General features: G+C 38.9%; 3 protein-coding genes across 4 annotated transcripts; 2 read left to right on the top strand and 1 right to left on the bottom strand.

The window, feature by feature from the left end:
• The first annotated feature begins 17,190 nt into the window (after window positions 1-17,190).
• On the top strand, window positions 17,191-70,588 carry LOC134802852 (uncharacterized). Of its 2 annotated transcripts, XM_063775589.1 has the most exons (10): window positions 17,191-17,476; window positions 23,206-23,484; window positions 48,378-49,795; window positions 56,396-57,801; window positions 60,349-60,442; window positions 61,144-61,301; window positions 66,456-66,607; window positions 68,002-68,083; window positions 69,227-69,337; window positions 70,172-70,588. In XM_063775589.1, exons 2-9 carry the CDS (start codon window positions 23,420-23,422, stop codon window positions 69,323-69,325), a joined length of 3,474 nt encoding a protein of 1,157 aa, XP_063631659.1. In that variant the 5' UTR covers window positions 17,191-17,476; window positions 23,206-23,419; the 3' UTR covers window positions 69,326-69,337; window positions 70,172-70,588. The 2 variants fall into 2 exon arrangements, 1 of the variants encoding a protein (XP_063631659.1); XR_010145876.1 differs by lacking the exons at window positions 17,191-17,476; window positions 23,206-23,484; window positions 48,378-49,795; ... (4 more) ...; window positions 69,227-69,337; window positions 70,172-70,588 and adding an exon at window positions 50,632-51,165 and having other exon boundaries at window positions 56,396-56,521.
• Window positions 70,589-77,618: 7,030 nt separating this feature from the next.
• Window positions 77,619-222,585, top strand: LOC134802590 (uncharacterized). Its single transcript, XM_063775227.1, has 24 exons — window positions 77,619-78,139; window positions 151,665-151,803; window positions 186,178-186,267; window positions 189,945-190,093; window positions 192,073-192,185; window positions 192,827-193,006; window positions 193,824-193,923; window positions 195,942-196,011; window positions 202,298-202,410; window positions 203,577-203,659; window positions 203,753-203,918; window positions 204,953-205,299; window positions 206,108-206,295; window positions 206,640-206,837; window positions 207,087-207,214; window positions 207,509-207,634; window positions 208,090-208,269; window positions 208,984-209,095; window positions 215,465-215,716; window positions 216,363-216,605; window positions 216,910-218,001; window positions 218,872-219,058; window positions 219,852-219,960; window positions 221,837-222,585. The coding sequence occupies exons 1-24, from the start codon at window positions 77,987-77,989 to the stop codon at window positions 221,843-221,845; spliced, it is 4,527 nt and encodes a 1,508-aa protein (XP_063631297.1). The 5' UTR covers window positions 77,619-77,986; the 3' UTR covers window positions 221,846-222,585.
• A 9,471-nt stretch (window positions 222,586-232,056) lies between these two features.
• Window positions 232,057-264,794, bottom strand: LOC134802788 (uncharacterized). The gene is made up of 6 exons (XM_063775500.1): window positions 264,642-264,794; window positions 259,372-259,677; window positions 249,824-249,980; window positions 247,295-247,398; window positions 244,024-244,204; window positions 232,057-233,029 (listed from the first exon to the last, which is right to left on the bottom strand). The coding sequence occupies exons 1-6, from the start codon at window positions 264,723-264,725 to the stop codon at window positions 232,971-232,973; spliced, it is 891 nt and encodes a 296-aa protein (XP_063631570.1). The 5' UTR covers window positions 264,726-264,794; the 3' UTR covers window positions 232,057-232,970.
• Window positions 264,795-284,816: the final 20,022 nt, after the last annotated feature.

The raw sequence follows: 284,816 nt of genomic DNA on the forward strand, positions 1-284,816 counted from the left end.
TCTGACAATATAATATTCTGTATCTGGAATATGCTTATGAGTAATATAGTTTTCATACATTTTTTCTGATTTGGAATCTTCTTAAGCGAGTTTTGGGTATCCAAAGACTAAGTAATTTATTTAAATAATATAGTTTTAAGTTTTAAATATTCTTAAACTTTGTCATATAACACTGCTGTATCTAATACCTTTAAACGAGCAATTCTTGTTTTTAGGGTTCCATACCCAAAGGGTAAAACGGGACCCTATTACTAAGACTTCGCTGTCCGTCCGTCCGTCCGTCCGTCCGTCTGTCACCAGGCTGTATCTCACGAACCGTGATAGCTAGACAGTTGAAATTTTCACAGATGATGTATTTCTGTTGCCGCTATAACAACAAATACTAAAAACAGAATAAAATAAAGATTTAAATGGGGCTCCCATACAACAAACGTGATTTTTGACCAAAGTTAAGCAACGTCGGGAGTGGTCAGTACTTGGATGGGTGACCGTTTTTTTTTTTGCTTTTTTTCGTTTTTTTTTTTGCATTATGGTACGGAACCCTTCGTGCGCGAGTCCGACTCGCACTTGCCCAGTTTTTTTATTTATTTATACATATATTTCGGGGATCTCGGAAACGGCTCTACCGATTTTGGTGAAATTTGCTTTATGGGCGTTTTCGGGGGCGATAAATCGATCTAGCTAGGTCTTATCTCGGGAAAAACGCGCATTTTTGAGTTTTTATATGTTTTCCGAGCTAAGCTCGGTCTCCCAGATATTATTGTTTATATTACACCTACCTACTTTATTTCATGACCTAATCAACTGATATACTATTGATCCATAGTCAACATTAACTACGATACGGATTACATTGATAAGCTATCTCAGAAATTCCACTGTTATCTCCTAACTGGGGTTAAATTATTCCTTTATCTACAGTATTTAGCCTGTCTAGGATATGGAGATAAATATGATATTAATGTGTAATATAATTCCATAGAGCAAGGCAAAGCCTAGTTTGGACACCCCTGACATAATCTGTAACCAGTATTCTTGAAAAAAAAAACTGAAATAAATTAAAAACCGGGCAAGTGCGAGTCGGACTCGCGCACGAAGGGTTCCGTACCATAAAGGAAAAAAAAACGAAAAAAAAAAGCAAAAAAAAACGGTCACCCATCCAAGTACTGACCACTCCCGACGTTGCTTAACTTTGGTCAAAAATCACGTTTGTTGTATGGGAGCCCCATTTAAATCTTTATTTTATTCTGTTTTTAGTATTTGTTGTTATAGCGGCAACAGAAATACATCATCTGTGAAAATTTCAACTGTCTAGCTATCACGGTTCGTGAGATACAGCCTGGTGACAGACAGACGGACGGACGGACGGACGGACAGCGAAGTCTTAGTAATAGGGTCCCGTTTTACCCTTTGGGTACGGAACCCTAAAAAAAGCTGATATAAATAAATTAATCAAGAGAATAATATAAATTTTGGTGGGTTGGCAGGGCGATGATACTTTAGTTAGGACATAGAGAAAAAAAACATATATAGTTCGTTTTTTTTAGCATTAGAAATAAGGTAAACAATCTTGATGTGTCTTTTCATTGAAAAACACATTTAAAAATAAGTTACGGCAAATATGTAACAATTATGAATCTAATACGATCATTTATATTCTTCTGCTTTCATAAGTAATAGTTACTGATTTTTAAAAAGCGTTTCCAATTAAAAGACATGTCAAGATCGCTTACCTTCTTTCAAGTTCTTTCTAATGCTAAAAAAAACGAACTATAGTGCTCACTCCATACATCAGTTTTAGTACCAAAACGACTATTATTTAAGTAGTCGACATCTAGCATCGAGTAACGGAATTATCAGTACTGCTACTTGACAATAGATGTTGCAACGATCGAAAAGTCTAATGCTCAACAATTTTCAGCTAATATTATAACCAGATTAACCGGAAATCTATTTACAAGGGCTTGTGATTTTAATATTAGTTGTAAATTGTTGTCTAATACAATTTTCGTCAGTCGCAACACAAGAGCATTCTATTATCAAGTAGCGGTACTGATAATTCCGCTACTCGATGCTACGAGTAGATGTCGACTGCGAAAATAATAGTCGTGTTGGTACCAAAACTGATGCATGGAGTGAGCACTCTATTCTTACTATATTTTTTTTCTCTATGGTTAGGACCATGGGGGCCAAGTACGCGTCGGCTGAATAAAAATCTGTCGGCGCGCCTAATAGAGGCTTCTGGTGACCAGAGCTACCAGAAGGCTGGCCACTTTTCCGTTCTTCTTCTTCCTTGCGTTATCCCGGCATTTTGCCACGGCTCATGGGAGCCTGGGGTCTGGGGGGGCTGGGCACTTTTCCGTGTTAAGGGGCTACCCCACGCCAATGACCTTCGATCTGAATCCCTTAGTTTTCTAATGTTTTTTGTAGCTTATTATATAAACAGCAACGGCTTTAAGCAATATAGTATCCCATATTTACTCCAAAGTTCATTGTCTTCGAGATATTTGGCATCAAAGTTGAACAATTTTAGGCTATAAAACTGGTTTTCTGGCCATTGTTAATTAGTTTAAAATTAAAACCCTACACACGTTTTTCGAGACGTCAAAGACGAACCCAAATATGTAGATTTCGTGCATGTAAGATCCTACACTCCAAACTATATACGAAAATAGTGTTCATTTTTTTCAAAATCCGGTGGACAAAACCGGAGATAAAAGATTGAAAAACCGATAACCGTTTGTCTTATAATTCTATCTGTAGTGCAAAATAAAAGAATACGATTCAAAACTTGTCAAAAAGCGACGAAAACCTCGGGTAGCCCCTTAAGTAATGAATAAATACGCTGATTTTGGTGACTATCTTGCTTTGTACGCCTCCCGGCCCTAGAAAACTGCATGCCAGTTTTACGGCTCGGCCACGGTATAGCGCGACTCGCGACGGCGGCAGCGATAATCATACATTGGAGTTGGAGCGAGACACGGCGATCGGACCTTTCGTTCCTACCTATGGTTACCGTCGCCGCCGTCACGAGTCGCGCAATGTCGTGGCCGACCCGTTAGAGATGGCAGATGCACATTTTGCCAAAGTTTGGGGACTTTGGGGTCCTTGGCAAATTGATAAATTACACTACCATAAAGGTTTGGCCTTTTTCTAAAATGTACTAAGAACATGACATTTGGCAATGGACGTAATCTGTAGTAGGCGGTTAACGTCTGACTCGTTTGAAATTGACCGACTTTGTATTTTTTGCAAAGATTAATGTCATTAATGGAGACAATAGACTTAGGGTCGTTTGCACCAAACTTTTTGTAATCGTTAAAAAGTTCGCTAAATTATATTGTATGGAAAGTTTAATAGTAAATCGATGACAATCAGTCTGTCAAGTGCGGATGGTCTAATTGGCACTTAGGCACAGAATAAATAATAGTACTACCGTACAGAAAGGAAACTTCCTACAAAACCGAAGTTTGACAGCGGTTCAGGGTCGAATCATGATGTCCCTTTCTAATATATGGCACTATCCCTTTCGGCTATTTAGGGTTGTCAAAATTCAAGTGATTATCTTATCTGTGGTCGTGCATGCAAAAGGAAGTCAAGTGGTGCCAACCCTAATAATTGCTCGGAGCAATGCTGAGCCGAGTGGAGCCGAGTTTGGCCGAAGTCAGGAGTTTCGCACCCCTGACTTAGGTAACCAATTTTTATCAAGCAGATACCTACATGTACAGACAGATACAGAAAAAAAAAAGTAAGTATCGCTCGAAACGGAAAAATTCACTGCTTCGGAAAAGACTCGAACTTGCGACGTTTCGGAGCTGTAATAGTAATAGCGTTTTCTATTGGGCATGCTTGTATGGAGAGGTATACATTTTAGGGTACAGCAATGCCATTTGGTATGGGTATTATACATGTCCACCTGAGTCCAAAACGCCCGGTAGCCAAATTGAACTCCGTGTCTGGGGGGCGAGAGGGGCTCAAAGTACAACGCTACCGGCGCTCAGAAAAAAAATTCTGGCGGATTAGTTTGGACCTTTCAGTCAAGTTTGGTGTCGTTTTCAGGTAGATGATGCCGGATTCATTCCCCATACCAGTTTTTTAGGGTACCGTAGCAAAATATGACACAATCCTTAAAATAATAAACTTTTAGTAGTGACACAATGCAAACAAACCCAAGTTTTATATTTTAGTATTAAACTTGGTTTATAAAAAATACTGTACGAAAGCCCATTAAATGCAGATTTTAAAAATATTAATATTTAATATACATTTGACTATTTTCCATGTGAAATAAAATAATTATTGCACGTACCTACTCGATTTTTGCGGGAGGCGCGCGGGCGTCGCTCGGTACGATATTTAAAAGATACTGTTTAATCCAGAACTTTCATTTTTTATTAGTCTATTTGTTTATCAGATCATGCCTCTCTGTGAAAATAAATGAGTGTCGCAAGCATTTATTTACAAAAAAGGACAGACAAATCGAAAATTTGCCTCCTACAGAAGCTGCCCTCAAACAACACTTAAGACCAGTTTTACAGGCTGTTCATATTTGGGGGCAGTACCTAAAGAAAACGCAAAATATTCCTTGTGCTTGTGCTGAATGGGGTTGGCAGAAAGAAGAAGAAGCTTGGGTGCCACTGTGGACCCAGAGTCCTATATGGCTGCTCAAGCATGCCTAGAATTGATAAGGTGTCGGTGCATGAAATCTTGCAGTTCCAGGTGCAATTGCTTTAAACGCCAGCTCAAATGTACCGAGCTATGTAACTGTGGAGGGAAATGTAAATAAAACTCTCACAAACGTTTTATTATTGTCTTTATTCTAACAATCTTAGAGTTAGACCAAGAATAGTCTGCAGCGGATTTGATAGCCCACGCAGTGGAAGTGTTACTTTAAACGTCAAACTTCTATGAAATTATGACGTATAAATGACACTTGCACTGCGGGGGCTATCAAATCCGCTGCAGACTTTTTTGGTCCGACTCTTCCTGACTTTATTTATAAATTGAAGATGATTAAAAATCACACATTGAAGATGATTAATATTATAAAGCGAAAGTTTGTGAGTGTGTGTATTTGTTACTTCTTCACGCTTAAGTGGCTTGACCAATTTTGATAAAATTTGGTATGAAAGTAGCTGACAGCCTGAATTAACACATAGGCTACTTCTTTACCGCGGGTAACACCGCAGGGCGTAGCTAGAATAATATTAAGTGGATCTTCTATGGTCTTTTTGCCATCCCATACGCTGAGCTGGCGAACGGCGCAGTACTTTCAATATTTTATTTTACATTGAGAATAGTCAAATTTATATTTACTGTTAATGTTTTTATAATCTGCATTAAATGGGCTTTCAGACAGTATTTTTTATAAATCAAGTTTCATACAAAAATATGAAAATATGAGGGTTTGATTGCATTTCATTACTACTAAAAGTTTATAATATTTTAAGGATTGCGTCATATTTGCTACGGAACCCTAAAAAACTGGCATGGGGAGTGAATCAGGCACGGGCATCATTTAGTTACCTGAAAATGACACAAAACTTGACTGAAAGGTCCAAACTAATCCACCAGATTTTTTTTCTGAGCTCCGGGAGCTTTGTACTTTGTCCCCGCCTCCCCCCCTCTGACACAGAGTTCAAATTCTGACAGCCTGAATTAACACATAGGCTACTTCTTTACCGCTGGTAACATCGCAGGGCGTAGCTAGAATAATAATAAGTGGATCTTTATGGTCTTTTTGCCATCCCCTACGCTGTGCTGGCGAACGTTGCAGTACTTTCAATATTTTATTTTATGTTGAAAATAGTCAAATTTATATTTACTGTTAATGTTTTTATAATCTGCATTAAATGGGCTTTCAGACAGTATTTTTTATAAATCAAGTTTCATACAAAAATATGAAAATATGAGGGTTTGATTGCATTTCATTACTACTAAAAGTTTATAATATTTTAAGGATTGCGTCATATTTTGCTACGGAACCCTAAAAAACTGGTATGGGGAATGAATCGGGCATCATCTAGTTACCTGAAAACGATACCAAACTTGACTAAAAGGTCCAAACTAATCCACCAGATTTTTTTTCTGAGCGTGGGGAGCTTTGTACTTTGCCCCCCCTCCCCACCCTCTGACACAGAGTTCAATCTCTGCCAGCCTGAATTAACACATAGGCTACTTCTTTACCGCGAGTAACACCGTAGGGCGTATCTAGAATAATATTAAGTGGATCTTCTAGTGTCTTTTTGCCATTCCCTACGCTGAGTTGGCGAACGTCGCAGTAGTTTCAATATTTTATTTTACATCGAAAATAGTCAAATTTATATTTAATGTTAATGTTTTTATAATCTGCATTAAATGGGCTTTCAGATAGTATTTTTTATAAATCAAGTTTCATACAAAAATACGTAAATATGAGGGTTTGATTGCATTTCGTTACTATTAAAAATTTATTGCGTCATATTTTGATACGGAACCCTAAATAACTGGCATGGGAAATGAATCGGGCATCATCTAATTACCTGAAAACGACACCAAACTTGACTGAAAGGTCCAAACACATCCACCAGATTTTTTTTTCTGAGCGCCGGGAGCTGTGTACTTTGCTTTTGCGTACGTAGCCGTCGGCCGAGTATCAGCTCGGCCCGAGTCGAACGATGTTCTTTTCGCTCTTATTCAGTCATTTTTCTATCTACCTCTAATGGCAAATTTTAAGCGAGGCTAAAGGCTACGCTCAACTAGGGCCGCAAAGTTGATTTTCTCAATAGTTAATATTTTGCGAAGCTGAACAGCTGACTATTGATTAAAACGAAGAAAAAACCCTTAAAATTGTCCCCAGTACAGTTTTTCATACGAATGCTCGACCTTAGCCTCACTTTTTACCTCAATTTACCATTGGTTTGTGTTCCACATGTCCTCTACTTCAGCTTAGCCTTTGGCCTCGCTGCGCCATGCTCGGCCTGCGGTGTCGCTTTTTAATACAATGGACATTGGTTGGAGTCTGTGCTTAACTACTTATCCTGAAGCCAGAAGCACGGCTTTGACTTCGCATGAAAGTTCGCCTCACTGGGGCACTTCGGACTTTTAGGCCCAGGTGTAGATCGGTACCCGGCCTTGCGATATTGTTAACAAAAAATTTCGCGCTCGCTGCGCTCGCGTTTTTGGTTGACCCTGTATCTACATGTTAGCTTGACTGGTGAATGAATAGAGTTAGACCAAGAAAATTCTGCAATGATTTTGATAGCATACGCAGTGCTACTAGTGCAAATGTTATTTATACATCATAATTTCATAGAAGTTTTGACGTTTAAAGTAACACTTGCACTGCACTAACTCTAGTCTAACTCTAGTACCTAATTTTCTTAAAAAACGGCTTAAGTAACATCAATTTCAAGGACATTGGGTGTTGACAGCCCCATACTATGTGTGTAAAAGCGGTTTTATGACATTTTTTCAACGATTTTAACAAGTCTACAAAAGTTTCGGTTTCGGTTTCGGCCGAAACTAGAGCCAAAGCCGAACATTCGGTTTCGGTTTCGGCAAAAAAACATGTTTCGGTCGGACACTAACTATAACTGGGTAATCGTGTGGAGCGCGGGCGGTGCTTAGGCAATGGCCGGCGCATACGCAGATTTGGGACACGATATCACGGCGAGTTTCGTTGTACTACAAAAAATGTATCAAATTCCTCCTGTGCATAACCGCATGCAAATGTATTAGACAATTTTGCGATATTTGTATGAACTTATGAAGACATGTATGTATGTAGGTACAGTCGCCATCAGAGATATCGCAGCGGTAAAAATATCTGAACACGTACTTTAACGCCTTGACAATAACTCTAATATTGAGGCGTGTTCAGATATTTGTGAGCATATAGAGAGAGGTGTGGCCGCTCCGATATATCTGATGGCGACTGTACCTACAGGAGAAGTCGGTGGAAAAGAAATAAAAGCATAAACCAATGGCATAAAGAAAACGGCATAGAATTTGCCACACGAACCTTCCAATCGCTAAAGATAGGTAGGTTCCCACCCCTATATCTTTGTTGTGGTCAGATAGGGCACGAAATCAGTTAGAAACTCGGGAACTGACGATAAATGCTTATTAGATTGGACAGCGCGAAGGGTGGTTCTTATCAAGATTTATGCCCAATGCGCTTTGAATGGCCAATTACCAATACCTATCTAATTGGTAACACAATTATTAATCCATTGACCTGCACTGAACTTAATTAAAACAATGTTTAAAATACTTTGACGTCGTTAGACGGTTACGCCTTTATTCTTCTAAAGGTTACATCACTACAAACTTTCAAATGTCGCTGGTTAAAAATATAAGTGACCTTTATACCTTGGAAATAGCGGCAGTTTTGTCTATTACAGTCAGTGGCACGGCTGCAAGTGTAAGTTTGTCATGTGGTACATTTGAAAAGCGTTAACTCTTCACATTTGGGCAGGACACCCGGTCGGAATTGTAATGACGGATTGTCGGAACCATATTGATGAACGTTTCCTATCGCCTTTGCCAGTTTTCGTAACCGCCGCGACGCGCGCGAATGTGTTCCTATTTTGAAAATTGCTGGCCAGTGTTGCGTAATGTTTGTTTATGGTTTTTACTTTTTTTCACGTAAACCACGAGTCATACTGCCAATACCAATCGTTTTTATTTTTTAAATGTAGTGATGTGTTACTTGTGTCTGTGTTTCTGGCTGGAGTGGTGACATATATGGTCAAGCAAATCTTGTCAGTAGAAAAAGGCGCGAAATTCAAATTTTCTATGAGACGATATCCCTTCGCGCCTACATTTTTCAAATTTGCCGCCTTTTTCTACTGACAAGATCTGCTTGACCATCTATAGTAGTGACTAAATTATAATAGTCAGTAGGAAATAATTAATTTTTGAATTTTGTCACCTTTTTCTACAGCTCGTTTTTTTTTTTTCGTGATAAAAACAAACAATCATATATGTATTATTGGTTTCCGTAATGTTTTAAATGTCATTAAGATGTTATCACGCTTGTTATCAAGTTATCTTAATTACGACGTCTTTAAAAAAGAGTCATTTAAACAATATTCATTGATCATTACTTTGGCTAGACTAGGCTTTTTATTAGTGTCCGACCGAAGGTTCGGTTTCGGTTTCGGCCAGTTTCGGCCAAAAAATCATGTTTCGGCTGTAGTTTCGGTTTCGGCCAAAAAACGGCCGAACCTTTCGGCCGGGCCGAAACTTACGAAATGGTACTTCAAATCAGACAAAGACCAAAAGTTGGGCAATAAGTAGGCTACGCTCAACTAGTGCCGCGAAGTTGATTTTCTCAATAGTTAATATTTTGCGAGGCTGAACAGCCGACTATTGATTAAAACGAAGAAAAAACCCTTAAAAGTGTCCCCAGTATAGTTTTTCATACGAGTGCTCGACCTTAGCCTCACTTTTTACCTCGATTTACCATTTTTTTGTGTTCCACATGTCCTCTACTTCAGCTTAGCATTTGGCCTCGCTGAGCCATGCTCGGCCTGCGGTCTCGCTTTTTAATACAATGGACATTGGTTGGAGTCTGTGCTCAACTACTTATCCTGAAGCCTGAAACACGGCTTTGACTTCGCATGAAAATTCGCCTCACTGACGCACTTCGGACTTTTAGGCCCAGGTTAAGATCGGTACCCGGCCTTTCAATATTGTCAACAAAAAATTTCGCGCTCGCTACGCTCGCGTTTTTGGTTCATTCTTGGACTTGGTTGAACCTGTATCTACATGTTAGCATACGCAGTGTAACTGGTGCAAATGTTATTTATACGTCATAATTACATAGAAGTTTTGTCGTTTAAAATAACACTTGCACTGCGTGTGTTATCAAAATCGTTGCAGAATTATCTTGGTCTAACTCTAGCCCGAACGCCAGCGCAACTGCGGTTTCTGGTTTAAGTTGACACTCTTCTACTGCAGCCACACATCGCGATTCGGCGAATATTCGTGATGGCGTCTCTTTCATTTCCCTTGGAAAGCGAGAGACGCCATTACGAATATTCGCCGAATCCCGATATGTGGCCGCAGCAGTGGCCGCTATATGCAAATGGTTAGGTGAAGTGAAGGCTTTTGTATGGCAGTGAAATGTGTGAAATGAGAAAAAGTGTCAAAATAATAAAGACAAAATAAAGAAAGTTAATTGGAATGCCACTTAATAAAAAGTAGTGTCCGACCGAAACATGTTTTTTTGCCGAAACCGAAACCGAATGTTCGGCTTTGGTTCTAGTTTCGGCCGAAACCGAAACCGAAACCGAAACTTTTGTAGACTTGTTAAAATCGTTGAAAAAATTTCCTAAAACCGCTTTTACACACATATTATGGGGTTGTCAACACCCATTGTCCTTGAAATTGATGATACTTACTTAAGCAGTTTTTTAAGAAAATTACTAGAGTTAGACCAAGATAATTCTGCAACGATTTTGATAACACACGCAGTGCAAGTGTTATTTTAAACGACAAAACTTCTATGTAATTATGACGTATAAATAACATTTGCACCAGTTACACTGCGTATGCTAACATGTAGATACAGGTTCAACCAAGAATGAACCAAAAACGCGAGCGTAGCGAGCGCGAAATTTTTTGTTGACAATATTGAAAGGCCGGGTACCGATCTTAACCTGGGCCTAAAAGTCCGAAGTGCGTCAGTGAGGCGAATTTTCATGCGAAGTCAAAGCCGTGTTTCAGGCTTCAGGATAAGTAGTTGAGCACAGACTCCAACCAATGTCCATTGTATTAAAAAGCGAGACCGCAGGCGCAGGTAAAAAGTGAGGCTAAGGTCGAGCACTCGTATGAAAAACTATACTGGGGACACTTTTAAGGGTTTTTTCTTCGTTTTAATCAATAGTCGGCTGTTCAGCCTCGCAAAATATTAACTATTGAGAAAATCAACTTCGCGGCACTAGTTGAGCGTAGCCTACTTATTGCCCAACTTTTGGTCTTTGTCTGATTTGAAGTACCATTTCGTAAGTTTCGGCCCGGCCGAAAGGTTCGGCCGTTTTTTGGCCGAAACCGAAACTACAGCCGAAACATGATTTTTTGGCCGAAACTGGCCGAAACCGAAACCGAAACCGAACCTTCGGTCGGACACTACCAATTATATCTAATAACAAAATTCTTGTTAGACAGTGTTACTTCTATACGTTATTTATATTATAACTATCATCTATTCTATGCCGTTTGCTTAAAGCAGACATAAAAAGACCACCATCGGCCGTTGAACTCGTTGGCTCTAATCCAAGACGGTCGAAACAAAACAATTGGCAAAAACTGCAGCTGCATAGACCATAGACAAGTATAGATTCAGATGACGGTTTATTTATGGCGCGGTAACGCGTTTTATAGTTTTTCATAGACTTACATTTCAAGATGGTGAAGGTTCTGCAGTCGATTGTGCCTATTTTTAGGGTTCCGTACCCAATGGGTAAAAACGGGACCCTATTACTAAGACTACTGTCCGTCTGTCTGTCACCAGGCTGTATCTCATGATAGCTAAACAGTTGAAATTTTCACAGATGATGTATTTCTGTTGCCGTTGCCGCTATAACAAGAAATACTAAAAACAGAATATAATTATATTTAAGCGGGGCTCTCATACAATTACTGTGATTTTTTTGCCGTTTTTTACGTAAATGGTACGGAACTCTTCGTGCGCAAGTCCGACTCGCACTTGGCCGGTTTTTAATAGTCTTTTATCCTGACGATGATGTACCATGCAGCCACAGGGTGTCAATAGAACTCGATTTCTACCGGCTTGCTCAATTGAGGGACTTGAGTACCTTCAGATATTTAGAGATCGTGAATTATAAAGCTTAGGCCATAGTAGCTCCTGCTTGCCTTACCACTGTAATGTAGATAGAGTCAGACCGGGAAAAGCCTGCAGTGATTTTGATAGCCCACGCAGTGCAAGTGTCATTTTGAAACATCAAACTTTTATCACAGAATAAATAATATACAGGTACAGAAGACTCACTCTCTAACAAAACGCGTCTGTTACGATCAGCACAGATATGGCCGCTAGGTGGCGACAGCGCCACGCGCGGCTTATGGCAAACCCCAAAATTGGGGCCGAACGGATGTACTTTTAGCTAACTGTAGCAAAGCGACGAAATCCCGGAGTGAGCTCCGCCTGCTTTTATGAAATTATGACGTATAAGTTACACTCGCACTGCGTGGGCTATCAACATCGCTGCAGACTTTTCTTGGTCTAACTCTACATGTAGATGGGTGAGGAAGCTGTGATTGCAATCCTTAGGGCTTTTGTTGTACACTCGCCTTTATATTTAGGTCAGCTCTGATTAAAGTACGCTCAAGGCGCAACATTTTCTTCGCTCGCTCAAGATGAAATGTACACTTTAATTCAAAGTAAAATTTAAAAAAAGTAAAAAATATTTATTAACCAAGACGAATTTCTTAAATACAGTGTGCATATTATCGACGACTTCCACACTAGGCTATGCCTGTGTCGTGAAAGTCAGCTACATTCGGAAATTAACCAAATAACAGCGGCTTGAAATTCTTGAAAATCAGATAAGTACATAGTGCATGCAAACTTACAACCAAGTATTAAATAATACAACTAAAGAAAGATTTTTTTTTATTTAATGTTGTTTTTGTTGACATTTCTAATTAGACTATTTATTTATGATTTAGGGTCGGTTAGTTAGGTTTTATAGCAAACTGTTACATTACTGCAGTGGTCTGAATTAGGGTTTCTGATTTCTCGACCCATTTTTATTCACGAGTTTCGAGAATTCTCGAGTTGTCTCTTTTTATAGAAACCGTAAAATTTTGGTAAAATAAAGAAATAAATAATTTATTAGTAGGGTAAATCGTCTATTACTGGACAGCCTATACTAAAAAAGATTACTCAGAATTGTCATTCCGCTAAATGTGGTTGGTGCAACAGTCCCGTAATCAGATATTCACGTAAGTCCAAGGCAAGGCATTTTGAAGCCGGTGTTGGCTTTATGTATTAGCGTCTCACATTTTGCTTAATGACATAGTGAGACGCAATCCACATTGAACAAAGAAATTGAACAGGTGGAATCATCCTAAGACTATTAAGAGTACCTACCAATATTCATAAGTCACTTGGTCTTAATATTCATAAATCTCCAGAACCTCAATCTGATGTTGTCAACCCCTGCACTTCAGAAATAGAAAACCGAACTGTAAACGAAGTGTCCGACGATCCCGCGTTATTTACGTCGCAATAAAATGCACGCTGGACGGGAAATGTTTACCAGCCCTGTAGGCCAAGCACATGATTGGCGCGACAGTATCTCGCCGCGAGATAGAATACCCGTCTTTTTCTAACTGTATTAATTAAAGAGGGACGAGTAGTCTATCTCGCGGCTCTCCCAAGTAGCATGGAAGTGTCGGCAACATCAATATAGCAGCCAATTAAGAACTTAGAGTGATTTAAGGGACGTATAAGAGTGTCAGAAAAGATTTAAGCTGTATAAAAGGTACTTTACAGACATTATACAGCTCAAGCTGTATAAAATCATTATAAAGGATTCTGCGGAAGCATGGGGTGCTTTATCAGAATATAAAAAATCTACTATAAAACTAAAAGTGTTGTGAGAGACTACAAGCTAATTCAATCGTAAAAGCTGTATATAGGCTGTATTGTAGTAACACTTGGCACTTTTAGCTGTACAAAAGTATCTGTCAACTCCGTTTTAAAACATTAAGTGTTGCGAAACACTACAAGCTAATTTTATCGTAAAAGCTGTATACAGGCTGTATTGTAGTATCACTTGGCACTTGTAGCTGTACAAATGTATCTGTCAACCCCGTTTTAAAGCTATTTCTTATGGCGTAATCTTACTCTCCTATAAGAATAGTAGTTGTATAACTTCTGTCTGTAAGGGTATTATAAAACCAAATGAATAAATGGCAGCTATAGTACAGCTTTTTTCTGTATTACTGATAGAGTCGCTTGTAACATTCTTTTGGCGTAATTTTACACTCGTATAAGTATAGTAGTGTAATGATTTCTGAAAATAAGTGTATTATAAAACTAAAGGAATATATGACAGTTACAGTACAGGTTTTTTATTTGTTAAAATACGGATCTCTAAAGAGAATTATAACTTATGTACGGAGAACCGAAATACAGCCAAACGAATACAAATATTCTATTATAAAGCTGTTTTAATTACAAAAGTTGTAAAAGACACTCCATTTATTACACAGCACAGCTACTAAGATTATAATGCTCTCCAACTATCCTGTAGGCTGTTTAAAAATTGTCGCCATTTTACAATAAAAAAAAAACGTATTTGTAAATATAATTAAAGAAATACTTGCAAATATTTAGCAGACTAACGCCGTGTTATGATTACCAGCTAAAATAAATTGTTTAGCCTTAGAATTAATATTTATAAATATTTTTGATACTCTAACCTTAAAAACAAACAGTAACTTTACCGATTTTTGATATTTTCCTTATGGTTTCTCTTTGTTATTTTGCAGGCGCGTAAATATTTTGCCAGAAAAGATACACAGGTTCACAATAAATAATAATCCGCACTTACCAATAATGTAATATTCCATTCAAGTCCTGTATAATATTTACTTTTACTTTTACCATCCACTATAACACTTTATTGTCGCCATTACTATATTACGAATTAACAAGATTAAGACATTTTAGTTTCTTAAATGATTATTATTCTCTTGTAATTCTTTCTTATAACTCATTTAAACCTTATATTCTTATATCGTACTTATAAGAGATTATCTGTAGTGTTAAGGTTTCCTGTTACACCAAAATATAGCTGTAATGCAGCTATTATGCAGCTTATGTATTGCTTATACAGCTACTCTACAGCTCTAATAACGCCAAAGGCTGTATAATTTGGGCCCTTTTTTTACTTATAAGGGCTGTATAAGCGCTTATACAGCCTTTGTACAGCTTAACTGTACAGCTTATAGTATACAAATAAACTTTAATACAGCTTATATACAGCTTGTAATGCTACTTGGGCTATTCTTAAATTCTATTCTCTATTCTTAAATCGGTCTTGACGAAGAAATATTCTTTATATAATGGGTACTTATTGGTACTTATATACATAGATAACATTATACACATAAAACACAATAAAAGCGCTGGTGGCCTAGCGGTAAGAGCGTGCGACTTTCCGGAGGTCGCGGGTTCAGACCCCGGCTCGTACCAATGAGTTTTTCGGAACTTATGCGAACTCAGTCGTTTTTGAGTTATTGCAAAAAATCTTTATTTTATTTTTTATTTTATTTATTTAAGGATCACCAACGGATAATACATCTACACAATTACATAGAAACAAGGACATTTAACAATAACAGATGCTTAGCCACTTATAGGTGACCACAGCTCACACGTGTACATATCAAAGAGAGTATACATATAAACAACTAAAATTTACTTAAAGTTACTTAAATTTACATAGAGTAGAGAAATATGAACAGGAAAACATGTGTAAGCATGCAGACATAGAATTAAAAATTAAAATTAAAATTAAAATTCTTAGTAAAAAGACGTACAAAGCGCTGCAAAGTTGCTCTCTTGTAAATGCTTGTAATGTACCATGCTACTTACTAATAGCCCCCGTTTGGCCCATTTTGACAGATTAACTACGAAACCCTGCACTGAGCATGGCCCCACATGCTCTTGGCTGATTATTTAGATGATAGATTACACAGCTCATCGCGTGTTATCGAGATACAACTACAACGAAACAGTTTCCCAAACTGTCAGAAGATTAATTACAAGTTCTCCGATCAGATTATCTCATTGACGGAGGTCATTGAACTGCATCATGTCTGGCAGCACTCTAGACATCGAGACGATTGTGATTCAGAATGGCTACAAGTGGCTTAGACCGTAGACCACGCGAACCCCATGGCTCCGCCTAAATCCGCTCCGAATAAATAATGAATAGTACTACCGTACAGAGGAAGAGAGGAAGAGGAAGGCCGAGGATAAGCTACATAACACAAATAAAAGAAAAGGTAGCTGTAATGTCGTATAAGGAAATCAAGGAGGCGGCCGGATAGAGTCAAATGGAGAGAGCTACACCGACAAGAGTCTAACTCTTAAATTTACGACGACGACTACCGTACAGAAAGGAAACTTCCTACAAAACCGAAGTTTGACAGCGGTTCAGGGTCGAATCATGCTGTCCCTTTTTAATATAGGGCACTATACCTTTCTGCTATTTAGGGTTGTCAAAATTCGAGCCATTATCTTATCCGTGGTCGTGCACGCATAGGGACGTCAAGTTGTGTCAACCCTAATAATTGCTCGGAGCAATGCTGAGCCGAACAGAGCCGAGTTTGCCCGAAGGGAGGAGTTTCGCCCCCATGGCTGTAGACGATGCGATTTAGAAAATTACCAAAGACTAAATCAACCTAAATATTCATACGTCTTCTTCTTCCTCGCGTTGTCCTGTCCCGGCATTTTGCCACGGTTCACTTGGCAACTAATCCTGAGAATTGACGTAGGCACTAGTTTTTATGAAAACGACTGCCATCTGACCTTCAACCCAGAGGGGAAACTTGGCCTTTATTGGCTTGGGGTCCGGTTTCCTCACGATGTTTCCCTTCACCGATAAGCTATTGGTAAATATCAAAGGATATTTCGTACATAAGTTCCGAAAAACTCATTGGTACGGGCCAGGATTCCGCGACCTCCGGATTAATAGTCGGACGTCATATCCACTCGGCCACCACCGCTTATTGGCTAATTAATACTTATTTTTATTTAATTAATCCGAGTCTTATCTTATAGTCTGTATCCACTATCCAGATATAATAAGACTGGTTAGGTAACTCATAATGTCTGCGTTCCCACAGTGTTGCATTCAGTTTGGAGCCCGGTATTTATCTCCTTACATCAGCGGCCTTGGTTCCATTTCACCTGATGCCCGGATTGCTGAATAAACGAGATTGACGATTTTTACATATCACGATTGATAGACCGTCTAAGAATTAGTGCGTTCCGTTGCGGTGCCGCAGCGGCACCGTTGTACATATTTTCTATGATATTGCTGCGTGTGAATTTACCTATTTTTTTTTCGGTTGACAATCAGTATACTATTCTACTAATAGACTACCAAGCAGATCGTAAGTAACTTAGATTTCATCGCCAAATCGTCTTTTCGTAGTCGTATCGCAACGACTAAACGTAACAGCAAACTTTGCCAAATTCACTCAAGACGCGACGACATACCGCCAAGGAAAAACGGCAAACGGAATACCTAATTTCAGTACTCAATCCACAGAGCTCCGGACCACTCCGAAATCCGTGTAGTGTGTAAACTTTCATGTCTCATTCCCCCGACGTACTATTATTAACTTCCCGAATTTGTATTTTCATGATTTCGGTCAGTAGCCGTGTTATTTTAGTGTCTGACTGACGCGCCATACAGGACTCCGACGCGTGCTCGACAATCTTACGGTGCCATTTTTAAAAAGTTAACTAATCCGTCTACGGGTTTACTTTTTTTCAAGTGACAAGTGTCTGTCAAGTGGCCAGTGTGAATTTCGAAATACGAAGACGGAACAGGAAGCGTTTGGAAATGGAACGGCTCGAGTCGTTTCACTTTCGTCAGCCCGCGAAAGTGTTTGGCCAGTTTCTTCTGATCCTCGAATATCTGCTAAGCGTATTTTGTTTGTTGTTTTTAAACGACTCGACGATGTTGTTTTGTTTTGTTATTAAGGGATACGATGACTTCGTTTCTATTTCTTCTTTATATTTAAGAGACATGCTCTTGTCGGTGGAGCAATTTGTAACTCGTCCGGTCCTCTGCCAACTCCTTAACCTTCTGGTATCTGGTATGATATACGACCTGAACCTTTTCTTTTATTTGGTTGAAATATTTTTTCTCGGTCTACCTCTTCTTCTCTTTCCCTCTATTTTCCTTCTATTTTTTACTGTTTGTAGTTATTTATTTATCTTTAGTTCTTCAATCTATTTTTTCCTCGGCAAAAATACTTAATCTGTGTTGGTAGAATAGAAAACATTTTTAGTTTAAAGTCCAAAACATTAAATTATGCTTGCTCGTGGTATTATAAACAGCGAAAACGTCATATAATGGTAATGTCTGATTACAGAATAGTCGCATTTCTATCTAGTGACTAATCAACGGGCGACGGAAACGTAGTTTATGGAATATCAAGTACTATTCTATGCCAATGGAAAGCGTTTGGTGATTTTCCTACAGTTCTGATCTCACAAGATATACTCAGATATAGTTTTAGGAAAACGTTTTCTGAATGTAAGGGTTGATATTCTTGATCTCCAGTTGAGTTGGGAAGACAAAACAACAAAACTATAGAAGTGGACTGCTCACGCAAGGACGGACAAAGATAGTTTATTTTTTGAATACCCATATTACAATACGCTTATTATTATTTGAAGCCTGTCGTGTCCCACTGCTGGGCAAAGGCCTCCCCCCAATTTCTCCACAAATCTCTGTCCACTCCTTTAAGGAGTCCAGTTCATCCCGCCATCGCCGACAGGGTCTGCCAGATCCCCGATTTGAGTTTTCGGGCTCCCACTCTGAAGTGATTTCTAAACTCTGGCTCGAGAACCCCCTAACTTGGAGGAGAGTATCCCAATATCTAGCTTTAAAGTCACGCCAGTTTAGAAAACCCCTCTGGACCCGACCTTGAACTCAAGGCGTCGAGACTATGACTTAAAATGAGTTTAGAACCGCACCGCTCATGGGCGCATTATATTTTTCCGGCTCATCTCGACTACATTCAACTCTTTCTCAAAAGAGCGCCGCCAGTTTTTCTCTCTCCAACTCCTTGATTGATTTGATAGTTGGTCCAACAATCGATTCGTCTAAATGGTCCATTGTCGAGTCTGCGAAACACCAAGTTTAGTGTTGGGTAGGATACTAAAGTTTTCCTACTTTCAGATTGGTTGATATGGTTTGGCTAGCTAGTCTAAGAATCTAGCTTAGTACCGTAAAATGGGGTGAGTAGGGTTCGCGGGGAGAGTTGGGTTATGAATGGGGAGAAAAGGGATGAAAGGGGGGTGAGATGGGATTTTAAGGCTACTGCTACAAAAATAATGTATTCCATTTTAAAATGGAGCTATAGTAATACTCATAATAAAAAAAAAACGATCCAACAATCTTCCAAAATCACCTTTGTATGAAAACCCATTCAGTTTGCATATGTAAAAATAAAATGTTATCGAGGTTTGAAAGTCCGTTTTGCCCCTACTCACCCCATTTTACGGTACTTATACATTTAACTTCTTAGCATGTTCATTTAACTTCTTGACATAGTGGGGTAGGCATAGGCGTCCTTACTGACGAGCTGTGTGTTAGTCACCAGCTCGTTACTCGTATTTTCGTGAACCCAATCATTCCAAAATTATTCATAAAGTGCATCTTATTTTCGTATCATTTCCTCATTCTAATCTCTGTCGCGGCAGGTGACTGCTTTGGCCACAGTCCAAGAGATTTAGAATATTGCATCATAGATATACCGACTGTTGCAGCCCTTTTGACAAAATTTATGTTTATGTTTGACAGGGCGTGCTTGTCGCGATGGGGCATAAGGAATGTTCTTTAAAATAACGTTTGTTTTGGGGTTATGTCATTAATAATTAAGTGTCAAATAAATAACTCAACTCTCAGGCTTAAATGAGAGTGGTTTGGCTGTTTGGCCACGTCTACCGAATGCATGCCTAGGCGTCCATAATGGTGAAATACGCTGGAGTTTTTCTGCTAACTTTGCACGCCACTGTCAACGGCGTATTTTCATAGGAATTTGATGATGGCACTTCCATGCTTTGGCTCTTGCCAGAGTTAGCTTAACCGGAATTAGGTTAAGGAATTGGTGCCATGCCAGACAGCCTAAGAGAAGATGGCAGGATTAGCAATGCACGCACGAGAACTTTCCAAAGTTGCGAAACTTTCCACATGAGAATTTCTCGGTGACTTCTGAGAATGTTCTCGAGAACGAGAATTTATTTATTTATCGTAGTTTATACCATGAATATTCACGATAGTTTAGGCGTAGTATGCTTACCCCAGAAAACTCCGACTTTTGGTCTACCGCTTCCGGTCAGAAAAATGTATGACGGCCCGGCCAAACGGTCAGACCTAGGTGGGGGGTGCTCGACCAAATGTCATAGAGGGACCCTGGCAGTTTTTGACGCGGCCATGTTTTTTTCAATATGGCCGACTTTTTTTTAATTTTTTTAAGTTTTTCCTAACGCGCTGAAATTTTGGTCACGGAATCTCGGGGTCCCCTAGATACCTATGAATTTTTTTTTTTTGGAAAAATGCTACAATTGCGGGAAAACTGGCCACTTCTATTTTATATGGCAACTTTTAAACGGTGCGTGATAGGTGGGGGGTGCTCGACCAAATGTCATAGAGGGCCCCGAGACAAAACAAACTGCATTAAAAAATCAAAATGGCCGACTTTTTTTTTAATTTTTTCAAGTTGGTCCGAGCGCGCTGAGATTTGGCATGGCGGGAGATAGAGGCCTCTAGATTCCTATGACAAAAAATTTTTTTTGGAAAAAATCCAAGATGGCGGAACAATAATGTTCCATGTTGCAGAATGTTCTGAGAACATTCTCGAGAACGTTTCCGCTTTTTGGGAATGTTCTGCAATTTGTACATTGCTAGGCAGGATGTAGTTTTTCTTAACAACTGGTCGGAAGTTGAAACTGCAAAGATTGAAGAATACTCGGGACCCATGGGGGACTCCATGAATGCCCCGCAGTACAAAAAATTGTGCTTATATAAAAATAAAAACACATTTTTGGGGTAAAAGAAACGAGTGCATGTTTTAGTTGTTTCGTCGGAGATCTTTGATCCGTGATCATCTTGCCTAAGCCTATTAATCTCATCTTCATGCTTAATTACGTATGCAAAATTTCACGGCGATTGGTGAAATTAAGTGATGTATTGAGAAAGCGAAACAACATCACTTTCGCGATTTGTTAAACTTAACACGAAAACATTTTTTTTTGATGAATGGAAAAAAAATTCAATCATGTCGTAGGGTCTTTCTCGTTGTTTGGCCTTTGACCTTATTCTTGACTGGTAGATAATGCTACTTGGCGTTAAGTTCCCCAATTTGTCTGATGTATACAAACTATTGGCTCGATAAGGTTCAAAATAAGTAAATAACCTTAAAGCTTTTTAACTTCCATAAATAAAACTACGCTACAAGTAAACCGATGTATCATTCATTTGAACTAAGTTTTTACGAGTTCTCAGTTCGTTAAAATTTAACAGAAATAGTTTATTTTCTTACTTTAGTGGTGTTAAATTGGAAAGAATTTTGCTGCAGGGTTTCTGTCTTCGTGTTTATAAATGGAAGCTCAAAGCTCGCAGGCGATGCTTCGTCGGCCATGGTTGCATGTATTTTCTAACGGTTACTTTGTGTAGATATGTACAGATGCATACAATGCGTAAACGTTTATGAGGCTATAATGAAAATAACCTGCGTAGAAAGTTGCTATATAGGCTAACGGTTAGGCCTCAATAATTATTTGACAGTCTAGTATGAACTTTTGATATCATGATCGTTTTTTTTTTCACAGCGTGCGCTGTCATCGCTTTTAATTTATATTCCATGTATTTCGTATATCACTACACCTTATAAAACAAAGTCCCTCGCCTCGTCTGTTGGTTTGTGAGTTTGTATCTTAGTTCGCGATAAACTCAAAAACTAGTGAACGGATTTTCATGCGGTTTTCACCTATAGATAGAGTGATTCTTGAGAAAGTTTCAGGTGTAGGTATAATTTGTTAACCCATGCGAAGACTCTTATACTTAGAACACAGTAATGTGATGTCATGATGTGTCAACATTTTAAAATGGCTTAGCAATCTTTATCTTTGTGAAATATTTATGGATGTTAGAACAATCGTTACGGATCTTTTTAACCGAGATTTTAAAAACTCCAGGACTTTAATGTTCTTCGTCAATCCTTCAGTCTTCTCTCCGTTATATTGTATCGTTTACTATTTTCTATTTAACGAAAACTGAAAACAATCGTACCTAAGTACTATTTCAATTGTTAAAATATATTTTATATTTGATTGGAATACCGCCGAAAGTTCAACTATCACCGTCTCGTGTTACAAATATAGATCTGTATGACTCACGCGATTGTTGAAATGTATATGCAGTCTCTATAAATATCTACACGACTTTCAATCTTATTCCCCAGTTATAAGCTCTAAAATGCAACCATGTTTATGCACTTATACGTAAGTGTATTTTGTCTTCCGCCTTTTTACTTTGGTCGCGAATTAATAGGATTCAGATCGATTTGACTGTCTCTATGGTTACATATTCGAGTTGATTTTGTTTTGTTTCGATTGGCTGTATGGATTTCCTTTGCCTGACCAAAGACTTGTCTTAGGTATAGATTATTATTTAAAATGCAATTAATTTTTTAATATATATGAACCTATATTGAACCAAGAAACTGATCGCACGATTAGGTGAATCTGTTGATTCTCTTCCAACAAAACTGCTAGTCTGTTCGCAAAGAAGAGTCGTGGAATGTATTGGGCCCCATACATTCCACAACTCTGCTCTTTCCGAACAGACTCTTAAATTAAGGACTTTGTCTACATTGTATGCATTTGTTTACATTTATTCCAAAAGTAACGTAAAGTAGCACTTACTTTGCTAAATTATTGTTAAATGGATGGAAACAGGATGCAGTTTTGTTTTAAACACTAATGTTTTTTTAGGATGGTCTACATTGTCTACAACATAACAGCTGTATAATTCTCTTTTGTTTCGATCTCTTCCACACTAAACTCATTTTAAATGAAAACTTTCATTTTCCATCACTCTCCGTTGATACTCAAAATAAACATCCACATGCATTTCTCGCAATGTGCATCCAGCTTTTTTTTACGGCTTCTAAATTTGAACGTGGCCACGCGCCAGTCTCGGCGCATGCGTCCAACGAGCACCATTCGAATTTTGAATATTCCAATTCCTATTTTGAATATTTCGAATTCCTTTTGCGTCGCCAAAGAGATTGGTAAATATGTGAGGTGACAATGTAAATAACGTTTCGTTTTACGCAAATAAATCCGCTTGTTTGTTTTGTTGTCTAATAATTAGGTATTTAGGCGAAATTCATTGTTCTAATTTCATTTGGATTATTTGATATTTTTTCTAACAGAGCCCATGCGTTGAGTCCTGTTTGGTACCGGCCAGAGACACCGTTCCAAATCTAAACTCGTTCATTGTTCAAATAAAGAACACCAATTATCTAATGGTTAGTGATAACTGGCCAGTGTTAAGTGAATTGTGAAAGACGTTGGACCATAGATAAGTGTTGTGTTTTTAGACCAAAGTTTAAGTGTTAATGATTGTTAAGGATTTTTTGAGTGATAATGGGGAAAAAGAGAAAGAATAGCGCTAAGAAAGGAGGCAACAGATTCTTTCGCTGGATCAGGAGGTAATACATTTATTTTTTTGAATGAGTTGTGATTTTTTTAAGTGTGATTAACAAAGAAAACAACTGAAATTATTAACTTTGAAAGTAATTGTTGCGTTGTGCTTATTATTTTATGTTTACTAAATCACAACGTGTATATAAAAAATGTCTAAAGACTCCAAAGGGATGGTCTTTAGGAGGCGCAGGTTCGATTCTTACTTCTAAAGCCCCCTCACACTCGTGCGCGAATCGCGGCGCGAAGCCGCGAACGCGAGTGTGGCGTCGATTTTCGCAGACAGCGAAATCGACTCCACACTCGCGTTCGCGGCTTCGCCCGTGATTCACGCGCATAGTCTGGAGGGGGCTTATAGTCCGTCAACCAGCAGCCGTCAACCTAACTCTGTGCCGCCTTTGACAGAAAAAAGTGTTAAACTGTCACCATAAACGTATAGGTCATTGGAATTTGACATTTATGGTAGCACTTCCACACTTTGTCACTGCAAAGTCTGTGCAGAGTGTGGCAGAGTTAAGGTCAATCCAGACGTTACAACGCTAAAGCACAATCTGATTAAATTGACATTATAATCAGGACATGTGGACGCAAAAAAATTAAATTGGCTCACCGATCCCACTTGATTCGAGTGTAAGATTATGACCGATCCAATGGAAGTGCGGACGCAAGAATACCAATTTTCGACGCTAGTATGCGCGTTTAAGGCAATATTTTAAATTACAATTTCGAGCGCTCGCATGTCATAATACCTAAATCTAAAATTAGTGATTAATTGACTTGACGCCAATTTTTTTTTCTGATAAAGTTGGCCAATTTGATCATCCCGTCTGGACGGGCCTTTAGCTTAGTCTGGCACAAAGAACTAGTCAAGTGAAAAATGAACTAGTTCTATTTGCGTGAACTAACATTTGTGTTGATTAATTAGCTGTCTTAACTGCATGTATTTGTCTGTAAACATAGTGTTAACTCGGTCGTAAATCAGTTTTTGCGTGTTCTATAATGAAATTAGTCAAATGTAACAGTGAAAAAAGGTTGCATAGAGTAATTATGTTTAAAGCGGGTTATACAATCACTACACCTTATAAAAATAAAACAAAGTCCCCCGCCGCGTGTCTGTGTGTACGTATGTTCGCGATAAACTCAAAAACTACTGAACGGATTTTCATGCGGTTTTCACCTATCGATAGAGTGATTCTTGAGGAAGGTTTAAGTGTATAATTTGTTAACCCGTGCGAAGCCGGGGCGGGTCGATAGTTATAAATAAGATATGCTTACAATTTATTTAACTGGAACAAAGAAAGTATTACTTTTTAATTGGATTTTAATAATAGTCCACGTATATAGGGTTCCTTACTTTCATTTCATATGAAAAAGGGCGTATTTCCGCGCTCCTTTTCCGCAACCCGTTTTACTCACTACTAGTTTCACTCTACGAAAAACTTGTATCAACTTCTACCTCCTCCTCCTTTTCCTCTTATATTGCCTTAAGGACGACTCACGTTAGACCGGGCCGTGTCCGGGCCGGAGCTTCCGGAGCTTCGTTTTCTATGGAAAGCATCTCGTGATCACCTGTCATCTGTCATAGAAAAGTAAGCGCCCGGTCGGCCCGGTCTAACGGTAGTCATCCTTAAAGGCCTGTGCACACCGACTGCGTGTGCGTGACGTGCACGTGCGCGTGCGGCGTTGTAGTATACAGATCTTTATGAGAGACGGCACACCGCTTGCGTGACGTGTGCGTGTGCGGCTCCAACATATTAGCGCACGCTCACGTGCACATCACGCACACGCAAGCAGGTGTGCACACTGCACAGGCCGTAAGTCTGGGTTTCGTTTGATCTCGCCTCGCCCTTAGCCGGAGTTTCCCCTTATCCACTATTAGAGCGGAACGCTGTGTACATACAATTGTACACCCCGCCTAAACCGTACAATTTTCCGCTGAATACGTCAGCAGTTGAGGCGTGAAATGGAACGCGTGGACACGCTGCCCGGAACCGTTTGAAAGCTACGAATTATTAAATGAAAAATCTGTTTCAGCCAACCATTGGTCCATACATATAAGTTAACAACCCTTTTCTTGGCAATGTATCTTACAAGATACATAAATTGACACCCTCTTTTTGTATTTTTGAAGTGAAAACTTCTTTAGCGGCGCTGTGCACTTTTTGTGATGGGGAAAAAATGTTAAACTCGCGACAGGTCACGTGATCGACAGATTCGACAGATTGAAAATTCGTAAGACGGACACGTGACCTGATCGAAAAACTGTTACAATATCATTGAGTTTTCACTTCTGCCGGCACTCCCGGAGTGCAACCCATTGTTTTTTTTTTCTAAGAGCATTTTTTTGCTCTATCTGATTTTTTTAATTCGACCGTCGCGACGGTAATCGCCTACAATCAGGCTATTCGTCATCTCGTTTGCCTCCTACAAGTCCTAGATATAATCATAAAAAAGTACATATATCCAACTGTTAGTTCGTTGCAGTTGTTGCCAAATTCGACTGACAGGGTACCTATAGCAGCATTGCAGGAGATAGAAAAATTTCGATGTTTGCAGTTGGTAATGTACCTACTTACTTACTTGGTTGGCGCGAAGACCCAAAATGAGTCTTGGCCTCCAACACAAGAGTACGCCACTTTGATCGGTCCAGAGCGGTATCACGCCAGCTTTCGCCGACGCTGAGCCCACGGAGATCTGCCTCCACTCTATCTGACCAACGGTATTTAGGATGACCAACAGGACGGCGTCCGGTTGGTCAACCCAAGTGGTGTACTGCCATCTCGCCGAAATATTTTTCGCCTAATTTCACTTCCCAACCAACTTATTGCAGTACTTTTAGTTGGCAAACCAATGCTTAGCATATTATTATTTAGCATAATTTTTATTTGAACACAATTTTATTTAGCAGATGTTCATTTTACCACGATTTTTTTAGAAAAATAGTTACTAAGCAAATGTTTTATTATACCTAACTATTTATTGTTAAATAACGTTTGCCCAAATTGAAATTTCGCATACTTTTTATTGGATCACAACTATATTTAGCATTTTTTTTATGACCCGTAAAACGAAACTGCTCCCAGAGATAGGTAGGTTATGGTTATTTTTTTTTATGACCCGTAAAACGAAACTGCTCCCAGAGATAGGTAGGTTAGGGTTATTTTTTTTGATGACCCTAAATACGAAACTGCTCCCAGAGATAGGTCGGTTAGGGTTATTTTTTTTTGGTGACCCTAAAAACGAATCTGCTCCCAGAGATAGGTAGGTTAGGGTTATTTTTTTTTGATGACCCTAAAAACGAATCTGCTCCAGAGATAGGTAGGTTAGGGTTATTTTTTTTTGATGACCCTAAAAATGAATCTGCTCCCAGAGATAGGTCGGTTAGGGTTATTTTTTTTTATCACCCGTAAAACGAGACTGCTCCCAGAGATAGGTAGGATAGGGTTTTTTTTTATGACCCTAAAAACGAAACTGCTCCCAGGGATAGGTAGGTTATTCACAATATTAGGCGAAAAATAATTTATGCCTATCAATACATTCGACATAACAATAAAAGACATTTTGAAACATGACCAACTAAATATTTTGCCATACAATAATATTGTAAATAATCATTTGCGACATGTTATATATGCGAAACATTGGTCTGCCATCTGATAGTTTTGCCAAATGATACTATGGGAAAAATAGTTTGGGTAGTGATAATTTGCCATACAATTTTCGGCCACATATTAGTAAACCGACCCAAGTAGGTAATGTAGGTATAGGTATCCCATCCACTGGCTGAAGGGCAAAATTCCGCCTCTTAATTTCATATTGCCAGTTCAAACATTCCATACTGAACTGACAATCCTTATCCTATTTATAGTAAGTCTTAGTTCTATCATTTGTCACAATCATACGTATATCGTTGTACAATGACAATGGCTCAGTTATATAATTGCCTATTGTGGGGCATCCGGTCGGCAAGAACATGTACTTGGGTCTCGGGATCTACACGGTGGCTAAAAAATAACTGTATTCCCATTTACATTTCTCTACATTAAACAGGGGGCTCTTGTGCTGCCCCCTACAGTTCAAGCACGGCAAGATTGGACTATAGTTATTGGTCTTAAATCTCAGAATCTATGGCCATTATAAGAGTCTAAAAATCAGTCTTACATAGAAAATTTATGGCGTAGTATTTTACACTGTAGTACTTGATTAAGATTACTTAAAAGAACAGACTATGCAAGGATTAAGGTTGGTTGGTCACTGCGTATTGCAACAAAGTTAACAAATTGTTACTTAACAGTACGGTATAAATAAGCGATGAAATGGACTTCATATACCATATCTTAAGCTAATACGATGGAAGTCGGCCCTGAGCCACACCTTCGGTAATAAAGGAAACGAGTATATCTACATCTATACCATGTAATGACTCAATCTGACTTAATGTGGACTGTCAATAAGAACTACATAGAGTTTACACTAATATTGTTATTCCTTCGTTTCATACCAATGCAAAAGGCATCTGCCATTTTAAATGTCTGTATATAAAATTGACGATTTCTTTACACAAATTCCTCATTTTTACTGGCCTTCCTCATTTCCTCATATACAAGGGTGGCTAAAAAATTACTGCATTCCCGTTGCCAGGGAGGTTTTGGAATTATAATGAGCAACTTTTACTATGGAACCAACCCAGAAATCGGGAAAAAAAATTGGCTGTTACATACATTTTGGCTGGTTCATTTTCTATGGGAGGGTATTTTTTTTGCGTTTTCGGGGTTGGTCCCATAGTAAAAGTTGCTCACTATTTTCCCAAAACCTCCTTGGCAACGGGAATGCCGTTATTTTTTAGCCACCTTGTATGTAATATTTCATTTTCATCAGATTTCATCAATATTAATGTCATTCTTACTGCTAGTATCTTGTCCTTGCCCTTATTACAATGATCGAACATCATTCTAGTTCATAGTTCATTTTGCATTGTCATTGTCATTAAGATACTCGTACCATCAGTCGTTGGTTAACCCTTTAAACAACATCGGGAACTAGTTGTTAGATCGTTGTCGTTGTGAATGGCTTTTAATTTCATTAGTCCCTGAAAATAGGTTTTTGAATTTGAAACATTCTATTAATTAATAAGTTTTTGGAATTTGTACAAAGGTAGAGCCCTATTCCAGGTGTGCACTTAATAAGTACAGTAACCTGAAATAATATGTCACACAACGATGGCCGCAAAAATATCTGACACGATTTTATTTGTAGAGCCACAAGAGCGTTTCACATATATTTGCGGCCTTCGAAGAGTAACATATTATTGCAGGTGATCGTAAGTACATACTTACATAATCGTAACTTCAGTTTGTTGGAGTATGGAAACAATCGAAATGAGTCGAAAATCCAAGAATGAATTCAGACTGATCTGACAATCGCTATGATTCTGTCAAAGTCAAGGTAAATACAGATGTAGTGCATAATTGTTTTCCATCGTATTTTCTCGGAAACGTTCGTATTTGTCATACTACTTCAGTCAAAATCAGTACTATTTACTGAGACTGACTGAAATAGCAAGACAAAGACACGTTCGTACGTTTCCGTGAAAATAAGAAGGAAAATAATTAGGCACTATATCTGTGTGAGTACTTAATATACTAACCTATACCTGGATAATGGATATTTAGACTATTTAGTTCGTGCAGCAGCTCCACCGCAGCTATTATGGTCATGTTGACTAAAAAGGGGAAAGCCATAGTAAATAAATATCGTATTGGATTAATTAAAAAAAACTAATGTATTCAGAATTAGCAACTCATGAAAAAAAGTGATTAAAAAGTCATCCCTCTAAATAATCTAATTATACTTCGACACTTTATAGCATTTTATCACGAGCCATGCATACCGTTTTGGAGAAAAACCACGTCAAACATAGCTTTTACTATAGTCCTTAACTTTATTGAGACAAGCAGTATTGTTGCTTGGCTTGGCTTCTTTTATATTGGTTTTTCTGCACCATCTGTTACCTTAGAATCATCACACCATAGCACGTGTTAAACCCGTAAACCATTCCCCCCCTTACACTAATCGACAATCATTATAATCAATCCAATTTAAGCCCAATTTCTAGAGCAATACGAGCGTCAACAATTTCATTGGCCTGGCAAAGCAACTGTACCTGCTTACAACTTACTAAAACATTCAAATTCAACCAAAATGGACTTTATGATAATATGAATAAGATAGTTTTGAGCTGCTTTTATAAGGTACAAAAACTGTACCACTTAAACTTCCTTTAAAACGACTATATCGCCTCACTTGGTCGTACTTCGTCCATTGCTGCAAAAGTTAGACAGTCAACCGCCCGTATCGTTCTTAGTAAAGCTTTGGACACCGTAGCGTAGGTGAAAAACGTAAGTGTTCCATGAAAATTGGTTTAATAGGCAATTGAATGTACACGTCATAGTGTCGGTACGCCTACGCAGCGGCGGTCGTGCGCAAGAGTCGATTTCTAAGAGAAATTCCGAGTTTGAAGTCGGTGTACCCAAAGGCACGGTTTTTGGGCCGCTCTTGTTCCTATAATTACTTTATAGTACTGTTGTTTTAGTGTGAACGGACTTGTGTTTTAGAAGTTTTTTACAAATGAGTGGTTCAACATGAATGAAATGTGTAAGTATTTTTGTGTTTGTTTAATGAATTATTGATAATGCCCAAATATGGGAAGTTGCTTCTTAAAGTTTTTAAGTTATAATTTTAATGCGTTTGTAGACGAAACATTAAAACTAGTTTACTTAATGTAGCAACAATGTATACGATGTTAGATAGATATTTCGACTCATAAAGATAAGTATATCTACTGATTTCATAAAAAAAAACGGCATATTTTCGACTGAATCTATTACGTGGTGGTCTGTTTTTTTGTAGTTTTCTACAAAACAATCCTCAACTACTTTTAATTGCGGTTTAACCGACAAAAAGTAAGATAGAAAACGTACCTCCGTAGGCAAACCGGAACCCAACCTTAGTTTCCGAGATTACCGAGAACAGATAAATATACAAACAGACTTTCTTGAACCAATAGGTTTTTATCTGCTATGCATAGGTCCTAAGGGTCATCAGATGAAGGTGACATTTCACCGAAAATTGATTTATAATTTTTTTCATTGTAAAAAACGTTAATTTAAAATTTACCTCATTTAGGTTATGGATCGTCAAAGACATAAGTTATACTTTGCCAAAACATTCAAGAACACTTCATGCTCCTTTCAATAAAGTTGTATTCTTATATAGCCTAGCCTATGGGCGCTTGCAAGTCCACAGGTTTCTCGCGTTTACATATTTTCGCGTCTTTAGCTGCATAGATAATTCTCATAATACTGAGGCCATATCAGAGGGTCTAGTCAATGTCAATCGTTTGCGCTGTAGCGAACGAAACGGTTGTCTCTCTATCACTCTGCCATATAAGTGCGATAGAGAGACATTAGCATTTCGTTTGCAAACTATTTGCATCTTGGCTAGGCCCCCAGACATTGCACATGCATCATACTATTCAAATAGCCAGACGCTTTAGCATTCTTTTGAAACCTCTCATTCACATGTTAACAGTGCCTTTGAAGAAAAGGTTTCAAATTGAACTCTATTCATTTGTAATAAAGGAGACGATTTTTAGTGTTATGCAAATGATGAATCACTATTGAAACGCTCTAAAGTGAAATTTCAATAGAGTCAATACGCATAACTCACGCAGCTCGCAGGGTTGTCACTTCAAATCAAAGTACAGAGGGCAAGCAGAGTACTGTCACTGTAAGAATTTACAAGTGCGACAGAGAGGCAACACGTCGAACGTGGTTCGCAGAAGGCCCTCTGAGTAGGCCCTAACAACCCGACAGGCTAGCATTGCATCGTGACGGTTTAACGGGTGATAACGGTTTTTTACCGTTGGCCAAATTTACCCAACATATGACAATCGTATATCCACAAGCGCCTATCGAAAAGTAATGTATCGGAATGACGAAATAATAAATATTATGGGACAATTTTACACAAATCCACCTAGCCACAATGAGCTCAATAAGGCATATGTTGTGCGTACTAGACGACGATATAAAGATCTGAGTCAGAGCATTAGTTAGACAGGCTACAGATTCAATGAATAATACTAGGGAAAACACAAAAAACCTCAACTATTTCTTTATGTAAATTTTACGTTTTAATTTTATGACTAGTCCTATACGGTTATTTTGTGTTGTCGGTCTGTCTGTGTGTTATCCTCAGTGTCCGTACTAAAACCCTAGTTCAAAGTTAGTTCTGAAGGTCACAACCCTACGATATGCATGACGCAGGGCAGCGCCGGTATGCTGTTGATAAATATGGTGACATTCGCTGTCCGGTTTTTTGTTTATAGTTTTTTCCTGCTCCGCTGTAGGTTGGTGTAAGGTGCGGCGGAGAAATTACTGGTGATAAGGTTTTCCAATCGTTGGCATAAGGCTTATACCAACTATATGACGTAAAAAGCGGTGGTGGCCGAGTGGATATGACGCCCGACTTTCAATTCGGAGGTCGCGGGTTCAAATCCTGGCTCGTACCAATGAGTTTTTCGGAACTTATGTACGAAATATAATTTGTTATTTACCACTAGCTTTTCGGTGAAGGAAAAACATCGTGAGGAAACCTGCATACATCTGCGAAGAAATTCAAAGGTGTATGTGAAGTCCCCAATCCGCATTGGGCTAGCGTGGGGACTATAGCCCAAGCCCTCTCGCGCATGAGAGGAGGCCTGTGCCCAGCAGTGGGACGTATATAGGCTGAATTATTATATATATTATTATTATAATGATAACGTCATAACATAAGGAAACATTACCATTACATTACGTAACGTTACCATGGAGATTTGTCCACAACGTTACCATGGAGATCTGTCCACAACGTGACACTTTTTAGAATAGAATAGAATAGAATAGAATTAATTTATTCGTAAGCACAAACAATCGGTACAATACATTACATTATATAAAAGAAAACATAAAATAAGATTAAAGTGCCACGAAATGGTCCCATCTCAGCATGTTGCTGGTGGCTTCCAGCGCTGATCTTCCGATGAGACCATCAAGTGAGAAGAATCACGGGAGGTAACAGACAAGAAGGAAGAAGGTTTGTTTTCGTGCATGCTACCGGTGTTCATCGATTTATGACGTCATCGTCACGTCAAAAAAGAAGTTGACACAATTCTAGGGATTTACAGACCAAGCTATCTGTAAAATACGTCGACCGGTCAACCCCATTCCTTAAAAAAATTTCATTGATAACGATTGTCTCCGTCTTCACACTCAAGATTATCGTTTACTGGCCATTTTAAACTCTATCGCTTTTTAATATAAACCAACTTTATTTTTAAAATGGAATGGTCAATCAAAGTAAACAATCGGAACCGGAAACCGGGTCGAATGTCATCTGTCAAGGGGTCGTCGACCCTGCTTTCTCACGGAGCGTATCACTGTCATTTACATAATACTTCTGTTTAGAACCAGTCGGATTACGGAAAGTGTTTGATAACAACGGTTTTTAATGGTTGCTGTTAGTGACAATTTTGACTCACAATAATTTAACTATGTATGTCTCCTCTCGTCCACTAGGCCTTCGGCGATATCAACTTACCCCAACATCCCCAACTATACTCTAAATCATAATTAGATTCCAAAAAATGTTGCCATTGCAATAATTTGTTTGTAAAATAGTAAATTCCTTTTTATAAATAAATACGCTAAGATAATTTATTTATTGGTAATTTTACGCCTACGATTTAAAAAAGTACTTTTATTTACTTATTTTTACATAAATACAAGACGCGCTAGTAAAAAGTGTCAACATTGTCTTACTTTTTTTGGAATCTAATTATGATTTAGAGTTTATTATAATTATCAGAACAGAGTTATATAAAATCAGTGTCACCAAGGGAATCTTAAGACGAAACAGGAGCTGAGTTTTTAATATTTTAGGTAAATATACCCGTCTCGCTAACGGAAGCGGCACCTAAAAGTAGTGCGATAAGGACAAGGCGAAAAATCCTGCCTAAAAATCTCAAAAATCGAGGTTTCGTACTCCTCTGTTTCCTCCTCCAAAACTTAACCAATCGTAACCAAATTTGGAAATCTAAATGATTATGAAATTATCTGTGTCGGACCGTTTTGCTTTTTTGGCTAATTGATATCAGTTTTGAATGCCACGCCTCTCATTGCGGCATAGTCAAATAGGCCATTATGGCCATTTTTGAAGGGCTCTAGCGCCTTAAAAAACAAATTATCAAAAAAAGCAAAACGCCTATTGACACCAGATATTGACAATATTAATCTGTGTTGAAAAAATCATTGCTCTAGCTTCAAAAACCACGGAGGAAAACGAGGAGTACGTTTGTATGGAGAAATGACCACTCCCGTTGGCTCTTAAACAAAAAGATAAGGAATAGAGTCCATCCGAAACCGGGTTTTTCCTAAAATAGCAGTTTTTGGCCGATACCGAACCTTTGGCCGAAACCTGGCGAAACCAAAACTTCGAACACTTATTAACCCATGGTAAAATAAACACGAACACTCTGTTTCGCATATTCGAATCAATACCATTAAGCTTTCTGTATTCCGTTGCATCTGAAAGTAGACCACTCAGTTCCCACCGCGTAACGGCTAAATCACAAACACAACGGTTAGCCGATTGGCCGCCATCTTGAGATCGGAATCGGAATGATCAAATTGGTAATGGATGAAATTGGCTAATGAACTTGACTGGATCCAGTTGGTTTAACTACTAAAAAATGCTTTTACATTGAGCTTAACTTGGTTTCCAAAACTTTTTCGATGCTAATCCCTAGTATAGGGTTCTCTCTCTCGGTTTGGTATTGGTGGCCTGTAGGCTTAGCACAGGAGCGTCGCGACAGGGTCTCGTCCACGAGATTAACTACCCGTTCCATTTCTAATTAATACAGTTAGAAAAAGACAGGTAGCTTACCGAGGCAAGTGTAAATTAGAAATGTCGAGATACTGTCGCGGCGCTTTTTTGCTAAGCCTACAGTCGTTATTAGAAGAACCTTTGAGGTGATATACGATGAGCCCCCGTCGGAGCCAAAGGATTTGAAGAGTGTTTTTTTGATATATTCAGGGCTTCACGCTTTATTTTATATGTTTGATTGCTAACGTGCCGATATTATACATAAATATCTGGGAGACCGAGCTTTGCTCGGAAAACATATAAAAACTCAGAAGTGTGCGTTTTCCCAGAGATAAGACGTAGCTAGATCGTTTTATCGCCCCCGAAAACCCCCTTATAGCAAATTTAATCGAAATCGTTAGAGCCGTTTCCGAGATCCCCGAAATATATATGTAAATAAACAAGAATTGCTCTATTAAAGGTTTTGCAAATTTTTGAACTAAACCAAATTATACAGATGGGCAGTAGGTGGTTTCTATATCGATAAACTCACTTATCGATACTTTTCTCTTTAAACTAGTGATCGTTTCCATTACCCGATTGTGTTTTTTCCTGTTTTGTTTTTCTTTTTTGTACAATAAAGTTTTTTTTACTACTTCTATTAGGCACAAAAACGTATAAACCAAATTCCACGCAGATGATAAACAATTAAATTTACTGTAGTTAGCCATTAAGTAGCGACATTGTAACCATTTTCGCACTAACAATATGGGCAGTAATAGTAGCGGTATCCTAGAATAAATACCTAATATAGTACTAGGTACAGAAGACTCACTCTCTAACAAAGCGCGTCTGTTACGATCAGGACAGATATGGCCGCTAGGTGGCGACCAGCGCCACGCGCGGCTTATGGCAGTATGGCTAGCCACCAAAATTGGTGTGGAACGGATGTACTTTTAGCTACCTGTAGCAAAGCGACGAAATCGCGGAGTGAGCCACGCCTAGCGGTATTCCAAGTAACAATAACAGTCAGCCTCAGCCCTAGCGGCCCTAATGGATTAGAAAGTGTTACTGTAACTGGACTGGATGCTCACACTCAGTTCTTCATTTAATCAGGGTCGCACACACCTACGAAGGAAAATAATATGTTCAAGTACAGTCACCTGCAATAATGCCAATAATATGTTACTCTTGGAAGGCCGCAAAAATATCAGACACGATCTTATTTGTAGAGCCATAAGAGCGTGTCACATATTTTTGCAACCTTCGAAGTGACACGCTCTTGTGGCTCTACAAATAAGATCGTGTCAGATATTTTTGCGGCCTTAGTTGTGTAACATATTATTGCAGATAACTGTACACGTAGAAAATGAATACGCTAATGTACCTACCTACTAAGTTCATGGATTTTATTTTATTTACGAATAGTTAAACATTTTTTTGCCCTTACCGGGATTCGAACCTAGGATTGTTTGTATCGTAGGCAGCGCTATATACTACAGACCGATTACGGCTGTCGGCTACAGATAGCATAACGTTTATACGAAATAAAAATGATTTAAAAACGTCCAAAGTATTGTCTTATAGGTATTGGTCTTCATAAATTATAAACAAGTGCGAGTCGGACTCGCCCACCGAAGGTTCCGTACTTGTAAGTATTTGTTCTGTAATCTGTAAAAATTTCAACTGCCTAACTATCACGGTTCATGAGATAATGCCTGGTGACAGACAGACAGACACGGACAGTGGAGTTTTAGTAATAGGGTCCCGTTTTTACCCTTTGGGTACGGAACCCTAAAAAGCCACAGACAGCAATAAAACCATTAAACTAAAACTATCAAATATAATAACATTACAGACGTTCTGAAATGAGTAAGTCTGACCCCAAATGCTTTGTCAGTCAACAATATCATCATTGACACCCTACTCGCCCAGACAACGCCCGCAAATGCTCAGAAAGCAATTAAATGTATGGTCTATCGCGTTGCCAAACCATTGCGCCATCAGCCATCACCTATTGTTAATCGTAAACCTTATTCCAAAGACATAAGACTCATCTATGGTCAGTAGCTGTAATCCAGTTGCTACAACGATATGCTAAGTACGTATGTCTGTAATAACATAGCATAGCCTCCTGGCCCAGCCATACAAATGAAAAACCCATGATTTGCCACAGAAATTTGAACCTTTAGTGCAGGGAAGAGAGTTGATTTTGGTTTTGTTTGAAAATTTAACGGAACAAAACAAATGCGACTCTGTTCCAATTGAATATGATTTAAATATCATCGAACTGAATAAGTACTTTAGGTAGGACCTTGGGCCTTAGGAGGATAGTATGTGATCGCGTGCGATGGGGCCATTTGTGTCTGGCCAACGGGGTATTGTTGTAGTGATGTGTATGTATATCGATAGATTTATTTATTTATCGTATGGCGGTTACACACTGGTTAAAATATATACAAATATTACGGGAAGTATTCAAAATTTTGGGAAGTATTCAAAATTTAATAGATGTATGACCGTCACGGGGCATGACCTTAAACTCCTTGAAGCTTTGAGAAACCAAACGGAGACGCCTTGTCTGTAATTTTCTGTACAGAACAGTCTGCCGATTTTCGAGGGGGAGGGGCACGTCAAATGTATACATAACGTAAAAATAGCCATGTCAGATACTCGTCAGTCCATAAAAATATGTATGACCATTGGCCGCCTATTTTGGACAGAGGGGAACGCCTGTTGATGGCTACTCCGTTTGGTTATATCCTCTAAGCCTTGAAGTGTTACAGACATAAGATACGTAAAGGGACCCACTGATTAACAGTCCGCCGGACGGTATCGGCCTGTCAGTTAGAACAAAATGTTGACAGTTCCGAACTTCTGACAGGCCGATACCGTCCGGCGGACTGTTAATCAGTGGGCCCCTTAAAGGACGGGTAACGGAAGCCGTGAACGTCTATCAACATCACATTTCTAATTATACCATTCGAAATGCGATGTTGGCGTGGCGTATTGTTATCTTAGAACTCTAAGAATCACAAAAATAATATTGTTTAGAAACAAAAGTCTACATAGACATCGTATCAAAATATTACTTCTTCCAAAGAGAATATAGACTAGAGGAATATTGTCAAAGTAAATTATGTAGTCAGTACATTTACTGCACAAATGATTAACATTTTAGAACGCCTTTGACTTTGATCCTTATTTTTTCACTGATATGTGTTAAATTTGTTAAATGTCAGTATCGCCATCTACTCGACGATAGGCCAAAGATATGGTGCCATCTTTTCGAGCGATCAATGATCGATACAACAGACATCGACTATCGATGACGTCCCATAAATCATTCCCATCCCTACTGCTATCGTCACCCGACTAATCGCTTCATTGGCTTACTGTTACTTATCTCGTCATTCGATTATCAACCTTAAAACATTTGCATAAAGTCTATTTTACTAGTACGTGAGATTCGATGATCCCATCTGTGTTTGTTCCTGTCAACATTTGGAAGTTGTGTTGTTAATGAATAATAAACTCTATTACCTAGAAATAAGATACATTTGATGTCAGAATGAGAATTGTGGTAAATTGGAAAATTGGTAATTAATTCCATATCAACAGTATTTTTACACTTGATAATTTTGTAAAAAAAGAAATTAGAACCGAGATAGTCGTGAACTTGATTTAGTTAAAAAAAATGTCCATGTTAGCAGTTATTTAAAAATTGGATAGGTATATAGAATACCACCCTAAGTTACTAGAATGGTATAGAAACCTTATTTGCCCTGAATCTTGTATTTCTATAGATTACTAGACGGGCCCGCAGCTCCGCTCGCGTAAATGAAATAAAGAGTGTGTCAACCCTGCCAGGGTTCATAACGGTGATAGGGATTTCTTATTTGTACCCGTTATTTGGATAACTTAATACGCAAAATATCTGAAAAAAATTATGTGATTTGATAAAAGGCAAAATTATACTTTTTCATCTACGTAGTTATTTATTTAAAACTCGTTTCAACATAAAATTATTATTTATTTTTATAGAGCCATAAGAGCGTGTCACATATTTTTGCAACCTTCGAAGTGACACGCTCTTGTGGCTCTACAAATAAGATCGTGTCAGATATTTTTGCGGCCTTAGTTGTGTAACATATTATTGCAGATAACTGTACACGTAGAAAATGAATACGCTAATGTACCTACCTACTAAGTTCATGGATTTTATTTTATTTACGAATAGTTAAACATTTTTTTGCCCTTACCGGGATTCGAACCTAGGATTGTTTGTATCGTAGGCAGCGCTATATACTACAGACCGATTACGGCTGTCGGCTACAGATAGCATAACGTTTATACGAAATAAAAATGATTTAAAAACGTCCAAAGTATTGTCTTATAGGTATTGGTCTTCATAAATTATAAACAAGTGCGAGTCGGACTCGCCCACCGAAGGTTCCGTACTTGTAAGTATTTGTTCTGTAATCTGTAAAAATTTCAACTGCCTAACTATCACGGTTCATGAGATAATGCCTGGTGACAGACAGACAGACACGGACAGTGGAGTTTTAGTAATAGGGTCCCGTTTTTACCCTTTGGGTACGGAACCCTAAAAAGCCACAGACAGCAATAAAACCATTAAACTAAAACTATCAAATATAATAACATTACAGACGTTCTGAAATGAGTAAGTCTGACCCCAAATGCTTTGTCAGTCAACAATATCATCATTGACACCCTACTCGCCCAGACAACGCCCGCAAATGCTCAGAAAGCAATTAAATGTATGGTCTATCGCGTTGCCAAACCATTGCGCCATCAGCCATCACCTATTGTTAATCGTAAACCTTATTCCAAAGACATAAGACTCATCTATGGTCAGTAGCTGTAATCCAGTTGCTACAACGATATGCTAAGTACGTATGTCTGTAATAACATAGCATAGCCTCCTGGCCCAGCCATACAAATGAAAAACCCATGATTTGCCACAGAAATTTGAACCTTTAGTGCAGGGAAGAGAGTTGATTTTGGTTTTGTTTGAAAATTTAACGGAACAAAACAAATGCGACTCTGTTCCAATTGAATATGATTTAAATATCATCGAACTGAATAAGTACTTTAGGTAGGACCTTGGGCCTTAGGAGGATAGTATGTGATCGCGTGCGATGGGGCCATTTGTGTCTGGCCAACGGGGTATTGTTGTAGTGATGTGTATGTATATCGATAGATTTATTTATTTATCGTATGGCGGTTACACACTGGTTAAAATATATACAAATATTACGGGAAGTATTCAAAATTTTGGGAAGTATTCAAAATTTAATAGATGTATGACCGTCACGGGGCATGACCTTAAACTCCTTGAAGCTTTGAGAAACCAAACGGAGACGCCTTGTCTGTAATTTTCTGTACAGAACAGTCTGCCGATTTTCGAGGGGGAGGGGCACGTCAAATGTATACATAACGTAAAAATAGCCATGTCAGATACTCGTCAGTCCATAAAAATATGTATGACCATTGGCCGCCTATTTTGGACAGAGGGGAACGCCTGTTGATGGCTACTCCGTTTGGTTATATCCTCTAAGCCTTGAAGTGTTACAGACATAAGATACGTAAAGGGACCCACTGATTAACAGTCCGCCGGACGGTATCGGCCTGTCAGTTAGAACAAAATGTTGACAGTTCCGAACTTCTGACAGGCCGATACCGTCCGGCGGACTGTTAATCAGTGGGCCCCTTAAAGGACGGGTAACGGAAGCCGTGAACGTCTATCAACATCACATTTCTAATTATACCATTCGAAATGCGATGTTGGCGTGGCGTATTGTTATCTTAGAACTCTAAGAATCACAAAAATAATATTGTTTAGAAACAAAAGTCTACATAGACATCGTATCAAAATATTACTTCTTCCAAAGAGAATATAGACTAGAGGAATATTGTCAAAGTAAATTATGTAGTCAGTACATTTACTGCACAAATGATTAACATTTTAGAACGCCTTTGACTTTGATCCTTATTTTTTCACTGATATGTGTTAAATTTGTTAAATGTCAGTATCGCCATCTACTCGACGATAGGCCAAAGATATGGTGCCATCTTTTCGAGCGATCAATGATCGATACAACAGACATCGACTATCGATGACGTCCCATAAATCATTCCCATCCCTACTGCTATCGTCACCCGACTAATCGCTTCATTGGCTTACTGTTACTTATCTCGTCATTCGATTATCAACCTTAAAACATTTGCATAAAGTCTATTTTACTAGTACGTGAGATTCGATGATCCCATCTGTGTTTGTTCCTGTCAACATTTGGAAGTTGTGTTGTTAATGAATAATAAACTCTATTACCTAGAAATAAGATACATTTGATGTCAGAATGAGAATTGTGGTAAATTGGAAAATTGGTAATTAATTCCATATCAACAGTATTTTTACACTTGATAATTTTGTAAAAAAAGAAATTAGAACCGAGATAGTCGTGAACTTGATTTAGTTAAAAAAAATGTCCATGTTAGCAGTTATTTAAAAATTGGATAGGTATATAGAATACCACCCTAAGTTACTAGAATGGTATAGAAACCTTATTTGCCCTGAATCTTGTATTTCTATAGATTACTAGACGGGCCCGCAGCTCCGCTCGCGTAAATGAAATAAAGAGTGTGTCAACCCTGCCAGGGTTCATAACGGTGATAGGGATTTCTTATTTGTACCCGTTATTTGGATAACTTAATACGCAAAATATCTGAAAAAAATTATGTGATTTGATAAAAGGCAAAATTATACTTTTTCATCTACGTAGTTATTTATTTAAAACTCGTTTCAACATAAAATTATTATTTATTTTTATAAGCCTAATTGCAAAAACGTTCATTAGATTAATTTCCGCCTTAAGACGAATATGGACGACCACCGCCCATAAATCGCCTTTTGGTACAAACGTACGTACTCCCCATTTCCCTTTCTGAATACTAACATTACTTACTACGGTTATGTGAATCCTTGCCTCCGAGAAAAGATCACACCATGTTTCTCGGTCTTGCGATAGCTCTCGCCAGTCCCCATGGCCGAGGATAAGCAGATCTCGAGCAACTACGTCGTTCCAGCGGTAGGTACCTCTATGACGTCCAATTGGGCGTCTCCCAAGTACGCTCTCGTCACGGCACGATCCTCTCCCATTCTCTCAAAATGTCCGAGCCAATGTAAGCTTAGCCACTTTTGTCTCTCAGTATTCCGCCAGTATATCGGAACACATCCTTATTTCTATGGCAACAGAGTTATATTACGATATTTGGCCGACTGCTGACTGTACGTTTGCTTATTTTCACCAGGTCGTTTCGCTCAAAAATATCTGAACATGCACTTAAATTTTATCTACCTACTTACATTATAACTTGCTATCAACTTTAATTGTATTTTTGGCCCATCTCGGCAGCCCGGTCCCCGGACGAATTTGTTTGCCGAAGCTGTGAAAGTAAATCTGAATAACATAACTCAAAAAGAAATTTAAAACAACAAAATACAAATTACTATTGATATTGATAAGTCATTATCAGTCATTATATGGCATGTCACTCGTATGGGCATAAACTAAGGTAAAAGGTTGAGGTTGACAGCACTTTTTATTTTACTTTGAGTAAAAAAGGCCGAAATCACTGCATACCAACATAACAAACATAATTTTGGTTATTTGAAGTTCGAAACGAACCAACCGAGAGTTTCCGAAAATAGCCGATAGTCGTAAAATGAAGAATGTTATGAAAATTTATTTTGCTTATTGTAAATTAAATACGCATCGAAAGCGATAGTTTTTATGCTCTAGTTATATTCTCATACTTAGATATGAGAACAGTTTTTTCTTATCATACGTGCGTCGTATTTGAGAAACGTGTCTAAAACTTTTTTAGAAATTTGCAAGGCGCCATCTCGCTTCTTCCCCGTTCTGGTTTTTCAATTTTATATATATGATGATGATACTTAGCATGCAGTAGTAGTAAATCACGTCATGTTACAAGCCCATAAAAAAGATAGCAACAGATATGACCTAATACAAATTAAACGGTAGAAAGCAAGGCGAATTTAACGGCCCACCGCACAATCGATTATGGACCAGGAATCGATTGATCATCGATTGCGCAAAACTTCCTATTATGCAAGATTAACACGACAAATCGGCATTAGGAATAGATGTGTGTCTAAAACAAGTATAGAGTTGCTACACGCATGCGCCTGTAAGAACCAAAACTCACTGAACATAATATGAAATGCGACTATCCGCTACTACTATTGAAAGTTCCATGCGACACGTCTAAAGTATACTTTGTATTATGACTTTATGACCGTAGTTATGCCGAAGCGACCAACTCAATTTTTTATCAGTGCGAATCCACTGAGTTATGGTGTAAGTCGATCACTTGGACAAAAATAAAGATTTGTTCGTCGCTTTCTATAGAACTACGGACAATTTAAGGCTTCTACAGACGCTACAACTAACAACAAATTACTTGCGATTTAGATAATTGCTCGCTAAGTAGAAGCATGTATACTTATAGCCGGAGCTTGCTCAAAACTGTCAAAACCGACGGATGGAGATCGAGCGGGTAGGCCGATCCTACTTATTTATTAATATGTCGGCAAAATAAGATAAGATGGTCTATTGACTGAATTGAGGCCCAGGTGCGCTTCAGACCAGATGGCGCCACCTAACGGAACTTCGGAGCGGTGCGGCGACAAGTAGTGGGAAGGCATAAAAACCGGCCAAGTGCGAGTCGGACTCGCGTTCCAAGGGTTCCGTATATTACACAATTTTTAACAATCAGTGCCGGATTAAGATATTTTGATGCCCTAAGCATTTCTAGGTGCCCCCTCTCCCTAGGGTCATCAAGATTACATTGATTTTTTGGTAAATTGAGAGAAGTTCATTGCCGCATTACAGCTGAGAATGGAAATCAGTCACATCATTTTATCACGAAAATTGACAGTGCCGCAGCAGTAATGTTGCAACAGAGTACCTAATGCTGTTGCAGTCGCCACCCGAATGTCACCTTTATCATAGCGTAGAAAGTAATAGAAAAGCGAGCGAAGCGAGCGCGGAAATTTTTCGATATAAAAACGCAATATGATAGACAGTTTTACATTTTTACTTTTAGTATGGAAATCAGTCACATCATTTTATCACGGAAGTTGACAGTACTGCAGCAGTAACGTTGCAACAGAGTAATGTTGCTGCAGTCGCCACCCGAATGTCACCTTTATCATACCTTATAAAGTAATTGAAAACGCGAGCGAAGCGAGCGCGAAAATTTTTCGATATAAAAACGCAATTTTAGTTTTAGTCCCAACCAGGCGCGAATCCAGGATTTCATACAGAGAAGGGATGGGACAGTTTTCTATCAGCCTAGCTTCGCATAGGGCTCGATATTTAAGGGTCTCAGCGAGGTTGTTTTCATGCATAAAATATGCAAGAAAGCAGAGAGCTTGGAATTGAATTGGCGAAGTGTGAGAAAGGCAGTAGGCCCAGCTGCGAAAGAGGAAAGCTTGGATTTGGATCCACGCCCAAGTGTAATTAAGGCAGAAGATCAACTTTGCCGTAAGGCAGAAGGCCTCGCATAAGACCTAACGCCGAACCACAAAAGAGTGGGTTGAAATCGAATCTATGCATGTAATCACGACCGATTGTTTCCCAAAGAATTACGCGCCATTATTTTTACAAATTAGCTTTTGGACAGCTAAAAAAATCGTGTGGTAAAAACGATGTGTCTGTCCCTAATTTTAAAATTTGTTCACCTTTTTCAACCTGGCATTTTGGTGCCCACCCTGAACGTGGTGCCGTAAGCACGTGCTTGTTTTGCTTAGTGGTTACAAAGTCTTTATTAATTCAACCATTAAAGTCGACGAGTACAAAAAACTTTAAGCTAGCTCTCAATTTAACATTTTCTTTAAACATTATTTTTAATTTGACCTTACAATTACTCGTAAGTAGGTAAGACCGTTAAATATTTAAAATGATTATCTTATCAGAAAATTATCACCAATTACTCTAAGAAAACTAAGACTACTCTAAGTAATCCGGCACTGTTAACAATGTATTTTTTATGTGAAACGTGAGTGAAATCTCTTTAAAAAATCCGTAGGGGTCGGATTAAAAACTGTAATTAAGTCCGACTCACGCTTGACTGTACATTTCTAATAGGTTTTCCTGTCATCTATAGGTATAGACCTATTTTATGTATTTTTTTCAAAATTTTAGACCTAGTAGTTTCGGAGATAAGGGGGGGGAATGGTCATTTTTTGCCTATTTTCTTGAATAACTTCTAAACTGTTGATTCGAAAATTATAAAAAAAATATATTTGAAATCCTTACAATAAGCTCTTTCATTTGATATGTAACATGATATAGTTTGAAAATTTTTTTTTTTCATTTTTTCATTTACCCCCCAAAAGTGGCCCCCATGTTTAAAATTCATTTGTTTACGTTACATGTCCGTATTCGGGTCACAAACTTACATATGTGTACCAAATTTCAACTTGATTGGTCCAGTAGTTCCGGAGAAAATCGGCTGTGACAGACGGACAGACAGACAGACAGACAGACAGACAGACAGACAGACGCACGAGTGATCCTATAAGGGTTCCGTTTTTTCCTTTTGAGGTACGGAACCCTAAAAACCGGTCCACTGCACCCGCGCGGGCATTCTGTTGCGAACCTCCGACGGATCGTTGTGCCTCTAGTGATTTACTTAGAATATTTCTAGTTAATTATTGTTGTTGTTAATTATTGAAAGTAATTAACGTGTTATTTGTTTGATAAATACACCGCATATTAAAAGTGTTCCTTTGTTTTACTTACTACTGCCGAAATAGTCGTCTTACACGCCCACATGTTAGATCTTGAGCAACCCAAAGAGCCTAGCAACGGTCCTAAGCCGTCAAATATGTAGGTAAAGCCTGACCAGGAATATCTGATCACGCGCCATGTTCCGGAATTTTACTGGAACTAATTTTTTCATACTACTCTGAACTGTCACCTTATACATGAGAATAACAGCGCCGAACTGTCACCTTATACATACGTAAGAAACAACGAATTGAATCGTTGGATCAAATGCCACAATTTATTGCAAATCGCATGCAATTATCGGTGATGTTTGTAGAGGCCATTAGATGTGTGTGGTCTATTGGTGATGACTGATGACTGGTTCACATTGATCTATTCAACTTCGATTGTGCAAATGTGAATTATGTGCCAATGCGTAGTCGTATTGAATGAGCGGTTGAGTGAACGTAATTTTGAAACCATTCATCTCTTGCCATATTTGATTGGGTTGAATTCGAAAAATCGAAATTCAAGACTTTGATTATATTCCAATGATTAAAAATCATTTATTCCAGACCTTAAAACTATTCATAATTTGTTAGTTATAAAAATAATCTTAAGGCCCCAGCACACAATGGGCCATTGCCGGCCACTCCAAGGGACGCAGCCATGCGGTAGAATGAGATAGCAATATCACTTGCTCCCTCTAACGCATAAATGCGTCCCTTGGAATGGCCGGCGATGGCCCATTGTGTACTGGGGCCTTTAGATAGGTACTGTATATGTACGTATATATATACTATACATATATTTTCCTTATTCGTTTTCAAACAGCCCCTAAAACTAAAACATATAACAAATGATGACGATTGATATTTCTTTTTACAGAGTTGGTATGGTTTGGTATGGTCCTTTTAAGTCACAGATTGATTTAAGAAAGGGAGCCTATCAACATTTTGTAATGCGTCTTAAGTAGCTAACACACTATCGCACCGCACCAAGGTCATTGTGCGACGCACCCATAAGTAAGAGGGAGACAGCGATATCTCTTTCTCCCTCTTACTTATGGGTGCGTCCCACAATGACCTTGGTGCGGTGCGATAGTGTGTTAGCTACTTTATAGTGACTAACGTCACATAATAAATTTCATAGAGTAAAACATGTTGTGTATCTACATCTAAATAGAAATACAAATTTATTCAGATTATCGCTTAAGTCCAAACGCAAATCAATTGATCTCTGGATACCAAAACCCGAGTCAAAAAAATATTTTCGCAGCATACCCGTCTGACCAAATTGGTCTAATCCAAAGTACTCCATTAAATATAAACTGGTTTTATAATTGCCCCCAAATTGGGCACTTGACCCGGTGCGGGGCAATGTTTCGTTTTATTAATTGGTACATTGTATGTGGTTCTGTTATTTCAATTACAATCTGTGGAAGTTCCTGATTTATTTGCAGTTTCAATTGTTTTAAAACTCACGACACCAGCCGGCGTATTATGGATGGCATTATCCATCTTTATCCACGTGATAAAATAACTGTCACTTTTTAACACCATGGGATAGAAAGTGACGGACACCGTTTTATCACGCTGTCACGTAGACAAGAACGACCATCATATCCGTACAGGGGGCTATTATCTCTAGCAGACAGAGACAGAGTCGATAGAGACAGATAACGTTTCGTTTCGTTTGTCTGCGAACGATTGTTGTCTTGTGTAGGCTCCCAGGGGTACGTTCAAAAACAAGTGACACATTTATTTGATAGTAAGAGTGTCATGTTATAGCTGGTCAAGCAAATGTTTTCAGTAAAAAAAGGCGCAAAATTCGAATTTCCTATGGGACGATATCCCTTCGCGCCTACATTTTTCAAATTTGCCGCCTTTTTCTACTGACAAGATCTGCTTGACCAGCTATAATTCTATCGTTATGTTATACATAATACAACCCTAGCAATTTGCTTACTTCATAGATTTTCTTAATTATAGTTGGTCAAGCAAATCTTGTCAGTAGAAAAAGGTGGCAAATTTAAAAAATGTAGGCACGAGGGGTAATCGTCCCATAGAAAATTTAAATTTCGCGCCTTTTTCTACTGACAAGATTTGCTTGACCAACTATAATGTTTTGGCTTATTTAATAAAATAAAACTAAAAAGGCAGTTTATTCGGGTTTCGAGTATATCTACGTTTATCACGCAATCATAATAGCTAGATTAACGCGAATAAATAATTAATAAGTAGTGTGAATTACGGAATTATGCATTAGCAAATAGGCTAAAATGACTTTTATTCTATGTTTTTCAATAATTATTTTCATTTTCTAATAATGTGTGTTTTTCGTTATAATACGTTTAACAGTTTAATTGTGTGTAAGTATGTTTTTGTTTTTTTTTTGTGACGTATGCTTTGTTTGTATTGTTTATGTTTATGCTTCTCTTAATCCAATTTTGAAAGCTGGCAGCAATGTTTGTGAATTTTTATATACTTCCGTTTCGCAAACATCGTTTTCAACTAAACTGCAAAACTAATTCAAGACCAATAAAAGTAAGACAATGTTGCCACTGCAATAATTTGTTTGTAAAATAGCAAATTCCTTTTGATAAATACACTCTAAGATAATTTATTTCTTAGTAATTTTACTCCTACGATTTAAAAAAGTACTTTTATTTACTTATTTTTACATAAATACAAAACGCGCTAGTAAAAAGTGGCAACATTTTCTTACTTTTTTTTGGTCTTGAATTACGTTTTGCAGTTTAGGTATTGTTAACTAGATGTACTTAACAAAAAGAACAATAGACCCCTTGTATAGAAAACATGGGAACCGATCATTCTCACAGTAAAATACTTTCATTTAACCATTTATTTCTTAGAAAAGAAAGTTAAGTGCAGAGAGAGTTTATGTTTTATTTAATCATAATTAAATCAGTTCATAATTACTGTAAATTGAGCTTTATGGGCTTTAAATAGCACTTACTGGTAATCCGATAAAAATATTACAAATTATAGATATTAGATATACCACAGTGTTTAATCACTGTGTTGAATAGTTGGTTGAATACATACAAATGGCTTACTGTCTTAAAAAAGTTTGAACATAATGGCAATGGGGATATATGCTTACATGCTTAAATTGTTTTACTATAGTATCTAAACTATTATTTTCTCTTCCAGTGACTTGCCCGATGAAGAGGACAAGAAATCCCCCGTCCTGCTCTTAGGCGTGAACAAAATATCCGATTCACCGTTCGTTCGTCGACGATCCACCGAACCTCACACATCTGGCTCCATCCGGTTCTTTAGACCCCCCAAGTCTAAGTACGCCCGCGGTCTCCATGGAGACGAAAGGCTGGAGAAGATCAGGCAAGACCTTCAGACACACAAACAAAGACCAGAGAGGTACATTCCAGACAAACATGAAGTGTCTTTAGAACCGGAAGACAAAAACTGTCTCAGACTCAGCTGCGTTGGAAATTGTATCTGTGATAGAAAGAGATCATCCAACCGAGGCTCTTTCTCTTTCCATCGGCCTGACCGAACTTCGGAAAGCTTTACCACTGAGAGGAAAGACTCAGAGAGCGATATCGAGTTTAAATATACTGAGCACATTCCTGACACTGAACCTTGTACAAGTAAACAAAATTCCTACAATATCACTCCAAAATCGACTGAACGCCGACATTTCCTGCTCGCGAATCTCAATGAGCGATTTCGGAAGACTCTCAGCTTGGATTCTCGCAAGATAGAAACCAATCGAGTGCCGCTGAGTCTGCCGAAGGAAACTCGGCCTAAATCGCTTGTGAATACTAGTAATATTTGCGTGCAGCAATTTAAAACCGGAGATCCATTCGCGAATACTAATTTTGATAAGACTAACCAACCTAAGAAGAAGCGGAAATCGTTTTTCTCCCTAGACGCATTCTTCGATAAAAAGTCTGACACATCATCCGTGGATGACTACTGCTCCTCTAAATATAAGCGTTTTGAGTTGGAAAGCGACGACTCACCGCTCTTCAGGCGTGATCTCTCGAAAAATCGCGAGAAAACACCAGACCTCCTCAATCTTCCTGTGATCATTGATTCAGTTCGGAAAAAACAATCAGATACTAAAAGGCAGTTGGAGAAATTAGAAAGCCATTTCTATAGGAGTTTAAATAAACAAACGGTTATAGACGCGGTCCCTAAAGACGCGACTGACGTACAAGGCCCCAGCGGACATACCAATCACATATACGTCGACGATGACGACGTAGAATATATTGAGCCTATACGCAGCAACTTCACCAGTCAAAGCACGCTTATTCTAGATAAAAATCTAACTGGAGATCTCACTTTGAAGCCTGATTCTATTCTAACTATTAACACAGATGAAACTGACATAAAACTACCTAGTTCGACCGTCTCCCCTAAGTCTAATGAAGTTAGGATTATTGATAATGATCTGGACAGCATAGGTGCTTATGAAGTGGAGGTGAAGGAATCTGACTTGCTTAAAGCCTGTGCTAAGGAACTGACTGTTAAAGTTATGGACAAATCCGTGGACTCGATCGGCAGTTGCTCGCTAGACGTGGACGCTAGCACAGACTTCTCAGGTAAATTTTAGATAAATGTTGTGCAAGCATGTTTTCTCGTCGATTTTTTATCATTTATCATATGTATTAATCTTCAGTTTCGTCGATATTCTCTCTTATTCGCACCTATATCATATTTAATCATATGTATTTTTCTTGTCATTTTATATTATCGTTAATAAATGTAAACTTATCATTTTCATTTGAATCTGTGTTTTCTTTATTACCTTTTCTTTCTGTGATTGTTGAATATGTGTTGTATGCTTTAGTTTATCTATTTTCTTGTGTTTGATTGAAGACATCTACTTAGTATGGCTACGTTCTTAAGTTCACGCATTATTTCATAATATTTTTTACAAATTATTGAGAATGTTTGAATAGCGAAATCACGAAATGCATTTATAATGCATTGATGAATCTTTTTTTTAAATATGTATAACTGAAGTACGTTCCGTTACTTTTACTGGCTATGAACATTTTATCCCATTCGTTTTAGGATATTGAAGGTATTTTGTTTTACAATGCAATCAACTCTAACCACTCTGTCATAAGCAAGTCATAAGCGTAGGTTGTTGTTACTCCTAAAGTGGGCCAAGAGGCTGAATCAGCATCCCAAAATATTAGCGTCTGCAGCTCGCTAACTATTTAGCAAGCGACATGCAATTTTAAAGTAATGCTGCTAAGATAGAGGACATATTTTTAGTATGCGTAGGTACCATGCATAGGCATAGGTATAGATTAAAGACATAGATCAGTAGAAATAACAATTATTATTTCTGACTCAAATCTAGCTTGGCAAATTATAAACCCCTTAATTACCATGGACAAAGACGACAAAGTCATTTCATTTATATCTACGTTTAAATACCCAATATTACGTAAGTTGAGTAAAATGGAGATAAACATGAAAACTTTATTATCTATGCCATGATAGCATACAATGCGTTGCAAAATGCAATTTACAAACAAAAAGACTGCGCAAACATGCAAAACGATATGTCGGCCTCGCGGCCTACGCAGTAATGCACGGACCGGTCATTGTCGCCAGTCAGTCCACTCGCGGACACGCGCCGAGGCATTCGTCATAATAACATACAATTCAGTGAGCCTAATAACAAAAATATCGAAAGACATGTGTAATTTGAAATGCCAATCGTAGATTATTGAGATCAAGTCGCCGACCGTGAAACGGAACGGTATCGCTGGCCGCGAACAACGGGCCACTGGAAAAAAAAACGATAAACGACAAAAGTTTGACGTTTCATGATGTGCTGTACTGTCATAAATTTTGTGTAGAAATCTAGAAATTCGGAAGTTCGCGATTTATTAAAAAACTCGATTGATTATTAATATTTTGTAATGAACTTATGTGTAACATCTCACAAAAACTGGTAAGTGGTTAATAACAGGTTTTCATTCGCACAGGACAAGAAAATTGGGCTTTAAAAGTTGTTCTCTTAGTCTACCTGCTTTTTTCTTTCTTTTATTTTAAGTCACAGCAGTCATGCTACTCTTGTTTAACATATTTCTGCTGATTTAAGCGTGTGTAGTTAAGTAGTGATGGCGCGTCAGCATGATATGTGAAATTCCTTGTGACTAACATCATTTATTTTCATTAGACACGTCTTTCTCGTAATCAAATGTTCATCTCGGCTTCCGTTGACTCATCATGCATCTTATGTTATTATTATTACTAATTTCGTCGCTAATCATAAATCCTAGAATTGTAAAAAAGTTTTTGAGCTATTACTGCCCTATTACATAAACACCTATTTTGTTAGTTACTTATAAGAGGAAATGTTTATTAAATAACACAGCAGGAAGCCCATCAGACTATAAGTATCTCATATATAGCTCAATGTCAAGGTAATAAAAATACCTACATGTTTTAATAATGATTAGATGTATTAGAACCTTTGGATTTGTAATGCCACCATTATAAGCTGACATGATTAGTCGGATTGGTAGTGTCCACCGGTGAGTTAGCACAGCTATAGCTCTCGTATCAAATTATGGCCCAGCCAGTCTACACAGCCTCTTGTATCAAATTATGGCCCATATGACATCATTTTTAAATGAAGTAGCTGTCACATGAAATGTTTGAAGATATTTTTTCTTTTTATATTAATTGATGTGTCTAAGATTGTTCCATACAAGTTAGTATAATATCATTTATAATAGTAAATCTACTGCTTTTAGCTAAATGTATCAAACAGTGTGTCTAGATAGGAAATATGTAATAAGATGTGCTGTTTTGCCATAACAAGGCTGGGCAGTGGCAGAATAACAGCCTCCGTTGCTTAAAGCAACATTTCCCAAACTATGGGGATGAATTTTGAGTGGGCCCTGAAACTACTAGAGCATATGAGCGTTACAAATATACAAATAGTATTCTAAATGTCCCCTTAGTCCTTGGTTTGTCCCTTTTTAAGACAGAAAAGAGGTGGGTTCCGTAATTGGCAGTTTTTGTTAGGTGGTTCGGAGCCTAGTCAACTTTGGGAACCACTGGCTTATTTACATTAGCTTAACCACTTTCTGTTTTAACTACTTTCAAAGCATAATTGACCATAGTTATGCAGAAAACGACCAACACAATTTTTTTATTAATGCAGAAAGCGACCAAAGCTACTGAGTTAGGGTGTAAGTCACTTTGACAAAAATAAAAAGTTGGTCGCTTTCTACAGAACTACGGTCAATTATAAAGATAAAGATAAAAAATAGTTTATTCAAGTAGGCATATTACAATGCGCTTATGAAGGTCAAATAAAGCTACACCAGCTCCAACCCTACACCTCTGCCTCGAGATTTAAATCCCCCCTCAATTGGAGGAGGGTATCCCAATATGGGACCGGCAACAATCTCGGCGGGACACATCTATTATTACGCAAACCTTTGCATAATAATGCATATCTATTGAATAAAAGTATTTTATTAATTAAATAAATGAGCATAAGTCTTGCATACACAGGATATACAGATTAATTATCAGATAAATAATCAGCAACATGCATATATCTACAGTCCTTGATTATAAACAAATCAATAAGTTATTTACATAGATGCCAAAGGTTATAAAATCCTTATGAGACTATGACATCATTTTCTAGATTATGTATTCTTTTTGTGAATGATTGCTTTTATAACCTTGATGATTTTTATTTTTAAGTATATTATCTAATATTTAATCTTAAAGACAGATTAATCATGCCAAGTATAAAAATACCTCTAAAGTCTAAACTTATTCTTGTGAATGATTTGCAAACAATAAAACGAAAAATTCACTGATTTGGACAAGACTCAAACTTGCCTCAGTCACATTCAGACTTCCTGGATGTGCTTTTGCTCCTCTGCGCCAATCAGAAAGAAATACTGTATCAATTCTGTATTGAGAGGTCAAGAAAGGGGCTTAGGAATACATCAAAACATTTTCAAGCACCAAGCACTATAAGTAATAATTAATTAATTTAATTGAAATAATAAGTTTCATTTGCCCCCTTGGAGGATATAGCCAAACGGAGGGTACGGAGTAGCCGTTAACAGGCGTTCCCCTCTGTCGAAACTCTATGACTAATGGTCATACACATTGTATGGACTGATGTTTATCTGACATGGGTATTTTTCCGTTCTATATACATTTGACGTGCCGCTCCCCCGCAAGAATCAGCAAACTAAAAAATCTTATAAAAGTATCCTCCAAGTTTGCCCCAGAAAGACAGACAGTAGCTAAAAAAACGACCCTTTCATGAGAATCACCCACTGTGACAATGAGGCCAAATAAGTATTAACACTGATTAATGTATGAATGTGTGATGCTATGAACTTTGTTTATGTACATATATGTCGACCTTGACATACTGTGTAGACTGTAAAGGTGTGTCACAGTCTCGCTTCAATACTTGCTTAAGAGCCAACGGGAGTGGTCATTTCTCCATACAAACGTACTCCTCGTTTTCCTCCGTGGTTTTTGAAGCTAGAGCAATGATTTTTTCAACACAGATTAATATTGTCAATATCTGTGTCGGACCGTTTTGCTTTTTTTGATATTTTTGTTTTTTAAGGCGCTAGAGCCCTTCAAAAATGGCCTAATTGACTATGCCGCAATGAGAGGCGTGGCATTCAAAACTGATATCAATTAGCCAAAAAAGCAAAACGGTCCGACACAGATAATTTCATAATCATTTAGATTTCCAAATTTGGTTACGATTGGTTAAGTTTTGGAGGAGGAAACAGAGGAGTACGAAACCTCGATTTTTGAGATTTTTACGCAGGATTTTTCGCCTTGTCCTTATCGCACTACTTTTAGGTGCCGCTTCCTTTAGCGAGACAGGTATATTTACCTAAAATGTTTAAAACTCAGCTCCTGTTTCGTCTTAATGTTTCATGTTGGAAGTTTTTGCCGCAGCGCCATTCGCGTGTACAAGTACTGCCTTGCCTACTTAGAATATATGTTTACACTTTTGAACCTTACTTCGTTGAAATAAGACACAAAATGTAAACATATCTTTGACGTCGACAGTACATTGATCATACTTCTTGACAAAAATAGCAGTGGTCATTAGCCCTACCTTCAAGTATAAATAATAATAATTGAGCATGCATACGTTCCACTGCTGAACACAGGCCTCCTCTCATGCGCGAGAGGGCTTCGGCTATAGTCCTCACGCTAGCCCAATGCAGGTTGGGGACTTCACATACATACACCTTTGAATTTCTTCGCGGATGTATGCAGATTTCCTCACGATGTTTTCCATCACCGAAAAGCCAAGTGACCGAAAAGAAAAGTGGTAAATAAATATCCGAAAAACTAATTTAAAAACGCGACCTCCGGATCGAACCTTGGACGTCAGACCCACTTGCCACCAGGCCACCACCATGCCACAACAAATATAAAATCTTGTAGGTAAAATCTGGTCAACTGGTAGAAAATCAAACATTCTTCTTCTTCCTCGCGTTGTCTCGGCATATTGCCACAGCTCATAGCCTGGGGTCCGCTTGGCAACTAATCCCACGAATTGGGATACTAGTTTTTACGAAAGCAATTGCCATCTGACCTTCCAACCCAGAGGGTACACTAGGCCTTATTGGGATTACTCCGGTTTCCTCACCATGTTTTCCTTCACCGAAAAGCGACTGGTAAATAAATGATATTTCGTACATAAGTTCCGAATAACTGATTGTTACGAGCCGGGATTTGAACCCGCGACCTCTAGATTGCAAGTCGCTCTTACCGCTAGGCCACCAGCGCTTCAAACATTGTGTGATGTAATTATAATCGTCACAAACCGGCCTTTTGTTAAATGGTCTACTAACTGATAATGATAACAGCTTATCATAGACTGATAAAAAAGTAGTTGTAGTCCAGTATCATTTCAGATTTACAATGTTTTTAATTGACATTGTGTGTTGTGTTTTCAATTGTGTAATTATGTGTGATTATTTCCCTATGTTTCTATGTTGTGAGTTTTATGTTTTTTATGCATGGTTTATTATTCAAACATTATGTATTAAAATATAGTTAATGTTATGCACAGTTGCAACAGTTATTGATTTGTTTTGATTCTATGTATAAAAGGTCAAAGATTCAAGTTTAGGAATCTTCTCACTTTCATTAAATTCAATGTCAATGGCTTAAATGTATGTATGTAAACACTTTTTTGTACAGAAGTTGCGAAGTGGGCGAGGTGTTCAGAGTACCTTGACACGCTCTTATTCTCTTAACAATAAAGTCGCGTCAAGATCATTTTGATCACCTCGCCCGCTTAGCAACTTCTGCTGCTGACTGTACATGGGTCGTGGCTGATCGTATGATGGGTATGGGGATGGATAAATCATTTTAATACAAAATATGTCAGACTTGGTCATGTCTTGGTCAAAAGCAAACACCTTTTTGGTTGTAAATTGAGTCAGTTTCTAATTAAATTTCATTGTTATATTATTAACCGACAAAAAGAAGGATCGCTTTTGCTTTGGAACGACACACAGTCAAGTGTCAATCACACGGTTTTTATAAATTTCTTAATATTAGAAAATTGCGTTTTCTTTTATTTATTTTTTGTGTTATTACATGGATAGATAGAATGCTGAGTGAAATGTGTAATACTTTTCACAACTAAAACAATAGACTTCATTATAAATGCAGCATTCATGGAAACATGCATGTGTTGATCCGCAACTGGTTATGAAAAGGAATTAGCATAAACACGGTAGTTATTCAGGTTAAGGTCACTTTCAATATGCTAAATAATCATCTATATTTAATAATGATATGCATATGAATACTCTTAAGGAGTGTCACCACTTACTCAACATCAAAAATATCTTAGACTCGTCAATGGTGTTAAGATATATTTGAGGCTTGAGCGTAATAGACGAGACCATTGTTGTACTGCACAACTGTACCATCAGCCGCAAAAGTGCATGGCGAATTTATCAATGACTTCATTCATAATTTCTCCATGCAATTTCGCAGCTCACTGTACCTATTTCAATACAATCCACTATAAAATAACATAATTAGGCATTCTACGATGAGTAATTTATATTTTACACATAACTTGAAAACCACCAGGCAATAAAATAAAATAAATACAACGCTAACAACAATGTTTTACGTCATTTCAGATACAACATCCGGCAGTCTGAACCTGCTGACGCCGTCGTCCACCACCAGCCGCATCCGGGACTTCACCGCCCGCATCCAGGAGCGTGCCTCCGCGCAGCCCTTCAGCAGCCCCCGCCCCACCCCCATCATCACCCCCGCCCGCACCCCTGAAGACCTCACCCCCACCCCCAAGAGATCTGACAACTTACTCAAACCACCCCCTAAAGTACACGTCGACTCGGGCAGCCACCGCTCAAGAGGACACCATAAGAAGCGAGACGAAATACCACATAAAAAACCCTCATACTTGAACCTAGCTTGCTCCGTCAACGGATATACTAATTTAACCACTTATGACTCTAAACTAAGACAGGATATCAATAAAAGCCGAGAAGCTTCACCCATAAGACCTATCACACACACTTACCAGTACAAAAGCGAAAATAACTCCCTCCTGGTCCCTGTCCCAGTCAGCGCCAATAAGCTGCTGGTCCCAACCTTCGGACCTCATGATACTCGCGCCGATTTGACAGCGAAAGCGCCTGCTAAGGCGCACACGGATCCTTACCTAGCTACGTCACCGTCACATGCGTTCATGGCGGCCGAAAATAAACAGCTTAAGAACGACTTCCTGGGCCCAAGCATGACGACAACTAGCAGAACCTTCATGTCCACTGAGAGCAAGTCCTTCGCAACTGCCATGCTTCACAAGACCGATGAGGTCGACAATGCTACCTTCAAGTCTAGCTACTCAGAAACTAACTTCAGAAAAACCACCACCAATGGAAAGGACCGCTTTATGAGTTCTGAATCTTACACCATCTCTTCTAACGGAATGTCGAAGAGGATGGAAATTACGAAGGAGAATGGAGAGACTTTAACAAGTCCTATGAAGAGCTTTATACAGCAAAGAGTTGAAAGATTGTACGGTCCAGGAGCTTTAGCTCAAGGCTTCTTCAATCAAAAACGCCAGTCCAGAAGCGAGGAAGAAGAATCTAGAATACTCACCGAGAAATCTTTGAACTGTTCTCACTCATACTCACAGAGGCGATCTAGTGATGAAAGTGATTTTAGTACCAATGGGGATGAACCTAACTTACCTGTCCTAAGGCATTTAAGACCCGAGTTCCGCGCCCAGCTGCCTATATTGTCTCCAAAGAAGAATTTCAAGGCAGAATCCCCGCAGAAGGCAGACATTCCCGAGCCCGAGAAGACTGAAGACGTGAAAGTTGTAACCAATGGTGTATCTGTGATAAGTTTAGACAGTTCCGAGTTAGTTAAGGAAGTGCAGGACTCTAACGGAGTGAGTGTGAATGGGGGGGTGGTAGTGGAGGATGCCCACTACTTCTTGGATCTGGAGAAGAAAGAGACTGAGCGGCTGATCGCGTTGGCGGTTACGGCTGAAAAGGAGTTGGAGAATTTACAGGTGAGTCGGTTCTCTTCTTCTCGTTTCTCTTAAGAATCAGAATCATCGCATTTATTCGTGATAAACTATAACATACACAAGTACTAGAACAACAAAGAAATTTAAACATAAAATAAATAAATAGTTTACCACGAAATGGTCCCGCCTCAGCATAATGCAAACCCAAAAGTCACTCTTCAGTTGAATTCTCTTCTTTGATTAGTTTACATCGATATAGCAGAAAAAGTAGCTGCGGGCGAAGCGAACCGATCAAAATAATCTGAATTGCGTAAGCTTCCCTCTTCGGGGCCTAGCCAAGGTGACAATTGTTGATAGAAAACGCCAATTGAAACTTAAATTAAATAATGTATGAAATTAGCCACGTGACTTTTCGTAGCATCAATCATTCCGGTTTTCCTCATTAAAAGAAAAACACATGAGGCGCCAAAAGCAGGCCTCCAACCCCCGCCCACCTGGGGGAGCATACACCTACGTGTGTGGCCGAGGGATCCTCTCTCGTATAGGGCTTTACAGCCACGAACGCAAGTATCGTAACTGGGATGCTGCTTAAAACATCTGACACAGATGATGAAGGCCTATTATTACCATCCCGGTACATTTCCTTTTCGTTTGGCGTTTGTCGATGTACAATCGTCATCTTGGCTAGCCCCCCAGGTCTCCCATTAAATCATTTTGGTCAGTTCCTCTACGCATCTACTGCCGTATGGATCTATGCGCATGGACACTTGCAAAGCTTATAATAATGTCTTACAAAGAAACGCCTCAAAATTTTAGCTTGAAAAGAAGAGGCTCGAAAAATATGATTGTGTCAAATATTCATTGCGTTTTTCGATATGGAATGGAAGATCCTTTTAGGACCTTTTTATGTTGCCTTTACACTGAGTTGACGGCCGGTCTGGCCTAGTGGGTAGTGACCCTGCCTGTGAAGCCGATGGTCTTGAGTTCGAATCCCGGTAAGGGCATTTATTTGTGTGATGAACACAAATATTTGTTCCTGAGTTATGGGTGTTTTCTATGTATATAAGTATGTATTAAAATTTATCTATATAAGTATGTATATCGTACTACCCATATTACAAGCTTTGCTTAGTTTGGGGCTTGGTTGATTTGTGTAAGATGTCCCCTGATATTTATTTACTTTCACTTACAATACCTTTTTCTAAACTTGACATACCGATTAAACCGAAATGTATACTGTGTACCTTCGTAACCTTATGAAATTTCCTATAAATCAGGAAGGAACTGGTCATTGTCTGTACACACAACGCAGCTATGCAGGTTGTCTCAAGGACATCTCTCCTTGTTTAACAATACGTGCTACACTGCGTCACCTTGGAGCGTGGCGTGTAATGTGCATTGGATTCGCTTTCCGATTTGATATGGAGCGTTGTTACGCATAAGTACCTTATGGTACCTAAAAACGTACAAGTTGCTGCTACGTTACCAAATAGTCGTCATAATCTTTGAAATTTAATGGATTTGGAAGAACTTTTTCAACGTTTTGGAAAACTTGCCAACTTACATTTTTGTATACATAAGGTTCTGTTTCCTATCAAATCAACCAACCAACCTTAAAATAAGTTTTTGGCAAAAAAATAATTTTTGGTACAAGCTTTTATCTCTGACTGTACTTTTCTTACGACAGACAACTAATACTCATCGAGACAATTCTAAAAACCCCTAACACAATTAGGTTGCGTTGTTTCATCACAGAGTTCCTATGGCCACCTCCTGTCTCCATCGTCAGATCAGCTCGATGGTACCATAATATTGCATTGTCATCCGATTTCAGCTCAATCGGAAACCGGGAAGTGGATCAAATTTAACTTGCAAGATTTGATTACAGACCGACAGACAGACAGACAACGGACAGGTGAAACTAAATAAAAGCTTGTAAAAAGAGGTCTTCTTAGAGTTTTTAGCCAACTGCATGCAGTGTACAGTGTAGTTTATGTTGTTTTTGAAGTGTTTCTATTTATGGGATTTTTTCATTCCCTAGATGAATTATAAATATAATAATGATTGAGGTGTCTTATCTATTTCTCGAGACTTGGATTGTTAGCTTGGTATACCTACAAGTTTTTTCCTATTCTAGAATAGAAAACGTTGGCCATAAAATCTTTAACATCTTTAAAAATAGCCTTCAAAGGCGGTTGGGCTGACTAACCAAAGTATATAGCTTTTATTTACAAATGAAATAATCAAATTGCGTGTGGAAACGATGTGTCACGTAACCCAAGTGTTAAGTGTTTAAATATATGCAAATAAGCATCGAAGGCTTTGTTACAAAGGTCAAGGTTTCAGACTGGGGGGGGTTTAGGTGGTCCTAGGCTGTCTTAAGTTTAATTTGTTGTATACTTCCAAAGAGAATTTAGTATAGGGGCTTATTGTCGAAGTAAATTTTGTAGTCACAGTAAATTTACTGCCATCTTTCGACACAGGATTAAAGGTGACAGTTCCGAACAACTGACAGGCTGATATCGTCCGGTGAACTGGTAATCTGTGGGTCCCTTAGCCGAAACCTTAATCCTGTTGTTGGTGTTGTAGGAGGACGAGGTGAGCGAGGAAGTGCTGGGTCTGCTCCGCTCGGCGTCCGGCAAGGCTCGCCTGCTGGCCACACAGAAGATGCAGCAATTCCAAGGTAAATGCTCACTTTTAGCTTAATTTACGTGTGTTATTGTGTAAAGTAGGGCCAACGAAACGAGATAAATATTTATATAAGAAATTTGAACATGAACTGATTGGTAAATGGTCAATATTTACCAGTTTACATTGCAATAGGGTATTTGCTTACTAGTCAAATCAGTTCCTTTTTTCGAGCTGTCGAAACGATTTTGCTACTATGGAATTTATATGAGTTTTAAAATAGAAATTGAAGGGATGTTTACAAAAAAAACATAACTGCTTAGAGCGGTTGACACTTTTTTAAGAACATTGTTAATCGTTTCAGGTGTCAACCAGTGTAGTCAGTTATGTTAGTCAGTTTAATAATGTCAGTTATGTTGTTTTTGTAAACATCCCTTCAATTGATTCTAAAAATAACTGCTGTCTACGTTTCTCTATTAATCTTCTGGTGCTTTATTTCATGCATGGTGTAAAATAATTTATTTTAAATACAGTCAAATACCCTATAACAAGTGATCATTGTATCTGTCTTTATCTAGTACGCAATAGGATCATCATGGTATTTTCATCATCATCATCAATAGGATTCATGGTACTACTAGTGGGATGTACATATATGTTTCGCTATTGCCTAATAAAGTCAGTAAGCCAATGGAAATGAAGTTCTATAAATGCTGGAGTTCTTGTCACTTAAATAAGATTTTTTTTTAATTCCAGGCCTCTGCTACAACAACATAAACTCACGCGGGGACGAACAGTTCCCCACTACAGTCTCAGATCTTCGAGGGTTCTGGGACATGGTGTGTCTGCAAGTTCGTCACGTGGACGCGTTGTTTGAACAGCTGGCTGCGCTGAAGAGCAATGGATGGAGAGAGGTAATTATCAACATATACTCTGAGAACAGTTCCTCACCACCGTCTCCGACCTGCGAGGGTTCTGGGACATGGTGTGTCTGCAAGTTCGCCACGTGGACGCGTTGTTTGAACAGCTGGCTGCGCTGAAGAGCAATGGATGGAGAGAGGTAATTATCAACATATACTCTGAGAACAGTTCCTCACCACCGTCTCCGACCTGCGAGGGTTCTGGGACATGGTGTGTCTGCAAGTTCGCCACGTGGACGCGTTGTTTGAACAGCTGGCTGCGCTGAAGAGCAATGGATGGAGAGAGGTAATTATCAACATATACTCTGAGAACAGTTCCTCACCACCGTCTCCGACCTGCGAGGGTTCTGGGACATGGTGTGTCTGCAAGTTCGCCACGTGGACGCGTTGTTTGAACAGCTGGCTGCGCTGAAGAGCAATGGATGGAGAGAGGTAACTATCAACATATACTCTGAGAACAGTTCCCCACCACCGTCTCCGACCTGCGACGGTTCTGGGACATGGTGTGTCTCCAGGTTCGTCATATGGACGCGTTGTTTGAACAGCTGGCTGCGCTGAAGAGCAATGGATGGAGAGAGGTAACTATCAACATATACTCTGAGAACAGTTCCCCACCACCGTCTCCGACCTGTGAGGGTTCTGGGACATGGTGTGTCTCCAGGTTCGTCATATGGACGCGTTGTTTGAACAGCTGGCTGCGCTGAAGAGCAACGGATGGAGAGAGGTAAGTACTAATTATCTGCTGAGCAAGAAATTAATATTAGATCGCTTACATTTTATTGTAGTAGCGTGTGTAAGCCGCCAGACCTGCACAGGTTTGTGGATCTGTTTATTGGCAAAAGTGTCAAGTTTTAAAGCCCATAACATGGAACATGGCAGACCCACAAACAAGTGAATCGTGTCTAAAGATGATTAACAATTCGACAAATTTATACTTAATGGCCTCCTAGCAGTGGCGGCGCGTGGAATGTTTTGTTAGTGTTTGTTTGTTGTGTTGTGTCACTTCCAAATTGCAAAATCCTCGCATATGCCGATGACACGGCCTTACTATTTTATGGCTCTGACTGGGCTGAAACAAAAATGCATGCCGAAAAAGGCCTAAAAACTGTAATGCAGTGGCTTAAGAATAACCTCCTCACTCTTAATTTAGATAAAACTAAAGTCATGCCTTTCGTCATTGCTAATTCATCGTTACCCTCTGAACCACTTACAGTACAAAGCCACATATGTCAGTCTCCTTCAACTAACTGCCTATGTCCTTCTCTTACTCTGACCTCTAGTATTAAGTATCTTGGAGTTGTCCTTGATCAAAATCTGAATTGGCACACCCATATAAACTCTGTGACAGCTCGAGTCCGTAAGCTTATGTACGTCTTTAAGCAACTCCGTCATTCAGCCGACTCCAAAATCCTAATGATGGTGTATAAATCGTTGTGCCAAACTCTCCTCACGTATTGTTTACCACTCTGGGGAGCTGCCGGTAAGACAACCATGATAACAATAGAACGTGCACAGAGAGCTGTGCTAAAAGTGGCAACTTCTAAGCCATTTAGATTCCCTACTACTCAATTATACGCTGAGTGTAGTGTCCTCACAGTTAGACAACTATACGTTCTTCGTGCTATTCTTCGCCGACATCGTCACCTCCCTCTCTGTGCCAAAGTATTAAGTAAGCGAAGTAAGCAAACCTCTTGTCCGGTGGTTCCCCAGCGGACAGTATTTGCTAACCACCAATACATATCAATGAGTGCCCGTCTTTATAATAAAATTAATAAACAATTAAATATTTATCCTCTAAACTCCTATAGCTGCAGAACAAAACTAAGTGCCTTTTTACAAACACTATCATATCAGGAAACTGAAAATCTCTTATCGTGCTTGAAATAAATACCCATAAATAACTCTTGCTCTCCACCTTAAAAATATCATGCTACTTATAATTACAAACTGCATTACCTACACTCTCTCTAACTTCACACCTCCCCATACACACCTACACATACTATACACATGAACCCGCGCATGCACTGACTTACTCACAATTACAGACATACACTTATCTTGTATTAGTTGGCTTATTTTCTTTTTCTTTTTTTTTTGTATATTACTGTTTTTTTTTTGTCATTTGCTTTGTTACCATATTGAGAGCTCACACCTAGAAGAGGAGGAATCACTGACTCCCGAGTCACAGGCTTGGACCTAGTTCGGGAGGCAGAGGCTCAACCCCACTACCTAAATGTGTTACAAACCTGATACATCTGTTTTATAATGTTAATACATTTTATAATGTAAAAAACAATGTAATGTTTAAGGTTTAAAAGCAATAAAGATTTTTATTATTATTATTTTATAAAAAAACCGGACAAGTGCGAGTCGGACTTGCCCACCGAGGGTTCCGTACTTTTTAGTATTTGTTGTTATAGCGGCAACAGAAATACATCATCTGTGAAAATTTCAACTGTATAGCTATCAAGGTTCGTGATATAGGTACAGCCTGGTGACAGACGGACGGACGGACAGCGGAGTCTTAGTAATAGGGTCCCGTTTTACCCTTTGGGTACGGAACCCTAAAGACACCTACCTACTTGTACTTATTTTTTCATGATAAGTGAAGGTAAAGTAAAGCGCTAGGTGTGTCCTTGGGTGTGTTCTTTTGCAGTTAGTGTATTAGCCGGTTTAGACTCTCGGCTCGCTGCTCGTCTCGCGGCGCGTCTCGTGGCTCGCCTCGAGTGGCCTTGAGCGCATGAGCCTGTCGAGCTAATGATTACACTCTCGCCTCGTGGCTCGGCTCGAGGCTCGTCTCATGGCGCGTAAGCTCGTCGAGCTAATATATTTTAAACACTAACGGCACGGCATAAGGTTTATAATCGAATGACAAGTCGAACGCGAGTGTGAACGCAAGCGCGCGTCCCGCGCGAGCCCCTTTGACTCGTGCCCAAAAAACCGCTCCTCCACGCGAGCCGAGCCGCGAGACGAGTCACGAGCATATCGTTCACACTCGCGTCTCGTGGCGCGGCTCGCGGCTCGTCTCGTGGCTCGCGCGAGAGTCTAAACCGAGTATATAACTAACCACCTTTGTCATACTTGTCCTGTCTTGTGTCAAACAGTGACAAAAGCGGATTCCTACTCCTAACTAAAAACAAGGACTGACCTTGAAACACCTGCACGAACAATACGCAACACTTTACTTAACACTCAAAATTTCACTGGTTTAGTCTTCATAATAGAATTAGGCACAAAACTAAGTAGAATACCATTAAAACCTATAAAACTCACAACATTAACAAGTTTTGGCAACAACCGGGACAACACTCCCGGTGTTGTCATAATATTATTTCGTTTTCACCCACGACTTACAAAACCTATTACTACAAATTTATAAACATATTCTTTGAAGAAACGCTCGTTACCAAATTACCTTAACTAAACTTGCGACTCCATAATATTCTTGGATTTTATAATAAAAAAATTATTTTAAAGGTTTTTTGAAAATTTGGTATTAATGATAGCAAAATACAATAACATTTTACCCATTAATTCAATTCAGTGTTTTGGTATGGCAACATTAAACATGCGCGGATAGCGCCACTCGATTCAAAATTGTGAAACATTACACTCGAATATAAATCTTACTTCTTTGTATTTAAGGTTTAAATTCAAATGAAGCAGCAAGTTACTACACCGTGTCGTGTACAATACTTGCGCCATTCGCGGACTTTGGCTGTGTGCGTGCATTTTTCCAATATAAACCTTATGCTGTTACGTTTAAGGTTTTTATTCTAATGAATAACTCGATACAAAACCGTCTTACTTTCCAGCTTATTTAAGCGGACTTTCTATAGCGAACTTTATGAGCGTGTGCGTGAGTTTTCGTATGTTTGTGGTGGCTCATGAATGAATGGGCAAGCTTAAACTTAGTCGCGCGCCCGCTATGATTAGTTGAAATTTAATCAATAGTGAAGCTTTATTAGTAAATCGTGTTATCAATTCCAAGGTAATACGTAGTCTTTTCATTAAGGATATATATGTAGCAATAAATTTTAGGCAATTCGGTGGGAATCGGGTTGTATGAAGCCGCCGCCACTGCCTCCTAGTCTAGTTGATAGTCCAAGGTTCGAATCATGGTAAGGGCATTTGTTTGTGTGTTTATCACAAATATTTGTTTTTGAGATGTGGACGTTTTGTATGTACTGTGGGAGTAGGTCGATTTGTGTAAAATGGTCCTATTAAACATGAATATCAATGAATATATGATTATGAATATAATATTATTTATTAATTATTTTAGATATACTTATGGCAAATGGGTACAAATTATGTTTGCCAACTGAAACTACTAAACTTGTTGATTTCTTAATTAATTTGTTTAAGATGAATTACTATTAATAAAAGAATTTTATCTACACACATATCATAAACTGTCTATGATGCCTTCAAAATCCGTAAATAATGGTCCACATTACGATAAACTGTTTTGTTGTGGCTACGACCTGAAATGTGGCAATAGCTTCATTACTATATCAAAATGGATTTGGTAATGCATTCAAATTTCGAACATCTCTGAAAGAAAAAGCAATTTGATTTGACCCCTATTCTAAGTATCAGTCGAGATGACGTTTTATTCGAAATCAAATGACAATGCATACAATATTGACAAATCTCACATGTAAGTTGGTATCGGACGATATGGTAATCGACCCCGACTCTAGTTTGTCTCTGAATTAAAAAAAAACTACGGATGCGTGACGTGCGTGAAAAAAGTTTTCTTTTGCCGCCATTTGATTTTTTTTAGTTTATCTTTTAATTAGTTTGTAAGTAAAAAATAATTTGTTTTGTTGTTTTCAATGTAACTATAACAAAAGTTTCGTGTAAAATGTGCGATAAAGATATTTCGGAGACGCCATCTCATATCCGCGAGTTCCGCCAGAGAGCAATGTCGGCTGTAGATAATATGAGGTTAGTGAATATATCATAGAAAGTTTATAATATGTGTGAAGATAAAGCAGTGTATGTAACTGTACATAATTAGGCATTAAAACACTCGTGTGATACTATTATGAAACTCATTTCATTCGTTTCATAAACTCACACTCGTATTTTAATGCCTTTCATTATGTAGCAGTCACATAAACTACTATTAATTTGCAGCCCTCCCCCGTAACGAAGGCCCCCTCCACCCCCACGGCGGCGTCTCCCCGCACTCGTCCCCGCGCCACCCCGCAGCCGCCCCAGAACGAGAAGGCGCGGCTGGCGGCCGAGAAGCGAGAGGCCGACAGGAAGGCGATGCTCGAACACAGGAGGTAATAAATATTACAGCCTTCTTTTATACCATGCCTAATGGTAAGCAGTCACCGTAGCCTATGGACGCCTGCAACTCCAGAAGTGTTACATGCGCGTTGCCGACCTTTACGAGCTTGTATTTAACTTGCCCGTGTTAGGGCCATATAACACTTTAAACTCTCGCGTTTTGTACACATATTTAATTACACAAACGGGTCTACCGCGATATAATTTCATTGTTTTTACCTTTAATATAGCGGATATATCTTCGGACCAGTGTACGGATACTGTGAGTGTTGCGTGTCGTGCCGTGGACAATAAACATTAAACTTTAACGGGTAGCTGCAATTTCTTTGTCTACCCCGAACATTTTTATAAACTAATTTCGGGTAGTTTAGTGGTGTTTTATTAATATCTCCGTTGACATTTGTTGGGACGTCAGTCTTTCCGTGACCACAGCTGGTGCAACTCAGCTGAAACGTCGGAATTAAAGGTAAAAACAATGAAATTATATCGCGGTAGACCCGTTTGTGTAATTAAATACGTGTTAGGGCCACTTGCACCATTCACTAACACAGGGTTAACCGGTTAAACTTTCAACCCGGTATCAAAATGTACTGGTAACCATGGTAACTCCAGGTTTAACCAGTTAACCTTGGGTTAGTGGAATGGTGCAAGTGACGCTAAGTTAACGATTTAAGTTTGAGTGGGATAAATCTTGGAAGGTAAATTGTCAAAGGACCATGCGTCAAAATTGCGCCAAAACCAACAGAGTTGAGAGTTAGGTCATTAGATAGGTATTTTTCTGTACTTCATTTCGTTCTATGGGCACTAGGCGGAATTCCATTGCAGAACTAAGAATTTGGTATTTTAGTCAAAATGTCGTCTCCCTTATTACCTAGGCAATAGAGTTCACCGCCGGGCGAGCGCCGCAAATCATTTGGTGTGCTCGCCCGGCGGTGCGCGATCTACCCTGCAGCAATTAATTTACTTACTTGGACTCTATTGCCTAGGTAATAAGGGTGACGACATTTTGGCTAAATACCAATATCTCAGTTCTGCAATGGAATTCCGATTGGTGCCCGTAGAAAAAAGTACATAGAAATACCTATCTAATGACCTTACTCTCATTTCTGTTGGCATTGGGTCCAGGCTCCATACAAAATTGCCCCTGGCCCTTTAATTTCCCAATTCCGTTCGAGCTGAAATTTTGCATACATATGTAAATCGGATAAGAATGCACTAATGTGATGACATTATGGAGCTGATCTGATGATGGGGACAGGAGGTTGCCATGGAAACTATGATAAAACAACACAAACTAAATTAGCCGCTCTTTTCTACTGGCGGAAATGGCTTGACAGAAATACCTCGGCGGAATTTGTAAAATTGAAAACGTTTTTGTATATTGCAGGCGCGTCGCCCGCGAGCGGCAGCAGGCCGCCGCCGCCGGGCCCAGCGGCCTGCGCGACCACATGGGGCTCGAGGGCAGCCAGGTACTCCACACTTACTTACTTACTTATGGGTGGTATTCCATCTTTACACTATCTTTGTCCAATGCTTCCAATCAAAGAAATCGAATATCTTGTCTTGATCAAATTCACTAGAGAAATTTCATCAAATATCACGAATGACATTTAATTCAAAATGGCTACGCAAATAGTATAAAAACTTGGACCGAGATATTGGATAAGTGGAATGCACCTCATCAAAGAAATTTGTTCAAATATTGGATACTGATAACTCAGTGTGATAATCATCATCTCCCTCACGTTATCCCGGCATTTTGCCACGGCTCATGGGAGCCTGAAGTCTACTTGGCAACTTAATCCGAGAATTAGCGTAGGCGCTAATTGTTTTTACGAAAGCGACTGCCATCTGATCTTCCAACCCGGAGGGTAAACTAGACCTTATTGGGATTAGTCCGGTTTCCTCACGATGTTTTCCTTCACCGAAAAGCGATTGGTAAATATCAAATGATATTTCGCACATAAGTTCGGTATCGTCTTGGGTCGTCCCAAGTTCTTAAATTACTCCTATTCTGCTTTCATCACTCATTCTACATTGAAAGCCACCGACGATTGTGACGAATATAGAATGAGAGACGAAAGCAGAAGACTTTAAGAACTTGACGAAAAACGAATGGGATGTATACCATACGATAAATAAATAAATGCGGGTGACTCCCCGCAAGCGATAAGGCGGTATAACGACTAGTTAAACTCATAATAAAATGAGTTATGGAAATCTTCCGCACCCGGCATGCGGGGCCTGTCGACGAATAATGAACGCAGCGTTTGCAAACAGGCACTGCCCGTTTGCAAACGCCAACCTAACAAATAAACCTGAGAATTCATCACTAACACCTAATAAAATAAAGTCCCCCGCCGCGTCTGTCTGTTTGTGTGTATGTATGATCGCGATAAACTCAAAAACTACTGAACGGATTTTCAAGCGTTTTTCACCTATCAATAGATTCTTGAGAAAGGTTTATAATAGGTGTATCATTTTTTAAGATTAATATGTGTAACCCGTGCGAAGCCGGGACTTGTCGCTAGTTATCTCATAAAACTTGAACCTTAGTATTCCTTTATTATTAGTTATGTACTAAGTTTAACACTTGTCTACTGCCGTTTCAGGAAGTGGAGATATTCGTGGGCAAGACCAGCAAGCCATCGAAGGTGCAGCCCCTGGGTGACTGCCGGAGCAACCAGTCCGAAGACTCCATTCAGAGCTGATTCCACTACTAAGTAATTATCGTATTCAAATAATAAATATTATGGCACAATCTTATACAAATGTACCTAATCCTAAAATATAGTCCGACAAGAAATTGTAGAAAATTATCGAGGGCGCCACATTTTTGACGTAAAATGCTTAAACATGGCAACATTTCTTTTCTTTCTAATTCTTTTAGTTCCATTTTATTTAATTTCTACTATTTTATGTCGCACTATAAGCATAGGGCTTGTGTTGTGGGTACAGTTACCTGCAATAATATGTTACACAACGAAGACCGCAAAAGTATCTGACACGATCTTATTTGTAGAGCCATAAGAGTGTGTCACATATTTATGCGGCATTCGAAGAGTTACATATTATTGCAGGTGATTGTACTAGACGACGAAACATATAATCTAAATACTTAAATATATAGATAACATCCATAACTCGGAAACAAATATTTATGTGTGCTTATATAAATATATGCCTTTACCGGGATTCAAACCCAGGACCTGCTTCATAGGCAGAGTAACTATCGACTAGTCTAGGAGAATCATTTTAAACTATAGGGACCGTGCGCGTTGGAGCGTCTGCCATCTTGTGGCCTCAGTCGGAAACATATGTGCACATGTACATTGCCAAAGCGAGTGCTGCCATCTACCGTTCTCGTCGGTACGTTTCCTTGTGCATAGGTATGCCATCTTGTGGGCTACATCGGAAGCATAAACGATACATTTACGCCTCGCGCCAAAAATCTGACGGCTCCTATGCTGCCCCCTATAGTTCATGCACGGGGCCTATAAATCTTCTGACTGCTTGTCTCTGGCTTATTTTTTTTTACGTATTTTTTTTTGTTATAGTGACGTGACGCTGCAATGGAAGTGACGAGCTAGCGCGGATATTTATACTGTACTTATAAATCTTATAATCGGTTTATTTTATAACTTATTTAAATTTTTTACGTCATATTTTATATTTTGTACCAATCCCATGACCCCCCTATGTCAGTATACACTTGTTTTTTGTCCTATTTATTGATTGATTAAATCTTTTGTTGCTGGTGAATGAATTCTTTTTTTTTTTAATTATAAGCAACAGTAAAATATTCGAGGCAACGTTCAAAATTGATAATAAAATTAGTTTAGCATTTAGTATAATTGTATATTTGACGAAATGTAATAAAAATAGATTTTAGGTTTTTTTAATATACTAAACTGACAAGAAAATATGTATATGTGGCTTTAATTATAAATCATTAAACTGTATCACATTTCCTTTTTCGTGCATTTTTAATCTAAATAAGTTATTTTTAGTTTTGCTCAAACAGCTCTATCGAAAGTATATTGGGAAAGAAATATTGTAATGCTTCTGATCTACATATATGCGAAATCTATGAAAAAAGGCATAAAAATACCTTAAACTGGCGCAACTTTGCCCACCTTCCCAAACATTGCATAGCTTCAAAATAAAAACCAGTTATTCTCTTATTCATAAACGCGCTTCAAACCTCAATTAGCTAATAATCGTTTGTTTTTATCTATCTGTTTGACTTATATATTTGTAAGAAAGGGATGAATCAATTTAACTAAAACAGGCCCGTAAATTTTTATGAATAAGGGGGTTAAAAAAGTACCTGGGTCTGTATATTTCCTTCAAATTTTATTCTGTTAATTTCTTTTCATGTCAGACAATGTTTAGCATGGTTGGCAATGTTGAGGAAATTTAAAAATGAGTCATTTTCAAGCAAAGGACTTTGTCGCTTGCCGTAAGGACGCTGTGACAAGTTATTCGTATAAAGATACAAGCAAAGTGAAAAAGTGGTGCCTTTTGCTTGAACGACACAAATTGCCTAATTCTTTTTGTGATAATGTTAGACAGTAAAATGCTATTTACTGTATTTTCATATGCATATATTAAATACTAATTCACCTGCGATTTAGCTGCACTAAATAGCATTAAAACACGATTTTCTAACATAAAAGCCCGCTCCACACTCGTGCGCGAATCGCGGCGCGAAGCCGCGAACGCGAGTGTGGAGTCGATTTCGCAGATCTACGAACTCTACTTCACACTCGCGTTCGCGGCTTCGCGCACGAGTGTAGAGCGTGCTTAAAATGCAAAAGGTGCGTCCAGATCGGCCGAATGCCCGCGAATGCAAATCTGGACGCACCTTTATATCCAGGATAAGCGAGGAAAAAAAGACTATCATGTTTTTATATTAAATGTGTAAAGGAAAGTCCCATTTAGACAGTTCAAGATCTTGTATGCAATATTCGATACATTGCTAACCACAGAGTCATCATCATCATATCAGCCAGAGGACGTCCACTGCTGGATATAGGCCTCCCCCAAAGAGTGCCACAATGACCGGTCTTGCGCCACCCGCTTCCAGCGGACTCCCGCGACCTTTACCAGGGCCATGTTGCATAACAAACTACAACTAATATTACAAGCGGAACTCCTTTTCTAATTTCACTAATTAAAAAAGGAGTTCCGCTTGTAATATTAGTTGTAGTTTGTTATGCAACATGGCCCAGGTCGTCAGTCCACCTTGTGGGGGGTCTACACACGCTGCGCCTTCCGGTACGTGGTCGCCACTTGAGAACCTTTCCGCCCCAATGGCCATCGGTTCTACGGGCAATGTGCCCCGCCCACTGTCACTTAAGTTAACTACAGAGTACCTACAATGAATTAAGTCGATCGAATAGAGTCAGACCAAGAAAAGTCTGCAGCGGATTATAGGGTAAACCCTCCAGTGAATGAACACCCCCCAGTGAATGAACAAAATCACGTTTTTTGTCTAAAATAAGAAATATAGCAATTTCTACCACTTGTCGTATTTTTTTCTTATTAACAACTCTATTTCCTATGCAATTTCAACCCCTGCTAAATTTATTTTCGACCAGTTTGAACGTGACTGGCATTTAAAGTTTACGTATTTCTGGTTTTGAAGTTTTGTATGCAAAAATTATATCCCAGATAAGAACAGTGTACGTTTGGAGCAACATATGAAGTGCTTATTTAATGTTTACTTGTACAAAGTTTGGTTATTTGGTTAGATTAAGAGTTAAACCTTCTACAAATGTACACTTTGTCGACGTATTATGTGATTAAGTCTTTATTTTTTATAGTTCCAATACTGGCTTATCAAATGTTCTGAAACCAGTAAATGAACGGTGTGTTCATTTACTGGTGTCGTCTAGATATAATTTTTTTTCTAAATTTATGTGTAAACGAATTGGTATTGAGCTTGTTTTTTTGTGATCCTGCATAGAAAATGATTCTGATTCTTTTAGCCAGTATTGGAACAAACAAAATTTCTATAGTCCATTTACTGGATTTTTCATGCCTATGTATGAACAATACAACATTTGGGGTGTTCATTTATAAGATTTCTACTAATTCTATGTTTGAACAATGTAACCACGAACAATGCAATGACAAGTTTATTATTTTAAGCATTATTTGCTAATCCTAACTTTTTTCATCAGAATATGCTGATTGTTTCTTGTTTTAAAGATTGATTCTCTTTTTCTTAATAATATGTAATAGGTTCTGGTGAATAACCATCATTTTATTACATTCTAATCTATTTGAAATCAATATGGAGGGGATAAAAATATATGAACGCTTTCGCTATACCTACTAAAATAGAGCTGGAAACGTTTATAGTGTTAAAAATGTTTTTTTAAAGCTGATTAAAAATATCTAAATGATGTTCATTCACTGGATTTTGCGGTGTTCATTCACTAGTTTTTATGTTCATTCATTAGGTTTTTGGGTACTTTTTGATAAATTCTGCTATAACTCAAAAACTATGAAAGTAATAAAAAATCGCAGAAATTACTTTCTTATTTATTAAATGAGGATTCATTAAATTGCAGATAATTATTGAAATTATTAATGAATGCTGAGAAATGATTTTTCAAACTTGGATAATTCCTTAAGTGTTCATTCACTGGAGGTCTTACCCTACAGCCCGCGCAGTGCACGTGTTATTTTAAACGTCAAACATCTATGAAATTATGACGTATAATTGACACTACACTGCGTCTGCTATCAAATCCGCTGCAGACTTTTCATGGTGCGACTCTACCTCAATGTAACGAAAATCGCATGCGAGTACTTGAACCGTCTAATTGGGGCTTAACACATGGGGCTCTCTGTTCGTAGTCGCTTACCTCTACAGAGCGGAAAAACGCTGCAATCGGCTACGAGCGTAGCGCAACGAAAACGTTGGCTTAGAAATCTTAGAATCAGAAACAAGAATAATTCTTATACATTTAGGAGCAGAAGTATCTAAGCCGGCGAGATGTTCAAAATGATTAAAAACGCGATTTTTGTTCAAATGTGACTGTTCCAAATATGAATATTCAATTAGAATTTTGAATCGACCTTTAGTCTAATCTTATCATCAGGGGACAACCGAAACTCGATAACTGTAAAAAAATATTTAAACAAAAGTCAACCTTGTTTTATTACTAGTACGGTTCACTATGGCTCTGAACTTGTGGTAGTAATGAGTTTTGGTCATCTGACATAACATTCAACAGAGAATGAGACAAGTATATATTATATCAACTTTAAACACTTTCTAAGATTAGAGTAAGTAGTGAAGTCACAAACACTCTAAACTCACAATTTTGTATATACACCGAATTAATCGAATGTCTTATGAAATTATATGTAATGTTAATATTTCGTTAAGTTTTGTACCGTAAATGTGTGTATGGATTACTGTTGACGATCTGTATGATATGGTAGGGCTTGCATGCAGAAAAGTGATAGTCAGACCAAGCTAAGTCCGCAGCGATTTGGATAGCCCAGACTGTGCAAGTGTTATTATAAAATCTTATGCGAAATTAAGACGTTTACTGGCATTCTGCTGTCACGGACCACTGACTAGAACCAACAAGTAAAAAACATAAACTAAAAGTAACAGCTTTCATTAGATGGTGCTGATGATGAAAAATGATTGAAAATGAGCTGATAGAGGGGATGACTTCAACTTAATACAAAAAATATACATTTAATACCTTTAAACGAGCAATTCTTGTTTATTTATATATATTTCGGGGATCTCGGAAACGGCTCTAACGATTTCGTTGAAATTTGGTATATGGGGGTTTTCGGCGATAAATCGATCTTGCTAGGTGTTATCTCTGAGAAAACGTGCATTTTTGAGTTTTTATACGTTTTCCGAGCTCTCCCAGATATACTATACAATAGCAATAAGTAGCTGTCAAATTACATATAAAAATTGCTTGAGCTGTTAAATTCGTAATGTTCAATAGCAAATATGTTATCACGAAAGAATAATCCACTGTTTACTTAACAACATAGAATTATTTATTGAATGGCGTAATAAAACATTTGGATATAACAGGTTATTTTATTAATTACCCCTTTACAATTGGTGACGTTTTCAACCAAAAGGTACCACATTGTCGGTTGTCTTGTCAATAAGGTTGATTTCAAATTGAAGCCATATGGAAATATCACCTTATTGACGACCGACAATAAGTACCCTTTTAGTTGAAAATGGCACATTTATAGTCTATACTCAATCATTTATTGCACTTAATCAGAGGGGCTACCGCGAAAACCGAAATTCGCAAATTGCGGGGATCTTACTCTTTTACTCCAATGAAGGCGTAATTAGAGTGACAGAGAAAAATGCCCGCAATTGACGATTTTCGGTATTGGCGGTAGCCCTACAGTGGCGGATTTGCAGTCTTTGCTGCCCTAGGTACAGCACAGAATAAATAATAGTACTACCGTACAGAAAGGAAACTTCCTACAAAACCGAAGTTTGACAGCGGTTCAAGGTCGAATCATGCTGTCCCTTTCTAATATATGGCTCTATCCCTTTCGGCTATTTAGGGTTGTCAAAATTCAAGTGATTATCTTATCTGTGGTCGTGCACTCAAAAGGAAGTCAAGTGCTGCCAACCCTAATAATTGCTCGGAGCAATGCTGAGCCGAGCGGAGCCGAGTTTGGCCGAAGTCAGGAGTTTCGCACCCCTGGCCCCAGGCCCTTTAGCCGCCCCATTCTCAGCACCCATCATATTGGCTGCATTTCGAGTTATCATCAGCGAATTTTTTGTCACCCCTAAATATCTTGCCGCCCTAGGCCCGGGCCTACTGGGCCTTAGGGCAAACCCGCCACTGCACATAAAAGTTACACAGGGTAAGGTGGAATATAAATATAATTATTGATCGCATTATGTATGTACCCTGTTGGGCGCAGCAAATCAGGAGAAAGGCACTTACCGTAAAATGGGGTGAGTAGGTGCAAAACTGACATTCAAACCTCGATAATATTTTATTTTTACATATGCAAATTGAATGGTTTATATAATAACTGTTCCGGACGTTTGTATTTTATTTTGGGTAGTTCCATTTCATAACTTTGACGATAAACAGAAAATCCCACCTCACCCCATTTTACGGTACATAATAAAATAATCTCTCTGTACAACTATCTCATAGATCTCATAGATAGTTGTACAGGGGGCCTAGCCAAGTGACAATATATCGTACTATCGAAACGAAAATAAATAGTACAGCGATGACTGCTGATGACATAATTAACGTTTTACAGTATATATGGCCGTTAAAATTTTCGACATTCGCACGTGTAGTGCTACTTTACCGCAATAGGGCGGTAAAGTAGCACCATATGTACTGTAAAATAATCATAATTTATCTTTGTGTCGGAAGCCGGTGTTGCTCGAAGTAATTTAAGTTTCATATGGCGTTTTTTTTTCAATATAATATAAATCATTTATTTCGAGTAACTTTGCAGACTCATATATTTTGTTAGTATGTACTTATAGCTATGTTAGTGTTTACACTTATTATACAGAAAAATAAAAATGTTTCTAGAAGTACAACATACCAATTAAGTAGCGTTTATACATAATAAGTACTTCTAGAAACATGCATGTCATCACAGTGCCTCACATATGTATTCAATGATTGTCATCAATTTTTTATGAAGGAGGCAAACGAACAGACGAACCGCCTGATGGTAAACAATAACCGTCGCCCATGGACACCTACAGCACCAGAGGGTTTGTAAGCCCCATCATCATCATGTCATATGTGTGTTATATGGAATTTGCTTTTTGCTTCCAACTCATACGTATAATAGATAAAAATAATAATGGTCCGACTAACGTTAGATATAGTAAGAGACGCAGCTATGCACTAGAACGAGATCGAAATATATGCCAGTGCAGCTCTTGCACACAAAACCGAAGTTTGACAGCGGTTCAGGGACGAATCGTGCTATCCCTTTCTAATGTATGGCACTATCCCTTTCGGCTAGTTAGGGTTGTCAAAATTCAAGTTAATGAAGTGAGAAAATAATTAAATTAAATAAAGTTAAAGTAAGGACCCTAAGCACGAAGAATTTCACACACTGACTGCCTGTTACTATCTCCGTCCTGCACGTGCTTAATTATATATTGCTGTCCCGCCGATGATGCCGGCGGTGAATGCCACTGCACTGTTCGATTGAGTGGAAGGTGGTTCGCAGTACGTCTGTTAAGGACGCAGCTATGAGTGAGAGCGAGAAAGAGATAGACGGACCGGACCAAGGTAGCGGTCTAGTACGCCCGTCTGTTAGGGCTATTACTTGCTACATGCGCCGTGTGCATACTTGCATACCAGATAGGACAATTTTTCGCTCAATCTGATTAAATTGTCAATATGTGATTTTGACGTGTAATCTCTGATTATATTATAAATAAATGAGTATGAGTATAATTTCGCGATGTGGTTGCAAAAAAATTGGCTTGCTGATTCTACTTGATTAAGAGTTAAGAGTCTGAGCGGAAAGAGAAGACGTGGAATATAATATCTTTTCGCGAGGTCTACAGCTCACAGAGCCACTAGTATATTCTAGTGTCGAAAATTGATATTTTTCATCCGCACTTCCGCATCTACTTATTTGTATTTTCATCGGTCATAATCTTACAATCGAAACAAGTGGGATCGGCGAGTCAATTTAAATTTGCGTCCACAATACAATTAAATAGTCAATTTAATCAGATTGTAAAAAATCTATCCCGTCTGGTTCAATTTGTAGAATGAAACGTAAAAAAAGGTGTTGTCTATGGTTCATACTCATACGGCTGTATGGTTAATTATCACTGGCAACGATATGAGCGCCATTGTAAAAACGAAACAAAATGTCTGTGGTTTGAAGTGACAAATGGCGTCAACACACTATTTTATAAAATTGTGTTATTTAAAAATACAACTTAATTAATATAAAAATACAGTAAATAAATATACAATGATTAAATTGAATGTTTAAAATATATTTTGTAATTAATTACGTTTATAAATAATTAATAGACACAAAATTGCTACAAAAGTTTCCGCGTGTTTCCTTCCCGCGCACATCGTGCTAGGTGGAAGTTGGTCATGGTCGTCCGACAAACGGAAAGCCGCCATGATGGCTTTCTGTAAAGTACGCCCAATATGTAAAGTTTCGTTACGGTTTTTCATTAATTGTGACTGAGTGCGTGCAAAAATTAACCATGGGAACGAACTAGAGTGTGTTAAGTTCAGTTTACGGTCCTTTAGGACCTCCTGGAGGAGCTATAAAGTGTTTTATTAGTGCATTTTTGTGTCGACGCTAGCGTGTTTTGTTCTGTCAACAAAATGTCGAAGCTCTCGTTTAGGGCGAGGGCCCTGGATGCGTCGAAGCCAATGCCCATATATCTCGCCGAGGAGCTTCCGGATTTACCGGACTACTCGGCGATTAATCGTGCAGTACCTCAAATGCCCTCTGGAATGGAAAAAGAGGAGGAATGTGTAAGTATTTTGCGCATTTAGATATCCATTGAAACTACTGTGTGTCGGCCATTATGTTTATGTTGCGTTTTCTTACCGCTAGGGGCGTTTCACTATCAGAAAAATATTATTTGTCGAATAAATACTACATTGTATGGTAATGCGTCTTTATATCAAATAAAATGTATTTATGGATTTTATATATTAGCTTAGACGAAACTTTACTTCTGTCAGTCTGATACGTCATATAAATACAATGTAATTTTGGCGCGTTATCACCACATGGTTGCTATCAGTCGTAGGTCCAATAAAAACATTAATTGCCGATTTCTCGTTCATTTTAGGGCTTAGTAAGCCAGTTTTTTGGCATAATCGAGACGAATAAGTCTAGAAATTTCTGGTAAATTGCGACTGCTAACGGATCGGTCTGTCATATGTTATTGTTTACTAACAACATCGTACGCCGGTACGCTATGACAACATGCATTATCAATTATTTTGATTATTCCATTGATTATATTAAACATATTATTGTGGAAACAACATTGTTTACACATCCGGAGCATAAAATATTTTTCTCATTTATTTGCATTTAGTCGTTTTTGTTCTATTTAATATTAAAATCGACAGTGCTTGTTAACTTTCAGTTCAATATTTTCAATGGTAATTTTACTGGCATACACATGAGAATATTGAGTCTGGCGAAGATAAAACAATGTTATATTTATATTTTACTAACACTGAGCCTTACACAGGTTTTCCTTTTAAATCTAAACAAATGCCTTCTCTTAAATGTATTTACTGTTAAGAATATTCTTTATTGTCACTTGGCCAAATCTGGTTTTGCCAAATTTCTTACCTTTGTACCACAGACATACACCAGTACAGAACCCTCTAAACCAAAATGATAATTGATGGTAGAAAATTCTAATCTAACTTAAATTGAAGCATCTCTCATCCTGATACATTTTTTATTTTCATTTATTTGTTGTTTGTTAATGTATGATTGTCATCTTGGCTAGGCTCCCTATAGTCTGTATCTTTAGGTATTTAAATAAAAGTAAACAAACAATTTGTTATGTCATTTATTGGTTAACAGGCCAATTACAAAACTGCCTTGATCAGTTACTGAACGACCTTTGACTTTAACCTACATTATTTGATCATGTAATGTTTTCTTCTACCCTCAACTGGCTTAAGGAGCCATGCGGGTAGATTTTGTTTACTTTTATTTTAATACCTAAAGATACAGAGTATAAACAGGCTAATATACCGGGTGTTGCCTGTAACACGAGCAAAGAATTAAAACATAGATTGTACTCCTCAAACCGTGACACTTTTGTTCAATAACTTTTAAAAATTATGAAGTATTTAGACTCCCTATTTTTAAATATTATCTTCAATGGACGCCATCGCCACGCCATATCATTGTGATTGACGTTGCTTGTCACGCATTAAACATAACAAAATTCGCAATACATTGCGTCTTAGAATAAACTTTAAAAAGTCGCTGAACAAATGTTGGTCAGTATGAGGAGTACAGCCTACAGTTTAATTTTTTGCTCATGTTACAGGCCACACCCGGTATAGGTTTTGTGTTTTCTAGCAATCTTAAGACTTATGAAGATTTCATCAATTTGATAACTTTATAACACCCTGTTTTTCTTTACTTACATGTTTAAAACATGTTTTTAGTTATAGGTTTGGGTATTCTACAAAACATGATGATCATATATTATTACTATATATGATATTGTGTGACTAAAGTGTGACCTTATCTAAATAAGTTAACGCATTCACTGCCAGTTGGAGTGGCCTAGGAACAAACTTGTATGAGGGTGGACGCACAGTGCGTTGGGGGCAGTGAATGTGTTAATTGGTTATTTGCCTGATTAGTCAAATCAGTTCCTTTTGAACAGTCGAATGATTAGCTACTATGGCATTTATATAAAAAACATTACAAGTGACGTCACAATCAAGTTAAGTACCAACTTCACAAGTCTTTAACACTTTTAGTGCCAAGAGCCCCAATTCGAATACAAAATGAACCCAACTATCGGGTTCTTGGCACTGACAGTGTTAAGGTTCTATCTGATTTTTCAAATAGAGATTGTGTTTTCTAATCATTTTCTGGTGCTTTATTTTGTGCATGGTGTGAAATAATGGTATTATTATCAACCACCTCTCTGATCCAATTCTCTCATTCTTCATGAATGATTTTTACAGAACTTCATTGTTTACTGTATGGTACATTATTTTGCCAATATTCAGTAAACTGACCTTACACAAACATCCTGTCCCTGTAAATAACACAGATATGTATATAATACACAGGCTTAGGTATGTAGGCGCATATAGTAAACTATAAATAGCTTGTTATCAGTGAGTCATGTAATCTGTGAACATTGATACGTCAACAGTCATTACGCGGAGATTGAGTCGCGGCACTAAAACCAGGGTACCTACCTAGCTACATCTAGTTGATGATGTAATTATCTGTTTGTCATTTCATGGGTATCTACATCTTAGAACTACATATTACGTTATTTATAGGGTCGGCAACGCGCATGTAGCACCCCCGGAGCTGCAGGCATCCATAGGCTACGGTAACCGCTTACCATCAGGCGTACTTGTTTGTCACCGACGTGGTGTAAAAAAACCGTTACATGCTGTTTTGCATGTTCGGAGTTTATGAAGTATCATTGGTGGGGTTCATAGCATGCGTTTCCATCGGCTTGCATAGTTTTAGTAAAAGTTGAGAATGGTTCTTTATTTATTTAACCTTTATTGCAAAGAAACCTTACAGTACTAAACGCACACTTAATGTCCTAAGGTAGCTTTAGCTCATAAACGTAAACCACCTTAGGCTTGGCTTCCCTGTGAATATTTTGCGCACCACCACTGCTAAATTTTTTTTTTGCAATCGCTTAATACATATTTTAAAACCCAACTATCCTGCTCAAAAGTGTCTTCTGAGGAAACCGGCTCATGTTTGATTCATATTATTCGTTTCAGACGACATTACAATCATTGGTGAATTTGAATGACCTTCAGTCTTATTCATAGGCCACTGTGGCCAAATGTGGCCAATTTAAATGCGACAGATGCCTAGATTGGGCTGTAGTTAGCTTTATCTAGAACTCGTTTTAGTCTAGAGAGTCTAGATTTCTCTAGCCTGGCAATTGTAAAGCAGGTTTTTTGTATTCAGTGGTCATGAATTTATTAAGATTCTATCTAGGTACCTACATATTATTTTTATTTTTAACAAGCAGAATCGTCTGCGAACGATGCTATTAAGCTTAGAATAAATTTAAAAGTGAAAAATTACTGTTTGGGTGAGACTTGAACTCACAGCCTCAGGATTTGGATTTGGGTTGCTGGCTATGGATGAGGTCTTGGTGGCTCAAATGGCATAGCGCTGGAGTATCTATTCAGAGGCCGTGAGTTCAAGTCTCACCTAAGACAGTAATTTTTCCACTTCTATATTCCTACCTATTAGGTTTGCTTTTGTTAACAGCAATAGGTCCGCTCTAATTCGTAATTTTTGTTACTATTTTTTTTATACCACATCGGTGGCAACTGGCAAACAAACATACGGGCCGCCTGATGGTAAACAGTCACCGTAGCCTATGGACGCCTGCAACTCCAGAGGTGTTACATGCGCGTTGCCGACCTAACTAACTAATTCGTAACTTGTACAATTTGTATGTGCTTCAATTTTGGAACGTCTATAACCTATCTGGAGTTATAATATCATTGGTAACTTTGAATTGTTTGCATCTATAGTTTGTTTTTTTTTAGCATTAGAAATAAGGTAAACAATCTTGATGTGTATTTTTATTGAAAAACACGTTTTAAAAATAAGTCACGGCAAATATGTAACAATTATAAATCTAATATGATCATTTATATTCTTCTGCTTTCATAAATAATAGTTACTGATTTATAAAAAGCGTTTTTCAATTAAAAGACATGTCAAGATCGCTTACCTTCTTTCTAATGCTAAAAAAAAAACGAACCATAGTGTACCGTCAGTTTTTAGTCTAGCCAGTCGTGACTTAGTTGTGGGCGGGTAACGACGCCTACTCTACAGTCACGTCTCAGAGATTTTTTGTTGAGAACCTTCGGTCGTTGGCTGTGTTTGGTGTGTTGGCTACTCTACAGCTAGTCCATGCATCTCTACTCGTAAAATATAACCGTTTAATAACGAAGATTGATATTACATATTACATATTCTTCTTTCGCGATTATGTCTGGTAAAATAATTATAGGTGTGTTCTTTTGTGTATTGTTATAGAATAATAGTTCAAATAAAGTCTCTTTAGTGTGCAAAACAGTAGGTTAAAACCTTACTTACTCTCGAGCAAAATTGGAATTACTGTATTAGGGCCACCCCACATCTAGCGTCCCTCGAGCGGCGGCGTCTACAACTGTATGGCCGACGTCGACGCAACGTCGACGCAACGTCGACGCAACTGCGCAGCGACGTCATTTTCCATAGCGCTGACCAGACGCCGACGCTCGAGGGACGCTAGATGTGGGGTGGCCATAGAGTTGTGTTTTATCGAATGAATACAAAAGAAAACAATATTAGACAATAGATATTGTTCTGAATTTGAGATTTATTCTTGATATAGTATTATTGGATTTACGAGTATTTTCCTCCAACTAAAATATCCTCTTATTTATTTTATTATACATAAACGAAACAAAATGCCCGAAAATAAATAAAACCGACTCTATTGTCAACAACTAGGGCTTATTTTCCTTTGCCGATCTGTATCCTGCGTTCGGGTAGCTAATGCTAATTTCGTTTTTTTACTAAAGCTTATTGTTCAGAACAAAATCAATGTAGGGTAGGTACACTGGTATGTACAGTTGCCATCAGATATATCGGAGTCGCGGAACTGCTCAAAAATATCTGAACAATTGAACATGTACTCTAACGCCTTGACAATAGAGGCGAGTTCAGATATTTGTGAGCACCTTGGCCGAAGTTTGCAATTTACAAAGTGTTTGGGAGATGATACTAACTTGTACAGCCGCCATCAGATATATCGGATCGGGCAAGGTGCTCAATAATATCTGAACATGCGGTTTAACGTCTCTATAATAGAGGCTTTGTTCAGTTATTTCTGAACACCTTGGCCGCTCCGATAAATATGATGGCGAATGTACTAAGGGAGTAACAGTGTAATACCTTTTTTTTCTTACTTAATAAACTTTTTATTCTAATACCTTTAAACGAGGAATTCTTGTTTATTTATACAATATATATATTTCGGGGATCTCAGAAACGGCTCTAACGATTTCGATGAAATTTGCTATAAGGGGTTTTTCGAGGGGATAAATCGATCTAGCTAGGTCAAAACGCGCATTTTTGAATTTTTTTTTTATGTTTTTCGAGCAAAGCTCGGTCTCCCAGATATTATATACATTGTATAATAGCCGTTAGTGTTTTCCCATTATCTTATCGTATTCGATCTTATCTTGTAGAACATAGAAATTCGATTGATTGTTTGAACGAATTATCGATATTCTACTATTGTGACGTTCTATTATACCAACCCGTATTTTTGCTGATTCACTCTATTCAATAAAGCTTTATTACAATTACAGTCAGCCGCAGTGACTAAGCGAGCGAGGTGTTCAAAATAATCTGAACACGTTATTAATCTCTTAACATCCAGTTTGTAACATTCAGATCATACCTAAAACGTAAAACATTTCGTTTCAAAAACTCAGCTATTTAAAAAGGCTTCGTCACACAGGCGCGTTTTCCGGGCGGGGCGTGAGCGGGACGCGCCGCTTTTACATATAAAACGCTCACGCCCCGCCTGGAAAACGCGCCTGTGTGACGGAACCTTAATAGCAGCTACATCCCGCATATTGAATATTATTATTTTTCCACCTTCTATGTTAAAATGCTCAATAAAACCTGTAACAATCAATATCACCAATAACACCATGTAGGCATCAATTAGACGCCCTAACAATATCTGCGAACATGATAGGTTAGAGAATAAATAAACACGTGGAGCGAAAAAGCATATAACACCAGCCAACGCAAATTAAATCTTAATGCCAACGTCATAAGGACTAACATGAGTAACATGTCGCTTTGAGTTTAAGCTGACGAGCATTTTTACAACGATATAAAAGTTTTCTGTAATGTAATTAAAATTAATAGTAGGGCGACCCTTGAGAGGGAGTAAAGGGACTAACATATTCTTAGGGTTCCGTACCCAAAGGGTAAAAACGGGACCCCATTACTAAGACTCCGCTGTCCGTCTGTCTGTATGTCTTTCTGTCACCAGGCTGTATCTCATGAAACGTGATAGCTAGGCAGTTGAAATTTTCACAGATGATGTATTTCTGTTGCCGTTATAACAACAAATACTAAAAACAGAATAAAATGAATATTTAAGTGGGGCTCCCGTACAACAAATGTGATTTTTTTTTGCCGTTTTTTGCGTAATGGTACGGAACCCTTCGTGCGCGAGTCCGATCCGCAATTGGCCGGTTTTTTACAAAAGCCATCTCTCTTCTAGCCTATTTAAAAATGCACATCCACCATTGAATCGTTTATGGAGTTATATCCTTTTAAAACTGAATAAGTTAGGTGTTACCCTGCTAAATTGTATCTTTGTTAAAAATGTATATTAACCATTGAAACGTAAACGGAGTTGCGCCCTCTTTAAAATAAGCAAGTTAGGAGTCACCCTCGCGTTGTATTTCATTTTAAACCCGCGTGACGTCACGGGTGACGTGAGATTTACTTATACGGCCCTCTATTTACATAAAAGTAATGATAACAGGTACATATCTCAAGTTAATAGCTTTTTTATTGTAACCTAACAATAATTAGTAAATTAAAAAGGCTACAAATATAATGACCACCAAAAAATACTTTGGTACCCTAAATAAAAAAATCATGCTTACCAAAAAAAATTACTGAACACCAATAAAATAAGGCCTAAAAATACAAAAGTACCACCACTTTAATTACGACTGCACTTCAAATTGTATTCAAATACCAAATATATTGAATGATCACCAAAAATCATTAATGATCACCAAATCTTGAAGACCAAATTAATGCGATATTTTCACCTAAATAAACCACTATGATTACCATACATCGTTATCGCGGGAGCAAAAACAAGCCTGTCACAGAACACATGTAACTGAACGTCCGTTTTGTAAAAGTGGTATATTCTGCCTACACATTTTAAACCTCTAAGATGTTCTTCATATCTAGCATGAAGTTTTCGCAGGAAAAGGTCAATTAAACTCGTATTTCACTATGTAAATGCCTACCTATAAGTCAACTTGTCAACTTGAAAACCAAGTTACCAATGTATTTAATTTTTTATATCAGTATTTACTTCTTAAAGTATTTTATGTGATTTTAGTAATAGATGACCACACTTTTATTTAAATTCGATTCTGCTACATTTTGAGCCGATAGGTACATAAGAACGTAACTCAATAGGAATGTCACTTCTGTTATTATTTATTTGTCATAATCTTTCACTACTGCCAAATCGCTGTTGCTCCCGCGATAACGATGTATGATGATTACCAAAAAATTTATACATATTACCAAATAAAGTAAACTGATGCCAAAATTACTAGCCCCTCCTGCTCAACCCCCCGTAGCCCGCACCGCATACCTACCTAACCTAATCTACTTTTCTAGTAGCATTTCGTTATGCTACTAGAAAAGTAAGTTAAACTGCTATCAGTTAAGTGGGTTAGGTTAGGTTAGCACTGCGACCCATACAGAAACGAAATGGTACTAGAAAAGTAGGTTAGGTTAAGTTTCAACTGTTACCCATACAGATACGAAACGCTACTAGAAAAGTGGGTTAGGTTAGGTTTGAACTGCGATCCTTGCAGAAAAGAAATGCTACTAGAAAAGTGGGTTAGGTTAGATTTGAACTGCGACCCATACAGAAACGAAATGCTCCTAGAAAAGTGGGTTAGGTTAGGTTTGAACTGCGACACTTGCAGAAAAGAAATGCTACTAGAAAAGTGGGTTAGGTTAGGTTTGAACTGCGACCCTTACAGAAACAAAATGCTACTAGAAAAGTGGGTTAGGTTAGGTTAGAACTGCGACTGTTACAGAAATAAAATGCTACTAGAAAAAGGTGACGAAGTGGATTAATTAATTTAATAGGATAACGATATATTAAATGATTGCACATTTTTAATTAAAATGTGGTTACAATTTTGTGATCATTTACTATTTTTGCGTTTACAATGATTATTTTGGAGCCATTTGCTTTAATAGGATAGCAAGATTTAAAAATTTGGTTATCATTTTACATTAAAATGGAGTTCTAATTTTGGTGGTCATTTACTAAAACATTTCGTTTCAAAAACTCAGCTATTTAAAAAGGCTTCGTCACACAGGCGCGTTTTCCGGGCGGGGCGTGAGCGGGACGCGCCGCTTTTACATATAAAACGCTCACGCCCCGCCTGGAAAACGCGCCTGTGTGACGGAACCTTAATAGCAGCTACATCCCGCATATTGAATATTATTATTTTTCCACCTTCTATGTTAAAATGCTCAATAAAACCTGTAACAATCAATATCACCAATAACACCATGTAGGCATCAATTAGACGCCCTAACAATATCTGCGAACATGATAGGTTAGAGAATAAATAAACACGTGGAGCGAAAAAGCATATAACACCAGCCAACGCAAATTAAATCTTAATGCCAACGTCATAAGGACTAACATGAGTAACATGTCGCTTTGAGTTTAAGCTGACGAGCATTTTTACAACGATATAAAAGTTTTCTGTAATGTAATTAAAATTAATAGTAGGGCGACCCTTGAGAGGGAGTAAAGGGACTAACATATTCTTAGGGTTCCGTACCCAAAGGGTAAAAACGGGACCCCATTACTAAGACTCCGCTGTCCGTCCGCTACTAGAAAAGTGGGTTAGGTTAGGTTAGAACTGCGACTGTTACAGAAATAAAATGCTACTAGAAAAAGGTGACGAAGTGGATTAATTAATTTAATAGGATAACGATATATTAAATGATTGCACATTTTTAATTAAAATGTGGTTACAATTTTGTGATCATTTACTATTTTTGCGTTTACAATGATTATTTTGGAGCCATTTGCTTTAATAGGATAGCAAGATTTAAAAATTTGGTTATCATTTTACATTAAAATGGAGTTCTAATTTTGGTGGTCATTTACTATTTTTGGGTTTACAATGATTATTTTGGTGTCATTTTCTTTAATAGGATAGCAAGATGTAAAAATTTGGTTATCATTTCACATTAAAATGGGGATTGAAATTTGGTAATCATTGACTATTTTTGGGTTAATAATGATTATTTTGGTGTCATTTCCTTTAAAAGGATAGTAAAATGTAATAAAATTGGTAATCATTTCACATTAAAATGGTGTTATAATTTTGGTATATCATAATTTTAGGGTGGTAAAATAGATTTTTTTGGTATTAAATTTTATTAAATCTGGTGATCAGTTAAATAGCAGCCAATTAAAAAACCGGACGAGTGCGAGTCGGACTCGCCCACCGAGGGTTCCGTACTTTTTAGTATTTGTTGTTATAGCGGCAACAGAAATACATCATCTGTGAAAATTTCAACTGTCTAGTTATCACGGTTCGTGAGATACAGCCTGGTGACGGACGGACAGACGGACAGCGGAGTCTTAGTAATAGGGTCCCGTTTTACCCTTTGGGTACGGAACCCTAAAAACGTTTGAAAAAATATGTGCAATATGGAAAACCTTCGCTTTGGTCATTAGTTAAAGAGTCGGAAGGGTTGTGTTTATGTTTACTCATTTCCTGCCCTGTTGTTACTATACGAAGGCGCGCTGCAACGCAGCATTCGAATTTGGTGTGGGAGAGAGAGGTAATGACGGTCTTATCCTTTTCTTCTTCTTCTTCTTCTACCTAGCGTTATCCCGGCCTTTGCCAGGGTCCACTTTCCTCCACTTTGCGCGATCCTGGGCGTCGTCTCGTGTGAGCCCGTTGACGCTAATATCCTTTTATTATAAATAAATAATGTTGTTGTTGTTAATGTATTTTGGTTTTTATCTTTAAATATAAAATGCTCAATTTTCAACATCTCACTCACTTATTCCGTTTCATATGTCGGCAAACATCACAATCGCCGTGATAACGCAGTGACGCAAGAAAAGAAAAGCTAGGAAACCGCCGCTAAGTGTGCCAGTGACGAATCGGTTACATTACAAAACTATTGTTATCTTCTTGCTGTTACGTTTGCTGAGATGTACGATGTGCTTCTTTATAATATTTATTGCAAGATTTATATACAATTTAAGATTTATATTGCAAGTATTCTACATATGTGGCTTTCCATCAGAATTATTGTTGGAATTTCAGATAAAAAGGGTCCTTGTTGCGCTTGAAGCATAAGGAATCTTCTGTGATGGAAGCCACATATGAGTATAATAAATATAATAAATAAATATTATAGGACATTCTTACACAGATTGACTAAGTTACACAGTAAGCTCAAGAAGGCTTGTGTTCTGGGTACTCAGACAACGATATATATAATATATACATACTTAAATACATAGAAAACAACCATGACTCAGGAACAAATATCTGTGTCATCACACAAATAAATGCCCTTACTGGGATTCGAACCCAGGACCATCGGCTTCACAGGCAGGGTCACTACCCACTAGGCCAGACCGGTCGTCAAACCCCATATATTTCCCACCCTCGCTAGATCGTTTTATGCCCACATATGGGTCGAGCTGTGACATAGTTTTCATGTCGGGGAAGCGCCCGGGGGATAAGCAACACGGTTACCATGCAAAGATAGAAACCTTCTACATTCATACCACACAGTACTACGCTTTATGTTACATATAAACCTATATACCTCGTCTTTTTCGGATACGTAGGTAAATGTAAAAAATAAGAGAAATAAAACGTTTTATGGTTAGGCTTCGCAAGCAATTATTATGTAGCCCACAACAGACGAATCTAATGACTCCTACATTGTTATCCGTGAAACGGTGTCTCTATGTTGTAGGCCGTGTTGTATTGTAGTAAATAAAAAGTGTTATAGTGAATAAGGAAAGGTGTTTTGTACTAGTATATAAGTTGTTGTATGACTTGTATGTAGTTGTGTTATTGTCAGGATCAGGACGATATAGCACTCTTGTTGTATCGTCCTGATCCTGGGATTCAAAGGCCTCTTTGCACTCCAATGGTCTGATACTTTACTGTGAGCGTATAAAGGCATTTATCTATCAATATTGCTAACTACTTTAAATAAGAAACATATACATACTAGTACAAAACACATTCCTTATTCACTACAACACTTTTTATTCACTACAGTGTCAAAGACATATATTAACATAACCCTCATTCGGCAGTCGGGTAAAAGAAAGCGATAGCAGCAACTAGGATCATTCCAAGGGTTAAAGTTGTTTATTTCGTCGTTCGTTGTTTAACTTATTTTTCCTGTTTACATCAATGACTGTTTTTGGAGTCCAAAAAAGAAGTTATAGTTATATATAATTTTGACATAAACATTATATTCAATGCATGTATTAGAAACAATATATTGTACGCCAAATACTGGCCGATGGTGACGCACTTTATGTAACATAAACATCATTTCCATTACTCACTTTCTGACAATAAAAGATTTGTATATACGTACATCCCACAATCCTAATCCTATTGTATTATTTATCTATATATATATATATATATATATATATATATATATATATATATATAAATGCAATACAGTATAATCCTGGCTTCCAATTATGGATAGTTATTACAAATCTTCTTGCTAATTAGTAATTACATTAGCGATGAGCGAGTAATTACCAATATTTATAGGCCGTGCCCGAATTGTTAGCTCAATAGAACTAATAGGTATAACTTTTATCAAGAACAACAACCACAGGTAGTATACAACTATACAGTACACTGTGTTCGGCTAGTGAATGGAATATCATACCCAGTATCAGAAACATCGAATTACCTAATCCCAAAATAGCGAGCCAGACGAGGGGTGTTATCATGGTAACGGCCTCAGACTCCGGCCCATCCGTCTCTGTCGCTCTAACGACACACCCCTGCGTGGGAGGGAGCACGAGGTCGCATTATCGGGCTGTTGAGGAAAATACATTGTTTATTAACTTATTTAATGCGCTATTATAAGTTATGAATTAAGTAGAGACACGTCTAATGAAACTTTGCTTAAAATAGTTTATTAAAGAGAAATGTTTGTTAAAATATTTAAAATGTACAAGAAGATAATTTAATACCTGTGTTGCTTTTATGAAGTCTGATCACGAATGTATACTGAAAATAAAATTTATATTTATAAAATATTAATCTCCTGTCCAGTAGAAAAATCTGCTAACGACGTCAACGCATTTAATTAAAAATAATATGTTGTTCGTGTCGTTACCGAGGCAAGTCGCTTTTTCAACAAATTTTTATACACTTATATTTTTTAGCGTTGGAGGTGACAACTTAAGTTGAAACACTATTTTAAGTTGTTTAATTTTACTAATTTAATTATCATTTCAATTCAAATATTCGAATGCAGGTGCAGAAAGGGTCAACGTTCCCATTACGCACGGAACCCTGCATAATTTGCCAATCTCTTCGGAATTGCCGCGCCAAATCGCCGGTTTTATCCCCAAGTGTATAATGTCACATGTGATTGTGTGTGTCAGGGGCTTGCGATCTTCTCCGAATGCGAGAATTGTCGAAAATGATCCGATCTGTTATGGTGTTTTATTGATGGGGTAAACGAGTTTTTCTTTTAGAAGGGTTCCACTTGGTCCTACCGAAGACATATATCACAGATTCTACGGTTTGAAGACTTTGAAGCAACTTGGTCCTACTGAAGACATATATCACACACACACATAGATTTTACGGTTTCAAGTTTCGCGATCAGTCGTTTTGTAGGTATTATGTACTTAAATATTAGTGCCATTCTCAACCAACAGGGTACTTATTGTCGTATTGTCAATAAGGCGCTGTTTCCATATAGCTTCAATTTGAAATCAACCTTATCGACAACCGACAAAGTGATACGTTTTGGTTTGATAACGTCACATTAATCTAATCTTTATGTGGGTCACTTATCACCTATATCACACAATCATAATTTTAAATACCTATTAGGCTGTTTTTCGAAAGTACTTTGCCTTATCAGCTTATCACTGTCTTACGTCGCCAAGTACGAGTACGTAGACAAGTACTAACCTTACTGTCATTCATGAGAAACATATCAACACTTGTCATGTGAAATTCGACAATAATTCTGTAAACATAAGGACTAATTTGCGAGTGAAACTACAGAAGTATGTGCCTCTTTATCATTTTGAATGGCATGTATTTCAGAGTCATACCTATTAAACTAGGCTTTTATTCTTTTATAGTGTAACGATCATGTGAACCAGGGTGCCTAGCCTATATGCCGATCGTTCGCTTCTTTATTAGCGATTTATATTAGAGTCACAGAGAGACAGAAAGCGTTTCGTTGACGTAGCTCAAACGATTGGCATCTTGGCTAGGTCCCCTTTTATCTTATCTCAAAACGCATGGCCCTTCATTTAGATTAACTAATTTCGCAAACACATCTCACTTTAACATTTTTGTAAAATCAACTTTATGTTTACTGTAATAAAGTAGAAAGTCCAATACACGCAATAATGTTACTAGGTCGTTGAGAAAATTCCTTGCCTCACCACTCTCAGAGGAATTAGACTGAAGTAATCGAAAAAGGTTTCTAATTCGAACGTAATTTTCCGCCCTGGAGTTTTAAAACCGGCCAAGTGCGAGTCGGACTCGCGCACGAAGGGTTCCGTACCATTATGCAGAAAACTGCAAATAATCACGTTTGTTGTATGGGAGCCCCTCTTAAATTTTATATAAAATTTGCAAACAATATTTTTTTTTTAACGCGAAATCTATTAGCCAATAATATATTATGCTGAAGCGATCGACATCAAAATCAAAGTGACATGTTATGATTTGGTTAGTGGAAACCGTTTTCTCCCGAAATGGAAATTGTATGAAAAAAGTACCCTTTGTCAATACTCAGTAGCTAATATTTCCCTCTTAAGCAAGCAAAAAAGCATATTAACCAAAGTTGCAGGGAACAGTGTATTGCATAATGGCGTGTTATGCGGGAAATCGTATTAAAGGTGATCGCATTAAGCTGGTTATAGTTACCCTGTACAACAATAACATACCTATTTGCACAATTGGACTTGCACATAGTGCGTGCATGTTTTTTATTAACCTACTTCTGATAACGTGACAACGCTCCGCAGAAATAAGTCAAGTTCAATGAAATGATAACGGCTTGTATCTTTCGTTTCCGTTCAATTCACGCACACATTCAAACTAAAAGGTCTTACATAGACAAGACAGATATAAATACTCTAACTTAATTGTACTTATTATGACAAGAATGGAACCCTCTCATCATCTTCCTCGCGTTGTCCCGGCTTTTTGCTACGGCTCATGGGAGCCTGGGGTACGGTTGGCTAGCACCTAATTCCAAGAATTGGCGTAGTCTAGTTCTTACGTAAGCGACTGCCATCTGACCTTCTAACACTGAGGGCAAACTAGGCTTTATAGGGATTAGTCCGTACCATTACGCAAATAACGGCAAAAAAAATCACATTTGATGTAGGGGAGCCCCACTTAAATATTTATTTTATTCTGTTTTTAGTATTTGTTGTTATAGCGGCAACAGAAATATGTATATCATCTGTGAAAATTTCAACTGAGATACAGGCTGGTGACAGACAGACGGACAGTGGAGTCTCAGTAATAGGGTCCCGTTTTTACCCTTTGGGTACGGAACCCTAACTAGTGCCTACGTCAATTCTTGGGATTAGTTGTTAAGCGGACTCCAGGCAAAATGCAGGGATAACGCGAGGAAGAAGAAGATACGTCCGTTTATCAGTTATCAGGTTATCACTGACTCTCAAATAGTAAAATGACGCAACTTTGTTGTAGAGTAGTAACAACAACAACTATGTCGGTCTTTTACGATTACTATTAAACCGACACAATATCACTGAACAGCTCTAATTATGTTTCTGTATACGTCTTGAACAAACATGTAGGCACACAATACCGGGCTAATACAAATACAGTCGGCAACAAACATCAACACAACGAGCGGCAAACATTAACTATTGTCAAGATAAACCAGGAATGTTCATTCTTTGCTAACTGTACAACTACCGAGTGTAGCAATGTTTATTCTTATAAAATTTATAAATAAATGTTTGTATAATTCGTTATGTAAATATCTCCATTCAAAGTCATGTAGCTAGCGATATTATCAACGAAAAATTTTCTCAAACAGCAACACTACTGTACTGACACTGTAGCTAGACCTTATGTCTTGGTAATAAGGTTTAAAATATGTCAGTTAAAATAACTGTGTGGACGATTGTAGTTACAATGTATAAAACTAGCTAGACAGGCGTATTCGGATTTTAATAATTCGATCTGGATCAGTTATGGATCTGATCTGTTAGTGTCAAAAGTGACTTTTTTTGGTTGACCAATGTCACTTTTGACACTGACTTGAAATGTCACTTTATTAAAATCCGAATACGCCAGAGAATCGAGCTAACGAGAAACAACGAGGCGACCCAACGACACCACACACTCGACACACACACGACTCGACTCGACGGTAACGAGAGTGTCCCGGGTTCGAATCCTGGTAAGGGCATTTATTTGTGTGTTCAGCACAAATATTTGTTCCTGAGTTATGGACGTTTTCTATGTATATATGTGTATATTATGTATATCGTCGTCTAGAACCCACAACACAAGCCTTATTGCTTACTGTGGGACTAGGCCGATCGGTGTAAAATTGTCCTATAATATTTATTTATTTATTTGAGAAAAACTCGTAGGACGCTTGCACTGAGAAGTGAAGTATTTGTTGATAGACTTGCCCGATGTGTTATAGGTATAGGTAAAGGTCAATGCGGGCAAATCAGACTGCGGTAAATTCCGTACATGAGCGCTTTTTTTCAAACATTAATACATCGATATCTTATCTTCATCGACAAAGCAGCGATTGCTGTGTTTCAGCAGTCAAAAATAGATATGCTTTGTATTGCCTAATACGGTTGAAAAAAAATGTGAACCATACGCTCGTATAACGGAATTTCCCGTAATTGACCGCATTGCCTAATGATGAATGGAAATAGTGAACTGATCATCCGTAAACCTTATTTTGACAGGATAAGGTCTTTCCAATTATCAGTGATGTTGATAATAGACCCGAGAGACTCATTTATCGAGCTGAGAGAATAGGAGGAATCTAGTAAAGACGCTTGATGCACTTAGGTTTCTATATATTTACCATCACACTTGCCAAATCATTAAGACGTTCTTTCATAATGAAAGTCGTCTTTGCAGATGTATGTTTTTTCATTATACCTATCTGTTATTTTGGCTCACGTCGCCGCGTCGATGACGCCTAGTCTCCCTAACGCCGCCGGCGTCTATAATAAAAGCAACGAATCAGTAAACTGTTGGGATTTACCCAAAACGTGAGTCCACGCGGAAAGCACCCACTCACCATTCGTACATCACAATTCCAAAACGACTCAACTCCCTCACTGTTTCAACGACATACGACTTTTTTAAACGCTCTGCTGAAATATAAACCGAATGCATTGAAAATAAAACTTTTAAAAGGGAAGCTTATGTGGAAAACGCGTATGGGATGCTGTAGAGGATTCGGTGCGGTCAGCGTGACATGTAGCTCTGACATCTGTGCTGTGGACGTGACAGTTGACACTGGTGGCTGAGAATAAAAACCTCATGCGTTGCCTTTTTTTGCCTGTAAATTTAAATACAGTATTTTCTTTTACATTTTTAACATAAAACTTGCCTACAGGCGCGGATGGTCGATCAAGACCTGTTTAGATATTTGTGACCATCGCGGCCGCTCAGATGTCTGATGGCAACTGAACGTCAGTGCTTGTTACGGTTCCGTACCCAAAGGGTAAAACGGGACCCTATTACTAAGACTCCGCTGTCCGTCCGTCCGTCCGTCTGTCACCAGGCTGTATCTCACGAACCGTGATAGCTAGACAGTTGAAATTTTCACAGATGATGTATTTCTGTTGCCGCTATAACAACAAATACTAAAAAGTACGGAACCCTCGGTGGGCGAGTCCGACTCGCACTTGTCCGGTTTTTTTAAGTACCCGTAGTTAGTAGTTTGGCCCGAGGGTTGACTTCGTTGAGAATGCCTTACAACTTTTACTCTGCAATAGTTTAAATCTAATACCTTTAAACGAGCAATTCTTGTTTATTTATATTTCGGGGATCTCGAAAACGCCTCTAACGATTTCGATGAAATTTGCTATATGGGGGTTTTCGGGGGCGATAAATCGATCTAGCTACGTCTTATCACTGGGGAAACGCGCATTTTTGAGTTTTTATATGTTTTCCGAGCAAAGCTCGCGTCGCCCACATAGTATTATAAATTATGTTTAGATATTTCATCACATCTGAACATTCTGAACCAATGAAACATGCTCGTAAGAATGATTAGATTATCTTCAACAAGACGCACAGTGACACTTCACCCACGTAAGCCGGTCAACAGTATGCCGCCCTTCACATATTTCTAGTTAACACGCTTACTCTTACATAAACCATCTGTACGAGTCGATACAGCTTTATTACTGCGACGACGAGTAGACACTAGGCACAGATAATATTTCTAACGTCTTGAAGATTCATTGTATAACGAAACCATTGCGATGGTATACGATGCATCGTACACACCGTTAATAGACAATTTGTATTTCAACCTTATTGTAATCATGTAAGGTTCACTATAGTTCGTTTTTTTAGCATTAAAAAGAATGTAAGCGATCTACAGTAATTTATTTGAAAAACGCTTTTTAAAAACCAGTAACTATTACTTATGAAAGCAGAAGAATATAAATGATTGTACTAGATTCATAATTGTTACATATTTGCCGTGATTCATATTTAAAACGTGCTTTTCAATTTAAAGACACATCAAGATTGTTTACCTTTTTTCTAATGTTAAAAAACGAACTATAGCAGGGTGTCTACTAGGGCTTCCAAATACCGGACTTCTTTCAATACCGGTATTAATACCGAAACTGTCTTCATCAATACCGGGATCCCGGGATCCCGGTATTGACTATGAATCGCTTAAATTTTTTGAGTTTTATTTAAAAAAAAGGCTCACTGTAACACCAGATATGTATGTCCTTAGCTTAATAGGATATTAAACAATAATCGCCATCTGCAATAATAGGGAATATTACGCAAAACTCTGCATAGAGGGCGTCACTAACTCAATCACATGGCTAACCGTGAAACACGACAGTCGATAGTTCGGTTTCTACCTCTCTATCACTCTTGCTTATTCGATCTATAGAGAAACAGATAACGAAATTTCGATTCTCGCGTTTCGCGGTAAGCCACCTGTAAATAAACCGCCTTGAAGCATCAATGTCATAGTAAAACTTGTCAAAAAACTGGTTAAGGCGTAGTATGTAAAGTTACTCTATGGTTTACTAAACAAATTAGTGCTGCACTCTGGCGGCAGAACAGTGCAGTAATACTCCCTATTATAATTTCACCATCCAGGTTGGCAATCATTTTATCCGCCTTGTTGACTTTACCACTTTCACTAGTCACATTTTTAGTTCAACCTAATAAACCAGCCAACTATTCAAATTTGCCACCAAAAATTCGTTTGCTATAATACAATTCCTTGCTCATTTCTTTCCACTCGTTGATATAATTTTAAGAACTAACTAAATTAATAAACACCAAATATTTATCTATGCATATGCACCGATCTTGTTTCAATTAAATGATCTTCTTTAATTATTATGACGACCGGTCTGGCCTAGTGGATAGTGACCCGGGGCCTGGGAAGCCGATGGTTCTGGGTTCGAATCCCGGTATGGGCATTTATTTGTGTGATAACACAGATATTTGTTTCTGAGTCATGGTTGTAATCTATGTACATAGGTATGTATTTATCTCTATAAGTATGTATATCGCCTAGCACCCATAGTACAAGTTTTGCTTAGTTTGGGGACTTTGGGGATAGGTTGATCTGTGTAAGATGTCCCCTAATATTTATTATACTTTTAAATGGGCAAGTAATATTCTTGATACAGCCGAATTTAATCATTTTAATGGAATTTAAGCGGTATAATCGGCACATTTTCCTTGTTTTTGAAAATACTGGGATCCCGGTATTGCAATACAAAATACCGGTATTAAAAAATGCGTTTTCACAGACGGGATCCCGGTATTTCGGGATCCCGGGATCCCGGTATTGGAAGCCCTAGTGTCTACTTTCTGGAAAATTAGGGAAAGTCGTGTAAACGTCAGGGAAGCAAATGATGGTCAGGGAAAGTCATGAAATTTCTAGAGCGGTCAGGGAAAATGGGAAAAAGTTCAAGGCATAGGTAAAAAACCGAAGCTTAATTCATTAAGGACTTACACACAGAAAAACTATTATCCCCAATTTCAGTTTCTTAGACTCATAATTATTTGATACTAGTGGTCAGTCACGAGTGTTGCTGTCAGTATGTAGGTATTCCAGCTACATTCCTAATTGCCCTGACTGCCTGAGTGCTCTGAGAGCCTACCGCGAACACCGAATCGCATATTACTGGCTACCTTCTCTGTCACTCTAATTTCGCCTTAATTCAGTATAAGAGAAAGATGCCCGCAATTTGCGAACTTCGGTGATCGCAATAGGCCCTCTAAGCTACTCATAGCAGTCATAGCGCAGCAGAAGCGTCGTGAAACGCTCAGCTAAAGTCGGATCATAAAGAGATACAAGAGATTGTTCATCAGTGGACATTTTTTGGCTGATATCAGTGGCGTAATTATAGGGTGTCAAAATGGGCAAAATGCCACAGTCCCCGGGCCCGAGAGAGTCCCCAATTTGACCGAGAAGCCGTGACCATAGGCCCCCAATACCCCCATTCGATGAATCTGCCACTCATCTAGGCCTCATTTGGTATAGTTACGCACTGGCCGATATGTTGATGATAATGATGATGATAATCAAGTAATACTGCTATACTACGTTTTTTTACAATAGCACTTAATTTCTACAGCCGACATTATGTTACAGACACAGAGTTACAAAGTCCGCATCGTAATCTGGCAGTTATCGTCTGCCAAGTCGAATGTAGCAATTTTAGTACTTTGTCGCAGTAACGTAAAAACACTGCGGCGGTTATGTGAGTCGAAGCAGTAAAAGTGACAAGGTTGTAAGATTCTATATAATGGCTGTTCGGATCAAATTTTAATAGTTTTCACGGCTACGGCCGTTACCTCTGAACTATCTATGATATGTCATCAGACGGGTTGGGCTATGTTCTGGTCCTACGATATTCGGCATTTCCTTACGTCACTAAGGTCTAACTAAGGTGTAAATCTTCTTACCCGCCGTGAAAACGGTTAATAAATTTCTGTTTAAAGAATTCCAATTTAATTTCCAAACTTTCGATGTATTCAATATTTTTTATTGAGGAATATCTTTTTGCTTTGCACATTCACAGGTAGACAGCCCAGTCTAGTTTTGTACCTGAATACAAATTACAAAACTAGACTGGGCTGGCCTGGGCTAGAGGAGCAGGTACGTGGAACCATTGATGCAAATACTAGAGCACATAAAACTATTGACGAGTGAACCCACTACTATTAATATATTGGGTACTGTATTACATATTTAGCTTATTACATTAGTACATTGGTAAGTTTTGTAAATACATTATGGTCTCGGAAACACACACAACACAAGGTGTTACACTCATTGGTTGTAAACTTGTAATGTATGTCATTTTATTTCAGTTGTCACATCGCTTGTCTTTATGTTAAATTCCGATCGGGCTAATGACAGTCGGTAACTTTTAAATTATTTATTAAGTACCAATACCAAGTACAGTGACCACACGGAATTGTTATGCCTTTTAGGGTTTTTGCTAAATAGGAAATTCTATAGCGTAAGTATTGAACAACCAATTTAGCTAGGACCCCTAAATGGCGCAACAATCGTGGAGCGTGATGGCACATTTCACAACCTCTAACATAAACCTAAAGTCACGTTATAAAATAAAACCTAATAAAAAAACGGACTGCGCAGAAATAAAACCCATAATAATACCCGATAAGGTCTAAATTGCGGCAGACGCTCACTCGATTATGGACCTTACGGCCTTGTGATAAGGTTCGGCGCAGACAGCTGACGCTATCGGTAAATGAGTGAGTCAGCTGTCACGTGTTCGGTGGCGTGGTTTGGGGCAAAGATTATTGTGCAGACCGGTTTGGGGATAATGGAGGGCCCTGAAGGGATCCCCTATGCGGGCACGCGACTATACCTGCGCAAAAACTGGATAGTTGCAAGTAGGTAATATTTTTGAAGGATTTAACCCTAGTTTGGGTACAAGAATCCGTTTTTTTTTTGGGTTTCTTGTCTACTCCCTAAAGATTCATCTAAGTCGCGTTTTCTAGATAGCGTTTCATACAAGAAAAATCTCGGTAATTTTATCAAGGCCATTTTAAATTAAGTTTTATTATCTGTTGTTATTGCGATAATAGAGACACACTTTCTGTGTAAATGTTGAATGTTTTAATTGACTCATGTCTGCCCGTTCGGTTAATGTCACGAGATGCATGCCGCCAATAAAATCTGAACTTCTTCTTCATCTTCCTCGCGTTATCCCAGCATTTTGCCACGGCTCATGGGAGCCTGGGGTCCACTTGACAACTAGTCCCATGATTTGACGTAGCCACTTGTTTTTACTAAAGCGACTGCCATCTGACCTTCCAACCCAGAGGGGAAACTAGGCCTTGTTGGGATTAGTCCGGTTTCCTCAAGATGCTTTCCTTCACCGAAAAGCAACTCGTAAATATCAAATGATATTGCATACATAAGTTCCGAAAACTCATTGGTACGAGCCGGGGTTTTAACCCGCGACCTCCGGATTGAATGTCGCACGCTCTTACTGCTAGGCCACCAGCGCTCCCTCCCAAAAAAATCTGAACATTACAGCGGTTTCAAGCGTTTATACACTTTCTCCTTTTCTACACGAGCCAAAGATTTCGTAGTTATTTTTATTTTACTCTTTGCCGGATGAGACACGTCGCAAGCCTATGGCGGGCTGAGGTAAACACCAGATATTGTTGTGAAATATATACAATACAATAAGTTCAGCTATACACCGTGTTTTTTTTGATTTCCGTTAATTTCAAGGGTGCATTCCTGAGCTTAAATCAAGTAACTTTCTCAAAGACACCGATGTTCTAATTAAGTCCATTTCGGAGATAATCCATTATTTATTTTTTTCCTATAAGGCCTCTACAAGCGTGTACACTTGCCTTAGGGCCGGCTTACATATTGATTAATGTTTAGAATGAGTTCATACATTTGCTACTAAACTTAAGTACAATCTCGGTCGATTGATGTACGAAATGTCATTGATATGTCACAGATTTCAATTGTTTGGTTGAGTTAAATGTAATGTCCGTGTTACAACAACGCTATATGCTACATTTAATTACTTTTTAAACAAAAAAAAAAACAAAAAAAATTTTTTTTTTGAAAATTAACTATGCCATTTAGTTCTTATAAACGTACTAAACTATACCCCGAAGTTAACGGAATTCAATAAAAACACGGTGTATATAGTTAGGAAGAGCCCAGTCTCGTCTTGACAGCATTGATAGACTTGTTTACGGGTAAAAAAATCGTTTTGTAAATTGAGAAATGGGGCGTGCAGTTACCTGGATAATACTGCAGTGTAGCTCGTGGGGGGCTGTCCATAAATTACGTCATCGTTTTTTGACGATTTCTGACCCCCCCCCCTAAAAATCATGCTTCGAATGACCCTGTTTCCTCCTACGTCATGCTACCATCATCCGATGTCCAGAACCCCCCCCCCCCCTAATTTGAGATGACGTAATTTATGAATAGCCCCTGGGGTTCTTAGTTACAAAAACCCTGTTTTCTGCCAACTCCATTAAAGGAATACAATTAAATAGGGGTCAAGACAATGTTGTGGGTTTCCTCACCCTTCGAAATACGCAGTTCGTGTAAACGCTGAAACTTAAAATAGGTCAACTCGCACTCTAAATAAGTAAGTGTACAATACTCTTTATACATGTACAGAAACATACAAAGACAATTAGGTTGAGGTAAAGTTAGACCAAGAAAAGTCTGCAGCGATTTTGATAGCCCACGCAGTGCAAGTGTTATTCTAAACATCTATGAAATTATGACGTATGAATAACACTTGCACTGCGTGGGCTATCAAAATCGCTGGAGACTTTTCTTGGTCTAACTCTAACAATAGGCGGCCTTATCGCTAAACAGCGATCTCTACTTACTAACTTTACCAAGAAACGAAATGTTGAAACCCATAATTAGCACACTTGAATTACATCACAAGGGCCGAATAACTGACATAATCCAGATCTCATAATTTCCGTCTCTGGCCTGAAGCCAACTATAGGTATGTATAGTATAGCTACAGGGTCACAAGGGAGCCCTGCTCGGCCGTTGACCTCAGGGCCGCCCTTATTTTACAAGTGTAACCTTTTTATTGGGTCGGTGTCTTTAAGGCTTAGAAATGTGCGTATTTTTTTAAGTTATTTATTGTAGTATCATTGTAGTCGTTCATTCTATATGGATTACAGTGCGCTCTATTATTTTTATTTTATTTACTACAAGAACAATAGAATTATAGTAAAACCAATACCATAATAAATTCTACGCTACAGTCGACTGGTACTCTGTTAACTCTTAATTATTATTAAACTATAAGTTAAAACAATAGAACCGTGACAAGCAATCATGTAACAAAGCAGACCTACATAATATTAGATTTAAGAAGAAGAAGAAGAAGAAATACATATATTTAACATCTGGGTAATAACACACAAAACAAGTTACACAAACTAATTAGATGCTAAACAGGATCCCCACTCAGCATAATGCGACGGCAAGCCATGACGCTGATTTTCAGTGATTTTTCAGTGAGTGATTTTCAGATTTGACTTTCACAGAAACGAAAAAATAACGGTGCTATTCTTTTAAAAAAAAGAAGTGCTATTCTTTTAAAAAAAAGAAAAAAAGAAAAGTGGCGCTGTCTTGTGTCGGAGGCCAAGTCTCATTTTGGGTCGCTGAGCCAACGGAGTAAGTAGTAAGTAAGTATTCTTTTAAATTGTAGGAGAATGAAATCGCAGTGTCACGTCTATAATATAAATCAACATAATACCAAAAGCCTCAAACACCTAAGCCCTTAATTCCACAAACAATACCTTCCATCGAATCATTAGTTGATGTTTATTCATTGCCACTCAGCCTCATTTACAACTGGAGTACCTTGGAATGGGCCGATTCGTAATTACGTATTTACATTTGATACCGTTGCGACAACTTTACAGTTCAATTTGGAGGTTTGTTCTATTTCGAATGTTTTAGATTAGAAATTTGTAAATGTCTATGTCGAATTGTCCAGCATATTATACAGATGTAGTGCATAATTGTTTTCCATCGTACCTGCTGACAGTTGTGGATTTGACAAAGATTGTTTTAAGCAACCTTTCAGGCGAGATATTGAGTCATAATTTAGTACACTGGCGTATCTTTGGTGGCCGTATAATATTGGTTATCGTATCATAAAGCCAGTCTGATGATAAAGATTGAATGCGATGGATATAGGACCTTTGTAAAAGAATAACACACACTCTACCGAGTTGAGTCATCTCTCAAAACTTATTACATACTTGATGAATATGCAAAGAAACGTACAGTTAAATACGTGCTCATAAAAGCTTTTAACGAAAATGAAACTGTCTAAAGTAATTGTCTAAACCTATCAATCAACAATTACTTCCTAATATTTATTTGGGCGTCATAATGATAGTGAAAAAAAAACCGGGCAAGTGCGAGTCGGACTCGCGCACGAAGGGTTCCGTACCATAATGAAAAAAAAATGCAAAAAAAACGGTCACCCATCCAAGTACTGACCACGCCCGACGTTGCTTAACTTTGGTCAAAATCACGTTTGTTGTATGGGAGCCCCATTTAAATCTTTATTTTATTCTGTTTTTAGTATTTGTTGTTATAGCGGCAACAGAAATACATCATCTGTGAAAATTTCAACTGTCTAGCTATCACGGTTCGTGAGATACAGCCTGGTGACAGACAGACGGACGGACGGACAGCGAAGTCTTAGTAATAGGGTCCCGTTTTACCTTTTGGGTACGGAACCCTAAAAATGAACTACAAAGTACATTGTACTAACTAGAGCACTAAATGTGACTAATGCACGTCCCACAATCGCCGACCACTGACGTTAATGCTTGACACTTACAAATTGTCCCGCTTAAGGCGACGCTACACTTTGCTAAACTCACAGTGAAAGTTCTCGGGAAGAAAGTACTGAGATAAACCTGTGTTTCCATTCATTTTGCTAACATTTAAGGGGAAGACGTTTTGTTATTGTCGATTACTGTGACTGTTAAAGCTAAGGTAATTTTAGTAGAACTTTGTCAAATAAGCTGACTATAATCTTTGCTCGGAGTAAATAAGGACGTGTTCCGAAATATATGACCACTTTGGCCGTATGTATGTGTTTGATGCCGACTGTACTTTCTCTTGTTACTTCTACATTGTCGTATTAACTTATGTAGATATACAGGGTGGCTAAAAATAAGTGCATTCCCGTTGCCAGGGGGGTTTTGGGATTATCCTGAGCAACTTTTACTGTGGGCCCAACCCCGATTGCGCAAAATAAATGTACCCTCCCATAGAAAATATACCAGCCAAAATGTATGAAACAGACAAATATTTTTTCGCGGTTTCGATGTTGGTCCCTTAGTAAAAGTTGCTCAGTATAATCCCAAACCTCACGGGCAACGGGAATGCACTTATTTTTTTGCCATCCTGTATACAGGGAGGCAGAGCCGTGCTACACATGCATTTGGTGTGGTTCGATCTTTACGTGAAATAGGTATCGAATTTGCATTTTCGATTTCGGCTGATAACTTTCCAATGCTTTCCATTTCCAACGGCGATATTGAAACTGAACTGAGCGCCGTTCCCATCTTTTAATATTCGTAATATCGTTTTTGGAGAGGTTCCAAAAGTTTAAAGCGACGGTTATGTTCTACAAACATAGGTGTAACCACACCAACAACCTCTGATCTTAACACCCATAGCAAATATGCGTAATGAAAGAGCTCACATATACTGGTTGGGTTTAACTCGCGTGCGTTTGTGATAACACCCCTGTGGATGTCGCGAAGAGGAATGCTGGCGAACTGACCGTGTAGCCTGCCGTTCTGATTTAGTTTAGATAAATCTGTCTAGTCAGCGGAGTCAGTCCCAAATTTACCCACAGCTGGGCAAGTCTCGCCAAGTACCATCGAAAAAACAGCTGACGAGGCTCGTATACCGTATTGCAGTGACATAAAGAATAATGTTGCAATAAAAGTTAATTTCTTATCAGGTAGCCTAATTGATCAATTTGAATTGCGGTGTAATCGCTCAAGTTCCAAATGATTAATAAACCGGATAAGGTGCAGCGGGATAATTTCGACTGCGGGGTAATTTCAACTAATCTAAATATCTTCCTTGTTTTACACTTACAGTATTAACTAGAGTGCCATATATGTCCAGATAGCGAAAAACAGATATGGAAGAGTGATAATAAGCGTTTCGTTTTCTGCAAACGATTGCCATCTTGGCTAGGCACCCAGATTCTAAAATTGTCTAATGCCTATGTTAGCCATGGCTGGTTTGGCTCACAGTATTTAGCAGTATGAAATATATTACTGAAATAACAAACGTTTTTAGGGACTGTATTTAATTTTGTGCTATGGACGCCTCAACAATGCCCAGACAGACAGTTTATCGTTATTATAGATTTTTTTCTTTTAACGCGTCAAATTGCGTATTTATTAAAGTTAGACAAAGAAAAGTCTGCAGCGATTTTGATAGCCCACGCAGTGTAAGTGTTATTTATACGTCATAATTTCATAGAAGTTTGACGTTTAAAATTACACTTGCACTGCGTGGGCTATCAAAATCACTGCAGAGTTTTCTTGGTCTAACTCTACAAAAGTATTGGGCAAGATACACTGTTTTTCGTAAATGTAAATTAGTAAAAGAAACAATTACAGACGTTCCACGGATGAAAAATTGAAAATGCCAAGTTGGCACTTACATCGATTGACACGACATTAGTAAAATAAAATGAAAAAGTGCTTGTTAACATAATAGCATTCTATTTTTTTTATCTTTATATTTAGAGTAAAGCTGTGTACGGATTGCGCGTACATTGGCACGCGTAGTCGGTTACGCGTGTCCTGGAACACCGTGTCCGTACTTGCAGCCACGCGTACAGTCACCTGCAATAATATGTTACTTTTCGAAGGCCGCAAAGATATATGACACGCTCTTATGGCTCTACAAATAAGATCGTGTCAGATATTTTTGCGGCCTTCGTTGTGTAACATATTATTGCAAGTGACTGTACATGTACGCGTACGCTTAAGAAGTTAGGAAATTGCCAGACGTTAGGTGCGTGCTGCGTAACGCGTTCCCATGGAGTGACGTCACAATGAAACCATAGCAGTGGCGTGTACTGCGATCCTATTGTACCCGATTGTGATTACGTCACCTGCGCGCTCGACTGTACACGCGTTCGCGGTGTAAAAACAAACTTTTGATGGGGAGCGTAAGTACATCGACCTGCAATATTGCATGGACATGTCATGAATGGAATTCGTTCATAAACCGGCCTTGCACTTTTGCAGCTGGGTGTACTTTTGCTTTTAAAAAAGAGATACGATTACGAAGATTATTATGCAATAAGAAATAGGAGAGGCATGATGTTAGGACACAGGATGTTAGGATACGGCATGATAACTTTTTCCTAAACATCCTGGAAGGCAGAATTGAAAAGACAAGAGAAGAAGGGAGACCTAGAATTACTTATCTCAGGAAATAAAAAATAATGCGTCGTATGAGGAAATTAAAAGACTGGCACAAGAAAGAAACGATTGGCGATTATTCCACCGACAAGAGCAAGATGATGGTGATGATGATTTTCTTAGCCTTGGTATCGCTCGGATACGATACAAATGTGCGGCGTACAACCGCCCTTTGCTGTCATTTGAGAAGACAAGCAACATTTCTTTAGAAATTGACTCTGTGCTATACTGCCCTGCTAAGCCGAGTGGCGCTATCTCAAAAGAAAATGCATTACTTTAGTTTCTATAACTGAGAGTTCCATTTTCAAAATCATTAGATTTTGAGATAGCGCTGTTCGGCTTAGGAGGGCAGTATATTTGTCTACCGTTCTGCATCAATTCTCATCTACTCAATGATTAACTGGAAGACATCCCTTAAAGGGTTATCTTATGTTCGCTTTTGTACTACCTAGCAAGCCTATCCTGTGCCATTTTTGTGTTTTGTACAATAAAGAGTTTACGAGTATACCTACATATATAGGGACTGCTCCCGGTACTGGTTTTCTATACAAATACAGTACTGGAACCGGGAATTCCCGGTTCTCGCTATACAAACTCAGTACCGGGAGCATTCCCTATACATATATGTACATACATACATACATAGACGCTGTATGTAGGCATAACTTTGTAATGCTTTTATTGCAAGTATTGTTCGGCTAGTTTCAATAAGTTAGATGTTATAGTTGGTAAGTAGTGCCTAACGTATTTTCTGGCACCAGTCGCCCGTGTCATGACAGTTAGTATAAAAGTACCTAATTAGTCACGCGATTGTAATTCACCTGTTCTGACATTTGACATTGTGACCGACACTAATGGTATAGGCATGGTTGCAGGCCTGTCTGCTTGCATCCATGCCTATACTTCATTCTAGATAACATTAGACTCTAGAAAATCACAGAAACAGATATTCTAAACCTTTTCTGTGAAGTTGTACAGCAAACGACTTTGATTGCAGTACAACGTGAACGAATACTTAATTATATGTAATAGTTGTAGACAGTGACAGTAATGACACCTGGCTCCAATTTCACCACGGTGACAGGTGCGACAATTGTAAAACATCACTGTTGCTGACGTCACAGGCATCCATGGGCTACGGTTACCGCTTACCATCGGGCGGGCCGTATTCCTGTTTGCCACCATCATTGTTTTATTAAAAAAAAAACTTTATTATATCGGAAGAACAGATATTTCTCTTGCTAAGTTTATGACAATTGTCACAAGAAACACTACAATTGTCACGAATTTCCGACATATAACTCATTACCTGTCAAGAATTACCTACAATTCTTCTAAATCTTGACAATTGTCAGAAACTTCGCAAAAGAAATATCTGTTTTTTTCCGATATAATAAAGCTTTTTTAAATAATACAATGATGGTGGCAAACAGGAATACGGCCCGCCCGATAGTAAGTGGTAACCGTAGCCCATGGATGCCTGTGACGTCAGCAACAGTGATTTTACAATTGTCGCACCTGTCACCGTGGTGAAATTGGGGCCTGGCATCGAGCGTTGGTGACCTCTGCCTCTTTAGGTATTTTATACGGGAACCTGTTGAATAGGTAAGCCGGTGGGAATCGAGTTCCGTGGACTTCACAAACATTTGTTTAACTAGTCCCAGTGGTCCCTGACGTTTTTGCCCGTCAATCTCGCATACGTGTACACACTTCTAACTAACTGAACCAGGCGTGGCTCACTCCGCGATTTCGTCGCTTTGCAACAGGTAGCTAAAAGTACATCCGTTCCACACCAATTTTGGTGGATAGCCATAAGCCGCGCGTGGCGCTGTCGCCACCTAGGGGCCATATCAGTCCTGAGCGTAACAGACGCGTTTTGTTAGAGAGTGAGTCTTCTGTACCTAGTACTATTATTTATTCTGTGACTGAACTAACCACCTCCTAACCTCTAACTGAACTGCCCGGTCAAACTATTCATTGCGTTCGGACCGTGACGTGACCTCTACGCTGCTTGTCGTTTGACACCCATTATTATATTTTAACGTGCAGAAACACAGCAAATGGGTGTCACAATAGTATACTAGTGGCTCTGTGAGCTGTAGACCTCGCGAGCAGAGCTTTAAATAACATGGTGCTAAGAGCTTTAAATATAGTAAATTAAAAAAAAACAATACGAAATTTATGTGTAAAAAAATACAAAAAGTTATAATATCCCAGCATACAATTACTGGGGATCGAACCCAGACCCTCTGTGCAAACAGAAAAAGCGAACGTTTACAAACTGAGCCAAATAGTTCTTAGATGGGTTGACGAAATTTAGCTACTCCTTCTCAAATTAAAATTAGTTAAAATTAAATATCTCAATACCTCCGAAACCAGCGAAATAAATTTTCTGAATTTTTGGCCATTTAATCTATAAACATATCTCAAAAAGAAAACACTCGTATGGTACCGATACCACTATTTGTTTAGGCGCGAGCTATCACGACTCCGCCATTTTAAAAAAATTAAAAAAACCGGACGGACAAAAAAATTTTATTTAGACATAGAATCCAGTCACAAAATTTCACGAGATTCGGTTAAGAATTGCGACCTGTAGAGGAGAACATCCGGACATACAAAAGCAAAATGCTCCAGTCGAAACGTAGACCTTCGCTACGCTCCGGTCAATTATGTGACTATTACATAATGAAAGGCATTAACGAGGGTTGTGGGTTTATAAAACGAGCTGAAAGCGAGTTTATAAAAACAACACATTTTCAGATTTCTTGAGTTTATTTATCTCTATGCTGGCTTTCGTTTTTGAATGCATCGTCATCAGGGTTTATGATATGTGTAATTTAGGGTGGGTCATTTTTACTTTTTTTTAATTTAATAGGGGGCACAGTTAAAAAAAGGTGCCATTTGGTAATTAATGATTGCACATATTTTTATTTTATTTTTAGCTTTAATTTTACTGCCTCCGGATTTTAGTCAAAGTTTTTGTTAAATGTATGGACATTATGAAAAAAAATGTTTCTTTTTGAGTACTTTTTTATTGATTTATTGGCTCTGAACCTTTACCATGCTATTTCGAGCTAAAAATGGTATAACTTTTTAGCTAATGTTTGAACAAAAAGACGATACATAAATATACTCCGCAGACCATACAAAATATAACAATATTTATATGAAAACTTTGAAATGGATCCGGAGGCAGAAAATGAATTCCGATTACAGAATAATTTGATATACTGTTTATTGGCATTAATACCCAACTTTTTGTAACTGTGCCCGAAGGATAACTAATACTTTTTTTTTCTCCATACACGAGTGACCCACCCTAAATGTGTATATGTAGTTAAAAAGGCTATTGCAAAGCTTTATTTTAAGTTCTTTTAAGCTTACGGTACTTAAAGTCAAAGAACTGAAACTGCAACATTTACGCACTTTATTCAGTTCAAAGAACCCGAAATACTTGAGCAAACTCAAACAACATTAAGCTCATAACTCGGCAAAAATAAAAGGAAAATTCCTTTTTAAACACGAGTCGTGTTCTTAAGCGAACTCTTTTACTGTATTCTCATTGCTTAAATTCGTAGAGTGCAGAGGAGTCAAAAATAATGGGTATGTGCTCCTTAGGAATCCGTTTATTACAATGTGTTCTTTGGAACTTCCCAACTACTTATAGTCCAAAAGCTTTTACAAGTATATTAGTCCAAAATAATTTTTCATATATTTAGGTATAACTGCTAAATAGTGATATAGTGAATAAAACAGGTCTTAAGCAGAGGGCCTATAGTGTTTAGTTTTTCTTTTTGGCCAATCCACTTCACAGCGTACTTAAGAATACAAAGCAATTGTTAAGGTTTACCGCAAAACGCGGAAATGACCACATATTAGGTCATTACCTATGAAATTGGCGTTTTGTCCGGAGAATTTCAACGAAACACGAATTTCCATACAATTAATTTTGCGGATATTTTTTTGATGGCTAATTCAAACCAAACAAAATTTTTCCAGTAATTTTTGACACCTTTAAGGTATGTTTTCAATATCTCCATTTCTTGAAAATTGGTACCATTAGAAAAATATAAGTAATTTTAATACTCGAACCGACAGCACATGAAAAGACCTATTTTCAAGGCTTAATTCTGAACACTTAACAATAAAAAATAACAATTAATTGTATGTAAAATCGTTGTTTATTGAGTGCACTGTAGTTTTATTGTAATTGTGTATGTACTTTTGTAAAAAAAAAAAAAACTAGGATCAGACTTATATCTATGAACAAAAACGCCAATTTCATAGGTAAGGACCTAATAGTAAAAAGTCGTTAGAACGAACGTCCATCCCCCCCCGCCTCCTCCGCCTGTTGTCTACCATAGTTTAAGTTATGTTTAATTTGTATATCATGTTCTTTTTCATATTGGTGAGCAATAAAGAATATTTGTATTGTATTGTCCATGATGAAGTGAAGGTCCAACGGATATAGATTCGCTTTTTGGCTCGCCGGCGCGCGGAGCGATTTTAATAGCACCCCTTATCATCTTAACACCGCACGTACGCGACATTGCCTCTTATCACGACGTATTAAGATATATTATCGCTAATGTTTGTTCCACGAAATTAAACAATTTGGTGAAACGGTTACTCACTGTTAGCATTGCTGTAGAAAATTAAAAATTCTTCGCAGTTTTCTTATACCTCTATAGACGACGAAGTCTTCCTGAAATCCCGGATTTGCAATCGACCATACGCTACGATGACTACTTACAATAAACGACCTGTTTCTTATCATCCCGGCGTAAACATAATTTTAATATTCAATGAATATTTAAAGGCATACAAACTTTGTGTTGCTTATGTTATGAATAAATTGAAAGTCTCGTCGTTGACTTACGTCTTTGCCTTATCTGCTAACTAGGAGAATTTTTATTTATGAATAAAAAATGTCCGCCTACGTAAATAGATCTAAAGTGTCATTCTATGAAACTTTCTAACTATGTAAACAAACCGCCACGCCATATTGAAATTGTCAAGAATGATGAATTTACTAGTGACTTTTGTTTACATAGTTAGCAAGTTCCATAGTATGAGACTTTATTTAACACTGGTGAATCAGTATATTCATTCATTTATCATTACTTAACCTTTGTACAGTTGCGATCAGATATACCTCATATACCGGAGCGGCGAAGGTGGACAAAATATCTGACCATGCAATTTAACGTCTTATAGAGGCTTTGTTCAGATATTTGTGAACACCTTGGCTGCTCCGATATATTTGATGGCGCCCGTATTGTTTTTGAAGGAGTCAAAATATCATAACTTGTTTTTTGGTTTTCGTTAAAAAAGCCCCTTCCTTTCGGTCGATTAAAATGTAGCCTATCCCTATGTCACCCGCGTCATATAAGTAAACGAATCGATTGACAGTGACACCTCATTTACCAAAATTGGCGCCGTGTTGACGCTACCGTGGAACACAAACCTACGGTAGACTGCTTTAATCATAACCCTTCCCGTAGGATAGTTATTTTAGACAAATTTGATTTTTTTATAATATTAAAAACTTTCGTGCTTTGAACACATATTAACTCACATTTATAGACGGGTCTGTCGCGAATTTATTTTATAACCTTCATTTACCGACGTTTCGTCACAGGTTTTCACTGGTCGTGGTCGCGGCTAACTGATGGCCCAGCAAAATGACAAAACAGAGATTTGTGCAACTACCCGATCTTTTTTATTTTCTCCCGTTTGATATTCTGAGATTTCATTCAGTATTACGGTTACAGCTAAAGTTCAGTCGGAAGCCATACTAAATCTACCACCCCTCCACTTGCATCTAGAATTGGAGGCGAGATCTAGTATGCTTAGAATAGCGGGCGTGAGGAGAGGTAATTGGTTATCGCAAACTCTGAGACTGTTTAATGAATCAGTGTACGATATTCCTGTTCTTGGGATGCCAACCGACACTATGTCACCCAAATTTTGTCCACTCAATCTTTACTCAGTGGAAATCCCCAAACGGGAGGACTGGTCAAACAGTCAAATTAAGTGGAAAGAAGGAAGCCTGAGGTGGTACACTGATGGCTCCAAATCCGGATCTGAAGTAGGTTGCGGAGTATACGGTGAAGCGCCTAGGAAAAGCATCAGCTTAAACCTAGGACGTTTTTGCTCTATATTCCAGGCAGAGGTATACGCCATTCTAGAATGTGCGTCAATCAATCTGCAAAGCAACTACGGCAACCATACTATCTATATCCATTCGGATAGCCAGGCGGCACTCTTAGCCCTAACCTCCGATGTCACCACATCGAGGCTGGTTGAGAACTGCAGGCAACTATTGAACAACCTTGGAGCCAGGAACAAGGTTGTTCTACGTTGGGTCCCGGGGCATGCGGGTATCGTAGGAAACGAGAAGGCCGACGAACTCGCGCGAGCAGGGGCTAAGGGGAAGAACTACAGTCCTGAGCCCTTTTGTGGTATCCCCAAAAGCCTAACGCGGCTCACCCTAAAGACCTACTGTCACTACAAAACCATTCAACTCTGGAGAGAAACAACAGGTTTGAACCATTCCAAAGCGCTTATCAAGGCCTTCAGCAAAAAGGCGTCCTCGAACGCCTTAGCGCTGTCTAGGAACCAACTGCGCAACTTGGTAAGGGTGCTTACCGGGCATTGCGGCCTAAATAAGCACATGCGCACCATGGGGAAACGTGACATAGGGCGGTGCAGACTCTGCATGGAGGCGGAGGAGACGCCCTTGCACATCCTCACAGAGTGCCCTTGCCTAATGCGTACTCGTGACCTAATCTTGGGCGGACACATACTACGCCCGGAGGAGGTAAAGTCTCTCGAGACCAAAAGGATCCTGCAGCTATTCGAAGTTGCAGGGTTGGATCGAGAGTTGTAATAGGTGGCGATCACAATAGATCAGGAATGGTCGCAGTGATACATAGGCTTTGGAGCCTTATATAGCCCCTAATAAAGAAGAAGAAGAAGAAAAGTTCAGTCGACGGCCATTACAAACGAACGTTGAACATGGAAATTGAACGTCATTTTAAGTTGCTTTAGTGAGTTTAGTTGTATGACAAACATGCCTTCCCCTACGTAACTTTTTGAGCTATAACCTTTTTTTAGCTCAACAACTAAGTTTCCCTCAAAACGGGGGGAAAGTTGAGACAGATCGATGAAACGGAACCGGGCCTGCCGCGGGGAAATATTGAAAAAATAATAAGCCCGGACGGCGGCGGGAAGCAATTGGTTCGGCGTGGGCGGTACTTGGACGGTTTTTTACAATTTATGGCACGGGATGAGCGAAGCTTACAGCCAAGAACATAGATCTAGTAACTAAGTATATTGCAGTAGAAGGAAAAGTTGCACTAAACTGAGAGAAAAAACTAACAAAAACACACTTAGAATTACAAGAATAAAACTTAATCCGGGGACAAGGAGAGTCAACTAATAGGAACAAATTGACTTTTGCAATTTCCATTTAGTAGGAAATACAACTTCTATATTTGTAATTTGAAGTATGCTAGAGTAATTTCAGAAATTTGGTTTTGTTATTCCGAGAGGTGCTTTAGCAATATCGGAGGTGATGACGTCATGGGTGAAAACTAACCGTTTTGTAATTCTAAGCGTGCTTTAGCAATATCGGAGACGATGACGTCATAGGTTTTACTAAACTGTACTGCGATTCCAAGCTAGCTGTTGTTATTCTAGAGATAATGACGTCACAGGCAAAAACTAAACTGTTTGCAATTCCTCCGCCCCTAGCAAACGGGTGCCGCGAGAGCATGTCGCGCGCGTGGTCATCTCTATTTCTGTCTGTATGAATAAAAAAGCATTTGGTAGTATATCTCTGTACTAAAGAGGCACTATAAAAGCCTGTCGAGATATTCTACCCATTCCTTTCTTATTCATACAGTCAGAAAGAGACTAGTAGTTATTACGCGCGCAACATGCTCTCGCGGCGCACCTGTGCTAGGGAGGTTGGAATTGCAAACAGTTTAGATTTACCTTTGATGTCATTATCACTAGAATAACAACAGCTAGCTCGAAGTTGCAGAACAATATATTCCTGTAGACCCCAACTACACAGTAGGTCGCGGGTTAATATGTCCATGGCCCACAATATATCCTAAATTTATTATTTAACTTAAGTATGTTTTAAACAAAGAAGACACGAGACACGCCCGCCCGACATCCGACACAATACTAACTCTAACCAAATGAACGTAGCAAGTAGCTGTGTTGGTATTACAAAACTCGTTTAGTGATTGGTACAACAATAACAATGAACATAAACACAACAAGTCTATCTACTAAATACCAGTAAACTTTGTAATGTCGCTATAGTAACAACTGAATTGTTATTTTAAATGGGGTAATGTTATTCCCGCGAACTCGTTTTTTAGATATTACAAAACTATGTAAGTGAGACATTTACTAAAATCATAACTTGAAATCACAGATGCTTTTTTCCAAAAATCACAAACTTTACTAGTAAAAATCGGAGAATTTTAGTAGTAATAAAAATGGATTGTAACAAATACTGAACTTTGTTTAATGCTCCATTTACTAAAGTCTGTTTGCTGAAATTAGATTTAGTATTACTGAGCTGTTTGTAGAAAAAAATAAATTTTACAGAAATAGTGAAACTTCCATGATTACTACTAAAACTTCATTTTTTCCCCCAGTACAGAACTGTTTATTAATTCCTGGTGGTGATTTTTCTCTCAGTGTACGTCATGCGAGATTTAAACTGACTATGGCCCTAGTGTTATTTTCAATGTTCGAGGGTCTCCCCAGTCCCCAGATATATCGACGCGCATTCAGCAAAAGCCGATAGGAAAAAAAAATAAGAGCGAAAAAGCCGTCGACGCGTCGGCAGGCGCCGGCCGATGCGAGCCGTGCCGAACGACGACTTTTTCGCTCTGATTGCGCAGACATAAAGCTTTTTCCTATCGGCTTTTGCCGAATGCGCGTCGATATATCTGGGGAGACCTTAAGTCCCTCTGGGGCTGGCACCGCTCTATCAACGAAGCTACCCGAGGTCCGAGACCTCGTACTCGGACTCGGATAAATCACACCGGATCCGTAATGCAACACGGCTGCTGCTTCCTGAGGGCCTACCGCGAACCACGTTCGACGTGTTGCCTCTCTGTCGCACTAGTAAATTCGTACTTGAGTGTGACAGGGAGGCAACACGTCAAACGTGTCTGGCAGTAGGCCCTCTGCGTAGACACGCGCTTGAAATCGTTGTATTGTTTTTAACTATAAAGGTTCCGTCACACAGGCGCGTTTTCCGGGCGGGGCGTGAGCGCGGGGTGAGCGTTTTATATGTAAAAGCGCCTCGCTCACGCGTTAATGTCACTTCGCTTGCGTTGCTTGGTCGACGAAAAAGATTCAATCACTGCTAAAGTCTGTGCGGAAAGAGAAGAGTCGTGGAATCTAATTGAAACAATACATTCTATGACTCTTCCCGCAAACTCTATTCCAACCTTATGGCTTACGTAATACGAAGTTGGAAGTCCTTCATTTGTCCCTTTGACCGTCACGAAACGAGGATATATTATATAATGACTAGGGTTTGAATTAATCCAAGGATTTGGAACCCGTTCAAATGCTTAACACACTTTTATATTTCCACAAAATATCGGTACAAAGCTAAAACACTGATACTACCAATGTTTTATATCCAGCACTAAAATAAGTTTATAAAAAAGTTTATGTTTAACAATAAAGCAATAATTTTATATCTATTCGATTAGAGATTACCAATATAATTTTAGCCAACAAAAAGTTCGTCGAAGTTAGATTGGCTCCTTTGAGAGCCTGAATGCCTTCAGATTATCGACAAGCTGTATTATATTTACTAGGTTTAGGTATTACGTATTACCTAGGTAAGTAGGTATTGGATCGATACTTGTAGACTTGCGAGATCGTGAAATATATTTCGGTAAATAAATTATGTCTACGTAGCGCGCTCTCATGCCTTGTTCATACTGTGTATTTTTTTTCAAGCCTTAACTATATTTTGCTAGGTGATTATATAGATTAATACTAAACTAGTTTGCCAATAATAGATAACTGTCATTTTTAAAATTTTCGCGACATCGAATTCTTGACCAATGACCACCACAAATATAATAAATTAACTGTACAAAATTTTGCATATATTATGTCGTTCTCAAGTGCGTACTTTTTTCTAGATTACTTTTTAGGGTTCCGTACCCAAAGGGTAAAACGGGACCCTATTACTAAGACTTCGCTGTCCGTCCGTCCGTCCGTCCGTCTGTCACCAGGCTGTATCTCACGAACCGTGATAGCTAGACAGTTGAAATTTTCACAGATGATGTATTTCTGTTGCCGCTATAACAACAAATACTAAAAACAGAATAAAATAAAGATTTAAATGGGGCTCCCATACAACAAACGTGATTTTTGACCAAAGTTAAGCAACGTCGGGAGTGGTCAGTACTTGGATGGGTGACCGTCTTTTTTGCTTTTTTTTTTTTCGTTTTTTTTTTGCATTATGGTACGGAACCCTTCGTGCGCGAGTCCGACTCGCACTTGCCCGGTTTTTTAAAGATTTATAAGTAGTTTTAGTATATTCTAAATGCTAAACCGTCGTCTTAAAAATGTGATGAGAAATGCAGTTAGAATTAATTATGCAAATCAACAAATTAGTGTTGATTTACTTGCTAAGCGTGTATGCAAATTTGCTATTTCAGGAACTATCGCAACGTCAGCACTCTCTCGAGGAAACTTTGCATACATATTGCTTCTGTAAGCCAGTATATGGAATATGGATGTATGTGTCCATACTCCATACACATACATCCATATACTGTATCCATACTATTGTAGATTTATCTTGCACTTAAGTAATAAAATAACCGGTTAAGAAGATTCTGAAGGGACCACGTCTAAAAACGCGTGCCAAGCGGAAAAGTGTATTAACCGTGATAAAATGTATGAAAACAATTTGCAGAGAAGTAGTGTACAAAGGCGTATTACTAGTGATTTTTTATCCAATAAGATAAGCGGGTTCTAATTAATTTACAAGTCCTTTTTTCTGAAATTTCTGACACACTTAAAACTCTTAACCTACAAAGTAACGTACATAAACAGAAATCTGTCTAAAGTTATAATATAACATAACTGTCCTACTAAATCGCGATGAGCGCGCGAATTTATATATTAAAGCTATTTATCGCCCTTAAGACCCGTTTTACGATGCACGCGCGCATTGCAAGAACACCTCATGTTTCAAGATACTGATATTACAATTTTGAACTTTAATTCTATCGCAATAAGGTCTGTTACGCAGTGTCTTTGCTCAGGCGTTTACGACATTTTTATGTGTTAAGATTGTGCAGCAAGTGTTGAAGAGTGGAACTGTTTATTTAATGGCTTTAATGCATTTAATTAAGTTATATTACGCGGACACACACAGTTATAGTCCTCTGGGAGCATACTTACATTTAACTGACGTTTGCAATTTTGCTACTTAGTACTTACTAGTTTGGCGCGGTGACCAAAAATGAGTCTTGGCCTCCAACACAAGAGCACGCCATTTTACTCGGTCCTGCGCGGATTCACGCCAGTTTTCACTGACGCCGAGCTCCCGGAGATCTGCCTCCACTCCATCCGCCCACCGATACTTAGAACTAGAGATGCACCGGATATTCGGTTACTATCCGGTATCCGGCCATTATTTGAACATCCGGCCGGATACCGGATAATGGCCTTCTATCCGGCCGGATACCGGATAGTAACATTGATTTCGGACGGACTTTTCGGAGTAAACAAAATTGGAATAAGAAACAGTCACGGCCATAATCGTACTCGTTTATTATTTTAAAACAATTTAAACATTTAACTCACTTGCACGCGCACTCATTTCGAACCTAGAAATGAGTCCGCACGAACGTTCACTACGAACACAGACCAACCCCTATAGACCGAGCTTATAGGACGACTCGCGGCCACCGCCCGTATGGTGTATAGGTCAAATATAAGATTGTTCGCGCGCCGCTCCGATCAGTTGCGCCCAAGGTTACGACCTGTTAGCAGTGTGTACGAGTCTAAGAAAATAAATCGTAAACTATTGAATTCATTGGGAAATCATGGGATATTGCAGCGTAAAATGGTGTGGCAAGTCATCTAAGACATCTACTTACGAAACAGATGGAATAACATCCCACAGGAAAGTCAAATTCATTATTTCATTGAATAATGTTTCTTGTCCGCGGGGTTCATTTTATACTGGTCGTAAGCAGAGGCGAAGTATGTCGGTCCCTTTTCGTCAACTTGAAAATGCAATGCGCTATCCCTTTCCCTTTCGACTAGTGATGTGACGATGATGTTTTTTCAGTTGCGGAAACTTCGTGCTTCGTCATACCGTATTGTACCATTTTAGACATAATATATAGGTAATATGTTGTGTAATTTTTTTAGAATCCTCTAGGCCAGCGGAGCAGTTAGGCCGCATGTCACGAGATGGACCTGATGATGAACTTCAAAGAAGTGCGAGGGAACTCGGTGTTGATTTGTGATAGACATATGTTGTATGGGTTTTTTAGAATCCTCTAGGTGAGCAGTTAGGTCTCATGTCACGAGATGGACCTGATGATGAACTCCAAAGAAGTGCGAGGGATCTCGGTGTTGGTTTGTGATAGACATTTGTTGTATGGGTTTTTTAGAATCCTCTAGGTGAGCAGTTAGGTCTCATGTCACGAGATGGACCTGATGATGAACTTCAAAGAAGTGCGAGGGAACTCGGTGTTGGTATGTCTTAGACATATGTTGTATGGGTTTTTTAGAATCCTCTAGGTGAGCAGTTAGGTCTCATGTCACGAAATGGACCTGATGATGAACTTCAAAGAAGTGCGAGAGAACTCGGTTGATTTGTAATAGGCATATGTTATTGGTCCATTTGAATATGTTTTCAATACAACCTTCTATGACCTTAATAAAATGGACAAAAGAAAATAATTGTATGAGATTTTGGCGACACTTTTTTCTCGTATCGAAAAAGATTGCGATTCTGAGTGGAAATAATATAAAAATTCTAAACTTTAAAATTCATGTTCTGGGTACTTTAAACAGAAATGCCCTAATATGTTAAGTAAACATTTCAGGTACATTGTTAAATTACTTAATGAAATATTAAATTAATCAATATAATTATTTATTAAGTAAGTTTACTCTAAGTATTCTAAATTGTTAACAATTTTACCACAATAAATTTCGGTATCACTGGTAGCAGTACCCACTACCTGTAATGAACATGTCCCATCCCTACGCTTACACGTGTCAGCGCGCCATGTTTGAAACGACCAATCGCAACGCCGTGAGCACCCCTCCCGCACCTCACAGTTTGGTGATTTGCGTCGGGAACAAAATGGCCAATATTAGGTTTCTAGAGGCGGTGTTCTGTGACTACGAAACAGGTCAAAACCTGCCCAATGCGCACCTGAAAAACCGAAATGTAGGTATAGTTCCGCCGGCCGAACATTCGGCGGCCGGATACAGGATATTCGGCCGATGGTCAGGCCGAATATCCGGTATCCGGCCAAACAGCTATCCGTTGCATCTCTACTTAGGACGACCTACAGTACAGTACGTCTACCACCAGTTTTGACAATGACATAACGCTCACGTCTACGTAATTTACTTTCTGTACATCTCGCTTGCAAGTACGTTACGTAGACGTGAGCGTATATGTGACGTCCCACGGTCAAAGGTACCTTATGGCGGGTATGGAGTTATGCATACCCCAGTAATCTACAATAAATAAGCTATCGATAACACAAAAGATCAACCTTCTAGGTTGCGTAGTTACAGAGATATGATTTTTTGAAAATAATGTTGTGAAATGAGCAACTTTACGATAGAGAAGTTTTAAGTTTAGCCGCCTAGAAAACTATGTTCCTGAAGTAAGTTACATAGTTGACTACAAATAATAATGCCTTATATATCTGAGATTAAAAAAATATTGCGACTTGTTCTGTAATGCAAATAGAAACTTTTGATATCGACTGATTTATGTGTATACTAACCAATCTCTTGAAAATAAAGTTTTATTTCATTTTCATGATTGATTGCAATGAGCTCTCAAGATTTAAATTTTATCTATTAGAAAACGACACTGACAGACAGTTTAAGCAAAAAACAATACCGATTTAGAGGTGAAAATGTATTTTCTGACTTTTTCATATAAAATCACAAAATTGAATATTTTTACTTTTAATGAGACACACAATCAATTTTTCTGAGCACATATGAAAGAAATTCTGTCATTCAAATGAAATAAATCCTAAAACCCCAACTAAATACTATATTTAACCCCTTATGCCACTTTAAACTTACATAACAATAACAGTATTTGCTCCATACATTTACGAAAAGGTACCTTATGGAAATAAATCTAATAATACATCACTACAAAATATCAATCATATTATAGTTTATCTTTTATGAATAGAAAATATTAATTTACATTAAACTGCCCCCAATTTAATTAGTTCTTCGTCATAATAATCTTAAAAAAGACCAATAATTTGTATGTAATGAAAAGGTACCTTGTGGTCAAGTTACATGATGAGGCATGATGATGATGGAACAGTTAGGATAAACTAATAATATTTTGGGGTTAAGATGGTATAAATCGTCTATTTCTTATCAATAATATATTTCGGTTGCTATTGAAGATAAGCGGCATTGAGGTTCAATGACCTCAGATATTCCATAAGGTAATGCGTCGGGTATTGGCATTTTTCAGCAAACCAATGGCTGATTTACTGCATGCGACCAAACCAAATGAAGATTATTCTAGTTAAGAAAGACTTGACGAGAGTAACTTTGGTATAATAGCAGTCTACTTGGATTTGTGATGTCGGTCTATGTACGGTTATAATATTTGCGAGGCGCCCCAACCAGAACTGAAATTATCAAATTAGTTTTGCAGAATGCTAATACAGTTCTCTACCATACTTCTTTTCCCGTATTGACTAGTTTTTTTGGGAATTTTCAATCTTTTTTCCATAAGGTACCTTTTCTACTAAACTCTGAGACGACATTACTAGGCTTATAACTAACTTATAACAAAAATAAAAACAGGTAAACAAACCTTACGCATTAAGGTTTCAGATCACATAATAAAAAAAAAATGAGCATTTTTTCACCTCTTTACAAAACATTTAATATCTCCGAAACTAGAAACCCTCATAAGGTACCTTTTCCCGTGGAACGTCACATATTATGTCAATGTCAAAACTGATGGTAGACGTACTGGACGGCGTCCTGTCGGTCGACCCAAGTATGCTCTCTTTACAGCACGATCTTTTTGCTAGGTTAGTTACCAATTCACAAAAATATTACCAATTCACAAAAATATCTGTAAGCTTTGTCATAAATGTCAAGGTTCTTAGATCTTTTTCCTTTTTGTCTGCGAATCGTGAATATTGTGATGCATCACGGTTCTAAATGAATCAGCCTTTTATAGGTACCTACAGTGTAAAACAGGTTTTAGTATAGATAAGGTGCACGGAGAAACGTGCAGCGCTTCTAAGTTGCAATTCCCTATTGTTTTTATTGCGCTCCTTTTCTCAGTTATTCTGCGGGCCGTAGTTTGGATCCCCTGTAAAAGAAGTTTAGATTCACACATATTTTCTCTTGTTATAGGTGCATTCTCCTCGAGAATCGTCCCCTTTTTTTTCAGAATAACTTGTAAGGTTGACTGCGGGGTAATTTCATCTAATCGAAATATCATCCATGTTTACTAAAGTTATTAACTAAAGTCACACATAACACACACAGCATATCTTTTTCGCTATCTGGACATATATGGCGCTCTAGTTAATAATGTAAAACATGGAAGATATTTCGATTAGTTGAAATTATCCCGCAGTCGATATTGGCCCCGCTGCACCTCAGAATTAAAATAAATTATATGAAACGTGATAGAAATGATTCGGCATTCCTCTATAATTACAACGAATTTAACTATTCTCAATAAATATGATCGGCAACCACATTTTCACACAATTAATTTAATGTACCTACGTTGCGAAACTGCATTGCGAGCTAATTGTGTCCACAAACTGTCCGGAATCCGATTCCATTGTTTACGCGACGAAATTCGAAATTGATGACGTCATAACACGTGAGTGAGCGCTGCGTAGTTAGGGTTGGAACGCAGATTCACGGGATTAAAACTCCATTTATCAAATACCTACAACGTAGTGTACAGTCTGCAGCAGAAATTGCTAAGCGGGCGAGGTGTTCAAAATGATCCTGAAGCGACTTTATTGTTAAGAGAATAAGAGCGTGTCAATGTAATTTTGAACACCTCGCCCGCTTTGCAACTTCTGCTGCTGACTGTACTATCGCCATCAGCGGGCGCAGCATGGTTCCATTTTTATCGCCTGTCACTATACCCGTTACTTTCGCACTTACATCCTTGTTAGAACGTGACAGGCATCGTCACAAGCGATATACGTAAAAATGCGACCGTGCTATCGCCGCTGGGCACCAAAGGGGCTACCCATTGATATAGAATAAGAACTGGATACCCAATCAGCCGCAAAAAATGGCCCCGCAAAAGTAACGTTAAAACAGATCACGCGTTACTTTTTCGTTTAGTCTTGTATGGACCGCTCAAATGTGAAGTTGTCAACAATGTCGTAAAATGGTCGTAAAAATATGCAAAAACAACAATGATAAAACGAGGAAAAAGCATGGAATGTATTTCTTTCGGTTAGTTCTTTGGATAGCATTACATAATTTATGTAATCTGGTGGTAATTTCATGATTTTGAATAAATTATTTTGTTAGTACCAAAGAAGGGATGTGAAGGAACAAAAATCTAATGAGTCGATGTGAGGCCAATACTTTTTTATTTTTATATGGAATTCGTAAGATATAATATTATGTTTAAATTCAAGATTTCCAAGAAAACCTATGCGACGTGCAGAGTGGACTGCTATTATAGCAAGAGATAGGGGTGATGCAGTTTTAAACAAGGCAAAACGGCAGTTGTGTGTGCGGCGCATTTCCCTGTTTCCGACATATACACGACCAATAAGGGCTTACATCGACTAACTGTAAATGTTAAACCTGTCTGAACACAGTGACAACCACAGGATTTTTTTGATAAAGACCATAACCAATCAGTACCAGTAGCGACCTGAATGTCCCCGTGCACTATATTGCAAAGAACGAAAGTGCGAAGAGTATTATGTAGATCTAAAATACACAGTTATTTAATAAGTTGAATTTATTTCAAGGAAAATATAATAAATTTATAAATTTATTTTATGATAACTTACACGGGTTGTTACCATGAATTAATTTTATTTGAACTCCCGATCAAATTAAATTTGTTTCATTTATTACTTCGGTTTTTCTGTACAGTAATACCTATTAAAATGTACCAAAGGGACTCCATTCGTTCATTATTCTCGTTTGACGTTGTTTGACGTAAATACAAAGGTGAAGTTACGTTTAGTGCCATCGGACTTAAAGTTTTAACAGTGTTGGTAATAATGTTTACAAATTTGACACTTAATGCTTACGACAGTAAGTTCTTTTCCGTACAAAACATTTATCTTGACTCAAAATTTACGTAAGCGTTTTTATCATCAATGCAAATTTGCAGCTAATGTCATTCTGATCCACATTTTGTTGACATTTTTGTTCCGCTCTGTGTGTCTATTTCTAATATTAAGTCAGTGGGGCTACCGCGAAAACCGAAATTCGCAAATTGCGGGGATCTTTCTCTTTTACTCCAATGAAGGCGTAATTAGAGTGAAAGAGAAAAATGCCCGCAATTTGCGAACTTCGATTTTCGCGGTTATAGCCCAGATATGTATATCGGTGCGGCCGATGCAAATACATAGACGGACGAACGAAAGAAATGGTTCGCAGTAGGGCCTAATACGTGCAAAAAATAGGGATGTTGACTGACAGATCAATTCATGAAATACTTGCGTGTGACTTTGTGTTCATATTACCTTCTCTTTTCTTTCTAGTTTTATTGAGTCCAAAACAAATGACTATTAGTTTTTTTTAATAATTTTCTATGACTCGTGCATAGTATCAAATTATTTATCTTTAACAAAATCTTATTCGGAATTGATGACGTCATGAGTCATGAGGTCATGACACGTCAGCTTTTGCGTAACTCTCCTCCGGATGTCATTGAGTCGCAATTCGATGAAACCGCATGAATATCCGTTCGGTAGTTTTTGAGTTTATCGCGAACAAACACACAAACAGTCAGACGCGGCGGGGGACTTTGTTTTATAAGGAGATAAGCGAAAGAGGTTTATAATTAATGCTTATTTAAGTCAGCCTTACGTTACTAGATCTATAAAGCCGCATGCGCCTATAATTTTCTATGGTTCTTACTACTACGTTCTGAAATAATCCCATGGGCACAGTTAAGTGACTAATCGTGTGCCTTATTGCAATAAGATAAGGGCTACTATTGATCAATAAATTAGGTGTTTGCGCTCTTGACCTCAGCGTTGGAGTCATGTCCAAATATTCCGATGATGAAATTGTTACCTCAGACCAATGCTAGTGTTGACTAATGTGCAACAGAAGTTAAATAATTACCGTTTGTCTTGACTAGTGTCTGCATTTTAGATTGTATTGCGTATTTCTTTTTAACCTGAACGCCAGACGGCGAAGGAATATGCCGTGCCCCGGACGCCAGGCGATCGCCATTATTTAAGCGAAATTGAACTTTACGGAATCCTGCGTATAAAGTCCCTATTGCATTGACGGAGCTGACGTCTGTAGCCGTCGTTGGCGTCCGTGGCAGGACTTTCGGATGACGGCCATGGCCGTCTGTGGCTGTCAAAAGGTTAAATGACAGGTTATGACTTCTAAACTTTAACCCAGATGTTTCCTTGTATTTTTTTACGGTTTTATCACCCTCTTGTAGTCTTGCTAGTACATTTATATGATACTTTACTAGCCGTGTCATTTCCTTTTCTTCGCCTCAGGACTTGGATTACCGAATGTTAAGTGGCATTTGTTCATCCCCATGGCTTTAGCTTTCTATGTGCTAAATATCACCAAATTGGTATGCATAGCTACGCAGAACAACACACAATATCTTAATACTCGTTCATTATTCTCTGGACAAATATTTTCATAAATATGCATAGAAATGTTCGGATTTACTTTGAAGAACGAAAACGTAGAAATGTTCTTTCCATACCACTTTAAATACACTAAACCTTTCGCCTTGAACTGAGAACCACTGCTAAGCTTCATTTTTAATGTATTAAATATAAACTTGCTTTTGATATGAGCCACAACAAAAAACCACAGCTAAATAAACTAACAGTCTCTTGAGAGCAACATTTCCGCTACGTACCATTTTTTCCCGAGACTAAGGAAATAAAATAAATTTACCTATATAGAAAGGCGAGCGCCTAGCCGAACCTTAATATCAATTAGTTCTAACTGTATAAATCGGACTAACGAGAAATAAACCTAAATCTAAACGCAGTAAGGTACATTTTGTGATGTAACCTTTTTATAGTTAGAATTTTCAATTCACTTAGCGTAGCGTAGTATGGAGCGCGTCCGCCATAGCCTTTTCAAGGCCAGTGCTTGAGACCACGAACACAGTCAATGTTATTATAAGTAGTATAATGACTCCTAACTAGGAACTGAAGTTCGGTCTACAGCTATTAAGTTTTGAAAATAATGGTCTACAAGTGATTCAACGCTAAATCATCACGTGCGGGTTGAAGATTTTATATCCCTTGAATTATCTCGTCGATATACGAGTAGTTGTCTTAGTTGAAAACATTTTTATTAGTGATGTACCGACTATTGATTTGGCCGACTAGCCGACTAATCGGCTCTCGAATGGCCGATTAGTCGGCCGACTAGTCGGCTAGTCGGCCAGATCATTAGTTTCGTAAAAGTTTAGGTGAAAAACAATAGTTTTGCTCCTTTAGTTGTGCTATTCATCATATTGACTCGGCTAAAAGGTTCAAAGACCTATTACAAGAATCCTCGTTCAATTTCTGTCTTTCTTTAATTTTGCGATCCTGAGCAGCTATTTCCAAGGCTCTATTTCCCGTACGTAGTCGCCAGTTAAGAACCAATCTCCTGTGGTCAGCGTCTTTACGAGCTACGTGCCCTGTCTAAGTCTCTAAATTTTGCAATGACATTAATAGTTCCCCATGGCTCCACCATTTAAAAAAAACTAAATAATAATAAAATTATTTAACAATAGAACTTGCACACGAAATTACACGAGAATCAGTTAAGATCGACCTGTAGAGGAAAACACCAGCCCACCAACGTAAGGTAACGATCAAACGGTCAATTTTATGAACAAAGGTTTTCGTATGCACCCTGAATAGGTATTTTAGTAAAATAGACATAAAACATATGGTAAATATTTACTGTTGATTTCTTTTTTTTCTGTTTTTTTTTTTCACTAATAAAGTGCCGACTAATCGGCCATTTTTGCCGACTAGTCGCCGACTAATCGCCGACTACAAATGTGGCCGGCGACTAGTCGGTACATCCCTCATTTTTATGATTGCGTAGGACTCATCGAACCCTACACCGGCGACAACAGTTTTTTGCTGCGTCATTTGTTAGGCTGCAAAAAATTGTTGTCGCTAAAATAATTTTTGTTTTTTAGATTATTATTATTGTAGGTATGTATGGTTAGTCTGAAAGGTGTGTAATTAGGCCATCTCATCTACGGTGAGTTCACAAACATCTTTACTAACCAACGTTCCAAAAATACATTTACACGACCTTATTGTCAGTGTCTTAGAACCGTGTAAAAATAATTTTTGGAACATTGGCCTGTAAGGAAGCTTGTGAACTCGAGCGTACAAAAATGCGAAGATTCCTTGAAGTTAATACAGTGTTTCCAATATGTAAACCTCGCAACTCGCTATTTATTCGCTGGGGCGTTCAGATTGTTCGCGTACATAATATATTTACGTCCATGGGTGAATGACATGAAAAATGGAGATAACAATTTTGAAGACTCGCGTTGTCGTCACTTTTATTAAATACATCATCATTGGCCCTACCTGTTGTAGATATATGCTTGTTGCGGCGCTTGTGTGTTTATGGGGTCCGGCATCGCCGTTGATGGCTATAAAGTCCTATAGCATAGCAGCGCGGCATTTCTTGCCACATCGATCGCACACAAAACACGAGTCCACGAGGTGGTAGAGCACGACGAAGACTTTTCCGCTTAAGGTTCTCCAGCCAGTCATCGTCATGCTTTGAAGTTCCGACTTTAATGTCATGACGCCACTCCGGTCTCATTTCGGCGCGTTTCTCCCAACCCTTCCGAATGCCAAAACTGTCCATGTCACGCTTACATTAAATACAACGAAATAATAAAGACTGACAAACGCAGAGTTGTGGCGTTGGGTCCGTGTATCTTCATCTCTGACTCCAAAACACCGCTGTTTTACTACCATCGGCCACACTGTTAACTGTACATCGGTGGACCTTATGCCTTTTGTAATAAGGTCCACTGATGTACAGTTAAGACTGTTGGTGTTTGTACTTCGATTTGATAATATGAAAGAACTGCGAATAGATTCTAACCCAGATTCTAGCTCATCAGGCTCTTTATGCTGTAGAATATTGAAGTAAATATAATACTTAAAATAATTATAAAAAAAACCGGGCAAGTGCGAGTCGGACTCGCACACGAATGGTTCCGTACCATTATCTATAAAAACGGTCACCCATCCAAGTACTGACCCCGCCCGACGTTGCTTAACTTCGGTCAAAAATCACGTTTGTTGTATGGGAGCCCCACTTAAATCTTTATTTTATTCTGTTTTTAGTATTTGTTATAGCGGCAACAGAAATACATCATCTGTGAAAATTTCAGCTGTCTAGCTATCACAGATCACGAGATACAGCCTGGTGACAGACGGACGGACGGACGGACAGCGGAGTCTTAGTAATAGGGTCCCTACCCTTTGGGTACGGAACCCTAAAAATGATTCCGCCTATATACGGCTCACTGCTGGGTACAGGCCTTCTATCATGCGCGGGAGGGCTTGGGCTATTGTACCCACGCGGGTTAAATAGTGAGTAATAATCATTAAATCATGCTACTTGAGATTTTCATTATTATACCAGATAACCACATACATGCTAAATTGCTAATGCTAAGAAAAACTAAAATTCTGACGATACTCGATCTTCGCTCCTGACTACAGTCGATCAACTTTGGTTCCTATAAATTTCAATTCATTTAATTAGATACCTGAGTTCATTATATACCTTACATTTTTCCTGTAAACACTAGAAATAGAACGTCCATCCTGCGCCAGACATTTTAATTGATTCTTAGTTTGAAATTAAACAAAGCCTCGCCTCGCCTTCCAAGAAACGTTTTCTCTGCAAGGGATTCTGCAAATTGAAATATTATAGCGAGTTTTCTATTCCCTTGTTGGGAAATATTCCTAGTTTAGTTTTTTTAGCGCAGTTTCGTAAAAAAAGAGTTGGTCTTCAAATTTTGACTCAAAAAACTCGAGAACTTACCACAACTATGGGTCATCCATAAATTACATCACACGAATTTGAAGATTTTTTGACCCCTCCCCCCTCCTAACCCCTCTCGCCTGGTGTGACGTCACAAATTTGGCAATTTTGTTTTCCACAAAACCAACAATTTCAATTACTTTTTCGTTATTTTAACAAAAATATTTTTGACAAAAGGAATAATTGTTAGAAATTTATAACACGAACCCGATTAGGAATAAAAACATTAAAAACACATCCATAAAAACAATTATCATAGCAAAAATAAGTTATTTAAAACCCTTTTTGGTTACAGATGTAGTTATAGTGACGTCACAAAGTTTGTGACTCCCCCCACCCCCTTTTCACATTTTCTTGACCTCGCTCTAAACGTGTGATGTAATTGTAAATGATTGTAAATGGATGACCGCCTAGCTACAGCTGTGCTGCATAAGCTGCATTAGGCCCTTTCCTGATTCGTCGGTACAATATAGATATTCTTGGTAGCAGTATTATATGCCCCGATTCTTTACCAAGTCAGGCATAGCCTTATCTATCTGGTGTGGTACGGTTAGACTGGACTACAGCCGTATCTCGTGCGGTCAGGTTTTAGATTACGTGAGCCAGCGCGGCGACCCTGAACCCGATTTGCAATACGTTTCCAATATGTTCTCACGTTGGTACCGGTTTACGTGCTCGTTTCAAACGGGTTGTGTGTAAAGATAGTCTGGTCACACTCGCGTATAATGTTTAGGAAGGAATGTGTTAGCAAGAACCAGAGACGAGTTAGTGGTAAAAACTTGTAGATTCCATACTAAGCTATGTTGTAGGAGTCACTATACCTATCGCGTCAAATGATGGTCCCTATGACAGTTCATTTTTAGGGTTCCGTACCCAAAGGGTAAAACGGGACCCTATTACTAAGACTCCGCTGTCCGTCCGTCTGTCACCAGGCTGTATCTCACGAACCGTGATAGCTAGACAGTTGAAATTTTCACAGATGATGTATTTCTGTTGCCGCTATAACAACAAATACAAATAAAAACAGAATAAAATAAAGATTTAAGTGGGGCTCCCATACAACAAACGTGATTTTTGACCGAAGTTAAGCAACGTAGGGCGGGGTCAGTACTTGGATGGGTGACCGTTTTTTTTTTGCCGTTTTTTGCATTACGGTACGGAACCCTTCGTGCGCGAGTCAGACTCGCACTTGTCCGTTATTTTTATATGGTGCAGATGTTTGTAGACAGTTTTTGGGAGGAAACTTTAAATGTAACATTTAAGTAATAGAAGAATTAAGCCCACACTGAGAGAAAAATCACCACCAGGAATTAATAAACAGTTCTGTACTGGGGGAAAAAATGAAGTTTTAGTAGTAATCATGGAAGTTTCACTATTTCTGTAAAATTTATTTATTTCTACAAACAGCTCAGTAATACTAAATCTAATTTCAGCAAACAGACTTTAGTAAATGGAGCATTAAACAAAGTTCAGTATTTGTTACAATCCATTTTTATTACTACTAAAATTCTCCGATTTTTACTAGTAAAGTTTGTGATTTTTGGAAAAAAGCATCTGTGATTTCAAGTTATGATTTTAGTAAATGTCTCACTTACATAGTTTTGTAATATCTAAAAAACGAGTTCGCGGGAATAACATTACCCCATTTAAAATAACAATTCAGTTGTTACTATAGCGACATTACAAAGTTTACTGGTATTTAGTAGATAGACTTGTTGTGTTTATGTTCATTGTTGTACCAATCACTAAACGAGTTTTGTAATACCAACACAGCTACTTGCTACGTTCATTTGGTTAGAGTTAGTATTGTGTCGGATGTCGGGCGGGCGTGTCTCGTGTCTTCTTTGTTTAAAACATACTTAAGTTAAATAATAAATTTAGGATATATTGTGGGCCATGGACATATTAACCCGCGACCTACTGTGTAGTTGGGGTCTACAGGAATATATTGTTCTGCAACTTCGAGCTAGCTGTTGTTATTCTAGTGATAATGACATCAAAGGTAAATCTAAACTGTTTGCAATTCCAACCTCCCTAGCACAGGTGCGCTGCGAGAGCATGTTGCGCGCGTAATAACTACTAGTCTCTTTCTGACTGTATGAATAAGAAAGGAATGGGTAGAATATCTCGACAGGCTTTTATAGTGCCTCTTTAGTACAGAGATATACTACCAAATGCTTTTTTATTCATACAGACAGAAATAGAGACGGGTAGCTACCACGCGCGCGACATGCTCTCGCGGCGCCCGTTTGCTAGGGGCGAAGGAATTGCAAACAGTTTAGTTTTTGCCTGTGACGTCATTATCTCTAGAATAACAACAGCTAGCTTGGAATCGCAGTACAGTTTAGTAAAACCTATGACGTCATCGTCTCCGATATTGCTAAAGCACGCTTAAAATTACAAAACGGTTAGTTTTCACCCATGACGTCATCACCTCCGATATTGCTAAAGCACCTCTCGGAATAACAAAACCAAATTTCTGAAATTACTCTAGCATACTTCAAATTACAAATATAGAAGTTGTATTTCCTACTAAATGGAAATTGCAAAAGTCAATTTGTTCCTATTAGTTGACTCTCCTTGTCCCCGGATTAAGTTTTATTTTTGTAATTCTAAGTGTGTTTTTGTTAGTTTTTTCTCTCAGTGCAACCAATGATTTTCAAGTTAGCTTAGCTGCGCTCTACCCAACTTGATTTTGTAAACTACTCGGTCCAGGAAGAAACATGCTCTTTTTTACTCTAGAAAATGTAAATTTGTGGAGGAATATGCATGCTTAATGCCCTTCCAGGCGAGTTGTAAATTTGTAATTAAATTAAAATTGTCTAACAAACTTGCATGAACTGACCTAGTTCCGTAGCTCCTAACTACTACACTATTGCTGTTTCGGGCACCGTACAATAGATATATGTAACTACACAACATGACAACACCTACGCACGTACATCAGATGAAAAAAAAAAAACAACGGGTTGCACTCCGGGAGTGCCGGCAGAAGTGAAAACTATAATAATATAGAAAATAAAGGTTGTCCGTTTTTGCTCAATACACAATTGATCAAATAGCGGACTAAATGTCTTATGGATAACCTTAGAGCTCTTTCCTACTGAACATCCCATTTTTTGCGGGTACGGTTTTCTGCAGGAACCCGTTTTAGTAGTATTGGATGTAGTAGGATCTAAGGTTTCAATCGTATCAAGAAACCAAAGTTTCACAAGTAAAGTTGGTTATCGTTTAAGAACGACCCACTCGCTTTAGATAAAAGCCTGTCTAAGTGTCTAGTTTTATTGTAAAACAGTGTACACTGCACTAAAAGCAAAGGTATTGTTCTCAAGCGAAACGAGATACGCTTATCGCCAACCTTGCAATATTGGACCAATCGTTGGCCCCAGCGTGACACTAGTACGGGAGCCACGGGTACCTAGTTTAAAGTATGTATGTACAGTCGCCATCAGATATATCGGAGCGGCCAAGGTGCTCACAAATATCGGAACACGCCTCTATTGTCAGGGCGTTAGAGCGCGTGTTCAGATATTGTGAACACCTTGGCCGCTCCGATATATCTGATGGCGACTGTACATAGCGATTTGCTAAAGTCCGTCTAAAGTTTAGTTTAATAGACGTTTAGAACTTTAGACTCTATAAACTCTAAGCTAACTTGGGTTCTTAGCTTGGGTCAATTCTAGCCGTTTCTCATGGTAATATTATCTTGATGAACACGAACGCGGTAGTAGTAAGAATGGAGCTAGAAAATTGGGTCATCCGAAACTATTAGGTCATTATTTTTAGAGGAACCATTTAAATTATAATGTCAAACCAACCTTTTAGCTCACCTTTATATAGGTAAGGAGCTTCAATATTTTTGTGTGTGTGATGTTTTTGTGAAATAAACGCTACAATGATAAAACCAGTGTTGGCCGAAAGTTAATCCAAATTGAAAATGCTGGCCATTAACCATTATAAATTGAACCGTAATCTGTAATCGTCCGTTACGGTTTAAGGTTCAATTTATAATGGTTAATGGCCAACATTTTCAATTCGCATTAACTTTCGGCCAACACTGGATAAAACCATGCCAAACTAGGTAAACGGTTAGCATTTTGCTAAATAAACTACCCGTGGCTCTAGCACAATATTTTTATAAACTTGCCCCCAATCCCAATATTGTACCAAACATTGGCCCCTGGGCACAACCGCAGGACGCCTGCAAGGCATCACCGTCAGCTGCTCCGAAGGCCGGGATATCGACACTTAACTCAATCATCAATCTAAATCCAACTCTCTCCCCCACTCAATAAGGCCCTAAATCAAACAACTCACACCACTTACCCCACTCAACTAGCAATTTTCAGTTTTACCCCGTCAGCCTTAAGGTGCATTTTAAATTGCGATTTAAGTGTGAAACAAGATTCCTATATTGTTAGGGGTTTCTTGGACTGAGTTGAGTGTTTTAACTGTTTAAGTGCAATTAAGTGTAATGGGCCGTTTAAATTCGACTTACACGTGGTGGGCCGTTTTTTTGCCTGTGAAAAACACGGCGTATGTATTATATTACTTCGTCTAGCTAGGGTCGGGTAGACTCTCGGGTAAGACTCTTCGTAAGAAGAGGGTTGCTTAACCCTCTTACGAAGCCCATAAAAATATACTATTTTATTCTTATTTTAGCAACTGGCGGAAAAGAGCGTAGAATAAAATATTTTTCCTAAAACGCCTAGAGGTATTTTTCAGTTTCCAGATATCTTGTTGCGTTTATTAAATTTCAACTGAATATCTAAAAGGTGTAATATTCGTATTCCAAACGTTCATAAATAAATGTTATAGGGACATTCTCATTCGTTCTCAGGGAATATTATTAGGTTCATTGCTTAAGAAATCCGATTTTACCACCAGACAGGCCGCCGTTGCACGCTTCAGTTGGACGCTGGAGTTGAAAATATTTGTAGCCAAGCCAGAATGAGGCGAGCCGGTGGGAATTGAGTTAGAGCCCCGCCGCTGTCCATGCACATACTTGAAAATCTACTGCAAACCTACCTAAATGTTGCTTATCGAACAAGTAAACACAGCACTAAAAAATCCTTATGGACAATCACATCGAATCGCGAATTCAAAAAGCGTCGAATGTCACTGACTGTACCCGTGTAACGGCTGTCGCGGCCGTTGAACCCGGTTACGTAAGCGCCGAAAATCGCGAAGTGCGGCGAGCGAGCGAACGTGGGTTCCGCGCGAATATACGATACCTTCTATCCTCCTAAGACCCAGAGTCATTTTTGCAGTTTTGAATTTGGAACCTTCTTTTATTCCATTATACTCCAAAATTCGATTTTAATTTGTTCTTTTTAAAGGAACTCGGGACTTAGGAGGCTATAGTTAATTGGCGAAAATACTTTTCACTCAATCAATCAAACTTTTATTTATAAAATAGAAGTATTTTACATGTCAACACATTATTTTTACTACAGCACACATTATTATTTTAGGTCAAATAATTTCAACTTACATATTTTAATACGAATTATTATTTATTTTATTATTTGTTTCTCCATTTTTGAATTCACGGGCCTATAAATCCCGGTTCTTTGATAGGCTTGCGTGGGGATATAGATCCAACACGTAGAGGCCCCTTGGAGAGCTTTAATGTCATGTAGAACGCCTGCTGGAACCCGTTTTATTTATTATTATCTATGTTTAATTTAAAAATTTGATTATAATTATCTGACTGTATGGGCATTCCAGAAGTGTCGGTTAGGTACGTGACTAACGTGAGGCAATTTTTTTAACGCTTCTGACAAAGCCAAGAAGCCGCAAAGCTAAGAATATGTGGACTAATAACTTTTGATAACGTGCCTAGCCAAGATGACATGACATGACTAATCTATTTTCGAATATTTTTCTAAAAAGCGTGGCGCTATCCACGGACGACCTGTGTAATCGCGCCTTTTCTCGTTATCACAGATCACCACTAATTGGTTCTTGAAGCCTTTGAGCGGAACCCTAGGTTTTTTTTTTAAAGAAGGCCTGAATTTTATAGCTTGTATTTGATTACTTGGAAGTCTTGGAACCTCGGACCCCAAGGACACTGAAATTGGCCTCTAAATGGCGCTCTTAAAATTATCTCTTCCCAATAGCTTTGTGGACACGACACCTGGTTTGCCCTTACTGAGTATTTTCTACGAGAATGAGGAATACAAGGTGTAATATAAAGAGTGGGGATCCGTTTAAGGGCATATTCGATATCGTGTTGTTCATTATGGTCTGACAAAAAAAAGAAGAAATTAAAAAGTGACAATACTGTAGTGTCGTCCCGTTTTCTTATATACCTAGATTGATTTGAAAGGGATGGCACTACAGTATTGCCCTTTTTAATTTCTATTTTTTTTGTCAGACTACATAGAGAAATTGGCTATTAGTTTTTCCTAATCAGAACACGATACCGAATATGCCCTTAAACTGATCCCCACTTCATTATGTTACACCAGGGGTGCGAAACTCCTCTCTTCGGGCAAACTCGTCTCCGTTCGGCTCAGCATTGCTCCGAGCAATTATTAGGGTTGACACAACTTGACGTCCCTTTGCGTGCACGACCACAGATAAGATTTTGACAACCCTAAATAGCCGAAAGGGATAGTGCTATATATTACAAAGGGTCAGCAGCGTGATTCGACCCTGAACCGCTTTCAAACTTCGGTTTTGTAGGAAGTGTCCTTTCTCTACGGTAGTATTATTATTTATTCTGTGGTTACACTGTATATATCTGTGCCGCTTATTCATTCAAATTCAAACGCATACGTTATCCAATCTGCAATGCTAGTATGACCTAAGACGTCAGGTTAATTTATTTTTCAACTGCAAATAAATGCATGTTTAACCTAAAGCCTATTTAGAATAAGAAAAGCTATTTAGAATTCCTATCTATACATAAAAATCTTATAAAACAAAGTCCCCCGCCGCGTCTGTCTGTTTGTATTAGGGAATGCAAATTTTGTATGGAAATTATCGGTTATTAACCGAAACCGCGGTTATTTCCATACAAAAAATAACCGATTGGCATTCCCTAGTTTGTATGTTCGCGATAAACTCAAAAACTACTGACCGGATTTTCATGCGGTTTTCACCTATCAATAGTCATTCTTGAGGAAGGTTTTTGGGTAACCCGTGTGAAGCGGGGGCGGGTAGCTAGTCTCTTTTAAGGGGCCCACTGATTAACAGTCCGCCGGACGGTATCGGCCTGTCAATTGTTCGGAGCTGTCAAATTTTTGTTCTAACTGACAGGCCGATATCGTCCGGCGGCCTGTTAGTCAGTGGTCGGCTTTCTAATAATATTTTTACAACCATCCCAAGGATAGGAAAATGATAGTCGGGGTCCAAGATTAAGCCGACGTGGGCGGATATTATTCGCACACGGCCCTTATTATTATTAGCGGGCGTCGTTATTGGCGGGCTTGTTGCTACCCGGGAATATATACTTATTTGGAAAGCGCTGGTGGCCTACACTGAGAGAAAAATCACCACCAGGAATTAATAAACAGTTCTGTACTGGGGGAAAAAATGAAGTTTTAGTAGTAATCATGGAAGTTTCACTATTTCTGTAAAATTTATTTATTTCTACAAACAGCTCAGTAATACTAAATCTAATTTCAGCAAACAGACTTTAGTAAATGGAGCATTAAACAAAGTTCAGTATTTGTTACAATCCATTTTTATTACTACTAAAATTCTCCGATTTTTACTAGTAAAGTTTGTGATTTTTGGAAAAAAGCATCTGTGATTTCAAGTTATGATTTTAGTAAATGTCTCACTTACATAGTTTTGTAATATCTAAAAAACGAGTTCGAGGGAATAACATTACCCCATTTAAAATAACAATTCAGTTGTTACTATAGCGACATTACAAAGTTTACTGGTATTTAGTAGATAGACTTGTTGTGTTTATGTTCATTGTTGTACCAATCACTAAACGAGTTTTGTAATACCAACACAGCTACTTGCTACGTTCATTTGGTTAGAGTTAGTATTGTGTCGGATGTCGGGCGGGCGTGTCTCGTGTCTTCTTTGTTTAAAACATACTTAAGTTAAATAATAAATTTAGGATATATTGTGGGCCATGGACATATTAACCCGCGACCTACTGTGTAGTTGGGGTCTACAGGAATATATTGTTCTGCAACTTCGAGCTAGCTGTTGTTATTCTAGTGATAATGACATCAAAGGTAAATCTAAACTGTTTGCAATTCCAACCTCCCTAGCACAGGTGCGCCGCGAGAGCATGTTGCGCGCGTAATAACTACTAGTCTCTTTCTGACTGTATGAATAAGAAAGGAATGGGTAGAATATCTCGACAGGCTTTTATAGTGCCTCTTTAGTACAGAGATATATACTACCAAATGCTTTTTTATTCATACAGACAGAAATAGAGACGGGTAGCTACCACGCGCGCGACATGCTCTCGCGGCGCCCGTTTGCTAGGGGCGGAGGAATTGCAAACAGTTTAGTTTTTGCCTGTGACGTCATTATCTCTAGAATAACAACAGCTAGCTTGGAATCGCAGTACAGTTTAGTAAAACCTATGACGTCATCGTCTCCGATATTGCTAAAGCACGCTTAGAATTACAAAACGGTTAGTTTTCACCCATGACGTCATCACCTCCGATATTGCTAAAGCACCTCTCGGAATAACAAAACCAAATTTCTGAAATTATTCTAGCATACTTCAAATTACAAATATAGAAGTTGTATTTCCTACTAAATGGAAATTGCAAAAGTCAATTTGTTCCTATTAGTTGACTCTCCTTGTCCCCGGATTAAGTTTTATTTTTGTAATTCTAAGTGTGTTTTTGTTAGTTTTTTCTCTCAGTGTAGCGGTAAGAACGTGCGACTTTCAATCCGGAGGTCGCGGGTTCAGACTAGAGATGCACCGGATATCCGGTTACTATCCGGTATCCGGCCTATCCGGCCATTATTTTACTATCCGGCCGGATACCGGATAGTGACCTACTATCCGGCCGGATACCGGATAGTAACATTGCTTGATTTCGGAGTAAACAAATTGGATTTAAGAAACAGACACGGTCATAATCGTACTTGTTTATTATTTTAAAACAATTTAATCATTCTACTGACTTGCACGCGCACTGTATTCGAACCTAGAAATGAGTCCGCGCGAACGTTTACTATTAGGAAACAGGTCAAACCTGCAGAATACGCACCTGAAAAACCGAAATGTAGGTATAGTTCCGCTGGCCGAATATTCGGCGGCCGGATACCGGATATTCGGCCGATGCTCTGGCCGAATATCCGGTATCCGGCCAAACAACTATCCGTTGCATCTCTAGTTCAGACCCCGGCTGGTACCAATGAGTTTTACGGAAAGGCACCGGAAATTCGCGGCAGACGCCATACATAACCATCCGAGTCACGGCGGTACGAGTCAAATTTTCTCGAGTTCTTTTTAGGGTCCCGTATCTAAAGGGATTTTTTTTTACAGATAATGTATTTCTGTTGCCGCTGTAAGAACAAATACTAAAAAGTACGGAACCCTCGGTGGGCGAGTCCGACTCGCACCAGTCCGGTTTTTTAATGATATAGTAGGCAAACGAGCAGACGAATCGCCTGATTACCGTAGCCCATGGACACCCGCAATACCTGAGTATACACCATCTACCTACACCATATCCGAAATTTAGATATTCACGGTCGATACCGCTTGATTATGAAAAAAAACAAAGGGTTGCACTCCGAGAGTGCCGGCAGAAGTGAAAACTCAACGACATTGTAACTCAAAATATTAATAACAGCGCCATAATGTGCTAGTATAATTGAGGTTAACGCCATCTAGCGTTATTTTGTCGCATTACATGAAACCCCTAAGCACATCACTGTGAGTACTACAGTTATATTAATACCAGTTTGAGGGAAACTCACTAGATGGCATTTAAATCAAAAAAGAAAAACACAATGACATTGTCCGTCACACGTGACGTCATGCAAGCGCCCTGCGCCGCCGAAACGAAACAGCAGGCTCAGGCATACATTTTCGCCGCGCGGTAGAAAGAGAGGGTTACGCCTTACGCTGTCTCGAGTTTAACATTTTTTCCCCACCTCAAAAAGTGCACAGCGTCGCTAAAGAAGTTTTCACTTCAAAAATGCGATGATTATACCTGTGTAGCTAATTTGATCTCTCAAGAGCTCAAGGGTTATCCGTAAACGGAACCAATTTGTTGATTACCTCTATTAATACAATTCCCACGACCGTCCGATTCACAAATCAATTCAATTCAATTTATTTATTGATAACGTAAGTCAATTTTATTATACATATTTACATCTTATGTCTATTTTTGTCACGACGATAATATCCTTTATTTTCTGAAGTAGGGTGTTTTTAGCCTGTTATTGTAAAAGTGACTTCAACGGATACTAATAAACTTTAGATTTGTAAACAAGTCCTTAAGTAAACAAAGTTGTTTTGAGTGTCGTCTTCGTCGGCTTACTTTGCTTTTCTGCCAGAGACATTAAAAAAAACCGGCCAAGTGCGAGTCGGACTCGCACACGAAGGGTTCAGTACCATTATCTATAAAAACGGTCACCCATCCAAGTACTGACCCCGCCCGACGTTGCTTAACTTCGGTCAAAAATCACGTTTGTTGTATGGGAGCCCCACTTAAATCTTTATTTTATTCTGTTTTTAGTATTTGTTGTTATAGCGGCAGCAACAGAAATACATCATCTGTGAAAATTTCAGCTGTCTAGCTATCACAGATCACGAGATACAGCCTGGTGACAGACGGACGGACGGACAGCGGAGTCTTAGTAATAGGGTCCCGTTTTATCCTTTGGGTACGGAACCATAAAAAGGTATTTTTAGACAAAAATAACATTTTCTTGGTAGGGTTTGGTTTGTAGGCGGCTAGAGGTCGAGCAGACGGTACCATCGCCCACACTGTTAACTGTACATCGGTGGACCTTATGCCTTTTGTAATAAGGTCCACCGATGTACAGTTAGGAGTGTTGCTGTTTGTACTTGGTGTTAAGGTACTTTAATTAAAGCTTTGCTACAAAAAATACGCCCGAGGCCGAATGCCTATTCAGTTATATATATTCAATAAGGCCGGAGCCCCACTGCTGCGCACGATAGATCCACGGCCCACGTTTTAATACAAACCGTGGGCAAGGCCACGCAATTTTGTATAGGAACGTGGGTCGTGTACATAGCGTGCGCAGCAGTGGGGCTCCGGCCTAAAAGAATAGTGCGTGGGGTGGGGTAGTGGGATGGGATAGGTAATGGGCTAATGGCATTCGTGCCGTTAAAACATACATTTCTGTCGTTAACATTACATTGCATCTAATTCTATTGTCTCCGATACCCAAAGGTTGTCTGGAAGAGATCGCTCTTAAGCGATAAGACCGCCTGTTGTTGTTGTTACCTCTATTGTCCTTGTTTATGTTACTGTACATTTATTGTAAACTACGAGTATGTGAGGTGTGCAATAAAAAGTATTGTTTTGTATTGCATCTTAAACAACGTGCTATATATAGTTAGTTTTTTTTAGCATTAGATATAAGGTAAACAATCTTGATGTGTCTTTTAATTGAAAAACACATTTTAAAAATAAGTTACGGCAAATATGTAACAATTATGAATCTATTACGATCATTTATATTCTTCTGCTTTCATAAGTAATAAATAGTTACTGATTTTTAAAAAGCTTTTTTCAATTACCTTACCTTCTTTCAAGTTCTTTCTAATGCTAAAAAAACGAACTATAGCATTGTATGAAAGTGATTGATGCAGTTAAAACAACAAGACGCGTTTTCCTCGTATATTTCCTTAAATTTTAATAAGTCAGCCAAATCTATTTTGATTCAACACACCTATACCCGGCACATCTTTATAAACCGGAGATTGATCTAGTATCGGCGCTGTATCGTCTGCGGTAAATGGGGTTTTGTGGCCCATTTCCGGACAGGAAAATATTTGTCAGAAGGTAAAGAAAACTAATAACACGGCCAGAGCGAAGAGCCCGAGAGAAGATAGGTACAAAATGTAGAAGAGTTTACTTCAGGCCACAAAATGTGTAGGATTTTCTTTCATATCGTGTAGAGAAAAGCAAGTATAGTATAGGTACGAGTACCAAATATAGAAGACTTTTCTTCAGGCTACAAAATGTGTAGGGTTTTCTTCCATATCGTGTAGAGAAAAGCAAGTATAGTGTAGGTACGAGTACAAAATATAGAAGACTTTTCTTCAGGCTACAAAATGTGTAGGGTTTTCTTCCATATCGTGTAGAAAAAAGCAAGTATAGTATAGGTACGAGTACAAAATATAGAAGACTTCACGCTACAAAATGTGTAGGGTTTTCTTTCATATCGTGTAGTACAGATTGTACAAAATTACGACTTGTTTTGCATTAAGTTTAGAATAAATAAATAGCATCGTTCGCAGACGTTTCCGCTTGTTAAAAATTAAGTTTTGCATAGCTGAAATATGGTTACCTAATGTTGTTTTACATTCGAATCAAAATGCATCCCAATATGTACAAAAGCAAATAATGTGAGATGCCGGTAGGGCTTGCAATTCGAATATTCGAATATTCGAATATGTCGAATATTCGACCTGTTTTGATATTCGAATATTCGGCCGCTCAGGTTTCGAATATTCGAATATTTTTTATTACTAGGTAAAATCTATTTTCATCCGTTATAGTTACAGTTTCTGTGTATTTTGCCGGGTATTAACAGTGAATGAGGAACCGTAGGTACCCAAATGCGAAGGAAATAATGTTTTTACTGTATTCCTCTCAATAGGCTTCGTGAATACAGTTAAACCTAAGAACCTAACTCAATTTCAAAAGGAAACGAAATCAAAAAGTATGTTTTATTACGGTGCGGCTAATGCTTTTTCTAGGTACAAGTAACTTTACGTAAGTTTTAAGATAAAGGATCATTTTGTTTATTGAGTAAAAGCGTACCTTAAGCGAATATTCGAAGTCTAAACCTTGCCCTTTATCGCAATTCACAAATTTGATCATACCAAACCTACCGAACTAGGTAATCTAACCATGCACCTTTAGCTAACGAATAATCCACCCCGTAGTCAGCCAACTTTTTCCCTTAAATATTCCAATACCAATTATATAACTTATTATATAACAGCCGACCATTAGGAATCAAAACTAAACTTGCCAAGACTAATAAAGTCAATAAAGATTCAAAATACAATGGAATTAAAGGCCATTTTACAGGCTTTTAACGACAAGAAGTTAATTTAAATCAGAAAATGATTAGTGATTACCTACTAAAATGTTTTCTCTCTTACATACGTGTTTGGATGGTTAAAGTTATATTAATTCACGCAACGACGCATTTATAATAAAAAGTTTTATCAAGAAATATTGAAAATGTCTAATTTTTGCGTTTTAGGTACTTACTTGCTTTTATAAACGTGGGTATTTCAGAGTAGGATGATAAAATCTAGTCAATAAGTGGATTTCTGCAAAATATCATTAATTTTAGCAATATGTGAAAAAAGCTTTTGAATAAAACGATAATAAACCGATTTTTCGTTCCTTTTCTTATTTTTTTAAATATTCGAATAATTATTCGAATATTCGAATATCTCGTCAGTAAAAGTCGAATATTCGAATACCTGGAAGTTTCGAATATTTGCAAGCCCTAGATGCCGGCGATTGAGCCAGGGGTGGTATTAGATTTTCTAGTTGCCGACTCAATTTCAACATATAATAAGGGGCCCACAGATTACCAGTTCGCCGGACGATATCAGCCTGTCAGTTGTTCTGAACTGTCACCTTTAGCGTTTATCTGACAGGCTGATATCGTCCGGCGAACTGGTATCTGTGGGCCCCAACTATGCTTTCATCTGCTTTGTTGCTTTAGTAAGGTTTGCCGTAATTTGTTTAATAACAAAGCTGGATACAAAAGAACCGTTTCTAGTTCAGTTAAGATGGCAGTTACCAGCCAGAAACCCTGCCGGGAGCGGGAGTAACGTAGCGCACCGACGCGTGACCAACCACCCGACGGAACTATTCTGACTAGTTTTTATCTAACGCAGTATCTTTCAGATATAAAAGTTTCTGCTTTTTAAGAGAGTTAGTCAACAACTAGTCCCTGACGGACGGAAAATGTCTTTCAGAAAAAAGTGTTTCAAGTGTAAAGACTTGGTAGTTTACCAGCAGCAACAGGAGCAGTTGTGACTCATTACAGTCGTTACCCAAACGTACAGATGTAGTGCATAATTGTTTTCCATCGTATTTTCTCGGAAACGTTCGTATTTGTCATGCTACTTCAGTCAACCTCACTACTTTTTGTACCGAGACTGACTGAAATAGCAAGACACGTTCGTACGTTTCCGTGAAAATACGATGGAAAATAATTATGCAACGTCTGTACACGCTTATATGACACTTGACAATCGACCCACCATGACATATCATATCATATCATTTATTCAGTAATAGTCATACATTGTCATTTATATATACAATTCACATAATGAACATCCTTCGTTCATATAAAATTAACTAAAAAATGAACATGTCAATTTGAATATATATAAAAGGTAGAATGTTCATATATTTATATAAGTAAAAAAAAAAACATGGGCCGCATACCGTCACTTGTAAGTAGGTATCTAAAATTCAGTCGCCGAATAAAAATTTTAAGATACCGAAGTAGCTGATTCAATTTATCGTTTATCCGTATTATGTGATCTGGAAACATCCGATATTTGCTGGTAAAATATTCCATGACAGTGCCAAGTTATCTTATGTTTATGTAAAAACATGTTGCGAGCCAAATACAGACTGGATTATAGGTATAATATTTTGTAGGCTTATTTCTTGCGAAATTCTGAGACTCGATATAAAAATAATGAATTCATCCAAAACAACAAATAAAATAGAAATCCATTTATTATCTGAATATAAAGGTCCTGTTTATTACACTCAGTACAAAATACAAATTGATATGGATGTGTATGTTATGTTATGTGGATGGTAGACCATAAACAAACACGTCATATACTGAATTGAAATATTATTATGCACGATTGCTTCATCATAACTGTAATCAAAAAATCTGTGGGCGGAATATCCACATTTGAGTAATCACGAAAACGTACTGTGTTAATTTAAATAAAATAGTAGTTTATGTGACTGCTACATAATGAAAGGCATTAAAATACGAGTGTGGGTTTATGAAACGAATGAAATGAGTTTCATAATAGTATCACACGAGTGTTTTAATGCCTAATTATGTACAGTTACATACACTGCTTTATCTACACACATATTATAAACTTTCTATGATATATTCACTAACCTCATATTACAGCCGACATTGGGGCACTTTCCTCTCTGGCGGAACTCGCGGATATGAGATGGCGTCTCCGAAATATCTTTATCGTACATTTTACACGAAACTTTTGTATAGTTACTTTAAAAACAACAAAACAAATTATTTTTTACTTACAAACTAATTAAAAGATAAACTGTACGTCAAATGGCGGCAAATGAAAACTTTTTTCACGCATGTCACGCATCCGTAGTTTTTTTTTAATTCAAAGACAAACTAGAGTCGGGGTCGATTACCATATCGTCCGATACCAACTTACAAGCGAGATTTGTCAATATTGTATGCAATTGTCATTTGATTTCGAATAAAACGTCATCTCGACTGATATTAGAATAGGGGTCAAATCAAATTGCTTTTTTTTTTCAGAGATGTTCGAAATTTGAATGTCATTACCAAATATAGCCTTATATTTTATTCAATAATCGTCAATACAACAATATATATATATAAAAAAAAATAAACTAAAACTAAAACTTAAGACTAGCTTTAGTCAAAAAGTCCCCCCCGAGTTGTCCCTGGCGCAAAGGTACCCATCACACTAGCCGCGTTACCGCGTTGAATGGCGATGGACAACCTTTGCACCAGGTACGAACCCGCGCGGGCGTCAGATCCCTTCTCCCTCATTCGACGTCCCACTTCCCTAATAAAGGCAGTAGCCTCCGACCCCCAGCACCCGGTTGTCTCAAACGCAAGGGGCACAAAATAATAATTTCCGGCCAGGTTCGCATATTTCTCCAGCTTCTTGGCCGCGGCAAAATCCGCGGCGGCACCAGCCGCCCGCACAGTTCGGCCGAGGTGTGAGGCCGCGAAAGTGCTAACGCACGTAGCGTCCCATAGCAGGCATTTACCCCTCTGCCACGGCACCAAAGTCAAGCCGTCTGGCCTTTTACCATCGGTGCGGCAGAGGCCCGGAGGCTCCAGGACACAGGGAATGTTGGCGGATATTAAAGCCCTCCTCACGATGTCATTGAGAGCGTGGTGACGCGGAAACCTTCCTGAACAACGACAACAACTCAAACCGTGATGGCCATTCGCCTCCACCATTGAGCCGCAGATGCATTTATGAGGCACACAAACATCGCAGCCCAGGCGGAGAGCTACTGCCACCCGCAATGAGTCGTTGTCCAGGAGTGTTCCCAGATGAGGAGCCGGCAAAGCTTGCAACCACGCTCCCGCTTCTACTCTTGACACCGACTTCAACCTAGCCAAATTTACCCCCGTGGCCATCCCCATAAGCCGTGCAAGTGCATCCCCAGCTCCTACATCGTCCCAAAGTCGCTGTACTTGCGGAGCCTCGGGCAGCGACGCCGTTGGGTAACGAGCCGTCCACCTTGTCAGCGCATCGTCGACAAACGGAATGGTAACCCTCTCTCCCTGACAATGTAAAATTTTAAAGACAAGGTCACCAACTCCATGTGCCGACGCTAGGAAGGCCGGCAAGCCCACATCCCCCGCACACCGCAAACCGAGGCCACCATGACGTATCGGCAAAGACGCTTGAGTCCATTGTTCGTCTGAAAAAGACACATTTAAGATAGTCTCTGCCGTAACCCTCAGCGCACCGTCAAATGAAGACACATCACCCGGACACAACCATGTTGGAGCGGTTCTCAACAGGTATGTAATTTTGGGAACCGCGAAACACATACGCAGCAGAGTCAGGGCGACATGGGCATTAATATATTTAAGGCGTTCTTGGGCGAGTAAAAGAAGACGCTTCCTGGTCTCTATGGCGTTAGAAATGGCTTTTGACCAAATCGATTTTGATATAGTAATGAAGCTATTACCACATTTTCACAGATAAGAAATTTGCTGTAACAAAACAGTTTATCGTAATGTGGGCCATTATTTACGGATTTTGAAGGTATCATAGAGAGTTTATGATATGTGTGTAGATAAAATCTATTAATAAATTCTACGTATTAATATTCTATTCTATTCTAATATCGTTAATTCTCACACTATTGCACCATTTTTACATCTCTGTTTAGCCCTATGGTTGATTGGTAGAGAATGCCTTTAGGCATTATGTCCGGCATTTGTACATTTTTTTTGTATCTTGTGCAATAAAGTTTAAATAAATAAATAGTTTGAAAACGCCGTATTTCCCGTAATAAGGAGGCGTATAATAATCATTAAGCTAAGCCCTTCTAGTTTGCTTTCATTCTATTCGTTGGGACGTTACCAGGTATGGTATTAACACCGCTAGCCTATCGCAGTTCTTCGACCAGTATAAGTGTGACCTACACCGCTTGTCAACATAATGGCTGACTAATTGTATATTTACTTACTTAATGCGCAGCGACTCAAAATAAGTCTTAGGCCTACTGTCCACGGAAGCGTATAGCTGCATAGACGCTTATTCGTCATTGTACGCTTGGTGTACGCTTGCTTACAGCCTACATACAAAACCGCACAACTCTGTCCACGGAGCGGCAACGTACACCAAGCGTACAATGACGAATACGCGTCTATGCAGCTACGCTTCCGTGGACAGTAGGCCTTAGCCTCCAACACGAGTACACGCCAGTTGTCTCGATCCTGTGCCATCTCCCGCCAGTTATCGGCATGGAGATCGCGCAAGTCTGCTTTAACAGCATCGCACCCGGTGGGCGCGCCCCAACGGTACCTAATTACCTAACCTGACTAATTGACTGTCTATTATGTCTCTATACCATTATAATAAGCCAATATACCAGTATATATATATACCATTGTAATGAGATAATGTTTACCAACGATCAATAATGATTGCTGCTGTTCAGTACTATCGTTAACACTGTCAACTCGTAAATCTTATTTGGATCCTGGGATCCTGAATTTGGATATAAGGGTCACCGATGGTCAAAATATGAGTGTTGCTGTTAGTACAGTCGAGTTCAAAAATATCTACAGGCCAACGTTCCAAAAATATGTTTACACGCCTCTGAGGCGCTCACAATCTTCTTCCTCGGTCCCTCATTGCTGAGGATCGCGACCATGTATGCTATATACGTCTCCACAGTGTGCGATCATAGGCCATATGGGTCACGCACTGCATGTTGCCGCCAACCACCCTCTTCACAACATCAGACCATCTCGTGGGTGCTTTTCCTCGCGCTCGCTTGCCCTCTATTTGGCCCAAGATAATCTGCCTTTCTACACTGAGAGAAAAAACTAACAAAAACACACTTAGAATTACAAAAATAAAACTTAATCCGGGGACAAGGAGAGTCAACTAATAGGAACAAATTGACTTTTGCAATTTCCATTTAGTAGGAAATACAACTTCTATATTTGTAATTTGAAGTATGCTAGAGTAATTTCAGAAATTTGGTTTTGTTATTCCGAGAGGTGCTTTAGCAATATCGGAGGTGATGACGTCATGGGTGAAAACTAACCGTTTTGTAATTCTAAGCGTGCTTTAGCAATATCGGAGACGATGACGTCATAGGTTTTACTAAACTGTACTGCGATTCCAAGCTAGCTGTTGTTATTCTAGAGATAATGACGTCACAGGCAAAAACTAAACTGTTTGCAATTCCTCCGCCCCTAGCAAACGGGCGCCGCGAGAGCATGTCGCGCGCGTGGTAGCTACCCGTCTCTATTTCTGTCTGTATGAATAAAAAAGCATTTGGTAGTATATCTCTGTACTAAAGAGGCACTATAAAAGCCTGTCGAGATATTCTACCCATTCCTTTCTTATTCATACAGTCAGAAAGAGACTAGTAGTTATTACGCGCGCAACATGCTCTCGCGGCGCACCTGTGCTAGGGAGGTTGGAATTGCAAACAGTTTAGATTTACCTTTGATGTCATTATCACTAGAATAACAACAGCTAGCTCGAAGTTGCAGAACAATATATTCCTGTAGACCCCAACTACACAGTAGGTCGCGGGTTAATATGTCCATGGCCCACAATATATCCTAAATTTATTATTTAACTTAAGTATGTTTTAAACAAAGAAGACACGAGACACGCCCGCCCGACATCCGACACAATACTAACTCTAACCAAATGAACGTAGCAAGTAGCTGTGTTGGTATTACAAAACTCGTTTAGTGATTGGTACAACAATGAACATAAACACAACAAGTCTATCTACTAAATACCAGTAAACTTTGTAATGTCGCTATAGTAACAACTGAATTGTTATTTTAAATGGGGTAATGTTATTCCCGCGAACTCGTTTTTTAGATATTACAAAACTATGTAAGTGAGACATTTACTAAAATCATAACTTGAAATCACAGATGCTTTTTTCCAAAAATCACAAACTGTTTGCTGAAATTAGATTTAGTATTACTGAGCTGTTTGTAGAAATAAAATTTTTTTACAGAAATAGTGAAACTTCCATGATTACTACTAAAACTTCATTTTTTCCCCCAGTACAGAACTGTTTATTAATTCCTGGCTCCAATTTCACCACGGTGACAGGTGCGACAATTGTAAAACATCACTGTTGCTGACGTCACAGGCATCCATGGGCTACGGTTACCGCTTACCATCGGGCGGGCCGTATTCCTGTTTGCCACCATCATTGTTTTATTAAAAAAAAAACTTTATTATATCGAAAAAAAAACAGATATTTCTCTTGCTAAGTTTATGACAATTGTCACAAGAAACATTACAATTGTCACGAAATTCCGACATATAACTCATTACCTACAATTCTTCTAAATCTTGACAATTGTCAGAAACTTCGCAAAAGAAATATCTGTTTTTTTCCGATATAATAAAGTTTTTTTAAATAATACAATGATGGTGGCAAACAGGAATACGGCCCGCCCGATGGTAAGTGGTAACCGTAGCCCATGGATGCCTGTGACGTCAGCAACAGTGATTTTACAATTTGTCGCACCTGTCACCGTGGTGAAATTGGGGCCTGGTGGTGATTTTTCTCTCAGTGTAGGTCGTGCTTTTTAGACCGCATGATATGACCAAAGAAGCTGCAGACACTGACAGTAAGATCGTGTATATATATTTTTGGACGTTGGCCTGAACATGTTTGTGAACTCGAGCGCACTGACTTTTTTAGGGTTCCGTACCAAAAGGGTAAAAACGGGACCCTATTACTAAGACTCCGCTGTCTGTCTGTTTGTCTGTCACCAGGCTGTATCTCATGAACCGTGATAAATAGGCAGTTGAAAATTTCACAGATGATGTATTTCTGTTGCCGCTATAGGACAAATACTAAAAACAGAGTATAATAAATATTTAAGTGGGGCTCCCATACAACAAACGTGATTTGTTTTGCGGTCTTTGCGTAATGGTACGGAACCCTTCGTGCGCGGGTCTGACTCGTACTTGGCCGGTTTTTTTACAATTCAAACGATCGCAGTTGGAATAGAAGGGCCAGCTGCTTTGATCTTAGTAATCGTAGTAATTGAAAGCTCTTCGGAAGTAATTATTTATGAATTCTGTTTCCATTGACGTAAATATTTAGAGGGATATATCTGAATCTGAATCTTGATATTTGATCTTGGCCTTATATGCAGTGTTGGCCGAAACGTTAATGCATTTGATCTTTCTTGTCCATTAACCAGTACAAATTGAACCCTCAACTTTAACCGTCCGTTACCGTTTACGGTTCAATTTGTAATGGTTAATTGTCAATTGCAATTAACGTTCGGCCAACACTGCTTATATGTATCTGATGGCGACTATCGAATGTACGTTAGTGATAAAAATCACGGACTGTATTGTCCATTCCAGACCATTTTATCACCGCGCCTTAAAGAACCCTCGAAAGATAACATTAAAGTTAACAATGCATCAAAATTGATGGCGGCCGCGTCCGATAACGGAACCCGGCTCGGAACCGCCTATAAATTCCTCCGGGGAACCCCATTACTTACCCCTATCTAGGGGATCCGTTCTATTTGTTTCCATAGTCGCTAGGTTATAGACAGACCTACTTGGCAAAGGGTGGAAAGAAGGGTATTATAGTCTGGCAAACACAATTTGTCATGCAGCAGAAAAAGGCGCGAAATTCAAATTTTCTATAGAACATCCCTTCACGCCTACATTTTTCTAAATTTGCCGCCTTTATTCTACTGACGGATATGGCTTGCCAAACTATATGTATTTATCTAGTATAGGGTAAATTATACTAATATTGGCGGCGGTGCTCCAACCGGACCCTTGGACCCTTCAACCTTGTTTAGTGTTGAGTTTCTTTATTAAAAAAGGTTTCAAATGCTAGTAGTAATGGTAATGGGTAGTTCATTAGGTTTCAAGGGCCAATCATCGGGTAATTTATCCTATTTTAACAAAATATAGTCTCTTGCCACATTTTATGTATGAAATGATTATTATAAATTTTCACACTATTGTAAATATCGTGATAATGTCTGTGCGGAAAGAGAAGAGTCGTAGAATATATCGGGATCCCTTACATTCCACGACTCTTCTATTTCCGCACAGACTCTAATTATGATGATAATTATCATTGATAGTTATCCTTTTGAACCCTGATCATTAATCGTAATGTGAGTGCTCAAACATTATGATTTAATAACCTATCAATCTATTAAAATCACTTAGCAAGTCATTTCATAAAGGAAATATACAAATGTATATTCTTGCTAGTATTTTCCAATTTCCCCAGAGAACTAAAAACATCCAGACGTTCCATTCGGCTAGTTCCGTTCTAAAATATCTGTCGCTTTTACCGTATTCCCTTTCGGTATCTCTCGGTTTCAACTTTCCATCATGATTACTTGTTACTTTGTGTACAGTATGTTGATTTTATAGGACCCTTGGGATGATATTAAGCTAAATTGTCGCATAAATAACCCTATTACACATGTAAATGCAAAAAAATATTAACGTCGAAAGCGTTACGTACTACCTATGGAATAAGCGCGCTAAAGTGGTTAATTTTTCGAATGAGTGTAATTAATAATAACGTTTAGTGTCATTTACTCTCTAAAAAGAGGAAAATGCGAGTATAATTAAACTAAATCCAAAATCTGATCCAATTTGAAGCCATGGTTCGCGTAAGAGTTTGTTGGAAAAAGCGCTTTAGATGGCAACATTAGTAACCAATAAAATTCTTATAAACTCTTAATAAGGTGATTTTAAAGTAGAGATGTAGATGACAGAGCCACCCAGACGGAGCATTCCACGGGCTGTCCCGTACAGACGCATTTTATTTCCTGTGTTGCCACTTTTTTTTCGGCATTTAAAGCAGGCGATTATTTTTCTGTGCATATTTTTGACCATTTATCATAGAAAAGGAAACTCTTATACCTGCAAATCTTCAGAAAATTCGCGTTCGTACGGCACAACGGTAGACTACTACTTACTACTTGGCTGGATCAGCGATCCGAACTGGATCTTGGCCTCCGACACTATATTTCGCCATTCGTTCCTATCCTGTGCGATCTGACGCCATTCAGCCGCTTGTATGCCACACAGGTCTTTTACAGGTCAACGGTTGACGGTAGACAATTTCATGGAATGCTCCCAATTTGTCTTCAGTCTCTACCGAATGCGGCGCTGCGTACATTTGTTTCTAGATACATTGTCTTTTTGCTAACGAGTATAATATTTTGTCAACAGGAGCACCACCTCCAGAGGGCGATATGCACGGGGCTCATCATACCCACGCCGGAAGTATGCGACGTCCAGGACCTGGAGTTCTACGAGCGGTGCTACCCGCCCGACTACAAGATGCCCAAGCAGCACATACACATGCAGCGTGAGTAATGTCCTAATACGTACACTGAGAAAAAAACTAACAAAAACACACTTAGAATTACAAAAATAAAACTTAATCCGGGGACAAGGAGAGTCAACTAATAGGAACAAATTGACTTTTGCAATTTCCATTTAATAGGAAATACAACTTCTATATTTGTAATTTGAAGTATGCTAGAGTAATTTCAGAAATTTGGTTTTGTTATTCCGAGAGGTGCTTTAGCAATATCGGAGGTGATGACGTCATGGGTGAAAACTAACCGTTTTGTAATTCTAAGCGTGCTTTAGCAATATCGGAGACGATGACGTCATAGGTTTTACTAAACTGTACTGCGATTCCAAGCTAGCTGTTGTTATTCTAGAGATAATGACGTCACAGGCAAAAACTAAACTGTTTGCAATTCCTCCGCCCCTAGCAAACGGGCGCCGCGAGAGCATGTCGCGCGCGTGGTAGCTACCCGTCTCTATTTCTGTCTGTATGAATAAAAAAGCGTTTGGTAGTATATCTCTGTACTAAAGAGGCACTATAAAAGCCTGTCGAGATATTCTACCCATTCCTTTCTTATTCATACAGTCAGAAAGAGACTAGTATTTATTACGCGCGCAACATGCTCTCGCGGCGCACCTGTGCTAGGGAGGTTGGAATTGCAAACAGTTTAGATTTACCTATGATGTCATTATCACTAGAATAACAACAGCTAGCTCGAAGTTGCAGAACAATATATTCCTGTAGACACCAACTACACAGTAGGTCGCGGGTTAATATGTCCATGGCCCACAATATATCCTAAATTTATTATTTAACTTAAGTATGTTTTAAACAAAGAAGACACGAGACACGCCCGCCCGACATCCGACACAATACTAACTCTAACCAAATGAACGTAGCAAGTAGTAAATTTTACTAAAATCACTAACATTCGTTTCGCTGTGTTGGTATTACAAAACTCGTTTAGTGATTGGTACAACAATGAACATAAACACAACAAGTCTATCTACTAAATACCAGTAAACTTTGTAATGTCGCTATAGTAACAACTGAATTGTTATTTTAAATGGGGTAATGTTATTCCCGCGAACTCGTTTTTTAGATATTACAAAACTATGTAAGTGAGACATTTACTAAAATCATAACTTGAAATCACAGATGCTTTTTTCCAAAAATCACAAACTTTACTAGTAAAAATCGGAGAATTTTAGTAGTAATAAAAATGGATTGTAACAAATACTGAACTTTGTTTAATGCTCCATTTACTAAAGTCTGTTTGCTGAAATTAGATTTAGTATTACTGAGCTGTTTGTAGAAATAAATAAATTTTACAGAAATAGTGAAACTTCCATGATTACTACTAAAACTTCATTTTTTCCCCCAGTACAGAACTGTTTATTAATTCCTGGTGATGATTTTTCTCTCAGTGTATGTGTCTTTTTTTTAAGTCTGAAAGGTGCTTCGTTCCTTTCATAGCCTTCATAGGATTTTGGAAGGAATCTTACGTATAATTTTCTTGCGTGTATCCATTTACAGCACCTGGTATACCATATACCTGGTAAATGACAGAAATAGCTATTTTTTCTGGACATTCGCGTCTCACTATGCTTAGGGAAGAAGCGGATTAAATGTCGACCGCGCGTTTGGCTAATACCTCATTGGTAGGCGTGAGGTGCTGCTGATCATGATTCATGAGGCTAGAGGCGCTTGGAGCGAAGCGCTCTCATTGAGGCATATTAGGCCTCAGTCACTGGCAGCATGAGCACCTCTAGAGTGTCGTGTTTTTCTGACGTTTTTGATAGTAAATTGCTTTTACTACTATCTGTTAAACAATCTCGGTATTTAATAACTCGCCCTATAACTTTGAAGTGACATTTCTCATACAGCGCTGGCAAATGACAATGCCAGCTGTTTGATCTCGTTACTGTCATATGAATATTTGCCTCGGCCACGAAAAAGGTCATCGACGATCGCCATTTACATATGTATTTGTTTTTTACGGGGTCCCTTTGTTTGACACAAAGTTTTAAGTCATAATTTTTTTTTTATTAGCCTGGTTTAGTGTTCCACTGCTGGGCAAAGGCCTCCCCTCCTTTCCTCCACTCAACCCTATCGTTTGTACGTTCCCGCCAATCCGGATTAAATGCGTCCAAGTCGTCCCGCCATCTCCTTTTTGGTCTGCCTGCACCCCGGCCAGCGCCATCTATAGTGTTCCGTGGATCCCACTCGGTAACCATTTTGGCCCACCTTTCAGTCATAATGTATTGTTTATCATATTATCATTAGTCATAATTCTGAAACCGTTAACTTTTCAGGATTTTCTTAAGGTTATCCTATAGATAGGTTAGGTTTGTTTTATGGCAATCCTGAAAAGTTACGCGTTTCTGAGAAAAACAAATTATGAGTAACGAAAATGCGACAAACAATACATTATGACTTAACCTCGTAAGACCCAAGACAATTTTTGCGCTTTTGAATTTGGAACTTTCTTTTATTTCTATAAGGGTTCATAACTCGAATTTAATTTGTACTTATACAAACTTTTTGGGAAACAATAGAGACCAGTTTTTCACAATTGTGCGGCGTTCTACTGTACATTGTCAGTTTGCAAGTCGTTCTCTAATAAGCAAGGTTTATTAGTCCTTCGAGCTCAGTAAAAACATATTATACAACAATTTTTACATGCAGAAGTTAAATTAATTATATTCGGTTTATAGTTTATTTCAAGTATTTTCAATCAAGTATTTTATTCGTGATAGACTTAAAACTAAAATTAGATACAAGAGCATAACTAAAAACTACAAATAAGTATTCATAAAATTGGTAAGAGTTAAAGTTTACCACGAAATGGTCTCGCCTCAGCATAATACTGACCCGAAAGTCAGCGCTGATCTACTGGCGAGACCATTTATGGGTCACGATTTATTTCTATTTTATAATAGGTACATATTACAAAAGCTCATACATTACCAAGAAGCAAATAAGAAACCAGTAATTCGCCTAATGGTCGCATCGGGAGCTCAGCACCGGCTATTACGCCAGCATCATGCTGAGATGGGGCCATTTCGTGCCACTCTACCCTGTATTCTTCTGTAGTTAAGGCTGACGTCCGATCGGCGACAATAAGCGGGAAACGATAGCGAGTGTTTCATGTCAAAAAATGTTCTAATTTAAATTTTTAACAAGCAGAAACCTGCAAGTTAAAAATAAACACAAAAAAAAACAAACAAACAAAGCAAGAAAGCAGGTGAAGCAAAGACGCTGGAGTATCGATCCAGAGGCCGTGAGTTCAAGTCTCACCTAAGACAGTAATTTTTCCACTTTTAAATTCATTCTAAGCTTAAAAAATGTTCTCATCGGCAATTAAAAAAAAAAGTTTTTTTTTACTAACTTATCCCACACAACTTTGGTGGTGGTGGTGGTGGTGGTTTGAGCTGATAGCCGCGATAGCTAATGACGCCAGTTCTTATCCGGCCTGCACCACTGTACCAGTCGTACCTAGTGTAAATTTCGTTCGATAGAGTGACGTGACGTACGCGTTTACGTTAATGGTGACATTCCATTTCTAACTGCAGCTGCAATACTGTCAATTTTACTATCGAAATTGACAATGACAGCGACGCGTTCAGTACCGGTAGTGCAGCTGCGGTTAGAAATGGAATGTTACCTTAAGTCTCATGGATTTAGAGTTTCCAAAACGTCCTGTTTCGCGTGCTGTTCAAATTTAATTTTTAATTTACACTAGGGTTACTGGAGGGCTTCGTCACTTTTTCTTTAATATACGACATGTATTTCAGTTTATAACCTAACCCAGTTCTAAACAAGAAGAAAAACTATCGGAACTCGTGTCGAATGCGGTATCCTGCCTTCCATTATGTTGTAAATTAGTTTCTCATTCTACACAGTCATTCTTCCTCGTTGAAACCGCAGCGTGTGGCCAAGGCTTTAACTTTATAAACTTTACCACAGGTCTGTATATTCTGGATATATATTTGGAAAATATCGCTGTATCACTTTCTTTTGTGATATTAAAGAAAGAAATGCAGTTCGGGTATTTGTATAAATGACGCGATTATGCTAGCCAGGGATGTACGAAAGCGCCCTAAAAATCTGACGCCATTTAATGATCGAATAGATTTCTTTCACATTATTTTTACTCAAAATTTCCCGGCAAATATTCAGATATTATCACGTCAGTATACCTGATGTTTTTAAAAAGCAGTCAACTTTGCAAAAAAAATAAAACCAAAGCTATGAAACCGTCCATACGTTTATTTGAAACAAAATTGACAATGAAATCTCTTTGACGCAATATTCCCTCGCCGTCCGATCAATTGCATTGAATAAGCGAAGATGAAAGCTGAAAGCGGGGAATAAGCCCGACCGTTCTATTTAGTATAGGCTATATGTCTAGACTAAATTGATTTCTAGGTACTCATCACTTAATTAGTACTTTAGAAGAGTCGCAAATGGATTTAAGCTTTAATTGAATGCGTAAAGTGACGTTTCTTCAAACAAAAACGTTCACTTTTGACACTGACATATCTGATTCATATCGTATCTACACGTAATATTTGACGTATCTTAATGAGTGAACTGCGTCGTGGATATTCACCGGCCAATTGTCTTCATAAAGCACGTCCCTTCCTAAACCTTGACGTTGGCGGAATCATCGACAATATCGATGGAGCCATAACACTCAAAGATTGATTAATTGATTGATTGATTGATTGATTGACGTATCTTAAAGTTCGAATCGGGCCTTTAGCCTTAAGTATCAACTTAAATACGAATGCTTTTTGTACAGAACACAGTATGACAGTACCCACAAAGTACAAACTATACGGAAATACGGACACAATACTAAGACAAGGCTGAAGCGATTTATCTTTTTATGTGTACAGTCACCTGCAATAATATGTTACTCTATGAAGGCCGCAAAAATATGTCACACGCGTTTATAGCTCTACAAATAAGTTCGAGTCAGATATTTTTGCGGCCTTCGTTGTGTAACATATTATTGCAGGTGACTGTACTATTGTGTACATCTTATAGCAGATCTCAGTACCTACGTCTTTGGGGATGGAGCGCTCGAAAAGGTTGTTCTATCTATTGTCAGGAGACTAAGAGCAAATATTTTTATCTCTGTTGTACTCGTCTGCACTCAGCAAATGTTTCCCCTCACTTAACTATTTTATTTCGAGAGAATCTATTCTATACAATTTTATGACTAAACTTCTCAATAATGGTGTATTTACTTGCCAGACTTGCTAATAGTTTTGACATTTAGTAGCAAACACGGTGTATGTGTTTTGACCAGTTTGGCGATTAGCGTTCATACTTCTCACTTTATAAGTAATATAAAGTCCCCCGCCGCGTCTGTCTGTTTGTGTGTATGTATGTTCGCGATAAACTCCAAAACTACTGAACGGATTTTCATGCGGTTTTCACCAATACCAATAGAATGATTATTGAGGTAGGTATATCATTTGTAAGGTTTTGTGTAACCCGTGCGAAGCCGGGGCGGGTCGCTAGTACTTCATAAAACCCGATAGCTTGCCAAGTTGGCCAGAGATATTTTGGCTCTATAAACTTAACCATGAAAAAACTGAAAGTCAAATTATCTTCAGCTTGCAAGAAATTTAGGAAGGGTTTCGGCCCAAGAATGTGCTGGTCTCAGCTCAGATGGTATAACACATTTATACAGTCACGAAATAGTTAGCAGGCTCCACTCTTTTTCACTTGATAGTCTTGATACACATTTTGTTTTAAGTGTTCCGTACTAAACTTTGTTCACGGATCACTTATGACTTATGGGGTCATTGGGATCACTTCGGTCTTGAAAATCGGTTAAATGCGTTTTTCTCAGAGATCGTTAGCGATTTTGGGACAGTTTTAGCAATTACTACTGCTAAGAATGTGAATAAGCCAAATATCTTATTTCATATTTTTGGGGGGAAATTAGGGGGTTGAGAGGGCCAAGACAAATATATGTATTTGTGTTCTAATTTGCCACATTTACCATATAAAGAGTCGTGTGTATCTCGTGCAGGGATGATTTTCCATATACAAACACGGTGTGATTAAACCGAGCGTACAATTTGCACGGAAAAAGCCCGGGCCAGACAAACACGTTTATAATAGTGATGTACCGACTATTGATTTGGCCGACTAGCCGACTAGCCGACTGATCGGCGCTCGAATGGCCGATTAGTCGGCCGACTAGTCGGCTAGTCGGCCAGATCATTAACTTCAGGTCACTCATTAAGTTCAGGTGAAAAACAATAGTTTTGCTCCTTTGGTTGCGCTATTCATCATAATTTACCTTGCCTAAAAGGTGTTCTCTACGGGTTCAAAGACCAATCACACGAATCCTCGTTTAATTTCTGTCTTTAGTTCTTTTATTTTGCGATCCTGAGCAGACCGTCAGTACCTGTAGCTGTACCTTGTAAGAGGTATTTCCAAGGCTCTATTTCCCGTACGTAGGTAGTCGCCAGTTAAGAACATATCCCCTGTGGTCAGCGTCTTTACGAGCAACGTGCCCTGACTAAGTCTCTAAATTTTGCAATAACATCAATAGTTCCTCATGGCTCCACCATTAAAAAAAAAACACAAAAACTGAATAATAATAAAAAAATGTAACTATCGAACTTGCACATGAAATTACACGAGAATCAGTTGAGATCGACCTGTAGAGGAAAACATCAGGCCACCAACATACGATAACGATCAAACGGTCAATTATATGAACAAAAGTTTTCGTATGCACCCTGAATAGGTATTTTAGTAAAATAAACATAAAACATATGGTAAATATTGACTGTTGAATTATTTTTTTTCTGTTTTTCTTTTACTAATAAAGTGCCGACTAATCGGCCAGTTTTGCCGACTAGTCGCCGACTAATCGCCGACTACAAATGTGGCCGGATAGTCGGCTTTCCCGACTAGTCGGTACATCCCTAGTTTATAACCCCCGGCAGAGCAATGTTCACATTGATCGCGCAGCGGGGGGATCGCGGTGGTTCAACCAGAATAGGTAAAAGGATCCGCGATCAGTAACAACATTAACACATATACAGCTGATAGTACTCGGTTCCTGGAGCATATTTAAGTATGAAACATTATAACTTTTAGGATGTTTTTTTGGAGAAAACTGAAAAACTAATTTGCTACGTAAAAACACCCTGTTAATGTCATGTTAATGTGATTATTAAATGTGAACTCATTGAACAGATTCTAGTATCTCTTTTACCTGACAGTCCTGGCACCTAACTGTCTGGCCAGTTCATCCTAATAACCTTTTGCAGTTTTCCTTATACTAATTAATTTTTTTACCGGTAAATTAAAACAAAAAAAAATATTTATTATTCTTAATTTCTATTTAAAGTTAATTGTTTTAAAGTAAAGTATCATCTGTTAAAATATCTGCAACTAATAAGGTAGCACCTTAAATAGCTTGACCGCTTTTCTAAGATCAAGTGCGCCATAGTAAATCTATGGCAAACTGTTCTTCGGTTTCTACTATTTTCGGTACTATAAAGTAGCACAGATATCAAATTCCTTGACTTTACTTGTGTAAAGTTTGCACACAAGGTCCTAGGAAGCGAATGCTTGGCTTCTCACCAAGTGCCCGACTGCAGTGGCCCCCTCTCGTTTCCTCGGACCCCGAATATACGATTTTCGTGTTTCAGCTGTAGGCTTTGCGTATGTAACGAGGCAAAATACCAAGGCCATAGGCGGATGCGATGAACTGACCTACTTGTGAACACCGAAATGCCTTTCCACAAAGATTTTCGGCGGCTCGGGACCGGTGGTGACAGCTTGGTGCCGAGAAATGCTCGCTAGAGCTTAAACCGTGCGGCATTATGCATCTGGCGTGAACCGGCCTTAATATCTAGAGTGCAATGGTTCTTCTTAACCTTTTGCAATAGGTTTTTTAGCTCCAAGGGGAATACCCGTTAGAAATCCATAGATACAACAAATGGGTTTGCTGTTTCGGATGATAGACTCGTTGTACTATTTTCGGCATATTAAAGTAAAAATAATAGTAGATTGTACAACAAGGGCATAAAGTGACCCATTTGTACCCGAGGCAATTTTTGGTCTGAGCGAAGCGAAGACCAAAATAGTAGACGAGGGTAAAAATTGACATTTATGCCCTTGTTGTACACTCTGCTTTTCACTTCGATTCCGAGGAAAATAAAATTATATTTTTCACGGCAATTTACACCACGAAAATCACGAAATTGTCGTAAAGCGAAAGAACATAATACATAACCAATTCCCGCTAACTAACTTTTTAATTTATTTATTTTTAATTTTCAACATGTGTTCAGAGTTTCAGACGCTTGGTTTTCTGCCAAGTCAAACATTTCGGAGCATTTTTGAACGATAATCGACTCCTATTTTATGTGATTTACTAAATTTAATGACAGAAAATACGGATTTCTAATAAATTGTAGCAAAAATATAATAATATAACAAGTTTTGTCATCTACTGTGACACGGCACTTTGTATGGTTAGCTCAGTTTAACGTTTTTAGGATTGTCTCGAATATAGTGTAGTTTTGTTCTATGGCAAGGAAGTCTTTGATATAGCAACAATATACATGACGGGCATTCAGCCAATAGGAAACAAATTGAAGCTGATGGTGTTGCTACTTCAAATTAAATCCTAAATTTATGGAATAATATTAATAAATATTTAAATCAAAAACTTAATTTATAAATACAAAATAGGTTGAAATATATTCAAATAATTGAATATGATTTATTTCTTTGGGTTATACTTGCATATAAAATTATTCCATGAATTTCATTAGTTACTGTTATTTTGATTGTGTCATCCCAGGGACAGAATGGTTTGAGATTTTTTCCTGGCTGGTTTTCGCCCTGGATGGGCATCTTTTATACATAGAACAGTGAAGCGAAGTACATCATGCTCTGGTAGCATCGATCAGAGGCTTGGTTATGCAGTAGCCGCTGCATCCATGAGCTAGGGAGCTCATGCTGTTGTTATTTTGCCACAAACATCTGCTGGTAAAACAATGTGGTGGGAGGGAGTATCAGAGCTGCGAGATGAGTCCACTCTAGGAATTTCCAGCTGCTGACTGGGGTTTTTCGTTTTTATGTTACTACGTATGTGAAATCAGTTCGCATATCAGAGTATGGAAGTCTGTCCATATTCCTAAAACTTCAAGTGTGTCTGGTGAGCAGTTCGCCATAAGAATTTCGCTCTTCTGCTGGATGGAGGTGACGTCACCTTCAAACTGAGACCTTAGTCCTTCGGTGTTGCTCTGCGGTGTCGGGTCAGATTCCCGCTGCAGCAAATCGGCTCCGGCACAGCGGAGGATCACACGTCGGGCTTGAACTGGTGGAACATTGTTATGAGGTTGGTGTACGCTTTCCTTCCGTCCTAGAAGCATTTCAAAATTTAAAGTTAAAGAATTTAGTAGAATCATATGTGATGGCAAATGATAATTTAGGGACTAACAAATTTAGATAGGTCTACATGTAAATCATTAAGCTAGCATAAGCACCTTATTTTAATAATGTCAGACGACAGAGCTGGGTCGTGCCAGAAATGGTTCTAAAATGATTTACAAGCAGACCTATCTAAATTTGTTAGTCCCTAAATTATCATTTGCCATCACATATGATTCTACTAAATTCTTTAACTTTAAATTTTGAAATGCTTCTAGGACGGAAGGAAAGCGTACACCAACCTCATAACAATGTTCCACCAGTTCAAGCCCGACGTGTGATCCTCCGCTGTGCCGGAGCCGATTTGCTGCAGCGGGAATCTGACCCGACACCGCAGAGCAACACCGAAGGACTAAGGTCTCAGTTTGAAGGTGACGTCACCTCCATCCAGCAGAAGAGCGAAATTCTTATGGCGAACTGCTCACCAGACACACTTGAAGTTTTAGGAATATGGACAGACTTCCATACTCTGATATGCGAACTGATTTCACATACGTAGTAACATAAAAACGAAAAACCCCAGTCAGCAGCTGGAAATTCCTAGAGTGGACTCATCTCGCAGCTCTGATACTCCCTCCCACCACATTGTTTTACCAGCAGATGTTTGTGGCAAAATAACAACAGCATGAGCTCCCTAGCTCATGGATGCAGCGGCTACTGCATAACCAAGCCTCTGATCGATGCTACCAGAGCATGATGTACTTCGCTTCACTGTTCTATGTATAAAAGATGCCCATCCAGGGCGAAAACCAGCCAGGAAAAAATCTCAAACCATTCTGTCCCTGGGATGACACAATCAAAATAACAGTAACTAATGAAATTCATGGAATAATTTTATATGCAAGTATAACCCAAAGAAATAAATCATATTCAATTATTTGAATATATTTCAACCTATTTTGTATTTATAAATTAAGTTTTTGATTTAAATATTTATTAATATTATTCCATAAATTTAGGATTTAATTTGAAGTAGCAACACCATCAGCTTCAATTTGTTTCCTATTGGCTGAATGCCCGTCATGTATATTGTTGCTATATCAAAGACTTCCTTGCCATAGAACAAAACTACACTATATTCGAGACAATCCTAAAAACGTTAAACTGAGCTAACCATACAAAGTGCCGTGTCACAATACCCCTCTCCCCGCTGTTGCGTTTTACCAAGGGTAAAACGCTCGCTGTCCTCAGCGACTATCTAAATCTAAATCATGTGTCACAAGAAACGAAAAAAAAAAAAAAAAAAACACAAACAAAACAACCTCAACCATACTTAGTATGGGAGAACCCTAAACAAAAACCACCACCGAAGTGATTGTCGCAGGAACGAGATCCCTATCCAACAGAAAAGCCAAAGTAAACCACACAACTCCACATACCAAAACCAATAAACTAATAAATTTTGAATTTTCTATCTCGAACCCACACAACCTAAATACAAAAAAAATGTGGTATCCGCACAGCCGGAAAAATCCACATCGCAATATCCAACTATCCAGTAAACCATCCCTTGGTTCTACCAGCACAACTTTATCCAGTTGCGCTGGCAAAACCAAACCAACTGCCAGGACCGATGTTCAGCATACTCAAAATATTTCTCCGCTAGACCGGGCAAAATTAAAATCAAACAATTCCTACTACTAAGTTTACTAATATAAACTAGAGTAGCTAAATAACGAAATTTGCATTCCAAACTAAATTCAAAGTATCCAAAATTACTAACCGCTAGTTAGCTAAATTATAATTATGTGTTATGTTGATTTAAACTTTCACGATTATTAAACATTATCAAACTGCACAACGGGACTTAATCGCGTATTTAAGTTTTAAGATTTACCTCCGACGTTTCGAGGACGGCGTTGTCCCCGTGGTCTCGGAGAAGACTGTCCGAGAGTCTTCTCCGAGACCACGGGGACAACGCCGTCCTCGAAACGTCGGAGGTAAATCTTAAAACTTAAATACGCGATTAAGTCCCGTTGTGCAGTTATGTGTTATGTGCCTGAGAACGTGTGCTGAGAGAAAAAAATAAACGGACTACATAACCACCCCGAAAAACAACGTCCGCGGTATGCAGTGCGCGCCCTGCGATACCTCACAAAATAAAGCCTCTCCTTCGCACACCAAAAAAACAACGCCAATCCACACATGCACGGCATCCGCCACGTGTTGGCTAAAACCATCAGCACCATAACACCCAAATTTCTGCGTGACCTCGCACGACAGGAAAAAATAATCCCACATTAAAGACAACGCTCTTGACGTTAATTGAGCTATGGTTGCGCCGCTCCATACATTCATCGCTTTCAGTTCGTAGCATCCTTCCACGTTCATACTGTGTGGTGAAACAGTTATACCTGTTCGCCACGTCTCTGACAATTGGTGATTAAATATGACTTTGCAATATTTAACACTGTTGCTAAACTACAACCATAAAAACCTGTATGAGCTCTATTGTTCAGTCAACGGTGGCGGCGCGGCGAGCAGTACCCTGTACGCGGGCCGCACGTCCACCGTTCACCCTGTTCAGTCAACGATGGTGGCGCGGCGAGCAGTACCTTGTACGCGAGCCGCACGTCCACCGTTCACCAAACCAGAAGCTGCTACCTTCCCTTTCAGGTCTTTAATGTGCCATGATCCTATACAGTGACCATCTTCCGTCTCTAACTCGTAGACTAAAGGCGACAACACTGCCTTTACTCTACACTTAACATATTTCGGGGCGAGTTTCGCCATCCTGAAATTTTGTGCGTCACTCTGCACATAATTACGTTTCCATACTAAATCGCCTACTGCAAATTGTTCTGGACGTCTTCTCAAATTATAATTCCTAGCATTTGTTTCGTGTGCTCTCAATAAACGTAACCTAACCTGATGAAAAATATCCTTTAAAATCCCGAAATTACCCGCATATTCCTCCCTAGGCATACCCGGCTCGTAATCTCTATCTGTGTCCTTATAAAACGACCCATTGATAACTGGCTCTCTAGCATGAACTAAAAAGAAAGGAGACTCACTTGTGGTTTCATTCACTGCACTGTTTATTGCAAACTGAATTTGGTGCAATTTTTCGTCCCAAGTCCTATGGTTCTCCTTTACGTACGAAGCTACAGCTGTCATGACCGTTTTATTGTATCGCTCAACCAGGTTTACCTGTGGAGTATATCGAGGTCCGTAAAAAACTTTAGGTACGTTATAACGCTTCATTAACTGTCTAAATTCCGATCCCGTAAACTGGACTCCGTTATCAGTAATTACGGTTTCGGGTACCCCGTGCTTCAAAATGACATGGTGCTCAAAAGTCTTCGCCACCAACGCGCTGGTTGCGCGGCGAAGCGGAAAAAGAAGCGTATACTTTGAAAAGCAACACGTAACCACAAACAAAAACGTAAATCCTGCACGAGAGCGCGGAAGGGGACCTACCAAATCAATACTTAACGCTAACATCGGTCGATCACATACTTTTGGCTGTCCCATTAGACCTGGAGTCGCTTTCTGTGAATGCTTATAGGCTGCACAGGTATCGCAAGCCTTCACGAAATCGACAACGTCCTTATACATCCCTGGCCAATAGTATGTCAACGACAACCGCCTATGAGTTTTAAATACTCCAAAATGTGCCGCGGTTGGTTCGCAATGATTCGCGTGTAAAACAGCGTTCCTATCACCCTTGCGCACTACCTCTTTCCAGTCAAACTCTCGCAAAAGATTATACTTGTTTTTACTCAACCGGTACAATTTCCCTCCCCTAATACTATAGTTTGGGAAATTGGCCGGCAAAGTTTCACAACCTTTAAACGTCCTGTCATACCATTCGTCAGTCACGTCGTTAGGATTCACTTGGTCCACGGCGTCAACCTTCATGAGCCTGGACAGCGCATCAGGTACGACATTGTCGGAGCCCTTCCTGTGCTCAATATCAAAATCAAATTGAGACAGTCTGCAACCCCAACGTGCCAACCTGCCCGATGGATTTTCCAGGTTCATGAACCACTTTAGTGACGCGTGATCCGTAATCACCTTAAACCGACGCGAGCCTAAATATGCTTGGAACTTCTCAACCGAAAACAAAACCGCAAGAGCCTCTCTTTCCGTCGCGCTGTAATTCCGTTCACACTTGTTCAGAGAACGACTAACGTACGCAATAGGATGCTCCTGGCCATCAATAGTCTGTGAGAGCATGCCACCTACGCCATATGAAGATGCATCAGCGTGTACCGAGAACACTTTGCTAAAGTCTGGAACCGCCAGAATCGGAGCTGTCACTAATGCATTCTTCAAGGTGTTGAAAGCGTTATCGGCCTCAACAGACCATTGAAAAGCCGGGGCGTTCTTCCCCTTTGAAGTTAATTTATTTAAAGGCGCTGCTATACTTGCGAAGTTCCTTATAAACCGACGGTGCCAAGAGCACATGCCCAAAAACGTCTTTACTTCACGAGAAGTCGTGGGTATGGGAAAGTTCAAAACGGCTGAAACCTTCTCTGGGTCAGTTCTTAAACCTAATTCATCAACGACATGACCCAAGTACTTAATGGACTGTCTAAAGAACTTTGACTTGCCGAAATTTATCGTTAAATTAGCCATTTTCAACCTTTCCAACACACGGTTCAAAAGAAGCAGATGTGTCTGAAAATCTGACGAACATATGACAATATCGTCCACGTAACAGAACACCATACCATTCTCTATGTCACTGGTTATGTTGTGGTCAATGAGTTTATCCATGAGCCGTTGTTGTCGCGCACTCGCGCCACACAACCCAAAAGGCATGACTTTAAATTTAAATAACCCACGACCAGGGACACAGAAACTAGTTTTCTCCTGCGAACTTTCATTTAGCGGTATTTGCCAAAACGACGAGCTCAAATCAATGGTCGACAGGTACCGTGCTTCCTTTAAGCTATCTAAAATTTGCGGAATGTATGGCATGGAATACGAGTCGCCCTTTGATACTGCATTTAGTTTCCTACAGTCTAAGCAAAACCGCCAGTCCCCATTTGGCTTCTTCACTAAAAGTGCCGGGTTGTTCCAGGGACTTTCGCACGGAGTAACAACATCTAACTTCAACATCCGGTCTAATTCGGAACTTAAAGCTGCACGCTTCTCAGGAGAGAGCGGATACTGTCGCGTTCTAATAGGCTGGGCATCGCCAGTGTCAATTACGTGTTCGACTAACGACGTCCTACCTAATCCTTTTTCCTCGAACGAGATATCCTTGAACTTCCCTACCACTGAGTCGGCTAGTTCTTGTTGTGCTGAAGTTAAATTGTCGTATGCCTGAATGGTATTCACCGGATTTACTGAAATACTGGACAAACTTAAATAATTGTTTGGTCTTTCTATGTAGTCGATGCTGTCAAATAATTCTGGCGCTAAATTAAATGCGCGCCAGAAATCCACGCCTAAAATAACGTCCGAGACAATACTGGGCACAACATAAAACTGAATAACCTTTGTAACATTTTTGAATGTTACCGGAACAAAAATGTACCCCAGTGACTGGACTACGACGCCATTTGCAACGCTACATGTATTAGACTCCATTCGTTGGAGCTCAAATCCAAACTTAATAAAATCTTTATAAGACTGCCGTCCTAAAATTGAAACGGCGGCTCCTGAGTCCGCCAAACCGTAAATGTCAAAATTACACACCTTAAGTTTCAAATATGGCCGAATGTCACCTTCCCTAGGTGCGAAGAGAATCGTAGCAATCGAATTATAACTTAAGAATTTTTTCATTGAAGCACTCAATTTATCCGGAAAAATATTGCTACAATTCGGCCCTATTCGTTTTTTGTCTGTGAAACGGAACGTATTTCCGCGCTTTGACTTTGACGTTTACGATCTGTCTGTGTTGTCTGTGACTGCCGGTTCGGACAATTCCTCGCTATATGATCTTTTGTACCACATGAATAACAAATAATCTCGCCTTTAGATGGTTTAGCCCTGCATCTCTTAAAATCATGCGCAGTGCCACCGCATTTATAGCAAGTAGGAACCGCGGCAGAGTTCTGTGCATGTGTGGATTGCGTGGACGAGCGTTGAACGTTCCTAACAGCGTTACTTTGTTGCCCACTCGATTTCGCTTGCGCTGGCGACCTACTAAATGTTTGTGAACGCTTGCTACTACTAACATCTACTGCGTTCACCTGTTTGGACTTGGCTTTATATGCGAAATCACTACTAAGTGTGTGAGCCGAACTAGACTTGTTGGGCTCAACAAAATACTGCGTACGCTGTGATGCCTGCTCTAATTTCCTACAACAATCCTTCAGCTCGGCTATAGAATCAACCTTTACTAATGCCAGTTGTTGTGAGAAGCTAGGCCTAATGTTATTCATCAAAATCTGCAACTTTTCCTCCTCCGGCAATGGATTCTTCAAGCGACCAAAAAGACAAGACATAATTGCAAAATAAATGTGCACTGGCTCTTCTAAACCCTGTGTTCTTGCAAGAATCTCACACCTTAGGCGAAAATCAAAGTTTGCAGGCTCAAACTCATCTAATAAAATGGTTTTTAAGTCATTCCAAGAAGAAACTTGTTCCTTTATACCTCTGTACCAAAGCAAACCCTGATCAACAAACAATTGAGCTGCCGAGTTAAACAAAACCACATCTGACACACCATAAGCCAACTTGAGTTCATCGACACGCTCTAGGAAAGACCTCGGATCCGTGTTACCATTAAACTTGACTCCCCATTTAGCCACATTTTTGTCTCCGGAGCAGTGAACTTGCAGCTCCCTAGTAGGGACTGCCTGTGAAACCTGAGTCACTGCTGCCACACTGTCGCTAGAGCTGCTGCCTGCCTGCCCTATACTGTCCAACTGTGCTAACAAAGCGTCAAGCCTATTTGTGAATTCAATCTTCTGTGCCAACTTCCCCGGATCTTCATCCACCTGAACCCGCAGAAGCCTGAAGTACAAATGACTACCCAGAGCCTTCAACCTGTTCCCGGAGTATCTATCCTTCGACTGAACAAACTTAGCTACTAAGGATGACAAATCATTTAATTTATCAGGAATAACTTTCAATTCTGACTCCGGGTTCAAATCTGTATCCAAAATCTCATCTGGCCGACACTCACCTACCAAATTCCTCAACTGTTTCCTAAGACCCTCAACTGTTGAGTGTGGTGTCTCTGACCTGATCTTTACTTCATAAATCAATTCATCGCGCAGCAAAGAGTGAAATTGCACAGAAGTGGCCATTGTATAATAAGTTTAACTCAAAAAATAAACCAATATGATGGCAAAAGATTTACAAATCCAACTCACACTATTGTAGTCTGACAATTATATTAAACAATGTTATATCAATGTGTTTTACTATGTTTTACCTTTTATCTGTGTATGTATATTTCCTTGTCTTTATTGAACTAAATTTTCTGACCCAAAATATAACAGTCAATGCAAAACCAAAATTGTTCACAATTTAAAAAATCGTTCAAAAATCAAGTAAAAGTGTCTGTTCATAAATGTCAAAATTTCACAATTCGTTTTTTTTTTATACTTTCTAATAAAATATAACAATTTTTTTTGAATTAGTTTATTTGTGTGTAAAAATAACCTGTCCTATATATGTTTACTGTTATTAAAAAACTTTCGAGTCAAAATGTCTGAACTTATTTATACAAAGCTTCTCAATTTTTAAAGCAATTTCTGCACGAGCTTAAAAGCTTTCCGAACTTCGCCTTAACAAAGTGTCAACTCAATTCAATTGCAATACTCATAAAAGCTCAGCTACAATAAAATAGTGCATGAGTACTAAATTATGCACTAGAATTACACATTATTTTTTTTAATACTCAGAAAATATGTAAAATAACTTAAGTTACAGCCTCTTAAGTCTAAATCTCATGCATTAAAAGTAGCCAAATGGTACTTAAAGTTTGACACTTTACTTCCTGACAAAACGTCAGCACAATGTAACTAACTGAAAATTCGAGCACTTACTTCTAAGTTTTTACAAAATATACTGAATATCGTGCAATAATTTAGGCAAAACTCAAAGTGAAACAGCTAAAGCCTATACTTAACGTTGTCAGAGCGTACACAAGCAAAGCACAAGCTCAAAATTTCACCTAAACGTAAGTACTACTAAAACTTTTTTTTATCTATATGTGATGGCAGTGATACAACCTGATTTATGATGCAAATAGGGCTTTAAGACGGAATCTGTGGGCGCCAAATTGTCACGTAATAAATGATGTGTCACAAAAACTAACTTTCATTCATGTCCTTTATTGCCCTGAATGTTGATGGAAATAAGTTTAGCACCTGCTTGAGCTTTTGGTAAGATTTAGTTTTTATTTAATTTAGTAACTTTAATTGTCCGTGAGTTTCCTCAGGGAAAGCCCACAGCCGGGCTAGGAATATTTACGTGACACTACACAATTTTATTGCTCAGTAAAATTGTGCAATATGTTTTAACTGTTTGGCTGTTGAGACCGATTACCTTAGTCTTAGAAGAAAATTTTACTTTTATGCTCTAGAGCATAAAATGCGATTTTATGTCGTCTACGCACGACATAAAGGTGCACTTTTTGAGCATGAGAAGTGAAAATATATTTTTGTGTTTCTGTGTTGCACTAAAACTTGAATGTTTGGGTAAATATATGACATAATCCAACTACAGTAGTAATCCAACGTTGTTGCAGTGTCTAACGTGTGGAGCGCTATTATATTAGCATACATTTTTATCCTTCGAGGAAACAATTGCCCCGCGAAACATTCCACCCGTGGGAAATATAAGCTTCAACTGCCGTCGTTATAATATTATACACACACACACACACACTCATCGTTTTATATGTTATACAATCCAAACGTACGTTGCCAGGAATATATCGAAGCGATCATAACAGATATACGAATATCACATAAAGTATATGCACCCTTGTCTGATGGAAAGCCACATAAGAATTTGACGGTTATGGTACACTTGTCATTCTTGTCAAGGCAAAGTCTGTGCATAATAAGTATATGAAACCCGCGAAAGTACGACATATTGACTACAGCCTACAGCCTACCCAGCCCAACATATTAATGAAATGACGAAACATTCTCGCAAAGATGTAGTGCATAATTGTTTTCCATCGTATTTTCTCGGAAACGTTCGTATTTGTCATGCTACTTCAGTCAACGTCAGTACTTTTTGTACCGAGACTGACTGAAATAGCAAGACACGTTCGTACGTTTCCGTGAGAATACGATGGAAAACAATTATGCACTACGTCAGTACAGTACTGAAGTATTTGTATCGATTGAATCGTCGATTCTCTGCAACTGACGGTTGAAAGCGGAGCGCCTAAACTATGCATGAGGCAGAATGTCACCTCGTATATTTCCATACGTGTCACTACACATAACCTAGGTAGTCTAGGTACACGTAGCTCAATTAAGACCTGGTTATTTATACTGCCGCATTCGGGGGAAGCCCGGCGTTAAAGGAAAATTGATAACGGTAGCATTATACAATGGTATTCAGAATTAGTGACAGGTCAAATGACAGCCCACTGATTTATTAAAATTCGATTATGATATCTTTATATTCACCTATAAAAATTAAAAGATACAGTTACTCGTCCGCAAATCGACAACCTAATATTCTGCCTACTTTGCGTGAAAAACGAGGTAGCCCTACTCTAACCACCCCATCTCCTCCAAGAAACCTAGCAATATTTTCACGAGACCACTGGGATTGTCTTTGAAACGTCGGAGGTAAAAATGTAAAAACTTAATTCTTGGCCCCAATTTCACCACGGTGACAGGTGCGACAATTGTAAAACATCACTGTTGCTGACGTCACAGGCATTCATGGGCTACGGTTACCGCTTACCATCGGGCGGGCCGTATTCCTGTTTGCCACCATCATTGTATTATTAAAAAAAAAAATTCTCGGAAAAAAACAGATGTATTTCTCTTGCTAAGTTTATGACAATTGTCACGAAATTCCGACATATAACTCATTTCCTGTCAAGATTCACCGACAATTCTACAAATATGTCGACTAGAAAAATAGTTATTTGTACAACAAGAGATCAAAGTTTGATATTTCTTCGAGTGCTTATTTTGAGTCCCGTGCAAGCGAAAGATTCTATAATAGATTCACGAGCGTAGCGAGTGAATCTAATTTAGAATCTTGAGCGTAGTAAGGGATTCAAAAGCGCACGAGATGTAAATAAGTTTGATCTCGTGTAGTACACAAAATTTTTCACCCTAAGCAGTGAGAACATACCTAGAGGGACAGAGATAATAGAACCCAAGTATATCGAACTTGTATTAGACCCCGCATGTTGAAATGACATTTGACTATAAAGGTCACTTGAATGTTATTTTGTCTCACTCAGTGAGTAAAATCGCATTTTGCTCACTGAGCAAGACACACTCAGTGAGCAAAATGCGATTTTGCTCACTGAGTGAGACAAAATGACTCAGTGAGCAAAATCGCATTTTGCTCACTGTTTTTAAGAAGCAAAGTACCCTTGTTCGAGCTGCTGAGGTGAAAATAATTATTGTTTCACAACATAATTGTAATACATACAATTGTAGCAAAATGCCTGTCATGTTTGTAAGTATTTCTATAGAAAATATTTTATAAAATTGTAATATGTCACCTGTCGCTTGACAATTGTCGCACGACATATGTCACTGTCAATTGTAGCCATGGTGAAATTGGGGCCTGTTATATAATGAATAAAGTTTTTGAGGTTGCTCACTGCCTATTCTATCGTGCACGGAGACTCTAGGTACCTGTTCCTATATACTACCTGCTTGCAGTCCAGAATAATGTGTTTTATTGTTTGCTCTCTTTCCATGCCCGTCAGTTTACTCAATTTATTAAAAAAAAAATACCACTCTGTATAGACTAGATCTGATACGTATAATTTTTATGCACTCGTTTTAACTAGCGCTTCATACAGCAACCGAAATTGGTAAACAACGCAGCGCCAAATATTACCTCCAATAATCAACCTACTGTTACCCATACGTAAATAAACATTACAAAAGTAACACATAAACTTCCATTCGAATATCAACCTTATAACGAACGTTATAAAGTCCAAAAACAAGCAGCACGCACTAGATATATTCGCTCATTGTTATCAAATCAAATTGCTATCTAAATTGAACCATAACACTGAAACTTTTAAAGCTCATTTTGCAATAACGGGGGATAAAAAGTAAACCTTAGATCGTGTACTTTCATTGCACACAGGCGAGTCGACCTCGAGAAAAGACCAGTGTAACTATGAAATCGAATTCTATATCGCCTATGAGAGTCAGAGAAAGCACTTATAACACTGGCCGGTCTGAATAATCGACTTCTGAAGCTATTGTAATATTACCGCTTTTATGGGTAAAGTAAACATTTAAAGAGTTTTCTTTGGCCGTTTTGATATAAAAAGTAAGTACGTTGTGCCTGAATAGGCTCGGGCTGGGAGTTTTAATCAAAATAATGTCTGCCTTTACCTTTTCAATTTCCATTGTTAACGCTTGGACGAATTTGCCATTGCCACTTAGGTGACTTAGGTAAACCTGAAAACTGAAAACCTTATTGACAAAGCCTGATACAGATTTCATCTTTGGTTGGTATGCGAAGGCTGTATGTTGGATATTTATGTTTTTGTATCTACTTGACGATCTACTTTGCGGATTTTAAACAGCGTACCTATTGCCTTTTGATATAGATCGTGTCATTCATGAAGACCCCTGCCTTGACTCTTATTGTCATGTTATTAAAGGTTAGATTTGACAAATCTGCGCGTCGTCGCGATTGACACGAACAATAGTTATATGTAGATATGCAGTTTATAATATTGAGAGCGAAAGTCTACATTTTATTCGGAACTATCCTGTAATCCACAATGTCAGTAAATCCAGAGAGATATATAAACACCCTTATCAGGGCGACTTATTGAAGCCACGGCAAAATCGTACCCTAATGTGAGTGTTTATGCCATTAATTCATACAGTTCGCACCAAAAATATTACCCACTTAAGCTCCCCTATTTTCGAAAGCTTGTTGACAAAGATGGGTAAACGGGTTTAGGGTTTGCCCTAAACCCTTTTAGAGTTAAATCTCGATCAGGTTTTAAAGACTAGGCTTCAGGACTTTAGTGAATACCTTTCTGTAGTAGTAACAAATTACCTCGAGTCCTTGAGACTCTCCTCACACCTAACTCGCATCACTAAATCCTTTGGCTTTTACCTAATTGGAACACACGTCACTGCACACGACGGATCTAATTCACCTAATAGCCTAATCCGTACAATTTTGGGCTTATACGGATATAAATGAGGCTTTATCCAGGACGGTCAAAGATATTTTTAGTATAAGTTAAGGTTATGCGACTTTCCAGTGGATATGATAAAATAAACGGACTTAAAACCTAATTTTCGTAGAGTCAAAGATTTAATTTCCTACCCAATTTGTACTTTGTCACATTGAGAATAGTATGAGGTCTTTAACTACTTTCATATTGATTGTCACTGTGACAAGGTACAGTCACGCTCCGTGAATGTTACGCCATTTAGGGTTCTAGCTAAATTGGACATTTCATAGCGTAAGTATTGATTAACCAATTTAGATAGGACCATAAATGGCGTAAGAATCGCGGAGCGCGATGGTACGAAATGGGTTAACAATTAAATTCTTTGACTGTACTTTATAGTTTATACTTATTGGCACCTTCTACTTATTTAAATTTATAAGATTAAAGTCTTAGAAAAACGTGTCCAAATCGTTAAGTTTTGTAATATCAACAGAAAAGGCCGGTTTTCCCAAACGCTTTTGACCCGAGAACATTTTATATGAGACTATGTCATACCGATGTATGAGCGCCTGCGGAAGTGCCCGTATTACCCGGAACCGTCCTTTTCAGGTGCTCGACACAAAGCCGATTATTAATATATGCATGTGTAATATGTAAATAGTGATGTGACGCGTGTAGGAGGAGAACCCTTTGAATAATAAGGTTGGACTCATTTACATATTGCTGAGCCATCAAATTTAGATTTTGAAAACTTTAACTATTCTTAATTGCATCAAGCATTTATTATAACAATCATAAGTAATACATAGGCAAAGGGTTAGATAATACATAGGTAGGGTAGAAAAGGGGTTTCAAATTTTCAATCGATGTGTGGAAGGGCGGCACCGTCGTCGAACCCAAGCCACTTGGCAGTGGACTTAAACCGGTGGCGTGTGCCTCGGATACACATGCTGGTGGCGCGTATAACGGTGATACTGATCCGGCATCTCAGCCAGCCAGCCCAGTATGGTTCCACCGTTGAGATATAGTAGATATATTCTTAAGTGCATTTATGTAGGTACCTATTAAGTGTCAACAAGTATTAATGAATCGTGTGATAATTACGCGGTTATATTATAACACCGTCGACTACATCCGAATCTGTATCAGTGTGATAACCGCCATAGGCCACCCCACACTAGCGTCTATTGACCGTCGGCGTCTAGTCAGCGCTATAGAAAATGGCGTCGCTGCGCATTTGCGCCAATGTTGCGTCGAGCAGCAGCCATAGAGTTGACTAGACGCCGACGCTCGGGAGACGCTAGTGTGGGGTGGCCGATAATGATAAGTAATTTGCTGGAATAAACGGACAAAGTATTAAAATTCTCGCTCAATAATTTTATTTTCGTGTCTAAGATAAAATTCTTATTAGTTCGGCACTTTTACGACTTCGCACTTCAATGTCGGCTAAATTAATTTCATCTAATTTTTATTAGAATCTACGGAGACGGCACGCTTATCGAAGCGTTGGGAACGATTTTCTATTTATTTAATTATTTTAAATGATGGCCATTTATTACATTAGCGCACCCACATTTTTGTATAGAAATATTAGAAATGACAAATTCATCATCATCATCATCATATCCGCCAGAGGACGTCCACTGCTGGACATAGGCCTCCCCCAAAGAGTGCCACAATGACCGGTCTTGCGCCACCCGCATCCAAACACACACACAAACAACAAACAAACAAACACAACATCCAGAGAAACAGAATCAGTTTGTTTGTCTGAAACAGTTTATGACTTATGACAAATTGTCAGTTGGCAAGTATGTCACTACTTTTATCTCAGTACCTAATGTATTTGTACTGAAATGCTCTCTATGTTATGTACAGTCGCCGTCAAAAATACAAACAGCAACCCTATTTAACTGATCATAGTATAGTTGATTTATGAATAGACAATTGACGGTATTATGTATTATCCTCCTGACGGCCGGGTCTCATACCAGCTTAAATTTAACTCTCAACTGACAAAGAGTCATTAAGTTACCTCTGTAGTACGAGTAGGATGTGATTCGTCAGGTGGTTATAAGTAACTAACTATTTTGACTCAGTGATCCAAATAGAATCTTGCCCTCCGAAACGAGAGCGTGCCACCTGTCCCTATCCTGCGCAACTTCCTGCCAGTTACTGATGCGAAGCTGAAGCAGATCCGCCGTCACACTTTCTTCCCGGCGATACCTGGGCCGACCCAGCGGACGGCCACCAATCGGTCGTCCCCAGAACGCCCTCTTGACAGATCCTCTCCCATTTGGAACAACATCCATTCCATTTGGAAATATTTTTATTTAGGTTTAGGTATTCCATTGTATTTAGGTACCCAAAAATGTTTTCTTCGTACAATTTGGCGGTAGAAACTGCACCACTTGAGTCGTCAATCGCATGTTGATTGGATGAAATCACCGCGGCGAGCGATGCATAGGTTACCTAATTGGCTATGTGCGAAGCGGACTAAGAGCGATGATAACGCACGGCGTGCCAAAAGTGTGAACTTTTGTGGGCGCAATTATCGTAACTTTTGACGTTATGTCAAACTAATTTGGCCATGTAACTCGACGGGTTTTAAAGTAGCGTCTATAGCCAATGGATCATCATCATCATTGTTTGTTGCGGCGCTTGTGTGTTTATGGGGTCCCGCATCGCCATTGATGGCTATAAAGTCCTATTAGCAGCGCGGCATTTCTTGCCACATCGATCGCAAACAAAACGCCAATGCCAATATACCCAATAGCCAATATAATCCTATAAATTGTATAATTATACACTTTTGTTAGGATATTCCATTTTTTCATATGACAACCGTACATGCGATGAGCAAAAGGCGATATATTATGAACAGTAACACCAACTCACAATCCGCTCTTGAAACAGTTAAACGAACGTGACTTAAAAGGTCATATAAGCAACATATTTCAAAACACATACGTCTCTTTAGATCTGAGCAGTCATACAGACAGGCGGCTTGACGTACAAAGGGTTGGATATTTCCACCGAAATACTGCCCCCGACCCCTTTTCAGCCGTGTATTCATTCCCAACGCATACCGAACAGAGGGCCTACCGCGAATCACGTTAAACGTGTTGCCTCTCCGTCGCACTTGTAAATTCGTACGTAAGTGTGACAGGGAGGCAACACGTCGAACGTGGTTCGCGGTACACCCTCAGAGGAGAGCTTCTGCTTTTGTGACCTCGCGTTGGGTAAGGCTGCTTTCCACTGAAGCGTAGATGAGAAGAGACGTGAAGGAATCAACCAATAGCATTGATTGTAATCCAGCGGAAAAAAATGCCACGTCAAAAGTCACCACTGTATAATAATAATAACTATGTATACAAAACCATATATGTACCTATATGTAAAACAAATTTCAGTTTGAGAGATACAATTCCACAAAAACTGTATATCTCCTTTAAAACTAGTAATATAAATATACACTACCCACCATTGATGCTGATTGCACATCGGAGAGCGAATTATACTGGTTTATTATATATGTACATATTTGACTTGCACTTGAACACCTCAATTCAAAATATACCTTAACTCTTTTACCTACCTTCAATATTCCCTCGCCACAACCTAAATTAGCACTAGGGTTGTCCAAAATTTATGTTATTAAGTACTAGCGGAACCCTTCCTGCGAGGTTAGCATGGTGCGATTATCCAACTGAGCTGTTGGGGGGGGGGGGAGAATGACATATCGCTGGTTTACTTTGTAGCTGAACATGACGTAAAAATGCTATGGATAAAACTGAAGTTAATAAAATTGTACGCGTTGGTTTATCATGTATAGCTAGCTGGTCAAGCAAATCTTGTCAGTAAAAAAGGCGCGAAATTCAAATTTTCTATGGACGATATCCCTTCGCGCCTACATTTTTCAAATTTGCCGCCTTTTTCTACTGACAAGATCTGCTTGACCAAGTATAAGTAAGCTGTCTTAGTTAATGTTTGTACACCTCCGCGGAGGCTGGCAGCTTATATGTATTGCTGGCAGCCTATATATAAAAAAGTTAACGCGGCTTCTTTTGTTTTTCTGCTTGTCAAACTATATACATTTACCGAAAGAAAGATTACACCTCTTATTTTATAAACTGGAGTTTTAACTAATATAAACCCGTTAGACCCGTGAACAACGGTATTGGATTCATATTCCTTATGTACCTATCACACGTCACGTATATGAGTGAGGTTCTCTCTGCAAGCTTTCACCCACACTGATCTCTGCATACACGTGAAACTGTGGCTGTTCAAAAGGTGGATTAGGGTAGTTACGTCAAAAGCACGCTCAAATGCTTCGTTACTGCACCCTTCATCTTTCCGCTAAAAATCTCCACTAATGCCGACATCCACACGCTTACTTCCTTTCTGATATGAACCTTATGGCAGTGGAAACAAGGTTTACGATTATCTCATTCGGGATGAGTTGTTTAGAAATGTTTGGAAATGCTTGTGCCCGAAAGAGCGCCTACCACAAACAATTTATTTAAGTTCGTCTATTTGCCCCTTTTCTTTATCGAAGTGATACAGAGGCAGATTACGAAATTTATATTTTCGTTCTTTGCGGAAATTTCGATTATCGCGGTGGGCTCTCTTTGACGTCTGAAAACTCCTAAAATTAAACGCACTACATAAAGTAATTCTGTGTACTGAAATCATATATTAAAATTGTTACCGGTAGTGTACGTATTTGACACATCATTACATGACATTAAATAAAAATAGCATATCTTTTCCTAGAAGTCCTCTGCATTTTCCTTATTAGTTACAATATAAACGCAGTAGACTTTTGGCGATTTTAAACCATAATTAAAACCCCACAAGGTTTAAATTCCAATGTATATAGGTAGTAAAAGATACACATTACATTACATTCCATTTGAAGCTGCGGAATGTCCCGCTTCCTTCCTTTCAAGTTCACACAACTCGTGTGATAAACACGTACGGACTTTATCCAACTGTACCTACAGTTCACTGCGGTTTTACTGTAAACTATTTGTACAGCTTTATTTCCACATCTTAAATTATTGAAAACAATACCAAGCACAAGTTGTCATTGATTTGTGATAATTATAAATAAATAAATATCTGGGGATAATCTCATAGAGATCGACCTAAAACCAAACTAAGCAAAGCTTGTACTATGTGTACTATAAGGCGACGATATCCATACTTATATAGATAAACACATACTTAGGTACTCCTACATAACCATAGTCTGTATCTTTAGGTATTTAAATAAAATAAACAATGTGTAAAATTTCGGGTAGTTATATTAACATTTATTGGTTAACCAACCAATTACAAAACCGCCTGGATCAGTCACTGAACGACCTGACTTTAACCTACATTATTTGATCATGTAATGTTTTCCTCTACCATCAACAGGCTTAAGGAGCCATTTGAGGGTAAATTTTGTTAACTTTTATTTAAATACCTAAAGATACAGAGCATAGATAACATCCATAACGCAGGAACAAATATCCGTGATGAACATACAAATAAAACCCGGGACCTCCTGCTTCGTAGGCAGGGTATATACTATATACAGTATATACGTCGTATGTAGGGCTTGCAAATATTCGAAACTTTCAGGTATTCGAATATTCGACTTTTTCTGACGACATATTCGAATATTCGAATAATTATTCGAATATTATAAAAAATAAGAAAAAGAACGAGAAATCGGTTTATTATCGTTTTATTCAAAAGCTTTTTTCACATATTGCTAAAACTAATGATATTTTGCAGAAATTAACTAGATTTTATCATCCTACTATGAGATGCCCACATTTATAAAAACAAGTAAAACGCCAAAATAAGACGTATTCAATATTTCTAGATAAAACTTTTCTTATAAATGCGTCGTTGCGTGAAATAATATAACTTTAACCATCCAAACACCTAGGTATGTAAGATATTTTTTTTAGTAGGTAATTATTTTTTGATTTAAATTAACTTGTAGTCACTCAGAGGCCTGTAAAAAGGCATGTACCTAATTCCATTGTATTTTGAATCTTTATTGACTTTGTTTGTTTTGGCAAGTTTTTATTCCTAAAGGTCGACTTAATTATATAATATTGGAATATTTAAGGGAAAAAGTTAGTTGACTACTGGGTGGACTATTCGTTAGCTAAAGGTGCATAGTTAGATTACCTAGTTGGGCAGGTTTGGTATGATCAAATTTGAGAATTGCGATAAGTGCGGGCAAGGTTTAGTCTTCAAAAAATCGCTTAACGTACGCTTGCACTGAATAAACAGAATGACCTTTATAACTTAAAACTTATGCACCGTAAAAATAACATACTTTTTGATTTCGTTTTCTTTCAAATTGAGTTAGGTTTCACTGTATTCACGAAGTCTATCGAGAGGAATACAGTAAAAATATTATTTCCTTCGTATTTGGGTACCTATCGTTCCTCATTCACTGTAAATACCCGGAAAATACACAGAAACTGTAACTACAGCGGATGAAATAGATTTTTTATACTAATAAAAAATATTCGAATATTCGAAACCTGAGCGGCCGAATATTCGAATATCAAAACAGGTCGAATATTCGACAAATTCGAATATTCGAATTGCAAGCCCTAGTCGTATGACATATTTTAATTTAATTAGCCGTAAAGGACCCTCAAAAAGTTCCAAAACGTGTAAAAAAAACAGAAAGCTGTCATAAACAGTTAACCGCCCAGCGCACTCAAAAAGCGAATACAAAAGTGCTCTGATTGCGAAACAAGTTACTAAACTTGCCATTCGTATACCTTACTCCAACGAGATAAAGGCGCACTCGCTTTAATATGTCTTCATTTGTACAATGACCTGTGGTGTTATTCCGATCGGTCGCCAAACGCAAGAGACTCAAACGCTCAGAATTATCATGGTCGCATTTTTATCACCTGTCATGCCATGCGTCACTTTCACAATTACATATTTGTTAGAACGTGACAGGCATAGGGACAAATGATAAAAGCCGACAATCTTAGCCCTATACAGGGCCAGTGTATAGTCGTCATATGTATATCGGAGCGGTCGAGTTGCTCAAAAATATCTGAACACGTAGTCTAATGCCTCTTGACAATAGAGGCGTGTGCAGATATTTGTGTCCACCTTGGGCGCTTGGTTTGTGGCCTTTAGATTTAAAACGATTAGATCTATTATCTATCTCAGAGTCGTTTTTGACTGTTCCCGGTTCTTGACGGGGTACCTGTGATATTTTTGTTTTTACTTGCCAAATAATATTGTCTTCGGTTACCGCTTACCGCGATAGTTACTTATGAAATAAAACTATTGAAACGGATTATATCGCGTATATTGAATTCATCCCGACGTTTCGAACCCTTTACAGCGTTCGTGGTCAACGCCAATGGTTCGTGGTTATAGTTGCCAATTCATTTTAGGCCGCAGTGTTCTAAACTTTTTGACCTAAGGGCCACAACCCGGCCTCCTTTTCCTTTTCGCGGGCCGGATTGTATCGCCTAATTAGAAAGCTCGTTGTTTTGATTGGAGACCTCTGATGTTGATAGATAAAGATAAAAATAAGTTTATTGCACACAAAACAGACAGTACAATACAGAAATTGATGGGATAAGTAATACAGAATTTCCAGGGGTCCCCGCACTAGGCTAGGCCTGTATCGCGGGAGACCAAGTATGCATTTGTATGTCATGAGAGACGGTTGGAATAATAGAGGAAAACATTATGAACTCAAAAGTACATTGTTTGTTAGTGATATTGTTGATAATAAAAATTAAAACAGTCCGACGCAGAATAATTGACTTCTTCCGTGCGTCCTAAAGTTTTGTTACGATTCGTTTGTGTTACGGACAAAGACGGCAAAAAATTCTTGTTTATAATTTTTTATACTTAGAATTTTCAATTATGACACGATTGCAGTTGTTCTTATCAGTATCACACTGACGCGGTCCCGTTTACGTCTGATGTCAAAATCAAATCAAAATATCTTTATTTGCTAGAATATGGCTGAGTTGTCCATGCATATTCTACCTGCATGCAGGCGTGCAAATTATTTATTTCAGCAAATTATTTATTTATGTCAGCGCGAAAGTTCTTGAACCGTCTGTCTAGACTTACCGTTGAGTTTAGACGGTTCAAGTATGTACTTGAATATTAGATATACATTGCAAACTACAGAGTACAATGAGTTCAGTCAATCGACCAAATATCGCAATGTAACGAAAATCGCATGCAATTTCATGAACCGTCTAAATGGTTTACTGTCAAGATCACATAGTAGGTAGGTTATCCAAAAAAGCGTTCGAGCAAGCGATGTGAACTCTTGACCTCATGCAAAAACAGCGCACTTGGGGCAAAAAGGTGATATTAAATTAACAAGGCCCTGTAATTTAGTGGTGCGATGACTAATACCCTTGGTGTGGTAACTTGTTCTTTCTTAACGATGTGCGTAGTCTTCTTCCTCGCGTTATCCCGGCATTTTGCCACGGCTCATGGGAGCCTGGGGTCCGCGTGACAACTACTTAATCCCATGATTTGACGTAGGCTCCAGGTTTTACGAAAGCGACTGCCATCTGATCTTCCAACCCAGAGGGGAAACTAGGCCTTATTGGGATTAGTCCAGTTACCTCACGATGTTTTCCTTCACCGAAAAGCGACTGGTAAATATCAAATGATTGTTCGTACATGAGTTCCGAAAAACTCAGTGGTACGAGCCGGGGTTTGAACCCGCGACCTCCGGATTGCAAGTCGCACGCTCTTACCGCTAGGCAACCAGCGCTTCCACGCCACGATGTTTTATTAATAAATAAATATTTATTTATTTAGTAATGTTTATTAATAAATTCACATACCTAGTTACATTGGTTATCCAGAGCGTTCGAGCAAGCGATGTGAACTCAAGACTCATGCAAAAACAGCGCACCGGCCGGATCGCAAATGCCTGTCCATTTGGGGCAAAAAGGGGATATTAACAAGGGCCCGTAATGTAGTGTAGTGATCGCTAGTGTAATGACGTCGCTTATAAGGATATGCACCCTTGGCAACTTGTTCTTCCTTACGATGTGCGTAATATTCACTACGTGTGTCAATGCTCTGTTGACTGGTTTATATCAGTGTCATTTTATTTTTATTTTATGATGACGTGATGAATGTACCAAAATATCAGAATTGATTTAGAAAAGGAAAACATTAATGGCCCAAACTCGGTGTCATTGTTGCAATTCATTAGAGCAAGTAATTCATAACATATTTATAGGCTATTATTGCTTACATGCTATTTATACAATTAAGGCTTGGCCACACACAGAGCGCGACGCAGCGCCGCGTCCGCGCCGCGTGATGCCGACGCGAAGCCTGGTCAAACAGGGCGCGCGCCGATCGCGCCGGCCTCACGCTCTCAACACGCCCTCAAGGCGCGCGTGAACGCGGCGCGGCCGCGCGGGAACGCGGCGCACCGCTCGCTGCCTACGTCCGATCCTACTGACGTGACCTTGCGCGACGCGGCGGGCCGCCGCGTTCGCTCGGCGCAGCGCTGCGCACGCGCCGCGCGGACGCAATGGGCCGCGCGGCGCGGGGCGCGACACAAGCGGGGCGTGATACCGGCGGGACGCAGTCTGTTTGACGTCGGTAACCTGTTAGCATGTGCCGCGGTCGCGCGGCGTGGACGCGGCGCTGCGTCGCGCTCTGTATGTGGCCAAGCCTTTACGTGCGTCACATATTTATGTTGCAGACAGTAACGTATAGTTACTGTTAATGTGTTAACTTAGGCATATAGTACACCCACGTAAAATACAGTCTTTGTTGCATTATAAAATTTATAAATAATGCACGTGACTGTGCTTGCCGAGCAAATTACGAGAAATTTCTTTAACTTTCCCGGCCGTGATGGCGTCACGTTTTATTTAAAACAAACGATACTGCTAAAAATAGCCCGTTCAAGCGACCCTTACCCCAATGTAGCCTCCACGCTTCAGTAGGCGTAGGTACTACCTGTAAGGGCAACAACACAGTGATGGTAAGTGGACTACCTGTAAGGGCAACAACACAGTGATGGTAAGTGGACTACCTGTAAGGGCAACAACACAGTGATGGTAAGTGGACTACCTGTAAGGGCAACAACACAGTGATGGTAAGTGGACTACCTGTAAGGGCAACAACACAGTGATGGTAAGTGGACTACCTGTAAGGGCAACAACACAGTGATGGTAAGTGGACTACCTGTAAGGGCAACACACAGTGATGGTAAGTGGACTACCTGTAAGGGCAACAACACAGTGATGGTAAGTGGACTACCTACGGGCAACAACACAGTGGTGGTGGTTCAAGTGCCCAGGCTATAAGTACTATAACGTTTAACACATTCATTGTCACCCAACCAAACAAGACCACCAGTACCACGATCCCGACTATCGGGTCGTCCGGCCTGGGAACGAAATCATAAAATACCCGATAGTCGGGTTTTCGGCACTGAATGTGTTAAATAAAAATTGCCCGTTCACGACCCTCCACGCCCAATGTACCCTCTATGCTTCAGCAAGTCTACTTTTACTTTTATTATAAAGTCACTACAGATATACAAGTTACAGTAACTTTTACAAAAAATTGGCAAAATTGTCGGTAGCTTCTGAAAAACTCCCCCATATTGGCCGGTCCAATATTGGGATACCCTCCTCCAATTGAGGGGGGACTTATCTTCTCAAGGCAGAGGTGTAGGGTTGGAGCCGGTGTAGCTTTATTTGATGTTCATAAGCTCATTGTAATATGCCTACTTGAATAGAGAAGAGAAAACAAGAATATATCGTTTTTTTCCAAGTTTTTCAGGATATTTCCGTCAATCACTAGTAATCTTGACACAATGTTTTCTTGTACTTGAAAACGCTGCCTTACATCATATGTAAGTAGGTACCGGAGCAAAAAAGACGGGTCATTGCCCAACGGGCTCCAGCGTAAAAACTTGTTTCTAAAACATTCTGACGAATAGCTGAGATACGGTGATTAATGGCTATTGCGGATTATTTTTAGGGTTCCGTACCCAAAGGGTAAACACGGGACCCTATTACTAAGACTCCGCTGTCCGTCCGTCCGTCCGTCTGTCACCAGGCTGTATCTCGTGATCTGTGATAGCTAGGCAGTTGAAATTTTCACAGATGATGTATTTCTGTTGCCGCTATAACAACAAATACTAAAAACAGAAAAAAAAGATTTAAGTGGGGCTGTCATACAACAAACGTGATTTTTGACCAAAGTTAAGCAACGTCGGGCGGGGTCAGTGTCAGTACTTGGATGGGTGACCGTTTTTATAGATAATGGTACGGAACCCTTCGTGTGCGAGTCCGACGCGCACTTGGCCGGTTTTTTGTATCTCTTTAGCTTGGAGACTGTCAACTAGTTGATTGATAGGGAAATTTATAAAGGAACGGGACGAAAACTTGGGAAGGTGAATGTCTAGATTAAATTAATTCAGACTTTGGAACCTAAATCAATCTTGTAGACAGGAGCCAAAATATTCATACCAAGCTTAAAGCAGTAGGTACAGTCACCTGCAATAACATGTCACTCTTCGAAGCAGGGATGTTGCAATGCAGATTTTTTGACATCGGATGCGGATGTTTAAAGGCTCACGTCCGCGGATGCGGATGTCAAGATTAGGTACTTACAAAACGTCAGATATTACATTTTTAATATTTTGATATTAAAAGAAACGAAACGTTTAGTATTTGAGCAAGAATATAGGTGCGTTATATTTAATAAACAGACACTTGGCCGACTTTTCTGGATCTAGACGATTTCGTTATAGGTAATGACGAAATTACCTAGCACTTACGCCGCCGCTAAGACGTTCCTGAACCGACTTGTTCGACATCCGCATCCGCATAAGCTCCGCATCAATTTAATGCGGATGCGGATGTTGAAAATAATGCGGAAGTTCCGCGGTTGCGGATGCGGATGTTCGCAACATCCCTGCTTCGAAGGCCGCAAAAATATTTGACACGCTCTGATGGCTCTACGAATAAGATCGTGTCAGATACTTTTGCGGCCTTCGCTGTGTAAAATATTATTGCAGGTGACTGTACCTAAAGCAAAAACGCCTTACGGCCCGATTCGAACGTTGCTAAGAGATCACTGCGGTACGATACCGATCTATCAGTCACGTTTGAACGTTTAGGTTTAGGAATTTTGACACTGACAGATCATTATCGTATCGCAGTGATCTCTTAAAAGCATTGTTCGAATACGGCCGTTATTGATTAGGGTGGTATTCCACTTGTCCAATGTAAGTCCGTATCCCTCTTTCATTAAAGCAATATGTGAGACGCAATACACATTAGACAAATAAATTGGACAGGTGGAGTACCACCCTAATCAATAACGGCCGTATTCAAACAATGTTTTTAAGAGATCACTGAAAAGACGTCAAATGTATTATGTCTACATGATTTATACGTAACTTACAAATAGCCACGTCAGTCCATACAAAAGTTTGCACAATTGTGCAAGTTTCTCGGCAGAGGGGTAAGCTCTTAAAGGCCACTCCAGTTATTAAATACTCTAAGCCGCCATCGAATACAGTTATGTCAATTTCTTTGGCTTATATGGGTTATATTTTGTTACAGCGCTATGGCAGGAACAAGAGGCGCCAGAGTACGACATCGATTCCGAGGACGAGCGGTGGCTGAAGCAGCAGAGGCATCCGGAGCTCACAGGTTGGTTTTACTTTATTAACACATTCAGGGCTGTCGGGTACACTGTTCGTAGCGACTACGCGCTCCATACGGCGAAACCGTGGCTACGCGCTACGAGCGTAACCCGTAGCACATAGTGGCAATGAATGTGTTAATGGTGTTTGTCGATAAAGGAAAGAATAAAGCGTACTCCCATCTTAAAGGCCGGCAACGCACTTGAAACCCTTCTGGTGTGAAACCCACATGGGCGGCGGTAACCGCTTACCATCAGGTGATCCGTCTTTGCCTCCTATATCATAAAAAAACGATTTTCATCTTGGCTACAGCACCTGGGCCGAATCTAGCCAATGTGAAGCGAGTACCCAGTACCGGTATTCATCTGCACACGAGGGCCGACGGAAAGATATTTAACATCTCTCTCCTCAAGTCCAAAAGAAACCGCGAGGATCTTTTCGTTGACAGCCTCCTATATGCCGACGACGCAGCCTTCGTTGCTAACTCTGAACTTCAGTCAATGGTCAACGAAAAGATCCTCGGTCAATGATCAACAGTCAATGGTGAGTCAATTCTCACAGGCGTGTTCCCTGTTTGCTATGTCCATTAACACGAGGAAGACCGTTGTGCTAGCACAAGGTACTTCTGTGGCACCAGCTATCTCACTGAATGGCACGCTGTTAGAGGTAGTTGACAGATTTTGCTACCTAGGGTCGACCGTAACGAACAACCTCTCGCTTGATGCGGAGGTCGACATACGTATCGGCAAAGCGGCGACCACGTTTGGGAGGCTTTGTACTCGAGTATGGCAAAACAAGCATCTCACAACAAAGACCAAAATGTTGGTTTTTCAGGCTTCTATATTAAGCATACTCTTGTACGGAGCTGAAACCTGGACGACGTATGCAAAAATAGAACGTCGTATTAACTCTTTCTACATGCGTTGCCTTCGTAAGATCCTAGGAATAACATGGCAAGACAGGGTGACAAACGAAAGGGTTCTAGAAATTGCACAGCTGCCTAGCTTAACAGCGTTTCTCAAGCAGAGACGTTTGCGTTGGCTAGGGCATGTGCACAGGATGGAACCCTCTCGACTACCTCGTCGTGTTCTTCTTGGTGCGGTTGCGAATGCAAAACGTAACGTTGGGAGGCCATTGCTTCGCTTTAAAGATTGCGCAAAGAGGGACTTGATTGCCTTCCATATCGACCACCGAGACTGGGAGAGGCTCGCAGAGCAGCGGACGGAATGGCGCAAACGTGTTGTGGAGGGTCGCAAGTTTTGTGATGAGACCTGGTTCGCCACACTCGCTGACAAGAGACAAAGACGACGACAAGGTGTCTCAGTACCGGTTTCCGCAAACTTCTCTTGTCAGACCTGTGGTAGACCATGTCGGTCTCGCATCGGTCTATTCAGCCACCAAAAACGGTGTTTCTCCGGTGTTACACCATAAATCGTCTGCTATAGACGAAAAGGCCTATGAAGGGCCCCAGCCTAGTTTAAGACGGCCCTGCGAGTACGCTCGCATTTTTGCTTCAGATTGCACTCGGACAAGGCTCTCACAATGCGGCAATCTACAACTAAGGTGTACGTTTGCACTTACGTCGCATTCGCTTGATATAGACGCACCTAAAGAAACTCGAACTGCTTGAAGTACCTATGTTGTGACGATACAAGAGTTGAATTACATTGTCTACTATTGAGGCGTTACCAATTCAATATATCAATCAAACACCGCAATGTAACAAAACTCGCGTAAATGGGTCATAAGCCTTTTTCTCCAGTCAGGGCGCCTACCGCGTACATCGAAATTCGATTCGACATTCTAAAGTCTTCATAGTCTTAACAAAATCTCTTCTTCTTCCTCGCGTTATCCCGGCATTTTGCCACGGCTTATGGGAGCCTGGGGTCCGCTTGACAACTAATCCCATGATTTGACGTAGGCACTAGTTTTTACGAAAGCGACTGCCATCTGACCATCCAACCCAGAGGGGAAACTAGGCCTTGTTGGGATTAGTCCGGTTTCCTCACGATGTTTTCCTTCACCGAAAAGAAACTGCTAAATATCAAATAATATTTCGTACATAAGTTCCGAAAAACTCATTGGTACGAGCCGGGGTTTGAACCCGCGACCTCCGGAGTCCGGATTGAAAGTCGCACGCTCTTACCGCTAGGCCACCAGCGCTTCCAAAACAACAACAGTCTGAACAAAATCTAAAGTGTCAAAACATAATTTTAGCTGAATACAAATTATCCCGCGAATCCAAAACTCGACTGCGTCACGAAAAGTTGTAACATATTAGCGGTTAGATAACGGTATTAAACTGGCTTAGAGTTTAGAAAACACATTACAGAGGGTCTTCCTTTTCCCTAATCTAATACACGCTCCCGAGGGAACGCGCCGATGAGCTTTGAAACGCCGATGTAATTTATAGTTTACACCGCATACGATATGAAACATCTGAATACGGCATTATATTCGGATTATTCACACTGATGAGGGTAGCGACAGATTTAACCCATTATAGACTAGCGCGGTGCCATATGGTACCATATTTTGTATGAAAAAATTATAAATTGATTATGCTTTTGGGTTAACATTATACAAGTATATCAGTTTCTTAATATAACACACCCGGTACCCGGATAATCGAAATTATATAGCTACGTTTACGACAGCAGACGTTGTCTGTATGTAAATTGCCTTAGTAATAAAGCGTGGTTTTATTTCGAGTGAGTCGTAGTGGTATTTTGAATAGTCAAGTGGTTTAATCGGTGTATTTAAAACAAGATACCGTGGAGTCTGGTCCTGTTGTCACGGAAGGGTTAGACCCAGGCTAACATTTCACAATACAGATTCTTGCGCAACTGTAGATCCCAAGTCAAGTTAAAAAAGGCAATCCTGGCTTGTTAGGGTTGGGGTGATCACGGAGATAAAATGCGCTTTCTTACTTACTATACCCGTGCGTGCCCATTATTACTCTAAATGTCTCCGATCACGAAACAAATACATTTTTACACTGTTCGGAATACTTTTAAAAGTGCACCCCAGTTTATTTTAGTATTAAAGACGTTTAACGCGTCTAAAACACGCGATTCGTCGTAAACACGCTCTTGACTTAATAACTATATTTGCTTGACCGTCGACGTTCCAAAATATTCCCATAATCAACGGTATTTTAATAGCTTTTATTGAACTACGCAAAAGGTTGTAAAATGTTGCTTTAGAATTCAGAAGCAAGAGTTAATTTTTTTACCTTATTAACAGTCAATTTTGGCACTTATTACTTCATACCAGTACAAGCTACAGTATGAATCAGTACCTACATTATCAGTTCATACCAGAACAAGTACATCCGTTCGTATTAGTACATTTTGTAGCAGAAGATACCTAAAGCAGGCCACTGATGAGCCTTCCAAATGGACGCCGTTACAATGGATTCATCCAAATGGACGGCATCCTAATATTAAACATTGTACGTTTTTGACATTCACGGACCGATTTTGGATTGCAGCCACGCTATTTGGACTGTTGGAAGGCTCGTCAGTGGCCACCTTTATAGAGGTCGCCATTTACGTTATTAACGACACTTCAATACTAATGCGGTCCTACGTGACGTAAGCGCCGACCGCCATAAGGTACCTTTACCCGTGGAAAATCACATATAATGTCTCCCGATATTTATCTTTAATTGATCAATTTCAGAATTAATGTTCGAACAAATGATGGACAAGCTAGAAAAGAGCTCCGGACAGACGGTGGTGACGCTGAACGAGGCCAAGCTCCTGCTGGAGAGGCACGACGACCTGGTCATCGCCGTCTACGACTACTGGCTCAACAAGAGGCTCAAGACTGTAAGTAGTTCATTAAGTAAACAGTTCCAAACGAAGCCAAGCGCCTGCTGGAGAGGCACGACTACTGGCTCAACAAGAGGCTCAAGACTGTAAGTAGTTCATTAAGTAAACAGTTCCAAACGAAGCCAAGCGCCTGCTGGAGAGGCACGACGACCTGGTCATCGCCGTCTACGACTACTGGCTCAACAAGAGGCTCAAGACTGTAAGTAGTTCATTACGTAAACAGTTCCAAACGAAGCCAAGCTCCTGCTGGAGAGGCACGACGACCTGGTCATCGCCGTCTACGACTACTGGCTCAACAAGAGGCTCTAGACTGTAAGTAGTTCATTAAGTAAACAGTTCCAAACGAAGCCAAGCTCCTGCTGGAGAGGCACGACGACCTGGTCATCGCCGTCTACGACTACTGGCTCAACAAGAGGCTCAAGACTGTAAGTAGTTCATTGTTCCAAACGAAGCCAAGCTCCTGCTGGAGAGGCACGACGACCTGGTCATCGCCGTCTACGACTACTGGCTCAACAAGAGGCTCACGACTGTAAGTAGTTCATTAAGTAAACAGTTCCGAACAAAGCCAAGCTCCTGCTGGAGAGGCACGACGACCTGGTCATCGCCGTCTACGACTACTGGCTCAACAAGAGGCTCAAGACTGTAAGTAGTTCATTAAGTTACAAGTTCCAAACGGCGCCTCTTGATCTGATATTAGACTGTAATATTTAGAAAACCTTTAGATGGAATTCGAGGATTTTTGAGCTGAGGAAGCGGTGAGGGGCATCGGGACTCCTACGATTCTTAATTTCGTAAGCAGGATCACTCGACTTAATTTGACAACGTTCAAAATACTGGACATATCCTGTTACATTCCAAGACCTCAGATATTTCTTGTTTTGTGTCGTTTTATGAGAGTAAAAAAAAATAAAGTATCAAACTTTAAGAAGCTTTACAATACTTTTATTACTTAACTACGCAAACTTGTTCACGCGTCCAAGTTTGAGCAGAACTTCACAGCACTCTGTAAAGTACAAGGCAAGTTTCAGGCCTTGTTACTCGAAGTCGGGCGTTACATATACAAGTTTGTACCTACTGTTATTACTGAGGGTCGAGGCCACAAATACGTTTTTGACAGTCTTCAACGTTTTGTTTGTTATTTTAGAATAAGAATATAGATTTTTAAGAAGTTTGTTACAATCCGTCCAGAATTCTTGTTTTTGAACCTGAGCCATTTGACCAGTCTGTCAAATGTGATCGATGAAAGTTAGAAACAAAATCGTGTTCTAGAAATGACTGTTCTGTTTTATTTAGCGTCCATATTACCTGCCTGATATCTACTGATCAGCTTCCGAATTTTTCACGGGGTTGTGTGCATTTAAATAAAGACTTCATCCCAGCGCCACCATGCGAGAATGTGCCGCAACTTATCTAGCCGCGTAATCTAGTTGTGTTAAGCTATTCGGATAGATGGCGGTGTTATTAATTTGTTAAAAAACGAAATAAAATTATTTTATTTCAGGTTTATTTATAGTGTGTATTAGGACTATTTTTAGAATATCTTACATAAAATAGATTAGCTTTTGTCCGCGATTTTGTTCGCGGGATACTGAAAACATCTATCTCGGAGAACGAGATTTCTATGGCTTATAAGTTAAGTTGTGTTACGTGTTGTTTTCTTCTTTTATTTTGCCTCGAATAAACGCTCTCTATTCTATTCTATCTCAAGCCGTCGAGCTTGAAGCACAAGCTTGATTTGCATTATCAGAATTGATTAAACTGTCTCATGAAATGGGGCATTAGGTATCTATGAAAAGGGACCTTATTGTCGATGGCGCTTACGTCGCACAGCGTCGCGCGGCATTGTATTTATATAGGAGCATTGTTAATAATGGCGTAAGCGCCATCGACAATAAGGTCCCTTTTCATAGATAACGTGACAAACAAACATCACATTAACACAAATGAATCTAATATAACGTAAACCATGATTCCAGCAACACCCTCTGATCCTGTCGGTGAAGACTGAGAGCCGGCCGGGCCAGTCGTCCAACAACCCCTACCTCGCCTTCCGACGCCGCACCGAGAAGATGCAGACCAGGAAGAACAGGTGAGCAGTCAGACGGTTAACTGTCTCTAGCAAGACCTAAGACCTAGTTTACCCTCTGGGTCAGAAGGTCAGATTGGCAGTCGCTTCCGTAAAAACTAGTGTCTACGCCAATTCTTGGGATTAGTTGTCAAGCGGACCCCAGGCTCTCATGAGCCGTGGCAAAAATGCCGGGATAACGCGAGGAAGAAGAAGGGAGCAAGGCACTAGGGTCTTGCCGGTAAAGATACAAGAACAAGACAGACAACATCGTTGAGGTTTGTCCGTAGATACTATGACATCCGACATATGTTACGATTGAGTTTTCTATTTATATAAATAAAAATGATGAAGATTTTGTTTTGTTGTGGAGGGGAGAAGGCTATGCGACCAAGCCTGGTTTAATGCATTAGATAACAGAAGGTGTCGCAGAAAGCAAACCGGGACTGGAACCTCAGGTGGCATGAGCTTTCTCTGCCAAAAATGTGGGAGGTCGTGCCGCTCAGGCACCGGCCTCCACTGTCACCAAACCCGTTGTCTAAACTGCAATGCATAAATCGTCTGCAATAGACGCAAAGGCCTGTAATGATTTAGATTACGATCGACGTGTGCACACGATGCCTAATTTAAACCTATTTCTAATCGCTGACCATTCCGTTTTTCAGGAAAAACGACGAGAGCTCGTACGAAAAGATGCTCAAGCTACGGCGAGAGCTCGCACGGGCGCTGTCGCTCCTGGAGATGGTCGCGCGGCGGGAGAAGGCCAAGCGGGAGCTGCTCCGGCTCACTGCCGCCATCGCCGAGCGGAGGTACCACGCGGGAGACTTCACCGAGCCTCAGCCTAGGTAAGCGTGCTAGATGAGGATTAGACCGTGCGACCAGCGACGCTTTCAGCGGTAGAAAGGCAGTCGCTGTATTCGAAAACGGCTAGGAGATGATGATTATTATGTTTAAATAGTTACGGCGAGATGTGTTGCTACATATGAGTGGTAGTGCCAGATTCGAACAATATTTGAAGCTATAACGGGCGCAACAAGTCCTGTGTGTCTCTTGTAGCTAGTTAAAGGGGAAAAGAGAGTTGTTTTATCGTACTGTTGTCATTTTCGAGCGGTGTTTAAGATACTTTAAGATCAAGGAAAGTGTCTATTTGTGTTCCTTTTCCGTAAATTGCCATGATGCCTGACTTGGACTGGTGAAACCCACAAGTTATTTGTTTTAGCACAAGTTATCGTGTATATGATAAACCTATCTCTTTTAGGATGAATATATGTATGGGAGCACCTGAGTCCAGCAACCGTGATTTATTTCTAAAGCTATTAGTAGACGTAACATACCTTGTCCCTCTTCAGTTGAAAAAAAAAAATCTATTTTGACTCCGATTACTGTTAAATACCGTGTTTATACCCGTTAGTCGATGACCAGAGTTCGGACAATTTATCGCAAAAATAAATATGGTATGGAACACGATACAATTTTTTTTACAATTTTGAACTGCAGTTTTTGGGTATAATCTGGAAATATAAAGATACTGTGTACATAATATGAGTTTAATAAATCTTGTCCTATTTTGAGATATAAATAATTTTTGATGGTTTTGCGATGATTTGTCGGACCTCTGTCGATGATCATTGAATCACGTATAATAGTGTTGTTTCCCCCCAGGGTGGCGGCGGGCAGCGCGGCGGCGCTGCGCGCGCGCGTGGAGTTCCCGCCGCACTACCCGCCGCGCGCGCCGCCGCTGCCGCCGGACACGCCCCGACAGGTATACACACACACACACATATACATACACACGCGTGGTACAACACTTCGACCACATTGCCAATTTGTCACTGATCTATAAAGCTTGTCTCCTGACGAAATCTCATTTATTATATCAGGATGCGAGACGCAAAAAGATCATCCTATAGCCGCCGAGAGGTCTATAAAAAGGAGACCTTTTGGTCCATTATATTTTCAATATTCTTAGTTTGACAAGTTTTAAACTGTGGACGGCTAGAAGATAAAAGCTTTGCAGATCAGTAAATATAAGCATTATATATGTGTGTATTATATTATTATACACACTCGCGCCAACGCTTAATAAATCTTCTTGAAAATACATCCTACTTGAAATACCCACTTGGAATAGCTAATTGAGAAAATCATATATACGTAAATCTAATAGATTTTCCTAAAAGACTTCGTAACGCAAGAGCTATTCAACAATATATCCATTTCCGAAATATAAAAAATCAAGATCAACAATACAGCCAAAAAATCTGAACAAAACAAAAGCTAAATTTAAGTTCTTGAAAATAACCTCTAGTATTCGTAAAATGTAAAGTTGTAAACACCGCGCAGTGTAATTCCAATATTCAACTATGCGCTTTCATAACGGATATTAGGGGTTATAAATTAATAATAATGACAACCAAAACTTTTGGCAAAACCAAATAACGTACGCAGGTTACTTCTCATTTTGGGTGATTTCAGTTTAAAGCCTAAGGATGGTATTCGACCTGTCCAATTTCTTTGTCCAATGTGCATTGCGTATGCAATGTGCATATTGGACAGATGAAATACCACCCTAAGACAAATTGAAGGGATGTTTACAAAAACAACATAACTGACTACACTGGTTGACACCTGAAACGATTAACAATGTTCTTAAAAAAGTGTCAACCGCTCTAAGCAGTTATGTTGCTTTTGTAAACATCCCTTCAATTGATTTAGCACAGTATACCTCAAAACTTAAAGCATATCGTATCATGAAGCGAAAGATATGTTTCAGTTTGAGTAAGGTCTCTTTTTAGCAAATTAAGCATAACAAATGTAATATTAAATAATCTCTCATAAATTAAAGTACAAGTATTGATATTATTTTAAGGCAAGAAGAGTGTCATTGATTGTGTGTTTTCGCAATAAGCGAATAATATTTATAGTATACAAGTATGCTTTATAGAAACAAAAGGTAATTTATAATATAAACGTGTAATATGTCAGCATGTAGAAACAAATTTTACTAAAGTATTAGGTGATGTTTCATGTACACACACGAATAGAAGAAAATGGAACACAATTTTTTATTTTTACATACATTTTTACATGGATACTACTGTTTTGTCAATAACGAAATACAAGTAATAACATGACAGGAAAAACTTATAAATTAAAAAAGGTATTGGTATAACATCCAATACCTTTTACCAAACCTACATAACATTGTTATGTAGGGGACCAGAAGGCTGACCTCATTGTCCCCCTTAATAACTATATTAATCCGTTGTCGAGATAGTAGGCCTATAAGGCGTGAATTATACATATACGGCGTAAGGTGAAATGCGCGACGCAGGCATGATGCCGCTTCATAACGTTTTCATACAAAATGTAGGAAAGCGACGCGTCGTGAATTATACTCAAGCGGCGCGGTGCAGGCGCGCGTCTTCACCTTACGCCGTATATGTATAATTGGTATCGTCTTGGGTTGTCCCATTCGTTTTTCGTCAAGTTCTTTAATTAGTCCTATTCTGCTTTCGTCACGCATTCTACATTGAATGCCACCGACGATTGTGACGAATGTAGAATGGGTGACGAAAGCAGAATAGAACTAATTTAAGAATTTTACGAAAAACGAATGGGACGACCCAAGACGATACCGTATAATTCACGCCTAAGGCAGGTTGCTAAGTCTCTATGGAAACTGCTTATGAAAAAACTTGAAATAGACCCCGTCTGTAGAAGTAACCTGTACCGTTTGACCAGAATGCTCGGTATTATGGAATGTTGGTTGTCTTGCAGCGGGAAAAGCGTCCGTACAAGAGACGGAAACACAGGCACCACGCGGCCGCCGCCGTCGCCGGCCACCGAGGTGAGTAGCGGCGCACTGTGTACCAGGGTGCTCCCGACACTGCTTAAAACATTATCACTGAAAATGGTGGTCCTTGGTTTACCTAAAGGCCTGTGCACACCGGGTGCGTGTGCGTAGACGTGCACGTGCACGTGCGCGTTGTAATATACAGTTCCTTATAAGAGACGACACACCGCTTGCGTGACGCGTGCGTGCGCGGCTCCAACATTTTAGGGCATTTTAGGGTCTACGCACACGCGGCCGGTGTGGCCTGGCCTTTAACCTCACGTATGCCGGAACGTGGATCCGTACCATATAGAATAATAACTAAGGAAAAAGTGGTAACTCCATACATCAGTTTTCTTAACGCGAGTTATTTCGTAGTCGACACTAGCGTCAAGTAGTGGATTTATCAGTACCGCTACTTGACACCAGATGCTACTAGTGTCGCTACTGACGCTAATGTACTGCTAAAACAATTTACAACTAATATTACAAGCAGGAGTTAAAAATAGAGTTCCAGTTAATCTGGTTTTAATATCAGCTGAAAATTTTTGAGCAGTCTTCGTTCGTTGCGACATCTATTGTCAAATAGCAGTACTGATAAATTCCGTTACTTGACGCTAGATGTCGACTATGAGACTGCGAATTATTTCGCATTTTGGTAAAACACTCTTTCCTTACTTATATTGCTCTATGATCCGTACAATAGGCATTAAACTCTAACCCCCATATTCATAAACGCGCTACAAACCTCAATTAGCTAATAATCGTTTGTCCTTATCTGTCACTTTGACTTATGTATTAGAAAGAAAGGGATAAAACATAATTTAACTAAATCAGGCCCGTAAAGTTTTATGAATACGGGGGTTATTCATTTATAATTTATAAGTAGCTGTATTCCTACTAATCTACGTTCCGGATGGGAAGGGTTAAGAAGCTTATAAAGACACTCGAGGTTTCATATGGAACAAAAATTTGAGATAAATCAAATTTGATCTTGACCTACGTCAGGGGTCTCCAAACTTTTTTACCTGAGGGCCATATTGCGCCTCAGAAACTTTGGCGCGGGCCACCGTCGGTTTTTGCGACGGGGGAGGGTATCTGGTTGCTGCTTAACAGCACAGACCCTAACGGAACAGTTCTACTCTCAATGAATGGTGAACCCCGCGGGCCGGATTGGAACGCGTCGCGGGCCGGATTTAGCCCGCGGGCCGGGGTTTGGAGACCCCTGATCTACGTTATTGCAACCTCTAGTGATTTAAAGTTTTTTGGTATCCCTTTGTTGATCGGAAGACTTAGCGGCGCTTTTCAACGCTTTTTACGCGTATAGTTGATTTTTAAGCTGACCGTTAAGGTCTATGAGAGCTCTTAGTTCTAAATGGTCAGCTTAAAAAAAATTAACTATAATACTGTATTTTCAGTAGCACCGCTCAACAATGTTATTTGTACAAGGCCCGACTTTCAGATTCATAAAAGTTTTAGCAGTGTCTCGAACAATCCCGACCTCCATCGCATATATGCATAGAGAAAGGGGATTCAGGGTTTTCATACGATATTGTTTTTTTTTTCTTTTTTTAATAACCCTGGGTCACCCTAGACAACCATGTACCGGACCATAGATGCTTGTGTTTCGGTAAAAATGTCTATGGTAGGTATAATGACGTAGGAGTCCATCCATTCATTGAACAAATTTGACTGTTTGTACGTCATGATTGTTCAATAATATGGTATATCATGCAACAAGAAATTAATTTACTTAGATATAACAGGCGCGAATCCTTACCCTACAAAAATACTAAAATGTCTCCGAATCGTCTTTTTTGCAAATTTGAAGGTGCATCTTTTTACGAGAATACATTATGGTAAGCATTAGTAAAGCTCATTATCATTGCGATGAGGCTTGTTAATGCTTACTTTTATGTGTTCTCGTTATTTTTACTATCCTTTTTCTGATTAACATATTTCTGAAATTTTAGGGCATCCTAACTTTATATGTGATTGTGCAGCAAATAAAGGTACCTGCCAATTTTTCTTTAATGATTTTTAGCCGAGTAAAAGCTTTCTGTGTGTTGCTTACGAAGGTTACTATTGCCGCTATACTCTGTATCTTTAGGTACTTAAATAAAAGTAAACAAATAATTTGTACATTTTCGGGTAATTGATTAACCAACCAAATACAAAACCACCTGGATCTGTCACTGAACGACCTGACGTATAACCTACGTTATTTGATCATGATCATGTAATGTTTTCATCTACCCTCAACTGGCTTAAGGGGCCGGTATATGACGTTTTCGATTTAGACCTCACTTTGTAACCATAATTTGTTCAATAAGTGTTTAATAATTGCATTAAATTACACGTAAATTTGTTCACGAAGAAACCGTGTACCGACTCTTTGTGCCATTATATTTTTAATTTGCTGTTATTCTCTACAAATCGACACTAAAAGTATCAAAAAATCAAAATATGGAGTTCCGTTTGAGACAGAAGCAAAACAATTTTGTCTTTGACAGTAATTGAATTATTGTATGATTCTGAAAGCTAGATAATTCAGCTACCAATTTATTATCGATTTATATTTTTACTCACAAAGACAACACAGAAATTCAATCTCAAATGTAAACTTTCGAACAATTTCCATACATTGACGACATCACTCAAAATTCTTCTTCAAGTCAGATGCCCGTTGGGGCTACACCGGAGCACACGTGTACTTCTTCAAATGAAAATGACAGCTTGATTTTCTTGCTTTTGACAATTATATTGACATTAAATCATATACGCACACGAGAAAGTATACCAGTAGATAAATTGTATTTCAAAAAATAGGGTACATAAAAATCTGCTCGCGTCTCATTTAAATTTGATTTGCTGTTATAATGGTTGAAAACCGCAGTAAACTATCTTAAAACAATACGATTACAGTCGAATTTAAGTATTATGTTCCTTCAAAACTCGCTTAAAATGAAAAAAGTTTAAAGACTCATCTTTACTGATTGGGATAAATTTTTATTATGCTGGTATCATTTTGCGTCAGTTTAAAAACGTATTTGACTTCTGTACGTCAATGAATTTTGATGACAATTGTAATCTTGTATTATATTATACAAGTTTTATCTTAAAATATTGCCTATTAACAGGAAGAGTTATGTAATTCGTATAAGTAATACCTGAAAGTCTTGTACCTAGATCTGTAATACCATGGATTGCGACGAATAAATGATAATGATTATGCCGTTCGTTCCGTCTATATGTATAATGCGTGTACGTGCTGTTCTCTGAAAGTACTAGCGAGTTTTTGCGGCTTTGGAGACCGAGATGAAGCTTACAGGCCAATGGCGCTCTAGTTATTGTTATGTATACCTATGTATCGAATGTTTTATAAATTACCTATAAAAAGCAATGTTTTATTTCGATTAGGTCTACATTTTGTGCATATTGCATATCTGAAGTATTTTCGTACTAAACTTGAAACTTTCGTTGAAACTAAATAAAATAATTATTCCAAATGTACAGTCGCCTGCAATTTATGTTACACAACGAAGGCCGCAAAAATATCTGACACGATCTTATTTGTAGAACCATAAGAACATGTCACATATTTTTGCGGCGTTCGAAGAGTAGGTACCGTCATTATCACCAACTTTGCCCGCTTTTTTTTTAAAACGAATTTCTCAAAAAACATCACATTATATGACTTTTTTTGCTCAGCACGTCTATTGTGATCAAACGCATCAGTTTATTTGAAAAAAATATATTTTTTACCCATTTTTTTGCGTTTTAGAGGGCGGGCAAAGATATCCGGGGTTTTCGCCAACATTGCCCACGTCAATTTGGTATTCAAATACAGCTCGTATGATGATGATGTCTAAGGATCACTTAAAGGTTTTGGGCAATCCTACCATTCCCTGTTAATAACTTAGCGATAAGTGTAAAAACTTTAAAATAAATTTGCTGGGCAATGTTGCCTACCCGTTTTTGCCCATTTCCAAATAAGGCTCGCCTAAGCATTTTACAAAGGCTAGGGTTGTCACTTTTGAGAAAATCTGTTACAATAGTTTAATGGCCAAAAATATGATTTTTGGTGTGTTTTTCATTCGTTAACGAGATAAAACATCTAAATAAAGGATAATAAGACAAATTAAATACAGTATATATTTATAAACTTATTTTAGTGTACAAACATAACCTTCTTTTACTTGCGAAGTTGGGTAAATTAGATGAAAGTGACAACCCTAATCCGTTTTTGGTGGTGGGCAATGTTGGTATGGATGCATATTACCGGATTACTTTGCCCACCGCTAAAACTTTTGTGTATTTAGGCCTTTTTAGTTTAAATCTCAATAGACATAATCTATGCTTCATGTGTTATAACTCAAACCCGGAAATATTTGTCAAAGGGTTCTCAATTTTTTCTACTTGCATTTATTATTTATAAATGTTTTGCCCGCCGAAATATACCCTATATTAGACAACTCGCTCAAACTCAAAATTCCCAAGTCAAGTTATGCACAAGTTTGGTATATAGTTTTGTCAGAAATATAACCTATATTCTACTAAAAATAGCAGGGTGGCCATAACTATTATATTTTTTTCTACATTAACGAATTTGTTTAAAATTGTCGTTTTGGGCAAAGTTTCCCTGGAGGCAATTGGCGCTAATGACGTAACATATTATTGCAGGTGACTGTACATAAATGTTTCGGTGATTTTGAGATTATTTTTCAGGTTAGTTTACTAACAATCAAGTTATGCAGATACCGATTTCGTGAACGTATAAGTAGTAAGGTACCGCTATTGTTTAGCGATACCGATTATTTTTGAAGGTAAAACTATACCGGTTGAAATATAAAGATATTAAAATTACAGCAGGGACAACCATTTTTTATAGGTGTACCTAAACCATCATTGGCCGAGCGTTAGCAAAGGTCTCCGTTTCAGCTTGGGCAAAAATGCTTTTGTATGTTCTCCTTTGCAGATCACATTTCTCAACTGATTCTCGTGAAAATTTGTAAGCAGGTTCGATAGAACTATTCTGTTTCGCTTTATCCGCCAAAATGGAATTGCCACCCTGCTGAAACTTTATTTATTTAAATTCCTATTGAATGGATTTTGCACCTTATGAAAAACCGTATAGAGTAGTAAATAACATTTTACATCTGACTTAATGACATCTTGTTTTATTCGCTTTAATTGTACAAAACGCGTATCTCGACAAAGCAATATTAGGTAGTAAAACAGTCAACAATCAAATGAATTAAATAGGTACGTCACGTGTGACATGAACAGACAAGGAGATCAAGATTAAATGCATTGTTTCTCTTTCATCTTTCAATGGAACGCTTTTACCCTCAAAGGAGGCTAGTGGTCAATACTAAACTAAAAGTCCAATCTTAAAAAAACATGATGGGTCACTGACCTGTCCCAGTAAAGTGAGGTAGTGTGCGTGAAGTGAGCTTGTGTGTGAAATGGGGTAAATTGACAGAATCTGAAATTTTACCCACCGCTACCGTCGCCTTAAGAAGCCATTCGAGGGTAGATTTTGTTTACTCTTTTTTAAATACCTAAAGATACAGACTATATAGTTGTGAAAATTCTAGGAAGTCGATTTTTGATCTTGTTAATATTTCATGTCTGTAATTTAAAATTGTACCTTAAATTTATTAAAATATCTATTTAGATTTGAAAGCGACATTTTGGTCTAATGTTACTTTCGCACAATTACACTGGGCCGCTCGCCGAATGCAAAGCATGAGGTCACCAGTACGGCTACCACCAGTTTTGACATTGACATAACGCTCACGTTTACGTAACTTACTATCTATGCATCTCGCTCGTACTGGCATATTAGTGCAAGCGAGATGTACAGAAAGTAAATTACGTAGACGTGAGCGTTATGTCAACGTCAAAACTGGTGGTAGCCGTACAGGCAACTGATATTATATGCGTGCAGTGAACCGACCCAGTGTGATTGTGCCATTATTGGCAACAAATAGAGCTCATAAGCACTTGCAGATTCTGACAGCTCTCGATATGCAACCGCGCGTTTATGTACGAAATAAATTGTCAATTACTGAGAGGCGCGCTGCTGTGATTACAACAGCAAGGTGGTACCATCGGCCACACTGTTAACTGTAACATCGGTGGACCTTATGCCTTTTGGAATAAGGTGCACCGATGTACAGTGTTGCTGTTTGTACGTGGCCATGAAGGTATCATTTAGTTGTGCACAATCACATATTATTATGTTAACCCTTCCCCTGCTACTGTGCTGTAACGTGTCGGTTCCCTGGTTGGACAGAGCCGTTGTTCGCGTCGTCGTCGGAGGAGGAGAGTGCGCGGCTGGACGCGGCCACGCCGCCCGACGACGGGCCCTTCAGCTTCCGGAGGAAACCTGGCTGCTACTACGAGATGGTGAGCTATACCTGTTAACCCTCCCCCTGCTACTGTGCTGTAACGTGTCGGTTCCCTGGTTGGACAGAGCCGTTGTTCGCGTCGTCGTCGGAGGAGGCGACGACGGGCCCTTCAGCTTCCGGAGGAAACCCGGCTGCTACTACGAGATGGTGAGCTATACCTGTTAACCCCTCCCCTGCTACTGTGCTGTAACGTATCGGTTCCCTGGTTTGGCAGAGCCGTTGTTCGCGTCGTCGTCGGAAGAGTAGGCGGCGCGGCTGGACGCGGCCACGCCGCCCGATGACGGGCCCTTCGCCTTCCGGAGGAAACCGGGCTGCTACTACGAGATGGTGAGCTATGCCTACCCTTGTTTCTTCAACTATCTTCTTCTTCTTCGCGTTGTCCCGGCATTTTTGCCACATCTCATGGGAGCCTGGAGTCCGCTTGACAACTAATCCTGAGAATTGGCATAGGTACTAGTTTTTACGAAAGCGACTGCCATCTGACCTTCCAACCCAGAGGGTAAGTTAGACGTTATTGGGATTAGTCCGGTTTCCTCACGATGTTTTCCTTCACCTAAAAGCGACTGGTAAATATCAAATGACATTTCGTACATAAGTTCCGAAAAACTCATTGGTACGAGCCGGGGTTTGAACACGCGACCTCCAGATTGCGAGTCGCACGCTCTCACCGCCAGGCCACCAGCGCTTTTTTCTTCAACTATAAGGTTGGTATTCCACCTTTCCAATGTCATTACGTCTCACTCTCTCATTAAGCAAAATGTGAGACGCAATACACATTGGACAAAGAAATTGGATAGGATAGGTGGAGTATCATCCTTAGCCATATATCTATGACTCTACGACCGAGTCTTTTGTCCCAAGAGCCACAGCCCAGGCCTTCGTCTCCTTTTCATGGACTGGATTATATGAAATTTGTCACTTTTTGCAGTCCAAACAGACGGGCTTGCAGGAGGTCTAGTTTGGAGATTGCTACTTTAAAAAGGCGGGTGCAAACAGAACGAGCTGTCTCGCGAGGCAAATGCCGCGCAAAGCAGCTCGGTCTGTGTAGACGTGCCTCGGCCGCATTGCCTCGGACGAGGAACGTCTTCATCGACCGAGCTGCTTTCCTATAAAACACCAATGTTTGATCAGTCGAAATATTAATATTTATTTATATGTTTACAGCCAACCTCGACGCTCAGCGGCGACCCCGTGGATCCGGATAACAAGGATGGGCTCTTCGAGCACGAACTCGACGAAAGGCATAGGTAATTGTAATTAAATTCGAATATTAGTATTTTAATAATATAAAATAGGTACCTATGAGCATGTTCTATATTGTGATCGTTCGTTTATTGCAGGTTCAACCTCACGTCGTTGTCGGAGCCGTACCGGCGCTGCGTGGGGTTCGCGCGGCTGCGGCTGGGCCGCGGCGGGAGGCTGGCGCTGGACCGCGTGCGGCACCCGCTGGATGACCTCTGGAGCGCCCTGCCGCCGCCGCCGCACCACACGGACCTGGCGGAGGAGGTATATAACGCGGCTCATGTTTCCACCACTAACATTGAAGAAGGGTTTAACCCTTTATAAAACCCTTAAACCCTATATTCAACCCTTTATATGGGTTTATTTTAGATATAAGGGTTCAGAAATTATGCAAAATTGAACCGAAGTTCGAAATAAGGTGGGAAATATATTCCCTCTGCCTTACAAAGGGTTAAAAATTATAGTGCAAGGGGGGCGTAGCCCGAAGACTGACGCCTCTAGAGCGACTGACACTTCGACAATTTTAAATATACTCTTAAAGTAAGAGACAAAATAATAAATATGACAAAGATTTGACACAATCTCTACAGCAGAGTGACTAATTTGGAACTTGCTTGTTTAAAGATCTTGATATCATAAACATCAATCTGCAAAATCTTTGCCTCTAATAGGGAATATTAGGCAAAGCTCTGCGTAGGTAGCGCCACTAGCACATACAGTAAACAAACCTCATTGACACCATCATGCGTCACTAGGTCAATCACATGGCCTACCGTGAAACACGACAATCGAAAGTTCGGTTTCTGCCTCTATATCACTCTTGCATATTCGAGCGATAAAGAGGCAGATAACTAAATTTCCATTTTCGCGTTTCACGGTAGGCCTTTGTTAACAAACAGCCTTGATGCATCAATGTCATATTTTATTATCTGTGAAAACTTGTCAAAAAACAGTCTAAGGCACAGTATGTATATGTTACTCTATGAGTTTACTAGAGGCGGTAGTGCTGCACTCTGGCGGCAGAACATTGCAGTAATATCCTCTATTAACATTAGGTATGAGTATTTACAGGAAAACCTCAATATTTCCATGAAAAGTGTTGTTGCATGTAGCGTACAACCTAAAGTAAAAACAAGGAAAAATACTAACGTAAAACAGACAAAGCAGTTGTTAAGATGCAGATCATTCATTATCAAACCTAAACCAGCTCACTATAATTTTTTTTTTAAAGACGAGCTTTGTTTACTCTCTCAAATGTTTACTACTCTATAAACAAGATTCTCTTCTCTTATCTACAGGTGGACCTCGAGACAAAAGTGCACAGAACGCCCAAAGAGATCAGTCGCGACTACCACGCGACCGGCAAATACCCGTGGCGGCACGCCTTCCGCAAACACCTCCGCAACAACCCCCACCTCTGGATCAAGGACGAGCCCGACCTCAAGGGCGTCGACCTCAAGGACGTGGAGCTCGACCTCGGGCTCAAGTGCAAAGTGGAGCCGGAGCTCAAAAGTGATATTAGTGTTAGGACGATAGACTGTGCAGTGAGGAAGCGCGCGTGGAGCAGCAGCGAGGACAGTGATAGCAGTTTGCAGCCCGTTGAACAGGAGTTTGAGAGGTTTATCGACGAGGTTAATAAGAAATGGTGAGTTTAATCACGCTTTTTACTGTTTTAAAATGTTGTTTCGCTATTATAACCTCTCAGGCGACAATGCAGTGTTTTTCATTTTCGCGCCATGATAAAAAATAAGTAAAAACTTTAAAATAAATATTATATGTGTTTGACGTGTCTTAGCCCCTGCCATTCCTAAATTTACCTTTAAGCCTTCAAGGGCCGGTTAAACTGTTAACCCAGTGTCAAATCGTACTGGTAACCATGGTAACTCCAGGTTTAACCGGTTAACCCCGGGATAGTGAGATGGTGCAAGTGGTGCTAGGGTGCTTTATGTCCCCTAGGACATAAAGGTATGAGAAAATATGCTAAATTTAATCCCATGACTTTGATATAAAGGTTAAAATCATTGCGGGAAATATATTCCCTCTGCCTTAGACAAACATCTTCTTCCTCGCGTTATCCCGGCATTTTGCCACGGCTCATGGGAGCCTGGGGTCCGCTTGACAACTAATCCCATGATTTGACGTAGGCACTAGTTTTTACGAAAGCGCCTGCCATCTGACCTTCCAACCCAGTGGGGAAACTAGGTCTTATTGGGATTAGTCCGGTTTCCTCACGATGTTTTCCTTCACCGACAAGTAACTGGTAAATATCAAATGATATTTCGTACATAAATTCCGAAAAACTCGTTGGTACGAGCCAGGGTTTGAATCCGCGACCTCCGGATTGAAAGTCGCACGCTCTTACCGCTAGGCCACCAGCGCTTTTGTATGCTTTATATAAGCATACATATACATAATTACCATCGTTGATGAAATGACATTAACGTCTCTTCCAGGTTACATTTCCGACCAAAAACGCCGCCCCTCTCTCCGCCGTACCTGCCGCCCGCCGACGAAGTGCCGGTGGAGCCCGACACGCCGCTATGTGTGGAGCTGCGGCAAGAGGGAGCCTCCACCTTCACCAGTGACCAGTTCACGCTCGCCGACCTCATGCCCGAGCTGGGGGACCTTCACAAGGACCTAGGTACTGTTACAAGACTCGTCACATAATTCATATACACGCAGAAGCAGTAACTTCTAACTACGCGTATACGCCATCTGAACGGAATTTATTAACCCTTTACCAAGCTAAGGGATATATATTTCCCACATACGGATGAGTAAGACTGACATTCGATTGTCTGTTTTGAACTGTCAGCCTGGCCTGGGTTAACATCGTCACACTAACAGCGGGGCGTATGCGTGGCGCGTCGTTTAATGCAGTGGGGCGCCCCGACAGCGTGATATGCCGCGCTCGGGCCACGCCGCTGTGTGACGAGGACTTTGCTGTAAATATTTCAATGGTTAAACAAACTTTTTTTTGTCCAGGATTATCGGAAGACCAAGGCAGCCTTCCCTCGGAATCGGAGTTGAAACTGGACAAGAGTGGCCGGCTGGCGCTGGCGACGGATCCTTTTTTATCCCACGGCCGGGGCCCTATGGCGCGGGGCCCCACGTTCGGCAGCAGCGCCGTGCGCGTCACGCACGACACACACTCTATCTACATGGATAGACCCGCGCCGGTCAGTATATACTCTTATTCAGAGACTTCACTGTGAAAGTTTGTTTTGAGAGATTTCCTTCGTTGCCTAAATAGGAAACGCACGACGAAAGGCCGCAAAAATGTATTCATCCTACCGAGTGTGCCAACTAGGTTAAGAAAACACTCCATATGTCCGACACTACCAAAAGTAGGCCTTGGAACGTATAAGGCCACGTGCGTTTGCAACCGTGGCGACGCACCGCCATTATAATAAGTTGATGGTTAAAAGCCAGAGCACACCGGCTGCGTGTGCGTGACGTGCGCTAAAATGTTGGAGCCGCACACGCACACGTCACGCAAGCCGTCTTTCATAAGGATCTGTATACTAGCACGTCTACGTAGACGCATCCGGTATGCAACTGTGCACAGGTCTTAACATGTAAATGATTACGCGCGACCGCGTACTGAAATCGAAGAAGTTATACGGCTCGGCCACGACATCGAGCGACTTGCGACGGCGACAGCGATAACCATAGGTTGGAGCGTGACACAGCGATCGGACCGGCTCGCCGGATCGCCGTCGCAAGTCGCTCGATGTCGTGGCCGAGCCGATAGTCCGAATCGCTTCGCGCCGCGCCGTCGCGTTAGCTTAAGAGCGCCCTAATGTTCGATTTCCGCGAGACAATTATGAAATATTGTTTTTGAATGTGTGCAGGTCCCGGCGCCGGCCCCGGCCCCGGCCCCGGCCCCGCCGCCGCGGCGCGAGGCCGCGAGCAGCGCGCCGCCCGACCCCGTGCCGGCCTCGCGCCTCATCGTCGAGGAGGTCAACGAGGTGCCGCAGGTAACCGCCGTCTGTTGCCGACCGACACGTTGGCGAGGCTCCTGCTACCACCACTGAAGGCTGAGGTCACTTTTGGTGACATCTAGATCAGTTTCAGATGTAGTGCATAATTATTTTACATCGTATTTTCACGGAAATGTACGAACGTCTCTTGCTATTTCAGTCAGTCTCGGTACAAAAAGTACTGAGGTTGACACTCGACTGAAGTAGCATGACAAATACGAACGTTTCCGGGAAAATACGATGGATACAATACAATTTGGGTTCAGCGTCAAGTCAATTTTGTGACTTCTTCCTGGGGTAAATTGAGAAAAATTCGTTCCGTGCCTACATTCTGTGAATTATAGTAACGCTCATAGCGAAAATGGGGGACTAATGCCTTACTCATTGCTAAGGAAGTTTCTAGGTCAATATGCCACACTGGTGCACCAAACTCACTTCTTCTTCCTTTCCAGATAAAACTAGAAAAGAAGAAAAAGGACGACACGATAGAGGAGATCCAGTTGGCTCACGGCGTGCAGCTGAAGACGGTGCAGACGAAGCACTCGCCTCTGAAGAAGCACATCATCACGTCCGCGCACCGCCGCGCCGACCACGAGCCGCAGGTCCGCGCCCAGCTCACCGACACGCTGAAGGTACGCACGTGCCGTGTGTGCCCCCCTCCCGTGACAAGATATCCAACAGACTGAGCATAGTCGCGGTACCCGCTACCCCCTCTGCCACAAATATACGGTAGTTTTACTCCATTTTCGATCAAGTGTCTTTGTGTGACGCCCGTGTCTTTGAACGGACCAATCACGGCACGGGACTCGCTCACCTCGTCCCCCGCTCCCCTGTATTTATGGCAGCATCGGTTTCATGAATTAATTGCTTTAAGGTCCGTCTAGACTCTAGAGGATGTCTTGTCTGTGCTCCCGTGTAACGCGCCGTAACGTTTTCGTGTATCCGTCCCCCTCCCCTAGGGCTGCCATCCGTCCGGGTTTCCCCGGATTTGTTCTAGTTTGGAGGTTGTCCGGGTCTGCCCGGGGAGGTTTTCAAAAAGTATCCGGGAAAAATACGGACTCTTTTTATGTGAGGAAACACCTTATTTAATTTAATTATTTACCGACATTATTGTGTACAAAAACCGTATAAATACACGTCCGGGGAAAAAATGCGATTTACGCCAAATATCCGGGTTTTTTAAGTCTTCTCCGGGTTCGGCGAATTTATAGATGGCAGCCCTCTCCCCCTACCTAAAAGTTACGTAACACCCAAGTGACCATCTTTACCTAAAAGTCACAATTAAGTTAAAGAAAAGTGAAAAATTATGACAGTAAACAAGATTCTTAATAATAATTTGTTTACAGGTGCGGCTCCAAAACCATCTCCTATCGTCGCAGGCCAGCGTGGTCAGCAGCGGCGCCACGGTGGTGGGCCTCGTGCAGAACGGACCCTTCACCGCCGTCCCGTCGCAGCCAGGTTCGTGTCTCTACATTTCATTATCTTGTCACATCACTTTCTCATCGAATGTAGTCGCATTTCTCGTAGAATTTTGAAATTATCGCTCTTAGATTTAAATTTTTAAAATTGGTGGAGTGGTGGTTTTCACATGTAATCATTTTTAAGGATGGTAATCCATATTCAGTTTGAACTCATTAATACGAAAATACAAATAATAGGCCTGTTGCAAGTAACAAAGAATCACGGAAATAATGGTTTCAAAGAAACATATATGTTAATATGATTCTAAAAATGGCCCTATCTCAGTATACACTGAAGGATTCTTAATATATTCAATAAAATAAAACTGCAAAATTCTCCAATCGGCCATTATTACTGAAACGCCAATCAGAAGCGCTCTAAACACTGACGTCATCAATCCATAACATATTTCTTAGAGCAACATAGACAACCTCATTGACCGAAATCCATATGTTCGAAGGTGCAAAAAAAATGTTATTTCGCCACTAAACTTTTATTACGTCCAAAAAATATAATTACACGATATAAAGGAGATATCTATTTGTTATTATCTAAACAAAATGCTAAATAATACGATATTTCACCAACAAACTTTTTTAATTATTTGGCTGAATGGAACTGTCATTGCCATGTTGGCTGTCGTAAGTAGAAAAAATGAAAAATTAAAAAGCAAAACCGGACTCGGTGATTTTCACTCACAATTTACATGTATCTAAATAATTCATCTTAAATTGCAACCGTGTGAGAGTTTTTGTGTAAAATGAGTTATTGTGATAAATTTTTGTAATGTATTTATCATCCCTAATCGTAATATATGGTGCTGAATTAACAATAACATTCGGATTCAAGGGAAATTCGTAACTGTAAGTATGTAAACAATGTTTACCACCCTATACCACCAACTAAATGGTGACGTCACAAATGTCGTGCGAGGCGTTTTCGCGCGAGTTTTAAACTAGCTATAATAAAATGCAATTATTTATGTTAAATCTTATGAGTATAGCTGAAATATTGTGTTTTTTGGAACCAACCCAAGTAACACAATAGTAGCTGAATATTGTTTGAATAATAGAGCATGCCGTACTGAATGCTGAATAAGGTAGCTGTATATCTTCTGTATAAGCGCTAATACAGACGTTATACAGAAGGTTTGGGCGCAAAGTGGGCATGCCCACGCCGCTTATTACTGAATAACAGTAATGTAATAACTGTATAAGTGTGTGCCCACACATTGGATCGCTGAATAACACTTGTATAGAGGCTGTCAAAAGCTTCTATACCGCTTTTAAACTAAAGTTATCCAGCTTTGTATAGAATGACTCAGTTAGTCACACGTTATGCAGCTTTTGGTTCAAAAGTGCATTGTTACAGAAAATATATTCAGCTATTTGTGTATGATTTGTCTTCCATTTTAATTTGTGAACTCGTGTCAAATTGTAGTTTCTGAAGTGAATACAAAATAAGGAGGACATTACCCATATATTGATTTGATGTTTACATAACATCAATTTCATTGCGCATGCGACTTTACTGTAAATATATATATACATTTTATTTAAAAATTTAAAGCGCCGCGTAAATAATGCACTCTTTAGAAAGTAAATATAGAAAATTTAGCACTCCACTTTTAATTAATTAATTTTTTGCGGTGTTTAGATGTTTTAGTGATAGAAAATGTACTTTAACAAGTTATGCTACGATAAAACTAGTTTTATAAATGAATATAAATGGGTTTTTCAGTTCATTTTAAATTCCTATTTAATTGTAGAGGTTAGAATATGAGCAACCGTAATGGCGTCCGACTGTGCTGAATATAAGCTGCTGCCACAGCTATTATGTGCTAAATTTCTGAATAGGCATTCACATTATTCGCGTTACTAAGCTACATGTTAGATAATAATGGGTTTAGAACAACAAGTTTTGAATAACATCAGTATAATAGTAATTGTTTTCTCAATCTTAAAGCCTATTAGGGTTCTATACACAAATGATAAAAACCACATAGATCCTCACTAGTTTGATGAGAAACATTATAGGTATGTAACACGGGCAATATTCAATCCTACGTCCTACTAATATTATAAACGCGATATAATATTTAAGTTATATGATAAATCTGGGGGCACGGCAGATTACACAGTTATTTTTTCCGTTATCAGTTCCGACAAATATGTAGTAGGTAAAGGTACACGCAAAGATGTACGACGTGAGTACGAAGATGTATATAGTATGAGTATGGTATGGTTACGAGTATGGTATGAATATGAATATGGTATAGGTGCGAAGGTGCGGGTATATTAGTAGCGGGTATCACGGGTATGAGTACAAGTATAGTTTGGTATGGGCAGTATTGTTTAGGTATGAGTACGAGTATAGTGTGGGATGGGTATGAGTAGACCCACTTGAAACCTAAAAACAGTCCGTTCAAAATCGACAGGAGAACCGATTTCGCTATATTTTAATGGGGGTGATTCTTTTATTTTTCACATACCCAGTCCAGTCTACAAGTTTTTAATGCAACAATATCAATAACTAGCATTTGACACCTTGTTTGCCAACTAGCAACAACCTTAAATGGCCATTGGTAAACCTTATCTCGTTGCAGTAAGGTATGCAAATGGTCCGATAACAGTATTTACGATGGAAGCTAGTATTTTTTACGTAAAATAACCAATCGAAAAGAATTGTTAAGAAAAGTAAACCTCGATTTTTTTAATAATGATTGGATTAAAGAATAAATACGCAAGATGCGTTCAAAATAAAATAAAAACAAGCTCAAGCTCAAGGCAATCAGGCTCAAGTAGCACCGTTGACCGTGTATAAAGCTACGGAACCCTCTCCACCGCGCACTTGTTGATACTAAGCAGTAGTTTGAATAGCGTTTGTCATTGCGTTCATTTTGCAGCTTTTAGGAAGAAAAGATAGTACATGTGTACTAAAATCGCTATAACTTAAGTATAAGTGTTGTTTTAGTATTTATTATTCAGACGTTATGTCTATAAAAGCCATAATTAACCCATATATGCAGCTACTGAATAACAAATAAGATTTGGATTTCATTACAGCTTCCAGTAATAGCGTCTACCTTTATTCAAAAACTAGCATTAAAACAGAAACTGCAACCGCTTTTATACAGTTGAAAGTCTCCACCGACGCTTCTTTTCAGCATTTAGTAGCCACTATCACATTTTTCTTAATATTGTCTGCTTAATATCTCACAACACAGAATATATACAGCTTATTGCTGCTAATGCCGCTATTATGCAGCTTTTAGTAACCACAAATGCTTTAAGCTGAATAATGTCCGACTAACTGTGTAAGAAATAAGTAATATTCAGTTTTAATATGCAAAACCGATACTATGCAAAATTTATTCAGCATTAATTAGTATATAGGCCCCACTAGGCCCACACATTTCTTTATTCCGAATTTAGTAATTTCCACCGCTTATACACAAAATGTATGCAATCATAATTTGAATAAGATGATAATTTTACTCTATTATCCTGCTCGTGTGTTACTTGGGAATACAAGTGTACCGACAATAATAAAAGGGATTTCAAAATTTGTCATCAGGCCTATTCTTTACATATAGATGGTCAAGCAGATCTTGTCAGTAGAAAAAGCCGGCAAATTTGAAAAATGTAGGCGCGAAGGGATATCGTCTCATAGAAAATTTGAATTTCGCGCCATTTTCTACTGACAAGATTTGCTTGACCATCTATAGCTTAGGCTTAGCTTAGCGGATAGGGTTGTTGCACTGTGAGGGATTGCATGTCCCCATCAGTGTTGTTTTGTTTAAAAAAAAAACAACGGGTTGCACTTCGGGAGTGCCGGCAGAAGTGAAAACTCAACGACATTGTAACTCAAAATATTATTAACAGGGCCATATAGTGCAAAATGTATGCAGCACTATGTATAATTGACGTTAACGCCATCTAGCGTTGTATCGTCGCATTACTTGAAACCCTGTTCGTCATCACTATTCGGGGCGAACTACTAGTATTAATACCAGTTTGAGGGAAACTCACTAGATGGCATTTAAATAAAAAAAACAATGACATTGTCCGTCACACATAACATAAGTCACGCAAGCGCCCTGCGCCGCCTACATGAAACAGAAGGCTCAGGCATACATTTTCGCCGTGCGGTAGAAAGAGAGGAGAGACGCCTTACGCGTTACGCCTTACGCTGTCTCGAGTTTATCATTTTTCCCTACCTCAAAAAGTACACAGCGCCGCTAAAGAAGTTTTCACTTCAAAAATTCCTGTACCTACTAACCCCTTAGTTTGTAAGCTCTACTAATAAAAATGTGTCCATGTGTTACACGAAATAAATAAAATATACATTCATATTCATTAGGGCGGTATTCCTCCTATCCAAATCATTGCGTCTGATTCTCTCATTAAGCAAAATGTGAGACGCGATACACATTGGAAAAATAAATTGGATAGGTGGAATACCACCCTAATCTATGTAAAGACCTACAATAAATTTGTACAAATTTATTAAACATAAATTATTTTTATTTTCGTACCAAACGTTAAATTCAAATTCAAATTCAAAATTATTTATTGCATGTGATTTACACACATAGCTATACACAACAATAAACATACAAGAATTACACATAAACACAACATTGACAACGTTAAAATTGACAAATAGATATAATACAGTGGTAGCCAAACTCTCAATTTTAGCTACCACTGTATCACACTTGTAGGGGAATGTAGTCCCTCACAGTGGAGCATTATGGGACAGTCTGGTTTTTCCGCTATCATTCTCAAGATGGTGTTGAAGAAATATTGTTTATACTTATTGTTCAAACTGAATATTGAGTATTTAACACATTCAGGGCCAAGAAACCGACAGTCGGGTACACTGTTCGTAGCGCCTACGCGCTACATACGGCGAAAACGTGGCTACGCGCTACTAGCGTAACCCGTAGCACTTAGTGGCAATGAATGTGTTAACCCTATAAATTACCAACGGCTGTATGTAGTTGTTAGTTAATTCGATTGTTGTGTAGATATATAAGACAGAGAGGAATGGCGGCGTGTTGTGAAGCTCGTCAGTAATCGTTGAAATCAGGACCACGACCATTCCGTCAAGACTGAAACTACAAAGAAGAAATAGTATTATAGGCTAGTTGAAACGTTTTTATTAATGGTATCAGTCGATCAGGGGCCCATTTCTCGAACGATATTAGACTAATATTTTTAGTCCACGAACAGGGGCCTATTTCTCGTACGGTATTACGGTATTAGACTAATATTATTAGTCCACGAACTGTCAAATCGTATGGGTTACCATGCCAACACACTAATAATATTAGACTAATATCGTTCGAGAAATGGGGCCCAGGTTTGAGGATAAAATGCTTATATGGGGTACATTATATTAAACTCATTAAAGCAATACAAAAGTCAGAATTGATAGTCGCACTTTACTGACGAAACGCTCCAAACGAAATGGCAATACATCGTGACGTCACTATTGCTTAGAAGCCGTTTTGACGTGTGGAAAACAAGGAAATTGCGATTTTGTCGGTGAAATATAGCGTTTAAGTATATTTTTGTCGTACATTAATTTTTAAAATAAAATGTTAGGAATCGAATGGTACCATTATTTTATTATTTTTGGATGTTTCGTATTTTTTTATTCCCATATATTTTTTAAGTTCCTAATTTATTATAATAAATTTGTAATACGCGCAATTATGTACTTAATATGATTTTAAGTAAAATATATGACAATTAAATTTACTGTATAATTGATTATTATAATATTATTAAGTAGGTATATTTGCATGAAATAATGTATTTTAATTGGTATGTGTATACCTAATCTCAAATCTGTATGCCTGTCGGCGAAACATAGCGTTCTCACATGCTTTATGTACCAACACTGTTACCTAAGTTTACAAATAAATCATTTGACTTTAAACAACGCTCAGTGCCCTGTTTATCAAAAGTTTGTAACTTGTAATACAAGTGGAAGTCCCTTTTTGACACAGACAAGACATCCTCCAGACTGAGCATAGTAGCTCTACCCCCTCTGCCACGCATACGGTAGTTTTACTCCATTTTCGAGTCGAAAGTGTCTTTGTGTGACGTCCGTGTCTTTGAACGGACCAATAATCACGGCACGGGACCTCACTCACCTCGTTCCCCGCACCCCTGTATTTTTGGCAGCATCGGTTTCATGAAATAATTACTCTAAACTCGGTCGCGAGGACTCCTAGTCTATGCTTTTTGTCAGCTTTTGTTAGAAGGGGACTTCCACTTGTATTACAAATTACAAGGTTTTGATAAACAGGACGCCGGTCACAGCGCAGTAGTAATAATATGCATCATCGATCAGGCGGGGCGACCACCGCCGTGGCGGTGTCCGTCGCGGGCACGTCGTCCCCGCGGCGCGGCACGCCGCTGGTCCCGCTGGGCGGGCGCGGCGGGCTGCTGGCGGCGCCGGTGGTGGTGGGCACGGTGGGCGGCGTGGGCGTGGGCGCCGTGGGCGTGGGCGTGGGCGTGGGCGCGCAGAACAAGCTCAAGGTGCTGCACGCGCACCCGCTCACGCACGAGCAGCGCGCGCAGCTGCTGCAGGCGCGCGCGCACGGTATGTTGCATTCCCTATTCTATACGTCATTTACTACTCGACCCATATTCAACGTGCAGATCATTGATCGTTTGCACCGCTGAAATAACGGGATTTTCTATGTTTAGAATATGACAAAAATGTACAGATTATACTCGTGAGGTGACGACCAAAACTCACTAATACCAAAAAAACACTGAACGAAAATCATCCTTGTTTCGGTACTACTACAATTCACAGCGTGTAATCCTATTTAACGATACAAAAAATTTCGTCCATTTTGCCCAAATTTAAACCTCGAGCCCCATCAAACTATCACATTACGCAGCATTATCTAAATTTAGATATTCGCGTTATCCTATTTTTTTTTTCAACAACCAAATCTAGCATTTAGTGCTTGTCACGTGAGTCATCGTCTTATTTATAAATATACTAGCTTTTGCCCGCGACTTCGTCTTCGTGGAATTAGTGACAGCAGCTAAAGTAGCTATAGCGCCTGGATAATACTAATAGCAATCATTCAATTCGCGCATTGCTTACTTCAATTACTAGGCAATTCATTAACTCTTTCAATTACACCCCCTTTGATTCCTCTGCGGGGATGATTTCCGACATAAAAACTGTCCTGTATCCTTCCCCGGGACTCAAACTAAACTGCACTGTGCAGGCATCACCCCCCTACCGGCGGTGGTATCCCTCGCGACCCTCGAAGCCAAGTCCAGCAACACGGCGGCCATCCTGAAGGCGGCGCCAGGCTCCGTGGCGCAGTTCTTCGAGATCAAGGGCGGGCAGCTCGGCAAGGGCCCGCACCTGGTCAACGTGGTGCGCCAGCCGCCGCCCAAGCCCACGCACGTCACGGACAAGAAGCCGCGGCAAGTTGTCGCCGCCATCGACCACCAGGCGCTCAAAGGTCAGTGTCTACAAAAACCGGCGATAAAAAGACGAAAACACAGTCTGATTAAATAATTTTATGTTAATGGTGACAAGGTACAAAATCAAATGTGAATGTATATCCCATAAACACCACACAAGTTGGAGCGCGGTGCGCGGACGGTGCGCGGCATCTACTACTGCTAGACACCAAAATTAGTGGGCCGCATGTACTTGTAGCGACCCGCCGAGATCGCGGAGTGAGTCACATCTGCCTCTGGTCTATAACCTTCCTAATTGGTTGTTTACTAACTAGAATTAACCTAGTGTGTATGTATTGTCAGGCGGTGTGACAGCAGCGGCGGCAGCGCGCGGCCGCGTGTCGCTGTCGCTGGACGGGCGGCAGCTGGTGCGCGCCGCGCTGCCCGCCGTGCGCGGCGCCGCGCCGCAGCTGCTGCGCCACCAGATACAGCTCAAGCACCGCCGCGACCACCAGCCCACCATCTCCATAGGTACTGTACCTCCCCCTGGACGGCAGCTGGTCCGCGCCGCGCTGCCCGCCGTGCGCGGCGCCGCGCCGCAGCTGCTGCGCCACCAGATACAGCTCAAGCACCGCCGCGACCACCAGCCCACCATCTCCATAGGTACTGTACCTCCCCCTGGACGGCAGCTGGTCCGCGCCGCGCTGCCCGCCGTGCGCGGCGCCGCGCCGCAGCTGCTGCGCCACCAGATACAGCTCAAGCACCGCCGCGACCACCAGCCCACCATCTCCATAGGTACTGTACCTCCCCCTGGACGGCAGCTGGTCCGCGCCGCGCTGCCCGCCGTGCGCGGCGCCGCGCCGCAGCTGCTGCGCCACCAGATACAGCTCAAGCACCGCCGCGACCACCAGCCCACCATCTCCATAGGTACTGTACCTCCCCCTGGACGGCAGCTGGTCCGCGCCGCGCTGCCCGCCGTGCGCGGCGCCGCGCCGCAGCTGCTGCGCCACCAGATACAGCTCAAGCACCGCCGCGACCACCAGCCCACCATCTCCATAGGTACTGTACCTCCCCCTGGACGGCAGCTGGTCCGCGCCGCGCTGCCCGCCGTGCGCGGCGCCGCGCCGCAGCTGCTGCGCCACCAGATACAGCTCAAGCACCGCCGCGACCACCAGCCCACCATCTCCATAGGTACTGTACCTCCCCCTGGACGGCAGCTGGTCCGCGCCGCGCTGCCCGCCGTGCGCGGCGCCGCGCCGCAGCTGCTGCGCCACCAGATACAGCTCAAGCACCGCCGCGACCACCAGCCCACCATCTCCATAGGTACTGTACCTCCCCCTGGACGGCAGCTGGTCCGCGCCGCGCTGCCCGCCGTGCGCGGCGCCGCGCCGCAGCTGCTGCGCCACCAGATACAGCTCAAGCACCGCCGCGACCACCAGCCCACCATCTCCATAGGTACATATCTCACCGGAAACTATAACCGGACCGACGAGGTTCATCAGAACCACCTACCTACCGCCGTCCCACTGCTGGACACTAATACTTGCGTATCTATCAAAAAAAAATCTTTTTAATGAGACCGAGACACATCGATTGCATCACCAGCATGCAATTGCTGGACCTGGTGTGCTATATTTTTGACTAGAATCTATAGAACCAGGTCGAGCCTAACCATCAAATCATCTCTAACCCTCTCAATACTAACTAATAGTACATTATTGTCGAGGCTCGGAAGTAGCTACTTGCAGACTGAGGATTCGTTTTAAACGGACGACCTTGGGAGTCCGTTTAATTGAATCCGAAGCCAGCAAGTAGCCTTCCAGCCGAGTCATATATAGTGCTTTTCTCAAAAATGGTGCAAGAAATATAAATATCATAGAAATATTTTACAAAAGCAACTTTCTTACGTATATATTTTCACAGAAAAAAGTAGAAACAATTGAAAAAATTTGCTTTGCCGCCTTTTTATTTTTTTAATAAAAAAATAGAAGTGTATTTTTCTGCCGAAAATACGCCAACCTATTTGAGACAGCTAAATAGTCGCGGTACTAATCATCTGTTTGGCTGTTTAATGGGCCTGTGCCTTCATTTGATATGGCCATTTCAACTATTAAAAAGTTTGGAACTCGACAAATAATGGAATTTGTATGCAACATTGCAGTCCCAAAATCGAGACTGCAATGTTTTTAACTTTTTAATTTTTGACTGACCATAAACTACGCGCTTCGCAACCTATTTTTTAAACGGCAAAGTCGACTTTGCCGTCCATTTTTGAGAAAAATAATTTAATTGGCTCATCATAATAATGCTTTTATATATTTCCAGCGGCTCCAACGAAAACGGCGTCCATCCCGTCGTCCGTGGTGGCCAACCTGCTGCAGAAGAACGTGTCGCTGGGCGCGCCGCGGCTGTCCCTCCCTCAGACGGCGGGCGTGCAGGCCATCGCCTTCTCCGCCGCGCAGCTCAAGGCCAGGCAGGCCAGGCTGGTGCCGGCCCGACCCGTGCCCAGACCGTAACTATAACATATTTTGTACTTTTTTTTATGTCACGTCGGTGCTGAGCAAGCATTTAGCTGGCGTAATGGTGAATGGTTACTGCGACGGAGCTTATTTAATAGTAGATTGTGTCACAAGGGAGCAAAATGACATATTTACGGCGTGGGCGTATGTTGAAACCTGAACGAAACGAAGAATTCTAAAATAGAATCCCTCCCTACGTTCAGGATTTAGGTGTTAACGACAAGGTGGAAATAATTTTGCTACCATGTGACACATACTGCTTTTCACATCACCTATGAGAAAATTATTGTTTCAAAATATTATTTAAACAAAAAAAAACATGCATAAAATTAAAAAAAATTGCCCCAGCAGGGAAGAAAAGTGCCAATGTGATCACTCCTAGCAGGGAAGAATAAGGCTTTTTTCCGAATAAGTGATATGAAAATGTTTTTTATAGCAGGAGTGTTACGAAAACCGCTGATCTAAAGTGACTGTGGACGCTTGCAATTCTTCTTCTTCTTCGTTACACTCTTGACAGAGTGGTCGTGGCCATTATGTAGACTTTTGAGCGACTCGTTTAACGACACGTCGCCATTCCTCCCGTACAGCTGCTTTCCGTGAGCATTCGCTTACTGTGGCACTACATTTGATTTGGTCGGTCCATCTCTTTGGCGATCTTCCTTTAGCCCTGTCACCTCCCACTTTTCCTTGCACAACTAGACGTTCTATGGATGTTCCGTCTCGCCGAGGTCGTCTCGCTTACAACCCTAGGGAGATCTATACTGATCTATATGTTTGTTTGCGCAGAGAGCTGGCGGAGACGGCGGCGACGTCGAGCGCGGCGCCGGCGGCGGAGGAGGACGACACGCCCAACGGCAGCGTGCGCCGCCGCACGCAGGACACGCTGCCCATGGAGGTACCACCACATACTCCACTACACTCATATCAAATACAGCAACTTGTTATAAATATGTGTATGTCGCAGGGAGATGGCCTAATGGCGGTGGGCGACTGAGCGTAGTACCTCGATGTATTGACTTCACAGCTAAATTAGTATGCTACCACTGCTACCAGTGCATGAAATAAACATTCGGACTCGTTAACCATACTAGCGCCTACTATATTTCAGTACTAAATGTTAAAAAGAACTAATTGCTATTCGGATATTTGGATTTAATTGAAAATAAAAAGATCACATGCAACGTTTAAACCTTTATTTAAGTCAAGCTAGGCCGGCTCCAACCCTACACCTCTGACCTGAGAAGATTTAGCACAATATGGGACCGGCAACAAACTCAGCAGGACACATCTTTTCAAAACAACACATTCTTTCTTTATTTCACAAAAGTAAGCTTCTAATTACACATAAGAATTCGAAATAAAACACCTAGCTAAATGGTTAAAGAACGTTGGATTATATAAGCTTTCAGAATAATCCTTCAGGTATAAGCCTTCAGAAACGTGGCGAATTAGGCACGAGGTATGGCTAACGTCCGATCTCTAGCGCGGTCCGATCAAGAAGACCTACCAGCGGCGGAGCCTCACTGCTCCCGCCTCAAAGTCAAGTTGGCTCACCTGCTTGACAAGTCTACCAACATAACGACAAAATTGCCACCTCGTACCGAACTTCACTCAAGTTAAACCACTTGACGTTCCAAAGCCTCCTACCAGTCATCTTAGTTCAACAACACGCCGATAGCCGGCGTTACTCTCTACGTTATAAATTTCGTTACAACCAAGTAATCCGTAGCCAAATATTGCTAATCGATTTGATACAGGCGTCTAAAACTATGAACTATAACGCTGCAATACGTCCTTCTGGAGGTACGCTCCGACATATATGTATGTGTCTACCTATTCTCCCACAATAAAGTGTATTCATCCTTACGTGTCTTATTGTGTTGTCAAAGTGACATTCCAACAATACGATTCATAGACAATCTAGAGTCTAGATGTCTAGATTCTAGACATTGGTCAGAGGTAATCCGTTCATTTTTTTTATATTTTTATTTATTTATTAAGAAACAAACAGTCTTATAAAACAGATAAGTATATAGAGTAACATTCTTCTAGTAATAGACTTATAGTTTCCTATATGTAAACAAATATTATAATAAAAACTTATTACTACGTATAAATGACATGCATATGTACTAGTATGTGTGACGAGATATGCGAGGAAATCTTAATCTAGGTGGTCATACAGGTGTTTTTTATTTTAAAGAAGAAAAAACTAATTTTTTATACAATCTTAGTGAGCTGCTAAATATGTCTACGTTTTGGCACTTTACATTGTACAACCTACATGTGCGTTTAATGTATGAGTGCTGCGCATGTTTAGTTCTGCGCTTATTATTATTTAGTTATTGTGATTATTGATAAAAATCTTATTAGAAATGATATTTTTCAGTGGTTATTTGCTTGATTTCAATACTTTGTAAGTTTCTTTAAGTATACAACAACATCTTAAGTGGTGTTTTTTGTATAATTCCAGAGAAAAGTGTGATAATGTCTTCAAAAAGTATTTGTTTACATGATAGGACAAGGAAGGATGAATAAATACACTTTAGAGTGCAAGTTGAGACTGGTTTTTCAATGGCCCATACATGTTATTTATTTAATTATTGAGAGCCTGTTGTGTCCCACTGCTGGGCAAAGGACTCCCCCCTTTTTTTTTTTTGAAAAATACATGTTATGAAAAAATAATCTTATATTTTTCTGTGATTTAGTTCACTCTTAAACATTTTCGCCATTTGTACTGTAAGTGTGACTAGAGTTATATTGTGGTGCAGGTCACGTGACAACCGCCCGCGCCGGCCCTCGGGCTCCCCTCGGCTCGGGGCTCCCCGCCCGCCGCCGCCGCCGCGTCGCCTGACAAGTTGGCCAACAAGTCGGCCAACAAGTTGCCCGACAAGTCGCCCGACCCGCTGCCCATCCTGGTCTTCTAGCCGGAGGACAACCGCTAGTGTTTCTCGCCAGTTCTGTTTACAAACAACACGCTTCATATACGAGCACATGGAATGCCCCCTTACTAGATACACAGGCCAAGTAGACGATTTTAAGACCCTGTCAGATGAAGCAGTCGCGTACCTGGGAAGGGCGATATTCTAACTAAGATTTTCTTACAACCTTAACTTTGGCATTGTAATCCAGTGACATGTACATATGCCATACGATAAATAAATAAATATACGAGCACAGAAGATATGCTACACAAGAATGCCTTGGGTACAGTTCAACGTTAACACGTGAAGGTTTAATTAGTTCAGTTTAAAATCTGAGGATTGGATAATGGGCCTGAACATTTTGCGACCTGTCTAAGCTAACTCTGCACCAACTTTGACAGACGGAAGTGTGGAACTGTCATAAACGTCATATTTTCATTGAAATTTGACGTTTGTGATGTGAAATTGGACACTTCCACATTTAGTTTTTGCAAAATCCATGCAGAGTTACCTTGGTCCGATTCTAGTCATGTAATGTTGAATACCATACTTTTTCTACAACAGTAATATGTACACATATTAACTCACATTTATAGACGGGTCTATCGCGAATTTATTTTATGTGTAACCTTTTTCGGACCCTTTTCGTCGGGTAGTTGCAAAAATCTCTGTTTTGACATTTTGCTGGGACTTCAACTGAAGTCCCAGCAAAATGTCAAAACAGAGCTACAATGTCAAAACACGGCTAACTAGCCGCGACTACGACCAGTGAAACCTGTGTCGAAACGTCGGTAAATAAAGGTAATTAATTCGCGATAGACCCGTCTATAAATGTGAGTTAATAAGCAATATGACTTGTTTGAGATTCAAATTTTAATAGTCTATGAATACCTTTTAATAATAGTTGCACAATATTGTATTGTGAAATTGCTATAAAAACAATAAATTGTCTAAGGTATAAGTACCAAAGAGAACAATTTTATTGATGTCAATAATTTGACAAATTGTATTGCTGTAGTCGAAAAAATATAGTAGTCATGTACCCAGGTTTCTATACGAATGAACTTTTAAAATAACATAAAAATCTTGAATTAAATCTGTTACATATTTAATATTATCTGTATTCATTCCTCAGCAAAACGTTAAGAGAATCTATCGGTAAATAATTACAAAAAAAAGTTAACCTAACTTTCAAAACTAAATATGCATATTTCAATTTCTTCGTATAAGTATAATTCATGAAATATAATGTTATACCTATGAAGCAAAAATATCTATACGCGCGAGAAACACTAATATAAATTTGACATGTAAAATGGATTGTTACTAACTGCATCTCTCTATTCGTTGGCTAATATTTAGAATTCGATGACACACACTAATGTTGATAATGAGCACAGATGTAATGCATAATTATTTTCCATCGTATTTTCACGGAAACGTACGAACGTGTCTTGCTATTTCAGTCAGTCTCGGTACAAAAGTACTGAGGTTGACTGAAGTTGCACGACAAATACGAACGTTTCCGAGAAAGTACGATGGAATACAATTCCTGACCAGGAATATATGATCACGCGCCATGTTGCGGAATTTCACTGGAACTAATATTTTCATACTATACTAAACTGGCACCGTATACATGAGAATAACAGCGCCCTCTTGACAATGACCATATATTACTGGTCAGGCTTTACATCTGTGGTGAAGAGCATTATCAAAGAGAATAGAGTGTATAGAGGCGGATTGTCAAAGTAAATTATGTAGCCACTGTAAATTTACTGCAATCTTTCTAAAAAATATAAAACTGTTAGAACGCCATTTGACTTTGATCATTATTCTTTCACTGATATGTGTTAACTTGTTAAATATTAATATTAACGCCATCTACTGACTGAAGGCCAAAGGTATGGTGCAATCTTTTCGAGCGATGGCGCCATAACCTTCAGCCTACTCTCGAGTAGATGGCGTTAATATTAATATTTAACAAGTTAACACATATCAGTGAAAGAATAATGATCAAAGTCAAATGGCGTTCTAACAGTACAGTTAACAATCTTCTGTCGAAAGATGGCAGTAAATGTACTGTAGCTACATAATTTACCATGACAGTAACTGTCTATTTCAAATTCTCTTTGGCATTATCCAATTTTAAATATAACCAAGAATGTTAATTTGTATAGAGACTTGCGCGCCAAGTCATCGCTTTTGTTTGTATTTATCACCGTAAGTGTACATCTCTCGCTCTTACGTTGTAGTTAGAAAGAGATAGCTTAATATATGGTGATAAATATATGTACAGATGTAGTGCATAATTGTTTTCCATCGTATTTTCTCGGAAACGTTCGTATTTGTCATGCTACTTCAGTCAACCTCACTACTTTTTGTACCGAGACTGATTGAAATAGCAAGACACGTTCGTACGTTTCCGTGAAAATACGATGGAAAATAATTATAAACTGCAACTGTAGTGGGATTTATGAAATAGTCGTATCTTCACTGTTGCGTTAACTGTGACCCTACCGCGAACCTCGTTCGACGTGTTGTCTCTCGGTCGCACTTGTAGATTCGTACGTAAGTGTGACAGGGAGGCAACACGTCGAACGTGGTTCACGGTAGGCCCTCTGTTCCTAAGGAAACTTAACCCACCTATTACTTTAAAATTATAACAGATTTTAATAATATAAAACGACTAATTATTTCATTTATTTTGTATATTTATTGAAATATATACTGTCTACTATAAAAGTGATGGTTTGGCGCTTAGGGTTGTATTCCACCTGCCCAATATATTGGTCCAATGTGCATTGCGTCTCACTCTCTCATTAAGCAAAATGTGAGACAAAATACATATTGAACAACGAAATTGGATAAGTGAAATACCAGCCTTACACACGGATTTTAAAAAACGACTATTTTCCTAACGTGGTATTTTTAAATGTATACCTTATTCTAATGACTATAGGGTTGCATTTATAATAAGACAACTGACTAAGATACGACATTATGAAACTAGTTGACGCTCGATTTGACAAAAACACAAGGATACGAGAATTAAGGTATGAAATTACAAGGAATTATTTTAAGCAAATATTCGATGTAGTGTAATTTAGGTATTTATACATTGTAATTGTTTAAATTTAACTCAGTCTCAGTCAGTATAGTTGAATTTGGACCGAGATGCGTCGTGTAAAGGTATTTCACACTGGAACGCGAACCGCGCGGGTAGCTATCGAGTGTGAAATAGCTTATTAAATCTTCGCTAGAACCCGATTATGTCAAGCAAGCACATAATATATAGTCCAATAGTAACGTTTCAAAGTGTTCACTTTAAGTTTCACTGCCAATTTAAGGAAAATAAAACCCTATACAAATGTATGCAATGGCAGCAGACATACAGATGTAAGTAGTGCATAATTATTCTCCATCGTATTTTCACGAAAACTTATGAACGTGTCTTGCTATGTCAGTCAGTCTCGGTGCAAAAAGTACTGACGTTGACTGAAGTAGTGACAAATACGAACGTTTCCGAGAAAATAAGATGGAAAACAATTACACACTACATCTGTACCTACATAGACAAGTAAATTGTCAAGAGATCTTATTTGTAGATATATTTTCTGCTAAACGTATGCATACGAATCGTCATCAAAGAGTTTTGATTGTGAAAGAGTAGTAAAGTGTAAGAAAAGTTGTTGCTGATTTAGGTGGCGCTGTATAACTGTTCATTATGCGGTATTCCAGATTGTCAAAAGTTAATCTTTCACAGTCGTTGTTACCACAAAACCACAGAATAAATAATAGTACTACCGTACAGAAAGGAAACTTCCTACAAAACCGAAGCTTGACAGCGATTCGGGGTCGAATCATGCTGTCCCTTTCTAATGTATGACACTAACCCTTTCGGCTATTTAGGGTTGTCAAAATTCAAGTAATTATCTTATCTGTGGTCGTGCACGCAAAAGGACGTCAAGTGGTGCCAACCCTAATAATTGCTCAGAGCAATGCTGAGCCGAACGGAGCCGAGTTTGCCCGAAGTCAGGAGTGTCTCCCCACTGACAAAACGTGCTGTGGTACAGCGCCATCTACTTCAGCTACCAAGCTTAGGGCAATATTCTTAGTCATTACAACTCTTCTACAATCAGGCGTTTCATTCTAGTTAAAAATATTAGAAAGAGAAGAATAGCGTCTCGGTCCCTCGTCCATAACTCGATTAGAATTCACACATATTTGAAACACCAATATAATTTCATCCATTCTAACAGTTAAAAACCGTCAATAATACTTACGTGAATCTTATACCCTTAAACGAGCAATATATTTTATACAAATTAATATATTTCGGGGATCTCGGAAACGGCTCTAACGATTTCGATGAAATTTGCTTATTCAGGGGCGAAACAGCGCGCATATTTGACTTTTTACATGTTTCCGAGCAAGGCTCGGTCTCCCAGATATTAACAAATTAGAACTAATTAATGAATACAGACTTTTTCTTAAACTGCAGCCCAAAGATTTACTAGAAGCAAAAATAATAGATAGTATAGAGGGGTCCTGTCATTGTAAATTTTGTAGTCACTGTAAATTTACTGCCATCTATCGACACACGACTAAAACTCAAAATAGAAACGTATAAAGTTATCAAAAAATGTATATATATGGATAAATGATTTTATTATTTTTATATCATTTTGATCCATGTTCATTCACTGATATCTATGTGTTAAAATTGTTAAATATGAAACGGTGTCATCACGCCATCTAGCCGAGGATAGCCTAAAGGTGTGTGCGGCATCTATTCGAGAATGACTTTTACTTGAATTCCGAGGCTCGTTTTTTCCTTAGACTTTATTCGTCTTATACGAAGTTACATATGTCTTTGCTAGAAGTTATATGATTATTAAAAGTCAATTATTAACTTTATTTATCTGTTTTGAAATAAAATAAACTCTTACGTATTATTGACGGTCGGTACTGAAGTATTGATTCTGGAAATGTTTTCTGGTGTAACTGTATGTCATTTTCATATCTTTGTAACTTCTATAAAGTGTATTTTTCAATCAGACTAAAAAGGACAAAAGGTTAACTTTGTCATGAATTATAAACATTAGGGTGACTTTTAAACTAAACTAAATTCTTGTTTGATAACTATCAGAGTATTCTATTAGATAACTATTAAGGGGCCCACTGATTAACAGTCCGCCGGACGGTATCGGCCTGTCAGTTAGAAATTTTGACAGTTTCGAACAACTGGCAGGCCGATACCGTCCGGCGAAATGTTAATCAGTGGGCCCCTTTAGAGTCTTTCTTATGTCTACTAATGTTTTTTATCTCATAATATCATGGTCCTAATTATAAATAGTTTTAAACAATAATCACAAAATCTAATTTCAATACTTCAGTACTAACACATGAATGGTACATAATACCACCTATCCCACTAATCGAGTTATTTAACAAATAGCAGGAGTAACTGGGAAATGTGAGTGTTTAGGCGATAATAATACATTGACAGCTGCAGTAGATGGCGCTGTACAACGCCATACGTTTTGAAATGACTGGGTTGTCAAACTTTTAGCGCTTGTCAACCTAGTTACCGCGATACGGGGCCGTAAAGAACCACCTACTTCAGCTACCAAGCGGTAACAACATTTTGCAAGTGTTGGTTCTTCTTTTTCTATGGACATAACTCAAGATAATGAAACGGAAAAGGTATAGAGTTAGGCTAAGCTAACTCTGCACATTGTTTGATAGCTCAGTGTGCAAGTGTTATTTTAATTTGTCATAATTTCATAGAAGTTTGACGTTTATGATATCACTTGCACACTCTGCGCTATCAAACACGGTGCAGAGTTAGCTTAGCCGAACTCTAACTTGATATAATCATAATCTTATACCTTTAAACGGGCAATTCTTGTTTATTTATATGTTTCGGGGATCTCGGAAACGGCTCTAACGATTTCGATGAAATTTGCTATATAGGGGTTTTCGGGGGCGATAAATCGATCTAGCTAGGTCTTATCTCTGGGAAAGCGCGCATATTTGAGTTATTATATGTTTTCCGAGCAAAGCTCGGTCTCTCAGATATTATCGTCTGAACACTCGCACATGGTTCAGTTGCCGCAGTAGCCCGGTAGGTTAATTTCAATACAATCATTTGTAAGTGGCTGTGACATATTTTATACACCGAGCCTTTGCCAGTCGACACTGTCCACCCTGTTATAACTCTTACAATATTCGGAAAATTAACGACTCAAATATATTGTTATTATATCAGATAAGTTTTCAAATAGACAACAGTATACTTGTAATAGTTTCATTTATTTATAGTTCGTTTTTTTTTACCATTAGAAAAAAGGTAAACAATCTTGACGAGTCTTTTTATTGAAAAACAATTTTGAAAAATAAGTCACGGCAAATATGTAACAATTATGAATCATATACGATTATTTAAATTCTTCTGCTTTCATAAGTAATAATTACTGATTTTAAAAAAGCGGTTTTCAATTAAAATACATGTCAAGATCGCTTAGTCTTTATCTAATGTTAAAAAAAACGCACTATAGTCCCCAATTTATTTACGATTCTATACAATAACTGTGTTCTCGACTGGCAAAGCTCCCCCTAGCACGTTTATGTAAACATTGTAAACGGTAATATACGAAATTGTAAAGTACCCGTTAATGTATTGTAGTTTTTGTAAGTGTAAACTGTTCCCGCTGGCGGGTCCTTGGCGCTGCGGGGCGCCGTTTCCACTCCACTGTACCGTCGATTTACAATACGAACTCACTGAGAAACTCATATAAGCTGTGTGCTTATCCCATATACTAAAATGACAGTTTGAGAGGCCATCAAAGAGAATTTGAAATAGAGAGTTACTGTCATGGTAAATTATGTAGCTACAGTACATATACTGCCATCTTTCGATAGGCGATTAAAACTGTTAGAACGCCATTTAACTTTGATCATTATTCTTTCACTGATATGTGTTCACTTGTTAAATATTAATATTAACGCCATCTACTCGAGAGTAGGCTGAAGGTTATGGCGCCATCGCTCGAAAAGATTGCACCATACCTTTGGCCTATAGTCGAGTAGATGGCGTTAATATTAATATTTAATAAGTTAACACATATCAGTGAAAGAATAAGGATCAAGTCAAATGGCGTCCTAACAGTTTTATTTTCTGTCGGAAGATGGCAGTAAATGTACTGTAGCTACATAATTTACCATGACAGTAACTCTTTATTTCAAATTCTCTTTGTATATACTCTAAAATGACAGATTGAGTGGCCATTATTCAATCATCCTGTTGTTGTGCCAATTTTGTGTTAAAATGACATATCGGTTTGACCATCGCCCACAGTGTTAACTACATCGTTGGACCTTATTACAAAAAGCATAAGGTCCACCTATGGACAATTAAAGAGTGTTACTGTTTGGACAAACATTCATTTCAGTATCTAGAACAAAAAAGAAAGTAATTTTTATTTTATTAAATAAACATTATCCGGGGTCACTGCTCTTAAGTAGTGACAGATATAAGTTTTAGTTGTAGATCGGCGATGTACCTATATTATTATTTATGTCTATCATTTAACACATTCATTATAAAAATCATGAGAAATTAATGTAAAAACTAATTTAATTTGATTTATTACACGTGTAAAATAGAAACGGCGTCCCCGCAAAGAAATATAATATATTAAACGGTATAAACGGTATGTGTTATTATGTCGACATAACTTCTGTAATTCTCTATCTGATTTTTGCATCTAACACCTGTTTTAGTAAAAACTAGAGGTCAAATATGTGTTATAAGTTTGTTTTTTTTTTTTAAAGAAAAAAGGTAAACAATCTTGACGTGTCTTTTTATTGAAATACACTTTTGAAAAATAAGTCACGGCAAATATGTAACAATTATGAATCATATAGGATTATTTACATTATTTTGCTTTCATAAGCAATAGTTACTGATTTTTAAAAAGCGTTTTTCAATTAAAAGACAGGTCAAGATCGCGTAGTCTTTTTCTAATGCTAAAAAAACGAAGTATAAGTCATGGTATAATAATATACTCCGCCTGGTACTCCATTCCCGTCTTTTCTAGGTCACCTAACTGACACAAGCCTACGTCATCATGCGACAGCGCTATATGATAATATGCGATAGCGCTATATATAGCGGCCATGTTATTGTGACGTAGGCCTGTGTCACTCTGGGAATAGAAGACCATGTTTTATTAGACTATGGTATAAGTGATTCAACATATTTTGACCTATGATTCATACAGTTTTTACTAATTTAGGGTTCATATAATTGTTCGCTTCTGGCAAATTGTCATGTATATAAGAGGATGATGACATTGTATATGTATGTATAAACTATTGGTCAGTGAATCTACGCAATTGTCTATAAAATGTCGGTGGATACCTTAAGTAGACCCTGTAAATGTACGAAATACGAAAATGTGCGTTGTCTATACATTCAATGTCATAAATATATATGCAATAGTCAATCTTAATCTACTGAAATTAGGTGAAACTTGTTGTTGTGTATTTATGACCTTGCCTGTACTACATAGATTACAATAGATTCAACGTGTGGAATATTGCAATGTTACGAAAATTCGTAAAAAAAAACAAAATGTTTGGGAAACTAGTTTCAAAGCGTCTAAAGGCGGGGTTCCACAGGTGTGCGGCACAAGTATTCAGTACAAAAGTGCTTGGGCCGTGCGTGCCGCACACTGGTGGAATCTCGCGTTAAGCCTAACTATTGGTCAAATATTAGGTGACCTATATCTTGAACTGTTCTTAATAATAATGTTTCAGTCGCGCTCTGTGTACAGAAGACAGTTTTATTTCGGCAGTGAGTAGATAGTCTGAAAGAGTACTTTCTCACAAAAAATATACGCAATTATTTTGATTTGAATGAATTTTACTCTTACATTGTCGTAATACTGTGTAAAATTATAATAATAATCATGTATAAAACTACCTACTCACTAGTTGCTGATTGTTTAAATGAATTGTAAAATTGTCGTATTTATAAATGAATTGTAAAAAAATCGACAATGTTTTGGGGCTCATTCTCGTGTACGAATCATTTCGTGTTTTAAGAGATTGTTTGGTCTTAAGGTTCATTAAAATATTACCGAATGAGTAAAATTCAGGCGCAGATAGCCTTCCTTTAAGTTAAATGTTGTTGAAAATGACACACAAGTGAGACAAAAATGACTGAGTATTTTTGGAAATGTTTTGTATTGCGTTCGCGCGTGCGTGACGCCGCGACCTCGATCAAAGCTCCGAGTATTTTCAGCGCGCAACTCCTGATTATCAAACTCATCATATAATAATATATAATTGGTATATAAATAATCGTAGGGTCTTAGGAATGTGTCCACTAAATTATTAGATGTGTAGCGACACATTTAGATTATTCATTTATTCAATATTCGCCGACATTCGAGTCAAAGTTACGTAGTTTCTTTGGAAATTATATCGAAACTTAATAAAGTGTCCGTTCAAACTCACTTCTTATTAGTATTTGCAGAAAAAAAGCAAAAAAAAAAATGTTTAATAATATGTAATTTAATGTACTAAATTGGGGTTTAAAATTAGCTATGCGAATATATCGAGTCGTGTCTACGCAATGTCCTGTTGTTTCAACGTTTAAAAAATTCAGCGGGCGATTTTTGTGACAGCCCCCGGCTGTCGGCAAAACGAGCTCGCGACCAAAAAAATACGGTTTTAACTATGTCTATACATATAATTAGTAAGTATCATATACTGTACAAAAAGGCTGCAAATTTGGGAAAAAAATGTAAAAAAAATTGGCCTCTTTTTGGGGCCGTTAACATACGCTTAGTAAAATGGATAGGAGATGTACCTCGTAAGTCTCAGGCGGCGGCGGGCGCGGCGCCGCGCTTGTACATATCGGCTAGGCGCGCGTCGCCGCGCCCGCCGCCACAACATAAATGCTGTAAATTGTTTGTAAAATAGTCATGTTCAGAATTTCAGTGTAGTTTTGTTGATTATTTTTTTCAACTGGAAATTGCTGAATAAAGCGAAGATTCTGTTTCATAAGTTTGTTTTATTTTTGATCCCTTTCGACAGTCAAAAGCACTGAACTTATGCCTCGCCCGACTAGCTTCGGGTGGTATTCCACCTCTCCAATTTCTTCTCACTCTCTCATTTAACCCTTTTCCAGGCCGCACCAATCGACAAGGTTTTCCCGAAAAATCCAAATATATTACAATTAATCCAGCTTTGATGATATGATGATTCATTTGAAGACAAGTCAAATTTCCCGAAAGTGCAATCTAATTTGAATCTTAAATCGGAATGCTAAAGTTGAAATTCTAGTGGCGCGTACGTGGTCGATTAATCGTACTATGCATGGAAAAGGGTTAAAGCAAAATGTGAGACACAATACACATTGTACAAAGATAAGTGGGATACCACCCTTCGAGACGCCTGCCAGTAGTCGTGAACGCTATCAGCTAGTAGGTGTTAGTCGCCGGGGAAGCTGTCATAATTAACCCTTGCAAGCTAATGACGCCAGCAGTCGTCCCGAGCCGACCATACACTACGGTTTACCTAAGTGTAAGGCTTGAGTGGGCGCTCGAGTTGAGCGTGCAGCGGGGCGGGGCTTGCCGCGTGCATATTAAACAAATGCAAACGTATAGGAGCGGCCTTATATAGTGCACGCTGCTCAAATCACTTGTGAGCCCGACGCCACGCTGCACGCCCCGCCGAACGCTCCGCTTCGAGCGTCCACTCAGGCCTGACACTAAGGCAACTCCAGCCTTCAACAAAGTTGGTAACGCCAGGCCTATCGTGTACCTGGTCGGAATTTACGAAAGTTCATGTTCTGTGACCACGCGCGTCAGTTGACGCCTTTAGCGGGAAAAGGGCTCCACAGAGTTAATTTTGTTCGTAACCAAAAAATGTCGCCAGTTAAGCCAGTTGCGAAGGTTCCGGAGTGTCAGTATCTTTCAATCTCACTTGCCATGCCGTTCGCCACGGCAGCGAAGAAGGCCCACACTGGAACAAATGGACTTAGTATTAGAATCATGAATCTATAGTTTGTCAAAGGACTGTCTCATTTCAATCATAGACAGAGAGAATCATACTATATTTGTCTTTCACTAGTACTAGCACCCAAAAGAAAAGGATGAGTATAGTTTTCCTGGTTCTTACTGACTGAAAAATTGGTTTGACCAACTATAGTATTAAACTGGATTGGGCATGAGTGGTGGGGATAACTGACAGAACGGGATAGTCTTACGTATCTTTCAGTAGGAGTAGCAGAGAATGCGCTATTATTTGTCCTTATCACATCAGTCTCACATATTTTTTGATCCCCACCTTTTTTTTAGTATGGACAAAAAGAATAGATAGTATAGAGGGGTCCTGTCATTGTAAATTTTGTAGTCACTGTAAATTTACTGCCATCTATGGACACACGACTAAAACTCAAAATGAAAACGTATAAAGTTATCAAAAAATGTATATACAGTAGAGTCCGGTTAGTACGACTCCGCATATAACAACCAACCGCTTATAGCGACGAAAGTATAGGCACTTGTTTGGTTTTAGTACAAGCTACCATGAAAGCACAACCGTTTATTACGACTCCGCTTATAACGACCGATCGCTTTTAACGACGGAAATTGACTCAAAATCCGTCCGTCAAGTCCGGTTACAACGACGAGCGACGTAGTTTTTACAAATAAATTGTTGGTAAGAAGCTTACTCCGTCCCGCGCACCCAACTCCGCTCCCCCTTTTGCCTATACGGAGCAAGATGAAATAGTCATGTGACTTTTCGTAATTTTGCAAACTAAATAAAACCCAATTCCCATTATTCAATTGAGCTTAAACTTAACATACATAATTATGTAAGTTGGGTGACAATGCAATACATATTTTGGTAGGTAAGTACCTTCGAGCTGATCTGATGATGGACACAGGAGGTGGCCATAGGAACTGTGTGATAAAACCACGTCATCTTGATTAGATCCCCATCAAAAATTACGATTTTATATTTTACGGGATTCGAGTAATTTGCGGATGACGAGTGAGTACGCGTAGATACCTTGAGAAGTGGCTTCTTCTAAACACACAAGTCTCTCCATTTAAGACAAGGTGTCGTAATACTAACGTAAATAAATATTTTAAAAGAAAGGTTTTTTTTTCTTTGATTATCGCATAAGTATACAAAATGATGTAATTATTTTGATTAAAAAAATATATTAAAATTGGCAGTTCGTTTTGTACGACGTCCGGTTAGTACGACGTAATATCAGCGGTCCCTTGGGCGTCGTTATAACCGGACTCTACTGTATATGGATAAATGATTTTATTATTTTTATATCATTTTGATCCATGTTCATTCACTGATATCTACGAGGGGTGATCCAAAAGTAATGATAACTGAATACTTATTGAATCGGATTAAAATAAATAGGTATGCCGTTACTGGCCATAAAGACTCCTTAGTAAATTAAAAAATTAAAAATTTAAAAAATATGTATCTGTCAGAGAGTTGCAGCTGTTTTTTCACGAGCAGTCGGAACAATAACGCAAAAATGGGGAAAACTGAGGTGAGAGCGATTATTAAATACTTCTGTTTGAAAAAAATGTGTCCTAAAGATATATACGCTGAATTAGTGGGAACACTGGGCGAGTCCGCTCCGCCGTATTCCACAGTGGCACGGTGGTCAAAGGAGTTTAACTTGGGAAGAACATCCACTCAAGATGAACGTCGCGAAGGCCGTCCATCTGTCGCCATTACTGGAGAAAACGTCAAAAAAATTCATGATCTCGTTTTAACAGATAGAAGGATGACTATTAGACATCTAGTTGAGCTCACAGGCATCTCGTATGGCAGCATTGGCTAGAATGTTAACGGCTGAACAAAAGAAGATACGATGTGAGATTTCGAAGTCTAATCTTGACAAATATCAAACTGATCCCGAAACATTTTTGCGTCGGTTTGTAACCATGGACGAGTCTTGGATCCACCATTTCGATCCTGAGACCAAACAGCAATCCATGACCTGGAAGCGAGCGTCTTCCCCTACACCGAAGAAATTCAAGGTAGCAAGCTCCGCTGGTAAGGTCATGGCTTCAGTGTTTTGGGATGCTGAGGGAGTCATAATGATCGAATACCTGGAAAAGGGAACCACTATTACGGGCTCCTACTACGCTGACCAAATACGCAGGTTGAGAGAGGCAATCAAAGAAAAGCGGCGGGGTAAACTTCGAGCTGGCATCCTGTTCCACCAGGACAACGCACCACCCCACAAGGCCGGCGTTGCGATGGCTGCCATCCGTGATTCAGGGTTCGAATTGCTGGAACACCCCCCATATTCGCCAGACCTAGCCCCCAGCGACTTTTATCTCTTTCCACGGCTGAAGGAAGATCTTAGAGGCAACAAATTTTTGAATGATGGCGAGGTAATGGCCGCTGTGGAGGCATTTTTGGGGGGTCAAGAAAAAGATTTTTTTTTAATGGAATTCGTGGTCTGGAGAAACGATGGTCTAAGTGTGTAGACTTGGAAGGAGATTACGTAGAAAAATAAATTATTTTATTTAACATTTTATGTGTCTTTCATACTGATTATCATTACTTTTGGATCACCCCTCGTATGTGTTAAAATTGTTAAATATGAAACGGTGTCGTCACGCCATCTAGCCGAGGATAGGCTAAACGTGTGTGCGGCATCTATTCGAGAATGACTTTTACTTGAATTCCGAGGCACGTTTTTTCCTTAGACTTTATTCGTCTTATACGAAGTTACATATGTCTTTGGTATGGATAATGGTGGGCAACAAATAAATTCGACCAATCACAGTGTCGCATTTGCGTATGTTTTGTCCCTCACGGAGGCACGCGTATACCACTTCTATACGATCCCACCTTCTATGATTAGAATTCTCGGTTTGCGTCGGTTCTATGTCCTGAATAGCCCTGCGGGCGCAGCACGGTCGCATTTTTATCGCTTGTCACCATGTCTGTCACGCTCTAACAAGTATGTGAGTGCGAAAGTGACGGACTTAGTGACAGGCGATAAAAATGGAACCATACTGCGCCCGCTGATCTATAGTCTGTATCTTTAGGTATTTAAATAAAAGTAAACAAAATATGCCCTTAAATGGCTCCAGTTGAGAGTAGATGAAAACATTACACGATCAAATAATGTAGGTTAAAGTCAGGTCGTTCAGTCACTGATCCAGGCCGTTTTATATTTGGTTTGTTAGCCAATAAATGGTACAACTACCCGAAAATGTACAAATTATTTGTTTACTTTTATTTAAATACCTAAAGATACAGAGTATAGCTCTTATATTATTCATAGGTAATGTAACATTTACCAATCACAACAAAACAATACTTTTTTTAGCGTTAAACCTTTGGAAGCCAATGACGGATATATCCGCACCGTATGTCCAACGCCAATGGGGGATTAATCCGTCTCAGCTATAGGGCAGCGGTACTCAACCTGCGGGCCGCATACGGCTTTTTTACGTGACCCGCCAGGTGACCCTAGAATAGGTTAGGTGTTAGGTACCTCCGTGATTTGCCATCTGAACGTCACCTTTAAGCAAATCATCTTGCGGCCCGAGGCTGCAAGGCATAACCGTCTTTGTGGCCCTCATAAAAAGAAGGTTGAGTATGGCTGCCGTAGAGCGTCGCTATTTCTAGATCGCGCCAGTGGGGGGACACTCCTCCTTTCGGGTATTCTCGGCTCCGTTCGGCTCAGCATTGCTCCGAGCAATTATTAGGTTTGGCACAACTCGACGTCTCTAACGTCCTTTTGCGTGCACGACCATAGATAAGATAATGACTTGAATTTTGACAACCCTAAATCACAGATTATATAATAGTTCTTACGAACAGATACTTATCTCTCAAAGAAAACGCAAATACCTACCGTTTTGATACCTACGCAATAATACAATGGAGTGACCTTCAGCGCGCCGCTCCCCGCACCGCGCGTACCGGCACAACGCTAGGGTTGCTGACGCTTAGGAATTATAAACAAATACCTACTTCTAAACAGCGTTAATCTAAATCTTAAATTATACCTAATATTCCGTTTATGCGTTAGTGTTTGCGAAATACTCATTTTAAAAGTTTATATGTCCCTGCAGTAACCGCAGTGTTAACGCCGTTTTATAAACCGCGTAATGATCCCAGCAAGAATTAGTAGTTTTAAAACTTCGTGTAATTTAAAACCAGAAAGAGATTAATGTTATACAATAAAGAAAAATAATAGATAACACATGAATACATGGAATTCATTATAAGATTTATAACTTAACCAGAGCATAAATAAAAAGTACTTTCCGGTGTAAAATTTACTTATTGTCGTTAAAATAAACATTTAAGTACCAAAATAAATTAAAAATTTGGTACCTATTTCAAATAGATAGATACTAGAACTATACATTTGTCGTAATAAACACTACATGTTTAATTAAAGAAATTCAATAGTACCTACGTAGCTAGTAACTAGGTTTACTAATGTGTTGCAGAAAGTTTTTTGGCATATTTTTGTATTGCATAATATTACTTGGCAGAAATGTCCTTTGGCAGAATTACCTTTCGCATAGTATCATTTAGCATACAATCACTTCGCAGAGTTTTACAATCCCGAAACATATTTTGGCATACTGTTGATGATCATAATAGTCTTTTAAACGAATTAATTTCGCAGATAAATATATTGCATAATATTTAGGTAGCATAAAGTTATCAAGATGCATTAAATTAAATTAAATTAAATATTCCTTTATTTCAGACCTGTGGCCCATAAAAGTTGTTAGTAACAATGCCTTAGTCTATGTTAGTATACAAAAAAGTAAAAACTAATAACAATTAAAATAACAACTAAATAAATTAATATCTATATTTTACACAAGCCCCAGCATTGTTTGCCTCCATTTGTTATAAATGGGGCAGTCAAACCTATACGCAAACAGTCCCAGGATGCTGTTGCTGCTGCTTCGAACGCGACTGAGCAAGGAGGCCACTTTCTTGCGGATGATGGCGTGGAACCCGTCCGTGTACGCCTCCGCAAACATACCAGATGCGCTACAGAACCGGGGCAGCTTCATCAGCATCCTGAAAATGTTGTTGTATTGGATGCGCAGAACATTGGCAGCCTTACGGGTGTATGTCACCCACAGACTGCTCGCGTAAAAAGATTTAAAGTTAATCAGATGAATTACTTCAATCACTTGGATTATTGTGTGACACATACATCGGATATGGGGTTTTTATAATAATTAATGGGATAATTTGAAGAATTTGATTTTATTTTCTTTAGTGAAGAGGTAACATATGTACTTACAGACGGACATAGTTATGATGGAATTGCTGTTTGCTAGTTTTTAAAGTGTTTATAAATATATGGTAAAAGAATCGGTATAAAGTCTATCGGGTAATAGAAAATATTATAAAAAAATTGCTTCATTTATTTATATTACCTAGTACGTATATCAATATCATGCTCTTCCTAACCTAATCTATTTTTCTGGCAGTTGTTCGTTTTTGTAAGAGGTCACAGTTCTAACCTAACCCAACCCACTTTTCTGGTGGCCGTTCGTTTTGTATGAGGTCGCAGTTATAACCATACGTCGTTATCGCGGGGGCAAAAACGATTTGACAGTAGTGAAAGATTATGACAAATAAATAACAACAGAAGTGACATTCCTATCGAGTAACGTTTATTAGTTTTTTAATCGAATTGATTCAAAATCTTTATCTGTAGTTAAAATAGCGAGTTGAAGTTGTTTTCAATTCATTCTTATTAATTTCTTTTTGTTAGAAAATGCATTGTTTTTGTTCCAAAAATAGATTCCCCGTCCTTAATTTATCCGGGAATGATATATCACATGCCCTAATATGTATAGCTTTAGAGAAATGATGCTTCAATTGAAGCGCGGCAGCGTCGCACTTCTCCCCCTCCCCCCCACTAAATGTGCCGTGGCTCTCGATAGTTCCCGGTCAGAATCTACTCAAGACCAGCTAAGAATCAACTGTGCCAAGTTTCAGCGCATAGTCACAAAATGCAAGGTGTCGTTCACTATCAAATCAACTGATAGTACGTATGTCTGATCACTGCGCCTTCTATGCCGTATATCTAGAAAACGGCTAATCGCATGAAAAAATATTTGATACCTAACTCGTCGCAAATTTTATGCCCTACAATTCTTACCTACATGTAAACAACATTGGAGCTATAGAAAATTTGATAACCGCGAAAAGCCGATTTTTATGACCTTTGACCTGAAATAACTTCCGACGCGCACACGATATATGCCATGACTTTTAAGAGAACCTTTAATACGTCATAACGAAGGTGTATACGAGTTTCCAGCTTTATATCTCTCATTCCGAGGTGAAACCCTTAATTTAACTGGGCCACTATGGGTTCAAAATGTAGCAGAATCGAATTTAGATAAAAATTTTGGTCATCTACTACTTAATTATTACTAAAATCACATAAAATACTTTCAGAAGTAAATACTGATATAAATAATTAAATACATTGGTGACTTATTTTTCAAGTTGACTTATAGGTATACGTATTCAAAGTGAAATACGAGATTAATTGACCTTTTCCAGCGAAAACTTTATGCTAGATATGAAGAACATCTTAGAGGTTTAAATGTGTAGGCAGTATATTCCACTTTTACAAAACAGACGTTCTGTTCCATGTGTTCTTTGACAGGCTTGTTTTTGCCCCCGCGATAACGACGTATGGTTATAACCTAACCTAACCCACTTTTCTGGCAGCCGTTCGTTTTATACAGGAGGCCGCAGTTCCAACCTAACATAATCCTTTCTGGCACAGGTTCAATTTTGTTTGGGGGTCACAGTTCTTACTTAACGTAATCCACTTTTCTGCTAGCAGAAAAAATATTATGCCATAATAAAAGTATGCTGCAGGATGATTATGGTACATTAAATTATGCTAAACGCAAGTCTGCAAAAGTAATCTTCTGCTAAATAATATGCTGCAAAATGTATTGTATCATCATCATCATCTCAGCCATAAGACGTCCACTGCAGAACATAGGCCTCCCCCTTGGACCTCCATACGTGCCGGTTGGAAGCGACCCGCATCCAGCGTCTTCCGGCGACCTTAACAAGATCGTCTGTCCATCTTGTGGGTGGACGTCCTACGCTGCGCTTGCTAGTCCGTGGTCTCCACTCGAGCACTTTTCGACCCCATCGGCCATCTTCTCTGCGTGCAATGTGGCCTGCCCATTGCCACTTCAGCTTGCTAATCCGGTGGGCTATGTCGGTGGCTTTAGTTCGTCTACGGATCTCCTCATTTCTGATTCGATCACGTAGAGAAACTCCGAGCATAGCCCTCTCCATAGCTCGTTGAGCGACTTTGAGTTTTGAGATGAGGCCGATAGTGAAAGACCACGTTTCGGAGCCGTAAGTCATCACTGGTAACACACATTGATTAAAGACTTTCGTCTTGAGGCACTGAGGTATGTCGGACGAAAAGACATTACGTAGTTTCCCGAACGCTGCCCAACCGAGTTGGATTCGGCGGTTGACCTCTTTCTCGAAGTTGGACCTACCTAATTGGACTACTTGTCCTAGGTAGATGTACGAGTCAACAACTTCGAGTACCGAGTTCCCAACAGAGACTGGGATGGGCACAACATTGGCATTTGACATAAGTTTCGTCTTGTCCATGTTCATTTTCAAGCCCACCCGTTGTGAAACTCGGTTGAGGTCATCGAGCATCATGCTGAGTTCCTCCATCGACTTTGCCATGACTACGATATCGTCGGCAAACCGAAGGTGAGTGATGTATTCGCCGTTGATGTTGATGCCAAGTCCTTCCCATTCCAGGAGCTTGAAGGCGTCTTCCATTACGGCAGTAAACAGTTTCGGAGAGATAACGTCTCCCTGCCTTACGCCTCTTCGCAATGGAATCGCCCTCGTGCTCTGCTCCTGTACTCGGACCGACATGGTGGCGTTACTATACAAACACTTCAACACTTCGATGTACCGATAGTCAATATGGCATCGCTGAAGAGACTCAAGCACCGCCCATGTTGCCACCGAATCGAAGGCTTTCTCATAGTCCACAAACGCTAAGCATAATGGCAAGTTATACTCTTCGGTCTTCTGTATAACTTGCCGCAGCGTATGGATGTGGTCTATGGTACTATAGCCTTTTCGGAAACCGGCTTGTTCGGGAGGCTGGAAGTCATCAAGTCTGTGTTCGAGACGGTTCGTGATGACCCTTGAAAACAGCTTATAGACATGGCTCAGAAGCGTGATGGGTCTGTAGTTCTTCAATAGGTTGTTATCACCTTTTTTGAAGAACAGCACCACCTCGCCTCTACTCCATGTTTCAGGCGTTATGCCCTCGGACAAGACGGAATTAAAGAGCTTCTGGAGGACTTTAAGTACCGGTGTTCCACCCGCTCTCAGAAGCTCTGAAGTGATTCCGTCTTTGCCCGGCGCCTTGTTGTTCTTAAGCTGCTTCAGGGCCATCCTAATCTCGTACAGACTGATGTCCGGGATATCTTCGGTATAATGTCGGGACAGCTTGGCTCTTGGATCTCCTACCAAGCTGTCAACGGGCTTTGCGATCGAAGTGTATAACTGTCCATAGAACCTCTCGATCTCACCTAAAACCTCCGCTTTGCTCGACGCTATGCTGCCATCTTCCCGTTTCAGCTTTGTCAGCTGGCTTTGCCCAATAGACTTGTCCTTTGCGAACACTTTGGAGCCTTGGTTTCGCTCAATAGTCTCTTTAATACGGTTAGTATTAAAGAGACGCAGATCATGTCGCAGGGACTTAGATATACGTCTATTGAGCTGCCTATATGACTCCGCGTCATCGGGAGACTGCAACTGTAGCGAGCGTCGTTCAGCCATGAGGTTCAAGGTTTGCTCGGTCAATTTCTGAGGTCTATCTTTACGGCGGGATCTAAAAAACTTAGACCCTACTGTGTGGACAGTTTCCACTAGCCCGACGTTGATTTCGTCCACTGAAGCCAAGTTCTCTAGGCAAGCAAAGCGGTTAGAGAGCTCGAGTTGAAAGCTTTCGGGGTTTTGAACATAGGCTCGAGTAGGTCGGAGCGTAGACTTCATCAGGCTGAACCTTTCAAGTTTAATATTGATATTCAGTGTGCCTCTTACGATTCGGTGATCACTACCGGTCTTTATCCTGTTGATCACAGAGACATCACTGAATATCCGTTTCTTGTCGGTCATGATGAAGTCTATCTCGTTTCTCGTGGAACCGTCAGGACTCATCCAGGTCCATTTCCTGTGAGGCGGCTTCTGGAAGAAAGAGTTCATCATGAAGAGTTCCTCTCTCTCCAGAAAGTCGGCCAGCCTCTGACCCCTAGGGTTCCGTTGCCCATACCCAAATTGCCCCACTCTCAACTCATCCCCGCTTCTCTTGCCCAACTTTGCGTTGAAGTCCCCCATAACAACAGTAAAGTAGGTTTTAGAAGTATGTATGGCCCTACTTACGTCCTCATACATAGCTTCTACTTCATCATCGGAGTGTGACGAGGTCGGTGCGTATACCTGAATGACCTTCAGCGAATATCTTTTGGATATTCTGAGTATTAGGTATACCACCCTGCTCGACACACTGTCGATGGTTATTATGTTGTTTACGAGGGACTTGTGAACGAGAAACCCGACACCACCTTGGGACTGTTGGTCGCCCTCCCGGTGGTAGAGCAAGTTACCAGACTTCAGGGTTGTCATGTCCTCCCCCTCTCTACGGACTTCGCATAACCCTACAATGTCCCAGTGTAACCTGCTCAGTTCCTCTTCCAGCTCGCAGATCTTTTCGTCAGTCCTCATAGTGCGTATGTTGTGTGTTACCAGGGCCAGTCGTCGTCGGGGCGGGTAGCCGGATCTTTGCCGGAGATTCTTAGCACCCCTGACCCCGCTAATGCCCTGACCGCTACCATAGCCAGAGCACCGGGGGTCGCCGGAACCTCGGGGCCGTGGTTCTATTGTGCTCATCATGATGGGGGGTGAATGCCATAATCGCCACGCTTGGCAGGCGGGTTGGCGATCGCAGTCGAGTACACCGAATTTGAGGGACGCTGCTGCCCGTCCACCGGTGGTCTTGGACGTAGTTTAAGGACATACCCGGGTCTGTATTGTATGCAAAGTAATAATAATGCCAAGTAATATTTATGAAAAATTATCATTCGACTAAAAGTGTTTCGGCGATACATGTTATGCGAAGTGTATTTCAGACAAACAATATTATGCCAGATGAGGGGAACCCTAGTAACTATCGTAAAAATTGACAGTGCGGCGCGCGGTGACGTGCGTGCGTGAGCGCGTGTGGCAACCAACTGGCTTGCTTTTCTACCGTGAACGGTAGCAGACTCGTAGGTATAAATCCGAGCTCGCGCGAAGAGTTCCATAGGCCTGCCTAAATAGCCGAAAGGGATAGTGCCATACATTATTATAGAAAGCCAGAAAGGGGCAGCATGATTCATCCCTGGGCTGTAATCGCGAAAATCGAAGTTCGCAAATTGCGGGCATCTTCCTCTGTCACTCTTATTACGCCTTCATTGGAGTAAAACAGAAAGATCCCCGCAATTTCTGAATTTCGGTTTTCGCGGTGGCGCCCTGAATAGCTGTAGTAGTTCGGTTTTGTAGGAAATGTCCTTTCTCTGCGGTAGTAGGTAAGTAGGTACTATAAATGGTCAAGCAAATTTTGTCAGTAGAAAAAGGCGCGAAATTAAAATTTTCTATGAGACGATATCCCTTCGCGCCTACATTTTTCAAATTTATAGTATAGTATAGTTATAGTTTTCGCTCTAATGTATAAGTATTTCATGATGTGCATACATGCTTTGGATGGCATTCCCAGCCAAAACCTATACTGAAAATAATTATTTCATGTAATAAATGTTATCTGTTTTGTGTGCCTAATAAATAAAATAAAATAAAATTTCCCGCCTTTTTCTACTGACAAGGTCTATTCTGTGGTCGCGCGGCCGGAAACTCACCGAATACATAGACGAACCAGAACATCCCGACCATGAGCGCCGAGAACCAGTCGAGCTTCTTGAACAGGCAGCGTTCGGGCGCTCGCGCACACTCGCCCACCACGCTCACGAGCAGCCCCATCGACGCCACGCACACCACCAGCAGCAGAACCACGTAGAGCAGCGCCAACTCGGCGGAGTTCTGACCAAATGTAAACGGTCATCGATATTAAACTTTCGTGAGACATATTTTAAACTGTTTAGACAACTGTTTCACTCGCATGAATTTTTAGTCGCTATTGGCGACATGTTTCGGGCCCCTGCAGGAGTCCTTCCTCAGCGCGCAGCAGCAGGGGGCGGCGTGATCAGTGCACGAGTTGCAGTCGCCGCGAGCACTCGAGCCTGAGAAAGGACACCTGAAGGGCCCGAAACGTCGCCAATAGCGTCTAAAAAATTCAAGTGAGTGAAACCGTTGTCGTCTAAACTAAACAGTAAACGGTCATACTGTACAGATTTAACCTGTCCTCTACCCAGGCCGGAGATCTCCGGCCAATTGTTCGTTACCCTTCCGCTCCCCACACGCGCCGGCCACCCCCGTATTTGTTACGACCTATTTTTTTCCACCCGCGATAATTGGCAGGTGAAAAGCAGCTTTAATTTCATTTAAATAAAACTGCTTTTTGACTGGGGTTAAAATGGCCGGAGATCTCCGGCCGTAACAAATACATAATTGACGAAGACCTCCGGCCGGGGTAGATAGAGGGGTGTTTTTTCTTTACAGGTTGGTAGAATTCATTCGTGTTGATAGAGGACAGATTAACCTCCTTATTCATAAAACTTTACGGGCCTGATTTAGTTAAATTATATTTTATCCCTTTAGAAGCGCTGGTGGCCTAGCGGTTAAGAGCGTGCGACTTTCAATCCGGAGGTCGCGGGTTCAAACCCCGGCTCGTACCAATGAATTTTTCGGAACTTATGTACGAAATATCATTTGATATTTACCAATTGCTTTTCGGTGAAGGAAAACATCGTGAGGAAACCGGACTAATTCCAACAGGCCTAGTTTCCCCTCTGGGTTGGAAGGTCAGATGGCAGTCGCTTTCGTAACTGCGTAAAACTAGTGCCTGTCCGTATAGGTTTTTCTGGGAGTTCGCTCGTGAGATAGCTATAATTTTCTTGGCGTCTTTTTTAACTTTCTTATATACTTCGCGATCTTCAGGTGTCTGGGTGGACTGCCAGGCCTTGAAAGCAGTTTTCTTGTTCTGGATCGCGTTTTGCACTTCAGTCTTACTCTAATCAATAATTTTCTTAAAATGTGTAATTTTATGAAAACATATCGTAACTATAATTATAATAATCAACCAATGGAAAAGTAAATTAATGGCCGATTCTTATTCGATTCTTAAACAACAGTTTTATAACCTTTCTTAAGAAGAATAGTATATTTTCTATCTTCACTCTTTCTCACTCTAACTATCGTAGATCTTCACGAAGGCGTTCTCTTTTTAGCCGATTTACATTTGCGGTCTCGGCTCGAGCTCGTAACCTCGTCGAACTAATGATTACACTCTCGCCTCATGGCTCGGCTCGTGGCTCGTCTCGTGTCTTGGACACAGCTCGTAAGCTCGTCGAGCTAATCGATTTTATGCACAAACGGCACGGTATAAGGTTTGTAACCGAATGACAGCAGAACTCGAATGTAAACAGGAAGCGCGCGTCCCCCGCGAACCCCTTTGACCCGTGCCCAAAAAACCGCTCCTCCACGCGAGCCTAGCCGCGAGATGAGGCACGAGCCCACCGATTACACTCGCGTCTCGTAGCACGGCTCGCAGCTCGTATGCGAATGTAAATCAGCTATTATGTGTCATATTCCTTGAGTGAAATTTCCCTGATTGTGCTTAGAGATTTAGGCAGGGGATGACCAGCTTCTTCAAACAGCTGTGTCAAATCGAGAGATGTGATAAACAGTTTAAAAGGAACTCCGACGAGTGCAATGCGATAAATTGCATTTTTGTTATTTTTGGGTTTACCATCAGATTCAAAGTACATAACAATATTTATGTGCAAAGAATAATTTCTTGTACTGGGTACTGGTTGTGGGTCCTGCAGTCTGCACGTCAAGGACAATTAAATAAACCTTTTTATAAATGCTTACGTAATCCACTAGTTGATCCCGTCTTACGTTTTTAAACTATACCATACTCAATACTGTGTGTTTTTTGTCTTTTACTTTTTAGAACAAAATAAGATCATTTAGATATCAAAAGTACGTTCGGATTGGCCGCCTAGTCCTTATTTCTTCATTTTCATACATATACATATATACACGATCAATCTACAACAGCTACTATACTTATAGTAAGTGTTTATCTGACTACTTTAGCCTGACTGTCAGGAATCCCTCCCGATGTCGGGTCGCCAATACAACGCCCCAATCGTAGCGCCGGGCAGCCGTGACTGCCGAGGGTACCATCGCCCACACTGTTAACTGACAGTTCGTAGACCTTATTACAAAAGGCATAAGGTCCACTGATGGACAGTTGTTGAGTGTTGCTGTTACACGGGTGCTACGGAGATTACGCGCTAAATTTTTAACTGATTTAATGCGGTTTTCTATACTAACTTTCCAGTACAGAAAAGAACCGGGATTTTCTTTACCAGAACCGGTACCCGAAAAGTTGAAATTTCCCGGGATTTCCCGGTACTTTCGGTACCGGGAATTCCCGGGAGCATTCCCTATAAGAGACACAATCGCAATAGGTTATTGGACTGTATTTAAAATAAATTATTTCACCATGCATGAAATAAAGCACCAGAAGATTAATAGAGAAACGTAAGCAGCAGTTATTTTTAGACACAATTTCTATTTTAAAACCCGTAAAAAACTAAAATAATTATTTACGATACAAGTGCGGAAAAGAGGAAATTCGAAAAGAGTGGCGATAAATTAAAACACGACCGAATGGAGTGTTTCAAATCGACACGAGTTGCGAATTACTTATTCGCACGTGTATCGTACAACGTTTTGCAGTACATATGGCCTTTAAACTTTTGACATACACACGAAAAGTGCTATTTTCGCACAAGTGCGGGAAAATAGGGCCATATGTACTGTAAAGTACTCTTTACAGTACATATGGCCCTATTTTAACTACTGTTAATTTGATTGTGACGTCACATGCTATTAGTGTTTCATATAATTTCATCAAACTGATTTGACTAGTAGTCAAATAGTTCAAATACCCTTATGCGACAGAGACGGACATATGTCGCTCTACTCTACCGTACCCACCGTGAAGTTCGCCACAAACAGCAAGAAGCCCAGCGCAATGAATGCGATCGAGAGGAAGTTCAACCCGTTGCGGTTTATCTTGCCCATCACGGAAGTGTACACATCTGCAATATAAGGCGTATCCAGATTAGTCAATTATTGGCCAATCTGATTAAATTGCTCCGTCGAATCAGGACGTGCGGACGCCAAACGCCAATTTGGCTCGCCGAATTCAACCGATAATGACCGATATTACCGATAAAATGAGACGCGGACGCAAGAATACCCATTTGTGAGGCCAGTATTTTCATTCTGGGCCATTTTTTCGATTAAGAGGGCTCTAATATAACCATAAATCTAAAATTGGTGATTAAATTGGAGATTGACGCCAATTTCATTTCTGATCAAATCGACCGACCGATTTGATCAGTCCCGTCTGGATAGCACTTTACAGAAGAATCCGCATTTAATGACCGGTTTGATGGGAGCGAAAATGAACTTCTGCTATACTCTGTATCTTTAGGTATTTAAATAAAAGTAAACAAACAATTTGTACATTTTCGGGTAGTTATAACATTTATTGGTTAATCAACCAAATAAAAAACCCACCTGGATCTATCACTGAACGACCTGACTTTAGCCCACATTATTTGATCGTGTAATATTTTCATCTACCCGTAATTAACTGGGTTAAGGGCCATTTGAGGGTAGATTATGTTTACTTTTATTTAAATACGTAAAGATACAGACTAGAAAGGGTTAGCCTGATTCGTCCCTGAATCGCTGTCAATCTTCGGTTTTGTAGGAAGTGTCCTTTCTGTACGGCAGTACTATTATTTATTCTGTGGTACAGAGTGGGCACAGATTATATAATCCTATACATCCGGGCGGAAAACGTCCGTCTGGGCGTCCCAGAGGGCCTACCCGAACCACGTTCCCTGTTCCCACGTTCACTTACGTACGAATTTATAAGTCCGACAGAAAGGCAAAACGTCGTACGTGGTTCGTGGTAGGCCCTCAGATACCGCTGGAGTGACGAAGCCCTAAAATACCTGTCCGCCCTCGGGATACCCAACTGGCGTGAAGTGGCGCAGAATAGGGCAGAGTGGCGCTCTCTAGTGTCGGAGGCCAAGATCATTTGTAAGCCCCCTCCAGACTATGCGCGTGAATCGCAAGCGAAGCCGCGAACGCGAGTGTGGAGTCGATTTTCGCAGACAGCGAAATCGACTCCACACTCGCGTTCGCGGCTTCGCACGCGATTCACGCGCATAGTCCGGAGGGGGCTTTAGGTCAGGAGCCAGTGAAGTAAAGTAAGTAGGTATACATCATAGACTAGGAATCCTCTAGACGGAGTTTAGAGCAATTATTTCATGAAACCGATGCTGCCAAAAATACGGGGGAGCGGGGGACGAGGTGAGCGAGGTCCCGGGTCGTGATTGGTCCGTTCAAAGACACGGACGTCACACAAAGACACTTTAGAGTCGAAAATGGAGTAAATTAAACTACCGTATTTGTGGCAGAGGGGGTAGAGCTACTATGCTTAGTCTGGAGGATGTCTTGTCTGTGGTATACATCAATGGATGTGACTACCGTCAAAACATATACTACACAGGAAAAAAACAATATCAGACGTCGTATATCTTTGATAAAAAAAATTGGTTTAGTATGCGTTAGCAGCACACTCAATAGGTAGAACTTGAGACTCCGGTGTCGTTAAGATGGAACCAGGGACCGTTACCGGCGGTATAACTATAAAAATCAAAATATCTCATAGAATTTACAATTTAATATTTCTTTGATATTAATTATTATAGAATAGTCCTCTGGCTGATATGATGATGATGATGATGATAGAATAGTATTTAGGTAAGGATAATGATTGAACAGATTAGCTTTCTATCTACAGTTTGGCAAAAAAAGAGTAGAAATTAAAAAGTGGCAACACTGTAGTGTCGTCCCTTTCAAACAAATTTATATAAGAGAACGGGACGACACTAAAGTGTTGCCACTTTTTAATTTCTACTCTTTTTTGCCAAGCTGTAAGTGCAAAAATATACATAAACAACCATTGTAATACCAAAATTGAATTTTGTATGAAAAATATACCGGCCTTCGGTCCCTGGATGGAACAGTCTTTCTGTAGATGTATAGCTAGACGCGACCCCAAGGCGTGTACAGTCAGCAGCAAAAGTTGCTATGCGGCCGAGGTGTTCAAAATTACCTGGACACGCTCTTTTCTCTTAACAATAAAGTCGCGTCAAATTCATTTTGAACACCTGGCCCGCTTAGCAACTTCTACTGCTGACTGTACATACAGGAAGGAATGGAAAGATTCGCGTTCTTCTGGTGGGCTTCCCTAGCTCAGTTGGTTAAGAGCTCCACGGATTGCAAAGATCGCGGGTTCAAGTCCTGCCGAAAGCGTATTTTTTTCATTATTCCTTTAATATAAAATTTGTAAGTAGTACTTTATCGCTCGCAGACGTATCTGTTTGATAAAAAATTGGATTACACACGATCTGCCTGATTTAACGATCGGCCGGCGACATGTACCTAATTCTTTAGTAGTAGTAGGAGCAGTGGATGCAGTAGTAGTATTAGAAGCGTCTCCCGCGTCATCACCGGCCTCTCCCGCCTCTGTCGAGTCGTCTCCCGAGCCGGCCTCGTCAAGCTCGTCCAGGTTATAGTCGTCTTTGAAACGATGAATTACCTGTTGAATTTAATAAATGAATTATTTATTTGCGGAATATGGGGGTTAAGTACATACAATAAGTTGTTACAATTTTAATTAGGTATATACCTGTGGCGCATTTAGCATTTAGTAACTGGAGACGTCATGGCTGTCATTTTCTGTATGCGGTGGCGGATTTGCAGTCTTTGCCGCCCTAGGCCCTGTAGCCGCCCCTTTCTCAGCACCCATCATATTGACTACATTTTGAGTTATTTCTTGTTGTGATGCAGCGAATTCTTTGTCACAATTTGCGGCCCCTAATATCTTGTCGCCCTAGGCCCGGGCCTACTTGGCCTTAGGGCAAATCCGCCACTGGAGGAGGGGACGTCAAATGTATTGCTATTTCTACATGATTTGTACGTACCTAACGTACAAATAGCCATTCCATACAAAAGCACCATAGTCTAATAAAACATGGTCTTCTCTTCCCAGAGTGAAGTCACAATAACATTGCCACTTTGTATAGCGCTTTAGCGCAATTGCATATCACTTAGGGTATACTGATAATTCTTAGAACTGGCCACGTAGAAAACGAAAATTAAAAAAACAATTATAGTGTTTGAAAAAGGAACTCTCTGGCAGTATATTACTTTTTAATTTGTGAGACTGTCATTTGTTTTTTCATCGTGACGTTGGGTTGAAATTCGAGTGTCGTTGTTGCAATGAATTTAAGTCGTGAAAATTTTCGAAGCATGATTTTTTGAGATTTTTGATGTGGTTTAACTCAGCAAGAAAGTTGTCAAAGACTTCAATTAGCATTTGGCGATGAAGCCCCCGCGGCCATCTCGTACCCCAACTAGCAAAATAGTCGTATAAGAATTGATTTACTCAGCCTGTAATCGTATAACAGCCGAGTTACGGTTGTTGAAGCACCAATATATCGTATAATAGCGGTTAACTCGACTATTTAGCAATTTTCGCCAATTAGTGCTATAATCATGTCGTATAAACGTTTATAGCACCATCTTTTAGCACTTTTATTCCACCTTTTAATAAATGCTGAGTTAGCGCTACTAAATCACTTTTATTCAGCATAATTGTTCTATTAAAATCATATAACAGCTATAGATTAGCTAATTGTCTGAATAAGGCGCTTTAATACAACTGTTACTTAAATCTCTTCTCTGTTGCTATAAAAGCCTATTAAAAGCAATCAAATAACCATTTGGCAACAATGCTGCTGTAACAGCGCGCTTATATCATAATTCGGGTAATGGGGTTCAAACCGCTGTTATAGGAGCTGAAGTGTATTTACAGGTTTTATTCAAAATGTATTCAGCTTAGAGTACTTTTAAAGAGTTTTGAACTACATTAACAGCACAAGTCAGCCATGTTGACGTTTCAATATAGTCCGGTGGCCAACTGCATGAAACCCTACCTGACAAAAAAATAGAATAATCCTACTCTGTAGGGGTAGCTGACTTTTAGTAGCATCAACTGTTCTTGGTCGGCCGCGGCTTAATTTGGAAAATTTTGCGCTAATGGCAAAATAGTGGCACAAAAATTCATAAAAAAAAACCCCATCGTATAATAGAATGAAACTTGCATGGTAGGATAGCTGCCTTTGAGGACAGCAAAACAAAACTGGTCAGCTACATCCTGTGTTGGCAGGTTCTTGTGTCCGACCGAATTTGTGGTACCACGTGACAGCTACAATTTACCTCATCGAAAAATAGAATCAAAACAACTGATTGTAATACCTACATTAAATTTGTTGACATATGTCTTGGTCGGCCTCACCTTAGCCTGACAGCGTTTTCAGTCCGTCCGCATTAAAAAAAAAGTCAATGGCAGCTATCCTACCATACAAGTGACATTCTATTTTTCGATGAGGTAAATTGTAGCTCACTTGGTACCACAAATTCGGTCGGACACAGGAACCTGCCAACACAGGATGTAGCTGACCACTTTTGTTTTTTTGATGAATATTTGTACCACTTTTTTGCCATTTGCGCAAAATTTGCCAAGTTAAGCCACGGCCGACCAAGAGCAGTTGAAGCTGCTAAAAGTCAGCTACCCCTACAGAGTAGGATTTTTCAATTTTTTTATCAGGTAGGGTTTCATGCAGTCGACCATCGGACTATAAATCCATAAACATGGCGACATCATGTCCTATAAGTGTAGCAGTAAACGCAGTTACTCGACTTATAGTCGAATTAATGAGATATAACAGAAACTAGATCGTGTAAGCAAATTTTTACTTATTTTTATTAATATTTTTTTATTGAAATTTAAGAAAATAGGCGGCCCATGAATATATATGAACCAGTGCCTTTGGTTTTATCAATAAAGTATTTTTCGCGCTGGGTTTTACTGTATTACGTGTACTTACAGACAATAAAAACTTATGTACACAATCACGGTAAAAATAAATGTCATGGATGACAGCAGTAAAAAATGCTTAAGTACCTTTTTGTTTTATTAGACACGTGAAGACGATTAGGCCTCAAACTTAATCAAATAATTGAAATATAATCGCTTACCTGAGATCGTTTTTAGCACATATTAGTTGAATAAAAGCATTTACTGCACTCTTACACATTTAAAATGCCGAGTAAAAGCAATCCGGCTACCTTTACGAAACATTTTTGCTGAGAAAAAGCAGTGCGGCTGCTTTTATAGAACACTTTTACTGAGTAATAGTAAATTGCTAATGTTTATAGAACAAATAGTCGAGTAAAAGCACTATCGTTGCTATTAAAACACTAGAAGTGCTTTTATCCACTTTTACTCAACTCTTACAGCATCGATTTGCTTCTTATACAGCGCTTACTCGATTTTTATAACACTTTTAGTCTGTATAAGTGCGCCTTTTCGCGTTGAGTAAACGCTTACAGGACTTTTAGTCGACTGTTTTTACACCGTTTATAGCACCAAAAAGCGAAAATAAAAACGTGCTCTCAACTTTTATAGCACATAGATTTGCTAGTTGGGGTAGCTCTGTTTATTCGTGGTTTAGTGAGTTTAGACGAGGACGTGACCATCTCCATGCCGATGAACGTGAAGGCCGGCCGGCGACAGCGGTTACCGATTGTAATATTGATACTGTACGACAACTAATTGAAACTGACAAAAAAATTACCTGTCAGCAAATTCGTACTACCTTAGGCATTGGAATGAGTCAGGTGCAAAAGATACTGCATTTGCACCTTAAGGTTCGGAAACTTTGTACGCGATGGATACCGCACGATTTGACCAGAAACGACTGCGTGTAGAGTGGTGCCGTAAAATGATAAAAAAATTCAACGGCGGACAATCAATGGCTGTGTATAATATTGTGACAGGTGACGAAACCTGGGTATACTGCTTTGAACCAGAAAGGAAAAGTCAATCGGCGGAGTAGGTCTTTCCTTTTGAAGAATTGCCGACGAAAGTTAAAAAAAGTCGAAGCACTGGTAAGAGAATGGTTGCTTCTTTTTTCGGCAAATCAGGGCATTACACCACTGTTCCGCTTGAAAATCAAAAGACAGTAACTGCAGATTGGTATGTAAACACGTGCTTGCCCAGAATGTTTGACAAAGTTCGTGAAAAGCGTCCCCGTAGCAAAATAGTCCTCCACCACGATAACGCGTCGGCACATTCCGCCAAGGCAACGAATGCGTATTTGAAGGCCACAAATGTGGAATTAATGACTCATCCGCCATATAGCCCCGATCTCGCACCATGTGATTACTTTTTATTTCCAAAAATTAAAGATTTAAACTCAGAGGTTTACGATTTACAAGCCCGGAAGTGGCAGTGAATGCTTTCCACGAAGCCATCTAAGAGGTCCCTAAGGAAGACTGGACCTGCTGCTTTTCACAATGGTTCCAGCGAATGCAAAAGTGTGTAAATAGTGAGGGTATATACTTCGAAAAACAATAAATATATCATAAGGATAATAAGTCGTCTCATCCCAAGTAACAATTTGTGGTTCTATAGTAGTCGATAGAACGTTTCCCAAATACCACCTAAGGTCCTATAAAAGACTTAAGAAGATTGTATAAAGCCGAAATAGCGCATCTTATGTGCCATTCAGTGATATAGTAGACCTGTAGCAGTGTCAGTCGTGACGTTTTAGGTCTATAAAAGTGATGTGATGATCACATTTGTGCTAATTTGTTGTCAGTAACGCCATTATAGTATTAATTTATACTATAGTAGCATTTGAGATTCCATTATAGTGCTTGTTTTATACTATAGTAGTATTTGAAATTCTATTATAGTGCTTTTTTATACTATTGTAGAATTCATAGTTCCTTTACTACGAAATTTGCTATCAAGTTTTCCATCAACTGTTGTGAGTGGTTTTGTTGTGTGTTTACTTCACAAAAACGGTACTAAGTAAAATGGTGATAAGTAAAGACGTTATATTAATATGCGCCATTTAGATGTCGAATAATTCGGTCCTTAGTGCAAAAAGTATATGGGACGCTAGAATAGTATTAGGTTAATGAGGAATTTTAAATGCCCCCTCGATTTATTTATGTTTTTAATAAAATAATTTTATAAAATATTATGATATTCACCATAGTTACTACTATACAGCCAAGAAGTAAATCCGACGCTTTTATAGGCTAACTATAGAACTTACGACGAAATGTTTTTGTTGCCATCATGATTAAAATTAGGGTTCCAAAAGAATTTTGCTGTGACCCGGTTGCACCTACAAACTCTTTAGAAAGATATAGGTTTTTTTTTTAATTTAGATGTAGTCATTACTGTTGTTTCCTTTTTCAATGTGATTGGTAAAAAAATGTGCTAATAATGGATGTCGATAAATATCTAAACCGTCACGATTTTATGCTTGTATTAAATCATTGATGATAAATCTCACCTACAATCACTAATATGACTGGGGTCTTTTTTATCAATTCATTAAAATATAAAAATATTTTGTACGGAACCACATTATGTGGCTTAGGCCTGAACTTATATAAGCAAGATATAAGTAGCCATTACAGATCAAATTTATCATTTACAAGTAGTCGTTTTCTACCTTTATGTATCTAACTCGGTTTATAAAAGACATAAAAACTCAGCTATACTACAGTTTTGTGATATAAAAGAGTCATTGTGACGTTTACAGCGATGAGATATAATAGGGATTTAAAAACTACTAAAGCGCTTTTTAACGCTATAAATATGTCCCAAAAACGCTACTATAGAGCAAAACAGTTCTATAATAGTGCTCATATGACTACTAAAGTATTATGTACTATAGCAGTGATCTCTAAAGCCACTATATCCTATAATCGTTGTATAGTTGGGTTTTTGTCACTGTTTAAACACAAAACTATAGCGGCTTGCAGGAAACCTTAATAGCGCAAACTACTAAAGTATTATGTACTATAGCAGTGATCTCTAAAGCCACTATATCCTAAAATCGTTGTATAGTTGGGTTTTTCTCACTGTTAAAACACAAAACTATAGCGGCTTGCAGGGAACCTTAATAGCGCAAACTACTAAAGTATTATGTACTATAGCAGTCATCTCTAAAGCCACTATATCCTAAAATCGTTGTATAGTTGGGTTTTTGTCACTGTTAAAACACAAAACTATAGCGGCTTGGCAGGGAACCTTAATAGCGCAAATTAGTTGCATAAAAGTGATTCCAAATACTATTATACAGTAATATTGCTCTATAGTGATTATATTTGAACCTGTTATAGTACACGCCTATAACGGCTCTATAAAATGATGAAGTAAACCTTTACATCAATTGCTTATAGAATATATTAGCTGTATAAGCCTATAGAGCAAAAAGGTGTTGCCAAGCGCTTTTATACGACAGGTGGTCATCTCTGAAACCTTAATACGACGTCTATACAAGCTTTTAGCGATAAAAACTAAAATTATAGTACTAAAATGTTACTTGGGATTTATCAGAATCCAGAAACTTTCAGTATGGCCCACGTATTATTACATAGCGCTGTCGCACGATGACGTAGGCTTGTGTCAGTCACGTGGTCGGAAGAGAGTACCAGGCGGAGTATATTATTATACCATGGTTTGCACACAGTTTTTCGGCAGAGGGGTAAGCTCTTAAAGGAGACTCCAGTTATTAAATGCTCTAAGGGCGTATCACAATATTGGCTGCTCACAACCCGTCTACGTTTCTACGTCAACGTGTCTATATCATTCCGTCAGAACTAAATTTTCTTACACGGAAGCCTAAACCTTTATTTGTAAGTCTAATTGTAATTAAACTAATTAATGTAAATGTTCTCTCCTAATAAATACCTAATCATCTCTAATTCCGCGTATCAGTTAATACTAGAGCACTATTTTGCTCTAGACTAGACCCAGAGCACTAAACACCCAAGGCCTTACCCCAGTACTCAGTACTTCTACCTTGTCTGATGATGTCAACCGCAGGCACACGACAGCTTATACTCTGTATCTTTAGGTACCATAGACCAGGGTGACTTTAGAAAATTTGGAGTTACTTTGATAGATTTAAAACGGCCATAGAATTACCATTATTCATTATTTACTGAAAATGTTCTTGTAACTATTTAGATTACTATATATTCATATTCACCTACTGTAAAAATCTCGCATAAATATATATTATGGCTTAAAACTAGAATTTTAAAGTCGCCCCTGCATTTGAAAGTCACCCCGGTTAATAATGGTACATGTAAATATAGTAAACAAGTAATTTGTAAATTTTCGGGTAGTTATAACATTTATTGATTAACCAACCAAATAATCCGGTGGAATTCACGACAAAAAAGTGTGATATACGGCAAATGATGATGATGAAATTTCCTTTGGCAGAGTTGCTCCTTTTGACTCACAGATTGATTTCGGAAGGGGAGCCAACCGGATTTTTGATGCAAAATTTTGACTTAAGGGGGGGTGCCCTCCGAAATTTGTAAAAAAATTTGTTTGGCTATGTGCGCAAGTTTGGTATCATTTTCGGGTAAATCAAGGATGCTAAATTCATTTCTGATATTTAATTTATACGGTTTCATATAAATAATTTGAAATAAATGAAAAATAAAGAAATTCTATATTATTATTTTTTTCGAATAAATGCCAAAATTTTTCTTATTTTTATATATACACAAAAAATAAAAATTTCATGAAAGAGCCCTACTATTCCGCGTTATAAAAAGTATAAACATGACATACTTGTGTCTAAAAATATAGAGAAAAAAAATGAAATGTAGACCTACTTTCGACCACCAGCATACAAAGATATGAGTTACAGCTATGAAAATTACGGTGTTTGATGATGATGAGATACCCTTTAGCATAGTGAGTCTTTAGAACCCTTAGATCATTGTAGGAACGGGAGCCACCTTGATTTATGGTGCGGTGTGCTTGAAAGGGTGGGGATGATTTGTCTCATACAATCATAAATTTATGAAAGCATCTGTTTAGGTTTCTGCATTAAGTTTGATGTCATTATCGAGTAAATTAAAAGAAAAAAAAGAGAAATGGACTAATAGTTACATTATTTCGTATTTAAAAGATTTGACTGCCTAATATATTTGTAAACACTCTTTAACATTGCTTATTATGCTCGGTGCACAACGTAATCCGATTTAAGGGACGTAGCTATACGGAGGAAAATAATTTAAATATTAGTCAATATTTACATTATTAATTTGTATTTTAAATATTTAATTAACTAAATCATTTCTGTCTTTTGATTTACTCGAAAATGTCATCAAACTTATTGCAGAAATGCAGAAACCTAAACAGGTGCTTGCGTAAATTTATGATTGTATGGGACAAATCACTCCACCTTTCATCCCGACTGTATCAAAAATCAAGGTGGATCTCCTTCTTAAAATGATCTAAGGGTTCTAAGGACTCACTCTGTATAATAAAAAGAGATCTCATCATCATCAAACGCCATAAATTGCTTAGCTGTATCTCACATCGTTGTATCTTGTTCAATGAGTAGTCGAAAGTAGGTCTACATTTAATTTTTTTTGGTCACATTAATGTACAATAAATATGCCATATGTATACTTTTTGTAACGAGAAATAGTACTTAGGGCTTTTTCATGTTTATTTTTTATTTTTTGTGTGCATATTAAAATAAGAAAAATATCGGCTTATATTCGAAAAAAAAAAAAAATAGAATTTTTTTATTTTTCTTTTTTTTTCAAATTATTTATATGAAACCGTATAAATTATAAATATCAGAAACGAATTTAGCATCCTTGAGTTACACGAAAATGATACCAAACTTGACCACATAGCAAAACTTTATTTATTACCAATTTCAGGGGGGGGGGATTGACTCCCCTTCGTAAATCAATCTGTGAGTCAAAAGGAGCAACTCTGCATAAGGAAATTCCATCATCATCATTTGCCGTATAATTAAGTGAACACCAGGGACTAAAATACAAAACCGCCTGGATCTGTCACTATCTGTGACTACCTGACCTGACTTTAACCTATATTATTTGATCGTGTAATGTTTTCATCTGTCCTCAACTGGGTTAAGAACCATTTGAGGGTAGATTTTGTTTACTTTTACTTAAATACCTAAAGATACAGACTATACATATATGTGTGTTAGTAACATTTTATTTGCGTCGTTTTTAGGGTTCCGTACCCAAAGGGTAAAACGGGACCCTATTACTAAGACTCCGCTGTCGGTCCGTCAGTCTGTCACCAGGCTGTATCTCATAAACCGTGATAGCTAGGCAGTTGAAATTTTCACAGATGATGTATTTCTGTTGCCGCTATAACAACAAATAATAAAAAGTACGGAACCCTCGGTGGGCGAGTCCGACTCGCACTTGTCCGGTTTTTTTGAGCTTACGTTAGATTAGCTCAACTGGCGTCCGTCAGTTTAAATTTGTCCCCTATTTAGGCTACGTTAGCTCGGCTAGCGTCTAACCTAACTATGCATCGACTTATTGAAGTGACTTAGTGTGGCAGTGGTTTAATTTCCTAGAAATTCGACGTTAAATTGCGGCACTAGGGTAATTCGCCAGTAACTGGCCACCCCAAACCAAAAATGAATTGTGTTCACCTATAAATAGAATTCATTTTAGTATAAGGTTTCAAATAATATTAACTGGCCAGCTTTCAATAACTGGCCACCTTATACTGAAATTAATTCTATTTATAGGCGAATACAATTCATTTTTGGTTTGGGTTGGCGAATTACCCTATATTAGATTTTGTCAGGGGGTATTCATAAATTACGTCATTTCAAATTACGGGGGTTGGTTCTGGACATCGGATGATGGTAGCATGACGTAGGAGGAAACGGGGTCATTCGAAGCATGATTTTTGGAGGGGGGGGGGGGGGGTCAAAAATCGTCAAAAATCGATGACGTAATGTATGGACAGCCCCTCATTGCAAAATTAGCTTGTTCCGGTGCTATCCTCGATCGTTTCAGAACTACAATCTTACCTCAGTGCGTACATCTTCGCCGATAATCTCAACCGTAGACCAGCCCGTCGTAGTCTTATTCTTCTGTTTCTTGGCCTCAATGCCCGACCTGAGACCCTGACCACCATCATCTTCGCCTTCCGGTTCGTTCTCGTATTCCGGTTCGTTATCCTGTCCTCCTTGTCCTTCTTCTGGTGTCGGTTTGAGGGTACTGATTGTGGTGGTGTTGGTGGTGGTGGTCGTGCTCTTCAGGTCCAGCACGTCCTGGATGGAGCTCACGTCCACGCCGGCGTTCTTGATGGCGGCGTTTATCAGGGCTCCCGTCACCTACGGCCATCAATCTAGTATATAAATCATGAATCTAGGATATACCTGGATCTTGCATGAGTGGTGGGGATAACTGACAGAACGGGATAGTCTTATGTATCTTTCAGTAGGAGTAGCAGCGAAAGAGCTATTATTGTTTGTCCTTGTCACAGTCTCACATTTTATTTGTTCCCCACCTTTTTTTTAGTATGGATAATGGTGGGCAACAAATGAATTCGACCAATCACAGTGTCGCATTTGCGTATGTTTTGTCCCACACGGAGGCACGCGTATACCACTTCTATACGATCCTACCTTCTATGATATAAATAGATCAGCCGGGCTAGCACATGATTGGCGCGACAGTATCTCGCGGCGAGATAGACTACCCGTCCCTCTTTTATTACCATATTTAGATAAAGACGGGTAGTTTATCTCGTCGCGAGATACTGTCGCGGCAATCATGTACTAGGCCTACAGGCATAATGAGGGGTGGGAGGAAATGAGAACAGGATAGTCTTATGTAAGTATCTTTCAGTAGGAGTAGCAGCGAAAGAGCTATTATTGTTTGTCCTTATCACAGTCTCACCACACCTCGGACACTGGCGATCAAATGTATGAAACAAACTCGTTCCTACGCACACAGTCTAAGCTCGTGTAGGTGAACGCGTACCTTGCTTGTGTGAGTGAGTATAGATTGGTGTGAAGTATTTACTCGGAAACAAACAACTGAGAGCAGAATTGAAGCTATTATGAATATCATTTCAAAAAAGATAGACATATGTTTTCCTTTCAAAAATAAAAATATATCGCGTTATAAAAATAAAACCTGGATTAATAACGAAATAATTAACTTAAAATTACTCATTTTCGATCTATCAGATCTTAGAAATAAATTTCCCTCGTACCCTGAAATCGACAGTCGCGTGAACGAGGCAAAGGTCAAATACAGCGAATTAACTCGTAGCGCAAGAACCATGCACTATACAAACCTAATAAAAGATAGTTCCAATATGAGTAAAACTATGTGGAAAATTGTAAATACGGAATCCGGTAAACAGTGCGAAGTATATACTGATTTTACTGACATAATCAAAAAAACAGACGGGACCAGTTTTACCTCAAAAAAACAACTAGTAGACACTTTAAATAGACAGTTCGTGTCGGCAGCGGAGCAATGCGGAGCCCCGCGCGCCGACCCTTTGCGCTCTCTCGCCGCGCTGTCTTGTACCCGACCGCCTAATGATAACTCGCTCCTATTGAGTAGATTCTCGCCGATAGAAATCAATAAAATCAAAGCTGGCAAAGTTGCAATTAAAAACACCAAAGACATATATGGTATCTCCACAGAACTACTGAACCTTGTTGCAACAAACCTAGCAACCCCGTTAACGACAGTCTTTAATGAGTTGCTACGCGATGGAAAGTATCCGCAAATACTCAAACAAATTAGAGTCTGTCCGATCTACAAAGGAAAAGGAAAAACGAGTGATTCTAACTGTTACAGACCAATTTGCATTATACCAGCGGTTGCTAAAATCCTGGAAAACGGGATAACATCTCGCATGACAGCCTTTCTGAACAAAACAGGACAATTATCCGAAAGGCAATACGCTTACCGTGCAGGGAGATCTACCTCGATGATGGCCCGTGAAGTGATAAGTCGGATCCTTACCGCACGAGAGGAAAAAAGGGAGGTTGCGGTACTCTTCTGCGACCTCTCAAAAGCTTTCGATGTGGTGGACCACGGAGCCTTATCAGAAAAGCTACATCACTATGGCATACGAGGACAGGCCTTACATTTCATGGTGGAATTCCTGCGGGAGAGACGACAATACGTGATGGGTCAAGGAGGTAAACTAAAATCGGATGGCTTGTCCACGGAAATAGGTGTTCCCCAAGGCTCGTCTTTATCTAACCTAGCGTTTTCACTCATGCTGAACGACCTCCCGAACACCGTAAAGGTTGGCGAAGTCTTCATGTACGCGGATGACGTGGCGGCCGTTGTCACGGCCGAGAGCCTGGACGAGCTGGAATCTAAATTGAACACAACCGCACAACATATTTTAGATTGGTGCCGTTTGAACGGACTGCTATTGAACTTGACTAAAACGCAGTTCATGCAATTTGACTTATCGGGCAGACAACGCCGTCCACTTAATATAAATCAGCAAGGCACTAGCATCCAACAAGTTTCAACTATCACATTCCTGGGGTTCCAGCTCGACCAAGGCCTTACGTGGGAACTTCATATCAGTGCGGTATGTGGCAAGCTGAGCAAGGCTTGCTTTGCGCTGGCGAGGCTAAGCCAAACATTACAATGTCAGGCAGTGCGGTCGTGCTACTTCGCGAGTATACAAGCCCTGAAAGCAATACGGCCTGGAGTTCTGGGGCCGAGCTGCTGAATGGGAACGCGTGTTCCGCTTGCAGAAGCGCGCTGTGCGAACCCTGGTGTCCCGGAATCCAGGACAATTTACACTTCGATAGCTATAAAAATTGGGAGCAACGAAAAAGCCGGGCTTCACACAGAGCATTTAATGACAAAATGTATAAAAAGTATAAATAACACATAAAACCTCAAATTAGTCCTCGACACCTGGCACGTGCTAAGCACGACGACAGCGCCAAGCCCTATTTTATAGAACTAGGCATACTTACATTACCGTCATTTCTAATATTCCAGGCGGCAGTCTATGCGAGAGAAAACCTAGAACTGTATGGGAGACGAGGTGACGGAAATGCCCGGGTCACTCGAAACGCGCACAAAATAAAGACCATCCCTCACACACTCAAAAAGACGGCAAAGTCTATCCATATTACAGCACCTGTAGTCTATAATAAGTTGCCAAAATTTATAACAGAGGCTGTAAGTGATCCAAGTTTTAAATATAAATTAAAAAAATGGCTTATTGAGAAATGTTTCTACAGTTATAAAGAATTTATTGAACATAAAGAAATAACATTCAATAATGTGTATGAATATTAAATTATAACAATTAAATAATGATGTATAAATAATTGCAATCTATTATCTTTATAAGTTGTGACCGTAATGAACAAATAAGTTATATGTAATAAATAATATGTAAATAATGTCTTAGTTATAATAATTGAATATAATATGTAAGTTGTGACCTGTAATTTATCATTACCAATAAAGAATGTCTATGTCTATGTCTATAGATATTTTGTTGTTTTCAGTGTGATCTGGTAGGTTTTGTAAATATTTGTTTACTATTTTTACGTGGCCTCCGCTCTGCGCACCGCGTCGTCGCGTCCTTGCCAGCCGGTAACTGTGAGGTAACCGAGAGCGGGTGGGCGGCACTTTCAACGGGAGGCAGGGAGTGTCCATACTGTACGTTAGTCGATTATCGTAACGATTTGTCATACACACGGTAGATAAAACTGCGCAAATCGGACTGCACAGATTAATCGCTACGATTTATAGTTATCGTGTGTAGCCGGGGTTAGGGTATAGTATTAAATTCCATCTGTCCAATGTGTATTTTGTCCCACATTTTGCTTTATGAGAGAGTGAGACGCAATGAAATTGGACCATGAAATACCACCCTAACATCTGTACTGGTATATAAATAAAGATCTCTATCTATATCTATCATATATTCCCCCTACAGAATGTCGGTAGAACAGTAGGCCCAGGACAGGAGCAGCGCGACAGTATCTTGCCCGCGGGATAGACTACCCGTCTTTTTCTAACTGTATTAATTAGAGAGCGAAGAGTCTATCTCACGTAGTGTTGGTAGGAACTCGAGTCCTTTAAGTCTGAATTTGAAGAACTTCAGCTCATTTTTACGAGACTCGGCGCTTGAAAACTTCCGAGTTTTTTAAGTCCCGAGTCGAGTCCTTTGTAGAGTCTTTTTTAAGAGCAACTCAAAAGGACTCTGGCCTCCGAATACAGACTCCGTCTACAATTTTATAGGTTTTTCATAAATAGGTAACAGTAAAGAAATTAAGCGTTATTTTAGATTTGTGTACGTAATTAATCGACAAATTTTACATAAAGACAATGCAATTCGAAATTGTTAGTAAAAAAATCAAGAGTTCTCTGGAATTAAAGGACTCGAGTCTCTACAAAAGACTCGGGTCTCCAACAAGTTGAAAGGACCTCGAGTTTAAACTTAATTATAAGAGTCTGAAAAACTGAGTCGTGCCTTGAAGCAGAGGACTCAACTCAAGTCCTAATCAACACTAATCTCAGTGGCGAGACACAGTCGCGCCGCTCCTGTGCTAGACCTAGTACTACAGAAGGACTGACGCTCTTCCTTTAACCTTTTGAACGCCACACGGCGCATCCATATGCCGTGCCACTGACACCACGGGCAGGGGCGTATTTACCCTAGGGCCATCCGGGCCATGGCCCGGGGCGCCAACCTCCAGGGGCGGCATATGCCAACCCCCATGGGCGGCATGCCGCTCCTGGCGGATTGCATTTTGTTTTTCTTCCTTGACTTCCGGGGCGGCGAAACGTATTGGCCCGAGGCGCCAAATTTCAAAATACGCCCCTGACCACGGGGGTTTAGTTTTGTGAATAAATAATGCCAACCAAAAAGTGGGGCGTTTTGTAGTTGATTTTCATCAAACGATCGACGTCAAATGCCGTCTTTGGCGTTGTTGTCACGATTTTGCGTTAACGTGAATATCCATCTGTGGCGTTCAAAAGGTTAAGTGACTATTGCACTACCTGTGCATTTCTCTATAATGGTCGACTCAGCCCCAGGGGGCTTACCGCGAAAACCGAAATTCGCAAGTTGCGGGGATCTTTCACTTTTACTCCAATGAAGGCGTAATAAGAGTCCCATCAGGAACGATGGGCTTGAAGCGATCAGAGCTAGAAACTAGAAACGAGTTGGCGAGCAGCGAGTGTAGTACTGATAGTTTCGTCGCTCGGCTATCGCTTATCGCTCACTCGCCCTTGGTGGGACTAGTGCCTTAAAGACCATCAATTTAAATTATTATGTACTTACGATGGATAATACAGCGATGAATAGTAACCCGACTCGCAGTGGGATGCCGCAGCACGACCTTAACATTGGATACAACTCACACATGTTGATTTATTTGTAAAGCATATCAAAAAAGTGATCAAAAACTACTAAACATTGTAGGTCAAAATGTCATTCTCGAAATCTGGCAACGCAACGTCAATATAATATCCATAGATTTCATATTCTACTATACACTTACCAACTCATTTTTTTTTAAATCAATCTTGTTTCAAATCGGTAGGTGGCGCTGCAACTCATCGTCCCTGGGGGGTCGCGAACTCGCGAAGCCTCTGCCAGCCTTGAAACAGTTAGCTAGTTTGTTAGTGCACGACACCTTGCACTTTGTGACTATGCGCTGAAACTTGGCACAGTTGATTCTTAGCTGGTCATGAGCAGATACAGACCGGGAGACCTCGAGAGCCACGTCTCATTTAGTGGGGGGAGGGGGGGAAGTTCGACGCCGCCGCGCTTCACTTGGAGCAACATTTCTCTAAAACTGTACCTATTAGGGCATGTGATATATCATTTTCGGTTAAATTAAGGATGAGGAATTTTTTTTTGGAACCAAAACAATGCACTTTCTAACAAAAAAAAAAACATAAAGTAGAAAAGACAAAAAAACGTATCTTGGATTTTTTCATAATTACCAAATTTTTTTTTAAGTGTAGTAGGAATCTGAAAACAAAAACTATAGTTGTAAAGCTACACTTATTACGTTTAAGAATATATATAGTTTATTATACAAAACTGTTGATAAATGGGAGATAAAAAATAATATTAAGCGTGGGCCAGAGTGATCTCAATACAAAATATAAAAAAAACTGACAGACTTCACATCATTATGAACGGAACCACTATAGACATAGTTGAAAATGTTAAGTTCCTTGGCATACGTCTCGACTCAAAATTGAGGTCTAATTGAATCAAAATTGAGGTATAGCATTATGTTCTGGGGTAACAGTTTTAGATATAACGTGAACAGAGCTCTAACCGCTCAAAAAAGGGCAATAAGAACCATATTTCGTATTCCACCGTGGGTCTCTTGTAGGCAATTTTTCCTTAAGCTTGGTATACTTACCGTGCCCTGCTTATATATACATATACTGCTTACGGACCTTGTCAAACACAAGCAAAGATTTGAAACGCATGAAGAAGAGGAACTGCGATTTCTCACACGCACTAAAAATTTGAAAATTCATTTTCGCCCTACTTCACAAATTGAGGAGCACTGTGTGAGACATCAGGCTGTTAAGTTATTTAATAAACTGCCTCAGCATTTAAAAAATATTTCAAAGTATACTATCTTTAAGCAAAAACTGAAGCAATATTTGTTAAGAGGTTGTTTTTATAGCTTGGATGAGTTATTGATACTGATTTAGTTTAGTTAGTGTATAAGCTTTGTATACTTAAGTAGTTCATAAATGCCTTATTTTTTGATCTCATTATGTATACTGTGAATGTCGTCCTATAATGGCTAAAATATGTTACTAGTGCTTACTATTATTGTTATTATTATTTTCAAATGTTGTTTATTTTATTGTAATTGTATTTTATGTGCATTTCAAACACAATCTTGTATTGTTGATGAATAAATATGATATGATATGATATGAATGTGGGAAAGTTACTTATAATTTGTTCTACAATCGTTTATTTTTTAGTTTTTCGTAAATAACTCGTAAACGGTAGCCCACAGCAAAAAAATATCTTTTACGTAAATAATCTGTTTCAGATTTCTTATAAAATAAGTGCTCCTTTTTTTCGCTAAGGTCAATATTAAAAAAAATATTGAAGGGAGAAAATAAATACTAAGGTCCTCTTTTTTAGTCATTCGTAAATAACTCGTAAAGGATGTCCAATAGCAAAAAATATTTTAACACAAGAATCATTAGCATAAAATTTCCTACAAAAAAGGTTATTCAAACTTTTTCGCTAGGATCAATATTTAAAAAGGGGACCTTAGAATTTATTTTCTCTCTTTAATATCGTTTTTAATATTGATCCTAGCGAAAAAGTTCGAATGACCTTTTTTGTAGGAAATTTTATGTAAATTATTCATGTACTAAAAATTTTTTTGCTATTGGCCTTCGTTTACGAGTTATTTACGAATGACTAAAAAAGGTGACCTAAGTATTTATTTTCTCCCTTCAATATTTTTTTTAATATTGATGGTACCGAAAAACAGTAGTACTTATTTTATAAGAAATCTGAAACAGATTATTTACGTAAAAGATATTTGTTTGCTGTGGGCTACCGTTTACGAGTTATTTACGAAAAACAAGAAAAATAAACGATTGTAGAACAAATTATAAGTAACTTTCCCACATTCATAATATTTTGTATTGAGATCACTCTGACCCACGCTTAATATTATTTTTTATCTCCCATTTATCAACAGTTTTGTATTATCCATATTTTCTTAAACGTAATAAGTGTAGCTTTACGACTGTATTTTTTGTTTTCAGATTCCTGCTATACTTTAAAAAAAAAAATGGTAATTATGAAAAAATCAAAAATACGTTTTTTAGTCTTTTCTACTTTATGCTTTTTTTTTGTTAGAAAGTGCATTGTTTTTGTTCCAAAACTAGATTCCTCATCCTTAATTTATCCGAAAATGATATATTACATTCCCTAATAGGTATAGTTTTAGAGAAATGTTGCTCCTAGTGAAGCGCGGCGGCGTCGAACTTCCCCCCCTCCCCCCCACTAAATGAGACGTGGCTCTCGAGGTCTCCCGGTCTGTATCTGCTCAAGACCAGCTAAGAATCAACTGTGCCAAGTTTCAGCGCATAGTCTCAAAGTGCAAGGTCCCCATACAACGGTGTGCAGTAACAAAGCAGCTAAGTAGGTTATTCTACCTTCCATACAGTAGGTACATAAGCGAAACATTTTGTTCGTACTAAGGAGTCGCATTATGAAAAACACGGATTATGGTATTTGCTAAGTTTGAAGCCATGTAGGTACAGTGCGACATAAAAGAGTAGAAATTAAAATGTGACAGTTAGGTACGAAGAAAGTGGCGCCCTCATTTAATTTGTACTCTTTTATGTCGTACTATAGCACACAGAATACTACCTAAGTGAAACTTCAAACTTCCGTACAGAAAGGACACTTCCTGGGTGGATTTCATCACCAAAAATTTCACCATACAAAAAAATATTTTTTTCAAATGTTTAATTTAACACGATTCTAGCTGGGAAAAGTAATAGGGGGCTGTATATTGAGGATATTTATGGTATTTATACAATCATTTGTGGCTTATATTTGAAGTTATCGCTTTCGGAAAATAAAAACGCAAGACGGTGATGACAATCATGGTATGGTAATGACTCTTTTATAGACGGTAATGACACTGCATGTACGGTAATGACGATTTGGGAACTAATTTATATATGTATTAAAAACGTATTTAAAAAACAAAAACTTTTTTTAATTGTAAGGCTTTAGAACTTCAATAAACATTACAAATAACATGTTTTTGAACATAAGACTAGCTACATAAATTATTTTTAGAAAATTATAAAAAATACATTTTATTCATATAAATAAATATATAACAAGTATTTTTATTGTATAATTTTAAATAATTTATATTCAGAAATAGGCAATTTATGTATTCATTTATTTTTTTGGGTTTTTTCAATGTTAAATCATATTAACAATATTGTACTCTTATTATCAGTTTAAACCCGCATCTTCTTTTATCTACTGCATAATTTGGTATTTATATCATATTATAAAATTGCTGGCTTACCAGTGAGCTTAATTTTTATGATATATTACTTTTTTTTGATAATTTGATTCATTGCATAAGTTTGTATTTTTGTTGTTTTATAAATTAACTTTAAAAATAGCTATAATGATTTAAATCCATATATATATTGTTTAATAGCTAAACATTAATATATAATCAGTGTTTTATAAGTTGCAAGACCCCTACTTGTAATGCATGTCATAAGTTACAAAATGTTAGGTATTGGGTCCGGTGACTACCCAATGGTATAATTATTAATTGCTGTAATTATATACATCAATTAATATAATATTATCAAAAAACATAAGGCCATTACGATAGTGAGCCAGTACCGTAGCCTATGGTCGCTTAAAACTTAACATATGTTGCTTGTTTAAATACTTTGTTTTAACACGACTAACATGCAATTACAGACTCTAAGTTGCGCGATTTACATTATTAGATAATAAAAAATAAACATTTGTATGTTCTAAGTTCTAAGTGACCTAAATTTTGCCTACTTCAGTCAAAATGTTATTTAAAACTAACCATCCTCTAGTGTGAAAAAAATAGTCATATCTTCTTCTACATTTATAAGGTAGACATTATATAGTGTTAGAAGACATAGAGAACGTTTTTCAAACATACAGCTTAATTTCATAATGAATTATAGCAAAATAACTAGAAAAGTTTCTGAGAACCGTCATCACCATACACATGAAATCATCACCGGTCGTCATTTTTTCCCGGTGATGATGGGTATGGTGTTGACGATTTGAGAGTTTCTTGTTTTTATTTCTAGAATACGAATAATAGTAGTTAATGTCTATGCTACACAATAAACTTCATGTAGTTTGCCATTCATTTCAATAATTATTTCTAATCTATCATTTGTAACTTTTTTAAACCAAAGCATAACGGTGATGATGCTCTGTTGTGACAAACTACGTTTTACAAATTTGTTCGTAATATTTCTCACGATTCAATGATGTGACTTTATAGTGAAATCATTTTTGGCATTCTATATTAAAGTGAAAAATAGGGCAAGGACCTTTAGCGGTATTTCGTTGTTCATACACGGAGATAAGCTCACATTGACATTACCATGACGGTGTTGACGAATATTCGTGACAAAATTTTAAATATTTTTAAATGTACTTTCTCGGTGAAGGAATTATTGCATATTTTCCCATGTGTTAAACAACAACATGGAAAAGATATAAGTAAAAGAAAAATCGCAATCGTACGATAGGTATGCTATAATTTTCACTGCAAACAATAAGGTTCAGATTTTTCCAGTAGACGGTGATGATTTTAGACACATAAAACATTTTATATAAAAAAAACTATTAAGTTATTGGAGATGGTAATTGAAGGAACATGAAGATAATAGTTCTTAAAAACATATAAAAAAGTTGCAACTCGCACAACCTACTAGTTTTTTTTATAAAGACCGAACCATAAGTTTTCGCAGGATTTTGAAATCCACCCTCCTACAAAACCGAAGTTTGACAGCGGCTCCGGGACGAATCATGCTATCCCTTTCTAATGTGTGGCTTATGTAATCCGGCGTTCGGCTGTGTCAACTGCCAGATTATTGAGTGTGTCGGATGGCTTGCCAAACAAGCCAGATTCTTACTAAATTCATTAGCCATACCATAAGCTAAACTAACTTTGTGTCGGCACCTCACAAACGGTGTTTTTCAGTGCCAATCTTTAGGTACGTTACCCTATTAAACTTTTGGACGCCAATGACCGATATATCCGCGCCGCAGGTCCAACGCCAGACGGATTAAATCGGTCACAGACCACAGAGCAACATGTCTACCTACGTGCATGTGCATAAAGTTCAATTTCAGTTTTGACACTTCGGTGACGTGCGTCCGAGTGACAGCTTTTGTGTTTGACACGGCGTCGAAAAGGTTAATATACATACTAGGAAAAGTAGGAAATAAAACCACAAAATGTATGTTTTAACCTTTTAATCAAGGTTCAAGTGAACAAAAATCTTTAATTACATCATTGAGGATTGTTTTCCAAAAAAGTTTATTTCTTTTATAGGTACTAAATTAGACTTTACAATCAATAACGTCTATTTCAGTTCTTTCGAGAAATTGAACTTTTTTGAAAAACCACTTCCGAGCGCCGTCCCATGAAGCATCTCGACTATAATAATATTATAGTTATATAGCATATAAAAGTTTATTCAGTAAGGAAAATGTAATTGAACTAATAAACTGAAACATAACGGTCACAATTTCAAAACATTCAGGAAAGTAACAAGAAATACACACACGCTGAATTGTATCCTCTCTCTTTACAATAAGGCTCGTTTTAGTATACGATGGGAACGACTACCGAAACTCTATCTAGTGAAACAGACAGTTTGACGGCAATATTTCTTCTATAATATATAATTATTACTTTTTGGAGCTAAGAACGTTGGTAAGACAGATGTGAGCAATTCTTTGCCATCGTATTTTCTCCGAAACGTTCGTAATACGAACTTCGTATTTATCATGCTACTTCAGACAACCTCAGTACTTTTTGTACCGAGACTGACTGATAGCATAACACGTTCGTGCGTTTCCGTCAAAATACGACGATAAAGGATTAAGGCCTGTGCACACCGGCTGCGTGTGCGTGAAGTGCGCGTGCGGCTTTGTAGTATACAGATCCTTATGAGAGACGGCACACCGCTTGCGTGAAGTGTGCGTGTGCGGCTCCAACATTTTAGCGCACGTGCACGTCACGCATACGCAAGCCGGTGTGCACAGGCCTTTATTCGGTATCGTCTTGGGTCGTCCTATTCGTTTTCGTCAAGTTTTTAAATTAGTCCTATTCTGCTTTCGTCACTCATTCTACATTGAAAGCCACCGACGATTGTGACGAATGTAGAATGGGTGACGAAAGCAGAATAGGACTAATTTAAGAACTTGACGAAAAACGAATGGGACGACCCAAGACGATACCCTTTATTCACTACATCTGTAACCCTTTGAACCCCTATCGTACGTCTTTTGCGGTCAAATGGTTAAACAAAAATAACAATTATGTATGTTGAGCTGTAAGTAATAAGTTTACCGCCAACAACCGACAGAAGCTGAATATAGAAAAATTTCCACTTTGGGGCTATTCATAAATTACGTCATTTCAAATTAGGGGGGGGGGGGGGGGGGTCTGGACATCGGATGATGGTAGCATGACGTAGGAGGAAACGGGGTCATTCGAAGCATGATTGGGGGTGGCCCCCCCCACCCCCAATCATGCGGGGGGTTTAAAAAAATCGATGACGTAATTTATGAACAGCCCTTTTCCGCATTTATACTTTTTCTTTATATCAAATCAATTATACTTTGTTCATCAATCACTCACTACGTCATTTTTTTAATTAATTACGATTTTTCTCGAACATATTTACACCTAACTAACTTAGTCGTCAAATTATAATTAAAAAATCCAAGACAACGAAGTCCTCCTATTTCTTTAAAGCGACCACATACAAGTCGTAGAAAAAATACATTAAAATTTCGTATTTGGGCCAGGCAGAGTGGAAATACTATAAATATCTGGTCTGGCCCCTTAGGACAAAAAACTCACTTAAGAATGCGCCTAGGTTATTAATTCAGGTTAATTAAACAACTACCTACACTAATATACTAGGTATAACGACTACAGAGCGAAAAAGTCTGTGAACACCACATTCCAGTTTCAACAGATTCCAGAAATGTCTAATTCCCTATGTAGGATTATTCGCCAGTAACTGGCCACCGGCCATAAACTGGCCACCCTAGACTAAAAATTAATTCTATTCATCTATAAACAGAATTCATTTTAGTAAAGGTTTCAATAACTGGCCAGCCTTCAATAACTAGCCACCTTATACCTACTAAAATGAATTCTGTATATAAGTAAATAGAATTCATTTTTAGTTCAGGGTGGCCAGTTACTAACAGGTGGCCTGTTACTGGTGAATTACCCTATTATTCGCAAAATGCATGAATTATGAGATGAGAGTACTTATTTTACAGCCATACATATTATATAAGCACAAAATGGAAATTAAATTGAATATCAGATAGTTTATTGCATCTGGAACACCTACTGACATGACATATTATTTTTAATTTCCGCTACCTAAAGGTTGTCTGGGAGAAATCGCTTTTTTAGCGATAAGACCACCTGTTGTTTATCTTTACTTGTGTTGCTGTATTCAATAAGGTGTGCTTATAAAGAGTTTTGTATTGTATATGATGATTATTAACTGTTACCTAATTCTATAGAGTTCAACCAAGATAAGTCTGCAACGATTTTGATAGCACACGCAGTCCAAGTGTTATTTTAAACGTCAAACTTCTATGAAATTATGACGTATAAATGACACTTGCACTGCGTGGGCTATCAGAATCGTTGCAGACTTATCTTGGTCTAACCCTCAATTTCTCAGGTAGCACTAGTTGAAAGAGATTTGAAGTAACTGGACATCCTTAAAAATTGAGAAATTTGATCATTTTTGGAATTTATTGAAATAGGAATGCGATGTTGAAATATAGAGCGACAGAGACGAGGCACACAAAACTGTCACAACACTCCTCCATTAACATTTCGCTGCCCCAATATTACAGGGTTCTATGTTTCACTTTTATCGAACTGAAATTTGAACATTGTCATAGTGACATTAAATCGAATTTCAACTATCTTGAAAATGTAACATAGAACCCTGTAATATTGGGGCAGCGATTTGGCGCCTAAAAATTATCCAAATAATCCTTCACTCACTTCAAAAATACAACTACTAACAGTCTAAACAAGGGTAGAGTTAGACCAAGAAAAGTCTGCAACGATTTTGATAGCCCACGCAGTGCAAGTGTTATTTTAAACGTCAAACGTCTATGAAATTATGACGTATAAATAACACTTGCGCTGCGTGGGCTATCAAAGGCGCTGCAGACTTTTCTTGGTCTAACTCTAGCTACATAATAGTGCTTCCTTTTCAAATAAAATTGCCATAAACACTTTGCTGCCACAATATTACAGGGTTCTATGTTTCACTTTTATCGAACTGAAATTTGAACATTGTCATAGTGACATTAAGTCGAATTTCAACTATCTTGAAAATGTAACATAGAACCCTGTAATATTGGGGCAGCGACTTGTTACCTCACGATTTCGCCTCTAAAAATTAACTAAGTACTAAAATGGACTTGAAAAAAATGACTGTACACCGCAACAACCCATATGCCGTAACTTACAGGTTCCAAGTTTTTAATAACATTCCCTAATCTAACAATATCACCCTGAATTAATAACCTGCGACGCGGCTAATTCTAATTAAATTTAAATAATAATAATGCTTATCTATTTACAAAACAGTCTGTAGGCCGCGAACAAATCGCGAGACACAAAAATTTCTATCAGTTTCATTTTTATTTGTTTTTTTTTCTTGCTATCTCACGATTCGTATTCGGCCAGTGTGAAAAAACATATGCCAGCGGTGTTGCCACAGAAAAATACATGAAAAAATTAATCTTCTTACACGCTCTTTGTGACTACATCATATTCACTGACATACATTTTTAACTTTTAAGCACCCGTATACCTTAGGGTAGAGGTGGCGATATAAGCCATATGTATATAGTCCAGCATCCAACCATATAATAGACCGAGTCACAACATATAACTAGAATTGTATACATTTTGTGTAGCATACAAAAGCAGTGATGGCTAGGTAATTTCGCAATATGTGTACATCACGGTGAAAACAATATGGTTGATGATAGACGTGGAAACGTGACAAAGTTATCTGAGTTATCTAAAGTAAACATTAAATATTGGATCTTATGTATATTTTAACAGATTTAGCATTTATTTGATAGTCCGTAGGGTCAAGTGCATATATAGCTCAGATAAATTTGCTATGCTAAGGGTTTAATCAAAGAACATTTTAACCGTAGTATCTAAATGACATCCCATATCCCATTTGCAAAGTTTTATTTGACATTAGATAAACGTACGATTAAAATGCTCTGAAATTTTCTTCCTAGACGATTTTGGCTCAAAAAGTGTACAAAATTATCGTATAATTCTAAAATCTGACCTTAATGCTTCTAGTATTTGTGTATATTACATTATACTAACTATTTAACAAGTGTCATTCCACTGTACATAACTTTGCAACCCTCTGAAACATTACAGCCAACTACCTATAAAATGTCCATTTGCACTACATTGACATAGCTGAACAAGACCCCAATAAGTGCATAGTTTTTTTAAAGATACCTAACATTGATTAGAAATCTCTTGTCACTCTCATACTAGTTTCTTGCACTCATAATTGTTTTATTTAAAAAAATTGTGGGAATTGAAACTTAAACGGAACTAACCACAGTACACATACGTTATTTAAATGGGCAACCACTGGCCAGCTATAATCAATTAATCATATTATCTTCTGTTCATCATTAAAAAAGTTTAAAAGCAAAAAAATCTAACTAAAGGATCACTCAAAACTTATTTTTTTTCTAGATAGTCTAATTGAAAATAATCCAAATCAAATCGTTTTCAAAAATAACCTTTTTATGTAATATTTATAAATGTATTTACATGTAGAAAGCAGCATATTTCTGTTTCTTATTATTTAAATCGAACTTTTTTAATCAGTAAGGCAATGAAAATTGGACTGTATGAACTTTTTACCGGAGTAACAATGAGTGTGATGTGCAACACTTATTTTATTTCTAAATTATGTGTACCTGGATGAAATAATCCAATAGTTATAACTTCAAAACAATACTTTAGGAACACATAGAAATATATTATATGAGTATTGCCAGTTTTCTTCATGAATTCTACTAATGTCAAATAACAACCTTCGGTATTTAAATATTATTATTACGTGTCAAACGACTTAACCTATTAAAAAGGCATAATGGCTGTGATTTTTTATTAAAACTATAAAGTAGTGCTCAATGATATCTAGAATTAGTGTCTTATAACCTGGGCCTTAATCATTATTCCTTAAGCTAGGCGCTTATTCATTTTTGATGCCAAAAACAAAAAGACGTTACAGAACATACACTGGACGGGAGTCCTTAACAACACATCTAAGTCTATAATTAGCATAGAAAATGAAGTCACGCCATAAGTATGTTACAATAACCGTTAAAAACCGTCAAGTTACAAGAACCAATTACGGCGCGCAATTTCTACCAATAGCGAGCGAGGGCGCTCGCGATTGGCCAATTGCCGTCCAATACTTTGCGTTCCAAAATCGAACCCGCGCACAACTCGAGCCAAAACCGTCTTTCAAATTCAAAATAGTGAAGCATCAAGTCACGCCTGCGTATTGCGCTCTTAAAAATTAAATAATATCTTTCACATAAGTACAATGCGTAATTACTAGATATATATAGATTTCTTGCACTTTTTTTATGCATAATGTATGTATTTAGTTATATATAATTTGTTTTGCATACCGCCAAACGTTACCAGTGTTATCACGAAATTGGATTTACTTATTAATTTAATCACCTAGTATAAAAAAAGCTTTATGAATAAATGTTAGTGTCCCAACGTAAATCCCAATGTTAACGCTGGCAACCCAAAAAGCACAAAAGCAGACGTAACTGAGCTTAACTTATAGGCTTATGAACCAACAAGGCTCCAACCTTGTAACCCGTGGGGCGTCTGCGTTTTTTGAGGTTATGTTTTCGCGCTGACGCTCGACAGGTTGTGTAAACAAAATGGCGGCGTAGCCGCTACTATTATACGCTAGTGAGGTCCGTAAGAGGTCGAAACGTCGACACACGCTGCAGCCATCACATCACTTGTGCCCGTTGCCCAGCGACTCCACCTGAAAACGAGCGTGGGGTGAGCGCCGTGTGTCGTCGTTCCGGGGCTGCTGGCGGTGGGCTTGTGTCGCAAAAGTCAAGAAACGTGCCGGCAAAAATATTAAAGCGTAGGTATAGTCTGTCAGTTTTTCTAAGATCAAGTACAGATGTAGTGCATAATTGTTTACCATCGTATTTTCTCGGAAACGTTCGTATCTGTCATGCTACTTCAGTCAACGTCAGTACTTTTTGTACCGATTGACTGAAATGTCAAGACACGCTCGTACGTTTCCGTGAAAATACGAAGGAAAACCATTATGCATTACGTCTGTACCAGGAAAATTAGAGTTTATTCAAGTTCGTACTTGCGCGGTTCGACGGAATTTTACATGGTAGTGTGACCAAGTTAACTCTGCACTTTGCAGTAAGTGTAAAAGGCCATTAGAAACGTCAAATTCCTATGTAAATATGAAGTTAATAATGGCACATCACACTTTGTCACCGGAAAGTTAGCTGGGACGGGTTCTATTTCCGAAATGTCCTGTCCGAATGAATTCTATTATGACTTCAGAACAAATCTTGGTTCGTATTAACTGCTCTCAAATGTTATATGAATTATAGTTCGTTTTTTTAGCATTACAAAAAAGGTAAACAATTGTGACGTCTTTTAATTGAAAAACACGTTTTAAAAAAATAAGTCACGGCAAATATGTAACAATTATGAATCTAATACGATCATTTATATTCTTCTGCTTTCATAAGTAATAGTTACTGATTTTCAAAAAGCGTTTTTCAATTAAAAGGCGTGTCAAGATTGCTTACCTTCTTTCGAATGCTAAAAAAAACGAGAGTTGAGAGTACGGTTGCCAACTTTTTTTTGGTGGAATATAGTATTTTCCCGAATAAGGCATCAAAAATTTAGTACATTTCAAAAAAATATAGTACTTTTAGATAAAATACTAAACATGAGTGTAATATACGTTTAATCGGAAATATATTATTTTAGCGTACTATATATTATATAGTATTTTTCCAAAAGTATATAGTACAGAGAGCCAAAATATAGTACAATACTATATAATATAGTACGGTTGGCAACCCTAGTTGAGAGTGTTATCTGTCTTGAGTGATTACAACAGTTTATAGTATTTTTTTTCTGTGGAACGAGATCGTTTTTTTTTAATGAAGATTGCTTTAAACCAATCAGCGCTTTAATTATTTTGCCAGTAGAACGTTTTGAAGTTCTTTTAGAGACTCAGTCAGATATATGTTTGAAAAGATCGATTGGCGTAGTGGCCAAAGTAAATTTTGTCTTGGTCTCTAGAAATGTTTAAAACGTCATATTTCGACCTAAAATCACTAATACTTTATTTTAATCTATAACTTTTTTTGCGTGATAGAATCTTTTATGGGCAATCATTATATGTACATATTAACTGTTTTCGTGGCATTTTTCTGATATATTATGAAAAATGATACGTTGAAAAAGATCGCGAGATTGTGGAAATATTAAGTAAATCATTTTGAAAGATGTAATGATTCATATGGTACTGCCAGAAGTTTAAGAGCAGATGCTATTTTTGTAATGCAATTTCGCTCTTAATGCAATTTCGCTCCAATGCCATTTAACTTTAAATAATGACAGACCATTAGGGTTCATAAAAACAAAATAGGTGAATTTATTCATAAACCCAATTTGAGTTCAATTAAACCAACTAATTAATCAAGGGCACCTGTAGTAAAATGACTATGGTTATCTTAAAACAAGGAAAACAAAACATTGAAAGGGGGGCAAACAGTATAATTTACTCTACTTAGCGCCACTTGCACCATCCCACTACCGGGGTTAAGCGGTTAAACCGTTAACCCAGTGTCAAATCGTACTGGTAAGTATGGTAGCTCGAGGTTTGACCGGTTAACTCGGGTTATAGTTCGTTTTTTTAACATTAGAAAGAAGGTAAGCGATCTTGACATGTCTTTTAATTGAAAAACGCTTTTTAAAAATCAGTAACTATTACTTATGAAAGCAGAAGAATATACATGATCGTATTAGATTCATAATTGTTACATATTTGCCGTGACTTATTTTTAAAACGTGTTTTTCAATAAAAAGACACATCAAGATTGTTTACTTTTATTCTAATGCAAAAAAAACCGAACTATAGTGGGATGGTGCAAATGGGCCTTAGTAGTTAAGTTTTAAAAGATTCTTGCAAGCATTTCATTAGTTTCAATTATACGATGCGCCGTGTGTAAAACTCCGTCCGACGCAATCCCACCGCCAGTTTGTACATATTTACACTTTGGAATATAAAATGTACATCCAAAGTGCAAATCCCACCCGCCACCAGGGTTCTTAAGCGGAAGACCCAGCGATTATGTGTAGCCACTTTCACAAATTTATAAATAGAACGTTAATTTTTAAATCTGTCATTTAAAAATGGAACGTGAATTTGAAAATTTGCAACGGTTTTCAGCCCCGCAAGGTACGATATACACAGGCCACACAAGCTTTTTTAGCTGTTACATTTAATACAAAATGATATTGTTGGCTTATAATAGAGCTTCAAGTTTTACATTATAAGCCAACGTATAGTCCGACAAGAAATTGTAGAAAATTATTGAGGGCGCCACTTCCTACGTAACTGTCACATTTATGACGTTAAAATGCTTAAAGGCACATGGCAACAATTTAGTATGGATTTTTTTTTCCATTTTATTTAATTTCTACTATTTTATGTCGCACTATAATACAAGACAAGAAAAACATAAATATAACAGCCAATGACATTTATTTCACCGGCGACGAGATTAAATAACACAAAAAGTTAGCCTGAGCTTCAACCCCATAAATCATCAAAAATGCATAATATTATTGAGCAATTTAGATTAGGTATTTGTCGCCGTTAAAATAATCGTCAAAATAGTGATAATACGACGAATAAACATAGTGCCTTAATTTAAATAACAGTGAATATGTTAGCAACACATCATGCATAAACAAGTGTACTTAAAACTTTAAAACTACATGTAAATTATACATATAATAATAAGACAGTAACATTCGCTTAATGCATTAACATTTTTTCTCACTACTGACCATAAAATGTATAGAACTGTATACAATTAAACATTATTTTATTAACGACTTTTATAGTGGATATCAAGTATTTTATTTTGCTGTTTAATTAACTCTCTAACCAAAATTAATAATATCATATTTTTTTATAAATTTTAATACATTTCTTTGGGATTGTAAACTATACAAGGTTTTAAGGGTTATATCTTATATGTTTCTAGGAATGTGTGTATTACACACAACTTGTTTGGATGTGTCTGGATGGAGATATAAGTAATTCAAAAGATAGTATATCAAAATTACAAGTTTTAATAAAACTTTTTAACAAAAATCAAATTTCAATAAATCAACTACATAAAGTAACTAAATACAAATAATAACTAACTATGTAACTATCTAACTATGTAATACTAACGAAATTATTAAATAAACTAAATGAAATTCGTAATAATAATCTCAATCAAACATTAAAACTAATATTTACAAGTCACACTAAACATCTATTATATTTTATTTTAACAGAATGAAACAAAATAGTTCTAAATTATCTAGACGTCTACTTAAGTACTTTTTAAAAATCGTCAAAAAATAACTATATTTTTAACATTTCTACAGTATACTCGTAAAATGGTAACAGGAATGGCACCAACTGTCAAGAATATATTTTAAAGAAGAATTTATTGTGAAATGCTGAACTAGCAAGTCTCATGACACATTTTTTTTCCGCGATTTTTATAAGTTATTGATAAAATATGAGTTTGCAATGAGATAAGAGAAAAAATATCAAAAAATTATTTATATTATACAAATTAACGAAAAGAATAAGAATTTGAAGTTTTTAAGACTGTTTTTGGCTGTCGTTGATATTTTTAGTTCGGCAATCCACATTAAATTAAATAACAAAAATAAATATTTAATCCTTTAATGCTTTAGTATTAACAATGAGTGTGCAAGTGAAAACTTTAAAAAAGTCACATTTAAAAAATGTTTTTTTTTTTTATATGTGTACCAACTGTCAATTTAATAAACTATGAAAACCAAATGAGATTTAAAAAAATGTTCATCATTTTTTTTTATTTTAACAAGTAAATATTTTACGAGACATTTAGCATTTTTAACACTAGTAACATTTTGTATAACATCTTATAGCACACGGAAGCATTGATTATAAGGAACATTCATTTAGACCCTGTTTTTTATACATTTTTATGTTCTTGAGCAAGCATTAATTAGTTTAACTTAGCTAGTGTAACATAGTTTATATTTGTATATAAAATAGACTACGCTTTTTATTTTAAATTAAAGCTGATATGGTAATGTTCAGGTTAAGACAAGCTGTACACGCAGGCAAACTAGCTTTGACTCTATATTTATATTACATATATTGTATATATGTAATTATAATCTGTACGTGATAAATATAAGACGATCTACATTCTACAGCATAAAATTGGAATGAGAGCCCATCTCGAATATAAATGAGCGTTTCTATTATTTTTTGCCATTTTTATATATTGTGACCTTTTTTGCCACTTTTGTGTTATTTCTAGTCAGGATCGCGAGCCCTATTCATCCTTTAATAGGAGAAAAAAAGTGTCCTAAAATTTCCATACATTTTTCAGACTTTCCTTTTTGTTGCCGCTATACAAAGTGTATGGGGAAATGGTAACACAATAGAATAAAAACTCTGGGACATTTTTTTATCCCATTAGGATCGAAAGAGCTCGTGATTCCGAGTAGAATATATAAAAATGGCAAAAAATAAAACAAACGCTCAAATAATGTTTGCGTTTTTAAACGCGCAGCATAATATAAACTTTAAGGAATGTTGCAAATTATTACCATATGCATTTTTATACTATCTATACATTATATGCCTCAGTTGCTATAGTTTTATTTAATCTATTTAGAATTTGACATTTAATGTCCAAATGAGACTGGCTGAAATCACCAATATTCTCTTAAAAGTTATTTTGAGGAGATCTTGATTTCAAAGGGATTCACTAACTAGTTTTCAGTTTGTTCTTAATATGTTCAAATTAGACTGATTTGTACATATAGGTATTATGAAGATTAAATGCAGGGTAAATCATATTTTAAACTGTACAAGAAAGCTAAAATATCATAACACTTATATAAATGTGTACATATAAATATTATGCGTACAAGATATAACTCGTGTATATAACATGCAATAGACACACATAGATATATGATGACGAACACCAATATTCTTACGACGTACTTATATTTCTTTTAAATATAAGAATATGCAGATACCCTGCATATGTGTTAGATAAAAAGCAAAGACTGACAGAAAATAGCAAGGAGGGTTTGAAATTTATCATTGAACAAGCAAGGCGCAAAATATTTCGCCTTCACTTGTTTATTTCGCGCAAAGAGAATATTTGTAATAGAGAGGTAATGTCTAAGAAAAAAAGTACCCCTTAGTTTGAAATCCTAAACAGATGGCGCTGTACTGCGCGATGTTTTGCGGTCACTGAATTGTCAAACATCAATTTTTGACAATCGGAGTCAACGCAAATTGTCATCATCATCATCATCAATATTTAAGAGCTTTGCTCTTGTCGGTGGAGTCACTCTTCTTTTTGCTGGGCCAGCCTTTTAACGACAGAAACTCTATCTTTTATTTGGCTGAGATATGTGAGAGGAAGGCCTAGGCTCACATATCTTAATGCAAATTGTATGGAACTAAAATTGTCCCAATGGACAGATGTCATAAGTACTAAAAAATGAACTGAACTGTACAACGCCATCTCGTTTAATCTGTCCCATTCGAAGCACTGAAATTGTCTTAGATATTACGCATCTTACTCAATCAATGTATCTTTGGCTCGCATAATTCAATTATTTCCACAGGCCCTTGTTTTTTTAAAATATATATATGGTTATAACTCGAAAATATTTAGGTATTTTCCTGGGAAATAAGCTTGTAAGTTGCAATGATGGTAATCATTTCAATGAAATAGCAATTAGAAAATAAAGCACAATGTAAAATGTTATGACGAGAAAACATATTGATGTGAGAATATTATTTTATGTATAAAAAAAGTAATTTATAATTTCAGCCAGTTCAATATAAAAAACAAAGGAGATCTTCTATTGTGACATTATCGATTATTCACAATATATTTTTAAACCTAAATTATATTGTTCTAATTTGTTTTTTTTTTGCATAAAATGCGTTTATAGTTCTGATTATAATTAACCAATATATACTTACTAGAAAAATTTTAAGATCACCTAAATTTAGCCACAACTTTTTAATTTATTAGTAAATTCGATGTTATCCTATAAATTTGATAGAAATAATAAATAAAGATGTATACGTACACTATATTGTGATCTAATAACATATTTAGTAGCCGCTACCTACCTATGTTATATACATTGCACAGAGATCCCTAGAATACTTCAACCATTGAGTAACAATCTAAAAATGGAATAGAAAATATGACATAATTATATAGTATACTTGTAAAAGCTATAGAGAAATATACGACAATTTATATTGGACGTGAAAGATATAGCATTAAGGTAGACAAATATTAAAGATACACATATGATCAATGGATGCATCAACTTTTTCTTATCACTCGTAGCCAGGGTTACGTTCTCCTGGGTCACTTTTTAAATCCTGATTTTATGGCATTTCAATTAATCAAACACGCTTTTTTGTGGTAGTTATTACCCACAGACAAAACATCCTCCAGACTTAGCATAGTCGCGCTACCCCCCCTGCCACGCATACGGTAATTTTACTCCATGTTCGAGTCGAAAGTGTCTTTGTGTGACGTCCGTGTCTTTCAACGGACCAATCACGGCACGGGACTTCGCTCACCTCGTCCCGCGCACCCCCGCATTTTTGGCATCATCGGTTGCATGAAATAATTGCTCTAAACTCGGTCTAGAGGATTCCTAGTCTATGTTATTACCCTTTCCATAAAGGGTCATCTACCAAGCGTGTCAGAAGGTGGTGTACAATGTCTTCTAACAAACTATGCTGCTATTGTCTCTTGGCTGACCAGACAGAATAACAACAAGAAATAGTTGATCCACCCAAAATACACATAAAATATGATAAATATATAAATAAAAGCTCTAGAGATATATACGTCAATTTATATGGACGTGAAGAAATAGTATTAAGGTAGATAAGATTAAGGATACACATTAATATTATTATTCAATATATAAAGCAGAATAGAGCAAATATAAGTACAAGAATAGCAGGTATTATTTTCGATAAACTATGAATTGTTGTAAAATAAAACATTAAGTATATAATGTATATGATAAGTTGATCACGATCACGTTATACTAATTGTTTTATATTGTTTTTATTACTCACAAATTGGAATAGTTAAATAATATATTGTCGGAAACAATGATTGGTTAAATTTTTATATTCATATCACTTGGTCGACATCTAAAGCTTATAGAAAACATGACAAATGAAAATTTCAATGTATTCACCATTAGTCAACTATGTAAAGTGCGCGAGTAAATAGTGCAAGGTATAGTTTTGTTATAATATTGTATAATAATATTGTGTGATATAAAAATTATAGATTATACATTCTATGTATAGCAAGTTTTATATTATAAAATGTTAAGAGTATTTTGATGTTATTTGTGCAATGTACAGAGCATACTTTCCTCTTATCCAACAATATATAAACGGACAGTGGTGAGAATTGATTTGAAATAGAGTTTTCTGCCCTCCGGCCGGAAAGCGTTCACTTTCGACCCGCTGCGCTAAACGATGTTGCTGCTTTCCATCTCCGTCGAGCAGAAAAATATTATACACACCTCGGCCAGTAAATTAGAAAGTCTCATCACATGTTTTTCGACCTCGGCTTGGCCTCGGCTGACAATTATGTACATGTGATCTGAGACATTTCTTACATTACTGCCCTAGGTATGTATAGTATAAATTGACTCAAATGATTTTTACTCCTAAGATCCTAATCTTTTAAACAAAAGCCATTGTTTATTTTATGCGAGCGGTCGGCTACCGTATAGAACGTGTGCCAAAACAACAATGTCGTTGAAAAAGCAACTGTATCGTGATAGTATTAAGGTTCAAATCATACGAGTTAACACGTTTTGGTAATGTAGGACGATCGACCACCTCAATGTAGGCGAGCCCTCATATTAATACATAGATTTGAACCTTAATACTATCAGGATACAGTTGGTTTTTAAAGGACATTGTTGCTTTGGCACGTGTCTAATACGGGAGCTAAACCGGTCGCATTAAAGAAACAAATGGTTTTTGTTAAAAGCTTAGGGTCTTAGGCGTAAAAATCATTTGCAAAAATGCGTACTATAATATACTATTAGTACTTCATTAAGAAATCTGTAAAATTCCACTGTACGTCTATAAAACGAACCTACAACTACTAATCAATAAGTAACATGATATAATTTGGCAGTTTAACTTAGCCTTATTAGAAAAGTGTAAATATATATAAATATATCAAATTTGT

The sequence above is a fragment of the Cydia splendana genome, chromosome 25 (assembly GCF_910591565.1).
Source record: "Cydia splendana chromosome 25, ilCydSple1.2, whole genome shotgun sequence".
Taxonomy (NCBI): Eukaryota; Metazoa; Arthropoda; class Insecta; order Lepidoptera; family Tortricidae; genus Cydia; species Cydia splendana.

What these genes read in the sequence shown, in the direction of transcription:
- LOC134802852 (XM_063775589.1), top strand. Translation starts at nt 23,420, where the DNA reads ATGGGGAAAAAGAGAAAGAATAGCGCTAAGAAAGGAGGCAACAGATTC. An exon ending in CGCTAGCACAGACTTCTCAG is followed by an intron (nt 49,796 to 56,395) that starts GTAAATTTTAGA and finishes ACGTCATTTCAG; the next exon opens with ATACAACATCCGGCAGTCTG. An exon ending in TGGGGCTCGAGGGCAGCCAG is followed by an intron (nt 68,084 to 69,226) that starts GTACTCCACACT and finishes CTGCCGTTTCAG; the next exon opens with GAAGTGGAGATATTCGTGGG.
- LOC134802590 (XM_063775227.1), top strand. Translation starts at nt 77,987, where the DNA reads ATGTCGAAGCTCTCGTTTAGGGCGAGGGCCCTGGATGCGTCGAAGCCA. An exon ending in GGACCTTCACAAGGACCTAG is followed by an intron (nt 206,296 to 206,639) that starts GTACTGTTACAA and finishes TTTTTTGTCCAG; the next exon opens with GATTATCGGAAGACCAAGGC. An exon ending in AGGTCAACGAGGTGCCGCAG is followed by an intron (nt 207,635 to 208,089) that starts GTAACCGCCGTC and finishes CTTCCTTTCCAG; the next exon opens with ATAAAACTAGAAAAGAAGAA.
- LOC134802788 (XM_063775500.1), bottom strand. Translation starts at nt 264,725, where the DNA reads ATGTGTGAGTTGTATCCAATGTTAAGGTCGTGCTGCGGCATCCCACTG. An exon ending in GCGAAGATGTACGCACTGAG is followed by an intron (nt 249,981 to 259,371) that starts GTAAGATTGTAG and finishes TAAATTCAACAG; the next exon opens with GTAATTCATCGTTTCAAAGA. An exon ending in CTGGTTCGTCTATGTATTCG is followed by an intron (nt 233,030 to 244,023) that starts GTGAGTTTCCGG and finishes CATTTGTTCCAG; the next exon opens with TGTGGGCCTTCTTCGCTGCC.